We start from the raw sequence: 288358 nt of genomic DNA on the forward strand, positions 1-288358 counted from the left end.
TGGTAATAATAATGTAATGTAAACAAAAATAGAGGAAAGATTTTAAGCCCGAGTACTTAGATTCTTGCTACATATGGTCAGATAGATCAGACCTCCTAGAGTTAGTACTTACTAACTCTACGAGGTCTGATCTATGTGTCTACTTAGACTTCTTGTACTTTTGCTGTAACATGATACCTATTTAGACTGTACCTATTATGTACAGTAAAAAGTACACACGATGAGAACAAATTCCAAGTCTTAGCTTCACATTAAAAAGGAAGAGGCAAATCGTTGCGTGTCAGTAAATGATGTACTTATTGCCAACGTAAGGATGCAACCACTTACGTCACCTGGACGTTTGGTTACGGAACGGAAAATTTTGAAATAAGTTGTGCAAATTTTGACGCGCCCAAAAATCGATAACAAGATTGAAGATTGACTAGCCTACTTGACTCGGTTGTATATATTTAGGTAGTTAAATGTATTTAAAAGAACAAAAAAGGGCCCATAAACACAATTGAACTGCTTTTAGCGTAGATCGAATAGTTCCATAACAGATAAAACTAGATACAAATCTGAGCGACAATAGAAGGCCTTGGCGCAACAATGAAAATCAAAAATCAACAAACGACTTCCGTGGCATTTCGAACAACATTAGTGAAACATCCGTGGAAACATATACTGCCATTTAAAACGCAGCAAACCCATAATTGCCTCAATTTGAAACTTGTCAAAATCGCATTAGTTCACCTTACGTTGAAATAATGGCGCGGCTGAAGGCGATTGGATGGGGGATTATTAAAAACGCATTAACGTTGGCCACACCTAGCCTTATAAATAACCCTGTCGTGTTGAAACAGAAAAAAGTAATTTTGAGATTTGTGGTGGGAGGGGCCAATCACCCGTGACTGACACGGAAGGAACCCGGCCACGGGGCTCTATCACGCGAATCATTATTTTGTCGTTAGGGAAATGTATTATAATGTCGGTATCTCGGCTCGCGATCAGCGTGTGGAAAAAGACTTATCTAGATTAAACGTAATGCGGGCTAGGACTTGGACTTTGTTTTGACTTGAAATTTAGGTACAGAAATATTTATTACAATGCCAGTTCGATGTAAATGCTAAGAGTCAAGTGTTATATAAACGACACAAATAACAAAACCATTTCTAACCCTTATTTTATTGCAACAAGGATTAGGTACTATGGTCAGATCGAGGATTGTATCAGGAAATACTTAAAAACAAAAACATTGTATCACGTCTTCAAGGAAAACGTTTGGTTAAACAACAAACCGAGTTACATTATGATCACTTTGTCACTAATAGACATAATACTCTGCACTATTTTCTTATTTTAGAAAGGATAGACGAATTATAGTCACAAAGTAGACTCTCGCGTCGAATGGTGGTCTCCATGACAGTTCCTTCTAGTCTCTTTTGGATGAGCATACTTTAATAAATTGGTAATTGAAGAATATATAGGTATTTACTGTATTTTTATTACATAAATGTCTATAAACATTATACGTGACAGCTACTGTAAAAATGAACTGTCATAGGGACCATCATTCGACGTGAGAGGTATAGGTCCACAATATCCGAAAGAAAGGTCAATGAAAATTCTCAAATACAATCATTATGCTTTATTAATTTCATGTATTTATATATTTATGACAATATCGTCTCACCTAACCTTATTAAGTTACTAATTATAGTTATATTTCATAAATTTTGAATCAATAGGACATAAACTGGTAGGTAAATAATATCGTTTTAACCAGGGATTTTCTCTAAGTGAAGATTAAATTTCCAAAAATTTAAGGACAGTTCTGAGTACACCTAACATCAAAACTTAATAGTAAATTTTCTCATAAACCTAATTTTACATCAAATAAATGTAATGTTCCAAGACAAATTCGAAATTGAGACCTCTATCTGGCAAGGGGTTTCTGTTCTCGTTTTAGGATTGCACATTCGATTTCTTACAGATGTAGATTTTGTAAATTATCATCAAAACATACATTCTAGCTTCAATTGTTCCGGACAAAACAACGCTTACTACTACAAACAACTGTACAACACAAACACGAGATTATTTCTTGAGCAAACGTAGAAATTATACAACAAAAATTCACCCTTAGCCAGACAGTTCTAAGACTAACTTTACCCGATTCGAGAGAAGATAGAAGTCAACGAAAGATAACTAAATTAAGTGAATCAATAAATAAATATCGGATATATCGACAATATACAATTATTACAATTTACATTTACTTAACGAACACAGCACAAAATTAAAATATGTATAAATGAAACCGGCTCACTGGGTTCTTAGTAAAAACGTTCACTAGTTACAACCTACGTGAAAAATTAATGTACAAATAGTTTACATTATTACGAAACACGTATAACCAGAATCCTGACAACAGCTCACCCCTCCTATATCACTCTCCTTTTAAAATATTCGTAAAACTATCGTTACGAGTAAATATATTCAATGTTCGATATTTTTCTTTACGTATATCGGTTTCTTAAAGCAATGATTTTATAAAAATACCTTTTACTAGAGTGAGGTGTTCTCAACGCTTGTATATGGGTCGCTCGCTACTCCTAGTCGCTACAGGGTCTACGGACGTGACACCCACCAGTTTATTCTCTAACTTTGGTATACTGTGTACATGTACGACAATCCGTACCAACCCATAAGATTCAAAATAAGAAATATTTCTCTGTACCTACGAGATTGAAGGTAACTTTTGTTTCATTAATAATAAATTATTAAGTAGCGATTTGCACCTGATGTTTTCTACAATGAAATGTCTTTTAGAATTATTCTCCATCGAATGGCACAACATTCATTTCGTCCGAGTAATAGATTTTTATCAAAGGATATTGAGAATCTCGATAAGAATTTTCTAAATCATTAACGTCATTCTCGTAACATTTTACATTAATTATAATATTTCCTATTACGTTTATTATCAGTTAATTACGTATATGGTGTTATCGAAAATCGTATACATTGCACGTGTAACTGGCCTTTCCAAACTACAAAGAATGTATAAAAGAAAGTAAACCGAACTGAGATTCACAAAACCAGCGCTCGGTCCTGATTGCTAACAAAATGAACTAGTCGTTGTGTCTCAAAATTAATCTCAATAAAATTATTCACACTAAAACAATTGTACAATATTTAAACCCTAAAAAATATTACGTACGTATTTACATAATAGCAATTCGACAGCAATTAGAAATAAACGTCAAATATATTAAATAATAACAATATCGTTACTAATTGCCTTCTTATCAATGGTTAATTATAAGAGGTCCTTATGGTTTTGTGATTCAATATCATGCGAAAACTTTGAGAATTTAGATTGTTTGCAAATTGCTTGATGTCAGAAATAAATAAAGACCTTCTCTACTTAGTCGTGAAGGTACGAAGCAATCTATAAGAAATTCTGACAGATTTGCTATTCGGAAACTTATATTAAGAATGTCGCAGTTAGAATAATAAATAACGAAGACTATCAAGCACTTTGCAAATAATAGTTCAATAAATAGCCAATCTGTGAATGAGAAGATAATACCAAAATGATAATTATCCATGTAAAATAATCACATAATATCGATGCAGTTTACTAATCATATACACTGCTTTTTTGGTAAGTATTGGTATTGAGATTGTTCTATAAATAAATTTATACTTAACAACTGCAAAAATCTCTTCATCACACTATCATTACTCTTTATGCGATGTCACTAAGTTACATGCTAGTTATAATGTAATATTATCATGAAAAGTCCAACATACAATTTATACAAATTAAACTGTTCTAGTAACAGCGGCCGTTGGATCGATTGTTTCAGATTCATCACTCGTTGATGCAAACTCAAGATTCGACGTTACAACTAAATGGACACCGAAAACCAACTGTTCAATGGCCTTAGTGGAATCTGAAACAGAGATCTGCGCGATGGCCGCACCCGGGGCGAGCCTACTGCGGCGAGGTGGGCGGACTCATGTTGTCCGGCTCGTCTCCGGAGCCGGGCTCGCCTTTGGTCTTGTTCTCCTTCTTCCACTTCATTCGCCGGTTCTGGAACCAGATCTTGATCTGGCGCTCCGTGAGGCAGAGCGCGTGCGCGATCTCGATCCGTCTCCTCCGCGTCAGGTACCGGTTGAAGTGGAACTCCTTCTCCAGCTCTAGCGTCTGATACCGCGTGTACGTTTGCCGTCCCCGCTTCCTTTCTGAAATCAGATAACGTAGCATGTTAATACAAAATAAAATTTACATTCAAATCGAAAACAGTTGGTTTCATTTATAAAATTCGCGCGGCAGCCCTGGGAGCGCCAGACGTTAAAAACTGCATAGGCATTTCTGATAAATGGTGGTTATTTGTAAAAGGCGAACACTCCCGGCGGAGTTAATTGAAAATTGTTTTGAGCTTATCAATTTGTTAATTGTTTTTGCTTGTCGAATATTTCTCTTCGCTGTCGAGAACTAGTTTAAAGGTATCTACATTGGTAATCGGGTTTTGACATTGACTGCACAAAATCTTATACAATTAGGTCGTACAGCAGGTCCAATTAGTAGAGCTGAATCAAAAAACGGTATTTCGCAATCATTGCAAGGATACATTCATGTTCATTAGTATTCCTTGCGATTAGTCTTTGCCTATGTCGATTAGGCTAGTGGTTAACATTGAATACCATATCGGTTGGTATAGTGCGTATTAAAAAAGCGTCACAAAATCAGTTCCTGCGTGTTTGTGGAGCCGCGGCGATCCGCTACCGGAGCCAATTAAAATAATTTAAGACGCCGCGGGCCTTTTTTCGTTTTGTAATCATTACTCTTCGAGGAAGATGCAAAGCCTATTATACACGGTTTAGATTCTCTGGACTGTAATTTGTATCAAAAGAACAGCAGCCAGATTTATGTGATGAATGAGACAATATTCACACAAATGAATCATTCTTAATAGCAAGGACTTTCGATTTAACAGGTCAAATCCTTTAGATTGAGTCATAGAGACATCATTCTTAATTCATGGCCTTAGCATAACAATTGCACTAAATTTCTGAGACAATACTTATTTATAACACTGTTTATTATAGAAAACAAGAGCAACAAATTAGAGCAAAAACCTGAGAAAACATTCCTTCAACTTGGTATTAGCTATAATTAGCTATATCTATCGTTGTTAGTAGGGGAAAAAATCAAAATATGTCTTAGTTACACTTACCTCATAAGATGAATAGGTAAATTAGGTAGGTAAATAATTAGAATCTAAAATTATACAAGTAAGGTGAATTGGTGTAACTTCGAAAGCGGTAATTTTGAAAATGGCAAATATCTAGTTAATATAGGTAAGTACTTTTTACTGTACAACTTATTATTGTAGAATAAGTAGCAAGGGTAAATAAGATGCCTTGGCAAGCGTTGTAATAACGTAAGTGTTGCTAAAGCATTAAACAGTGCTTCTGGCTTTAGAAATTATATAATAATATTTCCCATTTCAAACTTGGTATTTAAAAGCATTAACATACCAAAACTTTTACCAAATTCTTAGCCCAATTTTAGCATTTAACATGAAGCATAAATCTTCAGGCTATTAAAACTCGGATAGTGGTGAGGTGAAGTTTGAAACTCGGGCGCAAAACGAAAGTTAACTGTTTGTGCCACGGTTTCACATCACGCGAAACTCGATGTACACACCGACACGCAAAACTTCGTGGAATTAGACACGGATTTTACTGACAGCCCTTCTAAGAAAATGAACAGTCAGATATATGTCAGTAATAATACTAATATTAAAACAGTACCGTGTGTTCTAAGACACAAAAGCGGGTTCAGAACATCTAGTCCAGATGTTGACAGTAAAAGTAAATAAAAAGTAAAAAACCGTGATGAGATGATAAACGTATCGTTTTGTAAATGTTAAGACTTGCAGTGACAAATGTGGCCGCATATATCAATATAAGTAAGGGCAGATTGTGACCTTTCTCTCGAATCGCATTAGTCTTGATTTGGAATCGAAGTGGTTTGAGGCGATAGCTTTTTTGCATGCTTTGCTTTCATAAATAAGGGCTAATTTAGACAGCGCGCGAACTCGCATGAGATTTTAGTTACAATGCGGACTGTGGGTTACGTCTAGTTCAACCCACCGATCAAAACCCGCAATGTAATGAACTAATGAAACTCGCATGCGAGTTCTCGCATAGTCTAAATTAGCCCTAATAAGAATATCTCGAAGAGTGACTAACTAATTTGAAGGACTTCTAAAACAGATAAGAGGCCTATCACATTTAAAGGTGAATTGTACCCAAACCTTCACATTTCAGTTTTCTATGTTTTTTTAATCCGTCAATTCCGTCAGCATGGCAATGACTTCTTTTTGGCTTCATTTGTAAGTACGTAGGTACTTACATATTTTGCAGGATACCCTAGCGATGACAACTAAGCTTTGAAAGAGTTTGACCATCAATTACTTTCTTGGAGCTAACGTACCTACAAATATCTTTCGATATTTACAAGTTCTGTTACTATTTAGTGATTAATTCCAATAACTTGGTCGGAAGTCAGATGACAGGTAGAATTACAACGTCTCGCAAAATTTTGGAAATCGGTTGCCAAAAAGCAGATCCCAACTTCCCATAAAACGCTAATATGAGGAGGGAACACGCTTAGGCATTATATAGTTAACATAATATCATCTATACTATACTAATATCAATAATGTGGAAGTAACTCTGTCTGTCTGTCCAGGTCCTGGCCCGGGGAAGGACATACTACAGTTTTATCAATCATCATCATCATCATTCCACGCGGACAAAATAAAGGGTAGAAGCTAGTTTAATCACATCTTCCTGTATATTAACCTTTTGGCTTGCTCATTCTTACATATTATTAAGTAAATTTAACCAAAAAAGACCCGTTTCCCGAGTCTACGGATCGGGCGGCTGCAGCGGGTTCAAAATTATCGGCCACTTGTTGCCGCCAAATTGATAAGTCTTCGCTCCCGTGCGTTCCAGGATGCAGCCCATTGTAGTTTTTAGGCTTTTAATGTTGTTTTAAAGGTTTGTAACTATATATTTGTACTGTCGCCATCAGATACATCGGAGCGGAAAGGTATTAACAAATATCTGAACAAAGTCTCATTATCAAGACGTTAAATAGCATTAAGCTTAGAATAAATTTAAAAGTGGAAAAATTACTGTCTTGGGTGAGACTTGAACTCACGGCCTCTGGATCGATACTTTCCCTTTTTTCGACTTTTAAATGTATTCTAAGCTTAATAGCATCGATCGCAGACGTTTCTGCTTGTTACAAATTAAAAATAGTTAAATTGCATGTTCAGATATTTTTCAGCATCTTGGCAGCTCCGATATATCTGATGGCCTCTCTATCTACTTAGGGTAAAAGTTTTCTTGAAACTTTTCTCTCGAAGACTCGAGAGCAATGAAAAGGGATCACTTCAATCCGTCACTTATTTTATCAAGGGAAATTACAAATACATCGACATCGTCATCGCCGCCGCAGTAAAGTCGCAAAGGTAACGCAGTTGCAGGTGACATCCGAATGTCACCTTAAGGGTAACATTCCATTTCTGACCGCAGCTGCGCTACTAGCACTGAACGCGTCGCTGTTACTGTCAATTTCCATAGTAAAATGAACAGTAGTGCAGCTGCGGTTGGAAATGGACTGTCACCTTAATACAGTACAACGTTAAAGAACAGGCGTCAAGTCCCCATCACGCAACATCAGAGCGGGTTGGGCACACTGCATACATGTTTTTATGTATAAACATTACCGAAACCACCAAGTAATGCGCTCACGGCTCCCAGCGGCTTTATTATACGCGACTACGGGTAGCTGTGGATGCATAAAACATGATCCGCGTCAGATTTAAACCGTATGTAATAAGAACATTAAGGGCGAGGGCACATTGGAGCGCAGTGTTGGTTCATATTTTCTATGGATGTTTGAAATTAGAGGAACAGGTGCCGTAGCCAAAATTACAATCGTTTATCGACGAACAACAATTGAAAATTAAAAAAATTACGGTATGACAGATGGTACGTAAAGTCACGTGAAAAAGATCATACATTATTTTAAGTTTCGATTGACATTTTCTATCAAAGATCGCCATCTTGATTAGACCCTCAGTAATTTAATCTTTATCTATAAAAGTCATTGAATAATCTAATAATAATAATCAAATATAGGTTAAGGTTATTTAGGCGAGGAAGTATCATCTCACATATACATCTCACATGAAGTTTTTTAAACGAAAATTCTACAAACTTCAGTATCAATGCATAAAACTAGATACCTAACTAACTTATTTTACAAGCTCCCCTAAGAAGAAGGGTACGTAATACATATAATCCCATATTTTTTTTATTCTAATCAAAACACATTTTTCATTAATATAATATATCACATAGTATGCACCTTATATCCATTATATATTTTAATCAAAATCTCTTACACCATTATTTAATTAAGCATCCAAACGGGCGTTTTTATGAACGCGCCTTTACTCGCGCGGTTGAACCGTTCGATGCCGGCCTTTGAGACACTACGCCCTCTTAGTACGAAATAGGAACAAATTATACAGTGTAAGTAATTTTCGACTTTTTAGTAACGTAATTAGTTTCAATTTGAATTAAAACTTTCTCGGATATAAATCATTTCAGTTATGAAGATTCTCAGCAACGTATTAATATCAAACACAGCTGTACTCTGTATTTATAAGGAAGTATTGCGATTCGCATCATGAAATCGTTTTGTTATTTCAGACTAGTCTGAGATTAGATTATTAATGTGAAATGTCTTTCAACTGATACATACGTGTACCATTCATACTATTTCATACAGATTACGTGGAAAATATTAAATTGCCTGAATTGAATTAGGTATTTCATACGAAATTGACATTTTAAGTATATTTCTGAGTATATCGTCTAAGTATACTGTATACAATCGTGAGTCAAATCCGCGTCTCACCCAAAACTAGTTGCGATTTCGTGGTTGTCCCATGTGTGTTGTTCAGTATGACCTCTACATTTTCACCCCTTAGAGTTTGGTCAGTGATAACAAAAGCATACTGTATACAATCGTGAGTCAAATCCGCGTCTCACCCTAACGTGTGCAGAGCAATCCCAGCTTGAGCAGTAAACTTATAGGGATGAGTTTACTGCTCAAGCTGCGATTGATTGCCATGCAGGGGCATGTTTCAGGGCACATCTTCATCAAACAAGCGTTCGAACAGCGTCTCAGCCGCCCGTCTGCACCGCAATCGCAGCTTTACCAACGGGCGCAGCGCTGCATGTGTCGGGCCCCATAAATCATCCGACAGCAGGGGACCGGGGGACCAGGGGGGAAATCGGGAGCCTTTCACGACACGGACCGTGGACGTTCGAGAACTTTCCTGCCCAAGGAAACAATGCGCGAAGTTTTTTGGGCCCGTAGTTGAAATCGTGGAAAGCGATAGAAATTATGGGGACTTATTTATGGATGTTTCGCTGTTCACAACAAAGTTGAGCTTAAAGATGAACAAATTTTCAATGAAATATCTAAAGTATTGTTTTAGATTCGAATAATTTCTCATGTGAGAAAATTTAATTAGGTAAAACTATCTAATAACATCCAATGTTCCACATTTACAAGGTCTTGAACGATGCCGTTAGACGATGCCCTACGATGGCAGATATGAGCTAAAGCTTTTAACATTTTACAAATAAGAAAATGATAGTATTTTATTAGGTGGGTACCTATAATGTCCATGTAAACCTGTTACATCATTAAGCAAACATACGTTAAAGCGGCTTTACTTTTTCCATTGACATAAGCCTCATGGGAAACTCGGCAACAATCAACAAATCCATACCTCTCGGTACAGAATATTGGACTAATGTTCCCAGGCACCAGAGGTCGAGTACATTTATCTGGATAGACGCGCAGAAATATTGAGCGGTGGGTGCTACTATCTGGGACCGCATTTGTACTGATTACGGCGTGCATTCAGCCAGGGGTCGAAAAGGGCTTGATAAGAAGCGGCTATCCGTCAGGCGGTGACAGATTAAATCATTGAATGAATCGCTATTTAGCGTATAAAAGGTATTGAGTATGATCTGAAGTTCTATAGGGTTCTACCCTGGCGACCTACTTTGGTTGCGTTTCTATTTCTTATCACAGTAAATAAAACATTTGTCATTTCAAACATTGCACAGTGACAGATCTTAAAATGACACAATATTATGTACTTACCTACAATCCATAGATAGATAATCTAGTTTTAATTAAACTTCGTATTGGCAATTAATTTAATGTAAATGCCGTCATGTTTGTTGCGTGACCTTACCATTGTTTTAGCTATTTTGAATTTATGAATTCATAACCGCAAAACATATTCAACCGCAAATTCCGCCGAGCAAAAAGATCGCGTAGCGAGCGAGCCTAAATACCAAATTCATCAAGGGATGACAAGTGAAAAGAGCTTTTAATTTAATTCGTTGCAGCGCCCGAGGAACACGAAAAAAATACTGCGACAGCTTGAAGCGATATCGACAATCAATAATTCATGTCGTACAATTTCATACATATCAACGCAAGGGTATCATCACATCGTGAACCACAGCCTCAGCGAAATAACCACCTTAACCTCTAGAGCGGTAAATCGAACTTCGTTTGAGTGAGGTCGCGAGGTATTATATTTTGCCATTCTGTGGCCACTCAGTGTATTGCAACATCGTACATGATATCAAACGGGTATTCAGATTAATGCAATTTCTCTTAAACGCTTGCACGTCATAAATAAAATTGCTGGTTTCCGACGTTGTTCGCCGAAGGTCCGTGTGAGGTTAATACGTTTAATTGATAATGCATTATTATCTGGGAAAATTTGACTTTCTCTTAGCTTCAACGCCCGGATGCCGATAATATCATAAATATACATTTATGCCGTGAGCATTGGTCTGCAACTCATCTAGGAGATGGACACTCCAAAATCAAACCCGGAACTGGTAACTCCGTTAGGCGCGAGTAGGATGCTTTCCGAAAAGCGGCAGTTGCCTGCACCCAACCTGGTGGTCTCGCATGTACTGGCATGCCATTCCTGCGGACCAAGCTGGGGAGGTCGAGAGGATGGTCCTGGGCAACCCTGTATCATCAAATAGCGTCCCGGGCGATGCAGCATCACAGACGCTGTATAAATCATCTGTCAAGATATTAAAGGTCCGATGATGACATTTATGAAGTTTGTAAACATTTGTTCAAAACAATTTTTTTGTATTATTTTAATTTAATTTACTATAATATATTCAGGTATTCTGAGTAGCATAGTCGGTTAGGTGCTAACGTTAAGTTATGACGTGGTCGTCATATACCATTATAATAAATAACACTTAATTACAGTGCGAGAATATTTAAACAATTCTAAAGTTCCATGTTGTCGAATTGGACTTGGATCGTAAAAATAATAACTAATTAAGCGATCTGTTAATATACTCGTAGTACTCGTAACTTCAGAGTAAATCATGCAAGGGACCATATCATTAAGTTAAATACATGAAGATGTCTTATATTTTGATATTCTCGTTATAATCGAGAGTTATTTATTCGAAGGATCCCTAAAATACAAGCTCGATACAGCCTGATTGCTTTACTTTTTAAGGTCGTAGCAATTTAGTCCCGTCGTTGGACCAGAGCGATTTAATTTATCCTTTTCAGTGAGAACTGAAATGTTGTATGATTGTAAATAATGTCCTGCAACTATCAAAATAAAGTAATAAATTAATGGCCGTACCATTCGACTTCAAAACAATAGGGAGTATTACTGCAATGTTTTGCCGCGAGAGTGCAGCACTAATAGTGACTTAAGTCTTCTCCGAGACCACGGGGACAACGCCGACCTCGAAACGTCGGAGGTAAATCTTAAAACTTAGATACGCGATTAAGTCCCGTTGTACAATTTAATAGTGACTTAAGTATACAATAGAGTAACTTATACATACTGTACCTTAAACTGTTTTTTGACACGTTTTCACAGAACATCAAAAATATGACATTGATACATTAAGGCGGTTTTACCAATGGCCTACCGGGAAACGCGAAAACGAAACTCAGGTATCTGCCTGTTTATCGCTCGATATATATATCGATAACAAAATTTCGACTCTCTCGTTTGCCGTAGACCCTTACATTGTGAATTATTTTGGGAGTGGCGCCCCCTACGCAGACTTTCGCGTAATATTCCCTACTGGTTTAAGCAAGCAGCAATACGAGCCAAAATACATAAGCTGGTAGCCCTACGAAAACAATTTGTGAGCGCCGTGATAACATCTACGCCCAAAAACGATGGATGACAAAACACGCAACACTAAAATTATAATTACGCTTACATGAGTAATGAAGAAAAACAAAACACGACTACATACAATATTTGGGCGAGTGAACTTTGTTGGTATAGAAACAAAGTAGAATTTGGAGTAGCACGGGCGCGGGAAACTGTCGCATTAACAACATGTTACTTGATAGACCGGCTGATAGCTTGAATTACTTGTGTATATAGAAAAATGCCATTTGTATGGACACTTTATTTTGTAATTCATTAAACCTATACTTTACCTTCTATGTATGATTGTGAAGTTACATTGGGTAGGTAAGCTAAAATAAAGTTGCGTTTTTTTAACGGCTTGCTTTCTAAAAGATATATTTATTTATTACTTAGGTACCTACTATCTACCTATATATGACTTGCATTCAAATTCTAGATTCGCTACTTTAAATTTACTTTAATTAAGAGATGGTCTAGTTAGACCAGTTACTAAAAATATTATTTTTTGTTCAAAATACAAAGAAATAAGTTAATCGTTCTTACAGCGCAGTAGGTGGGATTAATTTATTTGGTCGGAAATGAAAAAAATGCAAATATGGCCGCCACTGCGACGTTAGTGGGCCGGCCTCTGATTCTATCCACTGTTACGTCTAATGACTTTAAAATATCCATTTGGTATATATGAACGTATAATTATGAAAGGTTTTCATAATATAGTAGAGATATTTACGTAGAGGTAAATATGTAGATACAACTGGATAAGTTAATCCACATAGTATTATTCAGAAATATATTTTGAATCATTAGCATTTAGGTAATATTTTTCCATTTCCCCTTTCATATTCTACCGCTCTGGTGAAAAATAATTTATATGATGTCACACAACACAAAGACATCATTCTCCGCTGTCGGCACTGATTCGCGGCGCGTTACGAAATGGAATGTTATTCAGCTTAAATTCCGTCGGTATACGCCAAAAATTACGCGGTCCCGGTCGGGGATTGAACCAAATTCCACCCGCAAAAAAGGTGTCAAATGAAATATTCAAATATATTTTAATATAATTCATGCGGCGGGCGTTTCATTTCTCCCTCGTAATGGAATGCTAAATTTTCGGGCTAACAAAAAATATATATTAATGCGCGTACCTAATAGCTTATACAAACTCGTTTGTTGGGCATTGTCGGTAACAATGGGTGCCATAACTCGACGTCGGCGGCACGGCCGGTGACGTCTTTGTTAGGCCGAGCTTTGTGTGGGGCTCCGCCCGCGCTGTCGGCGCCTCCGCTAAACAACGATCACAACAGGCCCTGCTGCGGGAGCTGCGCGAATTGTTCAATTCACACTATCATAGAGCGGGTTAGAACCAGGTGGATAACTGGCCGTATGCAACCCGCCATAAAGTCAGCTCTTTTTTTATGAAGAGTTACCGCGTTGCGTTTCTCGGGTCACCAATTGAAAGGTACTTACACGATAACATCGCAACATTAGAATGATCCAATTGCGATAATAACCAAGGCGCCTAATTTTCAAATTCCCATTACCTAAATGAAATCCATAATTCATAAGGCATCAACTAATCAACGAAAAAAACTAAAACCGAATCATCCAGGCTCTTACAAAAATGAACCTCCCCGCGCGGAGGTGGGCGGCTAGCCGCCTAATTACCAGTTTTGTTCGACCATTACTATAATTTGCACGAAAAGCACGAATGAATATTTTATTTGAGAAGGCGATGGAAAGTGAGTAATTGCGTCGGATCACGAAGTGAAAAGTTATGAAAGGTGCCGGCGAGAGCGATTTTTCAACGCCAGCCATGAAAGTGAAAATCTTAATGAAAAAGGAAATATTCAATCAAAAATACTGGAGACGTATCCATACAGGCGTCTTCGGTTCCTTCTTCATTAAAATGCTATGAATAAATACATTGATTTTTCAAGATATAGTCAACTGGCCTTTTAGTGGAAGTTAATTACCTATAAGTTCCGGGCTTTAAGATAGAAGCTTTCTTTCGTTTCGTGTATACTCTTTTTGGACAATGACATACTTAACCAAATTGACTATTGGACAGATACAGGGGTAGCCAGAGTAAGCAGACCCTCTTATTTGCCTTATACAGCTGATAAACTAAGACAGAATATCTTTCACATCGCTGAAACCATCTCTTATTAAAACTAGATAGATAGCGGTAAGATAAATAAGCTAGAGAGGTGCCTAAAAATTCATCTCGGCGTAATGCTCAGCTCAGAGCGCATTAGGGCTCCAAGATGAGCCTCGCCGCGGGACAGCGAGCCCCAGGGGGCTCCCCTGCCCCAAACGGGGGGCGGTCTCCGCTCCAGAGAATATTTGACACGGGTCTGGCAGATAGACAGGCCGGTCATGTGTGATACCGAGCAGGAAACGGGGGAGGGAGGCCTTTTTTCCGCTCCTCTATCGACGCGCCTATACTTATAAGTATAAAGATACATTTATGATTTATGTGCCACTGTCTCACAGCACATGTGCACGCATCGGATGCGTCGCTTTTTGTAACCCGCCTAATGATACGAACCGGCTTGATATCACATTAATGAGTTTCATGTGATAATAGATTCCAATTTTAATATCTATTACTCTAATTTGCTTCTTATTTCACCGTAAATTGTAAAGTAGAAAGGTAGAAACGCTCGCGTGCATCAGACAGCGAATCGGCCATTATCTATTTCAATTTGAAATGGTAAGAGTTTGAAAATGGAATTTTAATACCACATAATAAGTTCGGCTTCGGCGGCTTAGTGGCGGTCAAACTTTGATTGGCGTCCTATCCCGGGCTTTAATTAATGTCCGCCAAGACCTCACCTCGGGCCAGACAGGGACAAGCGAGACGAAAAGGGACGACTACTTTTCGTTGATCTATAACAGGAACAAAAGAGCTTTCAGAACAACAATCAATCACTTAAACTTTGAACTTTATTTATTAAGTATCATGGTTGAAATTGGAAGTCGCATGTTAATCGACTAACTCCTTATTCGTTCTGAAGATACGAAATGTTGCCAGTTAATCAGGTTGAAGTTTACAAGTAACGCAAGCGGGGGAACTTTAGAGGTCCAAAGTCAAGGAGCAACTTGCGAGGGAAAAGTTAGTTGGGAAATGAAGGATTTAAGCCAGTGGAAATGAAATGTGACACGTCTAGATCTAGAGCATACTAAAGGCGACTAAGTTCACGACAGTCTCTTGCAAGACGAGCATATAGATATATTATATGAAGACTTTACATCTACTTAAAATAATAGGGTATGATAGGGTAGATGCTACTCTGAAAGTCCTATTTTAGCACTTTTGCAAAATTGGATTTGTCTGTATGGCACCACACATTTATGAGGTACAATATACCTACCTACCTAGAAAAATTGCATAACGTAGATGTAAATTAACTATAGAATACACATTGCTACGATAAGATATTACCACTAAAATGTCCATCTTCATTTAACTGGCAACTCCAATCACAACACACTCAAAACTACTGTCTCGTCAATGTGTGAGTAACATCTCGTATGATGAGCACACTTGTGTGAGTCGACATGTATTAATGGGGTTGGTAGATACGGACGTGGGTGTGCGTAGATAATTATAAGATCGTAATGGTTTTTTAATAAGCTCCCAATTTTTTTTACCCTACTAGTTTGTACACTTGGCATGTAATCTAGTTTTTTGTCTCTACATAAGAATATCATATTTTTTACTGAAAATTGAGACCAGTAATGTGGTTTAAATTGCATGTTTTTAAATTACATGGGGTTGCAAAAAGGGCTAATAATACGGATATTTACATGATATTCACTTATCGCTGGATAATAAACAGCAGAGCTCTAACTTACTTTAGCGCCACCTATGTGGGAGAGGCGGAACTTTAAAGTTAGTATAAAGTTACTGTACGCCACACCGCGTACCTCATGAGCAGTGAGCCGAAAAATTTAGTTAACCCTTTAAAACCTTGACATTCCTTTCAAGTCATTCGATTTCGAACCGTAATTCTTATTGCTGAGATGCGTTTTTGTTTTAAGTATAAGGCAAGTGGCAAGTTGCCGCTATGGAGGGTTAAATAAGTTTTAAATGCCTTTAAATTAATAAAGTTCGATATTTTGGCAGAATTCACTTATATAATCTATATAACTACTTCACTATTCACTTATCTAATCTAATCTATATAAGCTTATACCTACGGAGAGCCTATCTATACCGAGCTATATAAACAAGGGACACTTAATTCGTTTTTAACCTACTTATTGATATTTTTACTAACATGAAACAGGCATGAAACTAGCTAGAGGTAGGTATTTACATTTTAAAGCCAGTCCCGACGAACCTAATCCAAACAAAACACCTAGTATCTAAATTCTAACCGTCCCTCGCACGATCGTTCGAAATTTCCCTTCCCGCGTTGCCGTAAAAATATCAAAGGACAAAAATGCCATCCGTCAAAGTCACGCGTACTACCTAAACCGGAAACTCAGTACCGCACAGAATTAGAAATATATTTTTATACTTCAGTCCCCTCCAAAAAAAGTTTATGCAAATAATAGCACATGTAAATACAGGGGGAAATAGGGATATCGCTTTCTTGGTCTAAATAAATAAACATTTGGGGTTTCTTTTCTTAGGGTAGCTTTCGTAAGAGAGCGACGAATTAGTGCATAATCTAGGATGACGTCGTTTTTTGCGGATCATAAACTTAATTGCGCAAAAGAAATATGCATTTTAATAGGGAGTGAAATAGATAATTGTTTTTTAATGAAAACTTTAGACTTCTTTGTTGATTTCCCGTGATAAATCCCTGGAGCGAAATTAAAGCGATCTGTCATTAAGGATCAATGGTCAATCTTATAGTTAATTAATACTAAAAGCATGGCCTTTTTTCGGTCACTGTCCAAGTCAAAGTCAGTTCTGTTCAAACTATTTTAGAAGCCACTTTATATTTGATTTTTACATATGATTATTGATTACAACAAATGAGTTAAGCAGGTATATATGTATGAATTATTAATATGAATTCGTGTTTTAATAAAGTTAGTCGTTATTTATTAGAGTCGAAAGAGCACAGCCATTCATTCACGACAGTCTATATCCGGGAAAATCGAGAAAAATCGTGCCAAACCAATCTAGAATTCTTACTTCAGGAAAAATCAGTTAGGGAAGAATGGCACGACGACATTGATGCGAGGCACAAAGGGCGTCGGGACCAATCTATCGGAGCATTTATCGAAATTGTTCCATAATCGATCAGGGCCATATTAACAGCTTGCCGAGGACCGGACATTTTCGTTTTGGATAAACCAGAATACACGAGGTCTCCGATTGTCTACACTTTTGTTCTGATCTCGAGTTACATTACGCTGGTCCTGGCCTTAGAATTCTGATCGCCCCCACTTTCGTAAGTTATGTTAATACACGAGCAGAGTTTTTATTTCCATAAGTACATATGAGGGTATTCGCTGATTATCAAGTCATGTTTCTTCTTATGTTAAGGTCAAATTTATATTGGTTAGTCTCAGCAAAGGTTGGAGAAGGTATGGAAATATAGGACCAGATGATAACAATACTGTATTCGCGGTGGCTAGTGAACATTTTCGTTGGAAAATTAGTCGGATAGGCGAGTCAAGACATTTGGGAATTAGGCAGTCCTATAACAGGGAAGTACAGACATATCATAGGAACTAAATGATGAAGTGAATTGTTTTTACGGCTGCGCTTCGTTTGCCAAGATCAAAATGGTATTGGTGAATCAAACTCCATAATTAGTTCTAAAGGGCATTATAAATTGAAATTTATTGATTATGCTAGTATATGGATGCTAACCCCACAGTGTTGCTAAGTAACATTTCTTACGTGATCTAAGTTTGGTTTGCTAAGTTTCTGACTAAAGCTAAGTTTTTCATGTCATACTCGTACTATGATCTCATTTTATCTTTTAAAACCTATACGCCTATAGCATTGTTAAATTGCGGTCCAAGGGTTTATGACATGACAAAAAGCTCCGGAAAATCGTATTAGAAACAATCCAACCGCCATAATAAATACGGCTATACATACGCCCTCTATTCAGCCTCTTTCAACGCAAACGGGGGAAATCAGGAGCAGGCACCAAAACAAATTCTCGTATTCAATCATCGGTTGTTCACAAAGGCTTGGAGGCTGATAACTGTACAATGAAATGTAACAAGTCGTCTATTCCCCATTGTGTGACGCGACCTAAGGGGGGGTGCGGGTGGGGGGCCCATTATATTACCATTTCCACCTCGATTCGCGGGACTTATCGCGGCCTACCTCGGACTAGGTGAGTCTATCTTTCTGTACCGTTGGGCAGGGTATACGTCATTGGTTTGTTAAGAAAGGTGAAATGAAATATTATCATTGGAGTAAGTATCTTTATAAGTTTAATTGGATAATTAGCCTAGTTATTTTATACTAGCTTCTGCCCGCGACTTCGTCTGCGTAAATGATGATGATGATTGATAAAAACTAGCTTAAGTATGTCCTTCTCCTAGTATTTAACTATCTCCATACAAAATTTAATCCATATCGGCGCTGCAGCGGTGTTCAAATAAAGCATTTAAGTACGTAATCACATGCACTCTATAACTCGATCAAAGGTTCTCTTCCTCCTCGCGTTGTCCCGGCATTTTGGCCACGGCTCATGGGAGCCCGGGGTCCGCTTGGCAACTAATCCCAGGAATTGGCGTAGGCACTAGTTTTTACGAAAGCGACTGCCATCTGACCTTCCAACCCAGAGGGTAAACTAGGCCTTATTGGGATTAGTCCGGTTTCCTCACGATGTTTTCCTTCACCGAAAAGCGACTGGTAAATATCAAATGATATTTCGTCCATAAGTTCCGAAAAACTCATTGGTACGAGCCAGGGTTTGAATCCGCGACCTCTGGATTGCAAGTCGCACGCTCTTACCGCTAGGCCACCAGCGCTCCCTCAAAGGTTATAGTCGATCAAAGGTTATAAAAGTTATAAATTTTCTCGATTCTACGATAGACAATATACTTTTATAATAATGATGTAAAATGCATCCAAGAATCGTATAACATGCCTAAAACATGGAATCTCATTATTAATGGCCATAGGATACACCACGGGAATGATAAATTACTCATCCGCTTCAGCCGAGACAGCGAATCTATTTTTAAGAGCATTGCCATTGGCCGGGTTTTTAAAGATGGCAACCGATTTTGGAAGATAAATGGGCGAATGGTTTCAAGTAGATAACATGGGCTAACGAGAGATGGTAAGTGCAAGTGCTACTGGTTTCTAAGACTTTTAAGTGGATCCCATATTTCTTGCGTTAACTATCTGGTTATTTGCTGGTGAGGAGATGCTTCAGTTTATTGATTTGGATAACTATAGTTTTGCATCAGGTAAATTAATTTAAATATATTTTCATTTACTTCTGTTTTAAGGTAATTAATTCGGTATTTGTGCTCTTAATTAAACTACTTGTACGTACTTTTAAGACCACTCATATCAATGAAACAGATTATAAAGAATGCTATCCGAAGTTAAAAATAAAAAGTATAAATCAAGAGTCTATGAAATGCTTAGTAAATTTTCAGAAGTATTAATATAAGGTAAGCTTATTGACTTGAATAAGAATACTCAGGAATAATATATAGGTATTGACCGTAGGTAATATTCTCCGTCAGTTTCTACGAATTATCTTTTAAGAAATGATAGACACCCTTTGGTTTGCCATTCTTATGACAGCTCGATATTACGAGTGCAAAATCTATTAATGAAATATAATTCTAAATATGTATTACAAAACGAATAGCCTGAATAGAATATACCTGTAGGTAGCTATACAGGGTGGAAAGATAAGTCGGGCCCTGGAGGGAAACTACCTTAAATCCTTAAGCTGGCTCATTTTACTTAAAGGAGACATTCCTTTATTTTTAAAAAGAAACAAAACTGCATTCAAAGATTTTCTAAAACTCGCTTGCCTCGCCCGGGACTCGAACCGACTAAAAATTCCAAAAAATAAAAACTCGCAATTTTATTCTACCAATAGTCGATACAGTGATGATATTTCTCCAAGAAACATTAGGTCTTAAACTCGTCTGTCGTACAAAATATCCATAAAATCTAATATTTAGTACTCAAGATTTTTTTAGACTTGCCAAATTGAAGAAAAAAAGAAAAATACTTTGAATGCAGTTTTGTTTCTTTTTTAAAATAAAGGAATGTCTCCTTTAAGTAAAATGAGCCAGCTTAAGGATTTAAGGTAGTTTCCCTCCAGGGCCCGACTTATCTTTCCACCCTGTATGTCACTCGCGTCCATCAATCCGTTTGGACTGCAGGACATGTCAAAAAGTATCGGTACTTACATATAAACTATATACTAAGTACATACACTATTACAACCTCTTAATAGTGTCGGAACGTTTGCAACTAAGTAGTTACAAATGAACGTCTTCCAAGGACCAGATGCTGGGAGCTATTCTCGTAGCCATGCATCAAGCTCACACAATCATAATCTATCACTGCCTCGTCATTAGAAACGAACTTTCAATTTAATTTTAATATTAATTAAAACACTGGCTCGGCGTAGTGTGAAGAAAACATCGTCAGATATATCGGAGCGGCCGAGGTGCTCAAAAATGTGTGATCGTGCACTTTAATGTGTAGATAATAAATTAATAAAGCATTTGTTTAGAAATCTGTGAAAAAAATTGGTCCCTCTGACAAATGAAGTCTCAATACAATTTATCGCGCAAAATTGTAGGTCCTGAGAGTTTTTCAAACAGCTTGGATATGGTGACATGTTAATCTGTCACCATATGCAAGCTGTTTGAAAAATATTATAATTTAAGGTTAAACAAACTTACCTGAAGTGAAGTTTGACCATAATTATACGAGACGTTACATCCGAAAAGATTTATTGTCACTCTGTAGTTCACTCTCAATGTATCAGGCATTGCACATTAGTTTAAAGCTAGAAAATAGAATAAAAAGTACTAAAATGACTACCTTCCCCCACTCCTGCCCCACCGTCACCCGGTTCTTGCGCCCGAGTTCGTGTCATTGTTTTAGAGATACCTAAGTGCTATTTTGCGACAGTTTTGGGTAACATTTTTTAAGACTTGGAGAAAAAAATTCAGGGCAGGGCGGGTGATAAATCTTTTCGGATGTAACGTCTCGTATAATTATGGTCAAACTTCACTTCAGGTAAGTTTGTTTAACCTTAAATTATACTACGACGTTACATCCTCAAGATTTATTGTCACTCTGTAGATGTTTAGCGCTGAGCAAAAATTGGCACTTAGAGGAAAGCAGTAAGACCGAATAAAATAAATGGATATGTGTAATCAAATTTGTATTTTCGAATTTGGCATTAATACTTTAAATAACACACAATGCTTATAGTAGGAAATTAATACTAGGTAATCTACTATAGGTAGTATTCAAATGTTATTTTAATCATGGTCCCTATTACATACGGCCTCTGCAAAAATGTTGGTCTCTTCTTCAATTACCGGCCTATTATAAAACTTTGCGAATACCAGAGAATTCTTTGACCAGCCAGCTGATTTTTTGATAAGGTCTACAGATACCCCTTTTCGACTAGCTGCTGAGGTAGAAGCATGGCGACAGCTGTAGGCCGAAAAAACTGAAGTATCTATTCCGCTTGCTGCTAATACTGACTTTATCCAACGGCTAATGGTCGAAGGGCTCGCGTTGTGGACTGGACTTTTTGTTGTTAGAATCAACTTGTCTGTTTTCGCTAAATGTCTAAATTGAGTGGTCTTTTCCATATATGCAATTAGGCATTTAGCGGGACATATCTCGACTTTATGAGGAAAAAATGGAATAATTAACCTGGGCATAGATCTACCCGGAGCTGAAGTTTTAATAAGATCACTAATTACAATTTCAATATTCTTTTCATTTACCTTGATATTGGATAAGCTAATAAGGGCTAGCGTCTGCATACGTTGTCCTGTCGACAACGCAAGAAGAGCTACCAACTTTTTTGTAATTTTATCTATAGGCAGGTCTTCATTAGGATGCCAATTACTAACTTGGTCTAAAACTACATTAGGGTCCCAGGTTGACTGGTATTTTGGTAACGCAGGTTTTGTTTTAAACACACCTTTTAGGAACCTAGCGACCCTTTCATCTTCACTGAACTTTTTGCCCAATATCAAGGAAAGTGCAGAACGAAGCGTATTTAAAGTGGAGTAACTTGCCCCGGCGTTATATTCAGCCGTAAAAAACGCTAAAATATCAGGAATATTGGTGGAGTAGATATTTGTGTTATTTTTTGAACAAAACATCCACCACTTTTTGTACCCACAATTATACTGATTTAAAGAGTTTTTTGATAAAGATGATATTAAAATATCAATTGTGTCTAGATTTAGATTTTGTCTTCTAAATGCTTCCCGGATAATAGTGATGCCACCAGGGAAAGGCGACTCCAGAGAGGATGTCTCTTCCTGAAAGGAGAAAGAAGCAACTCAGGCTCGGGACTGAAATATATCGGTTTATGTTTGGAGAGCTTCATGAAGATTGGGTACCAGGGTTGACTGGGCCAGTCAGGAACAACCATTACACCTGTAGCTTTTTCATTTATGATTTTCCTCAGACTTTTGAGAATAAGTGAGAAAGGCGGAAAAGCATAAAAGAAAAAGTTAGCCCAGTTTTGCGTAAATGCGTCAATATCAAATGCCTCAGGGTCGCGTTTCCACGAAATATACTTGAGGCATTTATTATTTAATCTGGAAGCAAACAGGTCAATTTCAGGAAATCCAAAGCAACGAGTAATTTTTTGAAATGCTACTAGAGATAAGCTCCATTCCGTATCGATATTGCGATGACGAGATTCTTCGTCTGCCTCAACGTTGTCTTTGGATTTAATGTATGACGCATATATGTATAACTGGCGTGACTCGCACCACTGCCATATCTTACGTGTGATATTATTTAGGTGAATATACTGTACTCCGCCAAATTTGTTTATGTATGATATGGCAGTGGTATTGTCAATGCGTAGTAATATTTCTACGTTGTTAAGATCCCGAGCAAAGCATTTTAAACCATTAAAAGCTGCAAGTAGCTCGAGAAAATTTATGTGTCTTTTGACCTCCTGTGGGCTCCAAAAACCTCCGGTTCTTTCACCGTTACAATATGCTCCCCAGCCTGTCAAGGATGCGTCTGAAAAAATTTCTAAAATAAATTTACCGTCTCGGATTTGGTTATATGAAGTTAAAATTTTATTTTTCCACCATGTAAAGTCCGGATTAAGGTGAGCACCGATACTAATAAGGCTATCATAGTTGTCTCCCGATTTTTGTAAGGAAAGAAATTTGTCACGCTCTAAGGGTTTGGTGTAAACCCATCCGTAAGCAATCGCTGGACAGGCTGAGCATAATTGACCCAAAAGCTTGGCGAAATCACGTATAGTGATTGAATTTTTATTGTGAGTATTGTAAGGGTAAAAACACCAGAGCACCATTTTAAACAATATTTATTAGGGAATCACAATAATAATCAGAGTTTTGGACTTAGGTAATACGCGACGCTGTTCACGCGCAAAAACCGATCTCTAGATGACAGCCGTCATAATGCTGCTCAATTCCCGATTCTCGTAGTGATGTCAAGACCGCTGTTTGACGATGCCGCCTTTTAGCTCGGCCATCGCCTGACCCGACCAGCGCCCCGCAGGTCACTGTCATCAGTGCAGCCACTGAAGTCTGCCACAGCCAACGCAGTCGCAGCAAGCTGGGTCTTCACCAGGTGGATGTAGCCTCCACCAGTTCAATATTCTGCGAATTGAACAAGCACCTTTTACGCTCAGCCGATATACAAGCCTTGGTCCTTTTGAATAATTCGACTCGAGTTCCGTTGAAACGGTCTATTTCGTTATTGTCAACATACACCAAGATATTTAGTTCTATTTCAGTCGAATTGGAGTAAGGGCTTAAGCCGACTGAACCAAATGTAAGAAAGCATGACCAGGCTAGGTACCAAATAATCCATGGTATGAGAGGTGTTAGGATATGCAAGTCTGCTCAGCACTTGCTTGAAATACACAAAAGGCTTAATTCACGTGTATATGACACCAAGAGGATATAAATACCAATTAATTAATTATGCAAAATAATAAAATATTGCGATGAGCGTGACATCTAGCGGCAGGTAGATAAACCACCCCCTTTTTTGTAACACCATCTAACATAAATTATTTTCTTGTGAATAACGTCATATAACTTTGAAGGATTTATTAGATTTTGATAAATTTCTAGCATGTATACCCATGCAGCTAACCCAAACCTTCCATTGAGCGGTGCGTTCATACTGACCGCTTAACGTAACAATGACTATTTGTGTCGTTTTAAAAGCAAAGACTTGGAACAAACTCACAATTGGCTTCTCCGTTGTAGGATGTAAGACTCCCTCGCATGCACGCACAAAAATGCGTACAACTCGTGAGAGGCTAACATGGGACACGTCTCATGCATGTGCGGAGCTGCCTAGGCTAGGACACCACTGCCCTTGTAGGCGCAACGACCGTAGAAGTCGGCCCTTCACGATAAGGTTGTCACGGAGCCCGGTGCACGCACTCGCTCCAACTGGGTATTTTGAACAGGCACTCCCTCCAACTCTACTGGATCCGGTACTTCGCCAGCGATCCCTAGAAGGTATAAGTGCAAGCAACCCTTTCAAGGTAACCTTGAGATCATCAGTCTTAAGGTCATTAAAATATCCTTTTGTAAACAAGGTCTCAAGCCAACCTCTCAAGGTCAACAACAAATAGGATATAGATAAAACATTTATCGGTAGTAGAAATAATGTTCCTCTTAAGGATAATATCATATCACATGCAATGGTCCGCCTCTTAAAGCCTGCACTGCAGATACCAGCAACAAACTAGACTGTTAAAGATAGTCTTGTATCACATGCAATGGTCCGCCTCTTAAGGCCTGCACTGCAGATATACCAGTAACAAAATTAGCCTATTAAGGATAAAATAAGCTCACATGCAACGGTCCGCCTTTTAAGGCCTGCATTGCAGCAAATACCAGTAACAACCATCCTCTTAAGGATAGTCTTATATCACATGCAATGGTCCACCTCTTAAGGCCTACACTGCAAATACCAGTAACAACCATCCTCTTAAGGAAAGTCTTATATCACATGCTATGGTCCGCCTCTTAAGGCCTACACTGCAAACACCAGTAACAACCATCCTCTTAAAGATAGTCTTATGTGACATGCAATGGTCCGCCTCTTAAAGCCGACACTGCAAATACCAGTAAACAACCATCCTCTTAGGGATATTCTTATATCACATGCAATGGTCCGCCTCTTAAAGCCTACACTGCAAATACCAGTAAACAACCATCCTCTTAAGGATAGTTTTATATCACATGCAATGGTCCGCCTCTTAAAGCCTACACTGCAAATACCAGTAAACAACCATCCTCTTAAGGATAGTCTTATATCACATGCAATGGTCCGCTTCTTAAAGCCTACACTGCAAATACCAGTAAACAACCATCCTCTTAAGGATAGTTTTATATCACATGCAATGGTCCGCCTCTTAAAGCCTACACTGCAAATACCAGTAACAACCATCCTCTTAAGGAAAGTCTTATATTACATGCAATGGTCCGCCTCTTAAGGCCTACACTGCAAATACCAGTAACAACCATCCTCTTAAGGATGTCTTATATCACATGCAATGGTCCGCCTCTTAAGGCCTACACCGCAAATACCAGTAACATCCATCCTATTAAGGATGTCTTATATCACAGGCAATGGTCCGCCTCTTAAGGCCTACACCGCAAATACCAGTAACAACCATCCTCTTAAGGATGTCTTATATCACATGCAATGGTCCGCCTCTTAAGGCCTACACTGCAAATACCAGTAACAACCATCCCCTGAAGGATAGTCTTATATCACATGCAATGGTCCACCTCTTAAGGCCTACACTGCAAATATCAGCAACAACCACCCTCTCAAGGACAGTGACAAGCAACAGGCCGCTCCTTAAAGCCTCTGTTGCGATTACCGGCGCCAGGAAGTAGCCTATTAAGGATAGTATCCCTTGCCAAGACTAAAGTAACAGCCCTTCTTAAAGAGCACATAATAATTAAAGCTCTATAGCAGACATTGAAGAGAGTAAGTAATATAAATAAAATAATCACTCAGTTCTCAATCCGAGTGTCTAATAAAATTAATCAAGCACAATGTGTTTATTTTAGTCGGCACACCCGTTAACAAAACACATAAGTATGACAACAGTAACCCAGTTCTAAATCTGGGATAAAACAAAATCACAACTCGATTCCAAACTCGAGAGTAAGTAATATAAATAAAATAATCACTCAGTTCTCAATCCGAGTGTCTAATAAAATTAATCAAGCACAATGTGTTTATTTTAGTCGCCAAACCTGTTAACAAAACACATAAGTATGACAACAGTACCCCAGTTCTAAATCTGGGATAAAACAAAATCACAACTCGATTCCAAACTCGAGAGTAAGTAATATAAATAAAATAATCACTCAGTTCTCAATCCGAGTGTCTAATAAAATTAATCAAGCACAATGTGTTTATTTTAGTCGGCAAACCTGTTAACAAAACACATAAGTATGACAACAGTAACCCAGTTCTAAATCTGGGATAAAACAAAATCACAACTCGATTCCAAACTCGAGAGTAAGTAATATAAATAAAATAATCACTCAGTTCTCAATCCGAGTGTCTCATAAAATTATATCTCAGTTCCTAATCTGAGAATATACTCGTAGTCAGTTCTTAATCTGAAAACGGTACCTGAAATAACAGCATTTGCCCTTAATATGGGAAATATAAAATAATAAGCAGTTGCTACTATGCAACCAATTGTAAATGATCATGTGCAACTTGGCTTGCCTCTTCCGTGCCCCTAAATAAAGGCAACACTCTTACTATACCAACATTGAACTACAGTAGAGCCTGAACAGAAGTTCATGTAATCGAGGTTCCTCTCTTACCCAGGTTCGCCTTATCGAGGTTTCACAAATTGTATTTTTCAACCATCATGAAGTGTATATTGATAATGATCAATCAGTCAAATCTTGGCACATATGCTTAAACCATAAAGCTTCCAATCCCAAGACACACATGGTTGATTTTCTCCAGCTGTACATGTGCATTTTATGTGTAGGTAACTCAACACATAATTATCCAGGTTAACTTATACCTGCACAAAACTAAATAATTTGTTAAATGCCATGCAAGCACACATTGTAAGGTAAATGAGTTCATAACAAAATAAACCACAATTTATGCATTTTGCAAAACAATGAAATTACATACTTAGTGAACCCACAAAATTTGTGAAACATATTATTATTTTTAACTTCTGATTTATGAAACCCAGAAGCAATGAAAGTGTACTGTTTTTTAATGTAAACAGTACCATAACACACTACAAGTTCCGACGAAAACCGTCAATAACTTCAAACAGTAGCTCATGACATGATATTCTTCGGTCAATGTTCATTAGCAGTGAATGGGTTAAAATAGTTATTTGGAAAGCTTTAACCAAGCTATTTACCTTCGTTTAATATTCACCCATAAAACACTTATCGGACTGGAACGTTTAGAGTCCAGTCGCACTTGTATGTAAAAGACATGTATCATGTAGACCGTCAATATCCATATTGACTCCTGAAAGTATTTACCTCGCTTACCATTAGCAACAACCTGCTTTACCAGTGTCATACTCAGCTCAGTAAATATCTTGTTCAATATGTCCATCTCTTTGACAAGATTTTAACCTTGGAAATTCATCAAACTTCATCAGTAATAAAGTTTTGTTATAATGAAATGCATCTGAAACATACTGTTAGAACACAAATGATTATCATTGTCAATAACTCAAACACTTGACAATGTCATGCCAATAAAACTTTCATTAGTTTGGTAAGTCTGTTTAAATATATGTCTTTGGTTCATTTTATAATATGACATTTTGTGAAAAATATTTGCAATGCAAACTTTAACCAACATCCCAATGAACAAAACAACAACCACAATATACTATAAGCTGTATGCAATTAATTTGTATAAACATTCATAAGATTTTTCATACATAGAACCAATCAATAATATGTACAGACAGAAATTTTCTCAACATCTCAAATGATTTACTGCCTTGTTTATCAGTATGTCTGCAGCTTAATGTTAATTGCAAAGATGCAGGAGGTTATATGTGAAATGAACTGTCTTTTAAAATATTCAGTCCGAGGAGGCTCCGGAAACATGGAGTGACTACATTTGTCACAGACACTACTAACCAGCTTGAAATACATGTCACCTTTCGCTTATTCACAAAGCGCATTTTACTAACCACACACAGTCAATGTAACACATACTGACCGTTAGTATACATGTACAACATGAACAAACATTTTATTTCTAAATAAATACCTCATTTTCCATGACATCGGAGATTAGCCACTTATCAACATATTTTCTCCATATATGAATTATGAGCACTAGGACATAATATACCTGGCATCCATAACCAATTAACTATGAAATACCTTAACCCATGTCCATTCGGGTTCATTATAGAGGCCTGACCCGATAGCCACTCTAGTGTCTTCAACGACGGTATGGTCGTTCAATTCAAGAAGCATTGCTGTCAAATTTCTGGAAATTACACATACCAAAAACATACCAACAAAGCATTATTTCAGTTGCAATAAGCATGTGTAATATCACACACACACACACACATTTGAAACAACAAGTAATTTCTCCTTATTATTGTTGTAACCAATATTCCAGTGTTTTTGAAAACTTGTAATCTATTTTAATTTGACTGAAAGGATAAAGTATTAAATAGCACTCATTGTTAATCATGAAAGCATAATACCACCATACATATAACATCAATCAAGGCTAAATTTACATTACCAAACTTGTTTTATAATATGCTTTTTACTTGAATGTAAATTTCACCACAACACAAACTTTAGAAAATGTTCATATCATTTTGTTAATATGTCATGTAGACATACTTAATCACATTATGTTATGTATCTGAAAGCACATGGATTACAAAAATAACACAACATATAAGTGAGGCAGTGAATATTTACCACTATGGCCCCGGAGCATTGTTATGTGTTGGATCAACACAGACTTCTTACCTGAGTTAACTTTTACCTGAGTTACTCTGTAATCCCAAGAATTTATTTCATTCATACCAATATCAAAATTCAATTGTACCTAATGGTATCTGTCAGCTTATGTCTTGTGATCTTCTGCTGTGAATATTGTAATACATACATGCCAGCAGCTTTATTACACAGTCAATATGTATTATTTTTGACAGTCATGATCACGGAGGTACATAAACTGAAATAGGTATCTGAAATCAAACACAAAACAAACAAAACACACGGCATAGGCTCGATACGCCAACAGCCAATAGCCGGCACAGGTTAGTTTTTTAGGTTATTCTTGTAGGTATGATTTTGACACCAATCTTGGACTTTGTATATTTAAGTCCCTAACTGATGAGTGGTGTTGGTGCATTTACTCATTACAATCAGATTAACGATCAGAACAATGAAACAAGGAAGGACTACGCGCGGTAAATTTCGTAATGTCAATTTCGACAAATTATATCGTAGTAGGCGGGAATCCACTATCGCACTTCTGAAGCTGTAAGGGTAAAAACACCAGAGCACCATTTTAAACAATATTTATTAGGGAATCACAATAATAATCAGAGTTTTGGACTTAGGTAATACGCGACGCTGTTCACGCGCAAAAACCGATCTCTAGATGACAGCCGTCATAATGCTGCTCAATTCCCGATTCTCGTAGTGATGTCAAGACCGCTGTTTGACGATGCCGCCTTTTAGTATATTTGAGGCACTCTAAAATTTTTTGTCGTTTCTTATTTGGTAAGCCTAGACGCATATTAACAGAGTCCAACTCAAAACCGAGGTAAGTCTGAACTTGACTAGGTATTAATTTACTCTTAGTGTGGTTTATTACGAAACCTAGATTTTTTAATTTATTAACGGTTTCCGTAGCGCAAGTAAGACATTCATTATAAGTACCACCTAAGCACATTATATCATCTAGGTAAATAGCTAGTATGTAGCCTTTGCTTCTTAGAACCGCCATCACCGGTTTAAGTAATTTGGTAAATATATATGGCGCCAAAGAAAGGCCGAAAGGCAAGCACTGAAATTCAAAGGTATTCCCCTGAAATTTGAACCTCAGAAACTTTTTGCTCTTATTATTAACCGGGATCAAAAAATATGCGTCTTTTAGGTCTATGGTGGACATAAAACAGTTTTTTGTCATAAGCTTTGTAACCGTTCGCACATCTTCCATTTTAAAATGTTGATGTGCAATGTGTTTATTGAGGTTTTTAAGATTAAGTATGAAACGATTAGACCCATCTGGTTTAGGAGTAAGAAAGATACTAGATAAAAACTGTCCAGGCATATCTTCACACTCTATCAACGCGCCTAAGTCCTTTAATTTTTTAATCTCACTATTTATTTGCTCAATTTCTAGAAAACTAAAATTGTTATTTTCTGGAAACACATTTTGCATGACTGGACTATTAAAAGGTATGACTAGTCCTTTCACATAGCTTAAGACTACCTGATCGTCGGTAATATTACACCATTCTTTGTAGAAATATTTTAATCTACCCGCATGGGGTACATTTACCTCAGTTAGACTTTTGGGGTCTTGTTGGGCGGCTTGCGCGTCGATTGGGCTTGACGATCGGGAACTGGCGGACGGTACCGGTATTGCTGGTTGGGGTAGCGCGGTCTCGGCCCACCCTGTCTCGGTGTTCGTTGAAGATGATGATATTGGTAGTATGTTCGGGGTGGGCCCCTCCAGTTTCCCTGATTGGGATATTTCCTAGACGTAGATGCGACAGCGTTGACATCTTTACGCTTCACTTGCAGCCCTGATGTTTCCGCTGTTTTTGTGGCTTTTATTTTTTCCCCTAGGTTTTCGCCAAACAGGTAGGTATCCCTTTTTACGTCCGATATTATGTTGACAAACTTTTTGTCAAGAGTTGTGGTTATGAGTTTTCTTCTCCTAGTGGTCTGATCGTGATGAAGGTCTAGGAAAATCTGGCTAGCTTCAGAAAGTTTCTTTAGTATTTCGACTTTATCTAAGTTTTCTTTGATTACCGCTGAAGCTAGATTTGTGAGCTCAGAAATGCCTAGGCCCAGTTGGTTTTGCTCTTTTTCTAATAATTTGTCACGGTATCTGACTGATTCGTTAAGCACCGATATAATCTCAGGATTTAAAATAGGGGCTTTAGCCAAACGAAAGTTATCTGGTATCAGGTGCTTTTCAGGCAGTTTATGCTTTACATCTTTCTCTAGGCCATCAACGAGTACCCGGCCCCAACGTTTAGAGATCTCATCAGGTATTTTTGGCCCATATATTTCCTCTTTTCCCTTCGGATCTCCGAGGGCCTCTAATATATCGGGCGGCAACGTTGGTGATGTATCAGTCTTATTGCTGATGTCCGGATCAGCTGATACCGGTTCGTTGACGTTACTGGGTGCGTCAGAATTAAGAGCTGGGCCCGCTATCGGTGCCGGTTGCATGACTACCGATTTGGGCGTTGTATCGGGAATTGAGTGTTCCGAATCAGACCACGGTATTAGGGGCACTTCGTCTTCACTCCCTGGATTGTGAGGGTAATCGTACGATTCAGGATAGTACCGATCATAATCATTGTATTCTGTAAAAACGATAAAAAAAACATATTTTAAGTCTCTGAACATAGGCTCGCTATGCCGCTGGACTAGTGTTTTAAGGTCACTGGGTATAGGCTCGCTATATCGCTGGACTGAAGGTTTTGAGTCACTGGGCATAGGCACGCTATGACGCGGGACTGTTAGTTGGCATACCTAGACTTATAATCGCTCGAGTAACGTTTTAATACTTTCAACAAGTTTATGTTATAGCATTAACCTATTTATTATCTAACACCCATATTATTCGACGAAAATCTATTGTTTACAAAACGATTACTAAGTAAGATGTTAATTTTAATAAAGTAAACAACTAACGTTGACCATCCGGTAACAGTACAAAGGTCATAAAAAAGAATCTTTGTTTATGTAGGTTCGTTCGAGTTTGAATCGAAGCATAACATTTTTTCTCCAATCTAGGGAGGGTAGATTTTATTTATCACGCATTCCACTCTCATAGTTAATAATTATTTAACTATAGTTTCAATTAATTAGGTAGTTAATACTGTTTTATTTAAACAAAGAAAGACACTTACCTTCATCTGTTGCCGAATCTGATGATGAATGACGGTTGAGTCGATCTTCTAACCGCCTAATCTTTTCTTTTAAATGTCGATTTTTATCCTTACGTTTACGCTTTCCCATTATCTCTGATTTGTGCGATACGAAAAGGAATACGATTTTACGGATTTACTAAGTTACCTACGTAATACGATGTTGCAATGCCCGCACAAAGAAAGAGAATGACACGAACTCGGGCGCAAGAACCGGGTGACGGTGGGGCAGGAGTGGGGGAAGGTAGTCATTTTAGTACTTTTTATTCTATTTTCTAGCTTTAAACTAATGTGCAATGCCTGATACATTGAGAGTGAACTACAGAGTGACAATAAATCTTGAGGATGTAACGTCGTAGTATAATAAATACTTATTACGTACTTACGTATTACAGAATTTCATTTACATTCATCGCTTTTGATAATGTTATTATAATATACACAGAACATTACCGCATATCTTAATATGCTATATATGTAGATATATTTGGAAGATATCGACCGATAGATTAACTATACAGGGTAGATATGTATTCAGTGACACGGGTCCAGACAGAACTTCGTAGTTGGCGTAGATTGCGTAGAAGTAGGGGTAGCAACAGTGTCAAACTATAATTAAATTTATGCGTCAACATTAATTACATATCTTAGATATAATTAGCTCTTGGGCGTACTATAGATATGATATCTATAGTACGCCCAAGAGCTAATTGTCATTTGAAATTAATCATCTACCGTGTTCAAAACATTGAAACAATGTAGCACAGTCGCCAGGTGACGGATGATTCAAATAAGATTTTTAAGACATTATTATAGCTAAATAGCACTGTACACTTACAATTTTTCCAAAATTCACAAAAGTTATCATTATATTATTTAAGAATTATTTCACTCAGAAAACTTTACAAGTAAATCGAAATGAAATAAGTAGAAACATAAACACTTAGCATTGCAAAATAGTTCCTGGCACTTCGAAATACCGCGGCGCAACTACGCTCCAAAATTCGCAACTCCAAACTCCAGCGCAATTTGAATGACCTCGCCAATTACAATAGAATCCCTAAATCAGGCGAGCCACCATAAATCAGTTCTCAGACAAATTCAAAAACAGTGGGAGACGGCGTAGCTCGGCTCATTGTTCCCGATCGGTGGCTAAACAGAAGGTGAGCCATTGTACTCCAGAGTTGTAAATTTCATGAAAAGTGAAATTCCTTTTGAATACCACTTCGACCCATAAAACATAATCCCGGAACCGTGGCATTGTTTCTGGCACTTATTGTTTCACATCAATGCGAAGGCGAAATTTGTCTCCCGACTTGCGAAACGTTTTTGCTGACGCTACATTGTGCAAACTTGCAGAAACTAATTGTATTAAACGCCACCGGAATCCGCTTTTACTTTTAAACTTTTTGCAGCCACCTGCAGCTGCAGTTCTGACAATGTGATAAGTATCTAATTTTATTAGTTCCGCAGCTCTGAATCATAATTACGAAATCCTATCGGTTATCTGTCGTTTGTGCCGCAGTTACGAAATGTTAACGGAAAACGATGCAGTAATTTTCGAAATTACACCTTTGCTCTCTACAATCTGACAGCCAGATTATAGGCAGGTATCTTTTGCTACAACTGTTTAGTAAGGTTAAGGTGTGCTACGAGCGGCGTAGCAATTCGTAGTTACTAGTTATACGCATGTAATACCTATCAAATATTATCTTGGAATACCAACTTACAGGCCAATTCTAGTTTTCGTTATGTTTCCAATATGATACTGATCTGTCAGTGACTTCGTTAAACAAATACGTCACTTTTGACAGTGACAAATCAGTATCATAGGTATTTATCAGTATCAGGTTGGAATTTGGAAACAGATCTAATAACTAAAACTAGAATTGGCCTGTTACACCTACCAAACCACTCATTTATAGAGATTAACATCTTGCTTAATGGTATAAAAAATTGGTGGTGAACTTACCAAATTGACTTCTCATCCAGGGGTAGAGTGGACTAGGCAGCGATGCGTTGGTGTTAGGCGGGGGCTGCTGGGGGGGAGGCTGCTGCGCATGCATCGGCTGCTGGTGCATGGGCGGCATCTGCGTCTGGTGCTGCATGTCGTCCACGGGGTACATGAGGTGCTGCTGGTGCGGTACTCCGTGCTGCACCATGTGCTGCTGTGAGTGCATGTGGTGGGGCATCTGCTGCGCCTGCTCGAGTGGCGGGCTGCCCGGTACGCCCGCGGGTACGGCCGCTGCCGCTTGCAGCTTGCAGGACGTGTACGCCGGCGTCGCTTGGTGACCGTTAGGACCGTACCCGTCCTTAGGACCCATATGGCCCATCTGGGACGGACTGTCCGGCCGGTAGCCGTTCTGCTCCATTTGCGGGTAGTAGCCCAACCGATCGTAAGGTGGAAATCTAGGGTAGGGCATACCCGGCGCCGGTTGGGCCGGGTAGTGGTGTTGCGCTGGCCGGAGCTGCTGGTCGCAGCCGTCCATCTCGTGCCCCTGCTGCGGCACCGCGCCGTAGTGTGCGTGCGCCTGCTGGTGCTCATGACCACCGTTCCGCATGTCCGGCATGTATGCGTTGGAGAAGTATGCCATGTTATCGCAGCTGTTGGCGCTCATCGCGGGCCCGCAGCCCGCGCGGCTCACGTCCGTATCTTCCGTTGCAGATTTCGGCCTCCCGGGCCGACACTATCACCGTTCGATCACCACAAAAACACTTCGGATTCCATTCACTACACGGGCACGATCGATCTCACTTGCGGCTCACGCGGCGGACGGTGTCTCCTCATCGGATCCTCGGCGAATCTGGAAAGGAAAGGTTAACGCACTTAGTCGATCTATTATTAAAGTATTTTTCCAATGGTCAGGTATCGAGAGGCGAATTCTCGATCGATTGTTTGCTTTGGCGAGCTCGCGGCTAGATGTGCCAGAGTCAACACTGCGCCGCCTGACGGCAGACACAGACTGACACGTGTCCTAAAGCTGGGACACACACGAAGACATAAAACCTCATATGTTCCGAGTAAAACGCCTATTAGCGACAACCTGTCTGATACGGGCCCCCGTTTACCGCAGATAACTAAGCGGCACATTCTTAGAAACGCGAGTCAAGTTTGAAGTCCGTCTTTGTCTGACTGACGGAACACCGTCTCCGAAAATGAGACAGGGATATGACATAGTGTCACGTCGCGTACATGTGGCTGACCCGCCGTCATAGCCTCGACATTTCCCAGCAGTTGATGGAGCATGAGTGACAGCCGCGTTTGGCCCGACGACATAACTTTACCCGGACGTTAATTTCTGTAGCGAGGCTAGAGTCGCCATTACCTCGGCGTTATCGTGGGATCTGGTCCAACAGGTTTTTAAGTACAAAATTTATTGTGTACGTGGTTTATGTGACAGCTACCAGAATTTACCAAGTAGCTAGTACAAAAAGTATAAACATGCAAATGTACCGCCAGTTTACTTTACGCAGAAATACAGTGTTATGTTTGAAGCGATGTCATTTACTGAGGGAGTTTTGGGACAATACGGCAAAGTCACATCAAAGTGTTTTGGACATGGATTGTTAAATTTATGTCAAAAGTAAAAAATCCGTACAACACATTGCTGGAGTGGTGCCGCCCCTTGGGCCGGCGTAAGTTATTTAAAACCCAAAGTTCAAGCTTCATTAGCGCCCGTTAATGATGGCGGAGACTCTGAGACAATGTTCCTACAGAAAACATGCTACTGTTTATTTCATAATAGTGACATGGAAAAATCAAACGAAATGTTTGTTTAACATTATTTATCCCTACACATTAAACTTGAAATCGTACAAGACGTTGGCAAGCATTTCCAGGTTTGCGTAGGTACACAGATTGATTGCTGTTTTTCAAACACTTTGATGTAGCCACCTACAGAAACGTTGATGATGAATTTAACATAACAATGATTAAAACCATGGGTACTGCCTAAAAGTCTACAGATTTATTCATAAGCCACAACTCCCCAGCTACCAACCAAAACCATGGCTAGATATTTCGTAAATTTGCATGTTGAGGGATGAACAATTTAAATTTACGATTTTACCACCCTCCACGCGGGACAACCCTCACGATTTTTTTAATTTTCAATTTCCATTTGCATTCCACCAAGTAGATTGGACACACCAATCTGCGAATACCTACTGCGTAGGTACAGACGAGCGGCTGATTTATGGTTTTTTGTTTATTTGAAATGCCTCGTTGTCTTTTTAATTTGTATTGGAACAGTGCAAGAAAAGCATATTGGCGTAATTACATCGTGTAAAGTTGCAAAAACAATAGAAAAACGCTCACACTAAATGGATATTTGCGCGAAGTGAAAATAATTATAAACACGAGATACGCTCATATTTCAATTCATAAACTTTTTAGTTCAGTGTCTATTCGCATCATGAATAAATTTAATTTTTAGATTAGTTAATATAATTCTGATGTTCGTAATCGGGGTTGACTCATGTTTAGTGTTCGTTACATACATACACAAAAACCCGTTAGGGGTCTACTCGTAAGCACTTAAATTTGAGCCTGGCCGTTAAATATTTCGAAGCACAATCTCGGTTACAGTTTTTAATCTTTAGAACACGGACTAATGTTCTAGTCTGCAATTATTACGAGGCCGATAACATCTCGTGGCGGTTCAAGGAACATGTCTTTAGTGGCGCGAGCGCACGTGAATTAACAGTCTCACGTGATTTTGATAATTTGATAACGGACGACCGCATTTGATTTATTAGGTCTCGGTTCTCGGACACTTGTTCTCATGATCTTTGAGGGCCAACTGTTACGGTTTCTACTAGAGATCTAATTATCTTTTTCAGAAATAACTGTGCATGCCTGTCTTACACAGAACTGTCATGTCAACTAGATTATGGAGCGATGAAATACGACGTCAAATAAAAAGTGTCAATGAGAAATAAATTGAAGCGTTTTATGTATCTGCTGAACGAAATGTTTACATATTTTTTACGTGACACTAAACCCAAATTTATGCGCTCGATTTCATTTTCATATACAAAATCTATTTTATCATCAGCTTCATTGAGGAATCGGAGCGTTAGTGTATCATTTGAAATAGTCAGAGAGACGTAAAAATTGTTAAAATATTCGATAACTCGTCGTACATCGTGTTTAGAGTCGGGCCGATAAATCAACTAAAATAAGGCCGTGTAATAGACTCGCGGCCAAATTAAAAAGAATATTAATATGATTTTGCGTAAGTCGGGCCGGGGCTGTTAATCACGGGATGATCAAAGGGGGTATTTCGGGAAATTCCCAGCGCCTGTATTTATCATTTCCACTATTTGTCAATTAAAGAGCTATTGTGGGAGCACAAAGTGGTTCTGATTTATTTGTGTATCGGTTCTGGAACGAGTGGCCGGTGTAAAGAGCACGGAAACTCTTCCTTTTATTTACGATTAGAAAAGTTTAGGAAGACTGTTAAATTATTTATTATTGCGTATTTTATATTTATTCGATTTTGCTGCTGATTTCATGACCTAAATTTAATTTTGATTTTTCTACTAAATATTTTGAACTAGTCTTTTGATTACAGAGATACCTTTCAATGACATGAATGTTCGGACTAAGTACTATCACATTTACATAAGTAAGTACCATTTTTTATACCATAGCTCAGCGGTTCTCAATCTTTTTTTTTGACGAAACCCTTTTGGAAAGCGAAATACTTGATGGAACCCTACAATAAAACAATAGTTTTTAGAAGTGTATTTTTTTATTAATAAGCATAATAATTATGCTTATTTTATTATTCTAAATTATTCTAAATTCTTGCGGAACCCTAGGGTTCCGCGGAACACACTTTGAGAATGGCTGCCATAGCTAGTTTACTCAAGTACTCACGCAATCAAAGACGAGACACCAAGTTAGCGATATACAACAATCTTAATAGAAAAAATTTAACTTCGGTATGTATATTTTAAAAATAGGTACAAGGTATACAACATACTTAAAGGTACATTACAAGTTAGTAAAAAGACATCTGTGTCCGCGGCTCCAGCCCTCAAAGGGCAGTAGTGTGGGAACATCCATTACGCCACGCACTCGTATTAATCTCCTTTCGTCTCTTCTGATCTCCTCCGATTATCTCTCGACTCAGTTTCGACTAATTTATTAATTATACTGTCCTGAGGTTTTATTTGAAAGTTTCTAATTTTAACACGATGTTAATAGATGTCTGAAATACACGTGTGCGATGAGACTGCTGAATATTTTACTCTAAAGTTGTAATATTACATTTATTTTATTTATAGACTATTATTCTAAGGAAACTGCTAATTTTAAGCACTTACATGGATTTTGAAGTGAACAGGTACTTTAATTCAAAACAATTATGCATTGACTGTTTGCAGTGTCGAAAACTACCGAAAGTGTCTGTTCATCACGTTTCCTTGTATGCAGCGATGGGTCATGTAAACTAAAATTAAAATTGCATACATTATGTGTGGTCACGCATCGTTCTGTTGTTTTCATAGATTTTCACTGAATCTCTAGCGATTTAATGTAACAGCGATTATTTATTTGAAAAACGAAAGCGCAGTAACATGACAATGCTATAAAACATAATGTGAAACCATAAGGTATTTATAGTCTATGTACAGTAGTTAATGTCCTGTCTTGAATTAATTTAATAGTTGCATTAGTCCCTTTTACAGTGGGGCACAAAAGAAGAAACCAAGGAAATCTTGCGAAAAGGTAAGGAATAAAAATCAAAGCTGAAGATCTTAGCTGAAGAAGTAATCAGGACAATGAGTGGGTACTTAACAATCGGAACAAATAGGTACACCTGGAAATGTTGTGTATACCATGACTGCTCAACGAAATAGATAAGTAGGTACTTAATTCGCAAGAAGAATAGGTTCCTTTGGTAAGTTATTTACAATTAACACGTCTAATAACTTGTGAAGTATTTACAACAGTGTACTAAGCCTTTATATCTCTTCAAAAACACGCATCCACTCAATCCTCGCCTCATGAAAAATTATGAACCTCAAAATTACTGAACTTGCCTGATTAAATTTAGAAGTTGGGCGGGTAATTACAGTAACACGGCATTTCACTCAGCGGACCCCGGCGGGGTCGTTGCCGAGTTTTTGATGACGAAAAAACTGTCACCGCCCGAAGTGTTAATTCCGCTGTAATGTTTTTATTTTTAGGCATGTGGGCTGAAAATATGATTTATGTTTTGAAATTACTTGCAGTAATTTTTGACATGTGAGCATTTTATTCGGAATAATTTATGGTAATTTTACAAAATTAAATTCATTTTACATAATATATAAAAGGCAAGTCCGATAATTGTCACAAGAACGATACCCTCTTAAGTAGAGGATTCAGTTTAATTTGACAGATTTCTTGTTACCTTAAGAGTCGTTTGAAATACGAGTACGTCGCTCTGTAGGAATAAGATCGCTTGCTTCTACTTTAATCGTTATTTGATTGAGGTGTGCATTAAATCTACCTTATAGGTATATTAATATGGTTACAGACCACATACTCGAAACAATCATTGGGTGTATTCATCCGGATACTACACGTGGATGCAAATATCCTAAACGCAGCAGGAATCTGTTAATCAAAGCGCGGGATCAATTAAGGGCAGCAATCAAAATGGCGGGCATTCCCGGCCTGCCATCAAAGGCGCGTCAGACACAGGTAATAGCCGATATCTTGCACATAATGGATTTTGTGAACATGAGTCGTTTATAGATTGGAGTACATACGTAGGTACACAGGTAGATGAAAAATGAACACGCCTAACCTAATGGAATAGCTTACATATACACATGTATTTATGGATAAATTTGTTAAGTTAGTTTTTCTTAACGTTGCCGAAGATTTGGTAAACTTCATTCATAGAAAAATTAGGCTACATAATTAATAAATCTAAAGGCAATAAGTACCTATGTGAAATCTAACTAAGACTGAAATGCTATCATCAATATAAATTTCCGAGTAAGTTTTACATACAAGATATGATAACTTTATGGTTCTGTCATCATTTTTTTCTTTTAATTGCTCTGCCATATTTTTTTCTTTTGTTATTGAACGTGACACGTAATGTGGTGCTTCTGGGGTAACTTCGAAAGCTGGTTAATTTAGAAAATGACAAATATCTACTAAACTATAAGCAATTTCTACTGTAGCAACAGTAGGCAAGATTCCTTATGGTAAGCGTTGCAGTCGCGTAAGTGTTGTTGAAGTAGGAAGTGCTTGCTGGAAGTGTTATAGTAGAAGTGGTTTTATAGATATTTGCCATTTTCAAAATTATCCCGCTTTCGAAGTTATCCCAATGCGCCTGTGTTGTAGTCAATAAGTATTGACAAGTGAATCATTAGTGCAAAAAAAACACCAATGTAAACACCCATTGATCTAGCTCGACTGTAGTACATATCTCTAATAGGATAAGTACCGTCTACGTGTTAATCGCGCAATTACGAAGCTCTGTATCAGTTGACCACACTAATTGCATTACAACTAGATAAGGCATAATGACTGCACGTTAGCTTGACAGGTGTTAATTTAATCGCGGCCTGGATTAGCAGTGTTTCAATGAAGTGATAGTAATTCTTGAATGGATTGCTTGAATGGAGGTGACTTTTTCTACGTTTTGTCACAGAATATAGGTTACGCTAATCACTAAAGTCTGTCGAAAATGGGAAATATGTAGTCGTTTTTAGTACCTGAGTATTGGTTTCGTCCATCCTTGGTAAAGCAACTCAAATTAGGTATTTATAATGAATAAACATTTTAATAATTAGGTATCCTGGGCTATAGCCGCGAAAATCGAAGTTCGCAAATTGCGGGCATTTTTATCTGTCACTCTACTTATGCCTTCATTGGAGTAAAAGAGAAAGACCCCGCAATTTACGAAATTCGGTTTTCGCAGTAGCCCCTCTGCATAGCTAAGAAGTAAATAACATCCACATTAAATTCTTTACTCAGAAAATAATCTACGTACCTACCTAGTTTGGTTATGCCATCAAAAGCAAATATATATATATCGGTTATTTTCTAGACTAGAGCACCCATACAAGTACGCATCATGCTAGGCTCCTTTTCATTTCAAACCTGGTGGTTCTCCTCAATTGGCGACATGGCTAGCTTCTCCTAAGCAGGCCTCTCCTACAAATTTGCATGGTAGTTTATCCGCCAGGCCGGCGCCCGAATCATATTCGTTTAATTAACATTGCTATCATACCAGCTAATTGTTATATCGTGCGGAGCTGATTTATGGCCCTACGGACGCCGACACCTTTGTAATTGCAGCATTCTAACATCGCTTGCATACGTTCGAACAATAGGATGCGCGGACAGTATCGGGGATATCCTCGCATAGCACCAATATGTGACACACAAATTACAACCCTGTCACTTGGTGTTAGAGATTATATTTAAAGCTGATGATGAAACGTCATACGAGGCTTTGAAAGTTAGCGTAGGTACACATATTGCTTGGATAGTTTCTACGTTTATTTGACAAGCTAAGTTATTGCATTAAACTAATAAAAATATATGAAATATTTAATAACCAACTAATAATCACGAATTTACATAATTACAGTTTCTCAATACATTTTGATTATAGCGCCATCTGTTATAAAAAGACTTAACTTTTGAGAGGCTCCATCTGTGGTATTTAATCAGAACTCTGTCGATATGCAGGTTGCGTCGCTTAGTTAACTATGCCGCCGTTGTGTAGGGTCTCGGAGTGAGCTTAAAAGCTCGTTGGTTAAGTTTGAGCCGCGTCACAGATAAGATAATACTTGAACTGGAGTTTTTTTTAATTGAAATAATATTTTCGTGGTTAATATTTTTATGTGATAGTACTATGATAAGTTTTGTTTAATAAATCAGTAGGATTAAATGCGACTGTATAATTCAGTAACGATTCGGCCTTGTTAGAAAATAAATACAAAATGTAAAATTAAGTACTTGCGGAACTTGCTGCTTGTTGTGCATAGGCACAAAAGGATTAATTTAGACATTTATATTTAGGCAACGGATATGATTTAAACAAATACTCCAACCCTTTAAGGAAAAGGTGAAAGTTGAAACAGGAAGGCAGAGCATCTAAAAGTCGATTAAAATTCCGATCGTGGGCTGCTCCCGCTCCATTGAATAATTCGGAACGCTTTCTGAATGGCTATGCCGGCACAACCCTACGCACGTTTGCTTTCTCTTGGGTAACTATTTACACTGTTAGGAGTTTTGTTTTTATTTGTATTTATTGTATATGTTTTATAGAAATAAATATATTTAATTTGAGTTTGTAAATACCTAGACCTAAAGCGCTTTGAATTTATTGATATTTCAGTCACTATTAAGGTGAGACATAAATAACGACACAATTCATTTATCTAGTATCCTAAATCATTTAAAAAGTCATTCTCACACACCTGTTTCATTTGTTTTAAAGGGTCGCTTTAATATTAATCTTTTTTTGATTATTCAAAATGTTTAGATAACGGTCAATAAAATAAAAAAAGTTTGCTAAAATGAACTTTTTTTGAAGTCGGTTAAACATAAACTTAGAACAAATTTAAAAAGTGGACAAATTACTGCCTTGGGTGAGACTTGAACTCACCAAGACAGTAATTTTATCCAGAGGCCGTGAGTTCAAGTCTCACCCAAGACAGTAATTTTTCCACTTTAAAATTTATTCTAAGTTTAATACCATCGATCGCAGATGTTTCTGCTTGCTAAAATAAAAAAAAAAACGGTTAAACATAATTACTAATTGGAGAATTTTAACAATATGTAAGCTACAGCAAGTACCTAAAATGGTTTAAAATATTTCAATTTAAAACTCGAATCGATGTTTTTCGTATAGAACTTCCTTATGTAGGTAGCCAACGTGATAAGTCGTGTAAAAACGAAATTTAATCACAGAATTACTTAATTTAATTAAGATTTTTTGAGCACAGTGACAATAGTTAGTCACTTTCAATTTAAAAATAAACTTATTTTTACACGGTGCCTATTTATTTCGTGATAAAGAGCCGTAATTGCGAAAATGTGATAAAGCGAATAGAAATCAAGTGAACATCATACTTTTTTATATACATAAACATTTTTTATTGCTCCTTATTCTACAGGCAAGCGTAACGTAAGTAACCAAAAATCTCTTGCACATCATCTAAAATGAAAAGTCCTTACACCATTCCAATTGTCAAAAGCTCAATAAGTTCTTAGTTCAGTGAAAGCGTGGCGACCGAACGATGATGAACGGTTTTCATCGTTCACTTCCGGCGCCAGACCGGAAGTCCACAGATACCGCCCGCTTGCCCAGCGCGTAAATTAACTCACTCACGGACAGCTTCCGGTGAGGTTTGATAGCGTTTCTATATTTTTAAAATGGATTTTGGGGAAGAAATTTCGGTTGAATGCTCTATTTGCTAATAATTTAGGTCACATATCATATCGCAACTTTTTTTCTGTTACCTACTCATTGCAAAATTAATCGAATTTTGTTGTAAGTAATACCTATACTATTCATAGATCGAAATACATATAACATATTTGTTTAAATTAGGCCAACGGTTCCTGGGCGCATCAACTTTTAGACAGACACTATAATATAATCTGTCCACGACATTTAAACTTCAATCGCTTAGGTATACTTATGGACTCATAGATAATAATATGTTAATTTCATGTTACTTAATACGTTAAAACAATAAGCGATTTGTTCTCTGTTTCGTGGTAACCCTAAAAAGATTTTTGGTAACGCCAGAGACATGAAAGTGTAGGTTTTCGCCTCCTAACCTGTATTACCCCCCAAATTATTCTGTGGGGGTAAACACAGTTTTCCAAATAAATTACGTGGGTATCCATATTACAAAGATTGGGAACCACTGACATAGACAATATTTATGTATACCTACTTATGTTAATAAAGCCAAAAAACTATAAGTAATCCCATTTTCTTGACGATACCTTTAACGGAGAACGTGAGCACTTGGGCAGCAAATCACAAATAGGACGGCAGAAAACATGTTTCAGGTATTCTGGTATTAACAGCCATAAATCTTATTATGAAATCGCCCTTAAGGTCACACAGCTAAATAGCTGCGCGGCCCTTCACGCACTATTAATTTAGACACTGTCACAAACTGAGAAGGGTTAAGCCTCGCGATTATGGAATTTAAATTTTCGCGGAAACACACGGTTTTGTCAATAACTTGATTAGAATTTAACGTGATTGCATATTATTATTATAAATGGATTTTGAATTACTGAAGGGTAGTTATTTTTGGGACTATTTCGGTATAATGGGAATAAGTAGGTATGCATTATTGGCACAATTAAAATGGAGATATAAAAAGTAACCAGTTTGAAATCTTCAACGAGTGTATAAATACGTTACAACTACAAATAATGTTTAAACATATTATAATTCTATTTGAAATTACTAATTTTCATATAAGTAAATAAATTCATTCAAACAGCGATCCGAATCATCAATAAAAAAAAAAATATTGCTAGGTTACCTTCTAACTGCTAAACATTGAGAAAAATAGGTACCTATTCAGAATAATTAAATAGGCTGTCCAGCCCAGACAACACTTCATTACTTTCGGCCAATAAATCACCTTTTATCAAAAGTATAGGTTAAAAAATATATCGTAATAAAAGTCAACAAGCTTTTTTTAAATAGAAATGAAAAAAACTTCAATGGAAATACAACACCATATGTATTTTGATACCAGCACCATCTCTGACGTGCTTGACGAACTAAATGAAAAGTAGTTTACGAAACTTTTAAAACTCGCGCGCCACTGACCTCTGTCGGTGAGTAGTTAAACTAAGTAGCTTTCTAAATGACTCACGCGCTGCTACTTTATACTAGATGGCATTAATAAGTCAAACACGTTTTCAAGAAAACAGCAATTTAAAGATATTCTATAAAAAAAAATCAAGAAAGGTAATAAACAAATATTTATATTTAAACACTTCTCATGCATTATTTTCACGCTGATTTGTCTTATGTAATTCTGTTCTTATAAGAATTTGCGTACTAATTAAAATAAACTAATTCAATGAAATTCGTCTCTATCCAATGAGAATATTTGTTTTTCATTGTCTTGCAACACCTGTGATCATCGTGACCTTCCATTATTGTTAATTTCGTTCATTTGTTTAAATATTTCAACACGTAAATTAATAATTTGTATTAAGAAAATACTGAATTCGTTTAGCTTCAAAATATTACATGCCCAATGTTTTCGAGATAATTATTCTAATTGGAAAAAATATTTTTGTACTTTTAGACTAGAAGTCCTGCTACCTTGTTGGAATATTTCTTCTTAGTGGAATGTATAAGAAGTCAATAAATTGCCTACTCCTATTTTGTATTGAAACAGAATAGTTAGATATATTATGTATAAAAAAAACAATATATTACTACTTACAGATTGTACCTAGTTAAAAAAACTAATTGTAGTTACAAAATATCGTCTTACATGGATTTTAATTCTAAACACATTTTAATTAATTCAACGATGAAACGTGACTCATAGCCAATAATCCATTCGCCCCAAAATTTAAATTTGGAATTCCGTCGATCGATCCACAAAGGACTGGCCGATAGGGATGGGATGTTCGTCTGTCGAGATTTTTTGTGCGATTTTTTCGACGTTATTATTATGAGAAAAAATGCGGAGTCAGTAGAGCGGAACGTGGGGTGGGGGCATGACGAGGGTTCCCCGTTTGATTGAAGCGGGAGGTGGGCGGGGCGGTGACGTCACGGTCTCATAATAGGCCGTGCAATGGCCGCCGTATATCAGCTAGCTTGCACTTGAACTATATCTGTTGAGACAATTGACGGGTGATAGTGGCGCTGATTTGAGATAAAGTCATGATTGATATTAAAAATGCGAACTGTTTTTGTAAATGAGTACCTATTAGTAATATAAAAAATTGGTAAGTAATATATTCAGTTTCTACCGCTGTCTAAGTGTACAATATCAAGTTGCTGTTGTTTATTATGTATTATAATATTATTTTTTATAACAGAACTTAAGCGTTATTTATCCTAGAAAAAATATTTAAATTAGGTGTAAGTAGGTAATTTTGAAAAAAAAAACCTACGTCAAAATGTAAGTTTACGGAAGTAAAAAAGTCTAGGAATATGACTTACTTACTGTATTTTAATACCATTTTGGAGTTGTTTACATATTTGGTAAAGGCGTCTTGACGTGATGCAACACACCGCGCTGATCAAGATCAGACAATCAGACTTGACACAACTCCACAATGTTCCAATCCAAGCTAACATAAAATAAATTATTCATAACTCTTGAAATGCGACCAATAATATGAAAAACAGCGTTATAGCGCTAAAAAGCGTTAGCAAGCGTGCCGATGGGCGGAGCGTGCGTTGCGTGCCACGGCGCACTTAGCGCGGGAACACCTAGCAGAATGGCACATCACATCACTAGCTACGCCTCTTGCTTGCCTGCCAGCATTTAAATATTTTTTCTTAATTCCATGTTTGAATTCAAAAAGTAATTGCTGACAATAAGCAGCCGGTACTACTACTGTGTGGATAGAAACGTTACCAACGACTTAGTTCTCAAAGTAACTTTGAAAACAACCAAGAAATTGTTAGGTATTTCTCTTGTCATTTAAATAGGATTTTTAGTAGAGTATTCTCTTAAAAATAAAATCTGTAAATAGCTGATAAATCAGCTAACTTACTTATATTTCCACTTTCACCTTTTAACCGCCGTAGACTGATATATAAGACATACAAAATCGGGCTCATTTCGCCGCTGTCTGATAAATAAGACAGAACTTCGTGTAACTTCGTACCCCCCGGCGACACGAGCAGGCTCGATGACGTATTCTATGGCGGTTAAAAGGTTAAATGCTTTTACTTGAATTCTTAACCATAATATGTACCTACCTACTACAAAAGTTCAAAACTTGAAAAAGACAAACTCAAAAGCAGCCAGTCTATTGCCTGACATTTCAATATGAGTTCTTCCTTAAATGTCAATAGCAACTGTAAACTAATAAGGATAATTGTTTAAGTAGTAATAAAGCATAAAAACTTATTACGAATATGCTTAATCAAGAACAGTGCAGTACAACAGCGAATCAACAAAACAAACAATCTATGACCACGATTAACGTATTGTTTGGACAGTTGTTGTTCGCGCAAGAGACGTGCTATATCAATAGTATACATACATACCTTGAAATTAATACAATGATTATCTATTAGGTAATGAGAAAACTAGTTAAAGGTTTGTTTGACGGCAGTGGCCTACGACATTTACCTTCGAGATAAAATTAAGGACAGAAGCAATAACAGGTGGGTTTTTCAATAGTTCATAGCTTTTGCAATGATCTAAGACGCTTTGAGTTAAAAATAAATTCGATTAGCATAATAAATGTAAAAAAATCACGAATTTCCATAACCAGTAAATGGCAATTGCACAAATGAAAGCATTTGGGAAGATTATAATGCGTTTTTTTTAAGTAAGCTATCAAAAAAGAAGTTAGCATTAGGTGCGACCATGTCGTTTAAGCACTGGTACGATGGTAAATGTCTTAGTTGACCTAAGTATTAAGTAATTCAGAACTAATGAAGGCTAAACTTTAGCACCTCCCCAAAGAGATCATTAATTTAAATGATTTATGCAGTAAATGTGACTCAAAAAATAAACTGCCAAGAAGGTCAAAAGGATTATAAAAATATATGACACAGATAAAGGTGGTGACATTTAACGTAGCGATGCAGCGACATTATCGTGACCTTGTTTATTCCACCCTAGTACATTATTCATACTGCCGATCTACTCTGAAAATCGGGGTTCATTACAAAATCTAGAATAAGATAAAATACATTTTAGCAGCGGGTAAAAGCGATACGCGGGTTCTTATTCATCATTTGGAAAGTGACCTACCCTTACTCGTAGGTGAAATTATGATAGAGAACTAAGTACCTGTAGAAGATCCTGGCCCAAGGCTATTTTGTTCTGATTATAAGCAGGTATAATGTACAGGTATAATATGCAGGTATACTATTATAGTAGATTTCGTTCGCGCTTAGCATGTTACTTATCAAGCGAACTATTTTATTTATTAAGAGTTATTATGTTCGTAACTATTTTAGTGACTCGGTGCTAAAAAATTTAAAGCTAACATTTCCTGTAGGTATTTTAGAAGAGAAAGTCATGATTGAAGTTAGAAAAGCTGTAGCATACGATTGGAGTTCTGTATGTATCACTTGTTTACACGTCACAAAAGCCAACGCAAGTAAATTTTAGAAGAATAATACATTTGACTATAATAGGAAAAGTGCAAACAAGCTTTTCTTAGTCGCAAAGATATAAGCGCCCGCGCCATACAGTTTTCGTTACATTTTCACGTCAAAAATAAAAAGGGAATTTGCTACATTGGAAGTTCTTTTAAAAAACCCGACCGTTTTCCTCGAACAGCCAATTTGATATGGATCCCAATTTTTATTAGGATATAAATCATGCTCACATCACTGGCCGGTACAAATCGGCCGCAATCAGCTGCGATCAATAAAAAATAAAACATTAAGTACAACATGAGACGCCGCGGGCGACTTCTACAATAGGTTTAGGCTAGATAATATGTAATTGGTTTGGGAATATTACCAATATATCAGTTTTAATCTTAGCTAGCAATTGGTCAATAATGTACCTACCAGATAAATAACGATGAAAATATTATACTGACGTTTTGAGGCACAATTTGCTACATTATTAGTTTTAACTTAATAATTCTAATTGCACTTATTGGTACTTAGGTAACGACTTATTAATAATCTGCTTCTTTGCACGAGAACTACATTGATCTAAAACACGGGATATTATTTTTAACAATATTTAAGGTAAGTAATTTATCAATTGGTTAGGTTAAGGTATAACGAGTGCTTTGCCATCGCTAAAAGTACTCATAGCACGTGTTTATGAAAAAGCATTAATAGTCTGAGCAATAAAATGCTTATTAAATGTTAAGTGGCAGCCCTACAATAAACCGCAACAAAAAAAGCCCTTATCTCACAATCGATTGATTGGTTAACAAAACCCGATCGCCTCTAGGGTCATCACATCCTAATTCCGAGCGCCCGCGCATGATAAATATTCAAGCCGCCCGATAATTTCGCAAATTCTCAACAACCTATAATACACATTAATAACATAAAGTTCGCATGTCAAACCGCCAATTCGCATGTGATTATCTTTATTTTGCACTAATTTATCAATGTAGCGATTACTTTTGTTTAATAGGTACCTACTTACTTACTTTTTTTAGCTTTTATTACGGTTAGTCCTCGTCAGTGTTGGCCGAAACGTTAATGCAATTGAAAATTATTGACCATTATAAATTGAACTATGAAGTGTAACCGTCCGTTACGGTTTACGGTTCAATTTGTACTGGTTAATGGGCAATTGCAATTAACGTTCGGCCAACACTGGTCCTCGTGCCTATGTTGTTGATGCTTATAGGCCGTCCATATTTGTTGGTGCAGATTTTAACCACGTGAGCAGTTAAGACAAAGTAGGCAAAACTAACACATGAATATTGACCTACAAAATATTTTTTCTTTTTTTTATTGTTTCGTATTGGTAACCATTAGTCGTTTATGTTTACATTTTGTCGTTTTGTTAAAACATTTGACTAACAAATCTGAACATTTCGCTTAATTTAATGTCGATCATTATTATCTTTCGGCCACCCACAAGAGGTCGAAGGTGGTCTGATTCTATTATGAGCTTGAAAGCATACTCGAGTTGTGTATTTTTAACACAACCAACATATAATGTAGATACTTTTAGGGTTCCGTACCTCAAAAGGAAAAAACGGAACCCTAATAGGATCACTCGTGTGTCTGTCCGTCCGTCTGTCACAGCCTATTTTCTCCGAAACTACTAAACCAATTAAGTTGAAATTTGGCACACATATGTAAGTTTGTGACCCAAAGAGGGACGTATAACGTAAATAAATGAATTTTAAATATGGAGGCCATTCTCGGGGGTAAATGAGAAAATTAAAAAATTAAGTTTTTCAAACATATCGTGTTACATATCAAATGAAAGAGCTCATTGTAAAAATCTCAAACATATCTTTTCATAATTTTAGGATGAATAGTTTAGCAGTTATTCAAGAAAATGACCATTCCCCCCCCCCCTTATCTCCGAAACTACTGGGTCTAAAATTTTGAAAAAAATACACAAAATAGTTCTTTACCTATAGATGACAGGAAAACCTATTAGAAATGTGCAGTCAAGCGTGAGTCGGACTTAATGTACGGAACCCTTGGAACGCGAGTCCGACTCGCACTTGGCCGGTTTTTTTTTATATATACTCATGGACAAATGTAGAGGAACGCAAAAAAAGGTTTAATAATTGGATTACAGCACCTCTAGTAATTTCAGAATTAGTAATTAACCTTTTTTTTTCGTGCCTCTTAATTTGACCATGAATGTACAGACAGCTATATGTTTTGTAATAGGTATTAAATTTGAATAAAACGTTCTAGTTTTAAACAGGGGTATCAATCGGTGGAACGAAATCAAGCAATAACGGATAGTGGCATCAAAAATCAGTTGTTATTCTATTATTCACATACTTCAGCCTCCAGAGGGACATATTTTTACTTTTGACATATAACATGACTGGAAAGTTAATTAAAATATTTAATGAGATACCAGTTTAGTCAGTGGGAGCAGACAAGAACAAATGATATTAAATTAAAGTTGCCGAGGTGGGCGTCTACGGTGACGTTAGAGCGTTGAGAGGTTATGACAATACTCGTGACGAATTGGATGGTGTTTTATAAGCAATTTACTTGATTATGGGAAACAGAAAAGAATTAATTAGTTGAAAGGTGTAGTCATAAACTAAATGCAGTACTCGTAAAGCTTTTTGTTAACTATTCATGTTAACTAGTCGAGAAATAAACAATCAATTGAAAATAACGAGTTAGTAACTTATAGTACGTGTAATGTGTCTACGAGACATCGGAAGTTTTTGTACAAAATGCATAAATGTATAATGATTTTGGTTTTTCTAAACAATTTATTTATCGTTATCGATTAAAATAGGGAGTCTAGCCATGACAATCCTACATCGATAAACGCCAAATGAAAAAAAAAACAATGGGTTGCATTCCGGGAGTGCCGGCAGAAGTGAAAACTCAATGACATTGTAACAGTTTTTCGATCAGGTCACGTGTCCGTCTTACGGCCACGTGATCTGTCGCGAGTTTAACATTTTTTCCCCACCTCAAAAAGTGCACAGCGCCGCTAAAGAAGTTTTCACTTCAAAAATGAATTGGGATGACAGATGCTACGAAAAGTCACGAGACCTATTTAATTTTCGATCAACGATTGTCATCTTTGCTAGGCCCCCAGATGTCATATTCACATATCAAAATAATCGACCTGAACCGATTTCGACAACACCTAGTTGAGCTGGATTGAGCTGCATAACCCTAAAATCCTGTCCACGGATCGTCATTTCTACAGCAGGAAAGTACGGGAAGGAAAAAACATAGTAATTTCAATCGGGACGAGGGTTTCAAGATCTCATCCACATGGAATCCAGTCATTAGTAAATGTAAGCGTAAACGAATATCGACAGTCGATAAATCGAATATCGTTAGTGTTGTGTGTCGACAGAGTGACATCCCTAGTGCGCAAAACGTTCAAGCGGATAAACAAGACCAAGTGCGGGTAGTTCGAAAAACTCGCGCGGTTAGACGATGCTGATGTCAACTTAAGCCAGTCTTCTCCGAGACCACGGGGACAACGCCGTCCTCGAAACGTCGGAGGTAAATCTTAAAACTTAGATACGCGATTAAGTCCCGTTGTATAATTTAATAACACCTAGTTGTTGACAAACTACCTATTTGATAGCAAGAAGCTTGTATAATTAACAACGTTACTAAAAGATACATTTGTAAATTCAACGACTGGCCGTAAACAATTATTTTTATCTAAGCAGCTTTCATCGATCTATCGCGTGGCTGAGATCGCCAACAAACCGCTCGCTTTATTACCATACTTAAAGGGCAGACCGTTCCAAATTTGAATAAAAGAAAGAAAAACGCCGGCCGAACGCAACTCCTAGAAAGTCGTGCACTCGGTCACGGAGTATTATCACATCACCGAATATCTCCGCTGCGCATTAAACTCTTGTACATTCGCTTTAAAAACAGTTCATCAGATGGTCAGCACTAGATAGCGGTGAAAGGGACCGTTATAATAATAGCCACTATCTTTATCTCGTTCTAAAAATTTCATGACCATGTATTTGGATCAATTTATGGAGCTAGTTTTGACAGCTTTATTTTTTTTTCATGCGCGTTAGCTGATTGCTGCCAGTGTTGCGTAAAACCTTTTTGGCTGTTTATGTTATTTAGATTTTAATTATGAATTTCGATAGCGAGCTTTAATTTATTTATTACGTAGGTTGCAATGAATGCGAGAATATGAGATAACATCTGTGGAAAATATTGATGTAATTAAATGAGTGCAATTACTTTGACGCATAGTTTATTATTAATAGTGAAACTGTCATATAAGTGATACATTGCTGATTTCTCGTATCTGTTTCAGAGCGTTATCTCAAGAAAAAATAAATAAGAATAAAAAAGCGGCCAAGTGCGAGTCGGACTCGCCCGTGAAGGGTTCCGTATTTATGCGATTTATGACGTATTAAAAAAAAACTACTTACTAGATCTCGTTCAAACCAATTTTCGGTGGAAGTTTACATGGTAATGTACATCATATATATTTTTTTAGTTTTATCATTCTCTTATTTTAGAAGTTACAGGGGGGGGGGACACACATTTTACCACTTTGGAAGTGTCTCTCGCGCAAAATATTCAGTTTAGAAAAAAATGATATTAGAAACCTCAATATCATTTTTGAAGACCTGTCCATAGATACCCCACACGTAGGGGTTTGATGAAAAAAAAATTTTTGAGTTTCAGTTCGAAGTATGGGGAACCCCAAAAATTTATTGTTTTTTTTCTATTTTTGTGTGAAAATCTTAATGCGGTTCACAGAATACATCTACTTACCAAGTTTCAACAGTATAGTTCTTATAGTTTCGGAGAAAAGTGGCTGTGACAAACGGACGGACAGACAGACGGACAGACGGACAGACGGACAGACAGACAGACATGACGAATCTATAAGGGTTCCGTTTTTTGCCATTTGGCTACGGAACCCTAAAAAGGGTGACTAATTAAGGAATGTCTTGATGGTTTTTTTAAAAACCGTAACTAACTAGTTTTAATGAACCTTTTTGATGTAACGAAATAATAACTCAATAATAAAAACAACTCAAGCGGTCACATACACACAATAACATACCGAAACATGAGGAAAACACGATTCCCAAGATAAAATTAGGCAGCAACAACGACTACAATCTACATTACTGCGGGGAATCCGACCGAGTGACATAAGCAGTTATCTTATACCTTTAAACGAGCAATTCTTGTTTATTTATTTATTAATTTATTTATATGTATATTTATTTATAAGTATATATATTTCGGGGATCTCGGAAACGGCTCTAACGATTTCGATGAAATTTGCTACATGGTGGTTTTTGGGGGCGATAAATCGATCTAGCTTGGTCTTATCTCTGGGAAAACGCGCATTTTTGAGTTTTTATACGTTTTCCGAACAAAGCTCGGTCTTCCAGATATTATGTTATAATTTTGTTCCACGCTAAAACTGTCTTCAACTGTTTTTATTACCTAGTCTACCAGTGCAATATAAAAATCTTCCTCATAGTCTATGAATAATTAATACTTTTAACACAAAAACAAAGCTAATTCGAGAATAAAACCGGTTAATTTCAAACGTGGAATCTTATCTCCAGAAGTGTTTCTACAACTGGCATTTTTTGTGCTTCAATTACCTACAGTTTTTTTTTCATTCGGCAGCAATTTATAATTTGCTTCCAAATTGGCACAATTAAAGTATGTTAATTATACATTCTTGTTTAATTGATTAATTTAGCCATATCGTAGCTATCTCGAGATTTATTTACTTCAATTAATATTTATTGTTGGGTTAAATTTATATGTTTTTTCTGATATAATTTATTTATTTATTAAAAATAAATTTAATTACATATAACATCAGATTTTTTTTACATAAAAAAATCTGATGTAATAATTAAATTAATTTTAAATATTATATTTTTTTGAAACAGATTCTTGTATGAGAAAAATTGTATTAGGTATATAAAAGAAATTGTCTGGTCTTCAACAGAAGGACATGATGTCACGATCCTCAGTATTGAGGGACCGACTGAAGATGATAAAAGAAATTGCAATTTTAAAATTGTAATGAATAATTAGTAATATTAGGTAGTACAACTTCTTTGTACAGTCAGCAGCAGAAGTTGCTAAGAGGGCGAGGTGTTCAAAATGATCTTGACGCGACTTTATTGTTGAGAGAATAAGAGCGTGTCAAGGTAATTTTGAACACATCGGCCGCTTGTGAGCAAATGAAGTAGGATTACTCATAAACATGACTAAACCAGTTTTTATGTGTATGTAAATGTACAGGCACGGTGAATAATACTGGGAACTTTTCTAGTTGAAGTTATGAGTGGAGTAGGTATAAATATGTCGACCTCCTGCGGGGTATGAAGCTCACAATAAAACGATAAACTAATGAGCCTCTTATTCGTTATACATTGTGGGGCATAGAAATTAACAGAATTGTTTTTTTTATAATTTTGTTGGTAATTTAATTTTAACTTGGAAATAAACCAAGTAATATTTAGATGGGTACTAGGTACAGTGAGCATCCAAAGTAGTGTAGGTATCTGACAAAGCGTCAAAGTTATCTGCTTAGATAGGTAGGTACTAATACTAAGTATAGTTAGCATCAAAAGTAGTGTATCTGACAAAGCGTCAAAGTTATCTACCATTATCATAGCTTAACAAAAAGAGACATTGTCTCCTCTACGTTTACCTATAGAACAAATAGAAACGTAGAGGAGACAATGTCTCTTTTTGTTAAGCTATGATAATGGCAGATAACTTTGACGCTGTGTCAGATACACTACTTTTGATGCTATAATTATTATACGGTTTCAGATACTTTGCTGCACTAACTACATGTTCTACACAATGGTTGACAGATAGAGATTGCCTTAATGCCTAAATTAAGTCCATCATTTGTACAAATTTATATCGTGCAATAAACTTGGAAAGGTATTCGAGGGTAGCAGATACTTTTCGTGCGTTGTTTCATACATTACTTTTAATTGACTTATTAAATGTTGTATCTGATGAGCTATAGTTTAAAAACTATTCATACTCGTATCATGATTATGAACCAGTCAAGCTTAAATAAAATAAAAATATATAATCTATAAGTATATACATTTTTATTTTTCATTCATTTCGCGTACCTATATATATGTATTAAACTTTCGCACCTACTTGCACAAAGCACTACCAATTATTTTTCGATTTGCGTTAAGTACTTATCGCACAATCGCTCGCATTAGATACAGCCGTGTCTAATCGCAACAAAATGGTATCTAACGACTTAGACAAAAAATGGGCAAAGGCGGTCTCTTTCTCTAGGGCGGACCCTCGAATCAACAACTTAATCCATCTCCTCTTTCGTCGGCAACCATTTTGATTAATGACCAAGTACCTGCTTAAGGTCCGATATACAAAAATATATGCTGATTCGTGTTAAATGTCTCTATTTATCTCTTTGACGTGTGCACCTTAGTTTTTATATTTCGACAGACACAGCTGTTTTGTTTCATTTGCATTTTTATATTTCCGTTTGGATATATTTCATTTCGGTCCACTTTTTTTACTGTCGACGCGTTTGACAGATAAATAGATGCGTTATTAAGAAAAAATGTGGGAAGGTTTCGAACTTGTGCGAATTAATGTAGAGCAGATAAACTCTATAAGTTTTTCGGAAGAGACACTAGGATTTCAATCTCGTTAAAAAACACTTTTGGCCAATAAGTACCTACGAAGTATTAATTTCTCTGGTTATATTCTGATAACTTTGTTAAAGTTGGCTAATACATGACGGCCAGAGGCTATATACCGCGAAAAACGAAATTCGCAAATTTCGGAGATATTTCTCTTTTACTCCAATGAAGGCGTAATTAGAGTGACAGAAAAATGCCCGCAATTTGCGGACTTCGATTTGCGGACTTCGATTTTCGCGGTTATAGCCCTGCTCTACCTTAAAGCTCTACTTAAATAAAGATATACCTACCTACATTTAATTTTATCTCATTCATGAATTAAATATACAGTAATCTTAGTAAATTTACATTTTATTATTAGTGTTAATAAAGTAGAAAAAGCCATCACATAAACAACGTACCTACCTACTTTATAATTCAGTAAACACTCACCAATTCGCGTAATATCCAACTGGATTCCGAATTATAAAACCAATACACATTTCCAAAGTAAATAACGAATCACTATTAATCTTGTCACTCATCCACTAAATAGGCACAGTTTGCTCCGAAAATATCCAATATCAACTACACATCGTTAACTTTTATATATAGATAAATGCTTTAAAAGTTTAAATATATCACCTCTTTTTTGACATAATTGATTTAGTTTATTGTCTTCCGGTATCTCATTAGAGAGTATAGTTTTTATGTTTTTCAGTGTTCGCATAAATTATTCTTTCTAGTTGGAAAAGGAAAATGGGTGATATTTCAATCATACCGCCTAGCAAACTAATCTGCAGCGCATAACATCCAATTGGCAACATAATAGACAACTTTTTTTAGATGAACTGATCTCCCACATGTCACACAACAGTCGGTAAACACGAAATCCGAGCTAATCAAAAACAAAGTTTGCGCGCGAAAATACCGTCAAAACAAAACACTGCAAATTCGCGGGGAGTACCGACTTTGTCGCCGTCAATTATTTCACGAAAATTACGGCCGATGTATAATGAACGTCTGAACCCGCATTGAGCTAGCTGTCAAATCTACGGGCCGTCATAGTCCGCTGCCATGAGTGGGCTCGCACACATGCTCACGTGCACGTGTAGCCATGGACACCAACACACTGACATTCTCCAGCGGACCGCGAACGTACGCACACATCCACCGTCATGAATCATACACGGCTCACATCTGTGTAGGGGCGGGTGGGAGTGCGAACATGCAGCGTGCTTTTAACGCGGCCAGACGAAATGATGCCTAACTGCAAAAGGAAGCGTAGTGTGTATCGGTTTTACAAAATGGCTGGTTATACGCGACTACACGCGCCTATGTGGCCGATCACATGAGAGATTAGCCGAATGCGTGTGAATGCAATGTAAGCTACGGATGGGCGGGAAACGCTACGGAGATCCGTCGTTTCTGCGATGCAAATCGGACGAATGATTTCTTATTCAACATTTCATTTGTGAACATTGTAATTAGATTGATATCATAATTAAGATATAAATATCCCTCCTTTCCAACGATTCATTGCGTACTTACAACTTTACGATTCGACTCTACGACTACAACTCTTTTAATTAAAGTTATATGTAAGAAAAAAATTGTCGATAGTTAAAATTGTCACGAGAAGGTACTGTATGATTGATAATAACAGTAAGCAATATTTTAAATAATTGTGATAATTTTTTTTAGCATATTTAATATGCTTCATATATTTACCACTATCCATCAGCATGGAAACAAAAAAGACTCACAAAACTTCCCTTTGATTTTCAGCTGTCGCTTACTTACACACACTGTTGCAGTGCTTATTCGAACTTCGAACCGACTCGGGACGTGGGGGCCGCGCGAAATTGAAGTACGACTTTATGTTAATCGCGATTGAACCGTTAATCGCGTGGCGAGCACGTGACAAAACAAACGATCACCTCACACACACACGAACGATTCGCAATTTGAATTTGGAATTCCATTTCCGCGGATTCCGCGCTTCGCTCTGCGACGTGCGGTATTCTTACCTGAAACAAATGACAACGTCGTTAGTAATCAATAAACTGCTATCGATACTTAACTTACATTTATTTTTAACGAGCATAACCATAAGAAGAAACTGTTTAATATTTTTTTCTTGAATCGGAATAGATATGACAGTACAATGCCATTCGTTATGCACTATCTTGAGTCCAGGAAAAATGTTTTCAAAAAGTCATTGCCTTTATATCATTAACCCGTAGTATCAGCTTAGCTCATGTGGCGATATCAGGGTCAAGAGTCCAGCTGATAAGTGGGTCAGTGCAATAGAATGAGGAATCTTTTTATATTGCCAAGTTCACTTCATCCGCTGGCATTGGGCTTGCTTATCTTTCAATGTTAGTAGGTCCGCATATGTACGCAAAATCTACTTTACTTGTTTAATATCGTATCTATTAAGTAGGTAATATCATTAAAGACTTAGCTTTATTCCAAACAAGTCATTGTTTCCTACATCCACAAGAAATAAATTAGGCAAATCAATTATTATTTATTACTCGCAATAGCCTATTTATCCAGCGACAAAGGTATTAATTACTTTGAACCCAAATATGCACTTTTAATGCAGTGATTAATTGCATAGAGATAGCAAAAGTAATAAATTGTTGAAAAAATATAAACAGCCATAGTGCGTTATCAGAGAAAACACATTAATTAAAATGATAAAATTGCGAAGAATTTTGTAAACACGGGGTGACGGAATCAATAAAAATTTATTATATGTCTTTATCGTCGTAGACTCATGTTCAAATTATTGGAAAATAAACGGGTACTAATAAACAATTACGTACAACGTTTAATGAGGAGGCTATTTTTATCGAACGTTACGCACATCTGTCTAGAACAAGCGGGTCTTCAACGAAATCAACGGAGCTCATCAGCTTTCAGTACTCCACTATTGTCACACAAATAAAGCTCTCAAATCACTTGACGTCCTTAATGAAGACGTTACCAATTTTCAACAGCAGGATGATGTATCTACCGTGAAATTTTAGAAAATACGAGCCGACTCCAAAACGCCCTCGGAGAGTTATTACATTAATATATTTACCAACACGTCCTATTATTACGTTTTCATGTACTGGTTCGCGCATAAATTAAAAAGTTGTCAGTTTTTCTTTTGTCCCAACCCTTATTTGGTATTCATATTTGATATTTTGATATCACAAAGGACCGACGCGCTTTGAAATGAAAACACAAAACGTCCGTAACTTACACAAGGAAAACCTGTTTCGCCACCAAAGTGGGAATGGTAAAGATACAAATTGTAAAAGAGGCAATCGCACATATTATGATGTGTTCTTATCGGTGGATAACCATTTGTATTATTGTGAACTGTATTATCGAAGAAATAAGAGTTTTATTCAATTGTGACCCGAGGCACCGCTTCAATTATGGTCATATTGAATGAAATATGAGTTAAGTGAGGGACATCAAAGGGCAAAGCGGGGTTGTTTGTGAAATGTGAACTTTGAAATATGTACTGCAACACAGCACCCTTTTTAATTTGTACCCAACTATGAACCGTGGCGAATAGGGTCTCGAAAATATGCCCGGTTTTTTATCGATCGATAGAAATTCGCTCTTTCGCCCGTCTAACTATGTATAATTTGTGACTATTTCGGTCGAAATTTTCGTGTTTCTTATTGCTTCCGCAACGAATTTCGTGCGACCCACAAGTCAATGATTGAAGCTATCGGGCATTCGCCGGCAGCGGCCGACTCCAATTTAGTTTTTCGGATTAGATATGGCTAACATAATAACATAATTGCTCTAATAACAGGCCGCGGCGGGCGCGCCGTGCCTTACAATTCACTTTCCAAATTGGTTTATTTTTTTACCTCTTATCTGTCTAAAACTATTATGATTTATTATCAAATTTTCGTGCAGGCAAATTACGGCCCCACTTTTCGTGAATGCGTCCACAGACAGTTCTCTCTTTCTGACACGATTTGTTTTCGTAGGTTAGATAAAGACGAGACTAAGTCATTGTATTTGGCTGAAAGCCGCGAGGCTTTACATGGCTTAGGCTTGTGAATGATTTATATCGCTTTTTATAATTAACTCGTAATAATTAGTTGGATTAACATGTAACAAGGACGTGGCCATCCTATTTCTCAAAGTCACGGAACTTATTATGAACCTCCATTTTTAATTAAAGAAGCCGACGAAAACGGAAGCTTTTGAAAAAAAATACAGCAAAAAATGTGTATCTTGATTAGATGAGGTTACATTCGACATCTTGGTTTGAATGCGGAAAGAAATCACATTAAAAGGTCATCGGATAAGTACCACACCAGGCACCTTAAAACAAAAAAATAAGCTTATTTTGGAACGTAAATAGTTTCAAAAATATCGTTCAAATTCTGGATAAAACTTCAAAGTTTATCAAAGTACATTTGTATTTGTAATTGTGAATGTAGAAACTGAAATAGCGCAACCGACAAATGTTCATGACAAGCGGCTGCATTAAACATGAACTGCCACCGAAGCATTACCATAAGTACAAAAACTCACTTTCTGTACCGACTCCAAGGGAAACGCGTCTTAACCGACGCAACACCTAGTGTGCACGAAGCCTAACTGAAGCTATGAGAAAAAAAAAGTGGAATCTAAATTGCCTAATTTGCCAAAAAGGTTTTATGTATAATACGTAATGTAAAAAATTCTTTGCGGCAAATTGTAGTGTCACTTTATTGAATGACTATAAAATGAATGATGTAAACTTAAAACGTTGTAAGTTTTAGTTTTATCAATGACTTTAAAGCGTTTATACCTAATATAAAAATTATTATCATTAAATTCAAGTTTGACCGCGTGGGAATATAACGGAATATGCTTCGAAAATGCTGGCATTAAAAGTCAGCGTGGATTCTCACGAAAATTCTTTTTCGAGCAGCAGAATATTTTAGAAGGAATTCTCTTTTCAAATAATTTACCATAATAGAAAACCAAAACGTTTGCGGCAATGATAATCTTGTGAATTTGATCAAATATGCTATTTTGATAAATGAAATGATATGATATGTATTAGGTACTTTCATATGTATCAATACAAATACAACAGATGACCAAACCTTATGTTCATATTCACAGAGTAAAGTCTGAGGTAAAAAATGAATTTAGGAAGAATATAAAGTTATTTTCAACAATACAACTGAATCAGTTGACAACGGTCGTGTGCCTATCTACGTTTAACATTCACATATACATAATGTAACATTCACTCTCAGATATCGCGAGTGGTGAAGCGGAAGAGACCTCCGACAAAGGACTGCGACAATGAGCGCCCCAGGGTTGCCAAACGCAAATATTTGCATTTTTCATACCGTGAATAGGCCTCATAACTCATAAAACTTTTTAATTATGCGCGGTTTTTAGGGCTTAGAGAAAAAAGCTCATTAGATTTTTTAATTTAATTCTTTATACAAAAAGAGTAGAATATGTTTTTTGAATTGCTAATGTTGGTTTTTCTGACTGTTTAGGGGCGTTTTACTAGTAAATAATCAACAGTCACAATGACAAAAATGATTTAACAAAGACAACCCTTTATTATAAATTTAAATTATGACGCTGACACTGAAGGTATTCTCCACAAGCCTCTCTACCCGCTCATGGAACCATCAGGTAAAGGCTAGAACTTACAGGTCACGTAGCGTAGCTTTAAACAGGCTTTTAAACGAAACACTACTCATAGGTCCAATTCTCGGCAAACTTAAGCGCGATTGCTTAGCAAAATCCCTGGAGGAAATAAATAAATCATGGCGGCAGGCAACCCTGCGTCGGACGCAGGCCCGGACACGTTTCAGTTCATGAGTTATAGCGCCAGCCGATGTGACTTTTCAATTTGAAATCATCAACCTGGAATTAATTTCATTTTTGAACCCCATTATTTCTGCTATCTACTCGCTGATCGCAATATGCGAGATCCACATTATTGCCGTGCCGACAAAAATATTTTGCGGTGCCATTCGGTTATTGGTAATTTAATTCTGTTTCGGGGCTTTAATTTATCTGAATTTTCAGCGCCCGGCTGATATTGTATGCTGATAGAAATGGACGGTTAAGTTATTCAATTCTACAATTAATATCGCCTAATGCGCCAAAAACACATTTTTCAATTACATCCTATCATGTGTTATAATATAAAAGATATGTAGCACAATAATTCATATAATTATTTTCGTCGATTACACCTAACCGCCATTGGGAACTAAAGTAAGTTACCTACTCGTATAAACATGTGTAACCAATATGATTTTAATTTAAAAAGAATATCCCCCTAACACGCTGATGGGAACGCTACTAAAATTCATCTATCAACCAATGTAAAAAATACGTCTTCCGCGCCCGTGTAACATACGTCTGTAACGCACAAATCTGTCAGTTGAACCCACCGTTAGCTCGTGTTCCGGAATACTGCGTAGGACAATCTATTCATAAACGTTTCACGAAAATCGGCCAGAATTAGACACAAAAATTCCATACAAAACACCAACCACCTAAACTTTTGTTGCTATTATCTATAGCGTCTATTCTTCGGCCGTTGACCCGAAATTCCTCTAAAATGTATCGATCTCTAATTTTAAAATTGTCACAGAGAAAATGCTAGAGAAAATTTGCGATGCTAGCGAAAACTAATCTTGTTTTTAATTTCACGTCGCAAATAGCCGACAGTGACTCACCGAAACGGCCAATCGGAAAGGATATAAAATAAATGAGAACCTATATCAGATCGGATCGCACCGAAACATTCTAAGAAAGCGCGCCCAAATCCCTAAAGAGGAACCTTATAACAAAGCTAATATTAGACAATCATTTCCTGTCAAAAGGGAGGCGGCCCCGGGGTCGGGAGGGGGTCGGATGGAAATACCTCCTCGTCTCTCCAGATTTCGCAGTCGCCGTGTACGGGTGTGAATCTGAATTTTTATTTTTTGCTGTCAGTGTGATGAATGGATTTTTAATATCCTCCTGCAGCTGTCTGGCTTCGAAGGTCTCGTGATGAAAAATGCTCTTCTAAATACGTTAAAACTTTTTATCGCGATATGAATTTTTGTAATAGCCTTTTATCAGAGTTTAGCTGAATCGAACAGTGGATGTGACAGCCCTGGTATTTAAAAAACCCACTTTTTTTTGTTGTAAACAAGGAAAATTCAATGTCGCCGTCATGTCCACGCACGAGGTATAGTTAGACAGGCAACAAGACATCAGCATCCAGAGACGTCTCAATACGCGTACGGTGGGCAAAAAACGCGCCGCTCTCACGGCACGACTCTATTACGGGTCCAACGCGAATAAATAAAACATGACGGCCCTTCCCTTACACATACTGAACGATATATTTAGCATCCTCATATCTCATGAGATTATCTATTTAGAAAACACGACCTTACAGCGTTTATGTAAAGTTCAAACTTCAAGAAGGTGTTAAGGTGTGATAAGAGCGTGTGAAAAGCGTATTCTTGGATACGATATGGACTGCCGTAGTACATGTGTTGATGTTAACAGATCTTGATTCGGATCAGATTTGAAACGCTTTCTCCTGCTGAGTTTAAGAAATATGGGTTTGCATGAATATAAATCAATATTTTTATCAAGTAAAACTTTTCTAAGACTTTCTACGTAGGTAAGAAAGAAATGCTTATTTAAATTAAATTTAGCAAATAAAGGCGTTTTGTCGTATTGATTGATACACTCAATGTTTTAAAAATTATTTTTAGCAAATTTCAAATGATATCTGCAGATAATCTTCAAGTCATTTGAAAAGTTACCACTATTTTTCAGGCTTCAATAAGCCTGAAAAATAGTGGTAACTTTTCAAGAATTGCCGTAAAAAGGTGTGACTGTGCGAAGAAGTTGACCAATGTCAACTTCTTCGCACAGTCACACCTTTTTACGGCAATTCTCGAGAATGTGGAGCGTTCTGTATAAAGAGCACTTCGTATAAATATGTAACAGCCAATCAGCTTTCAGAATGTTAACTTCGATCGTGATTCAAGAAATAACACGACGGCAGAGACTGAAAAGTAAGAGAAGAAACACGGGTTCAGCGACGCGAAACAAAATAAAGTAAAAAATAATTTTGATTAGGGTCCTTGCACAAGTTGTGTATGTGTACAAGCTTTGATAAGATTTATGGCATACATGCTACGACCCATGATTTTGGCTGCATGAAGCAGATGCAAGGTAAAAAGTCTTTTAAGACTATGAGTTAATCCAAATTATATGTCCACATTATATGGTTGTCGATTAAAGTCGAAATCCATTTTTATTATCATGAAAACGTTAAATTTTTCAGTACAGTACAATCAGCTGCAGAGAGTGGTCCCCCCTGCAAACAAAATTGTATGCAGTTATCTCTGCAGCTGACTGCACCTAGCACCTACTACGTACGTTCATGAACAATTTCTCATATTCTTAATATTGGACGTAACATTTTCATAGTTTCAAATTGATGATGGTCATGTTGAAAATCTTCTAAACAATTCTTAGCTATAAGGTAGGTAGATGTTATTTAAGTAATTTATTGTTTTTAGGACAATAAACATTTTTCTGTACATAACTGCCCTTTAAGATATACATATTTAGGAAGATTCGATAAAGATAATGTCAGTTTTAGCAAACGAACATTTGACTAACCTAATATACTGTTAGTCATAAAAATGTTTTCATGCACAAGACAAAACATTTAACACAGTCACACACGGCGTGTGGCGAGCACATAGATCAACTAATGGCGACTGCGCCGATGACAATAAAAAGATGCGCGCGCACCGCCGCTACATTAGCGAGCTCGCCATACTTGGCACCACTAGCTCCTCCCGTTGGCAACAGAGTGCTAGTGACGGTACGTTCGTTATCGATATCATTTGGATATTCAGTACTACGTACTATATTTCAAACTAGTCAGTCTGGACTTTTCAAGAAACTACAAGTGGTCTGGACTTTATTATTAAAGCATTCGGCATGTTCAATAGGTTCAATTCGTCAAAAAATTGGACGCTCCAGTCAGAAGTATCTATATTACTGTGATTTTAGTTCAGAGTATAATTATGTATGCATTGGTAACGGAATTTAAATTTTCCAACATCTCTCTCAATGCTAGTCAAATGCGGAAAGGCTTTCACCAAGGTGGCGACTTAGGACCAATATTGTTCGGCACCTGGAGTCCGCAAAAGAGTAAACTGAAAGTTACTACCTATTGGCTACAAATTAATTCAATGGCGGTACGACTTAACACATCTTTATGAACTTACTGGGAGCTTCATGCAATAGGGTCTGCATTCCAAACAAATAGATGAGGTAAAGTGGGTAAAATGTAGGTATAATTTAATGTTTATAGTACATAATGTTAAATCTGCACACGTATACTACTAGTATAATAGTCATATTTCTACTCATGTAGTTAAACAAAGTGCCTAGCATGTGTATAGATGTAGTAAAAAGTATTTAAGTCAAATTTACTTCTATGCACCAGTTTCCCGTCGTAACTTTTTGAGCCATACTTGAGTTTTATCTTACACTCAGTTAGCCCCTCCCGTTGGCAAGCTAGCCGAAGCTAGTGATGGACGACAAACTTTATCGATACTAATTTGTTGCACGCAACACGAGCGTTGGTGATTTGTTTATATTGAAACGCGTACGTCTTGATTATAATAATAACGTCTCATAAGCGAAGCCATCGATCAATAGAGTTGGGAGTTGCAATTGTCCAGCGTGCTAAAACTGTTTGTATGTTTAATTTATTAGGAAGCTTTCATACGTGGACAATACAGAATATATATGAAAAATGAAAATTATAAAAAAAACTAAGAATTAAAATATTAATTAACCCGAAAATATTAAAATAACGAAACGATCAACAAAAGCTCATTCATCGATACGTACCAACTCTCGCGCCTACGCAATTTTACAAGTCTCATTTGTTTTTTCTTTTCGAAATTCGGCAAGAAGAGTGATGGTATCAGCGGTTGGGAATTTGTACCACGATACCAGAGGTGTCATTCCAATTGGCTACTAAACAAGCAAGTCGAAATATCAGGCAAACTATTATACATTAGCTCTCTGATAACGCATATTTGTTATGAGTCCCAAGGTCATGTTTTGTTGGTTTTTTTCAAGATTTCAATGAGTCTACGCTAGCAACTAGTGGGAATTCGGTCCAATGCGATCCCAGCAATGATCCCTGGCAAGCCGTCAGCGCAACTGTTCCGCGCTCTCACCCCACTTGGCACTCAATAACTTTCGCTTCACGCGACTGCCACTATAATTTGTTACTCCTATGTCTATTAAATAGATTCCTGGGCTTTTTAAACGTGTTGTTATTATGCGAACGTTCCGCAGACAGGGGAAGAGAAGAAAAGGTCTGAAGTAATAAGATACTAAAAAAAAGCCTGACTTCGGAAGTCCCACAGCGATTTTCCATTTCAAACCAAGGTAATAAGCAATAATAAAACAAACAATGTTTATTGAGTTAACGGCAAAAGGCTGAAAAATACGATATATCTATGATATACTTCCAGGCCAATGATTGCGACATTAGCTTACGAAACGAGGTTTGATGTCTGTTGCTCTAGTTCTTAGATTTCATATGTTGCTTTACATCAGGATGTGATATCACTAAACAGCTCTTATTTAGGAAATATGTAATTAAGAACTCATAATTATGAGAATGTACTTCAGTACACTATACACACAAAATGTTTATAGTGTTATCGAAGTTGTAGGCTTAGATTTACTACATAACTGATGTAACGTTATGAAAAGCGGAACTAAAGAAAAATCCGGATGATCCTAACTTAGGAGAACAATTTCGAACGAAAAGGAACGAAGTTGCTAAACTCATACAGGACACAAAAGATTCATATTACTACAAAGAATTTGAGAAATGCAACAAAAAGCCAAAGAAAATGTGGGATCTAGTGAACACCTTAACTAATAATAAAATCAAACAATGTAGCGCACCTTCAAAATTAATAGTTGACTCCAATGAAATTAGTAAACCATACGACATCTGTCAAACATTCAATACTTACTTTTCAACAATAGGGTCACGTTTAGCTGGAGATATACCTACAGAACATCATGATAACTTTATATACGCTTTGCCACAGAATAATATTCTTAATTCTAAAATGACTGACTTTGAACCGTGCTCTGAAGAAGAAATTCTAAATACTATAATTAATAAACTTGACTCTAACACTAGTAGCGGACTAGACGGAATAAATACGAAAGTTATTAAATGTTTGAAAGTCTTAATAGTCAACAAACTAACGTACTGTTTTAATAACCTTTTACGAATTGGTGTGTTCCCTGATACATTAAAAATAGCGAAAGTCACTCCTATATACAAGTCAGGATCGAAAACTGACCCTGGCAACTACAGGCCTATTTCTGTGCTGCCGGTGTTGTCTAAAATCCTCGAAAAAATATTGTACACACGATTAAAAAAATATTTTGACTCCATCGATTTTCTCTTTAAAGGCCAATACGGATTTAGACCCCAAAGTAACACACTTACAGCAACTGTCGATCTCATTACCAAAATAAAACATAACATAGACCATAAAAATATAGTTCTTGGCATTTTTATAGATCTCCAAAAAGCTTTTGACACAGTTAGTCACAGCTTACTCCTTAAAAAATTAGAAGTCATTGGCATAACCGGGACAGCTCTACGAATGTTTGAATCCTATCTCACAAACAGGTTACAAGTAGTTAAAATAGAAGGCTCTAATTCTAATTACACTAGTGACCCACTTCCCGTAATATGTGGCATTCCGCAGGGCTCGATTTTGGGTCCCCTGCTATTTTTAGCTTATATTAACAATGTGGATGAACTGGATCTAAATGGCCACATCACTCTTTACGCCGATGACACCTGTCTATTCTACTTTGGTTCATCTATACATGATATCATTGCTAGAGCTCAACATGATCTAGATATCCTTTACGAATGGTTGCAATGTAATTTGTTGACTATTAATGTTTCCAAAACTTGCTACGTAATATTTAAAGCCAAAAACAAACCCATTCCTACACATGCGCCTCTTACAATAAATGACATCCCCTTAAAACAAAAATCTCATGAAAAATATCTCGGCCTTTACATGGATACACACCTAACCTGGAACTTTCATATAGATCAAATAAAAAAGAAACTGGTAACCCTGCGAGGTTCTCTTCATAACACTATTAAGTATATACCTAAAAACCAAAAATTTACTATTTACAATGCTCTTGTAAAACCACACCTGCTATACCTTATTGAAATTAGCTGAACTACATATTTTACAGAATAAAATAATTAAAATGCTGTTTAATTATCACTACCTAACACCTACAAAAAGAATTTTCGCTGAAACAAATGTAATGAGTATTAAACAACTATATATATACAACAGTTGCATTTTTATACGTAAAACTTTAAATAAAAAAATACACACGAACTTGTCGTTTAAAAATAGAAAAAATGTTCCGAACCCCTGCACTCGACATATCCGCCGCGCTAGTTTTCTTATCTTACCGAAGATTCGTACTAACTACGGCAAATCAATGATTACTTTTGAGGGTGCGCGCATGTACAACAACCTACCCTCACATATTAAACATCTCGAAGCGTTTAACTCGTTTAAAAAGGAACTTGCTAAACATGTCATTGCAGACAAACCGATAATATAAAACGAGTTGAACGTGTAGTTAACTGTGTTATTCAGTTAAACCTAATAAATATGTACGTACCTACTTTAATTTTGTTATGCTGCGACGACGAAAAAATAGATGTAAATATGTATTTTAAATATGTTCTCATGTCAGTGATGTATTGTCTTTATGAGAATAAATGTCTTTTAACCTAAACCTAAAGTATTTAATGAAAACTTAAGAGATTGATAATGTAAAATATGCTAAAAAGTAGGTCAAAAATTCGAATTACTAACAAATTTTTCAATTAAAAGTCTTACAAGAGTTAATAGATGTTGGTCAGGATAGTGTTACAATGTAGGTAGGTAATATTAGATTTATAAATTTTAAATACAGGAAAATTACGAAGACTAGACTCTTAACAGACAGCCAAAGTCGATAGAACAAAGAGTAAGACAAAAACTAGTAAATGTTATGACAGCGCCACGCGTACAATGTAGCTGGGGACGAATATTTATTTATTTATAACATCGAGAGGCAGTAAATTAGCGTTGAATTTACGGCGCGGCGCAGGAGTGATCGCGAGTTATTTTCAGCGCAGGCGCATGATTTAAACAGTTCCCGGTGGCCCGTTAGATCGAAACTGGGGATTGTGAACATTGTGTGTTTGATAGCCAATTATAATGTCATTTGATATTTAGTGCTTTTTGAGCGGTCCTTGTGGTTCGCAAATCATTTCTATCAAGTGGTGTTAAATATGATAGACCTTAACACTTAAAAAACAGTATCACCTTTTTATGGTTTAGTCTCCAGGTCGAGACACGTTGAAAAAAAAATCACTCCATCCAGTTAACTTTGTACATCGTGATAAATGATTCTGTACTTATGTTTATTACAAAATATGGGGGTTTGTATGGTAGATAGATACTCCAAAAGATATCCTACAGCTTCAATCTGTTGAACATGAGTAGGTAGAGCAAATTAGATTTTACGGTCTTTCATTTTACACAAGACCCATATCTCCTCCATTAAAGGGCAGGTGAAGTGCGAGCTTTAAGCTCCAGCATATCTTGGTGCAAGCAAACGGTACCTAGCCTAGAACAAACACATGTTAGCATGTACCATTGTCTCCCGACCTGTCATGTGAACATGACGCAACAATGGCACGAATAGTGGTCGGTACGCAGCATACGTGACCCTAATCCTTCTGATCCCGTCTGGGATATTTCTGGGCACCATTGGACAATTTAATTAATAGTGTTTTGTGTTTTTTTAGAAAGCTGACAAGTGTAGCAGAGGATGTAGGTGTCCAGAAAATAAAATCGACTTTATAAATTAAATGATTTGTTGATAGTTATATTGCAATTTATTTGTCAAAAGATAATTTTAAAAAAGCTCCACGTACTGTACTTAAAAAGCATACTATGTCCTTTTTTAACATAGGTAGTTTCAATGTAAAGTTTCTTTATTTTAACCACATTTTTTCTAGGCTGAACCACGCTGTTTTCAAGCATATTTATTCAAGCAAATTTGCATCAAAACGACCATTACTGAACATTCTACAAGAATTAATGTCACACCGCTTAATTAGACAAGACAACTACAATCGTAGTTTTGCTCAACGAACATCAAATTAAAAACTAGCATTCAACATTGTACATTTTAAAGTGTAAAAACTTCATACAATGGAAAGTAAAATTTTACTGCCGCTTCGCTAATGAAGTAATGACGAATGGTTGTAAAAATTCAGCAAATTGGTGCTTTAGCGAGTAAATGAATACGAACGGAGTTACCGAACGTGATAAACGGACTGTGATGATGTTTGTATTGTAGATTAGTGTCACGGTAGTGGACGGTTGACTTTATATTTTATGGTTCACCTGCCTTTGATGTACTAGTTTCATAGTATATTCCCTTCAATGCCTTCGCAATAATTTGCCTACTCGTAGATGTAATCTAATGCCTGTATGGGGTCGTTAGTAATCATTTTAATGGCATTATCAACTATGTTAAGCACATGTTTATATTTGTAATGACAAGGCGAGTCATGTTTATTAGTAATTTTACCATAAAATAGTGTATTTACTTACACTGTATTTCATTCCTACTACTCCTATCGCATTTCTGCATTTCTTTTTGTAGTGTTGTTTATAAGTTTGCATTGTATGAACCAGCTATTTCATAATGAGGTGCATAAAGCTCATTTGTTTTAATTGCTTCATCAATGGTTTATTTTAGTAATTTTATCTGAAATAATATCTTGGTAATCTTGGTATAGAAAATTATTACATATTTACGGCATTTGCTACGCGAATGACCTCTTCCGGGGTATAAGAAAAAGACTCCTTGACAAGAATTGGCATCGCCATTCAGCGTCGGAACGTACCCATTGGGCACCCTTCCACAGGGGCCAGAATTGGGTGACAACGACAACATAGGTGGGAATTAGTTTAATGTTAATAGTTTTAATTTATTTCGATTTACAGATCGGGTTAAAATCCTGGCTCGTAGCGGTAAGTTTTTTTTAAACAAATTACCCAGCACTGGAAAATCTTCACGCAGGAAGACGTGTTGAAAATGTAAACAAAAGAACATTAGTAGAACATTCTAGAGGCGAGGCCGGCGACACCGGCGCACGTTCCGAGCGCATAAATAAGAGACGTCGCTTGTTTCGCCAATAAAATTGATTCCTTCGCATATCAGCGACCTGCGAGTTTAATGTTTCGATGCTAGGATTTCACATTGTGGAGATATTATTGTTTATTTATTATGTATGTATTATAAACCTGATTAGACCAGAGGGAAGAATTATGAGACTAGACTACAACTTTAACAGCCTTCCTCTTTCTTTTAATGTTCTTTATATAATAAAAAGGATATACGAGTAGATAGATTATGTTTATAAATAGAAGGTAACTTATTTTTCATTTCTAAGTATATTGACTGAATTGAAAAAAAAAAGATATTATTAACAGTATGGTAACTTTTACTCTTTATCGCATATTGATATCCAGTGTAATAGATAATAAAATAGTTTAAAAAGAAATAAATCTTATAACTAGCACCGTAAACATTTCAACGAAACAAGCCATAATTCATCGATGCCTCATAGAACTACATTTAATACAAGACAATAGTAAAAAGCGTGTTTTAGAACTGAATTTCGCGCTTCATACATAATAAATCATTATATTGACAGGGACTATTCATTGATCCCTAGTTATCGGAAACACATAACGCGTGCCAAACAGCGTTGATCAATGAAAAATCGGATCGTGACAGTATCTCCCTTATACCATAATGATATATCGTGTCCAGACCCATTATGCCCACATTTATTATTAGATAGCACAAGAATTGACAAGAATATCATTTAATAGAATATCAATTCAGTATTCATCAAATCAGAATTGCATGTATAAAATGTGGTTATCGGTTTTACGGTTTTTAAGTTACAGTGCATTTTGATTGAACATAAAAAGTGACATTATCGCTGGTACGCATAAATTACCGCCGTTGACAGAATAAGCTTGCCATTTAAAAATGTTTTCGACCTCTGTATGGATCATACAAGGTACATTGAGGGCAATGAAATGTTGATGTTAATCCTATTATTATTTGTAAAATACTATATCTCACATTTACTTATATTTAGAAATCATACAATACTTTCGGCCAATATTATTACTTATAATCTCCTTTTCATTTTATTTTTCTTTTCTGAAATTTTCTCTTATTATAACGTCAGGCGTGGTGAATCTAGTGTTCATTATTAGATTGACAAAAATGTGGCATGTTATTCATGATTTAAAAAAATTAACCAATTGTGACCCAGATACTTAAATATGTATACTCGCTAGTTTTAATAAAGTTTTAAATACTAATTTGTATGGAAAAGTCTGTCTCAAACATACGCTGACAACGGATTTACCCAATGAACTTTAAATAGGTTACTACCATGTTAAAGACTATTGCATTTATCTCCAGCCAACCACATCAAGCGTAACCTCGTAAATACATGGAGATTATTTATTATGGTGGGGAAAACTAACCAAAGTCGCTAGTCGGAACAGCGGGACACAAAACAAAGCACGAAAAAGCGTAGGTGGCACTTTACTGTTAATACAGCCTTTCCTTTGTAAAATAATAAGCTTCTGACTGGATGAAATTGTTTTATGATTTTTTTTACAAGCCTGATTAGGATTAAGAATTAAAAGTTTTTAAACTCAGTTGTGAAGATCGTCATAAGCGCTGGTGGCCTAGCGGTAAGAGCATACGACTTGCAATCCGGAGGGCGCGGGTTCGAACCCCGGCTCGTACCAATGAGTTTTTCGGAACTTATGTACGAAATATCATTTGATATTTACCAGCCGCTTTTCGGTGAAGGAAAACATCGTGAGAAAACCGAAACCGGACTAATCCCAATACGGGCCTAGTTTACCCTCTGGGTTGGAAGGTCAGATGGCAGTCGTTTTCGTAAAAACTAGTGCCCACGCCAATTACTGGGATTAGTTGCCAAGCGGACTCCAGGCTCCCATGAGCCGTGGCAAAATACCGGGACAACGCGAGGAAGATGTCTGTGCGTGAAGATCGTCATACCTAGAACTCTCGTATTTGTATACGTATACTTCGCTCAGACACAGTCAGAAAGGAAGAGCTCCGCTCCTTCTGCTCTACCGTAATAAGAGTATGTGTACAAACACCAGAGTTTGAAGCGACGAAAGAGCTTACAAATGAAATGTCTACCCTGACAGACGATTTTCTCCACATTGGCATTTATGTTACCTAGAGCATGAAAGTTTTCTGCGTGCATATTAGTTATGTTTACAATGTGTACGAATAAAAATGCTGAACAGGATGAAAACCGTTAGATGAGGGAAGCATATGAGCTGTCCCTGTGGAGATCTTTGCGGAGGACATGGAGACAGAATTTCCTTTCTTAATACTTTTGTAGGCTCTGGTATGCTTCATACAATATTTACTCACTTTTAGATACGCACCTAACGTATATAATCTGTCATTGTCAACGTCTTATCTATCACTATGATCAAATTAATATTTAATCTCTCACAGCTTCAAGCGTTTGTGTAAGAGAGAAAGAGGCGTATCAAGAAAAGAGATACAACTGTCGCTTCTAACCTCTGGGGACCTGGAGGAATATTCTAATCCCTTACAGAGTTATGTGTGAGCGAGTCGAGTGTATACATTTATTCTCTGATTATGCTTTGTTGTAAGGGATCCCAAGGATCAAAGTAATTGGACCACCTGAGCTATTGACTGGTCAAGGAATGGGAATAAGGTCTGGCTTAGGCATTATACGTACTTTAAATATTAATGCCGGTTAATGTTAATCTAGGGGAATCGTGACGCAATTTGAATGAGCCTGGCCTGTGTTAAAATTGTTTCAGATCAGAAATCAGCAAGTTCTAGCGGTGCCCGCGGCTAATTCTTATTCGCAAACTGTTTTATTTATTTTGTAAGCGACTTATCTTAGGTGCTGTGTTTGGAATTTTCTGCGGAGGTAAACGTTTCCCTTTTGTTTATTTTATTGAAAACGACGCTTAGATATTGACCGATAAAACGTTTTCCTATTTGGAGAAAATAGCAGAAACAATTGAAAACCTTTGTTCGTAAAAGGATTTGTGAAAGTACGGTTTATTTCATTATTACAATCGGAAGCGGAGTTAACCCTGCCAACACGCCGGTGGATCCAAATGGCACAGTCATAACGTTAAAGTTTCTTGCAGCCCATATGCGACCGTTTCGTTCCTTTATTTTGGCCTCCATTTTCCATTTTCGCTAAAGCGAAAGCGACTTTTCACGGCGACTTTTTTTCTCTGAAAGCTGCGAGTTGCGGTAAAACAATAAAAAAAAAAGAATGAAGAGAAATGGAAACAAAAATTTTCGCTTTGTGATAAATCATAAAACGCTCGGACTGGTACAAAGTTTGCAAGTAGGTATCAATGTAAGCATTGTCTACACAAAAATAGCGAGTAAAAATTGCGCCAGTTATTGTTTCCCTAAGCAAAGAAGTTTATTTAAGTGTAGGGATGAAAAATACGGAAAGCTGCGGGAAAAAGAGGCCTGCGAAACTGGAACTATGGCGTAATATAAGTAAACGGGAGAGCTTAACGCATCGCTCGACACAAATCCCAAGCGGAAAGATTCCATTAAGAAAATCAAAAAAGGTCTGCCCGGTTCACGGCCCGCGACTATTTTCATTTAGCAAAAACAACCCATAAATTGTCATCTTAACGAGATTTCTGTTTTTGCAGCATTAGCACCCTCGAGTGTTTGGCGACTAACAGTTCTGTGACGTCCTTGTCTCCAGACTTATTGCGTCAGCACATTTATGGAAATAAATGGCGAAAGACACGAGGGAAATATGTTGCTTGCGAAATCAATCATCAGATAAATGTTTTGTTACTGGTTCTAGGAAAATGCTGGATTTATTTTCATATCTGTTCTAAATCTCTTGAGTAGAATGCGTGTGGTTTGGCACGCAGCGCGCAGGGCGCATGCGTGTCCGGCCATCACACTGCGCGCGAGTGCGTTCAGCCGCTTGTTATTTATTGCCTCATCAACGAATTATGTAGCTTTGTTTATAGCACCTACCATTCGTGGGCGAACTCTGTAAAAAGCTTATGAATATGTTATAACTATAACCAGCTGACTATCGTATTCATTTAAACTCGTAGTAAAAAGTTCAATAAAATGACAAGTATTTTTATGGCTTCATGCTTCAAGTTCGAAAGCGGGTGTAAATTAGATCATAATATACAACTGCTAACGGACTATTGAGAACAATCGGCAAGTGGAATAAGCTCGGGAATCATAATTAAACAGCCGTTCTAAGGGCCCGTCACGTGATAGCGTTGCCCAAATTATCCGAGCGTCGTGTCATCTTGTCCCAATCCAATATGGCGCCATAAATCCTCGGAAGGAGAAAAGGGGGCGGCGGAGGGGGCACGTCACTCAAACTTTCTCTGTACTCCGTCTTGCGCTCTCGGTCTTAAGGGTGGGTACGGACAGCAACTAACTAGGCATTCATTTTCCATTCCGTGCGGTGTTTTGAGGGTTCGTCGCCATGCGTGCACCGAGAGATGTTATTATTGTTAACGTTTTTCGAGGGACCAATGAGCGTGAAATTAAAAATTATCGTGGAACTCATTTTGGTAATCGCGTTGTGTAACGGCCATATACAGTGAAACCTGGTTAATTGACACCTGGATAAATGCAAAACCTAAATAATTCCAACCAAAGGTCCGGTCCCGGTCCCTTGAGACCAAAAGCCCTCTATAATTGAAATTTTGGAACCTCTTGTAATTGCAATTTAGATTTAATTGGTTTTCGGAATTTTGCCTCTGTTGCATTGACCACATTGCGACTAAGACCTCTATAATTGTCACTGTGCTAAAAAAATCCGTTATTTTAGCCCTTCTCATTACCTCTATTATTGAAACAAGTCTTAGTTATTACCTCTGTAATTGAAATAATGTAGACTTGTAGAGAGCAGAAACAATATTTTAATAGCAATGATAATCTTATTTTAAATCTTCATCCGGAATCTAATTTATTTATCTATCACAGAGTGTATAGTAGGTGGAGGTGAAATAGTTTTGATTAAATCCAAAACCTAGTATGCTTTTTACATTCCAATTAAACTTTCTTCTACAATTCAAGGGATTTTTTTTCAACCCAAATGACTATAAGAAATAAAGTAGTGATTAATGTAGTGTAAAAGTGTAAGTTACATAATATATAGACCAGAAACCCAGAATGTAAGCTTGTAAATCTTCTTTCAATTATTATTTTCACCTCTATAAAAGCAATTTGTCAGAACGCAACCACTATTAATGAGAACCTCTATAATTGACACAACGATTTTGTGAACCTCGTTAATTGGCACGACCTGCTTAATTGAAAAACCTGGTTAATTGACAAAAAATTGCCGGTCCCTTGAGATTGCAATTATCCAGGTTTCACTGTATAGATACTATCTATCTATACAGTGAAACCTGGATAATACATACATTTACCTGGATACAGTCTGCATCAGTTATTTTTGAATTAATATATGTAAAATAAATATAAATTATAGATGTAGGTATGTATATTTGTAACCACTAAAATAAAATAAAAATATATTAAAAACCCTGACCTACATGTTTTGTTCGTTTATTTGGTGAATCTGGTATAAATTTAAATTACTTGACAGTTGTATAAAAATTAGTTTAGCTTGAATGTAGGTATTAAAGAAATACCTTTACTTTCTCAATAGAATTATTATTGACGGGTTATAACATCAACTATTACACATTTACAAAAATACACATACATAAAGCATTCCAAGGCTTTTCCGTACAAACACATTTTATTTCGTGCAAGCACGTTTTTTAGTGTGTATTTATTTTTAATTGATTTAAGGCGATGAATATTTTTCTAAGGACTCTTTTGATTCTTTGTAACATAAAAAGGAACTCCTCTCCTGCAAATCATTAGGAGTTCGTGTTTGTATATGACAACGATAGACCAATTCATGGAATGCTCCATAATACTTTTGCTAACCTTACGTGTTCGGAGGAGGAATGCCCAGATAGAGTTCGGCCGTGGGATGAGTAATCTCTTTTTGTTTTTCTAAGAGCGTTGGACCGGCTGATCATCGGCGGCTTTCCACACAACCTTTTAAACACGATATATAAACAGCGTGAGGTGAGTATTTTGCGCAAGGTATGATTTGTTTAGGTGTTAGTAATATTTTCGAATTACAAAAGTGGTTTTAAATGTTAACAATACTTTACCAAGAACTCACATCTGTCGGTAGGTACGTGGGAAGGTAGGCACTTTATTAGGTGTTTCGTTTTAAATAATATAATCATATCATAGATAAATGTGTGCAAATACAAGAGCAATTTCACCAAATGGGATAGATACCTTTTTGTTACATGACGACATGATTTACAATGTACCTAATTGATCCAAAAATGTTAAAGAATTGTACATTTTTGCAAATTTAAAGCTTTTTAACTATCATTAAACAGGTTAACATATATCCTCGACAAAATTGCAAGTTAATTTCACAAACGGGTCTACCGTGATATAATTTCATTGTTTTTACCTTAAATAAGTTAGTAAGTTTTATATTTTTTTAAGGAAGGTAAAGGTGAAGTTAAATATGTGTACAAAACGCCAGAGTTTAAAGTAGGTACCTATTACAAAATTGTAAAGTTATTAAAAAGTTCGTGTACAAAATTCAAGCAAACAAGACGCAACAAAGACAAAAACAAAACTACGAAACCACAACTGAGTGTAATGAGTAATGGCACCTTAACCGCAAAGTAAAGTGGATAACTAGTGTAATAGTGTTCTATTAACTGTTTAATGGTATCCCTAAGTACCAGTTTGAGTGAGGACTATTTTACCTTTGTACTTATATGGACACTATGGCTATCTATCACGCCAGACTACTTATTGGTATCCGTATAGTATTTTAATAAATGTAAGAACATCAGTGCAGAAATGCTAATAATAACAGCATCGCAGTAATTGGTACATACTGATTTAAGTCCGAGTATTTTAAAAATACCCATTTATTTTAAATAGTCTTACGCTATGTTTTTTTGGTTCGTAATTTAACTCGAAAAATACCACAAATAAATTAAAGTACTTACCACAATTAAAGTAAATATATAAGACAAGTGGTAAGTGTGGTGTAGGTGTTTAATTTAATTCTATTTGCATTGTTTCGATTTGTTATGTACTAATTTTATTTTATATTGATGTTCGGTTCTAATTCTTCTAGACAGATCCCTGCTCCTAATATTAAAACTGCAATATGTCAATATATATCTGACGTTCTATATCAAAAGGTACCACTTCGCTTACCATAAAGACGGAATTTGCTTGTATCTTTATACGAATAACCTGTCAGAGCATCCTTATGGCAAACGACAATGTGTAACCTTTTGATTGAGAACATCACCTATCTTAAATATATTATGATGTAATAATAAACACATAATAAATTATCATAACTCAGTGGACAAACAAAATGACAATAGAACGTAAAAATAAATAATCAACTAGGTAGTTCTAAGGCCAACTGTACAATAAAGCTAACAAATTCAATTTCACTCCCATTACATCCAGAGACCATCCAGGTCTAATTGTTGCCCACATGCTCTATAATCCCATTAGGGCCCCTCGCGTGCTCACGCTCCATGTAGAGACACTTAGGTATTGGTTTTCAATAAAGTGGCCGTCCATCACATAGTCTTAGCGCTCCGGGGGGCGACTGTATTAGAAAACCTTCGTCAGACATGTCTATCTACTTGGATTACACCTACGAAGTACCTGAGAACTGAGTTGATTAATTAACTTTTAAGGTATTGAAGTTAAAAAAAAAACTAGATTGAATTTATTTTCTATGTTGGCAAGTTTCACATTTTAATGGAGCATTCGAACGAAAATTCGAGAAAAAAACAGTTTGTGCCTAAATCATTAAATTCATTAATGAAATCAAATTGTGAAACAGCACTTCGGTTCTTTTAATAGGTACGGAACCGGGAAAGCGATAATATGAGAAATAATATGTCAATATTTGCCATTTCCTTGTAATATGCGAAATAATATGCGCTCTGCGAAATAATAATATTTATTTTCATGGACATGAAGAAAGAGCCAAGTTACAAAAGTACGTTCCCGAAGGACAAATAAACTAAACTCGCAAGTAACATGCAAACATACGCTTGATTATTTAAACGCTTATCAATTTAAAAATCTCAACATCGCTCTAACTTAATTTGTCCATGTATTTCAAAAGAAAGAAAGCAAAGATCCCACAGATATGAGCCCTTGAAGATAACATTTCGCAGGCAGGTGGTCCTACGCGTCCAAATTATGGTCCTTCCGGTCACCCGCGGCACAGAATAAATAATAGTACTAAGTACAGAAGACTCACTCTCTAACAAAACGCTTCTGTTACGATCAGCACAGATGCTTGATGGCTTTCCCCAAAATTGGGGCCGAACGGATGTACATTTAGCTACCTGTAGCAAAGCGACGAAATCGCGGAGTGAGACACGTCTGCCCGCGGTCTAAACTTTAACTTATGTAAGTATATGACAAGATTTTATGTGTGCATTGTACAGTCGCCATCAGATATATCTGAGCGGCCGAGGTGCTAATAATATCTGAACAAGCATAATAACTATACACTCAATTGTACCTATTAATCGAAAAATTATGATTCTGAGCGATATTAGAATCCATGACTTTTCATTCGATCGATTAGGCACCTAAATTCGAACAAGAACGGGTGTGCAAATGCCTGAATTTCAGTTTCTACCTTTAAATTTGGCTACAGGAAATATACCTAGTACCGTAAAATGGGGTGAGTAGGGTCAAAACTGAAATTCAAACCTCGATAACATTTTATTTTTACATATGAAAACTGAATGGTGCATATAATAAGTGTTCCGGACGTTTGTATCCCAACAAAAACATAAATGTGAAATGAGAGCCAAGTTCAATATTAAGAATATATGTGTCGTTGTTGACTCGCCGACAAAAGAATTGAGATTTGAGAGGATTTGTCTTGGCTAGTTTTTACGTATAGGCATATAGGTAATAAATATAAATCTATGTTACTTTTTCAAAAATTTGGTTTGTTTTTAAAAACTAGCCAAGACAAATCCTTTATAATTTCAGGATTTTCTACACAGCACAGAACTTGGCACCCATATAGATCTCAATTCTTTTGTCGGCGAGTCAACAACGACACATATATTCTTAATATTGAACTTGGCTCTCATTTCACATTTATGTTTTTGTTGGGATATCATTACTTTTTGTACAAAAATTACTATAGTACCTATTCATCATGAAAGCAGTTTGCCTAAGCTGAAAAGAAGACCCCTCGCTAACGCGCGGTTAATTGTCAAAAAGTTTCAGTTTTCGGATTTTTTCTTTTGTATACGCCTAATAGTCTACCTTCATGCCAAATATCAAGTTTGTAAGTGATCTAAAAGTGGGTTAGGTTTTTGGTCTATAAATATTATTTTTTTTTTTCATCGAAATATCAATAATTTCCAGTTTTCAGATTTTTCCCTCTATATGCACCTAATAGTCTACCTTGATGCCAAATATCAAGTTTCTAAGTCATCTAGAAGTGGGTTAAGTTTTTGGTCTATAAGTATTAATTATTTTTTTCCATCGAAATATCAATAATTTCCAGTTTTCAGATTTTTCCCTCTATATGCACCTAATAGTCTACCTTGATGCCAAATATCAAGTTTCTAAGTCATCTAGAAGTGGGTTACGTTTTTGGTCTATTAGAACCTATTAATATTTTTTTTTTCATCAAAGTATCAATAATTTCCAGTTTTCAGATTTTTCCTCTATATGCACCTAATAGTCTACCTTCATGCCAAATATCAAGTTTCTAAGTCATCTAGAAGTGGGTTAGGTTTTTGGTCTATAAGTATTAATTTTTTTTCCATCGAAATATCAATAATTTCCAGTTTTCAGATTTTTCCCTCTATATGGACCTAATAGTCTACCTTGATGCCAAATATCAAGTTTCTAAGTCATCTAGAAGTGGGTTAGGTTTTTGGTCTATAAGTATTAATTATTTTTTTTCCATCAAAATATCAATAATTTCCAGTTTTCAGATTTTTCCCTCTATATACACCTAATAGTCTACCTTGATGCCAAATTTCAAGTTTCTAGGTCATCTGGAAGTGGGTTAGGTTTTTGATCTATATGTCAGTCAGTCACAAAAATGCCGGTTTTTAAACGTTAATTTATCAATAACTATTTGAGCTATGTTTATGAAATTTTGTATTTTGTTCAAGCTAAGGGACTTGAATACATGTGCCAAATTTCATGTGTGTAGGTCAAGTAGGTTTCAAGTTGTGAAGGGGTCAAAAGTAGCTTGAAATGGTTCGTGTTTAATATTACACACGGTTGCTGCGTCGCCAGTTCCTTTTTCTTTGAACTTGGCTGGACACGCTACCGCGTGTCTAGATTTTAGTTTTTATTTTATTTTGGGTAGTTCCATTTCATAACTTTGACGATAAAGAGGAAAATCCACCTCACCCCGTAGTGCCTCGTATTTGGGGTGAGAGGGGTTTTCATACAAAGGTGACTTTGGAAGATTGTTGGATCGATTTTTTTTATTATGCGTATTACTATAGCTCCATTTTAAACTGGAATACATTATTTTTGTAGCAGTAGCCTTAAAATCCCTTCTCACCCCCCTCTCAAACCTTCTCTCCCCATTCATAACCCACCTCTCCCCGCGAAACCTACTCACCCCGTTTTACGGTACTTAAGTACATAATAAACTTAATAAAAACATTGGCCAATTGGGGAATTCAACCAAGTATCATGATTACGTGGTCGGTTAAAACGTGTTTGACATTCTCTACATTTATGATAACAATCTTTATTACAGCTGACAGGCATTCAAGATAAAATAATCCATTTTAAGCTTTAGATCTGATTGCGTTTTAAAAGAATTCTGGTAAAAGTGCGTTATTGAGGACAAGACACGTACATTAATAGTAAATATTAAGCATTAAAGGAGTAAATCAAATTATATTATTATATAAAAAAACAAAAACAAAACTTTGCTAATTTATTCATGCTTCACATGTGGTCACTTTATGCAGGTTTAATAGGTAGGGTTAATAGATAACAGCTTTAGTAGCTGATTTTTTATCAATTTGTAGATATAGGTACCTAACCTACCTAATAAGTCTAATAACAAAAATATTTTTTTTAAGATACTCGTATGTTACTTTCGTTATACGAGTAAAGGCAATCAAATCTGTAATTTAAATATTTGCTTGATATTTTGCGCATACTTCATTGTTAATTGTATATGCCAGTTTATTGATTTTTTAAATTAAAATGACAAAAAAAATTCATTTTGTTATTCAAGACGAGCATTCTGTTGTCTATATATGTAATTAAAATTCAAATGCCTTATATCCACACCTGGTTAATTTTATATATACCCGTTAATTGATAATTTCTAAAAAAAAAAAATTAATAGATAGTCAATCACCCTCCCATTATGTCACGAATGATAGTTGTATGTAATATAATTATATTAAATGTAATGTTTATATAATTATATAAACTTAATATCCATTTTCTTGTTTCATTAATTATATGCCAGTGAATTGTTATTTTTTACAATATCAAATTAAAAACTAGCTACGCAATTACCCACTCATTATGTTATTCATGACGAGCATTCTATTGTCTATGTTATAAAAAAAAACGCAACGAATATAGAATAATATAGATGCGTGAAACAAAAGCCTCGTCCAAAATTACCAAATCATCTTTACTTCGTGTTGTTGAAAATTATACTGTTTGCGGTCGTGTTAGGGGCGAAGATACACGTAAATACTTAGTAAATTTACCAATTTGCTTTTTATCTTTATGTTACGGGATTGTAGACCATCATTCGATGTAATAGGGATTAAAGTGGACGTAAAATTGTGCGTTCACGCAGCCCGCTGAGTTTAGAGTAACGGTAAGGGGATCATGTGGTCCAACGTTTTCGAGCTTTGGTTTTGGCCAAGAATTAATTATGCAAACAAAACCCGGCTGTATTGTTTCTTTTGCCGAAATTTTCGGGACTGTTTGGACGTTTTGCGTAATTTTTTTCGAAAATAGAATCGTCATTGTTTTGAAACGTTTTGTCTCTGCGATGTGCGCTCATAATTGGGAGCCTTTTGAGTAACGGTTTGGGTCGTTGTTTATTTTTCTCTTTTATAAGTTTAAGTTATAATTCTGCGAGAAGGCATATTCACGAAATTGTTTAAATTACATTTTAAAATTAAATGAATTTGTAATGGATAATTTATAAAAAAATAATTAACAAAATATATCTATATTGATACCTAATTATTAAACCTATACTCATACATTAAGAACATGAAAAATGCGACCTTGTAGAGGAAAACATCCGAACATATGAAATCATTTTTGCGCAATCCAAAACGGAGAATCCTTCGCTTTCGCTCGCTCAGTGAAACGTACGACACAATTTAAACTAAACTATCAACAACAAACGGGCTACCAAAAATACTCGTAAATGTTATTTATGGCATCCAAAATTGAGTAAAGTCGTGCCAAGGCCAATTTCAATTGAGTCATCAACGCTTATTACCGTTTCACCCATGTCATCTGACCATATCACCCCACTATTGTTTCCAGTTTTAATATATTAGGCCCTAAAAATATTATTCGTTCGACACCAGCATAGAAACGTCACTCAGCGGGAACTTTATGGCCTCATTTGACCAATTTGATGGCACTTCCTTGAACCATGACCAACCATTTAACCTTGACCTTCGTGAAATCGAAGTAATTGCCCATCCCGACTATTGTTTGGAAGATGGGAATATCGTGAGAGCTCTTCGTAAATTGGTAACATTTTAACTATTTAGATTTTTTCGTTTCGTTCGAATTTTAAATAGCGTAAACGACGGTCGTTAAGTTTACGACTATTGTGACGAGTTGTGTGCATTCTAATTGATATAAAAAAAAATAACAATAAACCAGGTTTAAACTTTTAACATAGTGATAAAGAAAGTTACATACTGTATATTCAATCTAATTACGTACGGGGAAAGTGTCGCCGAAATAGAGCCGAAAGTGAACTAAGAAATAAGAGATGGCGTGGCGGCGTTATAGAAAAAAACCTAATATCTCAAATGTCAAAATGTGACATTGAGTGATTTGTGGCTAAGCTCCGCCTGTCCTGTGTTTCAAACATCACCGCGCGCCAGACAGCTGAGCCGAAAGCCCCGAGGACGGTGCCGATCTAACACTACTTATCCTCTTCTCACTTACCTATAAGCCTATCTCCATCTCGTTGGCTAAGACTGTTCTATACGTATTATGGCGTTACCTGAGAGCTTTTGTGTAAAAGTTCAACGCTTTTTCGTGCAGTTGTTTAAAAAGATTTCGTGCATTGCACAAGGGATTTCGCACTGTTGTATTATTATAGAGCTTCTTTAATTTCCGCCCGCCAACGGTGAGTTGAGCAGAAATATTTTTATGTAGTTACAATTTTACGTTAATGCAGTTTTGCATGTACCTACTAATTTGACATTTCATGTTTTCTCTCATAATATCTTTAATTTATGTATTTTAATGTCTACATGTACTCATATAACATGTATTACCGACTTTCTTTTTATTATGCTTAGATACTTACAAGCACTGCAACTTTCTAACTTTCAATTTGTATAAGTCCTAGTTTTTTTTTATTTATATCACCAACGTACCTGAAACCAAATAACATAAGATGATTAAAATATATTAAAAAATGATTTTAGTAGAGTAAAATTTGTGGTCTTGTAAAACTTTATTGTTATACTTAATTATACACATTCGTACTTAGTTGTACATATTCGTATTTAGTCCTAGATAACTGTGTATTAGTTCTCCCTCGCTAAATAAACGAACACGGAGACGCCATAGATAAAAGAAAAAATCATCACCTTCGTTTCAGAGTATTAATTAAATATAAATAGGAAGTATTAGTGGACCTATGGTTACTCGAGAAGGGTGGGAATGCCCTTATCTAGGACTAAATACTTCGTAAATTCGTTTAATCATATTATTATAATATAAATCTAATACCACATAAAAAAACTTGACCAGGCAGCAGGTAAATGTCTTACAAAAACTAGGTACCTATATATTTTAATTAATTTTTACTTTGCTATCAATTTCTTTATTCTACTCTAATTATTGCATGATCCATAACAATCTGACTGATGCTTAACGTAACTTTATTACTTTATTTTATTTAACTTAACTATAATCTATCTATCTATCTATTCCCTTCCCTTTATTCTGAGTTAGAGTATGTCTCTTAACTCAGTGTGCCGCTTGGCAAAGGCCTCCTCTAGCTCTTTCCACTGGGGTCTGTCGTGGGCCACTCTTGTCCAGTTCGGGCCCGCTGTGAGTTTGAATTCATCTTTCAATCTTGTTCGTGTAACCTCTTGGATACCAATCCGTTAAAATTTTGTTCCATTTCTCCTGCCTGTCTCTCAACATGTGGCCAGTCCATCTCCACTAACTACTCGTATACCTAATAGGATAGGTTTATTCGTAAGCCAACGAAATTATTTGTTTAAATCGCATGCTATTTTTTACTGTTTCTTTCGAACCACAATCATTATTTGATAGTAACGAAGCCTTATAACGATGCCTCCGGGATCGCGGACATTTTAGTTCGCCATTTTACTTTTTTTCGGCGAACTTCGTACTGGCCTGTGCGAGGCGAAACGGAATAGTTTAAATTGGTTTTGTTTCTAATTTCTGAATGCTTTCCTTACTTTAGGTCTATTCGTTTCGTGTTACAAATCGTATATGCCTACAACTTTGATTTAGTATGTTTGAATGCATATTTTCTTTAGTAGTTTGTAAGGCCAATGTTCATTTAGTTGTAGATTTTACTTCCCACTAATTTAAGAAAAAATCAGTTCATTTTCGCCACTCAGTGAAAGAAATCGGAAGATGTTAATAATAATAATATTTGAGTTATCCGAAGTCCAGTCCAGTTAAGTTTATACCACCTATTAAAAATGTTTAAAAATTAAATTCACTTTTGCTTTTGCAATATTTATTCATAATTTATTTCTAAATATGCAAGTTTACAGTTCTAGACCAAAGCACTTGCATACCATAATATGTATCTACTATCCTAAATTAAGTTTAGGTAAGTGGTTATACTTTGTAGCTTTTTTCAATGTGACTAAACCCAGTAGTAGCCCACCGCACCCTAATGCGATGTTATCAGAGGGTCGTCGGCGCTCTTTACCACTTAAAGCGACGCTATTTATATCTTCGGACGGATTGGTCGGAGCGGAGCATCTGTCACGTTGCATGCTCTTTATTCAAACTCTGACTAATGAGGGATCTCTTGAATATGGTTAAAATTAGGTTGCCTTTCGCAACTGTGATGCACATATATATCGATAGGACTGACTGTGGAGCAACGGCTTCGGATAAATGTTTTTTTTTTATCTTTTTGAATATTTTTTGTCAAAAAACGTTATATTAACTGTAAAGGATCTTACTTTGCAATGAATATTTGAAATTTAACAATTCGTAATAAGTTATTATTAGCTTTATCTATAGGTACATGGGTTAAAACTTAAAACAATAACCAAGTTGGTCCCAAGAGAAAGTCGATATCAAAGTAGACAACGACGACGGTTAGGGGGGTAAAATTAAATATATCGAATAAAAAAAAACTATAATAATAATTGTACATTACTTGCATATCCACAGATACCTACCTAATAGTGATAAATACAAGACTAACCAACATACAATAATTATTTTTGTTATATACCTACTTATATGTATAAGTTATATACGAATGTGTTTTTAATACAACATATACACCCAACTAAGTATCTAACGCTATATAAATAGGTCAATTGGTGGCACTGCTTTACTGTGAGAACTCGCTACGATCATAGAAGGGTATTCATCGGGACCAGATGTGACGTAATGGCCGCGATATCTTATCTTCCGCTACTGGGTCACTGGCCTAAATGGAACATTGTTTCTATTGATTTTTATATAACATTTTTTGGCATCAATTAATATTTAGCATCATAAATAATTTCTCCTTTCCTATATATTAAGAGAGGCTATCATTAATTTTATGCTCCTTAGATTTTTTTTTTCTAAATGATAAAAAAATAGGTATTTTTTATCGAATTTTAAGCGTTGTGAGACATACTAACATTGAATAATATTACGGTTTAGAGTCACTTGTTTTAAGTCACTCGCGCGACATCGCCATCACCATCTCCGAAACATGTCGCGCGAGTGACTTAAAACAAGTGAGTCTAAACCGTAAAATAATTCAAGGTATTTTTCAATTATTTGGAAGATGTTGCTAAAAACAATGTTTAATTTCCTAATTTAAATGAAGATAAATAAAGAAAATAAAGGTTTATTCCGTAGCCTGTAATACTGATTGTGTAAACTTAATATTCGGTATCGGCATCTAAAAGACAGTACCCATTCCTATCATTCAAGCTGCGTGACTAATGTAATGGATGAGCCGAAAGTACAGTGATGAAACTGATGAAGCCGAAGCCTTCGGTCGTCGTGGGTGGCTGTACTTAATTGGATAATGAAGTGATTTTTCTAATTAAAGAAAATTGATTTGATGAATTTTATGACATGTGAGATTTCAGGCGGCGTCTATATTGGCTTGACCCTTATCTTAGCAAGGCAACTTTGAAAAATAATAACGAAATTAAATAAAACAGAATGGGCCAAAGAGTCAATTTTGCTTTTGTAAGTATACTCTTAATTATTGCCTATTTTATTGTTAACTTAATACTATGCCATTCAACGGAAAATAAATTCTAAACAAGTTCTAGCTACGTAGGTGTACATATCTTTTAAGGCGTTTCGACCGACATGTGCACCATGCACCTTTAAAATTGCTCCTAAATTCTGACATGAGCTAAGAAAACAAATGGAAGAGCCGACTTTATCAGGTTATCAGCATGTGGCATCGGCAGTACGTGCGGCGCGGAATGTGCGGACGTTCCCAGCGATTTGCGATTTCGTGTCAATTAACTTGCGATAGGAAATTAGTAACGTGCACCTTTATTTATTAGCAATTAGACGAGTTATTCCTGACATCTAAATCATATTATATATTAATAGTAGGCGAAAAAACTTTAAGACCGACACTTTTCACATCTCTGACGTAAGTCAAAAATATTTGTGACCAAGAAATCACGTTTACAATTTAATATTTGTCTAAATTTTAGGTCAGTCAGATAGAAACTCGCCTATTTATTATATTATATTAAAATAATATTCATTTAGAAGCGAAATTTTTGATGTCGTGGACAAATTAGTTTTGATATAAAAGTTAATTCGCCAAATTAAGCCGAAATATTTCACTTGACGCAAAGTTTAGCTGAGCAGAGTTTTAAGTCACCAAAAACATTTTATGGCATCACTATTGAACGGGTCAAATCTTCATTGACCAAACGTATTAAACGGAGACACTTTTAGTGTATTTCATTGTATTGTTTTCTGTAATGAGGTGTGCAATAAAGAGTATTTGTATTGTATTGTGTATTCTAATTTTAGCAAGCCTGTATTTTCCTAGGCACCTCTAAAGCAAATTCCAACTTAGCAAGCCATGTATTTCTACGTACGATGCAGTAGGTAAATAGGCGTCTCGTTTCCCGCCCTCGCTTCCGTGCCCGTCACTCGATGCCAGCACGAAATAACTAGCTACAGTATTACGTATTAAAAATGGCCGTATAATTTTCCTTTGAAGGATTATGCGGATTAAGTTATTCCAGTGCTTTGAATTCTTGAAAGGGAAATGTATGAATGTATTTCCGTAAGGGTAGAATTTTACATGATAGTTACATGATGGTATACCATGGTAAGTACTTGTAAGGTGTAAGAGAAACATAGTGTAATATGTAGAAAAAGTATGGGGATTCCCTACAAGTGTTTTTCTTACCCCCACTGCAGTCCGCCGGACCATATCGGCCTGTGAGTTGTTCGGAGCTGTCACCTTTTGCGTTTAATTGACAGGCCGATATCGTCCGGCGCTCCGGCGGACTGATCATCAGTAAGCCCCTTTACGAACATTATAGGTACTATACAGGGTGACATTTGAGTCGTGATCAGTAATATGTTTTTCTAACTCCATAAACAACGAGCAATTTAATGCCCCTACTCTTACTAAAATCAGACAAGATTTTTTTTATTTTTTGTTTATTTTTTGTCATTTATTTTACTTTTATAAGTGGATTTAGGATATTACAACGGCTTATTAAGATATTTAAATTAGTAAATTGAATCGCCTCTTTGAATCGGAACTGTCATTGACATCAATTTTGTCATTTGTCCCAGTTAGAAATAAAATTTACTTAATTTTTCATTTGAAATATTTTACAAAGCTGTTTAAATACCACATTGCCACTTGTAAAAGTAACATAAATGACAAAAAAATAAAAAAAATCTTGTCTGATTTTAGTAAGAGTAGGGGCATTAAATTGCTCGTTGTTTATGGAGTTAGAAAAACATATTACTGATCACGACTCAAATGTCACCCCGTATACGTTTATGTAACTCATGTAAGTAAGTGATTTAAAAGTTCCAGGCAAGAAATCGGCAATAAAATAAAATTACAGGTACCTACTATACTGGTCCAACCATATTGGTTTTTGTTTTTTTGCAGGAAAACATAATTTAATGCAATATTACGTGTTTTGTATATATTTCTAAAGCGATTCCATTACTAATGACTCATTAGGCATTTATTAACGGACGCACTGACATCGATCGCTTTTAGCGATAAGCCGGCCACTTCCTACCTATTTATATTTGTCCCCGGTATGGTCACAATTATTCTGCGGCAACAGGTGAACCTGGTATTAGATTGTGTACTTTTAATTAAAATATTGATTAGAAGATATTTGTTATAACTATGTGGGTACTAGTTTTTATTCGCAAAGCATTTAAACTAATTATAACAATAATGCCAAACAACCCCCAGCGGCAAAACCAAGTAACTAACTCTTAATAGCGAATTCCCCGCACAGTTCGATCGGTCTTATTTCGTAGGCATTAAATCCACTAATACATTTTCCCAGTGTCGACAACGGCAAAAATCAGGGCCAGCCGCGCCCTGCATAACAAGCAGCCTCGAAATGGTTCTTTACTTACTTATACAGCTTTGCACAGTTTCTTGGATTGCGGGGAGCGATTTCTGAAATCGGTGCTTTTCGGGAAATGTATGTGAAAGTATAACGCGTGTGTAGTGAGAGGGTTGGATTGTTTTTGAAAGGGTTAAAAAGTGCTTGGAAGTGAAACTGGCCAAGTTTGGTACTTGACGGGTTGGGTTGGCTGACAATCGCTCGCGAATGTACTTTGAAGATATTGGCAAAACGTTTGTGGTCAAAAAAGTGATTGTACTTATAAAGCTGGTAAGAAATGCCTATAATATAAGCAAATGTAGGCGAGTTGTATAATGTTGTAAAGTGCCATATAGGTTCAAGTTGAATAAAATTAATATCTACATATTTACACAGGTCACAGTTTTACAAGACATCATAAAATATACAGCAATAAAATTAGTAATTCGTGAAGTTTTATGTTAAAGTTAAAATTATACAAGTTTCATTAAATTTACAGCGACTATAAATGAATAAGCTAGCTAAGGCTCGTGTTATAAAATGTCTTAATATAAGTATTGATATATGATCACTAGTTTTTATAATCAATAAGAAAAATAAAAATACATAATAGGTAACTATTTTTTCTCACAACTCATATTTTTTCGCGATTATTAATACGTACAGCGAAAAGTTTGGTTGTTTTATGCATTCCGTTTTATAACTAGGTATGTCTAAAATTTGCTTTACTCTACTAAAAATAAGCATAGCAAATAAAGTGGTTACTTGTCTATTTAAGTCATTCTAAGTGGTTAAATTATATTTAAAGTCTTGCATAGTTATCTCGGCACAAGCATTCCACCGTCAGTCACGCGAGCGTCCTACTCGTCTACATACCTACTTCATTGCTTCATTATGAGACAATCTTGTCTACAGTGATAAAAGTTTACTTGGCGCTCACATTTAATAGTATGTACCACTACATACCTAGTTGCTACATAGATGTTCGGAAACTTGAGATTTAGAGAAAAGTCTAGAATCTTTAGATTAAAATCTCATACTTTATCCCACCAAAAACATTTTCATGTAAAATGTTGCCAAGACGAAATCATAAGGCTCGCACTGACAAAAAGTTATCAGATCTCTTGTAGAGCCAAGCTTCTAACTCTACAGGCCCTACCTTCACAGACCACCTTACCAACCTTAGTCCAAATATGTGGCTTGACCGTTTTGTCACATGGGCGTTAGGTGAAAAATGTATTCACTAACTATTCATTATTTTTTATTATAAAATAGTTCTTGTAATAATGAAACGGCCAAGCCACATATTTTGACTAAGGTGTAGAGTCTGTGAAGGTAGGGCCTGTAGAGTTAGAAGCTTGGCTCTACAAGAGATCTGATAACTTTTTGTCAGTGCGAGCCTTATGGTTTCGTCTTGGCAACATTTTACATGAAAATGTTTTTGGTGGGATTTCACATCTTTTTGTAAGTTGCTTATGACAATCTTCTGATTTAAAGGGTTGCGGGTGATTTACTATTAAAAATCCTGAAATACGTACCTGCATATTTTATATACAATCTGCTTTTTACTGATTCCCCATACAAACTTCAACCCCCTTTTTCCCCTAACGCCTTTTTCCACCCCTTTTCACCCTTACGGGGTGATTTTGGGGTTGAAACTATTTTATATCCTTCTCCATAACAATAACTATCTACATACCAAATTTCAACTAAATCGGTTCCGCGGTTATTGATTTCCCATACAAATTTCCACCCCCCTTTTCACCCCCTTAGGGGCTAATAATTTAAAGACTTGTGGACTAATACTATCTCACATACCAAATTTCAGCTTCCTAGGACTTCAGGAAGTACCCTAGAGGTTTTGATGATCAACAGTGAGTGAGTGAGTGAGTCAGTGACGAAATCGGGGTTTTTTAGACATTAATAAAATCTTAAGTATAAGAGCTATGCAATTGAAAATTTTTATGCTTAATAAGTCCACTATTGACATCATATCCCGAGAGTTTTGTTTATATGGTATAATCCAAACCCAAGTTAAGAGGGTTCAAAATAACGACGAAGCGCTTCGAGAAAAGGTAGGTAGTGCCCTTGCACTTCGCTTTGCTCATCTTGGCGGGGGCACTACCGTGCCCCCAGATACCTTTATCTTTGATTTGCATACAAGAACTATTTTTTGTCATACATAGGTATCATTTCAATTTCACGTACCTAAATACCTGTACCTAAATAGGAATAAAAGTTGGATTAAGGTTATACCTATAAGGACATACCTATGCATAAAACATTTAAATATTGCCTTTTATTATCAAATCAGTAAATGTGTATCAGTAAACGTAGGAACTTATGTTTAGAAATATTATGAATAATATAATAAAAAAAATATTGATTTAAATACTTAATGTTTTCAAATTTGCTAAAACACAATTATTTGCCATTCCTACACATCCGTTCATATTCCTACCAACGTCAAAAATGTTACTTACGACCCTTACGTCTTTATTCGCCAAATTTTCCATAAAAAACATAAAAATCGTATATCCTAACAAGGTTGCATGTAAAAGTTCATAGCTCAGCGCAGGGAATCCCTCGGCAGCCCAGAAGGCCTACCGCGAACCACGTTCGACGTGTTGCCTCTCTGTCGCACTTGTAAATTCGTACGTAAGTGTGACAGGGAGGCATCACGTCGAACGTGGTTCGCGGTAGGCCCTCAGGCCATTAAATCCCGCTTTACGACGCACTTACGGCGGCAGCGCCGTTTACACAGTCGTAACTGACCTTAATTGGCATATTGAGATTATAACAGTGTAATCACTTGTTTTACGGCCCTTTTAAAGATCACAGACGGTTAGAGCAATTGATTTTCGTTTTGCACTTTCTAACGCTTTATCGCAACATTTACAAGTACCTAATTTCGAAAGGGGCATTTCAGAAAAGTATTGGATACGTTTTTAAATATAAAAGATAGATAGATACAGCTAAGGAGCCTATATTTGCAATGTTAAAGTTTGATACGAGTAACTTAACTTTAAATTCAATAGTGAATAATACAGATTTCTGCAGCTACTTTAGCCTCCATACGTGTCCCGTCCCAGACTAATCAAACCTTGTGGAATGCCCCGAAAGCTCATATCACTCAAAATACTGTTTAAAAACACTTTTTATGTGCAGATAACCATTTTTGTAAACTTTTTGAAACAGCTGATGTATTTAGGTAGCTGCAATAATAAAATAAAAATGTAAATAAAATTGCCAGCGTTCAAATTGCACCCTACCTTTACGTTAGCAAGGAGTGCTTATTAAATAGGACTTGGCCTGTAATTTCCAAGATGGCCAACGCTCGACAAGATGCTTTCGTGCCTCATTATTAACACTTTTGACGCCAAACAGCTTGTCGTAAACTATTAACACGATCAAGATCGTGTGACACACGAACGACTGATCCATTCGAGCTGATTATTATTATTCCGATTAACTAGCTGATTAGTATCAAATATGATAATATAAATTTTGTAGTTGTAGAAATTTAATGCTTCTGTAGATTTAAAAGTACCCACACAAATATAAAATGCGAACCGGTTTAGATTAGGTTTATATATTGACCAAATTTTAATTTAAAAAAAGCTCAACCTAAAATATTTTCTAGATTTCAAAAACAAAACATGGTTGGCCCGTTACAAATCACCGAACGACAGCAACTAATTCGCAAATCCTCAAAACACGCATCAGCCCAAAAACAACGCAACTGTAAATCCAAAACAATATTTCAATTGCAGTCCACTATTTCCATATTTGTGAACGCTTGTGCAATATCACTTTCATGTTTTTCGGCTGGCGGGCGTAAATTCGGAACGCCTGATTCTGGCGTAGACCAGTATTTTAATTACTCGTTTCAAGAATGATTTATGTCATGCCCAGGCACAAATAGCACTAGCTGCCGTTGCGGTTAAGTTTTTTTACTCGTTTTAAGTGTGAATATGTTATGTTTTTTGGTAAGTAGGTACGTTGGAATGAACAGTTAAAAATGTATTGGTTTTTATTGTTTTTTAATTATTAAATTATTCTTTAAGTAAATCATCTTTCTCCTTCATTTTGAGAACAAAATTTCTTGTCTACTTACTTTGAAATATTTTTCATTTAAATTATATATTGTATGACAGTCGACAAAAAATCATTAAATAAAAAGAGGTTCAACGTATAAAAGCGAATCATATAAAAAACCTCAAACATTCCAATTAAATAAACATCTTCCACTACTAAACCACAACATCTTTCACCAGCGAGCCGATATAAAAGGTGTCTTTATAAATAGCTGCATACAAGCTATAAAAGTTTCGAAAGTGTATCAAAATTGTTAAGACATTTATGAGGCTTAGACACGATCGAACAGGAAATCTGACATATAAAAGCAGGGCATGGCTGTGAACAAACGTATGTAGATGTATGACATGTGGCCGCACCAGTGTGACGGGGTAGGTAGGTGGTAGTAGGTTGGATTCATTTCATTAGGGCCCTAACGGTATGGTGGATTGTATTGATCGATTACGCTAGTTAATTACGCATACCTGTCTTATAAATATCAATCATCTTATATTTGTATGTTGAGACTGTTTTCTTTTATTAAGTTATCGTTATTATGTTGTGACGGATACCTATTTAAGATAATAAATAAGATATATATAATAAAATAACAAATAATGGTTTACTGTAAAAGACTTTGTTTTGAACGTTCTTACGTTTACTGTTTCCTTAAAGCCGGCTACACATTACCGATTGCCGTTCTGATGCGTCACTCACGACACAACACAACACAACACAACACGATACACAAAATATGAATCTGGCTTTACTAATTAAAACCCATTTCGAAATTATAGTTCTGCAACAACATAATGCAACGGCTATATTGCAATTTAAAATTAGTTATACATTCTCCTATTCCGTTACATACAATACCAACCTAACTATATGGAATTAGAGCAACTCAAAATTCCAAGAAGCGAAATGCTTTTAAAAGTATTTCATATCTCAGTAGATTTCTCTTTTGGGTAGAAAAAAAAACTGAATAAGACTCGCTTTCTACGGCCACCCCGGCACCGGTTAGAAAAAAACAATTTGCGTTTGGAGCATTCACGAAATATCGTGAACAAAAAGATGTTGCGCAAGACCATTCACTGGCATTGTGGCTGTTACCGTTTTGGGATCGCAACATGCAGTACCGTTACACCATAAAAAGACGTGAGTTGACCAAATTTCTTTGTCTAGCGACAAAGGTTCGATATGATTTAGGGTTTCTTAAAAATGTAGTGTTAAAAAGTTGTAAATTGATTTACAATGTCCTTTTCAGTTGTTATGAACAATTAGCCTGGAGCAGGAAAAAATGGAATACATTTTGTTTGAATAAAAATCCTTTGAAAGTTAACCACAGATGTAAAACAATAACCAATTAGTATTAGTAGTTTATTGTTAATTTTGTGTTGCTTACGTTAAAGCAAGCTTTATTTTATCGTCTCTTATAACATTATAACTGTGGGCGATCAATTTAACAAGGCTGAAAGCCTAATTGCTTTGAAATAGAAGAGTTACGAGCGTTATCTAAAACTGTTTCGTGTCAAAAGTCATTGTTTATTTTGTAGACGAGATAAGGCTGTATTATTTTCTATTTTTTCTGTGGGTCTAGAGCAATTCCCATGGACTTTGAATGCCGCTAATGAAACATTAAGCTGCAAATTAGGTAATGTGTATGTGAGAATTCAAATTTGTATGCATTTTCTTAGTTCGAAACCATGCCGCGTTGTCGCCGTTTTATAGTGTAGTTTTTATATTTATAGTCGTTCGGTAAGAAAACATTGCTTCCGCCTGTCATGGAAAACTCGTAAAATTTTAGTTAACTTGTTATGTTAATCTTGTGGGAGTTGGGAATTTAATTTGGAACTTTGTGTATAGTGCTCCCATTGCAGATTCCAAAATTAGAGCGGGGATTAATCAAAGTTTCGACGCTGCACCGAGCAACAGCGCTGTCGCTGTTAAGTTTCATTATTGAGTCGAAACAATTGCGTTCGATTCGATAGGCATTCGTTCGTTCTATATTTAAATCGTTAGGCGCGGGATAAACAATTTGAGAATTGCGCGGGGCGAGGTGTTGTCGCGCCGCTCCGCGTGATTTAGCGACGCCGGCGGATTTAAATCATAGTTGTCTTGTCTTCGGGAACCGGAATACGTTTGCTGCACTCACTGCTGGCTGATATGAGGGAATCACTGAGAAACTTGATATTTATGATTTGTTACGCTTTGCTTTGATGCGAGCGAATTGGCGTGAATAATGTGCTTATGTTGCTATTACTCACTTTTGTATAAAGGTTCCATAATATATAGGCAACGCCGATCCTGTAGGTACATATTTTTCTTTAATAATGTAAAAAATATATAAATCGCGCAAAATATTTCACATTTCTCAAATTTTTATGTACACTTTTAAAATATGTTTACTTACCTCAAATATGCCTCAGCAGTTTGCGTTATGAACAGTAATCGATCTCGATTAAGCGACTTAAACTACAATCACATTGAATTCATACAAAACTGACCCTGTATTAATTCGTATTCTAAAATCTCTACCGTGCTGCTAATTTATTATGTTACATTATTTTGTACTTTATAATAAAAATACTAATTTAATTACAAGACTTTTGTACTACGAAAATAATAGACACGAAATAAAAAAACACTGTGAAAACACTTGTCTATATAGTGGTCCAGGTAGGAGAACGATTTGTCGAATTTATTCAGTTTTGTGGGTCGCCGTAGAAGGCTACAGTAGTAGTAGTCGCGTAGTCGCGCGTGCGTTTGTCGCGGGCGGGCGGAGAGTCGCGCGTGGTGTCATGGCGCGGTCGCGACTGGGCGGGCGGCGCGTCGGCCGCCGGGCGCGCACTGCCGCGGCCTGGCCGCCCCCGCCCCGCCCGCCCAGCGCGAATGATTAAAAATTCTTCGGGAAACTTTGTTGGGATAGTAGCCTTAACGGTTTCCTTGAGTCTGGGCCCGATTCGGATTTTGTAATAGACATCTAATAGATATCTTTTAGACATCGCCAAGATACGATAACGATATGTTTAAGATCTAACCTGTCAAATTTGACATTTCCGCGATTCTGGAGATACTCTTGAACGATTTCCACAAGATATTACTTAGAGATCGAATTCACATCTAATAGATATCTAACACGATCTATCGTAAAAGTGACATTGGTTGCCCGAATTGCGCTGCAAAAGAGAACTAGTTGAAATCTAAACTATAACGTATCTAGAATGGATCTAGTACGTGTCGTCTCTTGTGAATATTTTGAAGTTCGAATACGGCAGTCTGTCTTTGTAGGTAGGTATTGGATATTGAATAAGTGTTAAATAAGTATTCGAATATCTTTGCGCATGTTCAAGAAAGTAGGTACCTATTTAAGTACTTGTTATTTCTAGATACAATACATAAGCAAGTAAACAGTTCTAAATAAGATAGTGCTGTCTTCCATCCTATTAAAATATTTTATGACTAGTGTGGTGTGGATAAAATACAATGATTTATCACTTTGAAAATTTTGATCGACTGTATTTATGGTAGGGTACCTACATAATTTTTATCGTTTTAAGCACATATACCTACACAATTAGTACATGAATGGTACAATCTTAGAAGTGTCTAATGCACATTTGGTATGAGATTACATGTGATTGAAGAAATAAATCGTAACCTAGTTCTGATTCGTTCTGGGAACCGACAGGGAATCGTACACTAATGGCGTCCATCAACGTTATGTTGTAATAGGACATATTCCCAGAAAACGTAACATAACATCATGCTTAACAAACATATTGATTTGCGTGGAAATTATAAAAGTGATGACATACACGCATTATATGTTTGAGCAAGGTAAACAGAGTTCACTTGGGAAGGTAGTATTTCCTTGTATTTTTTAGGGTTCCGTATCAAAAAGGAAAAAAAGAACTCTTACGAGTATGGTGCGACTCTGTCCGTCCGTTTGTCTGTCACATCGCTAATAAATATCTCTAGAACTACTTACGCTAGCGATTTGAAATTTGGAATAGTTATGAAAAAACTTACCCATGTCTCATATGCATTGAAAGTGTTATTTTTTGATTATTGGAAGATGGTCATAAATACGTAGATATTTAGGAGGCAATCATTAAAAGTGTATTTAGAGAATATTGGGCAGATAAACTAGGTTAGGCCAAGTTCGTGCTAAAAATGATAACATTTTTCAAGCCTACCCACATTCCTAAAACAACTTAATTATTCACCACTTTTTTTATCTAGACTGCTAAGTTCATTAGCATTTAGTAAGCCGTTTATAAAGCCAACGAAATCACGATAAGCGCCGCTGAAAGGTGACCGATTGCGGCAACTTTTGTTAGCTACAGAAGCTACCGAAACTAAAAACTACTAAAGGTTGGGAATGCGTGGCGCCCGATTGCCCCCACGACTTAAGTGCTGGTCGGATTATAAATGACTGCTATGTGTAGTCAGGCAGGACCATTTGACTAACAACAATATTACTTAATTATAAGTTTTACATTTCTAAACTCTTCTCACTGCACCCACCACATGTCATTTTTTTGTTTGACTTTTACGATGTCACCCATTTAAATAACTGCATAAAATATAACATTTGAGACTATTTAACAGCATTTCTGTAGGTGTTAGGTACTTATACTTAACCGAGTTTTCGCAGGTAAAGTTACGATTTCTCAAGTTTGAATACGCTCCTACACTGGCCAGATCCTAAATTTACTTTTTCATGTGACTCAAAGTAACCATATTCTATTTACAACATTCCCATACAACTAAAAATGTTACTATACGACGTATGACCTTACACATTTTCAAGTCCGCACTACACATACGCCCTGGCCCTACACAAAGGACCCCTCTATATCTGCGTCCGCGTCCGAAGCGCCATAAGGGCCACCGGAGCCCTAACACACACCGCCCTTCCGCCACTAGCGCTCCCCCCGCTACCGTGACGACCCACAAATATAATTTGGCAAACTTTCCCCCCGCTGCCTACTCATCGGCGATGCAGGGCATTAATATGCGTTAAAAGTTTGCATGTTCGGAGATCTTGCTGGGGGATGCCGCCGATGCCGAAATACTTCGACGAATATCTATCTAAAAGTATTGATATTGAGGACTTAATAAATAATTTGATTAACACCTTAAATAAACAATAGATACGTACTATTACGCATTTTATGAATATTTTTTCTAAACTTAGATTTATTTCAGAAAATTTAAATATTATCCGGCAAATAAATGAATCAATTTAATTTTTAATTTTTAATTTGACCTACCTACTTGTGTTCACGAAGTTAGTCTCTAAAATTTAGTTCATTTACAACTAAGCTACACTAAATTCCATACAGCATACAAAATGCAGCAAACAAATGAACGCATACATAAACCCACACATCCACAAAATAACGTACACGAACAAAATATGATAGTCATAGAGCGAACACTGCACAAACGTCACCGGACGCTGTTCGCTGTTCGCAAAATCGCGACACACTTTTTAATTTATTTCGTCCACAAAAAGCTATTTTGCTTTATTTTCATTTCAACGGAGACTTGCGCTGTAGCGGGATCTCTATTTTTATTTATTCCGTGCTACGGTTTTTTCTTTTTTTCAATTTTGCTCGATCGACACGGGACGGGGCGGAACGTCGGATCTCATTTTAAATTGAATTCGTCTTTGCATTTTTCTTTGTTTCTAATTGGTGTTATTTGCATGTTCCTATTGTTCCGGTTTGATTGGAGTCCGTTACGCTAAGAAAAATACGACTATAAATAAAGAACGAAGTAATCGATACAGTTGCGTGATATCAGAGACTTAAGGTAGCTCGAAGGCTCTTTGCAAATTAGTTTCTTTCTTTCAATTGTAATAAGAGTTTTTTTCTACTTCCGAGTCGTGATGCAATAAAGCGCTACCCTAATCGCCTTTTAGGATTATAATTGTGTATTAATACTAGAATATAGGTACTGTTTTTAATATGTAATTATAAAAAAAAATATTTGTATACCTATTTCTCGGTCATCTCTAGGTAAACAAATTGAAAATAAGTTTTTCAATTGACATTATATTTGAATCAAGCCATAAATGAAAAAGAGACATGGCATCTATTTCTATGTCTAACTGTCGCTCGATCGACATTCCATTTAAAATTGACACAATCGAATACATTGTACGAGTAGCGTTGTCAGGGCGAATCAAAAGGGCGATACACACGGCCGTGTGAGACAGAGTGGGGATGGATTCAATTTGACTGCCCCTTTATATGTATTAATGCTTAAGGGTGCTTGAACAAGAAATGGATTGTCGGGTCGGCGGAAAGTTTGTTGTAAATGTTTTATAAGGCTTGCCTAATCAGAATGGGTTAATTTTAAAACAAGTACCTAATTAATTTGTGCATTAGTTAAGAATAAATATCATCTTTGTGTCGTTTTATGTAGTTTCGTCATCCTAATTTTTATTTTAACTAAACCTACTTTAATTTTGTATTTAGCAGTACGGTTTGCTACCGAAATCGCAAGAATAGAGCGTTATCCCATCTTAAAGGCCGACAACGCACTTGCAACCCCTCTCGTGTTGTATATTATGATATAGGAGGCTCATTTGCCTCGTATACCTATCATAAAAAAAACCATACCTAACTAAGTCATATATTTTCGAAAAAGCGAGCGAAGCGAAGCGAAGTTCTTACCTTCAACTTTGAACACGCGGCTGGCTAGCGGCACGTCCCGGCATTTCGATGTTTTTAAGCTGAACTGTCTGTAGTTTGATACACAATAACTTGTTCTAAGTAAATTTGTTCTAATTTAAATGAAATTGGGTGAACGTGTAGTCGAGGGCATTATATTTTAGTCATTAAATTATGAGCAGGCTCGATCAAGGGGTTATTGAGCTAAAAGAGCTTAGAAGGCCAAAAAGCTGTTTTGGGAGGTGTCTTGCTATTCTGGTCATTTTATTTGCAAGAAAGTATGGTCGAGTTTGGTATCAAATGAAAGTGCTCGGCTTACACTTTTATAATATCGTTTTTAAATTTACCATTTTGCAATGATTAGCAAGATAAAAATAAAATAAAATAAACATAATATAGGCATTTGACATTTGACAGGAAATATTTCGGCTTACCACAGATACAGTATCAGTTAAGGGCTCCACAGACCTTGCAATAAATCGTACGCGGTTTTCGATCCTTTGACGACTGCATTTAATTGATATTTTTAGCGAACCGCGATTTCTTAGTTCGGGGCGAACTATTAGTTACAAAATACAATTCCACTATTACCTCCCACATTTCGAACTAAACCTCAATCGACTCGCCACAATATTCGACGCACCGCAACAGTCATTGATAGCGACTGTAGCGATAGCTCGCTAATGAATATGTATGAAGGCAGGTGCGCCAACATGATTAACTGGGTGCCGCGCTCGATTTTCGTTCGATAGTTTTATCGATTGGATTTTATCGAGCGCTTTGATAATACGCTTTTATTTTCTTTTTGCAATAGTGTTGTGTTAACACGTAATTTTTTTTATCTACGTTAAAAGTATAAAAGAAAATTAAATTAATGCAAGCAGTGTTATCAAACATGTATTTTATAATTAAAAATGGGAGTTATAAAGTAGGTATAGCATGCTCATATTTATTTACAAATATGATATTTGACACGTGAAATAGGCATTTATTAGAACTAAAATGAGCAAGAGCGAGGTTTAAAAAAATTGCATAATTATTAATCCTGATTACAACGATTAGCGTTTATCTAATGATCGTTTTGAACTTAGTAACGTAAACAATAGCTTGATAGCGTAGCAATTATCAGTCAATTTGTTTATCATGCGTAAGAGGCCGACTAATGCCTGCCATTAAGGAACGACCGCAGGCCTCGTTTACTTGCTAACTCAAGTCGCTACTGCATTTTATTTAATTACTTTATCTTATCTTATCTTTGAGCAATGATTTGATTGGGCTTGCAATGTTCGCTGGTTTAGATTTGATTAAATTACACCTAAATCCATGCAGACAACTACCTACATAATAGGAAGGTATGTATACCTACCTAATAAATACTGGGTTTTTCAGGCCTTATTTTCATGTTAAAATGAAAATATTTGAAATGGCTGATTATGATTAGGTGATAGGTACACATATCGATCTAGTAATAACATATAAATACCAACATAATCCAACAAATGATATTTTTGTACGTATACATATTCAAATATCATATACCATCATGTTCGTTTCCGTAGGTGTATCTGTCAATGTGTGGCAACCGATCAACCGGAGTTGATATTTTTTATCCATTGCCTTCTGACGTCACAATCACACAGGCTAAACTCACCGCTCCAAACGCCCTCCCCGCCAGTCGCGGCTCAAAAACTGTTACACATTTAATTATATTGCATGTGGTCTGATTAATTAATATGTATCAGAAGCTTAATGGTTACTAATTAGATCAATCTGCTTGTTCAATTTACTTTGAGATAGCGAAAGACTGATTGTTCGAGTGAAGACACGTGATTATATTGGGTTTACTTTGAAAATTTATGACTCGTTTAATTTATAACCGGTGTAATCTTGACTTGATGTCTACAATTATGTTTTTATTGTGATTTTGACCGTTAAATTATGCTGTATACATTCATCATCTCAGCTTATGAATAAATTTGGTACTGCCACTGAGTTTCACTTAATTTTAAAAATAATGGCTACGGAACAAACTAGAAAAAAATACTTTACTTACAGGTCGTAAATTAAAACAAGTTTTAGTGTTTCTGCTAGAAATAAACACTATTGAAATAAATAATAATCATAATAAGATCATTAAAAGAAACAGAATTCCTTATTGACACCTGTGTCTAACATGCTTAAAAAATATATACTATGTAACACAGATAAAATCGCCAGCAATAAAATCTTAAGGCTGGTTTTAGTGTCACGCGGACCGTCCGTGCGGATCGCTCCGCACCGTCAAATTGTATGAGAAAGCTGTCCACGGACGGTCGTCCGCAGCGCAGCGCAGCTTTACTCTAAAACGCTCCCTGAACTTAATACATATTGGTCCGGTGCGGAGTGATCCACACGGACGGTCCGCGTGGCACTAAGTCCCGCTAGACGTCCATGAAATACAGCGTCATAAAACCCAGCGTGCACCGTGCGAAATCATCAATGGGACAGCTCATTAGATATGTAAACAGCTCGGATACATTTAAATCGATAGATAACAAATAATCTGGGGGCACGGCAGTGCCCCCGCCAAGTCGAGCGCGAAGCAAACACTGCCGTACCATGCTTTACTGGAACCATTTCGCCGCATTTTCAGGCCCCTATTTGAGAACCTCTGGATAAGACCAGAACGCAGAAATTTTCGTCATCCAGTAAGCTATAATCACATACTTAAAATCCAAAATTTCAAGTCTGTATGTCATTTATTTCCGAAGTTAAGCGAAAGCAAAGTTTCGCATTTATGACACTCATTCATTCACTCATGATCAGTTAGGGTTTAATGGCCACATAAAGGGTAAACCTAAAAATATTGCAATATCAGTCACGTTTTAAAGATCTAAGTACTGCATAAGTAAGTTTGTAATCCCATATAAATATATGATATTACAAAGTTACTGTTGCAGTTCCTACAAATAGTAGGTAAAGTAAAGGTACACTACGATGTACGATGTGAGTATAAATGAAGGTATGTTTAGTTATGATATGTGTATACATAGTATGGGTATGAGTACCCGAAAAGAAGGACTGCCTACAAAAAGAGATGAGATCCCATCAAAAACATTACCTACTTGTAAAAAGGTGCAAGTCTCGCAACGCTTTTACTACAAAAAAGTTTTGAGATGTAATGTGAAACCAAGTCGGTTATTTTAATCAGTGCCAGGGGGTGTTAAAACCGTATCAATAAGATATCTTTAATTTGTAATACATATAATGACTTGGCAATCGCACATAATGCTTTACTTGTACCGTACTCGTAAATATGTGTAATGCTGAAACTGCAATTAGCGCTAGCGTTATGTTCAATTAGAATTATTTTTAATAGGTGACGATGATCCTTTTGTCATTGCATAATACGCAACGCTGCATAGCCGTGCGATGGCCAAGTCATTATACGTATTACAAATTAAAGATATCTTATTGATACGGTTTTAACACCCCCTGGCACTGATTAAAATAACCGACTTGGTTTCACATTACAACTCAAAACTTTTTTGTAGTAAAAGCGTTGCGAGACTTGCACCTTTTTACATGTAATGTTTTTGATGGGATTCAATATACCAGTTTAGAAACGGGCTCGTTCTCACGCAACGACGTATTAACAAAATGCCAGATTATTAGCAGAATTTAATAGATATCCGATTAAAGTATAACTTTACAGAGATTTTTTTTCACACGTTCCATATTTTAGCTGCTACGAGTAAGAGTGTTTTACTGCCGCTATCGGATATTTCCTAGGTAACCCTTGTTACATCATCATCTTGTTACATCTTACAACAGAGCGGCCTGGCGGCCATGATGCTCAATAATATCGGAACTCTAAATAAAGGCGTGTGATATTTGCGCGCCACACAGCCAGCCGCTCCAAGAAAAGTATGTAATGTTTTAAATGTAAATAAATTACCTACATTTATACTAACAGTTCTTACCTATTTTTTCTTACCTAAAACAAAACAAATCGTTACAAAATTTAATTATTATACCAGTTTAGGAACGCGCGTTCTCACGGCACGTGTAACCAAACTGCAACCAAATGTCCTAGAGATCCAATTGAATATCATAAAAGAGTATAATAACCGGTTAATTGAGAAACGGCGTCGGACAAAATTGTCTAGATTAATATAGACTGTCTAGATTATTCATTAGGCAGTAATAGAGCAGCTAGAATTGAATATTAACGTCGAAATTTAATAAAATGAGGCGTAAATTGATCGGTTCATTTAGGTCAATTCACTCAAAGAGTATATCATAAATACCTATTATTGATGCTCCCTTCGCTAACAAGCATTCTAATGAAACTTATCTAACTAATGTTTCCGCATTTTATTTAAATTCGTAAAACACCGTTCGTATTTCCAAGTGACATTTGGTTGCTTATTTCTGATTTTTCGACCAGGAATGCTCAAATAGACTGAGATTTACGTTCAGCCGAGTGCTATTTCCGTCGACGGTTCCTAAGATTTATACGAATTTGAAACAAGCCAGGACAAGTCGAAGGGAAATTTTAATTGAATTATTAACTCATTTCGAGATGAGTAAGTCAGTTTTGGAGTCGAGGCGTGGATTACGATTAAATCTCGAAAAGTGATAGCTTCGGTGTTGCCAATTTCGAGATTTCAGTTTTTCCTTAAAGTTAGCGCTTTATCAATCATTGTTTTGGACGTAGGTATGTGTATGATTTGTATGTGTATAGATGAAAAATATTAGGTACATAGACATGAGAATTAAAAAAAAATCGCAACGTCAATATAATCTAACCAAATCTGTATATCCTCATAAATATATTCCTTTTAGTAATAAAAAGTAGTGCCCGCCTACATACCTGCAGGCCAATTTAGCTCTCAACAAACATTAAGTTCAACTTGTGTTTCCATTTAAAAACCATTCTATCTAATCTGCGTTTACTTTTACCATAAGCAAGTAATATAAAGGCTATCTACCTATTACTCCGCTATCTTGAAAGAACGGAACAAAGTCCAGGTTCTACATAAGATACTGCGTTTTGTTTTCAGTGAGTTCTTTACCTACTAAGTTAAAGAAGCACTCGAGAATTGTCGAAACCCCGAACCACAGACTACAGACACCGCATTATGAAGCGTTTACAAAGAGGCAACCACACATAGGTGCAATTTTACTTGTAAAATACTACGATTAGAGCAGCATAACCGAGTTGTATTGGTTATGTAGCATAATTTCTAAAATCAAATTTCCTAAGTACGGATTTCCTCAAGACAGAACATCGAAAATCAAAATGTCTAATGTACGAAATTCCTAAAAATGCATGTCCTAATACACTTTTAATCGAACGATCTCATTTTCGAAAATCAAAATTCCTTTGTACAAGATGCCTAATGACAATATTTCGAAAGTCAATATGTCTAGTGCTCAAAATAGCTACGTTCAAAAAGCCTAATGACAGTACTTTGAAACTCATATTTCCGAGAACATTTCCTTCTTACCCTGAGTCAACGGAGCCCCGCTACGCGGGGCTCCTTTTTCTGAGCGTTTTGCCCTTCGGGCATCTGAAGCTACCTAACGAACCTAACCTACCTATTGATTTACAGCCTTATTCGAACTTTAAGATACGTTAAATATTACATATAGAAACGATATGGACCGGATATGTCAGTGTCAAACAATTGTCTATAGTGACGTTTCTTCAAACAAAAACATTACTTTTGTCACTTGTTTGACACTGACATATCCCATCCATATAAGTGTCAAAAGTGACGTTTTTGTTTGAAGAAACGTCACTTTTGACATTTCATGAACGACCAAAAGTCGTGATATTAAATAAAATTATCAGATGGCCTACCGCGAACCACGTTCGACGTGTTGCCTCCCTGTCAAACTTACGTACGAATTCACAAGTGCGACAGAGAGGCAACACGTCGAACGTGGTTCGCGGTAGGCCCTCAGTTTCGTACGGTAGACTTTTTAACCTTGGTCAGCTAAACGTAGGAGTAGGACACATGTCGTTAGAAATTTCGCAATTTATACATTTTAAACTTAGATTAACTGGACGTAGGAAAAAAGGTCGTTAGTATTTTCATGCACTAGCAGTATTGTACTTTAGACATTTAAAAAATAGGTTGACTAAACATAGGACATGCATTTTTAGGAATTTCGTACATTAGACATTCTGATTTTCGATGTTGTGTCTTGAGGAATTTCGTACTTAGGAAATTTGATTTTAGAATTTATGCTACATAACCGTTGTATTCTACACCATTTTATACCGTAACAGGCCTGTTAAACCCTTAAACCTTAAGTTTTGTACATACATATTTTTAATTTAATTGAGTACTGGGGCGCGTTTCTCAAAAGCTTGTAGGTAACTTGTTACACAAGCGGATGTCACTTTTTGACAGCTTTTGTTAGAAAGGGACTTCCGCTTGTATTACAAGTTACAAGCTTTTGAGAAACGGGCCCCTGCTGGTCGTGACTGTGGGCGCAACTGAAAAAGCAGTCGCGCTCGTATACTAAATTTGTACGGGAACGCTTATGTGTGATGGATGAATGATGACCTCAATTGTCTTATGTGCTCCTGCTCCATCTAGTAGTTGAGGTGGTCTGTGCTCCGAGCATAGCAGACGTAGCTGACGTGGGTTCTTTCTTCTTTTTGGCACACCGAGCGAAAACTAACTGGGAAAAGGAATCCTGTTCACTTTTACTTTGTTCTCGAGTGGGATAATTATTAGGTACGTGCAGTTTACTGCTACCATTGAGGTAGATTAATACATAAAGACAGCTAAAATTACCATCTCACGTTATTATAATGTAATATAGTATTATAATAATAGTCGTCATTCATGCGTAATAAATAATTCTTTCAAATGATTTGTTTTTTATCGCAAGTTTTAATTACCTATTGATATTATTGTTCTTGCAAGCGTTTTAAAAAATATACACATGCATTTAACATAAATTTATAATATTAATAACAGTGGGAACATAAATTCCCATCAAGCGTTGACATTAGGTTTTTTACACTGGCAAAATATACTACAAATATATTCATGTTTTTAATAAACATTCGCATCATCCATTTCCATTAGAATATTAGGCAAAAAAATCGTGACAGAATTAGGGGAGCCGTTTAAAATAATATAAATTTAGATGTGGTGTATAAAGCTTTCAGCGCGCCCCGCCGAATCCGACTCAAGTTGTGTAAATCACAAAAAGAAGGAAATAAGGTGCGGGGCACACCGCACGTGGATTGAACGTTCCTTGGAATATAACAAGGTAAGAAAATATTTTAGTTATAAAAGTTACGTTCCTTTAATTTAATTGTAAAATGGGTATTGGATTCGGTAGGTACCTACATCTCCGGACAGGTATAAAGTATTAATCTATGTGTTAAATATTTTTCTGAATATGTTTCATGATTAGAGAAAATACATATACATATATATAATAAGTAGAATATGTATGTATGTTTATATCTTAATATTACTACAGTAACTAGGTAGTCGTACAAATTTAACAGGACAACAATCCCAATTTTGCACACTGTAACAAAAGTTCACAAAAAATTGTGTAATAAAGTCATATAGGAAATATTTATTTATTTATTATTCATCGTATACTTGCGTGTCTTAAAAAGGGCAGAATTCAAGTGAAGAACATACTCGTATTAGTCAAAATAAATGATCTACAAGTATACCTACACTAACAACAAAACAATGTAAAATTGCTGCATAAAATTAAGCATGAGAAATCCATTGTTGCATTTAATATAATCAGCATATTAGGACAGATTGTCAAGTGAAATTCCATAACCGTTTCACTATCGTCCACAAAGTTGGGGCAATGTTATAAATAAAAGATCGAATGTGGAGTCGGTGCGGTGTATGAATTGCAAATACCTGTCGGTGCAAAGTTGGGCGTATAAGTTAAAACTAAGTAGGTTTGGTGACACGCTCTCTTAGGCTTTCGGGGTTCTTCTTCGGAAGTTTGGTGAATATTTTTTTATCCACAGGTATTTGCAAAATGAATTCATCATAGGTACCTATCTACCGAGTAGAATAACTTATACCTACATATTTGCTATATCGTATATAGGTATACCTAATAATTAGGTATACGATTATAAGGTATACCTAATTATTAGGTATACCTATACGGTACTACTATTATAGTACCGTATCTAATGATCATTCCTTCTACTTGTAAAAAGTGAGCGGTATTGGAACTTTTTGAGTCATAAATGTCTCAGTATTTAGGCATATAAAAATATACGCATACAATATATACGTATATTTTATACGTATACCTACATTATAATCTGGTAGCTATTATTATACCTACTCATATAATAATATATTCGCCATTATGACATAGGTGCCTAATTACACGCATTTTGGGTAACAGGGCGTATTACATTTGCTTTGTAAGTACAGGCATATATTCTCTGGTTCCATACTTTTTAATTCCTAGGCAACAGCAACTTAAAATTAGACATTACATCAAATAAAAAATTACCAACCTTCCATATTCTTAGAAACAAAATTATCTGAGATAAAAAGGCTTGTTACACCATTTTTTCGTATCCTATTTTAGAGAATAGGTAGTGTTTCTAAAACTCAGATGGTTATCGCTCGACGTAAAACAATTAAAATGGTAATTAAAATAAGTAGGAAACGAACCCGAAACAGGCAGTAAACGTGCGCGTGAGCAAGCCGCAAGGATCGTAAAATGCTTTATGCGGACACAGGTTAAGGTGCAGCACAGAGGTAAGTGTCCCCATTTTTATTGCACTTTCAAACTCTTCGATAGAGTCCGTCTACACTAACATTGTACCGGCTTGAACGTCATCTTTTCATAGAGATTTGATATGATGATGATGTCAATGCCACATTTTGTCATTACAAATGCTGTGTAGAGTTCGCTTGGACCACCTCTATTAGCTTAGCCCGTTATTAGGGTTCCGTAGCCAAATGGCAAAAAACGGAACCCTTATAGATTCGTCATGTCTGTCTGTCTGTCCGTCTGTCCGTCTGTCCGTCTGTCCGTCTGTCCGTCTGTCTGTCCGTCCGTATGTCACAGCCACTTTTCTCCGAAACTATAAGAACTATACTGTTGAAACTTGGTAAGTAGATGTATTCTATGAACCGCATTAAGATTTTCACACAAAAATAGAAAAAAAACAATAAATTTTTGGGGTTCCCCATACTTCGAACTGAAACTCAAAAATTTTTTTTTCATCAAACCCATACGTGTGGGGTATCTATGGATAGGTCTTCAAAAATGATATTGAGGTTTCTAATATCATTTTTTTTTAAACTGAATAGTTTGCGCGAGAGACACTTCCAAAGTGGTAAAATGTGTGTCCCCCCCCCTGTAACTTCTAAAATAAGAGAATGATAAAACTAAAAAAAATATATGATGTACATTACCATGTAAACTTCCACCGAAAATTGGTTTGAACGAGATCTAGTAAGTAGTTTTTTTTAATACGTCATAAATCGCCTAAATACGGAACCCTTCATGGGCGAGTCCGACTCGCACTTGGCCGCTTTTTATTATATTGCAGGCGTAGGCGCCATGAGTAGAGGCCCAGTAAATGTATTTATTATTTATCATATGGCATACGAGTATATTTACATGTCACTGCATTATACAGTTCTTAAAATAATCCACGGCTTTCCCAGTCAAACCGCCCAGAGGGTTTAAGATGGTCGCGCTTTTATCTATTGTCACAATGGTCTTACAGGTCGGCGGTATCCATGGGCGACGGTAATTACATACCATCAGGCGATTCGTCTGCTCGTTTACCTCCTATTCCTATATCATCAAAAAATAGATACCTAATGTTAGCCTCTGTTTCATCTCTAACCTACGCCATTACCGAAAGCAAGCTATAAAGTTGTATGAAGTTGTATAATATGAATTGTATTAGCCCGACTACACACTCGTACTAATATACAACCTGAGAATCGAAACTACGACGTAATTCGGCTTTCCTTTAACTGCTTTCACTACGCGTTATTTATGATAACTTCCGTATTATAAAACATATAAATCAGATTTGGGCACTCTCATTAGTTTAGAAACGAGAATTATTAATTTAGTAAGATTATAATTCAGATTTACAGGGACTATTAAACACGCACCTGTTAAAAATGTATCGCAAACATCGATCGAGCACCCTCTTATACACTTAATACTTATATGTCTCTCGCTATGTTAACTTTGTACTGCAAAGAGTTTTACTACTTCATACTAATACACATAACTACTTACCACCCATCATTTTAAGTGTTACAAGATTATCAAAACAATTTGATAACATGAAAATCTTAGAATTTGGAAATGTTTTTATTTGAGTAGGTTAACCAATATTCAACGAATACGGACCTACGAAGACCGTTAAGATGAATTCAAATGTCGTAAATATATCTAGAACTCTTTACAAATAAACCAAAACATAACAAAACTTCCTACGAGTTTAAGGTGCGCTAAAAATCCAGACGATTTAAAAACATTTGCTAAAAGCTTCACAACTCTGAAAAAAACTGGGAAAAAGAGGAAAGAAGAGGCAATAGACTTTAGGGAAACTATTCACAATACAGACCGACCAGTACCGAGTAATTGTCTCTTTAAAACCAGTATAACTTTGAACTTTAATTACGCTCCTTGTTCTATGATGTAAGTATGCTGGTTCTCTCGATTCAAAAGCTAGTGTACGCTTAGAAGGCGCTCGGAATAACAGCGTAGGTTCTCAGAGACTGAAGTTAAATATCCATTTAAATCTTCGACGCTGCGTGGCCCCTCGGGAGGCCAGCGGTGCAGCGGCGTAAAGCGCTTCGCTGGAGATGGGGTATATTGGATTATGTTCTACTTGTTCTAGTAGAGTCTTGAGCAATTAAGAGGAACGTCGTATAGCTGCTGAATTTGTTCTTGAACGTGAACGTGCATTGATCTTTGGCAGACATAGTTTTAATGAGTTACGGGCATGCGAATAGTAAAATGGTCAAAATGAAGTAAAAGTGGTGTATAGGAGCCGCATTACTCATAAAGCCATAAATTGAACCTCCTACCTATAGACTGACCAAAATGTATGGTCTATGCACCAAACTCATTTTTATCAAACGTTACAACCTCCTTTAATCTCATAATGAAAGCGCATCAAGTTGCAGTACGCTTTAGCAGTCAGTTTTGCGCTTTTGTAGTTGCAATGACATCATAACCACTCGGGACGACGGGCTTTGACGTGTCTAGATTTCTTGCAGGCGTCAGTTAATATCAAAGCATCCTGACTTAGGAAATTAGACCTTAGTATTTCATAATTTTTCTCTTTTCTTCTTACGTCGACACTTATTAGCATGCATCAGAGTGCGAACTCTATTCATGATTTAAAATTCGCGCTCTTATCCACAATTTTACCTAAAGTTCGCGCTCCTGACCGGTAACGTAACAATACCTCATAAAGAAAGCGCATCCAGCGACAGTACCCACCTAACACTCGGGCCGACGACGGCACTAAATCAATACAAGTCACCCCCCTCCCGCCCCACCCTCGAGCTGAGCTCCTACTTCTGTTCGGCTTTGTGGACGTGTAGCACGCGCGTGACGTCTTGGGATTTGCCCAATTGACAGCTCGATATGCGATTTTTTTTGTAATGGCGGTTGCAACTATTGTCTTTTTTTTAGAATGGGTTAAAGTTTCAGTCGAAATTGCTTTCCAAAATTACTATTGGATAAGCGATGACCGTCATTTTAACATTTGTGTTGTTAGAAGGAGATAAAAAATTGCAAAGTTTTACGATTAGCGATACATTTTCAGACCATGGCTATCATGGTCGCATTTTTATCACTTGTGTCACTTTCGCACTTACATACTTGTTAGAACGTGACAGGCATGGTGACAAATGATAAAGAGTCGGCCATCTTAGAGCTTCAGGTTGCATTAGTTACATAAGAAGGAAGAAAATGTTGACACAGGGACGTGCATTTTTTTGGTTAAATGGCTCTTGAAACAAACAGCTAGTAGGTATGTATTTTAATACTTATGTACTTGATTGGTTTTAAGATACCTCTTCTAGTAACAGCTATACTCGCCTTTTTTATAAGGATTCGTATACATAACAGTTTTTTTAAACATGATATAACCAATATATCAGATTACTCTATAATTAACGCAAACATTAAGTCAAAACAAGGATTAAACGTTAATTATATCAATTTTGTATTTACCTGCGTAGCCCTACTACACAATCAAAATCGTTTTTCTATTTCTATTTCCGGAAAGGACTAAGTCTACTCGGTCGGCGTATAATTATCCGTAATGTTTCTACTAAGCGACTGTATAAGTAAATCAAACATGCGCCGCTATTGTTCGATTCGTGTAAGATTGATAAAGTTATTCGCGAGTGTGAAGGAGACAGATATCCATTCATCGCTTTCTATTCATAAATGTTTGTCAACTGATACCGTGTATATGTAAAAATATCAGAATAAACATAGGAAACCCTTAACATTAGGGACAAAATGTAGTTGAGTGGTAATATAATGTTCCTTCATGTTAGGAAACGTTTAGACAGCGTTTTTCAGTAAAATTGAAAAACAAATAGTTGTTTTGTTTTTGAAGTTTTAAATGTACTGTATTAACCTCGCCTGGAGGCCATCAAAAAGTTTTTGCGCGCTTTTACAGTTTGAAAACGATTTTCGTTCTATTAACATAACGTTTTAACCCTCTCGGGTTGTCTCGTTTTGAAACATAGCCCGTTTACAGCCCTGAAGGATTTTGGGGTAAGTAGAGGTAGAGTTATAAGCTTTCTTACTTTTTTCGACTTCTTAAAGTTGTTTTATAGGTACAACTAAATCACGATAATATATAGCTTGAGACTTCTAAATGCGTGTTTCTAAAGACTTTTTTAATGTATTTATACCTATTTTCAGTGAAGCTGTGCGATGAAGTATTTTAAAGGGTTACCTGAAATGAGAAAAACGTAGGTTAGTACATGTATAAATAAATACAATAACTAAAAGCAAAAATGTTTATGTACTAACAATATAAAAATCTTTAGTTAATCATAAATACTCTATGTACCTATGTGATATGTAATGCTCATTGATATACTTATTGATCGTTATCAAAATTATCATCAACCATTTAAAACAAATGGCACAATTTAAAATCGCCCTATTACGGCCTAAAAGCCTAGAACCCAGTTTTAAAAAGTTTAATGGGAACGCACCCTCCTAGCAATAATAAAATAAGCGTAGGACAAATATAATAAATCAAATGGTTACTTACACGAAGGCATATTTTATGTGTTTGGTGCTACCCATTTACGACTTTATAGGGATTGTATTACGGTTGGTATTCGTAAAAATGGACAACGATGAGATATTGGGTTGAGAAAGTAACGAAATTTTATCTAGACGCAAGGGCGACTTCCATCGATATTTGAATTTAATTTAGCTGATTGGCGTCCTTAAACAAATTTAAAGTAATAAGTCAGTAAGTGAAACCTACATAATAAAACAGAAATTTACTAGTCTAGGCATTATACGACTATACGTAACTAACGCCACTGACCATTACGATATAGTATGTCCAGCCATTAATTGTTTTCACCTATTTCTCGCCTTTTTAGTGTCATTTCCATGTTCGCGATTTACAATTTCAACACTTATATCAGTTCAAGCTAACTCTGTAACGATGTTGGCAATCGACAGAATTTGAAATTCCTATAAAAGTACGATGTGTACAGTGACACTACATAGTGACACTACCATACTTTGTCGCTGCAAAGCCGGTGCAAGACGGACTCTACTCTCACGATTGTTGTAAAGTAAGTACTTTGTACTAGAATGTAAAAAGCTCCATGATTAATTAGTCACTCATATTTTCACCTCACCTTCACCAATTGACGTTTTCCGCCTCCATGATGAAATATGAATCGATGAATTATAAAAGAAAAAGAAATGCAACACTGAACTAAGTTGCGCTTATACATTGTACATATCCACTATCGATTTATTGTAGTTTTTGTATCGATAAAATGCTAAAATTATAAATTCTCTATAACTACATGTTTTTAATATGATGTATTGATCGACTTATTTAAAAACGATGGATACAGTGGTCGGCAATTTTGTTTGACGTTGAAGGATTGTTTTAATAAAATGTCGGGGTAAAACGGCTAAGATGAAACATTTTACATTGATGTCATCAATTGTACATTGAAATTACACCAAAAGTATACCTACCTAATAAAGGGGTTAATAAACTTTTTGTCACGTACTGGCATGATGGTTACGTTCTCCTGAGTAATTCACTAAACCGTGGTGATTCAGGATTTAAATTAACCGATCATACATTTTTGTAGTAATTAAACCCTTTCCGTAATCGGTCATCTACCAAACGTTTTAGTAAAACGTAGCAGCACAACAGTTTTACTAACAAATTGCTACTATTTTCCTTTGGCAACTAAAAATGTTTTAACACTTTTACCAATCCAAGTACGGAGTAAGTCAACCGGGATAAAATCGTCTTGAGGTAAATGCGTCTTTTAAAGATTTCTTCTAACCGGAACATGTTAGAACTATTGCAACCCTCTCTGTTCGAACTTTGTCCACTGAACTGTTAATGCATACGGATATAATAGTTACAATATGTTGCGTTTCGAAGATATCTCCAAAAGACGCATTTACCACAAGTGACCCATTTACCCCGGTTGACCTTACGAAAAAGTCTCAAAAACGGTAAACCATAACTTTTAGACGCCGGTTACTGAACTAATGACTCTGTTATTTAAATATCGCGTCTCAACCCAGTAGTTGTGTATGTAAATATTGACATGTTACAATGTTAATTTGACTAACTACGCCACCATTAATAATACACAAGCGTATATTAACTTTTTTATATTTTTACGCTCACTGCCAACGGCTATTTTATCATTCATTTTTAAAACATACCCTGTCCTAGTTACACTATTAACTGTACTAAACTTTTACGGCAAAATATATGACGGCATAATGTTTACTGTTAAAATATGTTTTACTTGCCTATTACTACTTAAATAAGTTAACACACACATTGCATATGATTCGATTCGATATTAATAATTATGGATCTCTACAGAGATGATTATAATATAAAACACTTTTTCACATTTTATCCACTTCATTTCATTTTGTTTAGGATCCTTTAGGAAACTCCTTTTTAATAAATTAGACATAGACATTACTGATTATTTTACAAATCTACGAAATAGAATTAGCATTGTCAAAGGTTTATACTTCTTGTACTCTTGTACAGTCATCATCAGATATACTGAAGCAGCCAATATGTCGAGCGTAATTTATTTGATTTTTAATTGATTGCTGAAACTAAAAGCAATCGCTGCTTTGTCGATGAAATTATCCATTTTGTCTGTTATTCGAGTTTTTACTCTAGCTAGTAGACGGAATAGTCCCTATGACGGAATTAGCCACATTGACCTTAGTTATTCTTAGGAAATTAAATAGATTTAAGTTTTCTATGAAACAATTGAACTGATTCAACGTTAGAGGGCGGTGTGGCCGGTCGGGGGGCGATCGTGTTTCGCGTGTTCACCATCCCGGATTATCGCCGCCTTAACTCACGGTCTAAATGCTGGGCCGGGGGCATAGTGGGGCAAATTATAGGTTCAGATATGTTAAAATTAGTTTGGGACTAGAGGAATTTGTGACGGAAATGACATTAAAAAAGGACGTAAATTATACAATATTATTACGTTTTAATGTCATAATTAAATATGTAGCGAGTCAAACTGTCGCGTCTTTTATATTCCTACGGCAAGATTGACTAAAAATATAAAAAAAACATTAGTTTTTTTTATTAGACCCTATTTATGGTCATCCCAATTCCTCCTTCAAAATCTGCCTTGACGCTGTGTGCTCTAATTTAGGTAGAGGAATCCATTTGGACTATTTAGTATTTAGTCAGCTCCGGCAAATACACATATGACATTCTATCGTCGACATAAAATATGACATTTGTTTTATACCTATTGAGTTCCTGTTTGCTACATGAGAGGAAATCGTGATTATCCGTGTTGTTTGCCTCATTTATTTCCACTAGGTTCGATGTTACTAAAGTATGCGATAAAAATATTCGTATGTATTTAAAACAGCGTTCTCCTCGTGTGCCGCCAGCCCAACGCAGCCGCGATGATATAATCAGATTCCGTCCACGATACTCGTACACTTATATCTATATAGCTGGCTAACAAGCACTTTTTAGCCTCCCCGCCTTAGATAGGCCACGTCGTGACTGCGCCACGCTAGCACTGCTTATAATTACTGGGGCTACATGATTTTAGTTTCATCTGATGTATGATAAATTGTTTATTTTTCAGTACAATGTTGAGTAGAGAGATCTGTAGGTACCTAATAAATATATTGTTATTACATGAGATATAGAATTGGTTGCGTGGTCTCTTCTCACCTTTGGTTAAACTTCAGCGTTTTTCTTAACATTAGTACCTACATATGTGGTCTATGGATTAATGTTTTGTGTCTTCACATAATTACGACGCTTGGCCCGCCTGTGATTTTTACGATGCCTATAGCACATAAGTAACACACAGTAATTATACAAGTACAGTCAGCAGCAGAAGTTGCTAAGCCGGCGAGGTGCAAAAAATTCCTTGACACGCTCTTATTATTTTAACAATAAAGTCGCGTTAAGATCATTTTGAACACCTCGCCCGCTTAGCAACTATTGCTGCTAACTGTACCACACCAACTTTTTGTTTTTATATTTAACTACTTATAGTATTAACTTAAACTTATTAACTATCTTCTCATTAAACAAACATTGTAATCCAATACACATCCAAAATTCAAACGCCACGTCCTCGTGACGGGTAGGTGCGGCATGGGACCGAGAGGGTGACACGCTGTTATTATTAGTTTTTTGTTCCCGCTCTCCCCACTACTCGCTGGCCGCCATTTTGGCGTTAGAAACTGTTTTTGTGCGGTTTTTTGTCGAGAGATGAGTTTTTGTGGCGATTGGCGGGATTTAATTTAAGTTTGACTTTGGAACGTTGCGTGGTAAGTGTTGTAATAACAATACCCAACTGTCCAGTGTCCACTAAGTAATTAAATAATAAATAGAATTATATTGACTAACTCATGTATTAGATTTTGTGTTATCGCGCTGACTAAAATCAATAACGATAAGGTATGGCCATATACGCCGCAGACCGGTAGACTACGTCGGAAATAGATGCCTCAATCTCACTGTCCAAGGCCCTAGTCGCCCTAGATCACGAGGCCGCGGTAGGCCTAAGAAGCGCTGGCTGGACGTCGTGACAGCGGACATGGGAGAGAACAATCTCACACTTGAGGATGCCGAAGACCGGGCAAAGTGGAGAAGACTGAGCAGGAAAGCGGACCCTGGCGCTAGGCCGGGAAAACGCTAGGTTGAAGAAGAAGAAGAAATGGCATACCTACCGACGTTATTGGCTATTGGTAACAAACAGGGAAAGTTTTATTTTCAGATTTTTGGTTTTTATAAGTACAGCCCTCCTCCGAATAGCGCTATATATCTCAAAAATAATATAAGTAAAAGTTAGCAATTAATTTTCTTTTGAGATAGCGCTATTCGCCATAGCAGGGCAGAACCGAAGTCAAAGATAATTATGTTTACATTTTTCGCCTTATTACAAAGGAGAGTAAGGTACAAAAGTGTAAACATGTCTTTGACTTCGATTGTACCTATTAAATTATATATATGTACCTAACTATGTCATTTGGTTAGCAGTAAATTCTTTCATAAATTTGAGTCACCTCGATAATAACACATGTATGGTTCGGCATTTGATGACTTGAAAAGAAATTGAAAATGAAATTACAAATTACATCAAAATAAAGTATAAACGGCGCAGCTATTGCAGGAAAAAAAATAGTTTCCAAGGTCAATTCACAAATATAGACCTTATTTTTTCCTAGAAGCTTTCGCAAACTGCCTTAATAACGAACCACATAAACATAATATTTCTTCCTTTAAACTGTATAGTAGGTATGTACTTACACTGTCACTTACCTATAACATTTGTTGCAATCCAGTGCACTACATTTTAAAACTTAACAACCCTTTTTTCACTCGTTAATAGATATCACATTAAAACGCTCAAAGCCCTGAACCCATTCAAAAGTCGCATAACCGTAATCACAACCCATCCATCGACTTTTATGTCGATTTCATTCGAATATCGTAAACCAGTTAAGCTATATCGTAAAGCGAACCCGCTAACGACTCGTGTACCCACTGAATTTTAATAAAGCATTTATCATTTTATTTCAATGAATCCACCGATTCCGCGCACCTTTACCGAGCGGCCGAAAAAATTGTACTAAAATCTATGACGATCGCATCGGCAGTACATTGAAAATGACATTGTTTTTAAACAATAGTTAAGTAAAAACAGCGACAATTTCATACAAAAGTTCGCTTTACGCATGGACCTTGAAATGTTTTGTTTATAAACAAAAGTGTTATGCAAGAGGGTAACAGCCAGGTTTATGGCTCTTTTACGAGATAAAGCGTTTGTTTTGGGTCGTAAATAAGGCAACAGGTATGCCAACGGGACTGGAATTCCACCAGTATAAGCAGGAACTCCGATCCCAAACACTTTTTATACAATAATGAGTTTTAGTCTTATATGGTTTAGCTTTGGCAATGGGAATAATAAGGACCCAATATCGCAGGCGCTTTCACTTTCGCGTATTATCTTTGTGCATTGATCTTTTACAATGCAATGTTGTTTAAAACAGGCTACTGGAATCGGGCGACGAACTTCGAGATAGCAACGAAAATGGAAACAAAAACGCATCGCAACCGACGCGCGAATTACTTTTATTTATATTTTAAACGACGAGAAAGATTTTAGTATGGTGCATTTGGATATTTTGGATAACTTCGAAAGCGGGATAATTTTGAAAATGGCACTGTATATAAATATTATAAAACAAAATATTAAAAAACTACATATGTAGGTATTTGGAACTTGTTTCGGTTGCGTGATTCTGAGCTTCCGTTAATTTGAAGTCGAAATCTTTCGTAACAATGTTGACAAGTAAATAATAAAGACTATTAACCTCTGCAAGATTCTGCCAACACGCGTCTCACGGTACAGTATCCATACATTTTGTTAAGTGCTTTACCTTCAACTTTACAGTTTACGCGCTAATAGTGAGCTATCTGAGAGAATTAAGTTAAAAAGGTTGTATTTTTGTGTAAGTATATACAAATCGCACAATATTTGTATTTTAACCGATTTGTTTAATTGATGTTCTTATTGTCTTTATGTAGGTATCCATTTGTTAAACGGTTAGAATATTATTTGACATAAAATGTCTAAAGTCTAAATATAGCTTATATTTACTAGCAGGGGGACACTCTAACAGCCTATATTTTAGTTTACACACAAAGTATGCATCACGGGTCACCTCAATTTCGCCGTCGACAGCAGCGTGTTGATAGGTAAAAAAAGGGCGACTACCAGTAGATATGGTAAACACCAATCTTTACTAATTAGCTGTCTTTGGTAACAACAACGCAGTAAATAACCGCTCCCGGCGACCCACCTACAAACTAGTAATTGAAGAGGTCGTATTATGAATAATATTTGGGCGTCGTCACGAGGGGCTCGAATCGATACGTAATTATAGAGTGAAAACGTACTAACCCTCATAAATATTATATCCAGGGCGCGCCCGTGGCGGCAATGACATAGATCGTATGTAGGTACTTGACGACTAGGACTATTTTTTAGGCAATTATGAATGATTTACTTAGCCGAATTGGTAAAACACAAAATAGAGTATTTCGAAGAATACAAATACATATGTACATACAAACATACATATATTCCATGGACTTTAGGTCTAGGACTATATTTTAAAGCCCAGATAACCAGTTGTAAGCTAACCGGCTAAATATAATAAAGAGTGAAAACGTAGTAACCCTCATAAAATAAATATTAATAATATATCCAGAGGGCGAGGCCGGAGTGACCGACGCACCAGCGACATACATCATATGTAATTCGAGTCTAGAACTGTGACTTCGATTTAGATTTGGATAAAAATAGATTTTATCCAAATCTAACGAAAAAAAAATCTACAACAAAATAAAATCGGCTCATCTATTGTATTTTAACAATTCGTTTGTAATTTATAATTGAAGCTATGACATGCAATAGGTGTAACAGTTAATAACGTTTGTTATAGATAATGGCCACTGTCTTGTTAATATTATTAACCTATTAGAAACACATATTCCTGATATACTGCCATTAAATTACATAATTAGTTAACGTAATTAAACAAATTATTTGATCATCAAAACATTAACTCATGCACCATGCAGGCCATGCAGCCCATTAAGTGACAACTCAAAAATAAAAATAAACCTAAGGATTCATGTACCAACTAATTGTTAAATTGAATTTCTTTATAATTGTAACATATTAATTTTAATGAAGATTTGCTAAATACTTGGGGCCCGTTTCTCAAAAGCTTTTATTACTTGTAATACAAGTGGAAGTCCCTTTATAACAAAAGCTGTCAAACAGTGACATCTGCTTGTATTACAAGTTATAATTGTTATAAGCTTTTGAGAAACGGGCCCTGCCTTGGTCCCTGAACCAATCCAATCAACCAATGAAAACCAACCAACCAATGTAAAACCTTTTCACATTTGCTAGGTACGTCATTGACATTACATTAATCAATAAGTTTTTTGTCAATAAAATATTTTTTGATACGAGCTTTTATCGCTGACTGTAATATTATTTCAACAGGCAACTAATAGTAAGTACTTATCTACTAAGACTATTCTAACAAACTCAAACACAATTAAATTGCGTTGTTTTATCACAGAGTTCCTATGGTCACCTCCTGTCTTCATCATCAGATCAGCTCGATGGTATCACAATATTTCATTGTAATCCAATTTACATATGTAAGCAAATTTTCAATTTTATCGGAATACGGGAAATAGGTCTAATTTAACTTGCAAGATTTGATTACAGACAGACAACGGGGCATGTGAAAGTAAATAAAAGCTTGTAAACTAAAAGCTTGTAAAAAAGAAAAATAGGTATTATAACACTTACTGTGAAAACGTTCTATGGTGGCCCAGTTTGTTAGAATTTACAAGGTCGCATGTGTGTACGTAATTAAATGTTCACATTAAACCGGAGAGCAGACAAGCGACATCTATGGACGTAAAAATCGTCCGTGAAATCGATTAGAATCGAATTCAATTAGAGAGTTCGTTAGAGATTTTTTACATATTTAACGTATATTTTAATCGGCTGTGATTGTTCCTTTTTAGGGTTCCGTAGCCAAATGGCAAAAAACGGAACCCTTATAGATTCGTCATGTCTGTCTGTCTGTCCGTCCGTATGTCACATCCACTTTTCTCCGAAACTATAAGAACTATACTGTTGAAACTTGGTAAGTAGATGTATTCTGTGAACCGCATTAAGATTTTCACACAAAAATAGAAAAAAAAAACAATAAATTTTTGGGGTTCCCCATACTTCGAACTGAAACTCAAAATTTTTTTTTTCATCAAACCCATACGTGTGGGGTATCTATGGATAGGTCTTCAAAAATGATATTGAGGTTTCTAATATCATTTTTTTCTAAACTGAATAGTTTGCGCGAGAGACACTTCCAAAGTGGTAAAATGTGTGTCCCCCCCCCCCCCCTGTAACTTCTAAAATAAGAGAATGATAAAACTAAAAAAAATATATGATGTAAATTACCATGTAAACTTCCACCGAAAATTGGTTTGAACGAGATCTAGTAAGTAGTTTTTTTTTATACGTCATAAATCGCCTAAATACGGAACCCTTCATGGGCGAGTCCGACTCGCACTTGGCCGCTTTTTTGGCGATTAGTTCCGATGAGAGGAAGTGGATACACTGGTGAATAAACGTTTGTTGCTTGTCGGATCGAGGTCTGGATCATGCATAATACCTATTTTATAAGCACACTAGCGACCCGCCCCAGCTTCGCATGGGTTAACAAATTATGTATACATAAACCTTCCTCTTGAATCACTCTATCTATTAAAATAAACCGCATCAAAATCCGTTGCGTAGTTTTAAAGATCTACTTAAGCATAAATACAGACAGACAGCGGGAAGTGACTTTGTTTTTATACTATGTAGTGATACGCCTAACTTATACCTAAAACTGGTACTTACTTACATGTATTATGGTGTTATAGTAGGTTGCCGTATATAGGTTATCTATATCAAGTCAAGTGTTAAATTACATCTAAATGAAATGTAGATATCTAATTGAAAGTTAAAACAAAAAACAATTTGTCAACTGATCAAACATACGACGAAACTTATAAAAAGTTGTCTTAAGCCGCAAATGGTGAGTAAAAAAGTCAAGTCATTATTCTATTTGTAAGTGTAATAAGTATGGTGTAAGCTGCCCGCATTGCGGAGGGGTCAATCGTTTATTAAGGAATCAGACAAAAACAAAGGATGCAGTACTTAGTCTATAGGGGCCTTTTAACCATGCGTCTGCCAAGAACCTAATTCTTACTGACAACTGGAATTCAGAGAAAAGGAAATTTGTCATTTAAATGAATAATTTTTGTGGATTGAATCCCTTTCCCTAAATTACGTCCAAATTGTAGGTATAGTACGTAGCATAGCATGCTACGTAGATTACAATATTTAATATGTGTTGTTCGATATATCATCACTAAACATCATCAGCGAAATGTTAAAGTTGATTTACACGACTTCATTTCATGAGTTTTCCTACATGAAGTTGAATAGATCAGAGTTTACAATTTAGATTATAGGGTGTTATACGTAATATGTCTTGGGTATTTATTGATTCTTCGGTATTATTAGGTCCACTGATATTACCGTAGGTAATAAAGTTATCCATAATAACCGGTCATCATGGGTCAAGACCCTAGACATCCGAAGGATTAAGCATCTGCTCAAGAAATCCAAAGTCGCATCTGTTCTCGCGTCTAGCGTCTCCTTCACCAATACATGCCCGCGCGCAAGCCAACGCATCAAGCAGATGTTCAGCCTTTCACAAAAACAACAATCCATATTGAACCTTGTCACAAAAACAATACAGATAAAATTACATTGGTGAGTGGTGAGCGATGGTTAACTTTTTTAACCGAGACTTGGATTATGTTGTTCGAATTTTAAATTTGGCGGCGTTTTAGGGCCTGTGGTAGATCATAGATAGCGCTAAACGGGTCATTACGACCCTTCCGACCCACAGGTATATTGCAGTAATGTGATGCATTTGTCAAAATAAGCGGCAGCGTTTTTTAAATGTTTTTGGCGCTATTTTATTAGATGTCATTAGTCATTCGAACTCCTTGAATTAAGTTAAAGATCCGTGCGCTGCCCTTAATTTCATAAAAAAATTAGTAAATTTACGAAAATGCGCGGCTTTTTTCCAAAATAATGAGATCAGATTTTAGTTTAATCTGATGCCGTATTAATTTAAAAAAAGGGGAAATTACTAAATAATGTTGAGTAAAACTTTAGTCTACTCAAGTCTAGTGAGGTAACTGGACATTTCAAGAAACTCTCCCTTCGTTCATACGAAATTACAATACAACGATTTAAGAAATAGAGTGGGAAACCCCCAAAGGCCTCCTACTAAGCTGCTTTCCCATAAATTGAACATCGACCACTTATACGCAGAAAAACAAAAAGTTTCACAAACACTACATGCAAAATTAAACTCTCACAAGTCAATTATAAGATTGGTTTTCGTTTGGAGGTTTTCGGGGAAGAGTAATGTTTTACTCCACTTATTTTGATACAAGGGGAAATGAATAAATATACCGTGATATGTATATGTACAACTCAATCATTGTAAGCTTTTTAAACCTTTTGTAACTACGTAGCATCTGGGTTCTTTCAAACTCTTGTTTTTATTTTGAATAAGTGGGTACGCATTACATGGATGAGACAACAACTGTGAAACAAGACTATTGTAAAACATATTTATTAAGGAAACTGGGTCTTTTACTAGTTCCTAATTAACACACAAATCAAAACCCCAGGTTGAAAATTCCTATTGTAAATACATGTGAACCTACTTACGTTGATATTGTAGCTCATAATGTCAGGTAGTATTACATTATGTATTATATTATGTTAGTAAATACTCTAAATACTAACATTTTTGCTATGCAATATAGGTACCTACTTAAGAGTTATAAGAATAAATTTCTAAAAATTACTTTCGTTACTTCAATCAACAATTTTACCATCATTCCTGCAAACGGCACTTACATTTTACCATTCTAAACAACTCTGTTCGCTTGCACTCAGTTCCACTACCCCTAACCTCTGCACCTATTGTGTACTTAGACAATAGTTCACATTTGAATCAATCGGCCTCCCTGTTGTGCCTGCAGAAGACTTATTTCTTTGACCCTCAAATTTGGTAGGTAATTTAACTTTTCCCCTCCGAATAGCATTTCATTTACCTCTTCAACCGATACGCAGTGTGGGACGAACTAATCTGGCATAAGGAATGGAGTGGAGAAGACGTTAAATGAACTAACGAATACATTCGTTAAATATTCGTGTCTAATGATGAAGATAACAATTATTTTGTAACCAATATACCTATTTTTATTATTGATGAACTCGTTTATTCAATTTACTATAAGCTTACAGCAAACTCGTAATGAAATAAGATCATAATAAATTAAGTTAGTAAAAAATGCTTTCGTTCCATTTCCGTTTTTGAGCGTTTTGAAAAGGCGGTAATTTTTTCATGATACGGTTGGTTTTTTATAATAATTATAAAAAAGCAACCAATAATTATTATCGACACATTAAAGACCGCACGTATGGTGCTGCAAAAACTGCTCGAACCGACTGTGCAGTGCACGGTGTTGAACTCCAAGGACGCTAGAATCATTCGTTGAGGTACATCACGTCTTTCCATTTTTGTTATAATATGGCGCATTATTTGAAAAGAAAAAGATGGTTTCCAGTCAAAAGAAGATCGTGTTCATATTTAACTAATACGAATTTTAATTGCATATTTTATGCTTGTATTGATTAATTGACGATTGACAGTGTTATTTACCTTTAAATTACCCAAATCTATTCGCATCTGTCGTAGCAGTCGCATACTTAGCTAATATACTAAACAGACTGATTTTACATCATTTTCACTTTCTTTTCATGGTGACACTTGCCAACTATGTCGCTTGAGAAGTTATTGCAGATTTAACTCGGATTGGCTCGGAACAAGCCAAATTTTTATTTTATTTTATTAAAACACAGACTCCACGGTGTCCCTTGTGCCGATAATTCCCTCCATTGATTCGTAACGCCTCCCGCGCCACGCTACAATGCTCGCGAGTGAGCCCGACATTCGCCATTGTGTCTATGCCCCGCTTTCCGCCATGTTATTTATGTCATAGAGCATAGAGCGTGTTGAAAAGCTTGTGTAGCTCAGGAAATTAGACGGTCTTACGGCTTACATGAGTTGTGGCTACCGAGTTGAGGGCTCACTTTATAGATCACAACAATTTTAGGTTTAGGTTATGGATTCAAGAATACAAATTACTTTCTTAGCCATGAAAAATTGACTAAAGAATATTTCCCCGTAAATCGATTCAACCATTATCCATTTTATCACAAAATGAGACAAATTATCAAGGCAAGCAAGATGACTAAAAATCAATTAGGTTTAGTAAGCTGCTCTTACTGTTAAATACATAAAATATTACAAGTCACAGTATACCTTAACTAATAATCTCATATTTAGAAACAAAAATAGTTTTTTCCTATATTTTTTTTGCTTATCCTTTAAAGTTAGTAATACGTTGTAAGTAGGTAAAGGAAACAAGCTGATTACATGTTGATTAGGTGCCTACTAGAAAATACTGACAGAATCAACCGCAAGGGCTTGTCATTTTTAGGGTTCCGTACCCAAAGGGTAAAAACGGGACCCTATTACTAAGACTCCGCTGTCCGTGTCCGTGTCCGTGTCCGTGTCCGTGTCCGTGTCCGTCCGTCCGTCCGTCCGTCTGTCACTAGGCTGTATCTCACGAACCGTGATAGCTAGACAGTTGAAATTTTCACAGATGATGTATTTCTGTTGCCGCATAACAACAAATACTAAAAACAGAATAAAATAAAGATTTAAGTGGGGCTCCCATACAACAAACGTGATTTTTGACCGAAGTTAAGCAACGTCGGGCGGGGTCAGTACTTGGATGGGTGACCGTTTTTTGCTTGTTTTGCTCTATTTTTTGTTGATGGTGCGGAACCCTCCGTGCGCGAGTCCGACTCGCACTTGGCCGGTTTTTTTTATTCTTGCGAAGTAAATTTTGGCGAAATGTTTATATTGCATAGAAACAAGGCATATCAGCCACGTTTGCATTTTTGTCTATTATGTGTACTGAAGACATAAAGCATAGTCATGAATAGAAATGAAGTCAACCGCTGAAGGGGCAATACACGTTAGTTCGAGTATGGGCCTAATTCGGATTTTGAAATAGACATCTATAAGATATCTTTTAGACATCACCAAGATACGATAACGATATTTTTAGGATCGAACCTGTCAAATTTGACATTTCCGCTATTCTGGAGATACTCTTGAACGATTTCCACAAGATATGACTTAGAGATCCAATTCACATCAAATAGATATCTAACGTAAAAGTGACATTGGTTGCCCGAATTGAGCTGCAAAAGAGAACTAGTTGAAATCTAAACTATAACGTATTTAGAATGGATCTAGTACGTGTCGTCTCTTGTGAATATCTTGAAGTTCGAATACGGCAGTATGTGGCCATCGAGGATAAACAATTATTTCCTCGCAGTGCAGGGGGCAGCGCGTGGCTGCGACGCGGGGGCTCCGCTCCGGGCCCCATGTTTGTGAGAACGGAACGGGAAATTCAGAATTATATTAGATTCATGGGAAATTTGGAAAATGTTAGCGTTAAGTTGTTAAATTAACATATCGTCTGGTGTAGGTAATATAAATTAATGTAACCGCCAGTTGACGGTTTTTCAGGAATTCAGGAGAGGCCAAAAACTATTTCAGTAAACAGAAAAGGTGTAATAGGATAATTCTCAAAAATACGTCTGCGGACTAATTGGCACAACCTATACAAAATGTATGTAAAGAGTCGTGGAAACTTTGTGCCTTGAAACCCCCGCAGCGCTCAAGATTTTAATTTAGTTAACTTTTGCTAGCTTGTGTATGAATATTAGCATTAAGGGTTAAACAATAACAACTTGGCCCCTTGTTAAATAAATAAATATAAATTACCTACTTGTAACCGATTCCGACTGCACGACTGCAAAATGCACTATGCATTTTAAATGCTTAAGAATTTGTTTTTCCGGGTCTGGATTGATGCATTGCATTTTATAACGCATTTGTATGATGAGCGGCAATAAACATAATGTAAAATAGTTATAATTAACTAAACATTATTGCAATAGTACACGTTTGTAAACAAAGACCATTAAGACCTATTTATTTTTTTATATCTGGATCGATGCATTGCATTTTATAAGGCATTTGTATGTTGAGTGGCAATATACTTAATGTAAAATAACTACATTATTGTAAATTTGCACGCTTATGAACAAATACAGTTGTAATTGTAATTTGAGATAAAGATTTCCATATAAGTATGTGATGTAATAATTTAACACAAGGAATTATAATTATTAGGTAATATACACACCTATTTATATTTATAGGTCTTGATTGCATTTTATAACTCTTGGGCAAAAAAAAAATTCCTACGCATTATTATAACTTTGCACGCTTATAAACAGAAACAGTTAGTACAATGATTTATGTGTTGTTTAATGATTTTAACACAGGCAATTGCAATTATTAGGTACTTACGTACTTTTTTAACAATTTTATTATACCTAATGTCCTATTGTTATTTTTCTCATAATTTTATACCTATTAATTTTATATATTCTTACATTTGACATATGTTGTAACAAAAAAATTAAAAAATTACTTTTTCTTCACTCGAAATTTTCAGCATCACCCTTCTCTACGCAAGGCCGCGAGCACCGCTGCGCCACCGCTGCCGAATCTGATCACTGACCCATGAACGAACAGAAAGGAAATTTTCTCCTACCAAAGAAAACACAGCCTTATAAATAACTCTATCGACCCTACTCCTACATCACCCTATGACAAAAGAGTTATCGGTGCGTTGAAAACAAAATGCCAAAGTGATTTATATGAAACGCCGCATTAGCTGCGTATTGTGGCAAATATACTTTTTGGCAACCTGTATGTGTGTTATTTGTTTTTCTGTGTCGCCACTAATTCATAGCTCTTAGTCAGGTGGCCACTGAAAACCAGCGGCACGGATTACCAAGGCAATATGCTATTCTATTTTAGCGTCCAATTTTTTATATGTTTGTATATTTTATTACTTTTGTACTATGCGGTGGAGTAAAATAAAGACATATATTTTCCTCTTCTTTCTATGTTAATGAGGTGTTGAAAGCAGTAGGATGTAAAAATGTGTAAAGGTTTCGATTTTCTTTAGGGTCAAAAGTTAATGCGACGCTGACGGTTTGTTAATAAGAGGTTATATATACTTCCATATTTTTAAATCGTTTCTCATTAAAACCGAAAGAGGCATTAGGTAGGTAAGTACTTATGTCTTAGTTTTTATTAGGGTACAATTATTTTATTGATGGCAGCTAGGTAATTGCGAAACAGACTATAATATCTGCATTATTTCGTATACAAGCATAGGCATAAAGCAACAACAAGACGACTGCACACTGGTACATAAATCCACACGACGAAACTGAAGATTAGGAGCGAGCAAGTGAAGCCAAAACTCGATATTGGGTGAATAATCGTCGCCACTACCGGCGCGGCGGCCGGCCGGATGCGGCAGATTTATACCCGGGTACCTACCCGGTACGGACGTAGCCGGGTGTACCGGCCTGTGACGGTATGTAGTGGGTACGTGCTCAGTTGTAGCGGAGGTGTGCGCAGTGTCATCTTAGGTGTTGACAAATAGGTTTTTGTGACGATAATAATTAAATTAAAAAGCACAGGTAAAGCTGATACGCGATATTGGGTAAATATGCGTCGTCATTACTTACTGGAGTGCTGGCCGGCCGAATGCGGCAGATTTATATCCGGGTACCTACCGGATATGAACGTAGCCAGGTGTATCGGTCTCTGACAGTATGTATGTAATAGGAACGTGCTCAGTTGTAGCGGAGATGTAAACAGGCGTGTAGCGCGTAGTTAAGGATACGCTGCGGACATAGCTTTGAAATTCCCGTAGAGGCCTTAGTGTAGAGGTACAATGAAACAGAAGTTATTGACACATCATTTGGAATCTTGCCCATAATCTTTGAACAGTTTGAACAACGATAAATCGAGGAACATTTGAAAACCGCTCGAACAAGCAACCCTCCGTATCAATTTAGTCCGTCAGTCCCTCGCATCCCTATGGACGAGTACCTACAGGTTTCATTGCGGCCCTTACGTCCTCGCGTGCTCGCCTTGGGCGAAGTATCTTACAACCTTGTTTAAACATCTTAAAACCGCTCGAACAAGCAACCCACCCTTCCAATTCATAACGACAGTGCCTCGCATCCCTGTCGACGAGTACAGGCTTCATTGCGGCCCGATATGTCCACTCGCCTTGGGCAGATATTTATGGCCTGGAAACGTCACGGGCTCTGTTATAGAATAAATCATCCACGTTTGTGATGTCTTCATTTGGGATCCGGATTAGTGGCTTAGGGGCAAATGATTGGACTAAGTTCTATATGTACATGTATTATATAGAATCAACCATTATTTTAAATCATTATTTCGTTGCAAGGAGTTGAAATGACGGTAAACAATAAAAATATTTGACGAGGTTTCGTTTTATATCGTCGTTCGTAAGTATATCAATATATAAATTAGTATTGAATTAATACCCGTGATATTGCTTTTTGATCATCTATTACCAAAAATGCTTAAAAAAAGTAGTAGGTACATAACACAAAAGCAGGCCACAAATATAATAGTTTTGTTGGCCTAAAGAAATCATTCTGCGTTTGCAAAAAAAACATCAGTACCTATACATATAGTACATACGTTAACAGAGTAGACTGATGAATACACCGAAAGATAAAGCATAGTTATAGCAGGAAGGTTTTAATTTAACATGCATAAATAATTAAACACCTCATAAAATGTATTGGACCATAAGACCATAACAGTAATGGAACTGTAAGTTACAATAATTATATCACATAACAATTGTAAAAAACTACTTAAATATTTTATAGGTAAGTTCTTCTAGTGTATGATATTGTGCAAGTATTTTTAACATATATGTAACTAGCATGTAAGTAATCTTATGCAAGAACGACCACTTCTATATAAAAACGTAGTCCCCATTTCCCCATTTCTTTCAGTACCTTTATTTAAATTTTGGAAAATATTTTTTGATAATTTTATGAATACTGACCATAGATATGCCCTTAATTTGAGTTTTTTCAGTGATATTGGAACATCAGAATTTTTTGTCGAAAATTTGATAAGTATAGCTGGTCAACCAAATCTTGTCAGGAAAAAAAGGCGCGAAATTAAAATTTTGTATGGGACGATATCCCTTCGCGCCTACATTTTTCAAATTTGCCGCCTTTTTCTACTGTCAAGATCTGGTCGACCAAGTATAAGTACTAAAGTTAAAAATATCCGCATTTCAAACCAACTTCATTGCAGTTTATCAACTTTTATCCTGCATGCAAATTGTACGTAGGTATTTATCACATTTGCACCATAAAAATTTACAAAGAGAATTTCAACCAATAAATGTCTTTAAGCTACCGTTCCATTCAATAGCAGGTAAGTCAAAAACTACACAAGAGACAGGTAAGTTGACAAAATTTACGACTTTTATTGTTACCATTGTTATTATAACTGACTACAATACGGAAGGACTTAAATGTTTATGCGATTTTAAATTTGCATGAACTTAGCTTTCACTTTTCTTTTGAGGATTAGAATGGTATGTTGCGTAAACTACTTTTTGCATTTTAAGATGACTATTGTCGATGCATTTTAAAACTAGCTTAATGTTATTAAAAGATAAGAGTGGTTTTATAACCAGTTTTTGGTCAATTTCTAATGCAATTACTTTTTAAGATTATCTGAATTATTATATCCGGATTAAGTTGTCAAGACAGTTAAAGGTTTGATAAGGTAATTAAAACGACAACTGTTAGCTATAAATGAAAAATAATTTATTACTATTAAATACTAAACTGGATTTTTACTCGTATCATATGTTTAAAGACCATTAAAATATTTAATTAAAAATGCATGTATTATTTCAACTTCAAACCAAAGTTGACAAAAAGCTTTATAAGCCAAACTTTTAAGCACCGCTGACTAGCGCCATCTACAGATTCACCCTTACATCACTTTGTCGCATCTAACACAACCCTCACTTGCGTCGACTCGAATCATTTACAACCCCCGAGCTACCCCAAAATGCGAAAGCTTTCACCCTCTACGCAGCGCCATCTCTGGGATGGAGCACGAACTTCCAAAAAAGCTCGCAGTTTCGAAAAAGTTCCGCACTCTGCCGCTGCGGCAGCACCATCTGAAAGCTTGAATGAAATATTTGGCGCCTTGGAGAATAAATCTTATATGTCAAGGATAGAGTTGTTTTTGGGTTGTAAGTTTTTATCGGTGGGCAGAGTATGCAGATTAACTGGCTATTACATGGTAATTTATTTGAAACGAATGACCACTTTGCGGTGTAGTGCATCGCTGAACGTTTATACGGACCCTGACCTTATGTCGTCAATTTATGGCGAGCCGTTAAACTCTTTTATGTAACAGCTGGCGTCTTAGCACACTAACCCCGTTTATTAGGACTTTCACCTTTTGATTACCAAAAATTATGTACTTTTGCTTGTTTTTTGTTGAAGAGATGTAGCTATTGAGAGTTGTGTACGAGTATAATACAGCTATACACCTTTTTTAGGGTTCCGTATCCAAAGGGTAAAAAACCGGCCAAGTGCGAGTCGGACTCGCGCACGGAGGGTTCCGCACCATCAACAAAAAATAGAGCAAAACAAGCCAAAAAACGGTCACCCATCCAACTACTGACCCCGCCCGACGTTGCTTAACTTCGGTCAAAAATCACGTTTGTTGTATGGGAGCCCCACTTAAATCTTTATTTTATTCTGTTTTTAGTATTTGTTGTTATAGCGACAACAGAAACACATCATCTGTGAAAATTTCAACTGTCTAGCTATCACGGTTCGTGAGATACAGCCTGGTGACAGACGGACGGACGGACAGCGGAGTCTTAGTAATAGGGTCCCGTTTTTACCCTTTGGGTACGGAACCCTAAAAACGGGACCCTATTACTAAGACTTCGCTGTCTGTCCATCCGTCCGTCTGTCACCAGGCTGTATCTCATGAACCGCGATAGCTAGACAGTTGAAATTTTCACAAATGATGTATCTCTGTTGCCGCTATTACAAAAAACACAAAAAATAAAATAAAATAAATATTTCAGGGGGGGCTCCCATACAACAAACACGATTTTTTTGCTCTATTTTTTATTGATGGTGCGGATCCCTCCGTGCGCGAGTCCGACTCGCACTTGGCCGGTTTTTTCTTTTCACGTCTACGTTTTCAGGTTTAAGTAATTTTAAAAGTATTTAACAGTATTTAAGGTGTAACGATATTTTTTACCGTTTTTCTCTTGCTCAATATTGTAATAATTTGTATGATAGGTATAGATACCTATAACATGCATTTAAGTAAGTAACTATGTAGGTATATCACCGCCCAGTACCTACTCATAGTACAAGCGTTGCTAAATCTGGAGCAAGATTGGGCTTTGTAAGATTGCCACCAAATATTTATTTATTTTTCTTTAACCACATTTTTACCAGCTATCTTGTATATATAAAAGCCATGTCCAATAAATTCATTAATAAAACAAAATACCGATTCTTAATTTAATCGTAGATCTAGACGATATGCCGTGGGCATAACTCTCGCAAATTAAGACATAAACACATCGAGAAACAATGTTTTATTTATAGGTCTACGGTTTAACTGAGGCGATTGGGAAGAAGTCATAATGATCAGTTACTGAGGTACGGTTGCAGTATACTATAGGTACTCGATGAATACTTACCTAAATACCTAGTAAAGGGTAATTTAAGTATCGTAACAGCATAAATTTTATAGTTCATAAGATTTTCTTAAAAAACAATCATATATTTTATGCAAGTCGTAGTTAATTAAATGCCGCTTGATAATTCTTTGTTTAATTACCTATAATATATCTTCATCATTTAGTGTGGATCATTAATTGCACACTTTATTTCTAATGTAGTCATACTTTCCCTAACTGGTCTGAAAAACTACTTAAAGCAATATATTCACTTTCAACGTTCATCATTTCATTTCATTTCATCATTTCATCAACATTTTCATCATGCGATGCATTGACAAGAATTATTCACTGAAATTGTATTAACAACATTAAAAACTGGATTTTTTATCGTAAGTAATCCTTAATCCAACGCCCATTAATGTCACTAGTTATGACATATTGACAACATTAAAAAAGTCTGTCACAACTCATTACCAAAGAATAATCAATATAATCATCAAGCGTTCAATTTAAGTGCAGTAACGAGATGTTATCATATTTTTCGCAAGGTTAACCGAAATACCTCCGCCCCTATACGGTTACAACCTTATTGCATAACACTTAAGTCGTAATTCCAACAACACAACTGAACATGATACAATTTGTCGAAAGTAACGTCAAAATGTACGGTGCTGGTCGATTGGCGTGCCAAAAACGGCCGAATACCAAATCGGCGTGCTGTACTTTGAAAATCGAATCATAAGTCTCATCGCGCTCTCTCTCATTGTAAAATAACTACGAGTGAAAGAGGCAGTGAGATATGACGTTTCAGGTTGGATGTTGTAAGTATGTATACAGCTTTTTGTCGGCAATGTCACCTGCGATGTCTCGTTGTCGGCCTTACTAATGATCGTGCCATCAATTAAGTATTAACTTAATCGCTTCCATTGATGGATTACGTGGAACAAGGAATGGGACAGCTCGACGGATTATTTTCAGATATGGAAGAGGTGAAACCATGAGCACTTGTTATCAATGAATTTCACTGGTTTTTGCAGGCTTCCTTAGAGCATATATTATATCCGATTATATAGCAATTATCGGTAACTACTAGGTATTTAATAAGTAGTTATATTCCAATTACAAGAGATACAGTCATAAATAATTATCAAAATATTCAGAATATACAGGCTGGGTACCTAGCTAGGTGCAAACATTTAAGGGAGTGATAGCTGAAGTAATTTTGAACATTTTTAGCTAAATATATATTTTAGACGAAGCTTTTATTAGGTACCTTATTTAAAAAGAACTTTAATTACTGACCGGGATTCGACCGGCTTATTTTAAAATACTTGCGTAAGAATAAGTATTTAATATTTATGCCCATGGAAATCACAAAACACAGCACTGAATAAATGATTTTTCGAGACGATCCTTAAATAAAAATCCATGGCAACTCTTTGAATAACATCAAGAAACTAATCAAAATACTCCTTAAAAAACAACTCATAATAGGTACTTCTTTACAAAATATTAAAGTTATTAATTTATTTTATTAAGCTGGTTGTCGAGGATCCTCAAAACGGACCGATTAGTAACCATTTAAATTCATTTTAATATACTTAAAACACGCCTAAAAATGCTTCAAAACTTCTCAATAAACCCAGTTTAATTAACCAATCCTAAAAATAGAGCGTTAATCCTAGGTGCGTACGCGCAGCCCCAATCGTAATGGCAGCGCGATGGCAGCGCCGGATAGCATTGTGCGCGCGCGGCGATCGCGACGCCGATTGCGCGCGCCTGTCGCGTCTGTCGCCTCCGCTGCTATCGCCTTCATCGCACGCAAATTATAATCGATACCATTATTGTAATATCGTAGCTATTGTTCGTCGTTGTTAACGCTTTGTTTTGGTGTAAGTTTTTAATTGTGACGCTTACGCTCGTGCGGCGAGGATTTTAGCGCGCAGCGCAGGAATGATTTTTTTTTCCAGGTTTTGTGTTACATTATGTATTTTAAGAGCAAATTGGTTATTTAGATACTTTACTTCTTTTTATAGAGTTTACGTATGAATGGTAATAGAAACGACTAAGTTTTTTTTCTCGTGAAAAATGAAAATGAGGGTAGTTTACGTCGATCGCGCGCGCCTATCGCGTCTGTCGCCTCCGCTGCTATCGCCTTCATCGCACGCAAATTATAATCGATACCATTATTGTAATATCGTAGCTATTGTCCGTCGTTGTTAACGCTTTGTTTTGGTGTAAGTTTTTAATTGTGACGCTTACGCTCGTGCGGCGAGGATTTTAGCGCGCAGCGCAGGAATGATTTTTTTTTCAGGTTTTATGTTACAATATTAACAGATATTTGATATTTTAAGAGCAAATTGGTTATTTCGATATTTTACTTCTTTTTATAGAGTCTACGTATGAATGGTATTTAGTTTAGAAACGACTCATTTTCTCGTGAAAAATTATTGATAATTTACAGTAACATTAATGAAAATGTGGGTAGTTTACGTCTATTATGCGCGCCTGTCACGTGTGTTGCCTCCGCTGCTATCTCCTTCATCGCACGCAAATTATAATCGATACAATTATTGTAATATCGTAACCATTGTCTGTCGTTGTTAACGCTTTGGCAAGTTTTGGCAAGTTTTTAATTTGGCGACGATGGTTTTATAGAATACTTAGTATTTAGACGGAAAAATCTATTCATTCCAAATCTCAGAACAGTAACTCTCTACGAAAGAAAATGATAAACTGCATAATTTTTATTTTTATATTTTTATAAATTCAATACCTATGACCTTTTTGCCCGGCGTCTAAGGAGTGGTGGGGATTTATCCGCGCCTGACAAGATAGTTTTTTTACATTTATTTTACATTTAAAAATCTGAGCCTATAAGTACTCCCACATTAAAAATATAAAATGGGGAATAAGAAGATACCTATAAAAATATTAAATGTTAAGTTAAAATATAATGGTTTACGTTGTTAGGCAAAATAGGCCATCAGTGCTGACTTTTAAAATATTTTTTTATTTATCAAGGCAAATTCCTTAAATCGTGTATAAAATTGTAGAATATATCTTGAAATAACATAAAAAGAACAAATAAAATTGATTATTTGTAATTTTCTCGTAATTAAGTTAATATTTATTTCCAACCCCTATTTTACTTACTCTGAACTTCATCTCAAGGCGGTATTCATTCCCACAGTTTCGTACCCAGGCAGTATTCCCATGGCTCATTTTCCACTTAACATAATTCAAAAGCCATATACCGGATTCACCGTTTAGTGGCGGTAGTTTTATTATGGAAACGTGTGGTCCAAGGAAAAGAGACCAAGAGGTTGCCTTCTCTTATTATAAAACGTCAGTACGGGTCATGTCAGCGGCAAATTTTAAATATGTAACTGTTTATTGGAATTCTACGCAATCCTTCGTCCTTTTTTTTATGTCAATGTTTTTTTTTGTAGTCAATACGAAATGCCAAAAAATTGCCATAGCTGCCAACATTTTTTGGCATTCGTCTGGTAAAATTGTTTTTCTACTCCCGTACTTTTATTTGTCATTTAAAAGGTCGTGCACACACCTTTAAAACCCTACCTTATAGTTGTCAAGACAAGTCTAAAGTCTATTCCCCAAAAAAGAATTTGTGCATACACGCAGTATCTTTTTGGCGATTTTACGATACTTCATGTAATGACCACTTAAAAAATATTGAAATACAGTGTTGCCAACCTTATTTTAAATGTCATCTCTGACAAATAAGTGAACCATAGATGTGTTTTTTTTTTAATTTCATTCATTCATTCATTCTTTTCCCGCCCGTACCCTCCATTTTTGCTACTTCTTGAATTAAAAATATTTGTTAAATTTACAATTTTATTTCAAAGTAAGTGCTTGGTCGTAGAAAAAGTATTGTATGCAACGTTGTTTAACTGAGTCAAAAACTACTCGTGGCGTCTTTATTAACAATTTTCGGCTTCGCCTCAAATTGTTACTCACGCCACTCGCCTTTTTTGACCTCTCTTAAACAACGGTTGCATAAAATACTATTATTATTGCGAAATTTTTCTTCTTGCGTACTGTTGTCAAAAAGCCTCCTTGCCTACTTAATACATTAGTACCCACCACTGAAAATCTGCAACATTGGCGAAGACTAAATAGGGTATAAGAATTGTTTATTGACAGGATGAATTAACCATCACTACATAGTACAAAACAAAGTCGCTTCCCTGTCTGTCTGTATGTATGCTTAGATCTTTAAAACTACGCAACGGATTTTGATGCGGTTTTTTTAATAAATAGAGTGATTCAAGAGGAAGGTTTATGTACATTTTACGCCTAATAATACCAGGATTTTATTTGTAAATTAACCAAACCGGGTATTTTAGTTGTCCTTTAGCCGCATTTTTTTTATTGACAACCAAATAAGTAATTGAATCCATATAAAAACCGTGAAAGTTTAAATCAGTATCAAAAAGTCATCAAATTACCTCAAGTATCATTTACTTTAGCGTGCTACATGCAATAGGCATCAGTTTTGTTTAGGTAATTAATAATCAATGTCGCAACTAACGAACTACTTGCGATACCGATGTAGAAATTAATTACACATCATATACGAACCAATAAGTTGGTAAATTGGCATTTGTATAATCAATAAGTTAAGAAGTCATTTCAATATTATTGGGCCAAATGTTTATTTTACTGACGATTTTTTTGTGACACTATGATAAAGTTTGGTGGATAGATGTTCTATTGACAAGGTGCGAAGTCGGTGGAGGGGGAAGTGGCACTGATCGTCACAAACACAGGTAATCTTATGGAATGTCCGACATTAGCACTAGCGGCAGCCGCTTGAACTATAATTTTACTCCATAAGATTTAACGTAGAAAGTCCGACAAAATGAGGGCAGCACCAGTCGTGCACATAGCGAATAAATAATAAGCGCAATTTCACCGTATGTCCTAAAAATCACCCACTATTTAACACACAAAACTAAAAAAAAACATCATAATAACACATACTAAACCTAGGTACACTGTAAAAAAATTGTCCTAAATCGCCGTCAACGGGCAGGGTGCCCAAAAGGCTGGCCGCGTTTCCTCGCTGTATAGCGATACTAATTCGCTTCCACTTAGTTACGGAAACTTATTTTATTTTCGTAACTCAACGGAAAAATACATAGACTTTTTTAGGATTTCATATTTCTTCCACTCAGAATGAGAAGCTCTCCAAATCAGCCAAATTTTATCCAAATGTAACGAAAAAAACCGGCAACAAAATAAAATCGGGCCGAACCTCGTAGCTGTTGTAAAAGATAGTCAGATGGCTAAGCGACTCAGTGTCAATAAAGACAGTAACAACAAAACTTGTCTTACTCGTATGTAGTCGCATCTAAGATATTATCATTGTCGCTTTATCGCGACGCCCTGCCGAGTTTGTCACTTTGGCCAGGAGGATCTGCCCCGTCCCGTTTTCCTCTTATCGCTTAAGGCCCGCGGTACACCAAGCTGTCGCCGGCCGGGCCCGAAGAAGGCGAGCGTTCCTAATAAACACGAGCGTCAATAAAAGTCACCGCCCCACTATACATATGTCCCTTTTCGCCAGCAGGTGGACGGGCCCTTAGGGCTGCTAGATATTATACTTAAATTGATGGTAAGATTTTAAAAATAATATGGTTCATAGATGGGGTGGCGATTATGGCAGAAAGGAGATGGGAAGTTTAGTATGCAATAAACTGGGACGAGTGGGGGGAAAGAGAGCTTACTCTCTTAATAAAAAAACTCATGATTAGTCAATGTAGAAAGTTCAAATTGGTTGCACAAGTTGAAAACTGTTCACTGCCCTAAAGTTAGTCCTCAAACATTTCAAATAACCATCAGGACTATGCTGCCGTCATGTAAATGTTTCAGACTTTCAGTTCTGCGATGTTGACCGAATCGAAGGTAGATTCGGTCTCTCTGAGTGCAATATAAATTATACGGACCTAAAAAAGAAATGGAATAATCTAATCTTCAAATCTCAACACAAATTTTGAACATTAAAATCGAGTACTTATGTTTTTGTAAACAAGTCAATTTTATCAAATCAAAGCTGAAATTAAGTGATGACCCTGCGTGTGCTGTACTTACACGTATTAATGTATGTAAATCCAACTTTCCGTAGACGGATGCCGTCATTTCATACATTCTAACCCAGGCCACGTGTGTACCAGGCTTAATAGATATTCTTTAAAATATACCACACGTGCGCCTGCTCGAATAACATCCTTTGAAATACGCGTGTCTAAGTGTCAGGTGTTTAGAAAATAAAAAGTATCCCATATCAGGTATTGATGATATAAAATATATGCTTTATTAGTTACCATTAGATACTATATGTTGACCATATCTCTCTGGTGGACTAGCAAAGTTACAATCGTGTATAGAAACTTAAATAATATGTTGATATGATGACCTGACTTTTCGTCACATCTGTCATCTACTACATTTGGCGATAAAAGATTGCCATCTTGGTTACAACCCTTGATGGGAAAAAACGACACGGCCAGTGCAGCGGCATAACTCATTAGTTCAGCATACGAGTATTTTACTCTTGCCTTGGAGAAAGCTAGATCGGAGGGAATAGGTAACTACAGATGACGGGACAGGAGGGGCCTCGTACCTACTTAAGAACTTGCAGTAATTTCGAATTTTCAATTAAATGTTTTTTATAACAATGAATCGATACGGAAACTGATGGACAAAGGTAAATTTAAATGCTAGTCAATGATAATGGACGCCCGGCTCTGAACTGCCCTTCATTGTCAACTAAACTCTTGTTTATAAACAGGCTTTTCTTACAATAATTGAACAAACTAACGCCAATCAAATGCATCCGGCCATACAAATCGCGCTGCGCTTCAGTCAGGGCACAACGCAACGAGGTGTTTAATGATGCAATAATTTGCATAGAAGCCCGTTGGAGACCTATTCTCACATCAACTGTCTCTGTAAACCAGCATCAGCTGTCCCGTGTAAAGTTGCCTTTTAGAGCGCGAGCTCTTGTTACGGCGACGCTGTCACTAAAATATCGCGCCGATGTGACGAACGCGTTGTTTTTTCATGCCAACTCATTATAGCAAGGAATTCTCTTTAGCGTGGAAGTATGCTAGCCTTAAGGCAGCGTTCGTGTAGACATGTTTTATTTACTCTATAATTTGCCGTCTAAGTTACGCAAACTTAGCAACGTGCGATATTTTAGTGGTAAAAAAACCGTACTAAATACGTTACAAAAAAGTAAAAGCTTACCATAAAAGAGACTCGCCAATTGATTTACAGCAATATGTTTACCTGAAAAAAAAAACATTGTTTATGTAAATAACGGTCATAAACGCAGGTGTGAAAAAAATCATTAAAGGAGCATTGAAAAATGGGCCCAAATCAATTAAGGCGCCGCGAGTGGAGAATAAATCGGGCCTTTCCGCCGATCCGGCCCGCCGCTAAGCCCGGCGCGCAATCTGACATTTATGAGTCCCATAAAAACGCTCAAGTAGTGACTTTTACTACTTGTTTAGTGAACATAAATGTCTTTGCCTTGCCCGAGCTCCACGTCGGCCGTATTTAAAAGCGCACAGTTCGTGCAATGCTTTGCTCCTTTTACCACTTTTTATTTACTGTAACTGTACTGTTATGCAACTGTATAATGCTTTGGTTACTTTTCAGCGGGAATTTACGAGTGTCGTCTTTTGTCTTTATTTTAGCTGCGAAAACATGTTTGTTTTTAGTTTCGGTAAGTTGGTTTGAATTATGCATTTGTCTTGACAAATTGCTATGTGGAAATCAGTGAACAATTCTTATTTTCTTGGGTCAAGTTTTACGTCTCCTTTTGAAATATTGGTTCTCGTAGCCTTCCGGAACATTGGGTTATAAATTTAATGGCATACGTGACAGGTTTTTTAAGGAACAACTGGTCGCTAAGTATGCGGTGACTCAATAAATCAACGTAGAGTGATAGGACCGCCATAACGACGTTATCTGATATTGTTTACATCGATGGTACTCGTAAAATCAATTAGACACTTACCTTTATTAATTATTCATTTATTTGGAGACTATCCTTAACTACAAAGTATTAAGTTTCGACTCTAAACTATGCCAAGTCATGTATCGACCTTTAGATCAATAATTGTTGTATCAACGTATCAACTTAAATTGTTGGTTCCATAACATCGATAAGTACCTATTTGAACAACAATAAAAAGGGTGCATATTAATTACCTACACTACTTTAATTACATATTTCCAGTCATAGTTTATATCGCCTCTTGGTTACCTATACTTTATAGCAGGTTTAAAAAAAGAAAATTGCAATTAAGTTCTAAAAACAAATAAATATATTACCTACTAGGTAGTAACAAAATACTAGATAGACCTTGCGATGAATTTAAAACTTTGCCACCTAGTAGAACTAATACGGTTCACCGACCTGATGGTAAATTCTGAATCTAAATATTATTGACTTTGATATTAGACTTGAATTGGAATAAGCGCACCTGCTTCCGCTAACGTGATACCATATATGAGCATGTATATACGAGCGTAACAGACTGAAAATCAGATTCAACTGGAACCTATCGTATTAGATTAAAACAAAGAGAATGAAGCCCTATCCAAACTGAGCTATATAGATACATGTTCGATAGCTAAGTAAGCCTCAGTCACTCAGTATTCGGCATCCGATTTAGGTACATGTTAGTTCTCAAACTTTCGCGTTGGCCACCCATAGCGATCATACGTACATGGCCAGGTGCGCCGAGGAATAGCAATCCGTCTATGTACTCCAAGGTCGGATGACAATAGATACACTTGATTGCTTTTTGCCCTTAGCTGTTAGGTTTTGAAATTGTTTGCCTACGCTCATATTAAACAAGGTATCTGCATAGTTGAGTAGATATGTAGTTTCAGCTGAAGTTCCCTACGACAACGCTTTGCATAGGTACAGTCAGCTGCAGAGAAAAGGTACCACCCCTGCATAGAAGTTTGTATGCAGGGGTGGTACCTTTTCTCTGCAGCTGACTGTACATTATTTTAAGTCACCAATAAAAATGGGTAATTCGTTTAGAATATGTGCAAGAAAATAGGTACCATTATGGGTTTGCACATGCAGTAAAAAACATACCGTTGCCATAGTTTCAGTGTCATGGTTGCAAATCTAACCAAGAACAGTTACCTAGTTGCTGATGGCGTACCCTTCAATTGTTTTTGCTGGAAGACTAGCGACCAAGACCAACATGTTACGTTCAAACCATGGCTGGAGATGGAGGCTTAGCTAAAATAACAATCGTACATCGACAAACGCCGATCGAAAAGAAAAAATGTATCGGAATGACAGATGACACGAAAAGTCACATGACTATTTCCATACATTATTCAAATTAAAAAAAATCGATTTTAGTATGGCTAGGGCTAGGTCCTACGGACAATGGATGACTATGCAATTTAGACCATCTTCGTCAAAATAACGTTTTTAATCACCTATTGTTTTAAAACTGACGATTGCTCAAAAGTGTGCTACAAAACTGACTTAAAGCTGATAATGATTTTTTTTAATGTCACTTTAAATACTCCGTAATTTTTGCGTGGACTCCCATAGCCACAACATGGCTTGTGTTTCTGGGGGATCAGGATCTTGAAAGAAAATAGGTAACGATTACAATAAGCTGTTTTGTTTTGTACCTGCAGGTATGTCTTAGTTTCGACCAAGCTCTTTGCTATTCGCCACGAGCCCTTGATATATCCACGCTAAAAGAAAGTCCTCCGTCTAAATCAGACATTCGGCCGTCAAACACGCTGGTTTCGCCTCAAATTAGCCAATTAGAAGTCCCGATGGGACACAACACCTATTAAATTAAAGCGGAGTACGCACCGGTCACCTCCCGCGTCGATTTTTAATCGTATGTATGCAACGTGCGAATCGCGACGGCATTTCGCATATCAATGCGAACGGCTAAATTGAACAAAAAAAAAACAGTTTCGTTTTGTTGGATATTTAAATTATTATTCGTGATTAATTTTATATAAATAATTAAAAAGGAACTATTCAGCACTTATTGTATATGTACTTACCTATAAGGTTACACGGTAAACCAAATAGACCATGTATCATATTTACCTATACTTGAAACTTATTTCCTTTATTTATCGGGTCGTAAATACACCACATGTATTTTGTTATTGTTGTAAATATACACACACATTAAACCCTAAAGTAACTAATCAAAATCAATCAACCTACCAACTGCCAGCATAACTTCCTAATACTGTATCTAAATTCATCTTTCAAAACCAAACAAAAAACGAATCACAAAGTAAGATTCTATGATTATAGACTTAATTAAATGTTCATTAAAACTGATTTTAGATAGATTTTAAATAAGACTTAAAGTCTTTCAATTCTTAAGTTAAAGTGCCATTTGTTCGTTACTATTGCAGTCAAGTCGATATCAAATGCACTGTGTAATTTATGAATGCGTTTAGTTTACGATGCGTTAACTCTTCTGATGTATACACATTTACATTAAAATTTAACAAGTAAGATTAGTTTCAATTCCAATTTAAACATTAAAGGCGTATTACTAAAGTTGAATTGGGAATAAATGCGTTTTTCAGTTGGGACGCTTTGGTTTTAAAAGCGGGATTTGCGTAGACGCGCGACGATGCGTGAAGTCTAGGTGTGCAGTTGATGCTAAAATAGATTAGATACGTACTTATCTGAAGAAAAAACTATTTAATTACTTTTTTTGTGTAAAATGAAGGTTCAGTAAAATTTTAGTAAGAAGTTTATTTTAGTATTGTTTTTACCTTATTTTGCAATATACCAAAATAGAATAGAAAATGAACACAATTATCGCTACATAGCGGTCTCATCCCAACAACCTATATCGCCATAAATACTTGATAGAATAGGTTTCTTGACAGTTTAACGACAAGTTTAATTACAAAATTACACCAGGTATCTAAAGTATTAGTTACTAGGTCTATACTTTTTACACTCGTACAAAGATAAAACTAATATCAAACATGTTGTCTGATGTCCATCGTATTTGCATCCGTCGTCTATAGGAAAGTCAGTAGGTATTTAATGTATCTATTATGTCTAAAAATTCTAACCCTAATGCATAGATCGAAATAATAAGGTCGCGAAAATTAGTTACCTTGTGTCGAAACTAAACACACACTATCCCAATTCGACCAAAGACGTATAAGTAGGTACTATATTACATTATTCTATAAGTACATTGTGTTATCTAAATGAATACACGCGATTAGTTTATAGATAAGTAATTTTAAATTAAAACTTTAATCTGACTGTGCATGACCATCATGTACCTACAGGTTATATTTTATAATGGTATTCGAGGATAAAAGGAAATCACTAAATCTAGACCTAAAACATCAGCTCTCCATATCATCTCCCGTAAATAACGAAGCCTTTAGGTACATTCATCAAACGGCATCGTCACTTGACACTATACGCTCGATCGCCCACGGCGACCAATACGAACACCTCTAAATGTTAATCACCAAGTGTCGAAATTATTAATGACGATCGCGCATCGGTGCGGGACGTTACGCATGCAGATTGGTATGCTAACGAATGATTAACTATGTATGCGTAGGCACAGGTACAGATTTAGATCTGTGCTGCGTTTAGAGGGAGCGCCGGTCATTGTCTAGTTGTTAGGGTAAGTATGGTCAATCTACTCAATCTAGTGAAACATTCTAAATCCAATTGTTATGGCTCCTCTACACGATGGGCCAACGCCGGCCACTCCAAGGGACGCATTTATGCGTTAGAGGGAGCAAGTGATATTGCTATCTCATTCTACCGCATGGCTGCGTCCCTTGGAGTGGCCGGCGTTGGCACATCGATTTGTTTTTTGTTGGCCAAAGATCCAATAGTTTTTATAGTTACCAAGGAATTCTTATAGTTTATCCATTTCCATCCGTCTGTCTGCCCAAGTCGTAGTAGAGCTTATAGTACCTTTAGTACCAGAAACTTGAGTCGGCATCACGCTGGCATAATTTTAGCTTTAAAACGTCTTATTAACCTCTTATTAAATGCATTTTCAAGATGTTATGGTTCTGGACCGCGCTAATTACTTATCATCCAAAATGTTACAACCTACATATTAGAAATGTAAACATCTGTATTTGTTTTTACGTGGGATAGTATAGTTAATCAATGGATTTTGATTTAATAATCCCTTTAATTCAGCTACGCTGACATAAAGTTAGAACCAGGTTGCCAATCATTATACTTCACAAAACTTTTTTTTTTTTCATAATAAACTGATCGGCGATTGGCTCTAGTCACACCTGATGGAAAGTGAAGACAGAGCCTAAGATGGAGCTCACCGGTTCAGTAATAGCCTATTCACTCTTGCTTTAAAGAGACCGAGGTCATATTTTTCAGGGAATACAGAATATACAGATGACGGGAGCGCATTCCATTCTCTTGCCGTCCCTACCAAAAAAGAATGATGAAACACTAGAAGCTTACTTGACTGAGTGAGTCAAGTTGACTCACTCACAAACCAAACGCAGCATCAAAGCAAAGCTGTGCGAATGCTAACTCTATAGGTTTAATCTAATGCAGACTAGATTTAAATTGGAATTTAGCTGGTGAAATAATTGAAATCACACTTAGGATAATATTCGCAGTTTGAATGTCTTAATACTCGTAACAGAGTAAATGATGAATTACGAACGCGAAATCGTAAAGTCCAATCAATCTTAATTAATATGTCGATAACCATAAAATTTCGTCGTATCACCCCACCAACAATCGGGAGTAGGAACCGATGCTTACAACGCAGAGATCGGCGGGGGTGAGCTATTTACCTTATAATTTGACATGTCTCACGTCATATTATAAGGAAAATAGCTCACCCCCGCCGATCACTAAAGTCTATATAAGAGTATAAGTCTTATAAGGGAATCTATAAGATGTGATTCAAGAAATTGAGATATTGATAGAGTCATGTGTGATTGGTACAAAACAATAAAACGGCAACAATGTAAGAAGTGCCACGTGCTTGTATTATGGAGTTCAATCACGGACTTATTTTATTGGTTTGTAAAGAAAGGAATGTGATGTCATGATGTGCGATCAGCTTAGATGTACGCAAGATTATGTAACGCTTCCTTAAACGTTCTGTGAATAAATGGTAAATTTTGCAAAATAACAGGATCATTTTCAATATTTTTTTATATCTTCACCCAAGGAATAAAAGACTTTCAATATTGAATTTTGAGAATTGAACATTCTTGTATCGTTAGATAAATTACCTTAGTTCAAGTTGGATCAAGATATATCAGTTGAGATATATCTGGTTCTGATTTCAAAGACAGTTTTTTTTCTGTGCCAAACACCCTGAACCAAGATCCACTGCGACGTCCCGGAAGACTATCGATGTCACAGTATTAACATTCACCGGACTGGCCACTCCGCACGTACCCGAATAGAATAGAGTCATAATATTTTATGATCCCTTGTACTCCTTACTTGTGGTGGCGGTGTTCGAATTATAAATAATTAATTCTAGCGGTCGTCGAAAGGCGTTAGGAATCGAAACAAATCATTAGCTATAAGCGAGGATGACAAAATGCTAGTTTCCTGTCTGCAGTTCTAATTCTAGTGGATTTTTGACTTACAGACAGAAACCACAATGAAAAAGACATATTTTTTGCTTTTAGTTATGTTACTTTATAAAAAAGTAGCTGGTGGTGTCACTTTATTCATAGATAACTTATTATCGAACGAGCGAGCGAAGCGAAGCGAAGTTCTTACATTCGACTTGGGACACGCGGCTGGCTAGCGGCACGTCCCGGCATTTCGATGTTTTTAAGCTGAACTATCAGAGGATAGTTTGATACACAATAACTTAAGTAAATTTGTTCTAATTTAAATGAAATTGGGTAAACGTGTAGTTGAGGGCATTATATTTTAGTCATTAAATTATGAGCAGGCTCGATCAAGGGGTTATTGAGCTAGAAGAGCTTAGAAGGCTAAAAAGCAATTTGAGAGGGGTCTTGCTATTCTGGTTTTCTTTTTTGCAAGAAAGAATGGTCGAGTTTGGTATCAAATGAAAGTGCTCGGCTTACACATTCACATGCATCCACAGTCCCATGCGAAACTCGAGTTCAAGGTTCGGGGCGAACTACTAGTTTATCATTTATGGAAATAGGTGTCTTTCTTGAAGACTTCTCAGTTTTACAAACATGCCCTAAGAAGGGTAGTTCGAAAAACTCGCGCGGTTAGAAGATGCTGATGTCAACTTAAGCCAGTCTTCTCCGAGACCACGGGGACAACGCCGTCCTCGAAACGTCGGAGGTAAATCTTAAAAACTTAGATACGCGATTAAGTCCCGTTGTACAATTTAATAATGCGTAAAAATCGTGAAAGTTTAAATCAGTGTTATGCCCGAAGACTTTTTGAGACTTACGACTACTATTTTAATGACAACTTAGCATCGACCGAAAATCAGAAACTTACTTCTTAAAAACCTATGAATGAAATGAGTCCAAAACCGATTTCCAGTTAAAATAGTCGAAGGTATATAGGCCCGTTTATGCATAGCTTACAGATAGCTGCATAATGCTTGCGTGTCATACAAAATGCTTATTTGCAGTATTGTTAAATTGTACAGTGCACAGAATCGTCTTTAAAAGGATAGGAACAGACTAGCACGCGATCTCTTTGTGGCTTAGTTTAGACCGCCTTGAATCTCAACCTTTAAAGAAGGTTACCGTAAAATGGGGTGAGTAGGGTTCGCGGGGAGAGTTGGGTTATGAATGGGGAGAGAAGGGATGAAAGGGGGGTGAGATGGAATTTTAAGGCTACTGCTACAAAAATAATGTATTCCAATTTAAAATGGAACTATAGTAATACTCATAATAAAAAATTAAAAAACCGGCCAAGTGCGAGTCGGACTCGCGCATGGAGGGTTCCGCACCATCAACAAAAAATAGAGCAAAACAAGCAAAAAAACGGTCACCCATCCAAGTACTGACCCCGCCCGACGTTGCTTAACTTCGGTCAAAAATCACGTTTGTTGTATGGGAGCCTCACTTAAATCTTTATTTTATTCTGTTTTTAGTATTTGTTGCAGGCGCGGCCCGCCGTAAGGAGCGCTTGTGCGGTGCACTCCCATATATAATCAAAATGAAATTATGGTACCTATTTAATATATTACTACTTAAGATCGATCGTAAAAAACTCAATACCAATTAAATAATAACCTTTATTCATTATAAGTTTATAGACAGCTCACCAAGTCACCACTACCTAGTCTACCTACACGGCGTACTCCTATAATTTCATAGAAATCAAAGGTAACGCGCGAAGCGGAGCGCTTTGGATTGCGCTCCTATGGAAAAAGATTTAGTACATTCGATCAATAGGAAATTCAATAAGAGCGAAAGAGAAGTCTCACCAGAGCTCCGCGCGTGAAACAAAATATTTTCTATGAGGGAAGAGGCAAAATCGGTGCGGCGCTCCGAGTCGGTTGATCTGCGCGCGCATCCCGCGCGCGGCGCGCGCCATGTTGATATTGTTGTCACTTGTTTCTAAACAGACCTTAGTCAATTTTAAAGTATGTGCGGGAATGCAATTTTGGCTTTTTTTTTCATTCTAAATAATGAAACAAGAGTTTAAACAGTTAAAGCACATAATTTGTTTGTTGTGAGGTGTTTAAAAATGAATGAATTTAACGTGAGAATGTGAAAAAGTTTACAAAATCGACTCGAGTTAAATTATGGACGACCTTGAACTTTCGTAGCAATGTTACTCAAAAACAAAAACATATATTTTTTAAATCAGATCCATAACCAAAAACACCGTGGTTGTGTTGTGTGAATGTGATAAAAGTAACTAGCTTATTTTGTTTTTCGTGTTACCTAGGTATATTATGTTTTGTGTTTGGCGCGGGCGCGGGCGACGGCTGTGCGGTGAGTTTGTTTGGACCGAAACAGGTGTGTTAACAATTTAGCACATCTTTCCATATAATTTAATTAAAAACATTATATCCATTTGTAAAATGAACTGCAGTTGGCGTCTATCGGTCGTCAAGATATTCGTAATACCGAAAATCTATGAGAGAGTTCAATGACCGGGTGGACGGAAACCGACATCTAGGTACTTTGCGACGGTTAATTGAATGTGTAGGTTTAGTTTTTGTTTTTTATTGTGAGTGAACACCCATAATACATAGCTACCAGCCGCCTCTGATTTGTTGTTATAGCGGCAACAGAAATACATCATCTGTGAAAATTTCAACTGTAGCTATCACGGTTCGTGAGATACAGCCTGGTGACAGACGGACGGACGGACGGACGGACGGACGGACAGCGGAGTCTTAGTAATAGGGTCCCGTTTTTACCCTTTGGGTACGGAACCCTAAAAACGATCCAACAATCTTCCAAAATCACCTTTGTATGAAATTCCATCTCACCCCAATTACGAGGGACTACGGGGAAAGGTGGGATTTCCTGTTTATCGTCAAAGTTATGAAATGGAACTACCCAAAATAAAATAAAAATTAAAATACAAACACTTATTATATACACCATTCAGTTTGCATATGTAAAAATAAAATGTTATCGAGGTTTGAATGTCAGTTTTGACACTACTCACTCCATTTTACGGTATAGAATTATTATGATCATTGATCAAACAATTGAAATAAAAAACAATACTTTGTAACCTTTAGTAGCAATTTAGATCAATCTTGTTTTATCTGAATTTTACGCAACTATCCATACAAATTACCTGAGTCCATCTTGAATCCATTCAAATTAATAGAGTACATAAGTATTAAAAATAAACATACAGAGAGACTAAATTCATCTAACAAAAATATCGTTGAAATCTATAATTTATCTAGACCTTTATAATCAGACGTAACCTCTAGCCTAATAATATATATGTGCGGAAAGAGACGAGTCATAATATAATAATGCATTGATTCCCTTTAATATATTCCACGACTCTTGTCTTTCCGCGCACTCTATTATAAATTTCTTATTGTTGTCAATCCACTACATTTATGATTTATGCCAAACTGTTTGTGTGATGAAGATTTACTAGTTTCATGCAAACTAGACTAATTTATAGAGTACCTAGCCAGAACCACCTGGTAAATTTAAGATTAAGATTGTCTTTGGATTGCCGTATTTCGGGAAATCATATTACCGTAAAACGGGATGAGTAGGTTTCGCGGGGAGAGGTGGGTTATGAATGGAGAGAGAAGGTTTGAGAGGGGGGTGAGAAGGGATTTTAAGGCTACTGCTACAAAAATAATGTATTCCAATTTAAAATGGAGCTATAGTAATACGCATAATAACAAAAACGATCCAACAATCTTCCAAAATCACCTTTGTATGAAAACCCCTCTCACCCCAAATACGAGGCACTACGGGGTGAGGTGGTTCAGGCGGAGTATGTCACTTTCTTAGGACGTCACATTCTGAGTTCGTCACTTTCTGACTTTGTCACTTTCTGAGATCGTCACATTCTGAGTTCGTCACTTTCTGACTTTGTCACTTTCTGAGATCGTCACATTCTGAGTACGACACTTTCTGAGGACGTCACTTTCTGAGTACGTCACATTCTGAGAACGCCACTTTCTGAGGACGTCACTTTCTGAGTTCGTCACTTTCTGAGTTCGACACTTTTTTAGCATAGGTACGATTTAACAGTATAATATACCTGCACGAAAGATGTATACTGCCAGCAACCAGATTAATAGCTGTTTGACATACGGTCGCTTTTATATCCTACATACCAATACCAATCTCTGTTTGCCTTACGCCTGACTCGTAGAGAATTCCATTTGGCAAAACGTCCTATGTGTCGTGCAATAAAGTGAAAATAGAGAAATAAATAATAATAAAAAACAATCTAATTATGTTTCAATCAGAGTATTTAATTCAGAATAAGTACTTAGAAACTACAAGCACCAAAACATTTAGCTACAAATTGGAGTTAGGCCGGCAACAGCTTCAATTCAATACACATAAATGTATCGCACAGTAGGAAAGGAACCATGATTTTATCATTCTCCGCTGTGATTAGCTCGTGAAGGTATCACGGCAAGCTCGCTGACACCAGTAGAAGGTCATAATTCCAACATATTTACATTTAAACGGACTGCCGCTCCTTTCGTGACAACATATTCTTCAGCATACCGCGTCTTCTGTCATGTCTCCATAAACTCAAACGTCTTTTTTTTTCTGATGATAGTGTAAATTTTGGATACCTATCTGCGTATAAAAATGAACGAAAGTGACGAACTCAGAAAGTGACGTCCTCAGAAAGTGGCGTTCTCAGAATGTGACGTACTCAGAAAGTGACGTCCTCAGAAAGTGTCGTACTCAGAATGTGACGATCTCAGAAAGTGACAAAGTCAGAAAGTGACGAACTCAGAATGTGACGATCTCAGAAAGTGACAAAGTCAGAAAGTGACGAACTCAGAATGTGACGTCCTAAGAAAGTGACATACTCCGCCTGAACCGGTGAGGTGGGTTTTCCTCTTTATCGTCAAAGTTATGAAATGGAACTACCCAAAATAAAATAAAAACTAAAATACAAACGTCCGGAACATTTATTATTTACACCATTCAGTTTTCATATGTAAAAATAAAATGTTATCGAGGTTTGAATTTCAGTTTTGACCCTACTCACCAGTCACCCCATTTTACGGTACTGATATTAAGATATCAAGCACTCTAGATACTGGCTGTTTAACCAGAGAATAATGTTGTGCTGACGCCGACATGGAAACGAGGGCAAAACATTCATACAATTAGGTTAAAAACGCCACCGAACTAAGTATCGTGACCCGCACAGCACCATATATCTTCCTTTTTTGCTATCTCTCCTTGGATTAGACCGTCGCGGCTGGCAGGCTTGCATATGTTCCAGCGATTTTTCACGGCTACGGAACCCGTGTTCAAAGGGCACGCAGCCCGGTGTCGCAATCACGATCCCCGATCACGACTAGTCCTCTACTATTTATTCTTACAACTTCTCATCCCGGCCACTGAAAAACCACCCTTAACTTTAAGTAGCTTAAGTCCAGACTGAACGCAGAAATATCTTAGTTTGCAGACAAATTTGAGACTGCGAATAAACAGGGAGATATAGACTTTAAACAATGGAAATAAAGCTTATGGTAGATCAAAAATGGGGAAGGGGGAAGGCAAAATGTCTCTAAACCGTGTCGCTACTAGCCTTAAAAGCATTAAGTTTATTTTAGAGATAATAATCATTGCGAATGCGAATGCTTTATTGTCAAGATAGAGTTGTCTTTTGATTCTTTTTGGTTCGCTTTGGTTTTAATTATGAATTGGTTAGCTTCACGCATGCAATATTCACATCTTAAGTAAAAAAAGTTTAATAATCTTTATATAATTATCATCTAGTTCCAATTTTATATTAGCTGATAAGTGATAACATTAGCTTAACCGTGATTGTGGTTGGTAAGTGCCTGCTCAATGGAAAACTGTTCTGGGTACTACGATGGTCGTTAGCGTAGACGACCCTTGTAGTTCTCGGTAGCTCAGTTGGTAGAGCGGCGGACTGGTATCCCAGAGTCGCGGGTTCTAGTCTCGCCAGACAGTGAGTTTTTCCGCTTTCCTTTATTTCCAAGCATTATAGTATATTTTGATTGCCTTGAGTGATGATGTTTCAAATCGACTTTCTATAAATACATTTTTATTTGTTTGTACTGGATCGCAGTCAAGAATTCTTTTACCTTCCTCCTGAAGCATGGCCATAAATCTGGTGTGACAAAGTGGATAAGTCAAACGCATGACTGGGTCCCTCTTGGGTAGGAAAATTTAAGATATATGCGCGTCCTTCCGTATTAAAATCTTTAGGTGAAAATGTTACTACATTTTGCAAAAGGATTTCTTTATGATATTTAAAATTTACAGTAAGTATATGTTTTGTGCGTTTTGGTAAGATGAACTCAAGTAACCCAAAAAATACTTACTGTTCTAACGTTTAAGTTTTATGGTTCCGTTCACGGCTTTTAATTAGAATAGTTTTTACGAGACCATACCTAATTACATTTAGTTAGGCATAATGTGAGCCTAATAAACATGGAAGATGTCTTAAACGAAACTTTATTAAAGTTGACGTTCTATGAAAATTAATAAACCAAATACTTACACATTCAACAATAAATGAGCCGTAATGATCTGATGAGTTCTAAAGATAGTTAAAATTCGTAACTTAATATAGATAAATAAAGTAAAAGAAATATGTAAAGGTTATTATTTATTAATCTCTTAAGGATGAATTTGTACGCATTTTACATATTTACCTACCTAGGAATGAAAAAAGGAAATCAAAGCAAAGCTGGCTTATTAAAATAATTTCGGAGAAGTGCGTGCGGTGCGTTCCGAAACTACCTCTTCTCACGCAAACACTGACAAACGAACTTAAAAAGTAGCACAAAATTAAATAGAATAATAAAAACTGGACCTAGTGCCTCACGTAATATGGTAGCTTTTAGTTTTAAATAAATAACGGGTGTTTTGGAAACGTAATCAGTAGCTAGCTAAACCTGTCCTGCTGACTTATTGTACGTGAGTATCATAAACACAGATTTGGAAAAGTATGTAGGCGAGTAGAAAACTAATTAACTACGTTAAAATACGAAAATATTTTAAAATTCTTGCCTGCGTAGGCTGCGTAATATTACTTATTATAGGTTAACAATGTTTTTCCAATCTATGTCATCTGCATAATTTAAATTATACAATATTAGGTACTTACTTACCTATGTTTCAATAATTAGTAAATATTTTACTCACATTGGTATTATTATTTTAGGGCCACCCCACATCTGGCGTCTTTCGGGCGTCGGCGTCGGTCAGCGCTAGGAAAAAGATGTCGCTGCGCAGTTACGTCGACGTTGCGTCGACGTTGCGTCGAGCAGGGCCATAGAGTTGTAGACGCCGACGAGACGCCGACGCTCGAAAGACGCTAGATGTGGGGTGGCCCTTAAGTAGCTACGATTTTTATTTATCTGTTAATTTTCGCAGTTTAATTTCAGAGCTTATAGCCTATCTTTGAATTTGAAAGCTCAATAAAGAAATACCTAATCAGCAAACTATAATGATGCACCGCCATGCTTATTCTTTCCACTCTTATCTCTCCGCACAGAAAGTTAATAATACCAAGGGTAGGCACCCCTAAAATTAAAATGGCCGCTGCACGATCGGCAGCCATTAGTCATCCCGCCATGCGCGCTGTCATTTGTCTAGGGGTGGGGAGCATTCTCACTTATTCGAGTGTGAAACGAATAAAGTACCTAACTGATGAAACATACTTGTGATAGTAAGAGTAATTGCTTTTTCCTATTAGGCCATTAGGGGTTCGATTAAGGTCACCTTAATAACTGAGTACTTTTATGGTGTACCACAGAATAAATAATATGGTAGGTAATATGTACTATGGTTCATGCTTTGGGTAGCGTTTAATGTTTAATACAACATAAGAACATTCTCTTCTTTAACCTTTCATAATATGTGTGTGGTGGCCATAAATCGTGGGTTCAAACCAGGGATGTTGCGAACATCCGCATCCGCATCCGCAACCGCGGAACTTCCGCATTATTTTCAACATCCGCATCTGCATCCGCATCCGCATAAAATCGATGCGGAGCTCATGCGGATGCGGATGTCGAACAAGTCGGTACAGGAACGTCTTAGCGGCGGCGTAGTGCTAGGTAATTTCGTCATTACCTATAACGAAATCGTCTAGATCCAGAAAAGTCGGCCAAGTTACTGTTTATTTAATATAACGCACCTATATTCTTGCTCAAATAATAAACGTTTCGTTTTTTTAAATAAAAAAATACTAAATATGTAATATTTGACGTTTTCTAAGTACCGCGGATGTGAGCCTTTAAATATCCGCATCCGCATCCGCATCCGCGGATGTCAAAAAATCTGCATCCGCAACATCCCTGGTTGTTTGAACCAGTTCTACTGTGTAACGCAGAAACAATCATTCAGTTACAAATTCAGTCAGGAGCCTTATCAAGTTATCATACACAGACAAGAGGTTAAAATGTGTTTAAATAAATATGTAACTAAAAAAAATAAGTTTAACAATTTGTTCAAAATACATATTAAAGTAAAATTACGTCTCTAAAATAAGTAGCCTAATAAATTTACTGACTTAAAATTAAAATACACTCAACACCGAACATAAAAGTAATTTTATTTGTTTTAAATAACTTATTACTGTACCGTTTAACCAATAAACACGTGTTAGTAAGTAAATATTTGAAGTGCGACCATTAAAATCAAGTTTAATGCCTCGTAAAAATTAATGCCCTCATAATCGTTCATCCAACGCCATTGTTGACATAAAACAGCGCCCTCTATTGCCGTACCATGGAACCGCTTCTCCGCTACGTCACAATCTCGCCCGGATGACAAACGACTTTTATGGCAGTTTTATGACTGTTACATGCTTGTTTATTTACTGTTTTGTAATAGAATGTCAATAAACAATGTTGATAACAATAAAACGAGAGATATTGCGCTCGATAGCCGCCGGTTTTGGGTAGCAAGTAATTTGTTAACAGAGACATCTAACGGTGGGTAGATGAACTTTATGCTAGTGGTTTTTTGAGGAGCGTTGAACGCATCCGTCTTTATAGACGCCCGGAAGTGCGGAAGGCCAAGATTTAAAAATATGATTTATTTACCATGTGAATTCAGTTTATTTATCCTTAGATTCCCATAAAATAGAACCAACAAAATGATAAATACGAGAAATTTGTATTTGAATTGATAATTACATTTATGACTAAGTAGATTTTTAAAACAAACTTTACCTGGAGCTTTTTACATCCGTACCTAGTTAACGAGCGAATCATCATTTATCACGTTACTGTACATCAATAATTCATTGCTAATAACATAGTGGTATTGACGTAATTAGTGCAATTACGCGCCCACCCAGCACACGCGCAGAACGCTACCGTGCTACACAAATGCCCCAAGTGTGTTTTTCAATCTAGTACACTTGCGTCGTTTTATTATACAGCGATAAAACGGTACTAATCCACGGTGCTGTATAAAAGGTGCCAGTGAGGTTAAGACGTGAGCGTTTATAAGACGTTTTGCGATCTAGTAGTATGTAGTAATTGAATTTATCTTCATCTAAGTGAGGTAAGGTAAGATAATTGCGTTCTTCACCTTTGTGGAGGCGCTGTAAGGTTAAGCCTCACTGTATTAAAGGTGCGTGAACGGTTGACAATAGGTGCGTGGTCAGATCATTGCTGAGATAACCCTTTGTGTAGTTTAAGTTACGTACGTTGTGTAAAACTCTATCAGTTGATCCCTTTTAATTTATTCTTGTCACAATCTAAATACATACATAGTTTAATTTATATGTACTTAGTTTATTACGCATTTTTTGAAATCTAACCCCGTTTATTATATTACAATTATATTAACATGATATTTTTTTTATTTACATAATTTATTTAATACAAAAATATGTAGTAATTCTATTTGGTTTAAGTAATTAAAAATAAAATAAAAATGTACATAAGAAAAGTACGCATGTCTAGAGAGGATAGTAAAAAGTACTAATACATTAATTTTTAACTCAGTATTTTTTATAAAGTATATTTCCATTCCAAAAGCATTCACTTATATAAAAAAAACCGGCCAAGTGCGAGTCGCACTCGCGCATGTAGTGTTCCGCACCATCAACAAAAAATAGAGCAAAAAGATCGTGTTTGTTGTATGGGAGCCCCCCTTAAATATTTAATTTATTTTATTTGTAGTATTTGTTGTTATAGCGGCAACAGAGATACATCATTTGTGAAAATTTCAACTGTCTAGCTATCGCGGTTCATGAGATACAGCCTGGTGACAGACGGACGGACAGCGAAGTCTTAGAATAATAGGGTCTCGTTTTTTACCCTTTGAGTACGGAACCCTAAAAATGATCGCCGAAGGCGAAAAAGCTAGTAGGTATAAAAACTGTTTAAGTGTCTTGACATGGTTGTTAATAATGCCTTATATGTACATATTAAGTTTTAAATAAGTAAACAATTAAGTGTTTTTACTAACAGGCACATTTTTAATATGTCTACGGAATCTTATTAGAAATATTAACTTATAATCTGTGTACTTATAGTATAACAGGCAACCAACAAAAAATCTACTGTAATTAATTTTATTGTTTTTTCAATGTAGTCTAATCAAATAAGTACTTACTTAAATATATGTATTATAATCTTTCTAAAATGTACGAATCTTTTTATGTCGGAAAAACTTTTTAGTACCTCTGCTGTAGAGACACCCTGACAAATTAAAAAAAAAACATGGAAACGCATACCTATGCCATTTTTTTTTCAAGTTTAATTTAAAAAGTTTATTAAAACCAAATCCTCAAATTCTCGCACATACATCATCGACAGCTGAGCGTTTATCTATGCGCTATTGTACATTATAGGGGAACAATTACACAACCATTAATCAGAACAGTGGATATTGCCCCGGGCAACCCTTTGTTACACCCTCCCGCCTAAAGACCCGCACTTGATTAGGCGCGGTAACTTACTTTTTACCCTTTTGTGTTGTGTTTTGGAAGTTGGAACGGGATTTTAGATTCCAGGGCGAAAATATGTCGTATTCTTAGTAGCTGTTTTATTTTTCTGTTATCTACATATCTTTAGGTTTTTATAAGACGTCAATTTAATGAACATGAACATAGATTTAATAGGTAACTAAGAACTAGGGAATATTAGGAACTTATTATAGTTGTCCCTATGCTTAATCAAAGCTCTTTTTCAAGCTTATTTTATTCATTTAATTAGAATATTTAATAAAACTTAACAACACCAACAACATTATTCATAACAAATACATACAAACATAATTTATAAATAAGTATAATAAAGTAACTGAACAAGGCTAATTTGTATGTACATTTGTATTTTTTATGAATAATCTAATAAAATATATAGCCTGGCAACTGCTTATTAGACGGCATCTTATATGATTTCTAAAAATATTATATTCATACAAAAATAATAGAAACTCTTCATTTTCATAATACTCGTAAAATTGTCAAAATACGACCCGATTTGCGGTATCAAGAATAATACCTAACGATGTTTATGTTTCCTAAAATCTTACTCAAGATAAAAACAAAAGTGACTTCTGAATAATGGCATTGTTATTTGTTTTGTGCATAATCACATAATTCTTGGCAGATTTCATAGTTTTGTAACGGCTTGTAGAGGATTAATGAAAAATAAAATTATTTTAACAACCGTTGAAACCGTGAAATTGTATTCCACCGGGCAGTATTTTTAATTAGGAGATTTTTTTGGCCCCTATCCAAGACAAAGAGGAATTGGTATAGTTATCACAGAAATAATATTTTTTCTATAGTTCGGTGCAATAAAAATGTTTAAAGTAGGTAAGGTATATTTAGCAGTAAAATGAAGGACTAAATAAGTACCACAAACTCCAGTAGGTTAGGTACCTAATTGGCGATGATCTACATATAAGAGCCTTTTTACATAACTTTGCTTGGTTTGTGGTACAAATGTGGTGTGTATAATCTAGATAGTGTTGAGTCGCTCACTCGTGAGGCACCTCATTTGTACCACTCATTTTGTTAATTTGTCGCAGTACTTCGTACCATAAAAATGTCTTACTTCACTCCTCTATTCATTTTACTCATTTACTCGCGCGCATCACAAACACCTCTTGCCACACAAATCATTCACACACTTCAAAAAAAAACTCTTATCCGTTCAAATTCACTCGCGAGTCTCGCGACCCTCAAAACTCATACACTCCTCACAACTCGCAACAGAGTCCCTGGATCGCGCGAGGCGCTAGGTGCTCGCCTGCTCGCCGACACTCAAAACTCAAATGTCTCAAATGAAGAAACGAGTAATGATCCACACTGTCAACTGCCGAACTACAAACCTTATTGCAACGACAAAAGGTCCACCGAGAAATGCGTTGAGTTTGTACCACTCACCGCCTCTCTGTGACATGAACCCCTCAAAAATCCTTTCAAAATGAAACAATGAATTAGAAATACCCAAAGAGGGAGTGAGACCGACACGCGACGTACTTCAATATCGCTTCGCGTCACCACCGAAAATACGTTAACAATTAAACACGAAAGACAACAAGCGTAAGCGCTGCAAGCTTTCATACATCTTAAAATAATTGTCGCTGTTGGAATTAATGGAATAGTTGACGCTGAAAATATGCTAGTACCTCACCTCATTTGAAGTAAGACATTGTAACACCTCATTTTAGAAAATGAGGTACTCATACAAACTCATTTTAAATTGATGTCCTACCCATCACTAAATCTAGAGGTGACATTAAGAATGTACGTAATTGAATGAAAGTATAAGTTAATAAAATCTATAAACATTATACCAATAAAGAAAACTCTAAGCGGATATAAAGGTGTACGAGTAGTTGCTTGCACATTTAAAACAAAACACGTTGTTCTTCCAAGGCTGGCGTTAACGCAATAAAGGCTGTTATTTTATTATTTCCTTGGTTAATTTTGTAGGAAAAACTGGGCGTACCAAACAGATTATTATATTTGTAATGCTTCCTCCACGTGTGTTAAGAAGAACGTGCTTAGTAATAGTGTAGTAATAACGCTTTAAGTACAATTCTAAAATATTTTTAAAATATAAAATGAAGATTGAATCAATAACAGCAACGAAATAAAGGCTTTTTTTAGAATTAAATCGGGGATCTTCATAAATCATTCTTTGTGTAAGTATTCTCATTAATACACCTTACTATCCAAACAAAGCACAACCCCTAATCACTACACCGTGTGAGCAGAAGGCAGTAACTGCGTTTTAAAGAGGCGACGCTAGCGCCACGCCACCCATTAATTATTTCGGGCGAACAAATGACGCACCTGATTAATGATTTACGTACACAATTCCACGTCCACACCAACCTATGTATCTACAAGCAGAGGTATACACATTGTGCAGGCGTGTGTTATATATATGAATGTATATCATTTATTATGTTCGATAGTTACATGTGGATTTCGGGTAATATTTTCATCATGTCATCATTTGCAGCTATTTTTATAGATTACTAAGCGTTCTTTTCATCTATGAGGTATGGATAAAATAGAAAATTAAAATACAATATTAAAAAAGCGGCCAAGTGCGAGTCGGACTCGCCCATGAAGGGTTCCGTATTTAGGCGATTTATGACGTATTAAAAAAAACTACTTACTAGATCTCGTTCAAACCAATTTTCGGTGGAAGTTTACATGGTAATGTACATCATATATTTTTTTTAGTTTTATCATTCTCTTATTTTAGAAGTTACAGGGGGGGGGACACACACATTTTACCACTTTGGAAGTGTCTCTCGCGCAAACTATTCAGTTTAGAAAAAAATGATATTAGAAACCTCAATATCATTTTTGAAGACCTATCCATAGATACCCCACACGTATGGGTTTGATGAAAAAAAAAATTTTGAGTTTCAGTTCGAAGTATGGGGAACCCCAAAAATTTATTGTTTTTTTTCTATTTTTGTGTGAAAATCTTAATGCGGTTCACAGAATACATCTACTTACCAAGTTTCAACAGTATAGTTCGTATAGTTTCGGAGAAAAGTGGCTGTGACATACGGACGGACAGACAGACGGACAGACAGACAGACAGACATGACGAATCTATAAGGGTTCCGTTTTTTGCCATTTGGCTACGGAACCCTAAAAAGGAAAATAGTGACGTTTAAAGAAACTAAATGATATGCTAAAATTTATCAATAATAAAATTAATAAACAATACTTAAAAATGCGACAGGAGTTACAAATACTTTGTTTTTGTAGCAAGTCTTTTATTTAATAATTCTAACTCCTGTTGCCTGGACTATCGGATGCCAATTGAACGATATCTTTGATCGTGTGTGGCAGACATCGCTATTGTTAGTACAATAAGTAAACGGGATAGCTGCCAGACCGCTGGATTAGTAGCACTATTTCTCTTACTATGTTATCATTATTTCATGTTTATACTTATTCATTTATTTATTTTCACATTATATAAACACTTTTTTTTTCGAAATTCTAAGCGACTATTTTAATAAGTATTCACTGTATAAAAAAACTTTTTTGTAAGCCTTAACTTTATTCTTGAAGAGCTATCAAACGATGTGTCAGGAATTGATAGCTATACTTTCGGCTTTTTCGTCGAACTTGGCCAGGCATACTGCACAGTAGGTATTTAAATTTTCTTGTATTCGTTATAAAATAAAGTGACTTTTATGACGTAAGTACCTCTAAAATATCGTATCTGTTACAAGTAGTGATACAAACAAAATAAGTAATACATACATTTAATACCGCCTATGTTTTCCGTATAGGTATTAGGGTTTAGGGTGACCATAATGAAATTGATTTCCCGGGTAATAAAATGCATCCTTGATAATCCGCCATTTTTATTAGAGCCCCCACATTGGCAGGTCAGGTGGCTCTCCAAAGGGTCGCGGGTTCGAACCGACTCGACACTTTCCTGTGATTTATCTGGCCACCCGTTTTAATTTTGTTCTGATATATAAACGTGTGTTGTGCGAATATTGTAACTTAAAACCTAGAGTAGGGGCAATATACCTACTATAGAGGAATTTTGTTTCGTGTGTTTTTGGATAATATTGTACATACATTAAGTATGCATATATGTCACCGTGAAACCCGTTTTTAGTGAAAACGCGTTTTCTCTTATTAATATTAGTTTCCCGAAACGCCTTGAAATACTAGTTTGCACTGGGATTTTCATTTACAACTAGTTTTCGCAAAGTGTATTTGGTCAAAACTAGTTGAGACTAATTTTGCAAGTACATACCTTGTTTATAACTAGGGAAAACGCTTTTTTGACCAAGGTAAGATGTTTCAGAAAACTAGTTATAAGTAAAGAAAACGCGTTTTCTTTTGAAACGGGTTTTTACGGTAACATTTTATAAGTTCAATGAAATAACCTTTTGTGTGTAAAAAGTTTAACTAGAAGTACCTAATGAGAACAATTTAATAACTGTTCCAAGTGCTTATTAAATATAAAAGAAACTTATACATATTTTATAAGTTCATCAATATAATATGTAGGTAAATGATGTGTTATTAATTTTAATGGTCTCTTAGCTTTTTCTCATTAGCTATAGAATATCCGTTACGTAGTAATAATAATATAACGGTGCATGTATTTGCAAACATCGTATTTACACCTATAAGTTTTTAATTTGGTTAATAAATAGCCACCTTCAAAATTATAATGTTAACTGTATGGATTCGACAGCAACACCCACTATTAAATAACATTTTGTATTCAAAACTACCTATTATTAGACAGCGATGGCTTCGGGCTTTGAAAAATTGTAAGTAGGTATCTTATGAGATTTTTTTGCGAAAACTTTTTATGGGATATGTTCAAACTAAACAATAAAGAATAAAATTAAAAAGGTCTTACCTCTATATCTGATTGAGAGTGTATACGAATTTGAACCGTTTCACAAATAATATATTTTTCGAACGATTTATTATTGTTTTTAGTAGTTTGATAATATTAGGCTATATATAGGTATTTGTAAGCCACCTAAATCCTGAACGTTTTGCTGTTTTCTCTCAGTCTTTACCAAATTGCCTATCTGCACGGTCTGATAAGTCAATCAAAGCCAAAAAAATATTTCAAGCAGTGTTCCAAGTCCGAACTTAGCAAGATTTAGATGAGGGATAAAATCGGCTCCCATTTAGCATCGGCGCCGGTATCACAATAGGTACTGAACGCCAGCCGATTTAAATTTATTTCGGACGTCGGTTACTTCCAATTTAAACCTCTTAATCCGCTATGATATATGTCGGTATTCAGCAGGATTAAAAGTTCTACGGAAAATAACCGGGAAAACCTTTTCCGGGGTCGGATTGACCCGGACAACGGGATTAGGTGACCGGGATTGAATATACATAAATCTAGGAAGCTTTAGGGGCGCAATTAAGGCTGATAAGTCATCCCGCGATGATGCGGGCTAATCACGGATCCGCGTAAACATAATTCCGATATTAAAATTCTGCCCGTGCAATGGTCAGCCGGGTGTGGGGTCATAAATTATTCAATTTCATAGTAATAAAATACGCGTGACTGGAGCCGCGGCGTGAAAAGTTTTCAGCAATTACGGGTCGAATATAACAAAAAGCGTGATTCCACCGCGCGGGCTGGGTTCTCATTGGCTGCGTAAGCGCGGGCGATTCGAGTTCTTTTTTCAAACAGCATAGCTTGACCTCGACATCCGTAACGACTACGTGTAGTCGTAGAGCGTTTTTCCACTGGTATTTATGAACCATTGAGTCGGTAGCCCTCGGAAAGTCGCTGGAACACCCATGACCCGCGCACGTTATTCATGCATCAGCTTGTGGGGAAGGGTAGTGCAGTGACTTATAGTTTGTATTAATACGTCTCGTACATAGGAATCCGATCGGGATCTAAGTTAATTGAATTAATTATTCGCTGGACGATTTATTAGCTCAGTTTGGTAATGATGAAATGTTACTGAAGGGTCAGTATTGCCACTATTGTGCCAATGTAAGTTTCGTTGCTCCCGAGTAAAAAACAACATATTCCCGCAAAGTGAGGTAAATACTAACTGTAAAACATTACAAATCAAATTTAAATAAACTTTTAATAAAATATGTAAGTACTTATTAACAATCAAATTCATCACTTCAAAGTAAATTCTACTCCAGCCAACATGAGGAAACAACTCAAAATTTGCATCAGATTACTATGTCACTTTTATAGATAAAATGCAACTTTCTCATCAGTTGTTGAAGTACATACCTACATATAAAGAGAGACTTTTCGAGCTGGTGGTGTGAAAAAAACATTATTGGTATAGATATTACCTATTCCACATCACTTTATACACCGACTTTGAAGTACTCCCTATCGCACAATCCCATTATATTTCATAAATTTTCTGTAATTCACAATTTTATAAGCATGGAAGTGTCCCAGCCAAGTTGGGTAAACCTACACACCAGCACATAGGCGGCTGTCAAAAGTAATTTCCCCTTTTTCCCACTAAGCGCGTCAATAATAACGAATTAACGAGTATAGACATAATAACGGTAATTGCGATTTCACGATTGTCGCAATCGTTCCCAGCGAATTAATCGCAAAAACCCTGCTATGCAGAGGATACACGAGTGATATGCGGCTGATTTATAGCGGTTTAATTAAAACAATTAGTCACGCTGTACGTAAGCAAATAATCTTAGCATTATCAGTGATACCTAAACAACTAGACTGATCAACGTGGAGGAAAAAAGGAAATTAAAGGATAAATAATGAGAATTTCTTTAGTAGATATTTGCTTAAAAATCGCCTTCAGTACCTACTTTATTACAAACTTGTAATAAAATGTTAAAATATGTATTATTCGAACGCTAAAAATACGTTTCTGCCTAATTGAAACCAAAAAATAAGATATTTATTACATGCAGATGAGTTTACGTAAAGAGCAATTAGGTACCATTTAACAAAATACTTAACATTTAATAAAATAGTCCACTATGAGTTTTCGCACTTTTTGCCCATAAAAAATTGGATGGGGTAATTTGGTTTGGAGGTTAAGTGCCTCATTGACTGGAGTATCTTGGAATCTAGTCGCGTGCGCGAGAGCATTACAGACGTGTTGAGCTAACGCGTTATTGTATTTTAATGGCATGTTTAGTTTTATGATAGATTCACTTGTTTAAAGTATAATATTATTCCGATCATAATTTATGCCATCTAAATATGTTCGACGATCAAAGAACTTAAATAGGTATCTGTATCTGCAGTCTACCTGTACCTATACCTAAGCCTAGAAGTATGGAAACAACGTTGTTTTATTAAATATCTCATCTTGTTATAATTAGTAAGGTGTATTTATGTTGGTAACCGAATCCTTACTTTAAGCAAACCCCAAAATATTAATAACACACCCTAAGTAGGTTTTAAACATTTCGTTTTTGAATTTTTAATGTAAGTAGTACAAAAATCACAGTTTTTCTATTATCATATATTAGGTAAGCTCGTTTCCATATATACTTTTGACCTGAAGTATACCAATATAATAAAGAAGTCCACTCCACACTTAGTTAGCACGGACGTGAGCGGTCTAAGCAGCCATTAAAATTAGGGTTGGGCCTCAAAACTGGCGGCTAGGGCAGGGCCGGGCGCGCCTCGGGCCGGCAAAAAAACGAACCAAAACACACATCGAACATACGGCGCAACCGAGCAACGATGAGATGAAATATTTCTCAATGTCCGTTGTTCTTGTTACTTGTAACTCAATATTGAACTTGGCCAATGCTTAATTATAAAGTTTTATTTTAGAACGCTCGGCTTCAAATAACTTTATCCGCGAAGCTTTTAATTAATAAAAATCACGGTTAAATAAAAAAGTATCGAAAACATCTACTTAATAGCTGGCTTGAAATTAAAAAGCAATTTGGTAACCGTTACTAATTTAGAACGGCGTCGGAGCTCTCAATTTGGGAGGGGCGCCGAGGGGCTGCGGCCCTAATCTAAAAGCTGTCAGTTAACAGGCCAGACAGCTGCTCGCTGGCCTTCTATGTATACCCGCCCTTATATCCGATAAGATATCCTATCCTATATAGATAAACAATTGAATTTCCTTGCAAAGAAAATATTTTCAATTAATATCATGACATCTAGGTTCATAAACTTCTTAAGGGGACGGTATATGACGTTTTCGATTTAGACCTCACTTTGTGCAATCAATTTGTTCAATGAATGATTAATAACTGCATTAAATTATACGCAAATCTGTTCACGAAGAAGCCGTGTACCGGCTCTTCACGCCATATTTTTTTTTATTTCCTGTAATTCTCTACAAATCGACACTAAAAGTGTCCAAAAATCAAAATATGGAGTTCCGTTTGAGCAAGACGCATTACAGTTTTGTCTTTGACAGTAATTGAGTTGTTGTGGGATTTTGAAGGCTAGATAACTAAACTACCAGATTATTATCTACTTATATTTTTACTCACAAATACAACACAGAAATTCAATCCCAAATGTAAACTTTCGTATAATTTCCATACATTGACGACATCACTCAAAACTCTTCTTCGAGTCAGATGGCCGTTGGCCTTGCATCGAAGCAGACGTGTACATCGTCATAGCTCGTTTTTGACATTAATAAAGACATTTCATCATATACGCATACGAAAATGTATACCAGTAGATAAATTGTATTTCATAAAATAGGGTAAATAAATATAATCACGTCGAGCTCCAGTCAAATTTTAAATGTGAGTTGTTGTTATTTACGGGTCGTAACGGTCGAAAACAGCAGTAAATTATCCTAAAACAATACGATTACAATCGAATTTAAGTAACTTGTTCCTTCAAAACCCGCTTAAAATGAAAAAAGTTTAAAGACTCGTTTTACTGATTGGGATTGATTTTCATTATGCTGGTATCAATTTTGCGTCATTATAAAAATGTATATGACTTCTGTACGTCAATGACTTTTGATGTCAATTAATTGTAATCTTGTATTTATGTTAGAGAATATTATATGTTCATTTAAATATTACTCATCTATTAATACGAAGCGTAATTCGTTTAATACCTAAAGACTTGCAGTGTCTACACCTACTTTGTTGACGTTCGTTCCGTCTATGTATGCGATTACGTAACGTGCTGTTCTGATAATCTTCAAGAATCAAGATAATTAATAACGGCAAGACCAGCATTTAGTACCAGCGAGTTTTGCGGATTTGGAGACCGAGATGAAGCTTACAGGCCAATATCGCTGCGGCCTGGCCTGTTTATTGTTATGTGTATAAATCGAATGTTATATTAATTTACTATAAAAAACAATGTTTTATTTCAATGACATTCTGTGCGTAGAGGTATGTATGTTTCGGTGATTATAAGAATTATGTCCACACAATAATCGTGCAAAGCAGAGACTGCATTATTTCTTTACGGTATAAGCGGTAAGGAAAAACTCATTGGTATCCTGGCTCGTACCAATGAGTTTTTCGGAACTTATGTACGAAATATCATTTGATATTTACCACTAGCTTTTCGGTGAAGGAGGAAACATCGTGAGGAAACCTGCATACTCGTAGTGCATACATTTGCGAAGAAATTCAAAGCTGTGTGTGAAGTCCCCAATCCGCATTGGGCTAGCGTTGAGATTATTGTCTATACAGGGTGGTCCAAACCGTGACGTCCAAAAATCGTGGGCTATCATAATGTACCCCATATGTATGTTAGCCGATTTTTCGTAGTTTTCAAGTTATGATTTTTTAAGCTTTTAACTTTTCCTATGTAGGTAATATTCTCCGACCGTCCTTAGTCTGGGACCGGTCTGAAAACCAGCGCCGGGCACCTAGGCCCGGCACACGCTGAGACTGGAACCCTGTGCCTAATACAAAGATCTTCTCACTTTTGTTTTGTATATGATAACAACTGTTTTATTTTATTATGTAAGTAATTCTAACTCTATTTTATGTTCATGTATGTGGCAATAAACAATTCTTATTCTATTCTTATTCTTATTCCTATGAAATTCCGGGGTTCCCATACAGAGTGGCTGAAAAATAACTGCATTCCGTTGCCAGGGAGGTGTTGGGATTATACTGAGCAACTTTTATTATGGGACCAACCCCGAAATCGCGAAAAAAAAATTGGCTTTTTATACATTTTGGCTAGTCCATTTTCTATGGAAGGGTAATTTTTTTTCGCGGTTTCGGGGTTGGCCCCATTGTAAAAGTTGCTCAGTATAATCCCAAAACCTCCCTGGCAACGGAAATGCAGTTATTTTTTAGCCACTCTGTATGGGAACCCCGGAATTTCATATGAAAAGTTAAAAGTAAAAAAAAAACATAACTCGATAACTACGAAAAATCGGCTAACATACATGGGGGTATATTCTGATAGCCCACGACGTGAGGAATCTAAAAAAAAATTTTTGGACGTCAAGGTTTGGACCACCCTGTATATAGGCTGAATTATTATTATTATTTATAGGCGGTACGGTACCGTTATTATTTATCAATACCGCTTCGTTTTGAAGGTACTATACCTGTTGAAATATAAAGTACGGTACCGGTATAAAATTGCAGCAGGTACAACAATTTTTTATAGGTGTACAGTCAGCTGCAGAGAAAAGGTACCACCCCTGCATACAATCTTCTATGCAGGGGTGACCTGCAGCTGACTGTACCTAAACCATCACTGACCGAGCGTAGGCGAAGGTCTCCGTTTCAGCTTGGGCAAAAATACTTTCGTTTGTTCGAATGTTCTCCTTTGCATATCACATTTCTCAAATATCTCGAGAAAATTTGTAAGCAGGTTCGGTAGTTGGATATAATTACTCGGTTTCTTTTTTTTTTATAAGTTCTAATAGGCAGAGATTGGCATAAAGGACTTAAGCGACAGTAGGGTCTGTGGTACTTAAGACCATTGTGATTATTCGTAGTGTCCGACCGAAGATTCGGTTTCGGTTTCGGTTTCGGCCATAAAATCATGTTTCGGCCGTAGTTTCGGTTTCGGCCAAAAAACGGCCGAATCTTTCGGCCTGGCCGAAACATACGAAATAGTACTTCGTATTATGAAACTAAACTATGTGACAAAGACCAAAAGTTGGCGAGCAAGTAGGACAACCATATTTATATATACAGAAATTTGTGTTTCGGTCGGACACTAATTATTAGGTACTTACTGATTACGCTGCGCCGCGTGGAACGTGAGGTGCGTTGGGGTAAGTACATACAAATCATTCAAGAAAAAAATCCCTTTTAAGATCACTCGTGTGTCTGCCCCTAATAGACTAATTCAATTGAAATTTGGTACACATTTTTCACATATGACAAAGAGTCGGTGATCCAAAGATGGACTAGTAACGTAAATAAATAAACTTTTAACTTTGCGGCCATTTTTTTGTATCGTGTGATATATCAGATATTAAATTGTAAGATATTTACTAATAATAAGCATTGGTCACGTAAATTATTTTTAGTCTTTTTTTGCAAGTATGAATGATATAGAACATTATTTCAATTATTTTTAAAATTAAGCCTATCCAAAGGCGACTTGGAAGATGTGTCATGGGGATCTATATTCGTTGGGTGAAAAACAAGTTTTTTTGTCTAATTATCGTTTAAAACACAATCGATCGGCAATAACGCGGGCACATAAAACAAAAAACTTCTTTTTTCACTCATAAAACTCCTTAAACCTAATAAGAGCTAAACAAAAACAAGTGCGAGTCGGACTCGCATTCTAAGGGTTCCGTATATTAAGTCCGTCTCACGCTTGACTGCACATTTCTTATAGATTTTCCTGACATATATAGGTAAAGAACTACTTTGTGTATTTTTTTCAAAATTTTAGATCCAGTTGTTTCGGAGAAAGTGGGCGGAGAATGATCATTTTTTGCCTATTTTCATGAATAACTGCTGAACTATTAATCCTAAAATTATAAAAAAAGTTATGTTTGAGATTCTTACAATGAGCTCTTTTATTTGATATGTAACACTATATAGTTTAAAAAACATATTTTTTAATTTTTTCATTTACCCCCCCCCCCAAAAATGGCTACCGTATTTCAAATTCTCTAAAATACATTTTATTTACGTTACACGTCCATCTTTGGGTCACAAATTTACATTTGTGTGCCAAATTTACATATGTGTGCCAAATTTCAACTGAATTGGTCCAGTAGTTTCGGAGAAAATAGACTGTGACAGACGGACGGACAGACAGACAGACGCACGAAGAATTATATGTATATGCACTTATCCCAACGCACCTCTCGTTCTACGCTGCGCGGGGTTCATTGCCGCTCCTACCGCCGTAAGTGTAAGTACAACTACATCATCAAGGCTACGATCGAAGATAATCAGTTCAGCACTGAAATAATAGCGGTGGAATGCCAGTATAATATTTAATTATTTATTTTAATTTTATAAATTTAATAGCAAAATAAATAGCGAATATAGGATACTCGTACAAGTAAATCTGTAAAGATCTTAGGGGTACATCAGCCGACATATATTATTAAATTTTATTTTGTCGGCCTTAATTAAATTTCCACCCTGCCGAAACTTTATTTATTTAAATTTTTAATTGAATTGATTTTTCGCCTTATGAATAACCGTATAGAGTAGTAAATAACATTTTACATCTGACTTAATGACATCTGGGTTTATTCGGTTTAACTTTACAAAACGCGTATCTCGACAAAGCCATAATATGCAGAAAATAGTTAACAATCAAATGAATTAAATTAGAATTTAAATACGTCACGTGTGACATGAACAGACAAGGAGAGCAAGATTTAATGTATTGTTTCTCTTTCTTCTTTCAATGGAACGTTTTTACAGTTTCTGTTCCTCAAAAGAGGTCAGTGGTTAACACTAAACTCAAAACGCAATCTTAAAAAAACTTGATGGGTCAATGACCTGTCCCAGTAAAGTGAGGTAGTGTGCGTGAAGTGCGCTTGTGTGTGAAATGGGGTAAATTGACAGAATCTGAAAATTTACCCACCTCTACCGTCACCTTAAAGTTCCCCGCTAAGGTTAGCTTATATTAAAAAAAATAAACTCTAAAATTTCTTTTTAAACACTTCTTCATTTTTGTGAGGAAGATCAATCTTCCACTGCTAATGAAGCTGATAAATTAAGCATAGAAACTATAATTTATTTATATAAAAAAAAGAACTATAATTCACTTCCCACATTTAGGACAGCTTAAAATCTCTAAGCAATCTAATACGTGCGCCTACGCGTCTTTAGATTTAAAATTCGAACGTCGAAAATCTAACACTGGCCAGTTGTATTAAAAACCACTTCGTATCGACGAAAAATTTGCATTTAAAAATCGAATATCCATTTTCGGCGACGCTAATTCCGCTTCTACTTTACGACAGAGTAACTATTTTCGTAATACATTCTTCTATCGATGGGTTATTTGATAGATTTTATTATATTATAAACACATAAATTTGTCTAACGCAACCCGATGGTGTTTTCGATCAGATATCAAAATAAAGTCTTAAGAGCGAGAATTAAATGAAATTATCTGCTTTGACGACATTAACGACACATTCATTCATTTAGATACCTAGCTAATTGAAAATGTATAAAAATGTAAATTTTACGGCTCTTATCTTAACTCATAGGTACTTATGCTTTGATTCTTCTTCTTCCTCGCGTTGTCCCGGCATTTTTGCCACGGCTCATGGGAGCCTGGGGTCCGCTTGGCAACTAATCCCAGTAATTGGCGTGGGCACTAGTTTTTACGAAAGCGACTGCCATCTGACCTTCCAACCCAGAGGGTAAACTAGGCCCGTATTGGGATTAGTCCGATTTCCTCACGATGTTTTCCTTCGCCGAAAAGCGACTGGTAAATATCAAATGATATATCATACATAAGTTCCGAAAAACTCATTAGTACGAGCCGGGGTTCGAACCCGCGACCTCCGGATTGCAAGTCGCACGCTCTTACCGCTAGGCCACCAGCGCTTAGGTACTTATGCTTTGATTGTGAAGTAAAAATCGGTTTTTCCGTTCTATTCTAGGTAGTAGGTACCTACTATTTATGTGTTTATGCTTAATTTATCTAAAAAATATAGTAGCTCAAATATTAATAATCTTAACATTCGAAGCCATTCGAAATTTCAAGTTGTCAATAAATTAATACACTCATATCATAATAATTTTTAACGATCTTGACCTTCTAGATATTATTTATTGAGAGCTAAAAATCGAAACGAGATAATCTTGGTTGTTTGCATTAGTTAGCCGAACGCACGGGAGAGGTCCAGGGACGTCAAGGGAACCTAATTCTGGAACCGGTTCTGCCCGCCACGGCAAATGGCCAGGGACACTTTATAAATTTAAAATAAACCGATTATGCTAAACGAGTGTGCATGTCGATAGATATACGAAATAAATCTTCCATCGCAATCTTTGTGTAAGAATTTCCGATCGGGGTTGTCGCGATTTGTAAATAAACTAGTTAGATAAGGCAAACTGGATTCAAGACCTTGACAAAAAAGGAAATGGTAAACACGAATTGTGCAACCTTAATCAGTCTTAAAGTCGCCTATTTAGTTTTATGTTCTTTTTGTGCATCAAAACAATACTATTCTCGAATGATGTACCGAGAATAATTAAAGACGGTAACAAAAGGCGGCTGAATAAAGAAATTTCATTATCTCACGGAGTGTCCACTTTTTACGTCGTTGCTCAAAATTTTTTCTTCTGGCGACATTTCAATAGAGACTTAAAACAAACAAGAAAAAAGCTCGCAAGGCTGCAGTGAAAGGCAGGACGCCGTTAAATGAAAGAACTTTGTAAAAAGTTTGACACATTTTTAGAAACATCAGGCACGCAATGTTTGCTCGCGCGGACCGATCGTAAATTTTAGTGTAGCGTCAGGATGAAAAAGGGGACATCATTGTTAAAAAGTTTTAAAACGCGTCCTGTGATTCCGATAGCGTCATAAATTTTAACGCTAATAATACGCAATATTTGTTGGTTGTCATCGCCGGCATGAACAAGATCGAGAAAAGTTTTAATATGGACTAGAGCATCCTTAAAATCGTTTTCAATCAGAGCAATACACTCCGTTTTATCCACCCCAAATATTTACTGTGCGATGTATTTTTAGGTTGAGCTAGAGATTTTCCCTTGATTCCGTTTGGCAATCAGATGTTGGATATTGCAGGCGCGCTGGGTGTTCCCCCCGATACATTTCCTCCGCGGATAACAGAAAGAAGTGGGCTTCTTTCAACCGAGGCACGATAAGAATTTCATTTCCTCGCCGCTGAGAAAGAATTCGCTATCTGAGGAAGTGATAAAAGCACTGGATTCAGTTCAGGTGCTGCTAATATTGTGCTCGCGGCTTTTTGAATTCCGAAACGGCTAGGGGATGTGCTTGATATTGCAGGTATGTTTTAGAGTAATTTTTTATGCATCTATCTAATAGAAACGTATTAAATAATACCTACCTAAGTAGTAATAAAAAGGATATAGAAATCAATCAATGGCATAATTTTTGTAGAGATGAGGGACGATTGAATCTTATGGTGTCACCCTATTTCACAGACAGAAATTTCATAGAATATCGTTTCTCAGAAATTATTTCATATATTATTTGGTTCATATACTTTCAGTTTCAATATTATTGTTTCATAGACTATTTACTTGGTTGAAACATATTTCACAGAAATTCAGTTGAATGAATATTACTATCAAACTTTTTACATTTAGAAACTTATCAAACAGTAGAATTATGTTTCGTGTATTTTTGTTTCATAGACACAGATTTCATAGATTGTTATTTCATAGGAACTGTTTAATATAACATTTAGATCGAGTATTTTCTTTTCAAATATTATTATTTCAGAACTTATTCACTTTATTTAAATTTATTGAAAAGAAACTCAATGCAAAGAATTGTAATATTAGAACTGCGACCCCCGCAGAAACAAATTGTTGCTAGAAAAGTAGGTTAGGTTAGAACTGCGACCCCTGCGGAAACAAACTGTTGCCAGAAAAGTAGGTTAGGTTAGGTTAGAACTGCGACCCCCGCAAAAACAAACTGTTGCTAGAAAAGTAGGTTAGGTTAGAACTGCGACCCCTGCGGAAACAAATTGCTGCCAGAAAAGTAGGTTAGGTTAGGTTAGAACTGCGACCCCTGCGGAAACAAACTGTTGCCAGAAAAGTAGGTCAGGTTAGGTTAGAACTGCGACCCCCACAGAAACAAACTGTTGCTAGAAAAGTAGGTTAGGTTAGGTTAGAACTGCGATCCCTGCGGAAACAAACTGTTGCCAGAAAAGTAGGTAAGGTTAGGTTAGAACTGCGACCCCCGCAGAAACAAACTGTTGCTAGAAAAGTAGGTTAAGTTAGGTTAGAATTGCGACCCCTGCGGAAACAAACTGTTGCCAGAAAAGTAGGTTAGGTTAGGTTAGAACTGCGACCCCCGCGGAAACAAACTGTTGCCAGAAAAGTAGGTTAGGTTAGGTTAGAACTGCGACCCCCGCAGAAACAAACTGTTGCTAGAAAAGTAGGTTAGGTTAGGTTAGAACTGCGACCCCTGCGGAAACAAACTGTTGCCAGAAAAGTAGGTTAGGTTAGGTTAGAACTGCGAGCCCCGCAGAAAAAAACTTGCTAGAAAAGTAGACTAGGTTAAGTTAGAACTGTGACCACCGCAGAAACAAACTGTTGCCAGAAAAGTAGGTTAGGTTAGGTTAGAAAATTAAAATATTAAGTTTAATAAAATGAGAAACACAATTCTATGAATATGCAGGCTTGGAAACAAGTTTTATATAAACTTAATATTATAAGGAATAATAATATATGACCTGAAATTTCATAAAATGAATTTCGAAACATTAATTTTCTGAACTATAAAAAATATACAAATAGATCTTCTACAATGTATGTGCACTGGAAGTTGATCATTCTATGAAATGATAATATGAGAAACATTTTCTATGAAGCGCAATTCTACGAAAATGTAGTATATGAAACAACGTACGATTACGTACGAGGGACGATTGAATCTTATACATAAGTAGATTAAAGAATATTTTATTTGAATAGCTAAACAGTTTCATCCTGAAACCTGGTCAATGTATTTGCAAATCCAATGCCGTGTCTTTATATTAAACAAGGATATCAAAATAAAAGGAACAAACTCCGAAGAACGAAACGAATCGGTCGCAGCTTTGATTTTATGAATTCCCAAAGCTAGGTCAGAACCTTTGCCTTCGTCTCCGGTAGAAAAAATAAAATCTGCGTCCACGCGAATTTAAACCTTGTATTTATTGCATAAGAATGGTTGTTGTTTTGGACAATGATTCACATAATATGGTTCGATTTTGCTTTTAGGTCTGAGAATCCGGATGACATCTTTTATCGCGATGCATTCCTCTCGCTCTTTAGAGGATCATCGAGCCGCGCCGCTGAGCTCTATTTATTTATTGCGTTTCGATATTACTAAATAATATTCATTTTGGTAAAAGTTTTGTTAGACTTTATGTACTAAATTAGTAATTATTTAATTCATACCAACGAATATGTGGATGTATAGGTATTGCTTAATTACACATATATAGATATACACAGTAGGTACCTATGATACATATAAAATTATTTTGAAGTAGTTTGAAATCTTACTATAGATTTAGTATTAAGTTTTTATTATTATTTATACATCAGTTTGGCTAGTTAGCCAGTAACAGTTGTTTCCGACAGTAAAAAAGGCGGCAAATTTTATGTACTTATGTAAAATCTGTAGTAAAGAATGAACACACATAAGGTTTTTCTAACTTCGCGCCTTATTATTATTTGGTACAATATACTATCTAAGGGTTTTCCAAACTATTGTATTATTATATGTATAATATGTAGTTAAATTATTTTATTAATTAATACTCACGATTAATTAAATCCTCTTAAATATCTTCATCCACTCACTAATTGATTTATGTTGACACTGTTTCACCAATAAACAATCTCCAATACCACTTAAACACTTGTTAATTAGTCGTAAAATCTTTTTGGTTTCTAGTTGGAACACTATAAATTATAAAACAATTGATAAAGGATTATCATCCTATTGTCCTCTTATTAAATTCTAATTAAGTAATAGGAGCAATAAATCTCGTGCCGCGAAAACTTGTCCGATACGTATGGCCTATACAAATCCTTGTTTACAACTGACACTGTTGTCCATATACAAGAATCGTGTTCCGAACTCACCTAGCGCGGAGACGGCATCTGCCCGCCATCGCACAAAAACCTACACCACAATGGACCCCATACCAAAAGCGGCCCAATTTTTTAACTAACACAACCTTACAACCCTAGCACACTAGCTCGACTGTACAAAAAAAGTCACGAGGTAGGGGAAAAATTTCGTAAGCCATTACTCGGCTCTATACAAAAGTTTTGACACGATCACTTTGCGCTTGGGCACACAGTCTATTTTAGTGGGGTACGAGACGGCGATAGGCGGGCAGTGACTAATGACCGCGCGCGCGAGAGAGACGGCTGGATGAATGTGTGTCGCATTTGAATAAAGTTTAGGGGGACCAAAGATCGTGAGCCACGGGACGCCGAGTAGGTGGTGATAAAGCATTCGTAGCGCGCTCGCTCCCAAATCGAATACGATGAGTAATAATATTTAAAAAGCAAGATTTGTTACCTGTCGAGCGCCCCGAGATAATGCCCTACGTTTTTTGAGAGAAAAATACAATTAACTAGCCCCGAGTTATAAATCATCTTGTTGTACGCACCGGCTCAGGTTGTACAATTATATTTCTTTCATAAAAAAAGGTGACGGTAATAGAAAATTGTAGCGGTTTAGAAGTGGTCTGGCTGAAAAGAACAGATAATTACCGGCAAGAATGTGAACCGCAGGCGCACCACTGTTGTTAGATTAAGCTTTTTTTTTAAGTTATTAGGTCCCTTTGTATATTTAATTGCTAAATGAGACACATCCGCTGTTTCTGTATTATTTTTGCAGTAATTTCAACAACTTCTCCTTAGATATCAATAACAGTATGTTATTGATATCTAAGGAGGGTAGGTAAATATTATTGCAAATGATAGGGCACAAAAATGTAAGGCTAATAAATAGAGTAAGAAATTAATATAATACCTACACTACTTCTCTATAGATTATTTAAACGTCATTGTACCTAGTAATAAAATGGCATAATTGAAAATAAATAAAGGCAATAGCGTGGAAATAATAAAGCACTGCACTAACTCATCATTTTAAACAACAATTTAATGAATCTCCCACGAAAATTACTGGAATCAGTCGTAAATTTAAAAGCTCTTAGTGTTTCGTTGCAAGTATGCAATAAGAGGTGAGCACTCAATCGCGGTAATTTTAAAATTGCGACCTGCCCCACAGCCTCAATTACAATGGCCGGCGAGTGCGCCAATCGCCCGTTCGGAAATTGCCGTACAAGAAATTGTCGGGCGCTTTTCAGAATTGCGGCCCCGACAAATCGGGACCCGAACAACGCAAATTGCGGGCACAGCCGAGGGCCGAGTCGAAATTGCACCGAGACCTGCGCAGGAGGTCGTGCTGCGCCTAATGAAGACGTTAAGCTAAATCGTGGCGCTTTTTATAGATTGTTACGGTGTTTATATTGATTTTTATGGGAATATAATTTTATTACCGCACCGTGGGCGTCGGACTACGCTTTGTACGCGTAACTCATGATTTACGCTGACCGAATTTTTGTAAATCGCACCGTTTAAAACCGAAAACAGAGTACATACAAATGATGTTAACGCTGTAATAAATTTGAGCACACACAAAAAGCGTTGTCACAATAATCAACACAGGCAATTTAATTTAAGCGACATAAACACGGGGCTATCTTGCGCTGCATCGATATTGTCGTTTGATGATAAAAAAGCTTAACCGACTTAAAACTTCTTATAAAAACACAATATACCGAAAGGCTTTCATTAAAAATGTTATTCCCAATTATGTAATAAAAGTGGCATGAGACGATTCCTCTTTTAGAACTTTTTGAAGTTAATAAGAGTGTGTTAAATAACCAAGTGCAAATGCAAGTTCATTTACAGAGTATTTTTTACGGAATATCTCAGGATCTAAAGATTGCACATTATAAATTCCGACGATGACTGTTTCACATACAGAGCAAGCCAATGTAATCCATAAGAATATCAAATTAAGTTCGAATATCAATGAAAGGGGTAGAGTTAAACGCGCCGCGTGGAATAAATCTAAAAGCAAAGCATCAGTTACTCAACGAAACGAAAGGAGTATATTGGCGACAGTGCATTAAGAAATGTCTACATCGTTTCAAAATTTTATCGAGCAAAAACTGATGCAAAATTACCAATCTTAGGTCAGGGCCACCAGGGGGGGAAGCCAAGATAGCAACCGTTGATAGAGAACGCTAGTCGAAACTTAAATAATGTACCTATGGAAATAGTCACGTGACTTTTCCTAGCAACTGTCATCCTGCCCCCGTACCATGGGTCACTGACAGTGTCAAAACTGACATACAGTGTGTGGCCTATAACGCGGGCGAAAAATTAAAACGTAGATTCTACTCCTCAAACAATAAAACTTTTGTTCAACAACTTTTTGGAATTATGTAGTCTTAAAATGGTCCCTTTTTCAAACAAACTAAATAATATTTTCAATGTATTTTAAATTCCGTCTAATTAACATTGCCCGTCAATCTTGTCACCGTACAGGCATAATCAATTTCGTAATAAATTGCGTGTTCGATTAAATTTTAAAGTGTTTTAAAATACAAACCACAAGTTATTTATAAAAGTCGCTGAACAAACATTGTCTAGTTTGAGGAGTAGAATCTACGTTTTCATTTTACGCCCGCGTTATAGGCCACACACTGTATACGCTAACGTCTACGTAATTTACAATGAATAGGTAAGTATAAAATTTCATTCACATTCTCATTCAAGAGTACCTACCTACTTTATAATGTAAAGATAATTACTGTAATTTAAGGATAACTTTCTCCTAATTGTAATAGGTAGTAGGTACCTACCTACTTACTTGAAAAGCCTACACCCTACTTTATATGTAATTATTCATTACAGCATAGAAAATTATACAGCTGTCAAATAAATAGAAAACAGACACCTATTACATATGGTAATGAATTTATTAAACGGGAAAATAATTAACTTATCAGCTATTTTATCTATTATTTCACGATTACCCTTTTAGGGTTCCGTAGCCAAAATGAGATACTGTAACTGTAAGTTTTTTTTTTTTTTAACTGAAAACTTCTTTAGCGGCGCTGTGCACTTTTTGTGATGGGGAAAAAATGTTAAACTCGTAACAGGTGTCACGTGACCGTAAGGCGTAAGGCGTAAGACGTAACCCCCTCTCTTTCTACCGCGCGGCGAAAATGTATGCCTGAGCCTGCTGTTTCGTTTTTATTCACCAAAGAACCAGGTCTGGTTGTATCAGGTCAATTATTTAAAACTGGACTTTTATATTAAGCAATAAAGTTCAATGTTCTAATCTTGTACGGGCTGAAATACGAGGATCTCACAGTTACATTCTAACTTCATTTCACTCAAATATAATTCAATAAAGCTACATCTTGATGAAATCGCTAATAAAAGTGAACTCTAGTACCTACTGGTGAATAAAACTTAAAATATCATGACCAAATAGATGCGAGGTCTGCAAGGTAACTTTACAATTTCTATTAAAATTGTAAACAATTAACGCTACAAATTTAAGCTCACTGACGAGCAATTTCGGAACTAAAGTTTTTCAATAGAAAGGAGGATGGGTGAATTATACATAGTGCTGCAGACATTTTGGACTAGTCATTGAGTTTTCACTTCTGTCGGCACTCCCGGAGTGCAACCCGTTGGTTTTTTTATAAATACCTATGAATATGTAGTACATCATTCAATAGGTCTTTAAAAATAACTTTACGGTTTCATAGAATATGTTTGATTAAGTAAATGGATATTTATGAAATAATCACATGAATTTTAGGTAATTCGAATTAGGAGCTGTAGAACAGTAGCTGTTATATTTTGTGTGAAGAGTATCATTTTCTACGATTTTTTTTGCAATTTTCGACCTTGATTCGCGACTCATAAAAATCATAAATACAGCAAAATAATTCTTCTTTAGCTCAAAATTTGCATATCCTATGACTGGCTTTAAGTGCTTTAACTCAATGCCACATCAGTTGAAGCGAGTGGGCAGCTTTTAGAACAAACCGCAAAACGTGTTTCGTTCACACACGTAATCAACGTAGGTACGAGGTTCGAATCCAACGGGCCCTTTAAGAGGACACTGCGCCAACTGCGCGGCCATTTCTCTGCACCGCAATTTTATAAAATTATATTATTATTGGGATTTTGTGTGTTTTTAAATGGATTATGAATAATACTGTATAATGCACTGCGAAAATTTCCCATAGTTATTTTGACACTCTCAGATCATCGATTTCACGAATATTTTCAGATATCAAATAATACAAAAAAGGCAAACTCATTTTAAACTATTTTTCTCTTAGGTATTTAAAATTACTATGAACAATTTTTATGTGGGTAAAATCATCTGTTTTACAAACAAGAGTAATGAATGAGATAGAACAATTTTATTCAAATACCAATTTTTATACAGGTAGTTCAAACTGTTCAAAGATCCAGTCTCCTCTTAAACAGTCGGCGCTTGCGTCACTGAGCGCAGAGTCCCTATCGAGCCACGGGAATTATTCTCTAAACGCCATGGCATTAAGAGTGATATTCTTTTGACCTCAACATGCAACGTTACATTGTATATGCACCGGGTTATGAATATTGCAGCATAACCGATTGAACACACCTCTTGATGAAGATATTATAAAGCCGGTTTGTCGTATTTGTGGATCGGGACTCGATATAGATACATCTGTAGGTACTCGTATTGTTATATTTAGAATCAGGGTTTCATAAGCGCTATAGGAGCTGTAGCGACCAGACTATTTCGAAATGGTGGAAACAGTATAGTATGTAATACTAAAAACTACCTAACAGATAAAACAATTAGGATACAAAATGTGTTTATATTTGTTTTCACTTTTAAGTCAATTTAAGACAGATTTAGCATGAAAAAAGAAAAGTTTACGGAATTGTATCTATTAATTAGTCTAAATATGACGTACAAAACATGTAAGTATATATGCAATCAAAAATGTTTAAGTGTATTTTTTTGGAACAGTATTTAACTATTTATGCTAAAACTCATAATTCATTTTATTTCAACACGTTTAAAAATTTAGTTTTAAAACTCGTACATAGTATCCTGTAAGTAAATGCACAAATCTGTCAACCCGAAATTATTTTCAGTACCAATATTTCCCGCACCAATCCTACCAATATTTCAACCGTAGCCCTCGGACTAATCTAAACGGCCTCTTTTAAAACTAATAAAAGAGCTCGTTAAAAATAGCCCCCGAAAATCTCGAGTACCCGGTTTTATCTTCGGTAAACAGCCATGCCGGCTAATGACAGACATCCATCAAGTTCTACAGAGTAAATACAGGGCCAAGTTCGGTGAATGAAAACAGTGCCTTAATGGTTTGTGAGGCATGGCGCGAGCGTGAGCGGCAACAAGAGACTAGCGACGACATGATTTGAGTTATATTGACATTATGGAATTGAGTGTTAGTTTGGTGTCATATTTTAACTTTTATTTTTTTATATAAATATATACAAAGATGATTTGAGCACGATACGTCTGTTATAAAATAATGCATGAGTTCACTATTTCTTTAATTTAAAATTTAAAACCTTCTCGTAAAATAGGTACTTATTGTGGCAAAAAGCCGGGATAGTGGTAGGAAGGTGATGATTCGAACATACCTACATCTGTAGGTTCTGTCTGATTGACTGTACATTTTTCATATTTAAGTAACATATATATCTCTTCATGCATCTTCTTTAACAAATTCAGTATGTTTTTATACCACACGCATGTGATCTGAAAATGTACTTACCACACACAGTACATAGTATTGAGACAGTTATATTCCGATCGATCCCCAACCCTGCGGTGCTGGCTTTATAATTCTCCAGTAATTACAAAGGAGGGCCGGCGGCCGCAATTTCGTCTTGTAGCGATCGTGCTGTACATAAATTATCAGATATTGATGAAGACATCGGGCTTACGGACCGAACAACAATTAAATATCGCTTTTTTGGACGCAGGGCTGGCGAGCGATACGATTTTAATGTTCTGAGATTTAATACAGGTCTTTATGAGTGTACGGAAATTAAATTAAGTCTGGGTTTTAACCCGTTTTTGTTTTGTTTTATTGTTTTAGCGAGATTAAATTATTTTATTCGAATGAATGGCACAGAAAATTAAAAAGAAGTAAAACACGCGGCCTGGATGCAGATTGGACAAAGGGAAAGTTTAATAAAATATTTTGAGTTATCTAATTTCACCTGATTTCGACTACCGACAGTGAAGTTTAAATAATAAAACTGATGTCACTATGGTTCTATGCCTAACTTTGAATGCTAGAACGATTGATCAAGTCAGAAAAATTGACATTGCATTTAAGTCATCGTATTTTTCAGTAAAACCCGTTTTTACTGAAAACGCGTTTTCCCTAGTTGAACACTAGTTTTTTTAAGCGTTAAAAGAGTTTATTCAAACAGAAATTAAATAACAAAATAAATAATTATTACTAATAATTTAATAATTTTTGACTAGGGAAAACGTGTTTTCACTATAAACGTTTTTACGGTAATATACTCGTATAACCATCGTAGGAATTTTATTTTTTTATTTTTTCACATTTCAGTTAAAATCGTCAACCCTACGCGTACCGCTGACTTCAGACTCCTGATGAGGCGCATAAGTACGTGCCACCAATGCACTATGAGGACAATTATCGACATTTTCGACCGAACGAATGTTTTGCCGGCACTTTATTAATAATCGATTGTTTTCGCGTCAGCTTTTGCACTTCGCTGAATCTGTAATGGACGCATAAAAGTGTCTTATCCGGTTTTAATGTGTCAATCAGATAACTGGCTTCACCTAATTTCGATGATAATGGCGGTGTGGAACAAACGAGATTAATTAAGCTTAAATGTAGCGTTTTCGTGGGGTCATAATTAGCGAAATTCCGGTTGAGATTTTCTCACATAAGTCTTAACCGGTATGAGTAATATTTGGGGCCATTCTGATTTTTTACTTCTGGTAATCTGACGCATTTTAACCTGAATATTTTTGATACCTAGGTATATTATTTACCGTCACTTGTTTACACATAGGTATAGGTACATATTGATATTTTTGTAGTTATAACAATATGTATAATAATATTACGTATACGTACGTACGTACGTACGTACGTTACGTATTATATTATGTATGTATAATATTTTACACATTTGGCAATCGAAATGACAATCAATCTTAGCATGTAAATAATGATTGTCGATTATATAGATAAAACAAAGAAAAATACAGCAGTAAGATGATTTCAACGTGATCGTTCCACATCCCAAGCCCTATTTCTCACACGAAATTAAGAAAAAAACGCACCTCCAGTAGTCAGAGCGGCGCAATTAGGTTTATATTATTTGCGTTTTATTATTGAAGTATAATCGAACAATCGTAGTGAGAGACAGTCCATGATTTACGCTCGCGCCTCGCCCTGGCAACACGTTCCCATTCTCTGCGCGAACGCCGGCCTGATGAGTTCACGGATAACCAGTATAAAGTGACCTCTAGGTTCTTACAAACAATGCGTGACGATAGAGTGATATTAAACTGGTTTTCAGGTATAACTAGCTCGCCCGCGAGAACTAGAATTTGGAACGATGCCCCTCTACATTGCCTTAAGCCGCGGCCTACGAATAAAAGTCACGATTGTAATTTTAAATGTCGATACGGTTTGATGATTTTATTATTCGCTCATGTTATTTATATGCTTTACCGTCTTCATGTTAAATGAACGTAATTGTTTGTTTGTTGTAGAAGATGGGCCGGTTTATAAAACGTAAGTACCTAAAGAAAACATAATTATTATTGTGGTTAAGGTTTAAAAAAAATATTATGGTGGTAATCGAGACACTTAACGCATGGAAATCGTAGTCTTTATACAGGAATTTCTATGAACTGTCATAATTATATATATAAACGATATTATTAACAGTCATGTGAAATATTCTAGCAGTATTATATGTTTTGTGCCGTTACGGTACAAGACAAATACAATAGTTCTTATTATTGCTATAACTCTGAAAGTTATTTATGCTGCTAGCTCAACATAAACCTTCGGTTCAAAAATAGAAAACTTTCAAACATATTATTAATTAACGTGTTAACATGTTATGTACATTAACATGTTAAACAAGCATCAAGACATGAAACTTCAAGGTATCGCTTGTGATACACTTACATGGGCAGTAACGAATACATCTGTCAGTCTGTCTGGTCTCAATACTGCATTCATACGTTGGACTAGAGACAGGGGACAACTTGGGTGCACCTGAATTGGACGTTAGACTGGGACAGCGGAGGACTTAAATAGGGGATTACATTAATGCTGTACATTTTTCTATAATGACAATGCAAATTAATGGTTAAATCATTATAATATTATACAGACGATAGTGGACGACTGATTTGCTAAAAGTGTAAAACGCTACCAAATATCCTCTTATACCGAAATGCCCATCCACTGTAAGTATTTATAATGTAAGCAGATCATTTTTTTCATATATCTTGGTTGCTAGAAACTTCAAAATTAATAAATTTTACAGAGTTAAAATTAGAGATGCCCCGAATAGTGGTTTTGGCCGAATACCGAATATTCGGCCACTCTCTCGGCCGAATACCGAATATTCGGCGACCGAATATTCGACATGAGATGCGAACATTGTGAGTCACAATTATGTATTATGAAAATTGTTCGCCAACAAAGCACAACGTTTGCTAAGATGTTTTTTTTTGTAAAACCGAACTAATGAATGTAGTTAGAGTAATTCAAATCGGCCCATGATAAAAATAAAATATTTCATAATCAACAAATGCTTAAAAAAGGGTCTTCCTATTTAACTACTTTCCAATAATACATTTTAAATATTAAATTATACCAAATTTTTGGTATTCTTTTATTTAATTTTACTTTTTAGCTAGGGACAACTTCAGATATTCGGTATTCGGCCGAATAGTAGGCAACATTCGGCCAAATACCGAATATTCGACAAAGTGGCCGAATAGGCCGAATACCGAATAGTTGCCGAATATTCGTGGCATCTCTAGTTAAAATACTTTTACTAATTGATGAGGCATCAATACAAACATTTTGGCTACCTATTAAATAAATGAAATTGCAATATTCAATGTCCAGTTATTGGTAATTTACCTTACTAAAGCACTGGGTGTTTTAATTCACTTGTTATTTCCAAGCCAGTTATTAGGATTTAAAGCTAAATAACTAGGTTTAAAGTTAAATAGTTTTTATACAGAAAAAACACACAGATTTTAGCGTTCACTCACGCGCTATTTAGCACAAATGCGTGGAGATAATTTAATGCAATTAAAAATAACAAGATCATCTGCGAAACTAATTTGCAGTTTCATATTTCATTTTGAAACAAATTAAAACATTATAAGTAAATATAAAGGCACCAATTATGAAACATTTAAAGTAAGTAAAGTGGAGTAAGTTTTTTGATATTTCACTGATACTTGTAAAATTTCAACCGCTTTGCGCGGTAAAAGTTGACTGTCCAATTCGTCTTTTATGTTTTCGACGTGCTCAATGAATAATACTGCAATTGATTTCGACATAGGTACTTAAATAACTAAAAACTATTCCCCTGCGGCATGGTGCCGTAGATGCTGGTAGCATTTCCTCGCTGTATCGCAATACTTATTCTTTGTGCGAGGAAGCTGCCAGCTCTACAATCACCAGGCGTCTGCTATTCTTTTAGTCTTGATTTAGATTCCATTTAGAAGAGACCGAACTCAATGAAACATCTAACTTAAGCGGCTCTGTGATTCTTGATTGCGGTAAAATTTTGCCAATGTTTAAAATTGTTTACGTTTCATTATTAGTGCCACTTTAATTATAGAATTTACCTTAAGGCATTGATGAATGAGAATAAAAAGCATTTGATGGATAACCTATAAAAGTAGCGAATGATCTAATTAATAGCCAAAATCAACATATAAATGGTAACGTCATGTCCGATATTGTGGTTGGTATGCACATTGTTTTCCAATGAGGCATGCATAGTGCTATATAGTTTTGTAACACGATATAAATACATCTAATTAAGAGATATTAACAATAATGAAATTCCATTAATTATAATGGAATTGGCAAAAAAATATCATGAAGGGATAGAAATCGTTTAGCGGCATCAACGTACGAGTATGTACTTATAGAAATACTTTTCTATGAAACATAATTACTTATGTTAAAGGATAGACACACACATTAATGTCGAGGCGGGGATGAAGGCCTTTGCTGACTTGAGTATTAATTTTAAATGGAAGACTTTGGGAGTACGTTTAATTTAATAGAAAATCAGAGAATATCATTCCAGCCGCGTCCAAAGTGATGCTTTTCTAAAAAAAATTAAAAGTATCATTATGGACCCAAACAATTTATAGGTTTCTTATAATCGGATGTAGGTAAACATAATCATTCAATGCTAGAGTAAGCTCTTTGTCGGATATTTATTAGAAAAATACCTTTCCCGCTAGCTCAGTGTTGTCTCTTGTTAGATAACAAAAATAGCCAGTCTTGAATGCATTGTTTTTTCCTATGTATTCGCAGAAGTCGTTTATAGTTCATCGACATCGGAAGACATTTCTTCTGTAATAGGTATGGAATTTCGGCGTTCGTAGCCTGAAACTGGTTTCTTGATGCGGTTTCGTAGATCTCTGGCTTCTTATGTTCTAAAGCTATACTCGTATTCTTAAGTCGATTTTTCGATTGATGAACATTTGATAATTAATAGATTTTTCTATAATTCATATTCATGACTCACGTTTACGAACCATAATTATGCATTTAAATAATATCAACTTATGTTACTTAAATACATGGGTTTGGGTTACACTTACATCGCCTTGTTGTGTTAACTTGTATCCCATGTAGGTACATATAAATTATTAAACTTTCAGCTCTTAAATACATCGAAATTAAATTAAAAACAGCCATTAGTGATTATCAATAATATAACAACACAAAATACTCGAATACGTCACAAATATAACATGGATGCATTCGATAAAGTCCACAGCCGTCATTGGCCATGCGAATGCGAAATGCGGGCATGCGAAAATGCCCGCATCGGGTATTCCGCGCGCCCGGCCGATGCGCGAATGTGAATAACAATCGATGGTAGTTGACAGGCACATTTACCCTTACCACGATTGCTAGTGAGGAGCTTGGAAACTTAACATTCGCTCAGTTGAGAGGTAGGTCTAACGAGAAATTGTATTTGAGCTTGTTAAAACAAAAATGTTACCAGTTTCATACAATGGACAAAATTATGTCTAGCGGTTTCGTGGCTGACACACAGACAAAACATCCTCTGGATGCCATTTATGGTTTTGATTTTTAAGGAGGATCTAGTTAAATATCGATTCCGAAATATAGTGTTCCTATTGAACAATTACTGCTTTGTAATCCCACACAATTTCATGTAAATTTTCATACAAGGTGACCCGTCTCTATTCATAGCATTTGAGTGACTACCCTAGTACGCTTCAGATTGTAGGTACGTAGAGGTAATTTAGTTACCCAATAGGTTCTAGATCCTATTTGGCTGACTATATAATATATCCAAACACCTTTTCCCAGATTTTGTCTCCTGTGCCGGGCTAGCATCACATGATTGGCGCGACAGTATCTGGCAACGAGATAGACTACCCGTCCCTTTTATTAACATAGTTAGAAAAAGACGGGTAGTCTATCTTACCGCGAGATACTGTCGCGCCAATCATGTGCTAGGGGTGCTGCCAGTAAGATTTAACTTCCCTCGAGTACCACAAGTAATCGCATAAGAAACGTCGTAACCGTGGAAACGGGAGCAGGAGACAGTGACAGCGGTGACGGACGGAGATCCGTGTCCGGTCCGGGGAGACACGGGAAATTATATTCAATTATTTATTGGTAGTCGGTACAGAGTCTGCAGTAGGTACTGATATAGATGTTTTTGAGGTGAAGATGTAGTTAATTTATAGGGCAAGAAGATAAATACAAGCGAGCCAAAGCCCGCGGTTATATATAAGACGCCAGAAAAAATCGCATGAAAAGCTCTTTTGCGTCAAGCTGTATAACATAATATTTTATCGAAGATATGTTTTTTGACTGTATAGCTACCTATTTCTACAGGGTGAAACAACGCGCCAAAAGTATCTGCCACCGTAAAATATTTTCCAAATAGAGATAACTCTACAGTTCGCGATCAAACGTATCTCATACAGTTTAACAATGATAGACACTTTGACGCGTAGTCTGATTTGTTACTATTGACGCTGATTGTACTATAGTGTCTGTCAGTAGCTTAAGCACGATTTCTGAACCTATCAATACCTAAATGCCTTGTCTGTAGGTACTGTATTGAATGTTAATAAAAAAAAATCAAAATTTCTAAGAAAGTATACAAAGCAATTGTTATAATTTCATCATTTATGGTCCGATTAAGTCATGTGGAATTCCGTTCCAGCAAATGAACGAGTTTCGCCCCGAGATCGCGAAAACTTTAATCTCGTTTTGGATCGGCGTTTAATTTAATTATTGCTTCGGAATAAGCGAAACGATTTGAACCGCAATTCAAGAATACTGTTCCAATAATTATAGCCAATCTTAAACCGCTACTGCGAAATAGCGGCTAAAAAGTCAAACACGGCACGTACACAATAATTACTTAATTCAGAAACCACAATTCGAACATAATAAGCTTTGGAAGTACACAAATCCGCTTATTTTTCATACAAGACAGGTAATTTTAATGCATATTTAATGGGCAATTCTTGGCTTCAAATTCGCTAAGATAAGGTACGGGCATAATGCATGCAGTTGCGCGGGTATTATTTATTGTGTGATTTTTGGCAACAGTACGTTAGGCTTACTTGGCTTGGCTAGATGTGCAATCTTCATAATGCATGCACTTTTGCGGACGTTTGCGGCTTTTTTGGACGTTGTGACGTAAGAGTTTTTAGTTTGCCACAGTTACCCTGGACGCGTTTATATAAACAGAGGTAAGCTAAGAGCTTTATCGTGGGTTTAAACATAGCTTAGGTAGACAAGCAAGTGTCTCAAAATGAATTATGAAATGTGATTTGAAACCATCAGCTTTTGGTGCAAATCGGTACTGACAAATTTTAAAACTGTATGTAAAGTCTTCTTTTTGCATTGAGATTGACTGTGCCAGGTAGTAGGATACATACTAAGTAATAGGGTAAATATAAGAAGGAAAAATACTTGGTCTAGCACCAATACATGGTGCATTGGTGCATCATTTGCTAGACTTAAAAAACCGGCCAAGTGCGAGTCGGACTCGCGCACGGAGGGTTCCGCACCATCAACAAAAAATAGAGCAAAACAAGCAAAAAACGGTCACCCATCCAAGTACTGACCCCGCCCGACGTTGCTTAACTTCGGTCAAAAATCACGTTTGTTGTATGGGAGCCCCACTTAAATCTTTATTTTATACTGTTTTTAGTATTTGTTGTTATAGCGGCAACAGAAATACATCATCTGTGAAAATTTCAACTGTCTAGCTATCACGGTTCGTGAGATACAGCCTGGTGACAGACGGACGGACGGACGGACGGACGGATAGCGGAGTCTTAGTAATAGGGTCCCGTTTTTACCCTTTGGGTACGGAACCCTAAAAACGAAGGTAGGTAAAGTTTTCACGCTTGAACATGCCGTCAATTACAACATTGTTACTAAGTACGAGTAATAGCACCCTATTTAACTTAGTTAACTCACGATACAGATACATAGATGACAAACATGAACTTTTATGAACTTAAAATAAACTTACCTACATTTGAGATACCACTTTACACGCCATGCAACTAGATTTGATTCGTACCTGTGAACAAGAAAACAATATTTACTTATTAATCTTATTATACGTACTCAAGTAGCTCCTTAGAAGGAACAAATCTTTTTAATTTGGTATTTCGTGTGTTAAGATTGTATAAATCATTTCGGTCGAATGATATGTTGCTTGGTCACGTCATGAATAATTCCGTCCCGCTCATGTCGGGCCACTCGCTTAATTGAGAGAACAAGACGTGTTTGTCGATGTCGAATCTTAATACACCCGGTTTTTCACAATGCGACACATACTGACCGTATTACAGTTTACTACGAAATATATAAGTAAGTTGATAAATGATATAAGAACCGTATGTAGCTGCAATAAGAGCTATATTTTAATAAGCATTCGTTTTAATGTGCAAAATACACAAACGGCAGCACAGAAATGAAAAATCAACATTAAAATTAAAAACATGCATTTATTAATCTGCCTGAGAAACCACATTCGAATAGGTACAATCGGAAATATTTCGCGTAACTTCATAAATCAATAACATTAAAAAGGAGACACTTAATTCAAGATTTATAAATATTGTATGATTTATTCGTATAAGTCCGAAATACCGATCGGACTAAGCACCGCCTACATGCTGGGTCACTGATAAATCATATTGCGACATCTCAAAAACGCTTACCTCAAAAACATGTTTGCCCGGCCAGTACAGCACGCACGAAAAGACACGGAAAACAAACCAAAAAAATAAATTACTTTTGTCTACCTCATTTCTTTCCCGTTGTTGGACGTCGAACAAGACATAAATCACCGAAAGATAAGCTTAAAAAGATTGTATGAGGTGGGTACACGGTAGAACTAAACTTTTCGTATTTTGTTATCTTGTGTCAAGCGGGGCCTTAAAAAATCCCGCCTACGCGATTCTACGAAGCTAAAGATAGAGTCCAGTTCCTACTATCTACTGGCAGAGAGAAGACTAATTAGCTTATTAATAATTTAATTTACATTCGAAAGATATGTCGATATATAGTTTAAAGTAGTTAAAACCATCGCCTGCAATTTGTGCGTTTGGGGAAGGGGAAGGATTTATGTCGAAACCCATCAAGAATTGTAATATACATGACACATATTTTTAAGCTTAGTCAGATGATTCTTTCAGATTGTAAAAGTCCTCATCCTCAATTGGTTTAGAAAATTAATCTGAAAATAAGTGTCCCACAAATTGCAGCTCTCAGATTGCAACTGAGCACTGACTGGCACGAAACAAAACTGAACGAAGCCCGAAAAAGTGTCAAAATTCCCGGTCATCGCTCAAAAAACTACGGTCACCTGCGCCCGGACAAATTGCCGCGCGTTACCACACGGCTCATTTATCACCTCTACATGGCGCCTACGCCTACTGAGCAATTAGATTTGTTAGCTTGTACCCGAAGAGTTTCATCACGCCCCCGCTCAACAACAGATGCTTGGACTAATAACCTCTCGAAGTTTCCCCTCGGCCCCTCTCTCCCCGAATCCACCCCAGCCTCCCCAAGCAACCCAACTAAGATAGATTGCGCCACCATTCTTGCAATTTTCCTGTCGTATCTTGCCTCGTAAATTCCTGGTGATATATTGGTTCGGATCTCTCGCGATGCGCCCAGGAGCATACTCGAAATATGATAAGAGTTATTTATTATTGTTCTTATTGATTTTTTTCGGGGGTGCTGTTTGCTTCCTTGTATATAGGGTGGAAAATATAAACACGTACCTATTTACTTAGGGCGATTTCGTATAAATTTTATCAAACATCTCTTTACATGTTATATTTTGTATTAATAGTTAGGTAGTCTTTTTGTAGATTTTCTAACAGTAATTTACCTACCTACAAAGCCGAAAAGTTGCCCTAAAAACGAGTGCAAAAATATTTAATACATTATGTACAAAAAAAAATGTTACTCATCCCGCCATTTAAAAACCCAGCAAACAACTGCGAGGGTGTAATTAATAAAATAAGTAATTAATCTACAGAGCGAATGCGGAAAGAGCGAAACCAAATTACTTGGAAAACGCGCTGATGAAAAAGCCAAATTAAAAACACCCGAGTCCCTTCTTCGGCAGCTTGCGCAGCTATTTACATACTATAATGACAATAAATCGTTAACGCATTATGGTGGGAACATCATTAATAAACCTTAATTAATACTAAAAGATTAATTTTAGTTAATACTAAAAGATACGAAAAATTTCACGTGTCTATGCTATTTTGAAATGAGAACTTCTTTAGCGGCGCTGTGCTCTTTTTGTGATGGGGAAAAAATGTTAAACTCGCGACAGGTCACGTGTCCGTAAGATTCGTAAGACGTAAGACGGACACGTGACCTGATCGAAAAAATGTTACAATGTGAGTTTTCACTTCTGCCGGCACTCCTGGAGTGCAACCCGTTGTGTTTTTTTTCTAAAAGGTGCTATCATAGACACAATCACCATCACGATAAAAAAAATGAGCAGCACACTGTTTTAGTTTCTTTATTTCAAGGTGCGAGCACAATTAGTAAAGAGATAAATAAAACAGAAGAGTATAATAAGTTAGACCGACTTTATCAAATGAGTGATGTACAAAAAAAATCAGTACCGTAAAATGGGGTGAGTAGGGTCAAAACTGAAATTCAAACCTGGATAACAGTTTATTTTTACATAATATGAAAACTGAATGGTGTATATAATAAGTGTTCCGGACGTTTGCATTTTAGTTTTTATTTTATTTTGGGTAGTTCCATTTCATAACTTTGACAATAAAGAGGAAAACCTCACCCCGTAGTGCATCGTATTTGGGATGAGAGGGGTTTTCATACAAAGGTGATTTTGGAAGATTGTTGGGTCGATTTTTTTTATTATGCGTATTACTATAACTCCATTTTAAATTGGAATACATTATTTTTGTAGCAGTAGCCTTAAAATCCCTTCTCACCCCCCTCTCAAACCTTCTCTCCCCATTTATAACCCACCTCTCCCCGCGAAACCTACTCACCCCGTTTTACGGTACATCCACTTTTTAGGGTTCTGTACCAAAAAGGTAAAAATTACTATTGTTGTTGACTTTGCTTCTATATACCTAACACAAATATAGATAGTCAGTATATTGCTAGGTAGTCAGTATACTTATTGTTTACTGAACCAACTATATACCACTAAAAAGATGTAAACACAACTGCAGGGTTAGAATTTCTTGTTTACTTACTTACATGATAACCTAAACACAATCAGATATCCGCAAAAACTGAAGAGCCACTCAGCGTATTTGTCAAACCATAAACAATCCAGAGGAAGCCGTTCGCTCTAGACGCCGGAAGCGAGCCGAGTGTCGCTACCGGAACTGTTATTGCCGGAACGACTACTACTTCCGGTGTAGACTTCTAGTCTAGCGGGTGTCTTTGTCGATGGAGGCATCAAAAGGTATCGCAGCCGTGCTCCAAATATGACAACATTCTAATCAAAAACAACGAATATTGTTTTTTGAAAGGCGAATAAGGGTTATTATTTAAATTACTTTGTGAAGCTACTTTTACACCTTTATCGTTTAGATATTACCATAAATCTCGTATCCTTAGTTTTACTCTGACACAGATATATGACAATAAAAGGTTTGGTTGTGTAGGAACATGTGTCTTTGTCGAGATGGACTGGCTAAATCAAAGACATCATGGGCCACTGCTTATAAATGTTATCATAAAAAGACACCTCTATTACGTTAAACCAGTCGATTCAATCATTAAGCGTCCAATAGTTTACATATAAAGTTATTAGAATTTAAAGTGTTAGTAACCTAGCCAAATTGACAGCACCAAAAGATCCCGATACAAATTATTTGCCAGTAACAAAGCTAGCATGAACAATCAAATTATCTTCAAAGCTACAACCAACATCCATTCAAATTGTTAAAAGCCAAACCAAGTGAAACCTAGCCAAAATGACATCACCAAAAGATCCGGCAACAGATTCCTTCCCATCAACACAGCACGCCGAATTATTTCCAAGCAGTTTCCAAGCTATAACAAGTACCTACAGGCCGCTTAGCCAACATGCCAATCGCTTACGCTCCGTAGCGATCGAAACGCAACTGTCACTATCGCACTATTGGAAGAGTGATAGAGAGACACAAAGCGTTTCGTTGTCGTAGCGATAGCGATTGTCACCTTGGCTAGACCGGCAGTACACCTAACGAAGCCAACACCGAATTGCATGTTAAAATTATCTAAAGTTGTTAGACTTTACCGGCTAAGAGAAACCTTGCGGCGCTGACGTCGCAGAGATCCCGCCACAGATTGGGATTCCCTTTCTATTGAGGAGCTAACGCGCCACGCAAGCCTTGAAATACGCCGCATTCTTGTGAATAATGCCGCCAGACTTAGGTCACAAGTGTTCTATGAAAAGCATTATTTAAGTATAATAAATAAAATACCGAATTGCCCAGCTTTCCAGCTCTTGTGAACAACCGATCATCACTTATTTCCTCGTTTAGTTAAATTAGGGACGATATGATCTTACTAATCTTTAAAATATAGTTTTTTTTTAGTGAGTACATGCATTGATTTTACACAGCAGTTTGGAGTACGAATATTTATACTTACTCTTTACTGTTACTTTCTCTATACATGTATATATAACACAGTCATAAGTATGGTATGTACTGATTGTAAATTGGACCCAGATTTATTTACTATTACTTTAAATATCGTTAATTTTATACAATCACATAACACATAACGCAGGCTGTGCCCAGTTAATTTTAATTAAGCGCTTCCACTACAAAAAGCCACAAATCAAAAGAATAAATTAAACATCCAGCCCCGCGTTAATTAATTCTGATAGACAAATTTACTATTATTTATTATCTGCCACGGGGGCGAAGCCTGAAACTACAATAGATACAATTTGGTATCAAAAAGTCCGCGAATTTTCTTAACCCTCAACCCTTTCTGTTCGCCTCATAAAGTTCACAAAACGTACAAAAATACGAACATAATGCCATTTGCATAATATTTCGAGCTTTGTTTTTTCATAGAGCGGTGGGTTTCAAATGTCACCACAGACGGGGGTGCGAAAACAGCCATTATGGGGCGCTGAGTGTATTAAAAATCGTTTCGCGTCCTTTAGATTCTTAAGGTTATGGAGCGTTAGTGCGTTCAACCCTAATATGCGAAGTCGGGCAGTCAGAAATAAAAGATATAGATCACTTCAACTGTTTTTCTGAGGGTGTCTCAGAGGTTTTAAGTAGGTACCTATAAGAGTGAAATAAAATACATGGTTTTCAAACTTATACCGTTTACGTTTCAGTTCCATTCTTTATGCTCCATAAAGTAAATATAAAAAAATAAAAAAGTGGTTTTAAATAAAAAAAAAATTACGACAACACGAATTTTCACGGGTGATATGATAAGTAGGTATAAGTAGGCATACCTACGATAATATGAGTGCCAGCTGTCTTTTCATTAAGCCACACTTGTGATCGGATTGGCCAACCGCTTTGCATTAGTTAAGGTGCATGTACACCGCTGTTGTTGAGGACAAATGTAGAGCAACACAGTGCAACATTTAGTAACTAGGGAAGTGACCTAATGTTACCGTGCTGTTACACAAAAGTTAACCGCGGTGTGGATGCACTTTTACAGAATAGGACAATGCCAAGCGAACTATATGCTCCCAATCTAACCATTTGAAAACCGTATCACATTATGCCATTAACAATCCTAGTAATGCGGCCATCAATCATGCTATTTCAGCGCGTTGTGTAACTTTTGATGATTTATCACGAGATCAGAACCGTCAACGAGCTTGATACGTGGGTTCCTCAATTTGCTTCGACACGAGATGACGGCATAGGGCCGCTCTATTTACCCAGATGCGGGTCGTCAGCCTGGCGATTGATATCTTAATCTACTTAAGGAGATCTCTGCGAAAGTGTAAATTTAATAGACTGGATCTGTGATGAACACAGACTACCACGACTAGGTACTAGACTTGAGCACATAAGATATTCGAGGACATAGAAACTAAGACTAAGGACTAAACTATAGAAGAGTGACCGCTTTTTTCGTAGTAGCTTCGTTTCGAGGCAGTAATCAAATCGTCACGTCAAATTAAAAAGTAAAAGTACCTAGGTTGTTATAATAAAATGGTGCAGAATACAGATCTAGGTGCGAAGCCATCGGGCAATTAGCGAACGAAACGCAACTGTCAATCTGTATTAGTATCAGCTTTTGCGAGATTTCCAGATAATAAAAGTAAAGGGAAAGCAGATTGTTAAAAATAAAGTTGCAAAATAATAGGTGTAAATAAAGTTGTATAAAAAATGTTAATTCAGCACCTCGAACTCAATCATAATTAACGTGACATATTCTATCCCAAGCATCCAATACAATCCGTACCAGAATAGGCCATCTATCTATTGAATTACATAAACGTCAGTTAATCTGCCTTCAATCCCAGACAATCCTTGCAGATAAATTAGTCTAGTTGTCTGTCAACCTTTGTACCAAGCCAGTAGACCTTTTCACAATAATAACTTATGTACTATTGTAAAATGTAGGTATGCATCTCATGTCACGGCCGTTCTAAACCTGGCCAGTTTAAGTGGCTCTGTGTTCGAAACGGTTACCTGTTCGTAAAATGTAGACCATTGCAGCATTGACAAGTAGCCAGTTACAGTGTTTGTTAAAAAAGTAGGATTTTCATTTTAGAAAACGACTGCAGCGCTATGGAAATGGATAGTTTATGTGCACCATTATAATTTGATCTGTTTTCGCGGTGCATTCCGATGATAAATCCTACTGCAGCGCACGGACTGCAATATTTTTGCATCTGTCAACGCGGTTGGGGTGGATTCTAAAATCAAAATTATCATGCAATTTTAGTTAAACCAAAACGCATTTAGTTGACAGAATGAGTTATTTGTTCTGCACAAACACGTTTAGCGTGTTTTGCTAAATGACAAATGTGTGATGCTGAGTAATGCAGGAATTTGATCGCTGGCTTGTTACATTTAATTCACCAGACATTTTAATACACACTTTATTTTACTTAAGTACATTTTCTCTTAAGAGTTCGAAATAATGCTTCAATGTCATCTTGCCATCTCCCTAATACTTTATCTACATGATTCAGTTTTATGAAATCCACAATGTTCTATTCAATAAAAACCCGACGACTTTTTTCATCGCAATCTACTGAAATATAAATTACTGTATTATTAACAAGCAAGAATGCCTGCTTCCTGTTTTGTCTAGACTACAATTACCTACTACAAATTATAGACATAATGATAACTCATGAACCGGGGACAAAAAAAGAGTATTTTAAGATGTGTTTGTTTCTACAACAACCAAATTATATTGTCATATAGCTGTGGAATGTTAAGTGGACGATCATGCCTTGGATTTATTTATTACTATAAACATTTGAAATGCGATCTATTTTGCCACATTCAGTAGGAGGTAATTCATTGGAACCTTTTTCAGCAAAAACTTTCAAAATAAACACTTGGTATATTTTGTAAACATTATTTAACACCAACTAACCACATTAGCAAGTTGTTTTTAATATTGTCATATTCTCTAATACCGCATAAAGTACAAAAATGTATACAAAAAACTTGAAGTAAAAACAGAAACGAATTAAAACACGAGTACAAAACATCAATGAACTGGACTTGTAACAAAGCAAAGAAATTTGAGACCACACATAAGCACATATTAAATACATAGACCAAACCTAATCATATATGTATTGTATCCCCGATACATCATTTGCATATCCCAGCCACATGTGGTCATAGGCTGGGGGTCATATGGACCCCGTATTTAATTTTCATAAAACGATTCGCCTTAATCCGTCTGAACACCTAACCCTTTATTTCGGAATTGGTGCCGGGTGTGTGAGAATTTAATAATTTATTATTTGGGACGATTTATGGCTTTTGTCTGCGTAAAGTAAATGAATTTCAATGCGGACTGTTGGGAGTAATGTAAGTTTTCATACTAGCTTCATTTAAAATTTTAGGTCGGATGTAATATACTATTGGTCTGCTTTTGCTACATACCTATTCCTATGCTAATATTTTAAATGCGTTAGTAATTCTGTCTGTCTGTCTGTTTTATTATTATTACCCTAGTACATAATATTATAAATGTACTAGTAGGTCTGTCTGTCGGTTTGAGAATATTTAATGTCAATATTTTATCACGAATTAAAAGCAAAGGCATTGTGCATGGTCTCGCAAAAGAGGATATTGAAAACCATGCAAAATGAAGGAGAAAATATTAGAACGCGTACCATGGGTTCTACAGCAGCAATAGCTAAGAATGCAACATGGATAAAAAATAAGACTAGAAAGAGAGAGACAAACCTTGACCCTATAAAAGAAAAGAAGATCAAGTTCATCAAAACTTCGCTCTCGGTCGATTGATTGCCAACTATTTAACTATCATTTGGCAGCTTTTGGAGCTAGCAGCGATTTTGAAGCGCTACGAGCACCAATTAGATGTTATAAAATACTTTTAAATTTCACATTTATTGAGCATTTCAATTTTAATATTTATATTTGGGATGTTACATTTATTTTTAAAGATGTTGTAAATATCGTTCAAAGTAGGCTGGTTATGTTGTTCAAAAGAGATTTTTATGCGTGTCTGATAAAATCCTTATAATTATCCGGGTAGATTAGGGTAGGTTATATATTCCTAACAAAACCGCATCCAAATTTTGTACATAGAGCCTGTGCCGAAAGAGAAGACTCTTCCCTTTCCGCACAAACTCTATTCAATAATTTATTCTCAACTTTTATTGATTATCTAATAGTTTCGAATTCAAAAACTAAACCACTGATTCTGGGTATATTTTAAATAGTTTCTCGTTTCTCATTTTCATTTTACATCATACCTTTACGGATGAAATCGTCTGTTGATAGGTATGTTCATAAAAGTAAAAGAGTTTTGTCGTTCGGTTCGTACATTCAAACATACATTACAATTATCACCAAGGAATTAACAACGAACAGAAACCAAGCCCGCGGCGTTATTATAAATGCAACCCTACAATGATAGCTGCATTAGCATTTGTTCACAATGCCTGCCATGCCGCAACAATACAATGAACTATGCAGAATAGCTGCCTAATACATTATTATGTGCTATATGCACCCAAATATATTTGTCTCCTGAAATAGGAACAGTGTTCTAAAATCTAAAGGATGGCATAATTATACATACCTACTTCATTTGATAAATAGAGACTGAAAATTTTGTAGGTAAATAGGTACACGAATACCTAGGTATGTTTTATGTCATTATTTATGATAAATGTTGAGAGTTAATTACATAGTAGAGACTTACGCCTTTCGCTCTGCATTTCGCTCGTACTTGCCCGTACATGTATTGGCGCGAGCAAGACACACGGGCCAGCGATAACAAAATCACATATAATTTTGATGTCAAATTGTAAATTTGAACCCAATTCAAGGAGTAGCCTCCCTGTGTCCTGTGTAAGTGATATTTATTCCTCCGTCCCCACATTCGGCGCACCGCGCATGCGGTTATCAAGCCCTGCGTCCGCGCAGGATTTATTAACCGCGATACGCGCTTTGGACATCTCAGACTCTAATTAATATTAATTATAATCGCGCCTTCAATTCGTGTAATTCGCGAGATAACTTTGGACGTGTCACGTGTGGTTACACGTCGATTTTGTTTAGCGATAAATCGTTTGCGAGTAAGCGATGATAAAAATAAAGGTTACATTACATTTTCATGCTTATCGCGTTTTTGGATGTCAAGGGCTGGTTACAATGAAACAAAAAAAACGACATATTTAACGTTAAATATGGTGTTCTCATTAACCATGCCAATATAGGCATAGAGCAGAGTAACGAAATTGAAACAAATCATAACAATGAAAGTACAATTTTTTAAATAATATTACCAAAGAAATGCATACTCGTACTCCCAGCATAACGATACAGTCCTTTTATTTGTAGAATTGTTTGCTAAGATTATAAATTAAACATAAGTAGCTCTAATTAATCTAGCACCACACGAAACAAAGCTTGTGAATACTATGAGTACTAGACGATGATGTATAAACTTATACCTATATAAATAAAAAAACATACTTAGACAGGTAGGTACATATCTTTATAACACCAATAAATCAGTAACAAATACACTGTCGTCCCAGATGCCTTAAAAATCAACTATTTATTTATTCAAACCCGCTGAACTAATCAAGAGAACAGCGCGGGATTAATCAAAGTTAGAAACAAGCCCGTGTAGCGGCGGCGCGTACACGTACAGTCAGTCGTACACGTACTCGGTGCTCGCGCTGATCAACTAGGACTGGAGTGCGGAATATGTACCTAATAGTATTTTCATGTAGATACTCGTATAGAGCAGATACGCAGCCATATTCGAACTTTAAGATACGTCAACTATAAGATACTGAAACGATATGGATCGGATATGTCAGTGTTAAACAAGTGTCAAAAGTGAAGCATTTGTTTGAAGAAACGTCACTTTGGACACTTGTTTGACACTGACATATCCAATCCATATCGTTTCAATATCTTATACGTATTTGACGTATCTTAAAGTTCTAATATGGCTGACGGTCTAACCCGGTTTCGGGGAGATGGGCCTCGTTAGCATTGTGCTGCAACCCGTCTAGGAGAAGGAAAACTCCAACATATAACCCGGGGAGATGGGTCTCGTTAGCATCGTGCTGCAACCCGTCTAGGAGAAGGAAAACTCCAATATAAAACCCCCAAATCCAAGGTGTTAGCCGACCCGTGCCGAGGGATGCATAGCCAGAGGGTAGTACTGGCGATGAACGGAGGGTGTCTGTGTTGGCGGTCACAGGACACAGTGGTGAACCGCCTTGCTTCAGTACAGGGCTCTGCTGTTGTGGACATTTAAATCCCTATTACTCGTGGGAACGCAATGGAGATTCAAAATAATAATAATCATCCGAATGGCGGCGACGTGGTACGCCACCCGTCACGTCTCGTTTCTCGCGGGGGCGACAAGCGGCTCACGGAGAGCCGCTTTGCTACGTTGAATGTTGGAGGAGGAATGGAAGATAAATTAAATGAGGTTTTGCAGATGATGGATGAGAGAAAAATTGATATTTTGTGTGTAAATGAGACGAAACGGAAAGGATGCGATACCACCTTGCATGGAACCTACACGGCGTATTGGTCTGGGGTGCCTAGTTCGGATCGCGCCTGTCAGGGAGTTGGTGTTGTACTTTCCGCAAGAATGGCTGAGTGTGTGAGAGAATTTGAATGTGTGAATTCCAGACTGATGTGGATTAGACTGAAAGTGGGACTGATGCGCATATTTTTGGTAGGTGTTTACGCTCCAGTAGACCGGGGTGCTAGCAACTCACAGCGCGTTCGGGATGACAGGCAGATATTTTGGGATGAACTAAGAGAGGTTTTGAAAGTATGTAAGGGTAATGAAAGATTAATTTTGTTAGGTGACTTCAATGGCTGGGTAGGAGTAAAAAGGGACGGATTTGAAAATGTTCTTGGAATGTACGGTGACGAAAGAATAAATGAGAATGGGAGAAGCTTGTTAGAAATTTGCCAAGAGTGGAACCTTTGTGTAACAAACACGATGTTTGACCACAAATGGATACATTTATACACTCGAGAGGCGGAGAATGTAAGGAAAAGTATGATTGACTTTGTGATAGTGGATGAAAGAATTAGGAAGAATGTTATCGACTCCAGGGTGTATCGAGGGTCGGGTATCCATACTGACCACTTTCTGGTAATGTGCCGATTAAGGGGCTTGTTTAAAGGCTGGCGACAACGACCCCATATAATTACTACCGATTTAAAAAGAATAAAAGTGGAGAATTTGCAAGAAGAAGGAGTAAATGATGAGTATAAGAGTAGATTAAAAACCGAATTCGAAGGTATGGATGAGTTTAGTGAGACTGAACCATTGTGGAATAGTTTTAAAAATAAAGTAGTAAGTGTGGCAAGTGAAGTATGTGGAGTAAGTAAGAGGCACAAAGGAAAAAAGGAGAAGAATGTGTGGTGGGATAAAGAAGTGCAAGAAGCAGTGTGTGAGAAGAAAAAGTTGTATTTGGATTGGTTAGCCACAAGAGCTAACCAAAGAAATCACTTAGCTTCATTTGACGAAGTCAGTGAAGCGAAAAGGGATTATAGAAGAATGAAAGTGTTTGTAAAGAAAATAGTAGACAGAAAGAAAAACGAACAGAAAGATAAAATGGAAGAAAGGCTCTCTCAAGATTTCCAGGCAAATATAAAGTTTTTCTGGAAGTCCGTTCGTTTGGCCAGGGGTAACACCCAGAATTCTGAGCTAAAGTCAATAAAAGACAAGAATGGAAGATTAGTGAATGAGGAAGAATGCATCTTAAAAAGATGGAAAGAGTATTTTGAAAGTTTGTTTGACAGAGAGGAGGCAAACACGCCAAGTTTGGAGTTGGATGAAAGTATTGAAAACGTGTCGGAGAATGAAGATAGTATTAGCATGGATGAAATTATGAAAGCGTTGAAAGGAATGAAATCAGGAAAGGCTGCAGGATATGATAAGGTTTCTGTCGAGATGCTGAAAGCTGGACAAGGCATTGTAGCAAGTCAGTTGTATCGCCTTTTCAATTTGTGCTTTAGAACCGGTCAAGTGCCCAGGGACTGGTGCAAGGCTGTCATTGTACCTCTTTACAAAGGAAAGGGATCACAACTGGATTGCAAAAACTACAGAGGCATTAGCTTACTCAGCGTCGTCGGCAAATTGTATGCAAAGATATTGATTGAAAGAGTAGTGAAAGAAACCGATGAGCAAGTATGGGATGCACAAGCGGGATTCCGAAAGGGTATGGGATGTACGGATCAAGTCTTTTCCTTGCGATGCATAGCCGAGAAGTATTTGGCCAAAGGTCAAAAGGTCTATTGCGCTTTCGTGGATTTGGAAAAGGCTTATGACAGAGTGGTGAGGAATGAACTTTGGTCGGTACTGTCTGTGTATGGATTGGGCGGCCGTCTCATTCAGGCACTGAAATCGCTCTATGAGGATTCCAGTGCTTGTGTGAGAGTAAACGGATCGTATACTGAATGGTTTAGCATCGAAAAGGGTGTTAGGCAGGGATGTGTAGCGTCACCGTGGCTGTTTAATCTGTTCATGGACAGTAGTTTGCAGGATTTGAGAAATGATGAATGTGGGCTGAAAATGAGTGGGTTACCCGTCAAATGTCTTCTTTACGCTGATGACCTGGTACTACTAGCGTCATCGGGCGAGGAGTTGCAGGAGATGGTAACTAGAATGCATGGGTCTTTTGAAAGGAAAGGAATGAAAATTAATGTAAGCAAGACGAAAGTAATGGTATTTGAAAAGGAAGAAAATATGACTAACTGTGAGATTTTGATTGGTCAAGAAAGAGTGCAACAAGTGAAAGAGTTTGTGTATCTGGGAACCTTGTTCACTAGGGACGGTAAGCATGATAAGGACATTGAAAGGAGAGTGAATGCTGGAAATCGCGTGAATGGGGCACTTAACGCTTTTATGAGCAGCCAAAAGGTGTCGCAAAAAGCACGGTTGGCTGTGCATAGAGGGGTGTTGGTGCCTACACTCATGTATGGTAGCGAAAGTTGGGTATGGCAGAAGAGGCATCAGAGCCAAGTGAATGCAGTGGAAATGAGAGCGTTGAGAAGTGTGTGTGGTGTGAGATTACAAGATAGAATTAGGAACAGTGTGATAAGGGAAAAGTGTGGACTGAACGAAGATGTAGTGACAAAAATTGAGAAAGGTATGTTGAGATGGTTTGGACACATGGAAAGAATGAGTGAAAGAAGGCTGACAAAGAGAGTGTATAAGGGAGAAGTAGAAGAGGGAGTTGGAAGGGGCAGACCTCGGCGGACTTTCTTCGATCAGATCGGGGAAATCCTGAAGAAAGGCCAGGTCAAGAGCACCCTAAACCGGCGAGCGTGTATGAGGAATATTATGAAAGTAACGGAAGCGAAAGAGGTGTGTCAGGATCGTAGAAAGTGGAAATCCGTGGTCTCTGCCTACCCCTCCGGGAAATAGGCGTGATTATATGTATGTATGTATGTATGTATGTATATTTGTCTCCTGAAATAGGAACAGTGTTCTAAAATCTAAAGGATGGCATAATTATACATACCTACTTCATTTGATAAATAGAGACTGAAAATTTTGTAGGTAAATAGGTACACGAATACCTAGGTATGTTTTATGTCATTATTTATGATAAATGTTGAGAGTTAATTACATAGTAGAGACTTACGCCTTTCGCTCTGCATTTCGCTCGTACTTGCCCGTACATGTATTGGCGCGAGCAAGACACACGGGCCAGCGATAACAAAATCACATATAATTTTGATGTCAAATTGTAAATTTGAACCCAATTCAAGGAGTAGCCTCCCTGTGTCCTGTGTAAGTGATATTTATTCCTCCGTCCCCACATTCGGCGCACCGCGCATGCGGTTATCAAGCCCTGCGTCCGCGCAGGATTTATTAACCGCGATACGCGCTTTGGACATCTCAGACTCTAATTAATATTAATTATAATCGCGCCTTCAATTCGTGTAATTCGCGAGATAACTTTGGACGTGTCACGTGTGGTTACACGTCGATTTTGTTTAGCGATAAATCGTTTGCGAGTAAGCGATGATAAAAATAAAGGTTACATTACATTTTCATGCTTATCGCGTTTTTGGATGTCAAGGGCTGGTTACAATGAAACAAAAAAAACGACATATTTAACGTTAAATATGGTGTTCTCATTAACCATGCCAATATAGGCATAGAGCAGAGTAACGAAATTGAAACAAATCATAACAATGAAAGTACAATTTTTTAAATAATATTACCAAAGAAATGCATACTCGTACTCCCAGCATAACGATACAGTCCTTTTATTTGTAGAATTGTTTGCTAAGATTATAAATTAAACATAAGTAGCTCTAATTAATCTAGCACCACACGAAACAAAGCTTGTGAATACTATGAGTACTAGACGATGATGTATAAACTTATACCTATATAAATAAAAAAACATACTTAGACAGGTAGGTACATATCTTTATAACACCAATAAATCAGTAACAAATACACTGTCGTCCCAGATGCCTTAAAAATCAACTATTTATTTATTCAAACCCGCTGAACTAATCAAGAGAACAGCGCGGGATTAATCAAAGTTAGAAACAAGCCCGTGTAGCGGCGGCGCGTACACGTACAGTCAGTCGTACACGTACTCGGTGCTCGCGCTGATCAACTAGGACTGGAGTGCGGAATATGTACCTAATAGTATTTTCATGTAGATACTCGTATAGAGCAGATACGCAGCCATATTCGAACTTTAAGATACGTCAACTATAAGATACTGAAACGATATGGATCGGATATGTCAGTGTTAAACAAGTGTCAAAAGTGAAGCATTTGTTTGAAGAAACGTCACTTTGGACACTTGTTTGACACTGACATATCCAATCCATATCGTTTCAATATCTTATACGTATTTGACGTATCTTAAAGTTCTAATATGGCTGACGGTCTAACCCGTCTTGGATACAATTACTTCTCCTGGAGGCTACAGATTGACAGAATCTCAGTTCGACTTGCAATATTATGACGGAACCGATTTTTTATCGAAGCAAATACGTCTGCAAGCGATATTAAATAGGTATTATTATATTTAAGGAAAAATTAAAAAAATCTCCGCTTCGGGTAAGAACTTTCAACCTTTTGGGACACCTGTCCAATCGCTCTTATAAACAACTGAGCTACCGACGCTTACCAAAAAATTCGCACGCTTGTGGTGGTTAACTGTTGAACAACTTACCCTATTATTCGGTAGCTAACTGAAGTGTTTTTCACGCTTGCTAAGAGTGATTTTTTTTATTGAAAAGAAAGGCATTACGACTTCAGTTGGCAGTATCGCAGTGCCGGCTACAGTAGAACGGAAATTATTTTTTATACAAATAAAAATCACTACCCCTCTGTTACAATATTTTACAGCCGTATCCGTAACTTGCCACTTTTTCCACCATGTCCGATCCTCGTCACCCGTGTCAATGACTCATTAGGGAACGCAGTGCATTAAAACTTTCTCAAGTGCGGAGCCGCGAGGCCTTACACGAACACGGTATTCGCATTAAACAGAAAAATTTAAATATACACCTTAATTGGAACAAATGACCCTAATTAAGGGCTCATTCTTAGAAAACGCATAGTACCGTTGCCTTAATAGAATAGTCTGAAATGTTTAAACTTTAATCTTTTTAATAATCTCATTTTTCATATCAACACCTTACCTAATTGGTCTAATGTTTACCGCTTTTGTTTTAGAAATCGTAACCAATATACATACAGTTATCATATTTGAATATGATAATATATAAAATTATAAAATCTCGCGTAAGATGTTAATTATTTAAATTTTATGCAGTGTATACTTTCTTCTTAACCTTTAATATTTATATATGATCAACTTATGACATTACTTACCTACTTACATAATGTAATTTTTGATTTATTCACAATTGCTTGACGAAACATTTATCTATTGATTACAAAATGATCATAATGACAAATAAATACAAAAAATATTAGTACTATATTGTTTATAAAAATATTTATTTAAAGGTTAATTAAAATAACTGTAAGTTGCTTGTCGTACCAAACAATTAGTTGCAAACTACATATAAGTCTCAACACCTCATACACACATTGTTATGTGTAATCATAAATAACGCCGTAATTCCCGCAGTAAGTTAAAACAGTGCCATAACACATGGTGCAGACACATAGTTGTAGAAAGCAATAAGTTATCCCTTCATCCCAACTATTCCCTTGACTCGAACCTCGCGCCATGTATCTACGAGTAACACTTGCGCTTAGTACATACGTGTAATGGAAGTGGCAAGTGATGTGTCAATTAAGTAAGGACGAAAAGGTTTCTCATATTTAAAATATTTATAAAAAAAGATCTGGACTCATTCTGTGACATGCACAAAGCCGTGACAAGTGACGAGAGACAGCGGAGGCCTCTGCCTAGCAATGGGACACAATATAGGGTATTAAAAAGAAAAAAAAATCTACTTCTCATGGTGCCATGTCCTATCGGATGTCGGCCATCATCATGGGAAAGTTTTTTGTCCACTTTTCGCCGTTTGAGAGAGTGGCAGCTCCTTTAGTTCTGTTCAATCCCTAATATTTCTATCCCATGTTGTTCTAGGTCTTCCTCTACCTCATATACCTTCTATATTCTCAATATTTTTATTTATAATATTGTATTTATTATTTCTCTTAATATGGCCAAATAAGCTGTTCTTTTTCTTTTTATTGTTAGTACCTATATGTACCTACCTATAGATATAGTTCACATGTCACTAATTGCAAAAATCTGTTACATTGACCTAACAAAAAGAAATTATACAATATCACTAACGCGTGGGACACAGCGATTTTATTAATTTGCAAAATATTGCACTTTGGTGGGCGGAATGTTCACATAGCCGATTCAGGCTTAAAAATTTGTTAAGGTTTTGATCTTGTTATCATACAACTTTGATGTTCGCTCACACTATTTGATGCATGTAAAATGCAATGACAATCGTCATTACGCATCTTGCTCACACTTATTGGTGCTTCAAACTGTTGCATTAGAATCGATCTCATGTAGTAGGCAGAGGTACCTACAGCCTACCAACTATACAAAATTATTTGAATTGTATGTGAAAGACCAACAAAAAACCTAAAATAAAAGCCACATCTAGCATCAATAGTTCTATAACCCTTCCGAATACGAAAGTTGCGCGCTAGCACCGCGCACAACACAATATATCACGTTTTGATTCAGCCGTGCCATAAACAATACAATATATCAATATAAGGCAGACGGTGGCGAAATTTGAGCGTAGCCAGTGCGTAATATTTATGTGCCGTGTGTTGTGGGCTTTATAAACTTGTTCCATTTTTGATTTTGTTGTGTTTACTAAATGGAGCAATAACTTATTGTAATGTAGTTGGTATCATTAGTGGATTTGGATTATTATTTAAATGAGTGGGTCAAACAATTCCAGGAAAACGGACGTATTTTCCGTAGACAATAATGAGTTGACGATTCGGGTACGGTACATTTTACTAAAGCTTTCTCAAGACAGAAGGCCTGAATGTACTTGTTAGGGTACAGCCAGAAAATTAGGCTTTAATAAAGTCCATTTATTTGAAAATATCCACAGGAAAGACACATAAGTTTAACTCGTACAAAAAAAAATCTTAAAAGTTGATTACAACCTTAATTTATAGGATTTTTATGGACAATAGAAGTATTACATATACATAGTTAGTATATAGTTACTTTCATTAAATATTAAAGTGTAATTTATTTCATGGTTTATGAAAGGTAGTGAAATATTGACACGAAGCTTCAACTGTTTGACAAATGTTCGGCATGAAGTGCAGTAAGCTAATTTAATGAGAATAAAGCTAGCCTTAGCCAGGTCTCGCTGCGCCGAACATACTCAAGCTACGAGTAGCTCAAACCGTGTATTCCCATTGTGGCGCGGTTGCGGGCGGGCCATGTTCTAGCCTCCTAAGGCTCAGCCATACAAACGAAACATCCATATTGCCACTGAAATTTGGACCTAAACTGTAGGAAATAGAGTTGATTTTGCTTTGTTTGAAAGCTGAACGAAACAAAGCAAAAGCGACTCTGAGGGCCTACCGCGAACCACGTCCGAAGTGTTGCCTCTCTATCGCACTTGTAAATTCGTACGTAAGTGTGACAGGGAGGCAACACGTCCAACGTGGTTCGCGGTAGGCCCTCTGTTCTAATTGAACATGGTTTAAATTACATCGAACTAAATAGGTACTATAGGTTGGACATTGGGCCTTAGGAAGCTAGTAAAGATTGAAAACTGATCTCATTTTAACATTAGTCACTGTATGTCACAGTACAGTGTGTAGCTCACAGTTACATTTTCGCATTATACATAAAATAATTATAAATAAATAAGTATTTGGGGACGATCTTACACAGATCAACCTAGGTTCAAACTAAGGAAAGCTGTCTATCGGTACTAGGCGACGATATACATTGTACCTACTTAAATAGATACATAAAAAAATACCTACATAGAAAGTAGGCAGGTTCTCTACCGGCTAGGCTAGTTCTGTTATGCTGAGCTTTCGTCTCTAGGTCGGTAAGCGATGGTTATCACCCTGTAAGTACCGGTGGTTAATGAAGTTGTTGCTGGTTCACGCACACTTGCTTTATTGTTCGCTCCGTACATTCACGGGTACATTGATAAACTTTGTAGCCCTTCGAGCAAGTTTCTATCGTTGTTGTTATATTTAATTTCAAGTGGTTTGGTTGTATGTGCATGTGAGAAGTTATCTAGATTTCTAGTAGACAATAACTAGTAATAAATTCGCTTTTACTGCCTAGTATAAAAACTTAAATATTAAAAAATATTTTGTAATTGTATGAGGTCAATAGCTATTCATAGCTGGTTTTGATTATCAATGTTTAAATTTCAAAAACAATTGGTTTCTGATTTTCGTAAGGTTTACGGTCCTCTCGTACCTATAGTATTTAGTACGTTTAATTAAATTTTAATTCGTTTCTATCTTTTGTTTTGTCTCGTTCAGTAATCAAACAAGGCAAAATTAACTCTATTTCTTATTACGTGGGTGCAAATTTAACTGGCAATGTTTATATTTTTTTCTTGTATGAGGGCTGGGCTGGGCCAAAATTTATATACATAAATGCAGTATCACTATAAGAGCTCTTTTTAACCTAATATCCTGTCCACGTGTTCATCTAACCTACCTACAAATGTTCCGTGAATGAAAAACATGGTAGGCATTATGTAAAGTAGATATACATATATCCCAGTCGAACAAATACCATTTAAACCAGCCTGTTTAAAATCTAACTTGTATAATTGATCTGTCAAAGGAAACTGGTATGCCGCGGTACAGTGAAAGGTTTATCAGGTTGAACATGACTACAATCGGCTTAGCCATATCACCTGAGAATAATTATAATATCACTACAATCATTTTATATTTAAATAGGTATTATTAGTCTATGAACTTCTCGTCTGTATATGATAAGGATCATGACCGAATTTTTTTGCATTTCTTTCGAAAACGATTTTGACCACCACACACTGAAAGATTAATGATTTACTACATCGCTGTTCCAGAAAATTCAAATAAATCTCGTATAAAATATGATATATTTTTGTAGGTTTTCACACTAATAAACGCAGACATTACCCTTATTACACGCTACAAGGAAAAATGTTTAATATAATAGAGTGTCGCAAAAAATCAACATTTTTCCATGTTTATGAGAGTAAGGGTCAAAAGTGTTATATATTTGCCTAAAAAAGTGTCATAGAAAGCTGACAACGCGACCATATATCAAAAGGGAGTTGGTTCACTTGCGCATAACGCGCGAAAAAAATATTTCCATATACAAAATTTTCCAATTCAATTATTTCATACATACAATTTTCCGTTACATTTGACGGATGAGCGAGCGTCAATTGATGATAGATCGATGTATAAACATGAAGGGCTGATGAATTATTGAAGGGTGCTAATGATGAAAAATTCAATTGTGTGTGTGGTCGCGGTGGAGCAAAAATTACAGGCTAGGTATGTTAGAATTAATAAATAATACTTAAATGAATCGATATGTATCGGAAATAAAATTCGATGAATATGTACCTACATACAGATTACAGCACATTACATTTAGGTATAAGACGCTTAAACTATATACCTAGGCAAACATGCGGAGAAATTTGGGGCAATTTATCATTGACTATAATTTCAATGCTCAACATTAACATAGGACTTACTAAATAGACGCTTAATAGCATTACACCTATCATTGAAAAATAACGCACAAATCAATACCATTTTACATGTATTTCACTAAACCCTGTTTTTAAATCTATCACTAAATATCCAATTTAGGTAATCATTTTACATAACCGATTAGTCGAACACGCATTTAAGGCGGCCACAGACGCACTCGAGCCCCTATGTCGCCCCCATATTTCTTAAGGGGTCAGAGGGGCCCAAAACCTAAATTTCCCCCGATACGCCCCTGTCGCGCGCAGCCGGGGAGGGGCCGATAGTGTCAAAAAAAGATAAAAATAATATAAATTGCGCATTTTACAGATTCTTGTTTTCTTTTTCTTTTTTCTTGTTTGATGTTGTTGACAATCCAAAAAACTTTTAGTGGAGTATTTTGTGTTTTTAATTTTTATTTGCTGATTGTAACCAACATGGCACTGATCGTGATACAAAAACTCAATATAATAAAATAAACTAGTAAATAAATAAATAAAACAAGCTAGAATACTAAAATTTACATTACCACAACGTGTTTTTGGGCTTAGAAAAAATACACTTTTCTGTAGACGAAAATTTAAAGGGAAGCATCATTTAGTAAGTACCCACATTAAATTCACATTAGTAGGAGATCCGCGAGGGGCCGAGTTATCTCGACACTGGAAAAAATAAATTAATATAAATACATTCAACATTTACAAAATCTAATTTAGGAGGTGGCCAAGAAAAAATATTAAGTAAATTGTATGGAAATGATAACGAGCGTTTTCTGCGTTTGAATTAGAAAAGTAATCTATTATATTTTGCTTTACAAAACGATTACTATGTAGTCTATGTATTTAAGAAAATACGTTTATAAAAAAAAACAACGAAACGAATTGGGACCAATAGTGGTTGAGAATGCGATTTGTGTTATCTTTTCGATATGTAAATAGATAGATTTTAAAAATATTATTTTTTACTTCTGGTTAGTATTAGCCTGTTTTTTGGTACCTATCCAATATACATAAAAGTCAGTTAACAGCTTGTTTGGATTTATTTCACCGTAGACCATAGGCACTCACATATGTAAGACAAGTAAGACAACTCATTCACTAAATATCTGCTACGATCTTCATTATAACTATTTTCCCAGTTTTCATCCCAACATCAGCCTTTCATCACCGCTAGGGCGACCAAACCGCACGGTCGCAGACAGCCATTCCACCAAGGCACGTTTAATATTAGAAGTCCTGATTTATGTCCTGCCCCCGTAATTAAGTGTCTGTACACTACAAACGTGTGTGCGCCGCACTAATTCACTACCGCGATTAATAGGAGGATGCTCGATCACTGGCCGAAAACCGAAAACACAATTATGCAACGGTTTCAAAAAGTTTGGGAACATTGACCCAAACTAAATTATTCGAAGATGGATCTTGAGGGAAATTGTTTATTTGATTTTATAAAATTAAAAATACCAGAGGTCTTTATTTAATGTGGCCTGAATATCTAAAATCATAACTAACCCCTGCCTGTTGTAACTACCTGTGAGTTCCTGTAATTGGCTTCCTGTTTTAATCTTGTTGTCTATTGTAAGTTTTAAAGCTGTTGGTTCTCCTAACATAAATAAATAAATAAATAAATAAATAATTGATCTACAAGAAAAGAAAGGTTAGATTGACACGGATAAATATTTATATCCGCGGGAAAAAAATATTCTAGCGTTTATAAAAACAAAATCTCAAACACTATATGTTTTTAACAATATTTAGTAATAATTTCGTTTTTAAAACACCATTAATTTGGGCCTTAACAAAACTCGATTAAATAATTTGTAGAAAACGCCTATTAATACGTCTGCAGAAATAAGAAATGTAATACTAAATTTTAACTAACGGTCGAGGCGGTCGAAATTTTTGGCAGGCCTCCCATTCTAACAAGCTGGTCGAGATATATACTGATTGTTCTTAGTAATATAGCCGGGCTATCTGTAGGATGAATAGAAATCTTATTACCAGCCGCTGCTTGCTGCTGAAATATTGAGTAGCCGATTTTTAAAACAGAAATATTGGAGTGTATTCTGCGCATGAAGTTTATTATTTGCATTAGCGTCTTTATTTTTACGTTAAGATATGAAATGGTGACAAAAAATAAGAAATACATTGTGTGGAATTTGTAACGTCTGGACAATACTCAGTGTTTTCCTATTTTAAGAGTCACTATAACAGTTATTTACGATTATTTATGAAAATGAATCTATAACTAGTAAATATATACTCCACGCAGGCAAAAGGTATATAGAAAGACAGAAGCGAAGTCGCTGCCAAAATGCGTATAATACTCAGGTAGCATACGTGTAATCAATCATATTTCTAGCCTTTGATACCTAATGTTGGCAGTAAATCAAGATTTAAACCCAGTTATATTTACTAAACTAGAATAAACATTAAAAGCAACAGCAGTTTAAGATCGAAAAAAATCACAAAGCTTAATATTTAGAGACTAAATAAAACGCATGCAAGACCATTTCCTTCGCGAAAGTCGCCGCATAGAGACGTAAATATAAAGTAAGGCCATTTAAATACCGGAGCGTTTAAAAGGCTAGTGTTTATCTTCAAAGCTGACACTAAAACAATGTCGTATATAATTCCTAATTTATGCACCGACAGCGTGTCTTTACAGTGCAAGTCGGGTATAACTTAGCCGCGCAGAAGGTGCGTTAATCTCGACGAATACAGCCAAGCGTAAATCCAATTAGTACAAGAACTCATTAAATCAATTCGTTTAGAGGACAGTAATGTATCGCGCACATCTCTTTGTCTCCGATGGCTACAATCCAAACTGATTCTGCTATTTGTTGAGTAAAAAGGGTTGTTGACAAAAAGATTAATGTTTAGGGGCTGATTTAAGGTGCGTCGATTTTTAAAATGCACTTAGCGGGCTTTAAATTGTGGAAGGCCGCTAGGGATGCTACGTGCTTTTAAATCCATCCCCATTAGGTGTTAGCTACTATGGTGTTATATTCACTTATGTATGTGTTTAATAATGATAACGTATAGGTATTTCAACGCTTCTATAGAAAACGAAGTGACGGACGCCTCGGCCTGCGGGCCCGGACCGTTCGAGCGCGAGTCATCCTTAACAGTTCAAATTAAGGGTGAACAGGCACCTTCTGGGCAGGCTCGCTCCATCGTAGGCCACGTCTTCGCCTCGGCTAGTCTGTGGCCATGAGTAAGCCCATTTATAATATTAAAAAAAAACAGCACATTCAACAAAAAACAGCGTGACTCTGTAAGGCCTGTTAGAGGTAGATAATCATCATATCTTGTCATCTTCTTAGTTCAATATAAACAATTCAACATATTCACTTTAATATTGGGTGGTTACTCATAACCATTTAGTTCTAAACGCTTTTTAGTGAGAAACATCTGCAATGTAGTAATTGACGCCCGCATAAAACAACAGTAGGGTGCAGAGTTAGTAGACAGAGAAAAAAGCGCGGTTTATTTGCCTTTTCATTTCGCTGTGGCGATTTAAATCGTATAAACAAACTGTTTTATATGCAGCGTTTTAACGGGAGTTTCGGGTTATATTTTACACGTGAAAATAAATGTATGGATTCGGGTTGCAATCCACGTAACAAAAAACAAGAAAAACTCAAAATAGGTTTACAGATGTACCTGCCTCGAAGACATGTTACTCTCGAAATATGTCTTTATGTAATACAATATTATAAATAGATTGTATATACCTACCTCAAATGAATACTGGTATTAGCAACATTTTTCATGTCACGGCTTTTTACAAATTTAATTTTAAAATGATTGGGTTTACAATAGACAGTCAAAAGCTTAGACAGCATCGCCTGATGTTACTGATTTAATAATAGCTGAGCTGTTATCATGGTTCTATGACTAAACGTTTACTTTCATGAGTTTTATGTTCATGACCGTAGCATTGTCGTGACATTTTCGCTCAAAACATGACGAAAATATCCTAATTACTTGTGGCGAGTGCTAATCCATCCTCATATCTCATCCAGCGCATCCGATACAAAGGCCAGCGTTGGAGAAGTAATAAATCACCAGGAAAGCTGCGCTCCAGGATTTCCCCTGGGCTTATTCTCACTCAAGAGCCCGCCTAATCCAGGGCCTTATTATACTACCCCTTAATACCAATTCAAGACTACTTGAAAATTTTCTCGGGAAGTAAACGCTTTAGTTTTGTTTCTTTTCAACCGTCTCCCGGATTTTTCTCTTTATGCACCGTTGGAATAAATTTCGACTTGTTTTTAACGCGTGTTTTCATTTGCTTTATTTGAGTGTTTTGCCTATTTGCCGATTTATCATGGCTCTATCGTTACATTATTTTGTCTACGTATCATCTAATGATTGCCTTTAAAGTTAGCACTTGAGTCAATATAATATATTTCAGAAAAAGGTCACTTCTGTGGACTATATAATAATGTAAGTTAAAGCACCGAAAAATAGTCTCCCACGGGTGTACCGTAAAAAAATATTCTGATTCTCTTAACATTGCGAGGTTTACAGGAAAGACGCGAACGAGTTAAGCATATTAATATATTGAGCCACTGGGATATTACAAAATTGTAAGTATAAAGGTACTATAATTAACTCTTAATTTATCTTGCTCAGATGTATCAATACGGATCAGAAAGAATTGTCGAATACTACACTTAATACAAAACTTAATAACTAAATTGAACTAAAAAAACTAAAATTAAAGTTTACCTCTTATCAAACTGTAAGAAGCGCATTCTGCAATAAGTCTACTATTTGAATCCTTCATACTAGGTATTTATAGCACCTATCAATACCGATACTCGCTGTACGATAATAATCAATACATGCAATCAGTTATTACATCTATAGAATAAATACCAGGCATCCCCGTCCACATGTCATGCTTTTATCTTGCCATCGACATTAGACCGTTAAATTATAGGGTTACCAGACACTAATTTCTTAACTCCTGACTGAATCCTTGTGGTCCTATTTTTTTTTTTGAGAAGAATGATAAACGTCTTGACTATACTTACCTTACATTTTTTAGTAAGAAGATGAGGATTATTTTACTAAATTCATACAGATAATATAAAACAAAATTTACTTTTAGCACACCAAGATCAAGATCGTTTAGCGCTGAGAGTACATAAAGCATAATTTGTATGTCTATGAAATTGCAGAGAAAAATATTAAGCCCATAATTTTGACAGCTGACAGATCATATTATTATCTTAGTTATAAATTAATAACAAGAAATGACTATGCTTCTAGCCGCCCAGACAACAAAACTTGCCAAATACAATTTTGATTTGTTATAATTCAAATTCAAATTAGAATTTAATAGGAGACCTTTTTAGCAAGAGGGTGGCAAGAGTAATAGACCTCCTGATCGTTCATTTTAACTGGAAAAAAAACTGCTATTTCAATTTTCGTAGAACTCTGAAAAATGTCAGTAAACTCCTGTTGTCTGGTAACCCTAAACCGTTATGACCAGTTCCATGAAGTACTTCGCTACCAATTTCTCCAATTTAAATTGTCTATGAGCGCCGACTGAAGTCAGCCGGCACATTCTTCGGTTATCGGCGACGCGGGCGCACCGAGCGACAGAGATAGCGCGTGCCGACAAAAATCACGCGCGACAAGGACGCAGCGCGCACGCAACGGCAGTTCGTTTTTAGGGTTCCGTACCCAAAGGGTAAAAACGGGACCCTATTACTAAGACTCCGCTGTCCGTCCGTCCGTCCGTCCGTCCGTCTGTCACCAGGCTGTATCTCACGAACCGTGATAGCTAGACAGTTTAAATTTTCACAGATGATGTATTTCTGTTGCCGCTATAACAACAAATACTAACTAAAAACAGAATAAAATAAAGATTTAAGTGGGGCTCCCATACAACAAACGTGATTTTTGACCGAAGTTAAGCAACGTCGGGCGGGGTCAGTACTTGGATGGGTGACCGTTTTTAGGGTTCCGTACCCAAAGGGTAAAAACGGGACCCTATTACTAAGACTCCGCTGTCCGTCCGTCCGTCCGTCTGTCACCAGGCTGTATCTCACGAACCGTGATAGCTAGACAGTTGAAATTTTCACAGATGATGTATTTCTGTTGCCGCTATAACAACAAATACTAAAAACAGAATAAAATAAAGATTTAAGTGGGGCTCCCATACAACAAACGTGATTTTTGAGCGAAGTTAAGCAACGTCGGGCGGGGTCAGTACTTGGATGGGTGACCGTTTTTTTGCTTGTTTTGGTCTATTTTTTGTTGATGGTGCGGAACCCTCCGTGCGCGAGTCTGACTCGCACTTGGCCGGTTTTTTTGCTTGTTTTGCTCTATTTTTTGTTGATGGTGCGGAACCCTCCGTGCGCGAGTCCGACTCGCACTTGGCCGGTTTTTTAAATTATTGAGTCAGGATTGTCAGGAATGACGATAGGCACCCGGCAATGCAAGGTATTGTTGAGCTGGTAACCCTAATACGGATCGGCTTTCATTTGTATCCGTGATCACGTGTGAATTAATGTATTTCTTAATTTAAGGTGCACATGGTACTAATACTAATTAATGGGGTTTATTTGATTATTGGAAGCTTTGTTGCAGTACAAATTTTGGCTAAGTATTGTCTAAGGTTGATTGAATACGCGCATGTGCGAGTACCTACAAATAATATTAAAAATGATTAAACAGGTAGCACCTTAAACTTAATTAAGTAAACAGTAGACGAGAATGACAATTAAGTACCCATCAACTGAACGCTTAATAAACAAACTGCAATAACTAACCGCAGAACAACTAAATGACAGTCGAGATAATTATTCCCAAGTATATAAATCAGCAAATTCTATTTTCAAATTATCGTGCGCGTGCGACGTTCCTAATTTGAACAAACCTATAATTAAGGCGAGTCTTGTGATTGGTCGAGACCCGAGCCGTTACTGAGACAGGTTCCTTTATTTGCCAAAAGTAGCCGTCTATTTATTACTGGTCTAAGATAGGATTAGAAATGCTAGGTGTTTATTTACTATGTAGGTACGAGTAGGTATAGTGACGGTTTAGTAATCAGATTGAGATTTATAATATGATTTAGGATCCTTGAACAATTTAAAATTGTAGTCAACAATTAAGCTTTTCAATAACAGGTGCCTAGTTTATTTGCCACTGGACTCTTAATTATCAGACATTTCAATAAAATATTTAAGTAGGTAGGTAGGTTTCTTTTGTAAAAGTCATCAAAATTTGTTTACATTTTTTATATAGGTAACATTTCAAAATTTTCAAATGTATATTCAGTTGTGATTAGATTTGTAAATATACTGATGAGTAGATAACCTAACCACGGAACCAGTTTTTGTCAAAATTGTCATAAATTCATTGAAATATGTAAAAAAAAATATGATTGGTCTATGTTACCTACTCTAACTAAAGTCGGCATCTTATAACACCGCTTCAGTTCCGCTTCGTTTGACCCAGTGAGTTACGGGCGGTAGATTTGTTTCCATCGCCTGCGATGCGATGCATCAACACGCTCGCTTCGCTCGCTTCACGTGGGCGATGAACCTAAAGCGCGGCGATGTGAAAGGCCTATCTTTCGAAATACATAACGGTTTAAGACCTTTCAAAAAGACAAAAGAATTTGTATAAAAAATCATAAATCTATGTGACTACGTCCCACGATTGCTGATGCCACATTTCGATTGTATAATAGGTAGGTACACGGTACATCACTCGTTTATATATTGGGCATAATTTCATTATATTATACTTATGCAATTAATGCCACAATAAATATATGTACTAAATAAATCGTTTAACTATAATTTAAATAGCTAATCCATAAACTAACTCACCTTTAAAAAGAGCCATAAATATCACGGAAACCTTTCTAAACATAAAACGAAGCGAAATCTGCGCAAAATATCTCTCGCACAAACTAAATTATTCCAATAAAACTGGAAACTATTGATAAGTATTTTATCCCCCAGAGATCACAGCATCTTTTACTGTTTGGCAGATTGCTCTAGATGATCCTAAAATGTTCGCTGGATCTCCATAGAGCTGATAAAACGAAAAAGACTACAGTTATATCGAGAATCCTTATTTATTACACACTTTGTTGTCCACTGTGTCGCTTCCTGTTCGCTAATTAATTTATCGTGGCAGCTTATAAATTTATAGGCGCACAACTAGACTCTTGTTAAATTTATGATTTAAAGATATAAGTGCTCACATTAATCATATAAAATCGCCGAATTTAATCCTATTCAAATGTTACAACACATGGAGGACGCATGCTGGTAATGTAATAAAATACCTAATTATGTACATACCTATTAATTCACATAAATGTAGTTTAATCCGTCCGTTTGTGAAATACAGTAGACTTTGTATAGTACCTACTAAAATAACACTGAGTTTGAGTGTTCAGAAAACGATAAAATATACGTTTAGTAGTGGTTTCGACAGCTCCTGTAATATACTCGTCGGGTCGAGTCCTGTGTAATGTTTTACGGTATGGGGCGAGACAATAATGGCTTGCTCATAACATTACTCGTCCTCCTCCCTACCACGAAACCACTGTCACGGGCTAAATTTGGGAGAATACGTTGCAGCTTATGCGATATCTACCCATTTTGCAATCCCGTAGTACAGGCCCTTGTACCAAGAGACTTCGGTCTTGTATAATTTTTGCAGTACCATTGAAAATGAAGCCGGTTTGTTGAAACGTGTTCGAGTAAAAATTTTGTGGTACGAGGGATTTTTTGCAGTATTCGGTGTTTATTTCGAGCTGGTCTGATGCTCCGCAGAATTCATTTAGACGTGTAAATTTCATTACAAGGTCCATCGCGAAGGTGCTTCAAAAATTAACAATATATTTTTTTTTAATGCAGGAATTGGGAGGAAATGTTTAAATGATGAGTGCTGGTTGGTGTTATTTTTAAGGACGTTAGTCGACCATGTTATGCACGACATCTAAATCTATATATATAAATGCAAGTGTCCTGACTGACTGACTGACTGACTGACTGACTGACTGACTGATTCATCAACGCAGAGCCGAAACTACAAAAGCTAGAAAGTTGAAATTTGCACACTAGGTTGAATTTATAAAGTGTACAAGAGATAAGAAGCGATTTTGAAAAATTCAACCCCTAAGGGGGTTGAAAAGGGGATGAAAGGTTGTATGGGGTGCAAGTTTTATTTTAAGCTAGGAATTTGAAACTTTGTAAAAATGTACTATATTAAAAAACAAGAAAACTAATTTCTGCGTTTTCGAAAATTCATCCCCCAGGGTGGTGAAAAAGGGGTTGAAAGTTTGTATGGAGATTAAATATTTTTGTGAGTGTTGGACTTGAAACTTTGTATATGGGGATATTATTATAAGACAGGAAAAGTAATTTCAGCGTTTTTCAAAATTCATCCCCTAACAGGGTTAAAAAGGGGTTGAAAGTTTGAATCCATTACAAATGCTTTGAAACTTCTTAGAAAGACATAATAGCCGATGACAAAAAAAAGGAATTGCGACATTTTAGGTAATTCAACCCCTAAGGGGGTAAAAAAGGGGATGAAACTTTGTCCTGGGGTGCAAATTTTATTTTAAGCTAGGACCTTGAAACTTCGTAAAAAGGTATTAAATTAAAAAACAAGAAAACTAATTTCAGCGTTTTTAAAACTTCATCCCCCGAGGTGGTAAAAAAGGGGTTGAAAGTTTGTACGGCGATCAAATATTTTTGAGAGTGCGGGACTTGAATCTTTGTATTTGGGGATATTATTAGAAGACAGAAAAAGTTATTTCAGCGTTTTGTAAAATTCATCCCCTAACAGGGTTAAAAAGGGGTTGAAAGTTTGTATGGAGTTCAAATTTTATTTTAAGTTAGGAACTTGAAACTTCGTAAAAATATATGTTATTAAAATACAAGAAAACTAATTTCAGCGTTTTTGAATTATCATCCCCTAAGGTGGTGAAAAAGGGGTTGAAAGTTTGTATGGATATCAAACATTTTTTCGAACGCGGGACTTGAATCTTTGTATTTCGGGATATTATTAAAATACAGGAAAAATAATTACAGCGTTTTGTAAAATTCATCCCTCAACAGGTTTAAAAAGGGGTTATAAGTTTTAATCCATTACAAATGCTTTGAAACTTCTTAGAAAGGCATAATAGCCGATTACAAAAAAAGTAATTGCTACGTTTTTGGAAATTCAACCCCTAAGGGGGATAAAAAGAGGATGAAAGTTCGTCTTAGGGTGCAAATTTATTTTAAGCTAGGAACTTGAAACTTTGCAAAAAGGTATTAAATTAAGATACAAGAAAACTAATTTCAGCGTTTTTGATAATTCATCCCCTAAGGTGGTGAAAAAGGGGTTGGAAGTTTGTATGGATATCAAACATTTTTTCGAACGCGCGACTTGAATCTTTCTATTTGGGGATATTATTAGAAGACAGGAAAAGTTATTTTAGCGTTTTGTTAAATTCATCCCCTAACAGGGTTTGTATAGGGTTCAAATTTTATTTAAAGCTACAAACTTGATACTTCGTAAAAATGTATTTTATCAAAAGAGAAGAAAACTAATGTCAGAGATTTTGATAATTCGTCCCACGAGGTGGTGAAAAAGGGGTTGAAAATTTGTATGGAGGCCAAACATTTTTTTGAGTGCGGGACTTGAATCGTTGTATAAAGGCATATTATTAGAATACAAGAAAAATAATTTCAGCTTTTAAAAAAATCATCCCCTAAAATGGTTAAAAAGGGGTTGAAAGTTTGTATAGGGTTCAAATTTTATTTAAAGCTAGGAACTTGAAACTTCGTAAATAGGTAGTTAGGTAGTAGGTTTTATTAAATAGAGGACATGAAAATCTTCTAAGGGGGTTTAGAGGGATTATATCGAGGACAATTTTATTCAGTTAGGGGCTTGAAACTTCGTAGGTTGTGAAAGACAAAGTCTCATGCGTTGTATAATATTAGTAATTATCAAATGATTAACCGTCCTACCGCAATCTCTTGCTGCATAATGTTCTAAGCTAATGTAGAATATACAACCACCAATATACAAATCCACGCGTACGAAGTCGCGGGCATCAGCTAGTCATACATAAATCAATTAACTTCTTTCCGGAATAAATAAAAAAAAACTGTTTCTTCATGAGCGCGCTAAAAGACTCTCAGATCTATGCCGCTATCATTCATCAGTCAACCACCGTTTGCTAACATTACATCAACCCACACACAATACTCATAATACTCGGGTACATAATTAATTATCAATTCCAATCACGACTCGCTTAGTAATTCATGTTTGTTTAACCTACCTACACGATGTTAGACATAAAAATAACATAGGCAATAACTATCACAACCTCCTAAAATACGCTTCGGCGCGGTTCAAAAATATACTCTAACTCCTGTTGTTAAAGTTCTATTTTTATGTAACAATAAACCCAGACAGGTGGTTACGAAAGCAATTACGAATCAAATACGACGCCTTCGTAATCTCGTTCTATGCGCTTATCGGACGTTCAAAACCGAAGCGTATTGACTTTGTTTCAAGGTTGTTTTTGTAAGAACGGAAGTGGTTCAGATATGAGGTTTGGATAGTAAATATTTCAGTTTAAATTTACATAGAATGCGCGTACGGCCTAATTAGGCGGGCTTTGCGCAGTATAAATCATCTCTGAAGACGTCCGTCAGCGGCCGTCGTCCGTCATTCTTCTTATTGCTTGAGACGGTGATGTGAAAGTGAGACGTCTCTGCTAGTTTTGCCATGGTTAGCTCGATAGAGATAGAGAGATATGTGAGACATTATGATATAGAAGTTTATACAGGGTGTTTCCTGTAACAGGAGCAATAAATTAAACTGTAGGCTGTACTCCTCAAACTGACCAACATGTGTTCAGCAACTTTTTAAAAATAACTCGTGTTTAGATTTGTATTACACTAAACTTTAAAGTTTATTCTAAGACGCAATGTATTGCAAATTTTGTTATGTTTAAAGCGTGACAAGCAACGTCAAACACACTGATGTCAGCGTACATTGAAGGCAATATTTATTTTGTATGAAAAAGAGGAAGTCTAAAGGATTCATAATTTTTAAAAGTTGCTGAACAAATGTTGGTCAGTTTAAGGAATACAGCCTACAGTTTAATTTATTGCTCCTGTTACAGGAAGCACCCTGTAGAAGGCGAAACTTATTTACTGGCGTTATTCATAAATGACTGCTAACTTAATCAGTTGATGATCATCGTTTGTCCCTATCTGTCGATATGCCAATAGAGAGGGACAAACGACGATCATCAGCTGATTAACTTAGCAGACGTTTATGAATAAGGAGGAGTTAGTTAAGCTTGTTTATTTAATTTTTTATTTAGTATCCAGTCGTCTTGCTGTTGTAACAACTTTGTACTAAAATGACAAATCGGTCTCTTAAATTAGGGCAATTGAACTGTCCTTGATGTAGTATCTGGGATGAGTATAAAACAAATTTTGAGTCAGGATTCATCGAGATTTTTTAGGCTCTATTATGTATGTATGTATGTATGTATGTCACTTTATTGCACATAAACAGGTTATTATGCTATACATACAATTGACATTCAATTTAGAGCCTAAAAATCAAGCAAAGCCCAGTATGAAATGCATTTATAATAAAAAAAAAAACAATATTTATAGTGAATGAAGGCCCTCTTAATTTAAGAACGATGCCCTTCATTCGTTCGATATATAATTTGTCAAAGGACTGTCTCATTTCAAACATAGACAGAGAGAATCATACTAGCTCTCAAAAGAAAAGGATGAGTATAGTTTTTTTTGTTCTTATTTACTGCCAATTTAGTTTGAAACTATAGCTTACTTTTTTGGTAGTGTCATAAGAAAGCTAATAATAAGTGTCTAAATGAATAAAAGCTTCATGTTAGTTTATTATCCTCTAAATACCCTTTCTAAGATAATCTTGAGTTTATACAATGCAAGCATTTAATTCGAAGCGGCGCAGATTGAGCCGATTGACGAGTGAGAGGTAACATGCGCAGTCTGGCCTTGAGATCTTTAACTATTATATTATAAAACATTGGCAAGTTATAACTAGAGACTCTTTTATGCGTAGGCATGTCTGTGTTTGCCTCTTTTTGGTATCAGGGGCCATAGCCAAGGTGACAATCGTTTGACGAAAAATGTCAATCGAAAAGTAAAAACGGTCTAGTGCTCAATTGATTTTTCTACAAACGATTGTCACTTGTCTAGTCCCCCAGTTCAGAAATAATTCAGTTCCTTGCAAAACTTTTTGGCCGCACTAGTTTTTTGAAGTGTCAGTCCTACCATCTACAGTAAGTATCTACTGAAACAACTTGATAAAAAGAAAAAAAGTCTTCACTAGGAATTTTATCTTTGTTTTATGCCACCCAACATAAACAATGATGCTGATAAAATTAAAATCGTAAAAACTTGACGTAATGTTCTATTCAATGAAAATTAGTTAATTTTGTACTTCAATCACTGTCGATCTAAAATGAGTATGCGTTTAATTGAAGATTTTGCCCGTGCCTTGGTCTGGTTGTTTTTTTTTTTTTTAATTTCTACGGCAGCCTTTGGCCCATCAATCAAGTGTGTAAGCTGGGTACTGATGCACTCATTCGCTGGCTAGTAAGTTTCTAAAATGCTACTAGTTTGTTAAGGGTAATACTGTTTCTTATTTTATATTACTCCTTCTTCAACTCAGACTGGGAGCGTTAGGACTTCTTTAGGCACCTTTAGATTATTTTTGGTCACACATAGCCTCAGCACAGCAACAGAATGATGTTCATAACTTAAACTTATTACATACTCGTATCTTAAAAAGTACATATAATATAATCGATATTTTTTAAGTCTCTCTTCTTTCTTTTCATGTAAATATTCGTAAATTCGCATAAAATAGGAAAATTCGAACTAGAAAAGAGTAGAAAAGAATGACTACAAAATTTGTTTAGACCGTAGTTTGTGTTATTTTATCTTAGTTTCACCCCAAAGAGCGATTTTAGTACATCGATCACATTCTCTCCAGTGAATACCTACCAAAAAAGCAGTTTTTATTTATTTTCACCTCTGACCAACCGCTGACACCTATACTGACAAATGGTATATTTAATGTATTCTAATTTAAATACATATTAAGTTAGAAGGTGTGTTTTAATCACACCTGCATTTCTTTCGCGTCTATCGACGACTATTGTGTATTAATCTTTCGCTATCTAGCTTAGTTAGCATTTATCACATGGGTGGGCTCGATTTAGCATAGCAAATGCACGTTTTTATCGCCTTTTATAGACTCCATATAAAAACCGCTACAATGTTCTGTGAGTCTAAAAAAGGCAACAGGATTACATGGGAGTAAATCGACAATAACAAGGTAAATTCGCACTCTTTAGTATTACGTTTAATGTTATTTATAATAGTTATAGTTTGGCAAGAGTCTTTTGTCACTGAAGCATAGGCAGAGATAATCATACTGTCTTTTTATCACTACTCATAACGGAATGAAAAAGGTTTTTTTTATTCTACGTTACTGGAAAAAATGTTTGCTAGTATTCTTACCGTACCCCGCTCATCATTTCAATGTTCATCTATACGAGTATCTACAGCTATTTCTGCTGCCTGATCAAAAGGCCCACTGCTGAGTAAAGTCCCTTCTCAAAAGTGGGCACTGTCGATTGCATACCACAAAATGAATTATTATTCATAATACACTTCACTTCTTCTTAAATCCACCTGCAAGCGCCAACTTAACCGCTCACCTAATCAATTGAAGCAGGCAGTCAATTCACTGCATTGTACTCCAAAGGCATACAGTAATTGTTAGCTCCGATACCCACATAGATAACCGCTAGTTTTCAACTGGCGACCAATTGTAATTTAACGATTTGTTACATTTTTGATCTTGTTATGATACGACCTAGACACGGCTCGCAGTGCATCTCAAGCGCATCAATAAAGTCCGTTTACACGTTGATTAAATCAGTAGTAACAAATTTGCATTTAGAAGCATTGTATGAACTTGGACTTAACACTAATCAATGTGTAAACAGGCTCTAAGTGTGAGCGAAAATGTCTAATGGCAGTAATGGCACGACTCTATGATGCGCGCGCGGGGACCAATCAGCGTAAGCGATTGTCAGCATCGTGTCAAAACCTTAACAATTTTTTATGAGAATCGGTCTCCTAGTTGGATTTAATTTGTGCCCTTGTGAGATTAGGGGCAGAGATGTGTATTTGAATACGTTTGACATCATACGTCGTGAGTTAACTGTTGAGTAGTTGACGGGATTTTACATAAGACACATTTATAAAGGATTTATACTTCATGCGCTTTAGATGTATGGTTATCAAATTCAATCCCTAGGGGAGATTAAATTGGGTTGATTTTTTTTAACGATATTTACGCGGGCGAGGTCGCGAGCTGAGGCTAGTTATCTATGTATATGCCCAAGTAGAAATGATTGATTAACGCCAATCAGTCGGTCTTTCACAATTCGCATATTCCTGTATTACGATACAATGTTTCCTTCAAATTAAATGTGAACGATTTGTTTTGTTTATGGACAATGGAAGCCAACGGTTGTGCTCGCTATGTGCCGTATAGGCAGGCGGTATTACCGATACGTTTAGCAAGAGCGCATTTCGTATCTGCACCTTGCTTTCAAATAAAAACTCGAAACAAATACATTGACGGTCAGAAACGTCGGAAGTGCCGACTGGTCTTTAACCAAATTTTGACGTTACGTCATTAGGCACAGGGGTTAATTTAGATCGCGATGTGGAAGGTTCTATTGATAACGGTTTAGAGACGACATGTGGCATTCCGCCGCTCGCGGCTGGTTTCTTTGCTCGCATGCATTTTCATGGAATTGTCGACGTTTTTCCGGCACCTTACAATTGCATGGCTCGAATTCTAGAAAGCCATACTGGATGTTTTATGACTGACATCACTGCCATGACTCGGCGTTGGGTGAGTAAATTAACGATTTTGTAATTAAAAGGTGCATGGCTCATTAAACGTATCAATTTCCGCGTAGGTATATCGTAAAGCTGATGGATTAGGTCGCTTTGTTAGAACTAGGTGTTGTGATTTTCTCTGTTGAGGCACACGTATTTTGTTAACTTTCATAATCCTTAATACCGTAATAATCTCCCAAATCACTCGTGCTGAGTAGCACTTTTCACTCTTCACTAAAGCCGCTAAGACTGCTGCGAGAATTCTTCGCGCCTTGCAAAGATGTTTCGCCATAAATGTACATGGTTAAAAACTGAAGAGATGCTCCTGGATAATGTGTTCTATACATGGGTAAGGTAAGTTGACGTTCCATTTTCGGCGTATTTTGGTACATCGAGAGAACAGACATTTTGGTTTAGTTGGCATCACAACGAGTAGGTGATTGGTGCTTACCTGTCTACGTAAAAATGTCAAAGGTACCAAATGACTCATGGTATGACAGTATCAACCTGAATAATTCCGCACATAAATTATATATGAGGTAATACGAATGGAATAAAGTAAAGGCATAAATAAAAAGAGGTTTTGCGGCTAAAGCTAAAGCTTTGGCGAAGTTCCTAGACTCGGAGTTGAGGATTCTTCAAGCAGCTGCGGGAAACATTGGAGTTTTGGACTCTTTGGAGCTTACAATCTAATTATTGGATCAGCTTGAGGCTAGATTTAGAAATATAGAAAAAAGCAAGTTGGTTTTCTAAGCAAGCTATGGGCTATTAACGGTCGAAAGCCCTTTGTGTGAAATGCTAGTCATGCAAAAGACAGTTTCCTCCAAAATATTTCAATATAAGTATATTATCTTTATATATACATTACAAAATAAATTGTGATAAAATTTCGCTATTAGGCATTCTTAAAATTAAAACAAGAATAATGCAAGTGACTACAACATGGCCTTATCGTTGCGTCCTTATAACTATTTTATAATGCTGACTATTGTTTATTTTCGCTGAAAAAACACTTTTTCTTTACACTTTTAATATTAAATTCAGTTTATCACTTACATAATACGAATACGAAACCGCATCGCAATAAAAAAATATTCACACGCATTAATCCAAGTTTTCCCACACTACGCAACTACCTAACTAAAACAAGAGTGAATCGGTAATCCTTAAACAGCATACTTTTCAAACTTAAAAAAGTGCAAAATTTATTTACATTCTAGAACAGTTACGACGCTTTAAAACACAGTTGATTTAAATAATCAACTGAAAAAAGATGTAAGTGATTTAAGAATTCGCGAGACTTACGCCCTTTCAGACTTTTGGGCATGGATATGTTAATCAAAAACAGCGTAAAGTTTATTAACTTTCAAAGAAGTTGTGACGTTATGGTACTGGTGTTGGTATGAAGTCGTTTGGAGGTTACTAGGCTTGCCCAAGACCGGTTTGTCACATGGTCCTAACCACGTGCGGCCTCCGGAATAAACTTCTGATGCCATAATATATCTACGTATAATGCGTTATACATATGTATGAGATATACATACTCTATTCTCTAGATTTCTGTTGCTATGCGGAGTTGAAATTTTAAAGAATATTTTGGCTCTAACTTATCTTTTATACCGATTTTCCTAAAACAGTCGTTAGAAACGACATTTTAATCGTTAGAAATAACATTAATTAAACGATGACGGCTTTAAATTGAGTCAATAGCGAGTAGGTAGGTATATTGTGACCCGCCTTGTTACGATCCTAGAGATTATGGGTTCAGTTAGGTACTGTATGTGCAAATATTAAGACAAGATAAGAAAAAAATATTTCATTGAATAATATCCAACAATTACAAACAATCATTACATAACACGCTTAAATAGTTATTATAAGATATGTTATTATACTTATATTAACATACGTATATACTTATTATACTTTATACTCGTACGTATTGTTATCGTTTAGAACCCGTACCTAAAAATTTTACTACGTTAAGAGTAGATGGGTAATATTTATTAATTACCTAACTGAATTTAGAACGGTATCGAAATCGAGCAAGTTCAAAACCCGATCAGTTGCCCTGGACTACCCTAGAGCCAACTTACTAGATGACACCTGGCACTGCTTAGAGCAAACTTTACCACAGTGCCCAACTTTGGTAGTGAGCGGCCAACAGATTGTTAAAATTTCATCTTTCTGCCTTCTTGTAAGTTCTGTAGTATACCTACTCTTACAACGAAAGCTCTGAACATTTGCACAATGGAACCTCTACCTCTATCAAAAGTTAATCCTATAAATCAATAACAATAAGAAAATATATTTTAAGTTTGTCAATTTTTTTCTCAGCACTGAAAAAACACAACATACCTATGTGCCATTTACCATGTAGGTACAGACCTACACATTTTTTCGTTCCTTTAAATTTACTTGAGCCCGTTTAAGCTAATAACTCTGCACTAAATTTGCGTTACAAAGTGTGGAGTGTGTAGCCACAATTAACATATGTCTGACATTATTTAATAGAAATTAGGTAGAGCGTTTATTGTAATTTTTAGCTTGGTATAATTATACGCAATTTAAAAGGCCAGTTGACCCACCTATTTTTATTCAAATATTAATATTGTAAACCTACAAAATGGGAATTGGTTCTAAAAGAGTTGTCTTTGAAACATCTGCTTCATAACGAACCTTTACTTGCCGCTCGAGTGAAAGCAACGACATTATCGAACGCAATCAACTGGTTATCTAGTAGTCAGGCTCGCCCTACAGGTAGATACTTTAATTAGACATCCATGTGCTTTCTCAAATACTTGACGCTAACGCTAACATTGTTACCGCCATAATCACGAGGAAAAAGTGAGTAAGTATGCGTTCTACACATTCTTGTTGCATTATTGGAAAATTTGTATTTTCCATAACTGAGCAAAAGATATGCTACTAAGTAAGTATGTAGGTGTTTTTAGAAGTAGGTATGTTGGCAAGCTAGGTAAGTTAGAAGGTCATACAACTCATACATGCAACAAATCTACGCCACAGTCCTCAGAGAGAGCCTAAAAGCCGCAAGCAGAGTATTCCCTGGTCAAATAAACTTGAATGCGTCTTAGTTAAATGAAGCCCGGGTATATTTTGATCAAACCAAGGCAGAAGTTCAAAAACAAGACCCTGGGTAAGTCGGCACGCACGGAGGGAGGAGGGGCGGGAGGGAAACCACCCCAACTCAAAACTTATCGCATTATTCAAGCGAACGCGACTCTTGAGTAATTTTGAAATATTACAATTTTCGAGCCGCACCATCGCCCGCGTGCTGAGCGACTACATTGTAAGTTTTTCAAAGAAATTGGGATGTTTGACTTGCAAAATTGTGAAAAATAGACTTAATATCGTAGAGCGTTAACTTCGGCGCGTGAAAAACTGGCCAATATCCATAGGTACCGGTGTAAACTTTTAATAAGTTGGTACAATTTGGCATTTTTTTATACTATGAGAATATGACATTAGGTGAATCGCTAAAATCAAAAAGAAAAGATGAAACAAGAAGAAAGAGATGTCATTTTTATATTACATCTTTTAGGTTTGCCTATTGTTCCTTCCCTACATCTAATTTGCTTGTGAAATATGATAGCAGTCCGGTAATGACTTTGAAACGTAATATTAGCTATTCATTGACGATCAGCTTCAATGGCCGCGATAATTAACTATTAGCCAAGAGTTATTATCTGCACGGCTTAATAACACCTTAGATACAGTTAATGTGTTGCCAATGAAAGTAAGCGCTAAAACAACGATATATCAAGATACATTGCTCAACCGATTTATCATAAAAATGACAAGACCTTTCAGAAAACAATTGAATGACATTTAAAATAGAAACAGTAGGTAGCAAAACAAAAGACGATTTTTATTGCCCAAAAACGGCACTTAGGAAAAACTGTAACAAATTCATATTGTTTAAAAATCAACAGTAGTCAAAATAAGAACATGTGCTAGAACTCAAAATTACGGGATTCTCGAAATCAATGCAACTTTAAAGTCGAGAGTTCGCACAAAACACTCCGCATTCATCTATTGTGATGCTAAAGAGAGAAAAGATGCAAATAAGAAGTATACCCGTTATGTTTACGATATTCTTTTAAGGCCCGTTAACTTATAAAAAATGGTAAAGAAAGATCTAAAATATGCAACGCGGGAAACAATGTAACGGAACAACGAGCGTTGCACAAATTGACAAAGGAGGCTTAGACAAAAGCTCACTCGGGGCTATTCACCTGCTAAGTAAGCAGGTACCCAATTATCATGCTAATGCTTTGACAACGAATTAATACGGACCTATAATGTTTGGAGAATTGTGGCCAAAGGCTGAGCGAACCACACCTTGCGGTAATTTATTGTTCTATTTGTCAGGTTCACAGAAAACCTCGTTTCCGTGTTTTTTATCGGCATTTGCTTATCGTTCTACGACATTATATGTAATACTGCATTCAGGTCGACGCTGGGCACAGATATTATTAATGGGCGACATTTTTTCAGTGATACAAGATATCATCAATATTTTTAATTACTATATCAGTAACTCTCGAAAACACCCTGGTCTCCATACAATGGTTGAACTGTACAGTCACCTGCAATGATATGCAGGTGATTAGTTGATTACACAATGAAGGACGCAAAAATATCTGACACGATCTCATTTGTAGTCCCATAAAAGCGTGGTGGTCACATATTTTTGCGGCCTTCGAAGAATAATATATTATTGCAGGTGACTGTACACTGAACTTTAGTATAAAACACCAGATTTTTGTTCACCTCACAGTAATTAGAACTTACAGTCGCATTTGTATCTTGTATTCATAATTGTATATGTTGTATCACCTGAAAATGACATCCGGAATAATACACTTACACAGCCACGAAAAACGTTGTCGCCCTACCTAACACTGTATCAATAGTCTGTAATAGACTTTAAGGCCAATGATGATGATGATAATACATAAATGTGATAAAAAGTAGTGATGTTCAATTTAAATTAGAAACAAAATGATAATACTCAGTTTTAGGGTTCCGTACCCAAAGGGTAAAAAACGGGACCCTATTACTAAGACTTCGCTGTCCGTCCGTCCGTCCGTCTGTCACCAGGCTGTATCTCATGAACCGCAATAGCTAGACAGTTGAAATTTTCACAAATGATGTATCTCTGTTGCCGCTATAACAACAAATACTAAAAATAAAATAAAATAAATATTTAAAGGGGGCTCCCATACAACAAACACGATTTTTTTGCTCTATTTTTTGTTGATGCTGCGGAACCCTCCGTGCGCGAGTCCGACTCGCACTTGGCCGGTTTTTATTGCTCTTATTTGAAGTTGGCGACGTTTTATTAGCCAACAACACTTCGTTGATCGATCTCAATCTGATTACAGTTTATTAACCTGTCTCATAATTGAATAATTAATATTATTTGTTCGCGACGCTGTTCATCGGCCAGATGCGTGTGGTTTATGACGCCTAATAGAGTTTATGGCTTTTTTATTGACAATAATGTTCTCTTGATTCCGACGTTTATGAGCGGCTCATTCATTATCGAACCGCGGAGGTCATAACATTTGTAAATCATGGAGTATGATAAATGTTTAAGTAAATGTTACCGTCTGCTCATTCGTACCGTTAATACTACCTTATTACCACGATTCTAATGACGACATTTATTTTATCTATGCAAATAAAGTAGAACTCTTTTTGTAGCTAATTTATTCGGTCTTCGAAGTACAATTAATTAACAACGAAATTTTATCTAGTTTTGCTGACTATAAGGAAAGTAATCGATAAGAAATTCAAGCTGCAACGCAAGGTGTGGTAATCCACGGACATGTATATACATACGAGGGGCACTGGTTATACTAAACGGTGCTAGTTTTCAAGTTTAGGATTTTTTTATTACGGATATGATGCATTAACAGCAAGTAGGTAAGGAGGCGAAGGGAATACAAACGACACTCGCCCGCACGCCGTACAATTTATTGCCTATACAATAATTATGCGGATTTAAGCTGAAGCGCGGTGCTTTACGGGCGGTTCTACGGTTCTTTACGGTTTCTAACGATATGCGATTTTGCGTTTTGTTGCTAAAACGGTAGAATCGATTCCGCACGATCCGGGTCCGCGGAGCGAAACAATCGGCTGCTTGCTTATTCCGTAGCGGCGTCGGGACACTCGCTCGCCACGTTTGAAGTGACTGCAATTTGTCTCCAGCGACGTATTTCAAGTAGATATGATCGTGTGTACGACCGATGCTTGCATAAATTTCTCACTAACAGATGTAGGTTTTTTGCGTGGTCCGCGCGGGAGGTAGACGTTCACCTGTTACTCCGTAATGTTTGACGCTTCGTATCGATTTTTTGCTGAAATTAAAAGTTCGATAGCGCCCGATCGGCCGTACGTGAGCCGAATCGAAGAAGACAAAAATTGAATAACGCGAAACGTTTCCACATAATACTACGTAAAGGTAAAGTGAATTTATAAATGTAATTCACTTGGCCGCTAATTTATGACCATGTGTTTACATTTTAATTTACTTGTGCATTCTCAGAAACGCGTTGCGAAGAGAGCTACTGCATGAAAGTCTTTACAAGAGCGACCGCCTACTACACTTTTTTTGGGGTACACTTAGATCGGCATGCGTGACTAAAAGAGTCTAGACCACTTATTAGAAAAAATGATGTATGAATTCTAGACTGTCTCTATAACCGAATAAGGTATTATTGTCAAAAAACCGTTGACGCAACCGCCTGGTTTACTCAAAAGCTAAGATTACTGACTCTAAATGGCATTGGAATACGGACTCCTTGTTTAAATAAATACACGATAAATAAACATGAACTTTAATCAAATTCGATAAAGGCAGATGCGCGCGCGCGACTTTTATGGGAATAACGACTCGGACCGGTAGCGGGCGCGGGCGCGCTGACACTTGTCCCAGGCGCGCACAAAAAACGCAACTATCGCAGGAATTACTCATTAACTTATTAAGATGATAATTTATGACCCTAAGGGAGGTAATTTCATGCACTCTATTGAAGACCTAAGCGAATTTACTGCGCTTTTTACGCGTCTAGTTGACGCAAGAACAATAAAAAGGGCAATAATAAAATTAGTATAGTTATTGATTGTGTGTTTTGTGTGAATTCTTATTACTTATATGGAGTTGTATTTATAAAATACAAGAGGAGAAGGAACCCTTTGGTACAGATGTATACAGTTGTAGATCTAAAGGACATATGATGAAAATGTTATATTATCATACATAATGTCAACCTTAACTTATTAATTAGAAATGGAACAAGTAAAAAAGTGATAAAAACTATACAAGCGTGAGACTTGTGTAGTCACATTTTCTTAGGCGGTTGCGTTGCCATTTTTTTCAAAGATAAGTACATAACTTAGCATCAAGCCATCACGAAAAGTCAGTCAATCTAATCAATAAGCGTTTTTAATTGCATGATTAATAGATGTCGGAATGTATTAGTGCTTGTTTGAAAGATGAATGAAAATGTTCACAATAGGTACCTTTTTAAGCAACAGTGCTTTAATAAATAGATATCACAAACATAAATTACAGTAGGTAGGTAAGTTATTGAAAGGGACAAAAGTTATTATTTATCACAAATCGTTGGAAATTCTAATATAAAGTATACCTACTAATGTTGAACAAGCTACCATTATGAGGCAAACATTAGAAAAATAAAGGATACGTGAGGAAAATAATTGTATCCTTTAAGACATTTTTAATGAATGGTGAACAAGCGATTTCCATTTGTTACAATTAAAATTTTAAATTTCAAAGTATTATAAAGATAAGATATTTTAAACTGTGTGTGGTCACTGCATGTTAACACAAAATATAACAAGTTAAATTCTGCATTAACACCAAATTGTAAATAATTACTACAATTATAAGTTAAGCGCAGCAATTACAAATTACAAACATGGAGTAAAAAATTGAGCAAGGTGCGGCATTTAACCTGAACAAAACAGATTCGCTTAAAATAATGTTGTAAAAATGATCTTTATATTGTAGGTAATAAGTATGTGACTCGTTTGAAAAATTCAGAAGCGTCAGTGAATAATAAACAGAGATTGAGATCTAACAAACAAGCTGATGAAATGAGACAAATATGGCGGAGTCATGAGCGGAATGACAAGCAGTCGGTCTCCACTGCTTTTTCTAAACTCGAGGAAGTGGCTGGATTTAAAGTCGGAAAGTGGCTGGATTTAAAGTCTGAAAGTGGCTGGATTTAAGGTCGGGAAGTTGCACTGCTTAACATTACAAGTTTTGTGGCGATATTGGAGAAAAAATATTGGTAAGCCGTTCTATTTAAGGCCATATTATGGGATAATAAGTAATAATTATAATTTATTTTGCTCGGGGCGAGAGAAGCAGTATGAGGATTCCCTAAAGTCTATTTTTTTATTCGGTAGACTAAAATGACATTTCATAGTATGAAATGACACATGATTTTCATACTATGAAATGTCATTTTAGTCTACGGAATAAAAAAAATAGACTTTATAGGTAAGTGTTTCTTATCCCACCTATTTAACCTTATAAAATTAAGGTTGTTTGCCAAATTTATTACAAGTAAACTAACAAATAAAAATAATGAGTAATATCGCTATTAGAGTATTAATTTGGCACCTATATTTTGTGTATGCAATACCCTTATCATTAACTGCCTGAAATAAAAGCTTTTTATTTATTTATTTTATGTATTTACAGAAGAAATTGATTTACATACCTACACTATGCAAGTGGATTCATAATTAGGTACTCATTGGAAATGTCAAGAGAAATGCAGTGCTTTTAATAGGAAGGTTCACTTGCACTGTTTAAAATTTGGTAGTGTATAGGGAAGCAGTAAATTCAAAAGGAAATCTAGGTAAGTCTCTACATAAATTATCAATAATACAAAATGTTACATACATTTTATGACAGTTTAATCTAAAGATGTACAGGTATAATAATTAATCGTTATGTGCATTTTACCTACCCAGGACAGAAATGCATATTACCTTATGTAGGTATCCTAACTAAAAATGATACAATTTTCTAATGTGTATTAGTATTTATTACTTTTTCTGAATACCTATTAAGAAGTGTCTGGTAAGACTTTTATTAAAATCAATACCTAATACCTAATTATTTTAACTTAGGTATCAGTGATAAGGGGAGGCCCAAGACCGCACAAAATGGAAAAATCTTGAAGAGGCCTATACCTCCAAAGAGGGTTCTGGTGAAATTTAGATTTAAGCATAGGTTAAGTTACTAATACTTTAAAATCCATGTTATGAAAACCAGAAATAAAAGGCTTTTTTATTTTTATTATTTATTTATCAGTGACAATAATTATTATTTTATGAAAACTATGATTATTTGTTTCAATTTCATAATATTGAATTACAAAATAAATTATTTTTTCTACTCCCGTATTTTTATTTGTCATTTAAAGGGTCGTGCACACACCTTTAAACCCCTATCTTATAGTTATCAAGGCAAGTCTTTAGTCTATTCCCCAAAAAAGTATTTGTGCATACACGCAGTATCTTTTTGGCACTTTTACGATACTTCGTGTAATCACCACTTAAAAATATTGTATGAAATACATTGTTGCCAACCTAATTTTAATTGTCATCTCTGACAGATGAGTGAACCATAGACATGTTATTTATTTTTATTTCATTCATCTTTTCCCGCCCGTACCGGATTCTGCTACTTTTTGAATGAAAAATAGGTATTTGTTAAATTTACAATTTTATTTCAAAGTGCTTGGTCGTAGATAAAGTATTGTATGCAACGTTGTTTAACTGAGTCAAAAATTACTCGTGGCGTCTTTTTTAACAATTTTCGGCTTCGCCTCAACCGAAAATTGTTACTCACGCCACCACTCGCCTTTTTTGACCTCTCTTAAACAACGGTTGCATAAAATACTATTAAAGTAGGTAATCTATTAGTAGGTACTTATACCTAGTCTATGATTTTTTTTTTTTCATTTTGTAATCAATTTTAACCACGAAAATTTTAGCTTCATGACTTGATAACAGGCTGAACAGGCACAACTACGGACAATTAAATTTAAAGAATTAGTAATGCCGATGTAATGACATATGAATTAAGTAATCAAATTAACAGTCAATAAATGTCAAAGAGAGCAATTTGTAAATTATTTGATGGCATTCAAATCGTTAGTCACCCTTAGTGAAGAATCTTCAACACCTCGTGGTAACTTAACGGCCCGGCACAGTAAAATTTTACGACGGTCCAGAGGGCCTACCGCGAACCACGTTTGACGTGTTGCCTCCCTGTCACACTTACGTACGAATTCACAAGTGCGACAGAGAGGCAACACGTCGAACGTGGTTCGCGGTAGGCCCTCTGATTCCGCTGTGCGAATCCGTGTTTTATCACAAGGGATTAGAGTCCAAATTTAAACAGCAATTGCAAATTTTTACTGGTAGCAACTTTAACACTTTAATTTTTTTTTGCTAATTGTTAGTTCTTAATGCTCACTTATATGCATTTTTTTCTGTGACACTGATTTTGGGTTTGATTGGAGTTTTTTTGTTGCTACATTTAGAAGATTTTCTGTATGAAATTTGTTTAATTTTGCAAATGTGATGTGGACTTATGAGTTGAGTAGCTATGTTCGATGTCAAATTTATTCGCAAGCAATAACTTAGATTAGAGTAGGTACATAAGTTCAGTGAGAGTTTTTATTTTATAACTTTAGTTGAGTATTTTACCTGTTGTGTAAAATTATGTTAGTTAATTTAGACGTTATGATGAACATTTTTATGATGTCCAATTTTATGGTAAATTACTAAACTCTTCATCTACCTACCTTGTACTAATAATTTACTAAAATGAATCTTATCATAAATAAGTCCTACTAAAGCCTGATAACCTGCACTTGATATTTTACAATTTCGTTACTATTTTTGAATATTTATTTACAAAATTTCGTTCAAAATCACGTTAAAGCAATTCACCGAAAGTTTACAATCCCTAAAACGTTTGTATCACGTTTGTAAGCGTTTGTCCCAAACCCGGCCCGATAGGACCGCGCTCGCAACATTGTTTTGGATCATAACTCGCGGACCCTCGCGCGGATAAAGCAATAAACTCACCTCAGGCCCGCGCCGACGGCATACTCTTCACAAAGCACTCCACTATGTCACGTGTGTTAAGGCATGAGCGTAATACGTAATATCGCACGTGGTAAGTGTTTATGGTGTTACGCAACGCGTTTGTTCGGAGCGACGCGTCAGTGGCGTGTGCCGATGCTTTACGACTACGACGCGACGCCCCCCGCACGACGCCGCGGCGCACTAAATCTGCGACTGACGACGCCACCCCTAAGCCACGGTAACATTGACGGAGAGACAATAATCGCAGCGATTAATTGGGTCCAGTCGCAGCGCGATGGTGTAGCTGCCGGTAGCACGGGTCCCGGCAAGTGCGGCCTCGTAAAGTTTCTTCGTGTATCGTTCGATGCACCAGACGTTGATACGCCGATCGGCGGGGATGTTACTCTACTTCGATTCGCAACGGCACTATATACTTCCAATCTACACCAACGTTTAAAATTTATGAAGCGTCAAAAATTAAAAACTCACCATATCTATCGGATTTGCTAATTGTATTTTATATCCATTTTTTTCAGTCATAAAAAAGTTCATCTATCATCACTATGTAACTGGAATTATCATACCACATTTGCATTTTAAAGTATCAGCATCTTTTCATATTAAGGTTCAATGACCTTTACTACTAGCATTCAGCTATTAGGCGCGCGCTGAGTTACCTACGCGTCCCCGATGCTCTCGGTTCTCGCGCGGCGACACTGAGTTCACAGCAACCGTTTTATAAACTCGGCTTTTTCGATGGCAAGGACAAGCGGGATAATGTTAAATTTAAGTTGTCATTGGTGTGGTTTGTAATATCAATAACGGTTAGGTAGGTATTATTAGTAGATAGGTACCAACACCAACCTAATTATGTACCTAAGTATTATGTCGTAGTTATATGGTTGTGAGTTGCGACCGATATATTGTAGGTAAAAGAGGGTAAAAAAGAGGGATGTAACCTACCTGTAGCACAAATAGCACAACGTTACGTAGGTACGCACTATGTACTTACTATAATAATAAAAAAATACATTCATTTAGGTATATCAGAAAACAGGTTCTATATTAAAGTTAGTAGCACTTAAAATATGGACTATGTTACCTGGACCAGGCTGGACTATTTTAAGGGAAAACAAAGGAAGCACATACAATTAAATAAATTAGAAATAAAAGAGATTTGACTACCCACCTTCCTAACCGCTTCATGGATCCCTTGAACCTATTCTCATAATTGCGGCGCAAAAGGCATGTTTACGTTTTTCGATCAGCGCGGGCGAGTACTAGAATGCGAGCGTTTGCTCATAACCGGCGGCGACACGTACCCTGCTCGCATCGCCATTCTACTTGTTCTGTGGGTACTTACGAGGGGAGGCTTTGTCAAATGGTATCGTGTAAAATAAGTGCAAGATACCATCTAACAGGTACCTGTGAAATGGTCTCTTATTAGAGCCTACTGCCAAAGTTTGTACACAAGTGGTCCATGGATTAGTTTTACACAGCGAGCTTACAGTGAACAAAGAGTGCTATATAATAACGCAATGAGAGTCCTGTCGCCGCTCCCTGGGCTGCAGTGCATCGGGCATGTTCGTGGACGCGGCCGTCGGGGATTTTTATGTAATATTTCACATAAAAAGTCGACGGTATCGTCGACAAGCTGGGCTCAGCTGTCCTCGGCCGTTTCATGGATCTGCATGTTATGAGAATAGGTTCAAGGGATCCATGAAGCGGTTAGGAAGGTGGGTAGTCAAATCTCTTTTATTTCTAATTTATTTAATTGTATGTATGTATGTACCGAAAAACGTAAACATGCCTTTTGCGCCGCAATAACGTTCAGATTAAGAAGCCAGACATCAAATCTGTCTAAAGGTGTGCCTGGTGAATGGATACGCCTCAAGTTTTTACTACCGTTGTGCGAGAAATGTGGAAAATGGAAATGTGGAAAGGAACGAGCGGCGACACCAGTTCCGATACTAACTGCGCGCGATAGCCGTTCTAATTCTAACCTCTTTAATATGTTCTGTGTAAGTACCTATCCCTAGTTAGATAGTTATTACTAGTATCCATATGTATGTACCCCTTTAAAGTGTCATTCAATAGAACTTGCTAACTATGTAAACAAACCGCCATACTAAAATTGACACTGAATGTCAAATTACTAGTAACTTTTGTTTACATAGTTCGCAAGTTCTATTGAATGACACTTTACTTTCCACCACTTCTTTTAAACGTCACATGCCTTTAAAGCGAGTGTCTGTATTGAAATATCTGGATTTACTCGTTGTACTTATATCCTAATTCTTTTTAAGGATTAGGTTTTTTTTACATGTATTTAGATATTTCGAGCGACTAACAACTAGCACATGACCCAGATATTTCAATACAGGCACTTGCTTTAAAGGCATGTGACGTTTAAGAGAAGTGGTGGAACATAAAGGGGTACCTACATATATGGATACTAGTAAATATATAACTATCTAACTAAGGATAGGCACTTACATATATTTTACGTCACCCTAGGCCAGGAAGTGAGATTTTCTTCTCGCGTAGCGTAGCAAGAAGTAAAACTTTAGACAAACCACGGGTGGTAGGTAATTCGCAAAGCCCCAGATCGCATATTTATGGCCCTTACCTTCGGTTCGGGCCACAAACACCTGCGGTCTGGAGCATTTACGAATTCACCTCCTTAGGTATGTAATGTACTATATTATGACACGATAAGCTAATCTAGTAGGTAAGTACGTAACATAACTAAAATGATATTGATACGTATACTATATCTATTAGTAAAGCGTTTGCACCTAAACTGTAAACGTTCAGGGGCAAAATAATACCTACCTAGAATGTGAAGAAGTTGATGACAATCAAAAACATTTTACGTGACTAATTCTTTAAAACAGTTATAACTAATACAGTCATATAATATTATACAAAAAACATAAGACACTTAAATTCCGAATTTGATATTGGTTATTAACTTTAGCTTGAGAACAATAGTCATAAAAGCAAATGGAGAACATTAAGGTCAAACCATACAATAGGTAAATAAGTAAGATATAGAATATAAATACCTAATTACAAAAAAAAAACAAGTAATATAGGGACAAGTAAAGAATTATTATTTACCTACACAGATTTCTAATGCTTACTAAAATGTAGATAATTAAAAATAATGGCAATAAATATCACAAGAAGACAGACAAATTGTAAAGATCAGAAGACACGGGTTTCAAAAGCAACCATTCAGCTCCAAACACCCTAACCGTCTGACAGATTACAAAGCGGCCAAATTGTTCACCAATGAGAACGCGCTATTCGGGCGCCATCTTGTTTCCCCTCCCGCGGCGAGCGCAGATGAGCGCAGACGACAGGGAGATGGATCACGGGCATCACGGATTTACGGCTAGTATGTGGTACCAAATGAAAACTGGTATTATTAGGTAAGACTATAATATTATGTTTGTTTGTAACTTATTAAAAAGTGAATATATATTAAAGTTTTGTTCAGCTTAGTTTTGAATTTCGTTGTAAATATAAAAAAGGTAAGTTTAGAAATTTCATCATTTAATGGAACTGTTTAGGTATGTTTAGTGTATTTAGTTGCAATTTGCACCTTTACTTGTCTAAATCATGTTTTTATTTATTGTTTAACCTACCGTTTGCCGTATCTATAAGTATAATTAAGTATATTAGGTATACGTGCTCATTTGTGTAGGTATTTAGCTGCAATTTGCACGTTTATTTGTCTAAATCATGTTTTTATTTATTGTTGTTGCCTACCGTTTGATATATCTATATGTATAATTAATTAAGTATACCTATACGTGCTCATGAGTGGGGTTCGGGATTCAATTCGATCGTAAATTGTAAAATTGTGAATCTATATTCATGGTAGTGCCAAAATTTAACTTAGGTACTTATTCATGATGTTTCTGACAGTACCATAGGCCAATGTACAAAAATATACCTAGATACCTAATTAAAACAATCGATAGAATGTTTTTTAAGTAAAACCGCCCATAGTCATCTACTACACCTACCTAAACATAATCTTTAGAAATAATGTTAATAATAAGTAGGTAGGTAATAACCTAAGTGAACTTAGATGTCTACCTTTATTTACAGTACCTACTTAATTACTTTTATGTATGTAGGCATGACGAATACGAACAACAAAAGAGTAAAATAATATACCTAGAATAAATGATAGGTATTTCACCAAAAGCTACAAAAAGAAATAAATACTTAAGAAGTAAGGAAAAATAAATTAAGTAATGAAGAAAAATATTTACGCAGATCCTCATTTCTAGTGCCAAGATCAACATTTTTTATTGATGTAAGTCCTAGTACAATATTTCACCGCCAAATTGCCATAATTAGCCCTTAAGTCTTATTTAACCTGTAGATACTATAAGTACAAACGAGCAGAATTTATTCACAAAACTGATTTTAAAAAACCTAGTAATACTTAATTTATATTTATTCAAAGGATAGTCTTAGATTTATTTTATCAATTTGTAGCAAATCTAAAGGTATTTCAAAGGAAATTCACAATACCGACTCAATCAAGACTGTAGATCCGTTTTTTCTTGTTAATACATTGTTACCTATTATTTAAAAAATCATGTAACGTACGTTACCTATAGGCGAGTAGAGTCTGTGCGGAAAGAGAAGAGTCGTAGAATGTATTGGGTCCATTACATTCCACGACTCTTTTCTTTCCTTGTAAATATATTATACTCGTTAACATATGACATAACTAGTACCATTAGGTAATCGCACTTTACGTGCATGTTTTAATTTTTAGTTTAGAATTAAGCAAGTCGAAATGGCAATGTATTTTTATTGTGTAACTTTCTTGACATTTCCTTATATTTTATTGATTTCTTATTGTAATTGTGCATGTTTAAGATAAAATGTAGATATTGACGATGCAAAAGTGATCTAACAGAACCTACTTGAATAAATTGATTTTTATCTTTATTTTTATCCGAACAGACTCTACCTTCATAAAAACAGAATTTATTAAAAAATCGATTACTTTAATTAATTTTAAAAAGCTAGAAGCTAGGTATGTACATATAGAATAGAATAGAATAGAATATAATTTATTCGTAAGCACAGACAATACATAATATGAAAGAAAACACAAAATAAGATTAAAGTGCCACGAAATGGCCTCATCTCAGCATGTTGCTGGTGGCTTCCAGCGCTGGTCTTCCGATGAGACCATCAAGTGAGATGAATCACGGAGGGTAACAGACAAGAAGAAAAAGACATCAAATAACGTACAGTGAACAAATAGTAAAATAAAAGTTACACAGAAGGAAGATAAAACATAACGACTATATTAAATTAAATTAAGACTATTTTATACATATAAAACAAGCATCGTGCTCGCAACACTGTATTGATCCGGTCCAACCATACCTTGGCTGTACATTACAGATGCATAGGTATGCAGCTAGCGCCAACGGTGGCTACACTAACTAAATAATTTTTAAGAAAAAAAAACCGACTTCTATGCGGCCCGGTGAAAGATTATTGTAGATGGTGCGCTATGTAGAAAAGGAAGCATTTCGTTTCTGTAAGGCTCGCAGTTCTAACCTAACCTAACCCACTTTTGTTCGGTTCTGTGAGGATAGCAGTTCAAACCTAACCTAACCCACTTAACGGCGCATGCGGTGCGGTGTACGGGGGTTTGAGCGGGAGGGGTTTGGCCTCATCATACTTTATACCTACATTTTATGGTAGGTAATCATAGTGGTTTATTTAGTTTAGGTATCATGGTGGTTTTCCAGGTCAAGGTCCGGGTCTGTGTCCGAGTCCGGGTCCGAGTCTGGGTCTAGTCCAGGTCCGAGTCCGAATCCGAGTCCAGGTCCGGGTCCGGGTCCGAACCGGATCCGGGTACGAGTCCGGATCTGGATCCGAGACCGGGTCCCAGTCCAAGTCAAAGTCGAAATTTGAAATCACCAAACATGTACTATGCGTCGTTGAAGAGTTCTGTTCTGATCATCATCAGCAGTTCCAGTTCATCAAATGCGACAGTTTTTATTAATGCTTTATTTTATGATGAAAATACAGAAAATTCTATACGTGTGCCTTTAAGATTTGAGGAGTTCCCTCGATTTCTCATGGATCCCATGTTCAGAACTTGAGCTTGACATAAATATGGCTTAAAAACCTAACTTGCTTAACAAACATAACGAAAAGAAAAAATCGCCAAACGCGAGCTATGCGTCGTTAAAGAGTTTCGTTCTGGTCATCATCAGCAGTTACACTTCCTCAAATGTTACTTTTTAAATGTATATGCTTGATTTGTTGATTAAAACACAACAATCACCATATGTATGCCTTTAAGATTTGAGGAGTTCCCTCGATTCCTTATGGATCTCATCATCAGAACTCGAGCTTGACAGAAATGTGGCATAAAAACTAAACTTGCTTAACAAACATAACGAAGAGGACAAATCGCCAAACGTGAACTATGGGTCGTTGAAGAGTTCTGTTCTGATCATCATCAGCAGTTCCACTTCATCAAATGCGAAAGTTTTTAATAAAAATGCTTGATTTTCTGATGAAAATACAAAAATCTCTATACGCACACCTTTAAGATTTGAGGAGTTCCCTCGATTCCTCATGGATCCCATCATCAGAACTCGAGCTTGACAAAAATGTGGCTTAAAAACTTAACTTGCTTAACAAACATAACGAAGAGGACAAATCGCCAAACGTGAACTATGCGTCGTTGAAGAGTTCTGTTCTGATCATCATCAGCAGTTCCACTTCATCAAATGTCACGTTTCTGAATGTATATGCTTGATTTGTTGATAAAAACACAAAAATCACTATATGTATGCCTTTAAGATTTGAGGAGTTCCCTCGATTCCTCATGGACCTCATCATCAGAACTGGGTTTTGACAAAAACGGGACCAATCTGTATGAATATACATACAATCAAAAAAAGAATTTTCAAAATCGGTCCAGTAATGACGGAGATATGGAGTAACAAACATAAAAAAAAAAAAAAAAAACATACAACCGAATTGATAACCTCCTTCTTTGAGATTTGGAAGTCGGTTAAAAAAGGCAATGACAGACCAGACCAATATCGAGCGTTCATGAAATCAATTTTATAAGATTAGTTTAACAAGACAGCATCGTAGGATTTGTAGGTAAACGAATACTAACATATTAATATGTTTCTCTAGCTACCTATTCAAATTATGTGAAGTTGCGCAGGCGATGACGGACTGACAATTATACAGTAGGTACTTATGGCTAAGGTCATTAGAGTACTACATGCGAGTACCCTTAATTGATTGAAATTATATCGCACATAAATACTTACCTAATACTAACAAAAACATCAATAGCAGTAATTTATTTATTGATTTATGACTGACCATAAAGTTAATTACATACCTACTACATAATATGTACATACATACATTATAAGTATTATAACCTTCATGAACTTATTATCTAGACTAGATAACTTACTGCCATTTATGTTACCTTTAAACTACGACCTTCTTGTAACATAAATTTACTTATCAAAAACAAATTTTAAAAATGGAAGTAGAGCAACTTTCCTGTCGACAGCACTACACAATTCGTTCGCCACATTCCTCAGCACGTTTCAAGCATGCCGTAAACAGCTGATTTCCCCGATATACTCTCATCTCCTTTATCGCGTAGTAAAACACGTAATAAAACAGAGAAAACTATACTTTACGAGCTCCCGCTGGAGTTGCGCGGACGGCGTGCGTAACCTACAAGCGGCCATTTCGAGATTTACGATCTGGGAATTGTGTGTTAGAGGGAGATAAGAATATTAAACTCTCCACCGACGCCGAACTTGAGCGTAGCGGCTCCGTTCATACTCGGAGGACAAGGCTGGCGCAGTACACGGCAAAAATGGCGATAAAATGTAATGTCTGAAAGTCATAAAATTAATGCAGCCTTAAATTATTAATTACAGTGCATTTTGGACGTCACGTTTATAAAAGAACGAGTGAAGAGTGAATAAACATTTTTATTTGTAGGTAAACTTAATTCACAATTTGCCTTGACTTAATTATTAAATTATTATTACCTAAGTATAAAATTGAATTTAAACTGTCGTGAGTCATAACAGCGCGTAGTACCTACATATGATTTTGATGTATGACCTAGATACATTCGAATATTACTTCAATGCGCACTTGGTGTAAAATAAGGACATTTTAAATAAAAAAAATTTTCTAAATTGGATTATACCTAAATCCTATAATTATTGATATTATCGAGTTACCTATTCAATGTAAATGTACAAAGACCATATATTTTAAATCAGATATCAAAAGTAGGCTAAAGTCATATCCATATCAGATTGACCAACATTTTTAATAATTCATAATTATTTACAATCTCACAACTCTACATATACTGTAACCGCGAGCATACCAACTCATTTCTCTCTGTGTGCGTAATTTAAACTATCCGCATGGGACCGATGAGCGTTATAGCTTTCCCTTTTGTTTGGTAAAGTTATGGCTACGTTAGAGTGAGAGGTCGTAACTCGCGGCGTGCGTCCAGAAGTGACATGTTTATGGGCGGGCGCGTGGCGAGCGGGGGGAGTTAGTCTTGAATATGGCGCCGGCAAGGAAGGACGGGCATGATTTTTGGGTAAAAAAGATTTTAGATTTTATTAATATTAAAAATATATAATTTTATTATACCTTTCATGGTCATTGTAATGAAATCTAATTTTAATAATAAGAAAAAAAATTACCTACATATTTTTATGTATTTATTTTAATGTATACATTATTTAGCTAAATATTATCATATATACTTAAATGAAAATAATAATCAACTCAGTAAAAAAAAATACCTTATAAATTATAATCAATATTTTAAGCCAGGAAATGCCAAACAAAATCCGACCTTATTTCCACCGTTTTAAAGTCCCATTCACCTCAGCATTCACAGATTCACACCAATCGCACAAAGCTCATAAAGCTCGTTACGCGCGGACGCTACAGGTGTCACGGTGTGACCCGGCCCTAACAACTGGCCGTAAATTATGATGGTCCATACTAGCTTGGCTGCTCATTACGATAATTAGGGGTTTATTAATTGTAAAGGGTTAGGTAAATGAAGAAAGTGGTCAAAGTTGAAATATAAAAAATGTAGATAAACTGCTTACCTAATACAATATAGTTGAAACTACCAATTATAATAAATAAAGAATTAAATTTAATTAATCATTAGAAAATGACATGTGCACATACCTTACTTAATTATGAAAACCTGATATATATATTGGAATCTTATTATATAGACTATAAGGTTGATTTTCGAATCAATTGAATCGTAAAGATCACATTCGGATGGCGACTGCAACAGCATTACTAGTGCAATGTTACTGCTTGCTTGCTTAGCATTAGAAAATTCAAAAGATTGGTAACGCTTTATTTAACATGCGTGCATATCGTACCTACTAGGTAATTCTTGCTACTGGCCTAAGAGGCCATGCCGACATGATGAGTTGTCAACAGTGAGAAATTGTCTTCATGCAGACCTTGGCTGAGGTCTTGGATGCCCCTGATTCTGGCCATGCCCCTGACACCAAATAAATCCAAGGATATTCGTCCAAAACATGCCGCTATTCATTGTCAATATTAGTTGCTCTGTTTCCAATCTTTCTTCCTTTCTCTCCTTCTGTATAAGTAGTAATTATAGGTACCTTGGTTGTTACTATTTCAGGACTCAGGTTCATACCATCAAGATCCTGATGATAAGCAACGCCTGGCGTGGATACCTATGTACCCAGGTACCTTATGTGTCACACTTTCCTCCCACCTAATCATTACCCAACGATGACTTAGGTACTTGATGAAGTCTTGTCTTCTCGGTTTTCGTTCAATACACCCCGTCAGAAAATTAAGGAAAAAATCAACACTTGTTTGCAATAAAATTGCATAATTATAAGTTAAGGTGTTATCAAGATTTATATGACGAAATGCAACAAGCATGAAACAGCCGCTTACCTTAATTGGTATTATCTTAGACATCTCACGAGCCGACTGCAAGTGCAGTTTACAAATATGCCTGTCTGCCCATAAAATATCAGATCTTACATCTGAATAGGTAAAAAAATCCATGTTTGCTTCTTTGGGTCAAGTGTTTTCAGGCTACTTATATTGCGTCTACATTAAATTTTTCACCATCAGGCTTTTGTATAAGCTTGTTCATTTTATACTTGATTAAAAAAGCATACGAGTATTGAACAAAGAAGTAAGTCGGTATCTTTTACAAGCAACGCCTAAGGACAGCTTCAGTTACGAAACTTTCATAATAGGTTCGCGGGTCTGGGATGGTCGCGTCTATTTGTTTACCAGCCGAACATTCCGCCAAGCGCTGGCGTCGGTAAGACTCCGGCGCCCCGTGACTTGCAGTTGAATCACCCATTACCTCCCAGGGTCACTTATAGAGCTCCTCTATGTACAACCAGCAGCAGAAGTTGCTAAGCGGGTGAGGTGTTCAAAATTACCTTGACGCGCTCTTATTCTCTTAACAATAAAGTCGCGTCAAGATCATTTAGAACACCTGGACCGCTAAGCAAATTTTGCTGCCGACTGTACTTACCCTGTACACAGTGTCTGTTTGATTTGTAAGATCGCCTGTGCATGCATCGGCTCAATTTGGAATTCTCTTCCGGCGTTTCTAGGTATTGCTGGAGACCTGAGATATGTACCTATAACCTTGATAGCTCAGTATTAATACCAGTTTACGTATCTGCCAGTGTACCCAGATCATTAAATATCTTCCGGGTGTAGTTATGTGCTTAAAGCTTGAACTTTCCATCGAGGCGTCATCGATAACCCTATATAAATCGTGAACCTATCACTCATAGCAAAAAAATACAATAAGTCTGCAGGCCTGCAATGGACTGTTTACGAAACAGGCATGGTTTCACTTCGGCGTCGCCAGTGGACTCAAGCACACCGTGACTTGCAGCGGAATCGCCCATTACCTCAGGGTCGCATGCAGAGCGCCTCTGTGTACTAATATACTTATTAACTCCATCCGTCCGCGCGGCCTCTTATGGTGTACCGTTTTTGTTGGCCTATGAATATGTTTAGCTAGTCTGGGTCTGGCGCTGGAATGTTGTTGTTGGTGAGGCCACTGATCTTTATTACATATTGGTGGACAGTGGTCAATAAATATGACATGTAGGATTTAGCAAGAACCATATATGTCACCTAAAGTTACTATTCCCTCAGGAACATAAGTAGGAATGTGGTAAGTAGAGTAGGTATGTGCGGAAAGAGAAGAGTAAGTGGTGGAATGTATGCTGCCCAATACATTCCACGACTCTTCTCTTTCCGAACAGAATCTACCTGATGTTATGTGGTATCAGACAAGACAAACCAATTTGAGGTTGCAAAAACCTATCCCTGAAAAGAGTGCAGAGGAAGTAAAAATTGTGGTTAGTAAGAAAAAGGTATGAAAACTTTAGAAGTGATCGTTTTACTGATGCACACCACTGTTAAGAATGCAAAGACAATTTGAATACTAAGTCAATATGAACACATTTGCTTCAAAATAATAGTGATTTATATCTGCGACCGGTCCTTCTCGGTATATTTTTGTATACTTTTAAAACCATTCATAGCTTAATTTAAAAACAGATCCGGGCTTAATATCTACGGGAACAAAAAAAAAAACAACCGTATCTAATATTTTCGATAAGCCGTTCATTAGAACCGATTTATTCACATCGGATATCCGTCAACGAAGTTTTGCATGTCGAAATACTCGTAGGTAGCCGGACGCCATTCGTTACATATATATTTGGAGATTTAAAAGTATTCGCATTAGGAAACCATAAATTGAATTAGGTATGCAATGGAGTTATTTCTGTTTGAGGTGCGCGTTTAATAGTGTGTAAACACGGGGCAACGCAGTCACGGATTCGATTCGCTTTGGTGAAAAAATAAGTGAATTGATTTTTATTTTTTTGCTACAAGAATATTATACTTTTTTATGGGTATTTCTGTGCGCATTCTAGTTTTCAGTAGGCAAAGATTTGCTTGAGACAAAACTCGATAAAAATATATTTTGTAGCTAAAAAAAATATTGATGTTATTTTGGTGAGGTCTCAGTTCCACAACTTTCAGGCTTCAACGAAATTGAATACACATATAATTTTATTTTTGAAAAATACTTAGGTACCTACCACCATCCCTTGAAATATACTTAGGTACCTACGCAAACTAAACTTATCATTTCCCAAACTGCAATGCAAAAATGGATGCATAATTATTCAATAAAATAAACATTCTCTTTTCAACGGCCATTAAATAAACACGATGTTATCGCTAAGTGTTTTAGATAAATTGCGCTTATGCTTCCGAAAAACGGCCCCATGAAATCTCTGATCGTCCACAATAGGCAGATCGCTACATAAATATTATTAATAACGGCCACAGCGGCTGAAGTTTCATTCGTTCATAAAAGAAAAACTCTGCATGCACTGCCATCTATCTTTTTCCACAAAAGCCGGACATTATTGTTCGGTCCAAACACTCCTAAATCTTCGGGGGAGTAATATATTTTCGTTTTGCCCAGTGCGGTACATAGACAGTCAGTTCGCTACTTCTATTCACTAATGTTTTATACATAGTGTGCGTCAAGTCTGCTGGCTTTGAGAATTTTCCTTGGTACGGGCGGATTTATTCGTTATGCATTTTCTTGGCCATTTTATTCTTCAAAGCATATGAAAGACACGGATTTGTGGTTTGTGGTATGAAGATTAGCCACAGTTGTGCTACTTAATTGAAATACATACATATATTCTTACATATCCACATACATACCTCCTTTTACTTTGTCGTAGTCGGGTGCAGAAAAAAACATAATGGTTAGAGTCTCTGCAAAAAGAGAAGAGTCGTGGAATGTAAGGGGCCCAATACATTCCACGACTCTTCTCTTTCCGAAAAGACTCTAGAGTCGTAGAATGAATTGGGCCCATACATTCCACGACTCTTCTCTTTCTCCACAGACTCTAATAAGTATATTAGGGTCATGGAACTTAGTTAAAAAATTAAAAGTGATGAGCAGCCATCCCTATAAAGTAGCTATAATTCAACACTCTATTTAGAGAGTGTCCCTTGCAAAAAACTATTATTTATTAATTCAGACTTATAAATTGACTTTATAAAATAAATGATTATGACAATACATCGACTTACAGTTTTTCAATTTATTCAGGATTCGTGTATGTTGTATTAAACTACAAATTTACGTTCGTACCGTAAAACGGGGTGAGTAGGTTTTGCGGGGAGAGGTGGGTTATGAATGGGGAGAGAAGGTTTGAGAGGGGGGTGAGAAGGGATTTTAAGGCTACTGCTACAAAAATAATGTATTCCAATTTAAAATGGAGCTATAGTAATACGCATAATAAAAAAAAATCGATCCAACAATCTTCCAAAATCAACTTTGTATGAAAACCCCTCTCACCCCAAATACGAGGCACTACGGGGCGAGGTGGGTTTTCCTCTTTATCGTCAAAGTTATGAAATGGAACTACCCAAAATAAAATAAAAACTAAAATACAAACGTCCGGAACACTTATTATATACATTATACACCATTCAGTTTTCATATGTAAAAATAAAATATTATCGAGGTTTGAATTTCAGTTTTGACCCTACTCACCCCATTTTACGGTACGTTCTTAAATATTTGTCGGAACCTTTACACTCCAATTACAAATTACCTATAATAACTTAGGAAACCATTGCAGACCTACGCTTTACTTCACCGACATTTTATCTTGAAGCAGATTAATGTTTACTATTCAAATGACAAATTAACACGGATTATCTCCATAAAAATAATTTTCAAGCGCTAAAACTTGGAGGTCTGTTTCGTCCCTTATCTAACACTGATTTGTCATCATATTTCTTCCCCGACATTTATTTATTAACTCCTACACTTCTTAAAATTAGAATATTCTCCGTATTACAACGGGTAATTTGAGAATAAGCCCTAAAACACAATAATATATCGTGTAAAGATTTTTATCTTTTCCGTAAAACGGCTTGGGAAAAAACATAAAGAAGGAGGTGTCACCTGATCCTGACGGCTGAGATTTAGTGCGCTCGGTGTGGCCGCGGCCTAAGGTCGCCCGAGTTATGACGCTTCCATATAATTTACCTACCTATGTAGCAAGAACAAATAGAATACAAGCTTGGACTATACTGCCGTTATGATAGTATCTAAGGATAAAAGTTTTGGATGCTTTTTTTTTCTTGGGATTTTTCTCAAAAATACTACCTAATTTTAATGTATGATTTTGAAGAAGAAAATAGTGTACAAAATTTCCCTTATTACCTACATTCCAATGGAAAACATTTTCTCCCCTTTGCGACTTCTAGTGCCTTAACTTAGGTTAGGTCTCTATTGATCCTGATAGAAATGGAAACGATTGTCATCATGCAAAAATTGTTATCAATGTTTTCGATTTTGTCGCTGACTACAAATTTTTCCCTAATCTATAAATAACAATAATACTAAAATCACTCATAAGTATCTATATTTTACGGTTATGATTAATACGAACTTTTCCTCGCGAAAATACCATTCATGGCCACAAAGAGTAACTTTACTAACACCAATCTACAACATGACACGAATCAAATTAAATAAAGGACTAGCACTAATATCATCTCATTACAACCGAAAGACATTAGTGGAGGACGGAAAAGAAATGCGTGAGCCTACCAAATGTACCCGAAATACCCGCTACTAGAAAACTCTTTCAACCGCCTAAGACCCTTCGAAAAACCAACGGAAAATGGACGCTAAATCAAACGTAATAGGGTTCGTATCGATTTGAATGTGTTGTGTAATTACGTCGTTAAGTTTTGGAATAGTGGAAGCTCAAGTAAAGTGGAGGAGTCCCCGAGAAAATTGGCACAAGTGGTTTTAGCCGGCGGGCGGCGCGGGGATCGGTGGGGCGGGGGGCGGCAAAGAATAAGCGGGAGAGACTGGTACCGGTTTGTAGATACGTTGAAGTAGCTATATGAGGCAGATTTTTAAAAGTACAGGGGGATTGGTAGGCTAAATGCTTGCGAGACTTTATCATATTTTGGATTAACTGAAGCTCAAGTTCAAAATTACAAGGTGCTTATTTGTCTTGGAACGGGCCGACACGGAATCTTAATATCATTACTTTTTGGCAATGTTTTAATAATAGTATTGTTCTTAGTTTGTGGGCCTTGGCAACTCTTTTAAAATCAACCCTTTTCACAAATTACAACACATTACTCATTTGCGTGACATTTTTGGATAAGAATAATGGCTGTCAAAAGGTGATTGCGTAGATTTTAATAACATTTATAGAGTCTGTGCGGAAAGAGAAAAGTTCTCTTTCCGCACAGACTCTATTAAAAGCTAAATTTGCAGTGCCACCTACAACTTGCCAGTAGGTAACATGTATTGAGCTCTTACGTTTCTATCCAAGCTAACATCATTAACAGCTTTAATTATACTGTGTAATTGTAATTACTTACAGAATATACTATACCTAATATGTAAGGTGTATTCGGGTATTTCCGAATGAACGATATTAGTGGCGGATAATTCCGAAAGCTGACTCTTACTATACAACGGAATATGAGTGATTTTACAATGATTTTCGGGATTACCCGATTTCCGGAATTAATTACCCGAATAAACCTTACCTACTTACCTATATCACAACTTGTTTGGCTACATGACAAGACGAACTTACTTATCTACGTGCTTATTCTTTGGCGCTCGGCGGGGTGACCGTCGAATGTTCGCTCAGAGATAGGACTCAACAAGATGTATTGCTGCTTACGAAAAATTTTCAACAGACTCTTCTATCCGATTGGCCCGAACGGAAAATAAGAGGGGACAGCGACAAATAAATGAGCGCTGTAAATATTCCAATGACAATAATACAGCTCAGCAATAGATTCCTTTCAGGAGATAGTAGCCCGTTATTAATGTTGAAAACAGGGAAGGAGTAGATTGATGGCCTAATGAGAAAGAACAGGAGTGATTGATTGGCCTACTAGCCAATAGGATAAAAGCTTTCTTTTATTCCCATACAAATAATATCCTTTCCTTTCATACCTACTTTTAGCGAAACGGCGGTAACTTTTTCCTATTTCTTCTGAACATTCGAACTAAGCCGACTTCCTTTCGAAGTTTGAGTCAGGTGCGTAAATAAATGTCACGAAAAGTTTTTTACTCAGCTTCTTATTCTCACTTGAATAACAACTTACTTACATAGTTTTTACCTACACGTTTTCAATTGTTCTTAAGAATAAAAGGTACTAAGAAAAAATAAAAATGATAAACTAAGATTGTTTGATAAACGGCGGTTCCGTTACTTCAATAAAGCTCCTTTTTAAATTCCTAAGCAGCCTCTATGAAAAATAACCTTCGTAACCGCAATTCAAATTAAAACCCAAATCACACATTCCGAGCGTAACCGTCGTCGATTTTTCTTTCAAAATTTATGTCCGTGGGTCGCCTCCAGAGGGCGCTTGTGCTGGGGCCGGGGGGGTGAGGCAGCAGCCTCCGCGGGGGGAGGGCGCGAGTTCATTTCGCCCGCGTCGTTTATCTTGAGGCACATAATTCTCGGGACGAAGACTATGTCAACTTATTATTCGTATTCTTTCGCCTTTACGTGAAATGGGTGTGTTTTATACAAAATGTATGTTTGTTTGTAAACACGCTGAACGGGATAGGATTAGCGGTTTGAGGTTGCTTAACACTTGACAGTTTATGTATACTGCGGTTTATAGTGAGTTATTAATGTGCACTATGCTCCTATGCCAAGTAAATCATTGTGGTTGTGATTACTACATAAAAGGGCTATGAGTAAAATAGGCAATTGCATATTTTAATCATAGTTATGTTCAAATAAATTTGAATTGAGAGGTTAGTGGCAAATTGCATCACATATATCCTACTTAGGCATGCCTTAGGAGTTACGTGTAGGTAAATAAGTATAAATATAGTTACTTATTCTGAAAATAGACTTTTTATTATTTCATTATCACTTGACAACCTAAAATCTATAAGGCAAAAAAGGGGCATAGGTACCATTTTTAAAATGAAATGTGTTCTATTGATTGTGTCGATTAGAGGCGGGCCTTCGTTTTAATAATCGAATGTCTAATCGAATCGACTTCGAGCATCCCCAGAACAGCAAACGTATATATCCTTCAGAGACAGTATTTTTAGAAGCCACTTACAAAACATTTCACTGCCTGCACCTCCCTAAGATGAATCAGTAAATATTTCTGTCAGTAACCACGTAATGGTATTATGATATTGGGAGGGCCGCTATCGGTCGTCGGTCTGTGCTGTAAGTAGATCGTAAATAACACGCATTCATTAGAATCCCCCAATGTTGGAGAAAAATGTTTAATAACGGTAGCGGTTGCGATAAGTTTCGTTGTTGATAAGTCGATCCATTAACGAACAATTGTATTTTGTTGGGTTTGCTGCTACTGTATGTATACCTAAGGCAATGTAGTAAAGAAAATAAGATAAATAGCTTGGCAACTTACCTATACGTTTGCGCGTTTACTATTTTAGTAGGTACTACCACAGAATAAATAATAGTACTAAGTACAGAAGACTCACTCTCTAACAAAACGCGTCTGTTACGATTAGCACAGATATGGCCGCTAGGTGGCGACAGCGCCACGCACGGCTTATGGCTTTCCCCAAAATTGGGGCGGAAAGGATGTACTTTTAGCTACCTGTAGTAAAGCGACGAAATCGCGGAGTGAGCCACGCCTGTTATTACTTGTACAGTACCTAATCATAATATTTCATGTTTAAACGAAACCACAGATTTTACCAGCTAATCCAACACTTGCAAGTGTTTATTCTTATTAAAAAATCATGTATCTTTTAAATTTAAATCAATCAAGATATTAAAAAATACATGATTACACAAATATGTATAAGATCTAAATGTAATAGGATAACTAGACGCCAGCATTTAGTGATAATGTAAGTAAGTGTTAAAATTATAGATGTCACCCGAAATTATCGTCTCACGTCTACGTGCCACGCCGCCCACAGTACGTCACGCGTGCACCATCCTTAACCTCCGATAATACGTCTAACCGATACGTCATTTGACGCAATAACGGTCAAACAATAAATATCGCTTTGGGCAGACAACACGCGCAATGTAATATATGAAGTTAAGAATAAATAGGCAATTTAGTGCGGGCCGCACGTCTCTCCGAATATTGCCGCCGTATTTCCATATCGTATCGCGATTCGTGGGCCTCCTTTATGGGGTAAAAATTAAGTCGCCGAAGTGCGGGTGTTGATTTTCAATTGGTTTGATTGCGAATTTTAAACGATTTTACACTGGGCTCTATTTACGGGGGCCGTATTCTTGTAGGGGAGTAATTTAAGTGTCGTGTTTGACGATTAAATTATTTTAGATTTTAGATTTTTTTTAATGAGTATACTTAATTAGTAGGTAAATATTTTACTGTTATTATTATCTGTATTTATAATAAGGAATTAATTACCTAGTGGGTAAATAATTTACTGTTATTTTTTGTATTCATAATAAGGAGCAACATTTTTTTGTGTTTTTTTCACACATCACATTCTGACAAACTGTAGGTAAATAGTAGAAAGGTGTTGGTCAAACTACAGTTTAAATATTTAAGTGCAATTTTCATCTACAAAAACAGTTCTAAAGTGAACAATCTAATGTATCAAGCTATAACAGCAGGATTACGTTAAAAAAACCTCACATTATTCTTAAATTTCGAACGGTAACTCAGCTCGGTCGTATAAATCCGAGGAAGCACAGTCGTATGGAAAAAAGATCCACGGAGCCGGTATAAATTCAGCGGTAAGACCCGATAGAAATGAGAGAATTCCCCATTAAATCTGTCTAATGCGGAGGGGCGAGTCAAGAGCGGCAGCGGGTGCGAAAAATTTGCCTTTCACACTGGATTACGAATAAGTACCTACTCGTATCACACACAGACTACACACAGACAGGACACGGGACCAGGTGGATTCGGTATACTAAGATTTGTATATGAATTACATAATATATTATACATTACAATTAAATATAAATTTATTTAAAGTCACAGAAAGCGTACAACACAGTATAAAAAAGACACTAGGACGTCAAACAGGATCCCCACTTAGCATGATACCACAAGGCAGCAAGTCAGCGCTAATGGTGGTCAGTGGGGAGAGGACCTTACAAACCCAACTTATCTAAGGATTGAAACTATTGGCCGGTGCACTGCCATTCCCCCAGATTCCCGTTTTAATTAGATGCAATTTTTTAAACAGATATATTGTTATACCTCTTCGTTGTAAGTCATTTTATTACATGTAGGTACCACCATGATAACATCTAAGAAATTTTAATCAGTCGTGCAATCAATTAATGAATCTAGCACCAAATGTCTTTTATCCTCGACAAAGAAGTGCAAATCACAACTTATCAATTATATTGAACTACAGCTAAAATATTACATCGAGATCAGTTTGTATATTTTGTATAGTAGCCGAGAATACCTACGCCAAAATTATGTAAACACAATTATACAGTATACAAAATGGTCACTTACCTACGTTTTTTTCCATCATCAAGATAAATACCAACATACAAAATTATGTTGTAACATACTCCTCTGCCATTCTCACCGCTTCCGCTCACTCTTTGGGCCATCCGCGAGCCGCTAAATCTGTCCAAGTGGCAGATAGGTGGCGCTCGCCTAAGTGGGACCGGGAAAACACATTTTAATAAGGGTAGTGAAACAACCATCAACGGCTAACTGGAAAATGTTTACGGGAGCGATGGATCAGATTTTAGATTAAGTTTTTATAGCGCTTTTAATAGGAAGGGGAAGTTTGGCTTAGTTTCTGCGATTGTTGAAAACCATGGCTTAACCATGGTGTATTTTGGGCTTTGCAAAAATATGCTTTTTTACTTTTTAGTTTTTATATAGGTAGTAGTTCTAAAGTATGACCTTATTTATTATTTTTATCATATTACATATTTAATTAATTAGCATTTCTCTCTTTTCATTAAAATGTTTGTGAATTGGTTGAGGTGCAAAACATTTTTGAATATATTTTATTTTACTAGGAGTAGGCATGAATGTTTGACTTTTGCTCCTAAGTCAGGATATATAATATAATGCTTAAAAGTTGCGATAAAACTACATAATATATTCAAGCTTATTTTTTAACTTCAGAATGCAAAAAATATTTTGACAATATTTATAAACTGAATTTAAATAACGCAACTAGGTACCTAGTACCTCCTGAACTACAGATTACAGATAAGTATAAAATATAAGAATCAAACTTGTAGGTAGATATTTACTCCAAGGGTGCGGGCGCGCGAAACGAAATGTGGCTTTAAAAATTTGGAACACAATCCAGCTATTTGTCTTACCAACGTCTCGTATAAATCAAGGAATAAAGCAGCCAACAATGCTTTATGGCGGAAAAAAGGAACCTACATAAGACGGGGAAATAGCATATAGAACGCCTATCTACATACGCATGTTGCACGTATGTGTTTCCGTTACGAAACGAACCTAGAGAACACGGGATGATTTATCATTTGAATCCGAAATGATATGAGTGAATAATGTATCAAATAAAATACTCATGTACTCGTATATGCTCATGACCTACGCTCAGTTAAATAAAGAGCACGTCATATTTCGCGGCCATTTTAATATCGAGCGATGCAAATAAAACTCGTCATTATTTAGTGTGTGTCCGAGCCGTCCGCACTACGCGCGGCGTTCGCAGAGTTATTACCGTGTAACGTACTATATCACGGAAAATTTACGACAACCTGAATATGATGGATTTTCAATCCGGCCCCAGAATTATATACGACGAAAATCGTTCCGCTGTCAAAATAGAGAAATAAATAAACTCTTGACAACCAATTAATAACTCGTAAAGTGTCAGTGTTGAGGACAATAAAAAACTTTAGCCGGGACAAAGGGGCAGAAAAAGGCGATAACAATGGCGGAATGAGGAGAAAAACGCCTGTAAAAAAGCTCCGATATCGCCCATAAATTTGGATGGATTCAAAACAAATCGCCCTTATTCATTACACGTATGACTTATTGGCCGGAGAAGACAAAATTTATAATGCACTTATATAGAGGATACAAAGGAGTGGAATCGACTCATTCAGGCAAAGTTTTCGATTTACAAAAACAAGCTGCGTCGAACAAAACGCATTGCGCATCGTTAGTCACGTTTCGGGTTCGAAAATGAATGAGCCGATTAACCTTAGCAAAAAACTAAACGCGGCGTTAATAGATGTATGGAATCCATTATCAATGCTTAATAGAACGTGCATAATATTCTAAATGAAAAATGTTGTGACAAATCTAATGAACTGTAGAAAATATCTTTGAAATAACCTCTGTTTTGAATAAATAATATAATAAATAACTCTTTAGCAGGAGAGATATTGTTAAAAAAGAGAAGTCAATGTAAATCCGAAGGTGACCTTTAACATTAGACAATAATAAAATGCAGCTTAAGAAAATATCATAAGTCTCTATTCATAATTGTAGAAGACGTTTAAAAAATCTTAAATTAAATTGTTCAAATAAAAATAACATGCAAATCGATGGGGAGCAAGTGAAGCGTTTTATTATCAGGTATCACATAACGATACCTTCATCAAGCCTCGTAAAGCGCGGAACGTCGAACCGAGAAATAAATGGCGTTCAAAAGTGTGATCCAAGATGTACAAAAAGGGGAAGAAAAAAGAAAAAATGTCGAATGAAATGATAAATTCCCTACTCGATGTGAAAAAGTGGGTTTATTTATGACACGGCAGTGTATTGTGGCTTCAGAAGTTTATCAGATGTTGGGCTTGCATTTATATTGTGTGTTTTGCTCTTTGACATCGGTGCATTGGACCATCCGGCCTTCGGTGCCATATCCGTAATACCTACGTAATTTATTCATCTTGTATTTTTAAATGAATATCATATATCGCAGTGCCTTTCCATAGCAATTTCCGTATTTAAAAAAACATTCTTCATGAAATTTGTGCCACTCTATCTAATCAACAACACTTGAAAAACTGTTACAAATGTAACACCGCGAATACTCTGTGGGTAACCCATTAATAAATACTTACATTATTTTTACCGCATAATATACGAGTAAAAAGTGTCAAAAGCGTTTCGTGACATCACAAAATATTTTACTTTAATATCACAAATTCCACCCTGCAAGATTCAAAAATTCTGACGCCAAAGTTTTTCCGAAGTCCATCTTTGACTTATCGAGATGGGAGGAGCGATCGGTTTATTTATCTGTTTTCTCACATTGTACAAGTTAACCGTAATGGCGTACAACTTCTACGCTTGCCGTGACATGCCTGAAAGTTTTGTACTGCAACAAAACTTGTTTGAATTTATCTTGGGTAGATGGGTACCCAAATATAAAGATCTGACTGAGAAAATATACATTTAAAGTATTTAAAAAAGTGAGTGTTCTATCTGATGAAATGTAACGGAAAATTCCCACGGACGCAAATCAGAAAGGCATTGAGCGCCTCCCCTTATCCGCCCTCGATTTTAAATTAGGTTAAAGAATTGTTCTTCAATCTCCTTAAGCGGTGACCACAAATCACAGAGCTCCTTTAGACGTAATTGAAAATACATTACAAAACCAAATTAAAGTGGGAAAGTGGTACAAGTTAGGAGGGGGCAGGTGGGCTCGTGACAACCCCCTACCCGCGGAATGTTTTGGCATAAAATATCGTTTCAATTATTTACGTGAAAGATTTATGGCACTTAGAAAGTGCGCCGAGAAAAAACGGAGCGACGTGTGCACAGAAAGTGTTTTTCTTGGAAAACTTATAATGGGTATGAGTGTAGGAAAAGTTTTTGAATCTCTTTTCTATGGTAATTTGTTTTGGGTTTCGCTCGCTTATAAAGATATTAGTGTTTGTATTAAGTTGGGTATATGTTGTTTCAGTCCAGAGATAAAATATGATCTCCGGTGCTGTAGTAAGAGAATCGACGTTATTATACAAAGACGATAAACTTAAATGGACGTTTGAAGCATGAAGTAGTTTAGGACTCGTATCTGGGGTAGAAACAATTAACATTAGCAAAAATTTCCTGATTGAATCTTTTTATAATATTTATTTATTTATTTTATTTTATTTTAATTAATATTTCGCAAAACAATGCCTGAATAATAAAATAGTTTTACGAAAACCAATGCATTTTAAGACCTTTCGAAAAATACCCCATACCAAATTGCTGGACTGGGTTGATGTGAACAAAAATGTTCATTCCCAGAACAAGAAAATCTTTTTTTTTTACGTCTTCGTCACAATTAACTAAATAAAAACCTATAACAGCTATCCAATAGTATAGGTTACATACTGATAAAAGCTGCGGACTGAGAGATAGGCGGACAAGACAAAATAACACGGGTAAAAGATCGTCCTACATCGAAATATTTCCTAGTAGCACTTAAATATAACGGCAAGGCACTAACTACAAGAGGCCGATCCCATTTTTAACAAGTGATAATTATGGTTTTCATATTTTGATACGACCTTGACCCTGAGCACTAAATAATTAGCTTTATTGCTGACGAAATGCAATCAGGAGTACTAGTATGTGTGTCTAAAATCTAAATGACACGAAAACCACATCAAATTGTAAATTAAAACAGACCCTTTAATTATAAGTTTTTTGTAATGTATTGTAATGTTTACCGATATTGGCTGTTGTATTTATATGATTTAATTTTTGAAGTGAAAACTTCTTTAGCGGCGCTGTGTACTTTTTGTGATGGGGAAAAAATGTTAAACTCGCGAGAGCGTAAGACGTAACCCTCTCTATCTACCGCGCGGCGAAAATGTATGCCTGAGCCTGCTTTTTCGTTTTTATTCACCAAATAACTTTAGTCATAACGTATCATAATCAGGTCAATTATTTAAAACTGGACTTTTATATTAAGCAATAAAGCTCAATGTTCTAATCTTGTACGGGCTGAAATACGAGGATCTCACAGTTACATTCTAACTTCATATCACTCAAATATAATTCAATAACTACATCTTGATGAAATCGCTAATAAAAGTGAACTCTAGTACTGGTGAATAAAACTCAAAATATCATGACCTGAGACTCAAAATATATTTAGATGCGAGGTCTGCAAGGTAACTTTACAATTTCTATTCGAATTTCAAACAATTAACGCTACAAATTTAAGCTCACTGACGATCAATTTCGGAACTAAAGTTTTTCAATAGAAAATAGAAAGGAGGATGGGTGAATTATACATAGTGCTGCAGACATTTTGGACTAGTCATTGAGTTTTCACTTCTGTCGGCACTCCCAGAGTGCAACCCGTTGTTTTTTTTCATGCTTCTATGTGATGTTACTGCATATGTTGCATTGACTTGTGAAGAAGCTTGAGGCCTACCTATTTTTGAAATTTGATTTAAGAATCGGCCTCGCACTCTAGACGACACAAACAGTTTTAATACGTGCGCGAAGATTTGTTAACGGCGCATGTTTATTTTTCATTTACAGGCCTCCTCGTAAACAGCTCCTGCTTTATTACGTGTGCATAGCGTACGAGTATGGCGATGGAGTTTATTGCGAGAAGTCTATGATAGCTTTTACAGAAAATACAGAAATACAGACTTTATTGGTAAATATAAACATAGTTACAATTACATTTTACACGTCATAAACTTAAAACTATTGAGTACAAACAAAAGCTTTTAACAAAGGAAATGTTCAACTTTTGGTATTGAATGTCGTAAAATAAATGCCAAGTTTGCAAGCAGTCAAACGTCAATGTTTTGTGCGGATTTAATGATTTCAGCTATCGGCGTTTATAAATAATGTTCCAAGTCCACTAACAGACAACGCGACTAATACTACTAAGTACTACGGATTTGCCTGACGGATATTGGGACCATTTTATTAACGTACACACTTTATTTAGATGTGGGATTTTTTTTTATTTCTACTCAGAATAATGAGCTCTTTCGAGCCTAATAAATAGGAAAAGAGTTTGTAACTTTAAATAAAATGGCCGTTTGGCAAGCCATCAATTAATACGACGACTTATAGACAAGTGAAAATTGCATCCCATTAAAAAGTCCGGCAACGCACTTGCCGGCAGCGTTTCCCTCCTATGCCTAACAAAATATGTATCGATTTTGTTATCTAGTGTCTTCCTTCTGTAGCATCACTAGCGGCGATTCTATCACGTACACAACACGTAATACGGCTCAGGCAAGCTTTACGTCCGCGTGATAATCTCCAGTAAAAAATTAATTGAATCTCGCAAGCAGATGGGGCATTGTTGCCCTTAACGGGGCTTCTTTGTATCGTGAACATTCGCCCTCGAGAGGGCTTCGCGTTCGTTGGAGGAAAACGGTTGGGCAATCTTGTTCGGGAAAAAATGTTGGGCGGCCTCCGTAATTGAAAAACATTAGCTACTCTACTAATATTATAAACGTGAAAGGAGGATGAATCTATAGGGTCTACCTTACAATTTTAAATTACTTAGTAGCACATTATCAGTGTGCTATGTAATGAAACAAGTATCTAAATAGGTTTAACAACTACAGTTTATCTAGAAAATCATATTTTATGACAGAGAAATAGGGCCAGGCATTTGTGTATTTAGAAGTGCGCCTAACAAGTTCTGCAAAGAACAGCCTAAGAAAAAAATGTATAAATATTTTTGGCCAATTTTCCTTGAGAGTGATACCAGGAGCAAAGGGTGATACTTGTACTAGTGGACCTACTCGTACCTATAACCTAAACATATTATACCATAAACAATATACCTTTACAAAAGACTAGTCATCATCAATCTAATAAGCTCTTTGTAGTTTGTTGCAAAAGTTTTCTAGTGTTCCAAATAAGAAAATTCGAAGGGACCAAATCAACATAAATGTTGCTCTTTTAATTTCGAAAATCTCATAACTATCACCAATTCAGAACTCGGCTTCTAAAAAATTTGCCGATCCCTATACTATATATTGCTAAATCATAAAACATTTATTTTAAATCTCTTGCTACATTATTTGTTGATTAGCATTGCAATTTTCGCAAGGTAAACCAGTTAACAAAGCGATATTAAAAACACCAAAAAAGTCATTATAAAAATGTACCCAAAACTTAACTACTTGCAAACAATTAAGCTTGATAACAATCGAAAAACGGAACCTAAAGCGGTACCAGGGAATCTCGACAAAAACTCCCCGTACGCTTTCATAATTCGTTTAATGATAAATAAACTCATAAATAAGTGAGGCGAGCGCGAGAATTTGTTTACAGCTGATGTACATAAAGATACGGGAGCTGCTTTGTCGCTAATCTGCTAACAAGTTTCAAGCGAAAATTTTTAATCCAACACGAGCGTTGTAATGAAGAAAAACATGGCGTTTTTTGCTCTTTACGTGAGCTCGGTTAAGTTATGCAAGTTTTTGCATCCCTAACTATAAAATGTATCTTTTGTTGCACTTTTAACGTATTTTCGAGGCAACACTCAAATTAAATTACTTTTAAACAATCAAAATTGTTAATTGAAAAAAAAAACCCTAATGATTTTTTTTGACTGCCCATAAATTATGTCTTAGGTAATTAAAATATTCCTTAAAACAAATTAAAAACAGCAAGACTCTTTGAATCCATAGAAAAACAAATTTTGTAAAATATTTTATTACCTTTTTTGGCTTTGATTCCTTAATTTTTTTCAGTGACTTATTCTATGTTTCTAATACAAGAGAGCGGGCTGTGTGTAGGAACGGTAGGGTCAAAGATGAATGCTACAAATCTTTTGTGACAGTTTAAATTAAAATTTCAAAATCTGGCCCGATCCAGCGAGGGTGCTGGCTGACTAACCCAAATATAGAAGATGGCGTAGGGTTCATACAATTTAACTTCCGGCATATTTGGAAACTCATCCACATTTCAAATTAGGGATTCCTGCAAGACGAATTACGGAAGCTTAGCTCCTCAGCGCCCTAAGGAAGGCATTATGCGAGGGCACGTAGCCGAATGTTTTCACGTATAGCCCCTCATCTCGGGACCAACCCCAAATAATATATCTGGCAAACTTTACATATATTTGTACCGTAAATCCTCGTAATATATCGCTCTATTTTTGTTGGTTGACTCTAAATTTAAGGCGAGGACGAGGTATTTAATGAATGTTAATGTTAACTTGCATTCGCGGTTCGCAATTGGTGTAATGTCGCTTGGAATTTTATCGTTTGTTTTGTTCTCTAAAGTAATGTAAGCATGGGAAAGCGTTTGCGGCGGCAAAGGTCAATACATTCAGTTCACTATACTGGACGATTCCATTTTGTAATTCCACAATTAAGTAAGCGTGGAACAAAGAAAAATACAATTCTGATGTTGACTTTTCCAGCGAAAAATGGTCGTGCCTCGCCAACCATTTTTCATTAACGTCACTTCTGAAGATGAACGGAGCGGTCTGTTTTACATAAAAATTAAGAAAAAATTGAGATAAAATGCCCGGCGAAGACGGATCGCGGGCGATACGTAACGTGAAAATGGCCAGGCTTTGCTCGTATTTGACACCGCGGATAAATTGATATTTATAAGTGGAAGGGACAAGGCTAGCACGTCTGAAGGGATTCCCTTTATTGCCGGCCGCGGCCCGCCTGGTTCCTGTCTCGCCTCAGGTTATTATGATATATACCAGCTCTGTTTAACTTGAAAACGTCGAAAGTATATTTATTGAGCGTCGAGGCGAGGAATTATCGGCGCCCGGATGCAGGGGCCGCCATTATTATCCTTTTTATTGGTATAATATTTAATTTTGAGCCTTTAGCTAGTCCGCACTAGGATGGACGACATATAAATCGAGGAATTATTTAGCGGTACAACATAAAAACAGGTGACCTTTCGAAAAAAGTAGCGAGAGACGTGCAGTGGATTGTTATCGGGCCGTAAGTTGGTTAATGGGTATAATGCGTCGTTAATAGGTACGTTAATGATGAACCCATAACATAAGTCAACGCTTTTTGCACTTATGTGCCCTAGTATTTATTACGTGTTCAGTTGGAATTAAAAACTTCCTCATAACGAAGCCATTACGGTATATGTGTCTGAAACGAATGCTATTTTCTCAAAGCGCCGTTTAATTTCGCAAAAAAATACTATATATAAATGTAGGTGAAGCAATCATTGCACATTAGTTTTAGCTTCCTGCCTTTTTTAATGATTCGACGGTTCGACCACCAGAAAATAATGTGATACCGTACAGGACAAACACGAATTCGTACTCCGCCGCCTCAGTAAGTCATCGCCATCTATCGGCGGGCGTCGATAACTTTCATACGCCGGCACGCCTCACCCTTGGGCCTTTGCCAACGGCGGAGGGTAGTAATCAATTCCAGTGTGTGATTAAAATTTGGCGGTGCCATCAGATATGGAGATTTTTAAGTATAATGATGCTTTGCTCTGTCTTTATAAAATTATAAGATTTTGACTAACTAATACATAATCATCGCTCCGTATTAGTTTTAATTTTTTAAACTTTTAATATGCTTACGAGCTGTAACGTGGCGCCTAACTTAGTTTAGCAGGTGTTCGGAGACAAAATAGAAAATAAGAAAGTACTTTTGAGTTCTTAATTTGCTCTCATTAGATACTTAATCTCTACAAAATTAGAATTATTCATTATTTACGTAAACTATTCCTTTAACTAGTTACAAAATTCCGCATAAAAGTATAATCAGGCTTAAAATAAAACCACCCCGTTCTACCATAATAAGCATCATAACTAACATGCCTTAAGATTAAGATAATATTTAGTATAAACAAGTAACGGAAGAAAACTAATGATATATAAGATGATATTTAAGTTAAATAAGAAAGTTGATTAAATCGCGATCGGCTGTAAGTTTCAGGACGGGTCAGAGGTGTTCAGTGGAGGGGCGGCCAGCAATTATATAACACGGATGTATCGACAATGGATGTCCCACTCATAGATCTAGAATGACCCTTACTCTAGTTGCTCTTAAAGATAATTGAAGTAGGTATGAAAAAGGAAAAACCACGTTTGGGATCATTTCATGCGAAAGAGGCAAAGTAGGTAGGTACAAATGAAAAGATAAATTTTTGCTTTTCGATTGGCGTTTGTCACGATTATCTTGACTACGGCCCTTGATCCAACTCATGAATTAAAAAAAGCTTGTCAGATTAAATAAGAAATTACAAATAACAGAAGCCACCGGTTGAGTTTGGATTTGATCCAGTGTCTTCAACGCCATATCCAAGTTAAGGCCTTGTTACACTTACATAATTTAGTTGTCCAAACTATCATCCTAATAAAATAGGTCCGAAGTATATATCCGCTGGATTACAACCATTACTATTAGTTGTTCCCGCACGTCTCCTATCATCTCCGCCTCAGTAGAAAGGCAGCCTTACCTGCTCGTTAACAACGATTAAACGTGATAACTTGCTGAATTAAGTAAGGTGTTTTAGGTATTTTACCTCTTCCAGTGTCATCTGTAGGTCCAATCTGTGTCACAGTAGATAAAGGCCGCGGGGCTGCGTCACCCTGATTTATGTACCCGCCCTTATCCAAGATTACGATGACCGCGCCACTCGCTTAGTTTAATAGTTAGCTCTAAGCTATTTTGGTTTTGCGTCACGTATATATTTATATGTATTGGACTGTACTGATATCTCGCAAATCTTAGTTTGATTAGAAGGAAGCCGATGAAACACAATAATGATCATTTACAGTACATATGGGGCATACTTTTCCGCACTAGTGCGTAAAATAGCACTTTTCGTGCGTATGTCGAAACTTTAAAGTGCCATATGTACTGTAAAACGTTGTTCGATACACGTGCGAATAGGTAATTCGCAACTCGTGTCGATTTAAAACACTCCCTTCGGTCGTGTTTTAATTTATCGCCACTCGTTTCGAATTTCCTCTTTTTCGCACTTGTATCGAAAATAACTATTTTATTTAGATAATGTGCCGTCCTTTTCAGAGGTCCAAAAAGACATTTTCAGTCTTTTTATACCTTACATTAATAGTGATTTTCAGTCTGTTTCAGGACGCCTCTTTTTAAGTAATAAATAATCGCGACCAGCTACTGCTGCTACGGCTACTGATTTTTTCTTTCTTACGGAGACTGCGTGATATTGCGACCCCCTGAGTTGATAACCGCTGGCTTACATTTCATGAGCGCCAATGCCGGCCAATGCAGGTAAAGTGTCATTGTATGGAACTTGCAAACGTAAACAAAAGTCACTAGTAAATTCAAATTTTTTGACAATTTCATTATGGCGGTTTGTTTACATAGTTAGCAGGTTCCATAGAATGACACTTTACGGACAAGAATTAACGAGCAAAATACATGAGCGACAAAATAACATCATTTAGATGTCAGAACGTAAGTTTGAATTGGCCGTAAAAGAGTAAGATTTAATAAAATATTAGAAAAAAGTTATTTCTAATCAAACCTATGCGCAGTATACATTCGTAAATTCGTAAAAACGTTTCCGAAAACCTAACCAACTTACATAGGCATTCAGAATAAAAGTTATGTGTTTGAATTTGATTATAAAGATCCCGTTGGATTTATGTGGGGTACCCGCGTTTCAAAGGGTGTGTATTTATTAAAATGCAAATTTTCGTACTCTCCTCCGGCTTTAGATACCGCTATCGGGGCGCCGCACGCTTTGTGTACAGCCTGTAGATTTATACCGTATGCCGGCGATTTACCCGGGGTACTCGTTGTGGACTCGATTTACCCGGGGTATCTACTCGTCCTGAGTGCCTACCGCGAACCACGTTCGACGTGTTGCCTCTATGTCGCACTTGTAAATTCGTACGTAAGTGTGACAGGGAGGTAACACGTCGAACGTGGTTCGCGGTAGGCCCTCTGACTCGGACGTAAGCCTTATGAGGAACAACGCTGTTCGGCGCTCAAACCGAAGTCAAATAGGGCCGGTAGTGCGTTATAGATGGGCGTTTTCTAAAATAAATATCGAAAACCTGATTCTTTCAAATCTGGACGTTTTTGGACTCATTCTACCCAGAATCGACAGCATTCTCCATTCCGCCATTAAAAAAAGATGTCCCAATATGTCCATTCCATTACGTCACGTTTTATTATGAGAAAAATTTTCACTTGTATGGACGTGACGTAGTGGAATGTACAATTTTCATACAAATTTTTGGGACAAGTTTTTTTATCATCAGGATTGAATATGCTAGTGATTCTGAGTTGAAAGAACCCAAAAACACCAGGATCTGTGAGAATCGGGTTTTCAATATTCATTTTAGAAAACGCCCAGATACATCTTATGGGCCTTGGGGCTTAGGGCTTGATTTTGAATTGCGTTTGAGATTATTATGGGAAGGAACTTAACCTCTTGTCTATCTTGTTGAATTTTTAGTCATCAAATGCATTTGTTTCGAGAGCCATTTTTTCTGCTCTAATATCAGCTTTCTGCCTCAACCGAGGTTTGAACCCACGATTTTTGACCACCACACGTATGATAGGTTAATGATACTATATTAACCTCATTTTAATCATTGTTAAGTAATGTATTGTATGTGGAACCAGTGTTATATTTTTTGCGTTCGTAAAATGTGCTGAATAAAACAACTATGACAAAAGTACTCTACAGTATGCCGAAGAGAAAAATTGCTATCTTGCGTCTGTTACTTTGACGTATGTTTCAAATTTAATAGATTGATTTAACCAATTATTCAATTCGAGATTGACTAATTTAAAAGCACTGGTCAAATCCAATTCGAAAAATCATGGTACAGCCCAAAAAAAGCATAACTTATAGGGTTATATAAGCACGTGGGGCAGGAAACGCAAATTCAATCACGGTAGATTAGCGGCCCCTTAATATTTTAATGCTTGACCGTAGGCCCCAAACAATGCGTATATTTTATAACTACGTATATCTCGAGTCTAATTGGGGTCGCTTAATATGGCTTACCGACGTAAGTAGGTAATTTATTTCCCTTCGCTGGAGAGTTATGGCCGAGGTACATGGTTTCTTGGTGGCTGAAACAGCGTTAAGTAAAGGCAAGTAAAAATCAAGCCGCTGAAATGTTTCTAATACGTGCTTTGGATATATCCGGGTTATATTGTGAGGTCTCGGTTTAGATTTGTTATATACGGTTATTTATAGGCAAGGAGGCGTATTCTGATCGTAATAATAGGTTATGAATTTGGTCTGGATGTGCTACGAATATGATCTGTGAGTGTCAAAAGTGAACTTTCTGGTTAAAAAAAAACACTTTTGACACTGACAGATCATATCCATTACAAATCGAGATCTAATTCATAACCGGTTACTACAATCATAATAGGTACGCCTACAAGTTTAATGATGTGACAGTTGACGAGATTTAAAAAAAATCAAACGAGAATGCCATTTAGATAAATTGGGTACTTATTCGACCGTTTAATTTTTTCCTTAGTGATGTACTGTTTAGAGTTGTTTAACTCAGGACTTAATTTCACGTACCTTTATTGGTAGGTACTTCTCGAGATAACGGAGATTCTTAAATGTAGGTATAGACAATAATAATGTGGAATAGGTACTAGCCTTACTTACATAATAACGAATGTACATTGCTTATTCGACATCAGTTATTCCATATAGGAATGCATTAACATATGATTTAACATATAAATGTGCTTGTAAACATAGAAATAGTGCGCAAATAGCACTAAAGAGCTAGTCTTCAAACAGCTATCGAATTCAAATAATCGACACGCCTCGAATCGGGGCAAGCGATCTCTACGCCTTAACACTGACATTAACAACACAATTAAAAAGTCGATTACTCTGCCAATTGCCTAGTACACTCGCCAATTTCAATTCTGAGCTTTATAACTACGGTTCAACTTAGGTATTGGATGTCCTAATAAGGTTGTTGGTTTGGTCCCAACTGTCATTTTGCAAAGAGACCTATACTAGCCAAATGCCGAATTCTAAGCTTTGTCACAATGTTTTAAAGGTTATATTGTTGGCAAGATTAAGATTGCCGAATTGGTTTCAAGTGTCCCCGGGCTACGCACGCGAGCGCGTCTCAATAAGGGGTCAAAAATAAACCAAAAGTGAACTTCGTTTAACATGCAAATTTGAGAGCGTACAGAATGAGCGGCGATACTTAATTACTTGTTTAATCGTTCAATCTTTGTGAATTAAAGTGGGTGGATGCGGGACCGTAGTTTTAATATTGAAGCAGATTCTGGTCAACAATTTTGAGGCAAAGGATCTGTCCTTTAATCTATTTATACGAGTAGACATGTGATATAATATCAAAATAATATTTTTTTGACTTTCGAGATTCCTATTTCTAACTACCTAGTACCTACCTAGGTATGTACCTAATTCCAAACGACCAGTTTATCGGTAGTTTTACTGTAAAACATTTAATAACATGCTCTTAATAAAAAGTTGTTGGTTAAATCAGGAATAAAAATATCTGTTAAGACAATAATCGGTGGGCCAAAATGGTTACCGAGTGGGACCCACGGAACACCATCGATGGTGCGGGCCGGGGTTCAGGCAGACCAAAGAGGAGATGGCGGGACGACTTGGACGCATTTTATTCGGATTGGCGGGAAAATGCAAACGACAGGGTTGAGTGGAGGAAGGGAGGGGAGGCCTTTGCCCAGCAGTGGGACACTAAACCAGGCTAACAAAAAAAAAGACAATAATTGTCTAAACATTTCATAAAATTACGATTTGTTGACTCACAAACAGACAAACAGACATTTACTTCGCATTGACTTAACGGCTAACCTAGCCAGTTCCCATCGCGCGAATCGCGTGAGCGAGCTCAAATGTTTATCAGATTTGTTCGAACACTTAACACGACTACCGGCGAGCAAATAAACAGGCAAACAGACGAATCCCGGAACGAGAACGCGATGTTTAGCGTGCGTGGGCGCTGACGTGGGCTTGACGGCCTGTTGTTCCTGGCGGTCGATCAGGCGATGTAGCTAATGCTGGCGCCCCTACGATTATTGGCATGTTCAACAATACATTAGCCAAAAACCTAGTATTTATGGGTGCCAATTAATGTACAATGTAATTTTTATAGACTACAAATATATATGAATATGCTGAATTGCTGAGCTGAAACAAAATTAAATACTGCAACACATTTTTTTTTATCTTGATCAGTAAGTACCCTGCCATCGTTAATATTATTTCGTAAACTGAATATAGGATAACCTCGTCTTTCACCGACAAATTACTTTGGAAAGCTACATATCAAGTTGAGTTTATTCTGAGAATTCGTCACCGGACCGGTACCAAACCGAGAACCACATACTCGTAACTGACAGCGAAGATTGACACAAGTTCGTTTCATCTTGTTACTTTTATAATGTCTCTTCTTCCCTTATGAGATCCAACCAACACTGAGTTAGACAATTAATAATTTCCGTCAACAACTACGGATGCTATTTCTAAACAAGCTGTAAATAACGAAACGTTAACCAAACCAGATAATTTCAACTCCTCCGCCTCACTGTGCGTATTCCGCAGCGCAAATGAATTTATGGCAATATAGGAAAATTATTCCAACCCAAAGAAACCATAATTTACCTAATTAGAAACTTACGTCAATATATCAAGCACAAATTACTTTCTCCTCGGGAAATTACGTAGCATCCATACCTTTTCTACGCAGAATTCTGGCAATTATTCGCCGGTATCGAAGAGTCTCGCGCTCCCCAGCGATATATCCCTACCTATTCCGTACCGAACTGAAAATAATCATAACTTTGCTCATAAAAATCCAAAACAATAATGCATTATTCATACTCGCCACTCGACGTATCACCATGCCAAGATAAGTTGAACTATCAACCCTCCCTTTTAGCGTTGAATTGAGAGTCTGGACGGGTTAGAACGAAGCTTCATCCAGGGTCCAGCTTTAGTGGTCGGATAGTGGAACTCTGAGCGGACATCGCGAGCAAAGTATGAAACTGTCTGAAAATACATAAATATTGTATTTAGGGGACGCGTATTAGATTCGAGCCATGGCTTTGATTAATAGCTTACAGCAGGTCACATAAAATTGTATTTATTTGTTGTTAATGTTTGTTTTTCTTGTTTCTTTCTTCTAACAAATCTAAAGCCTTTTGTAAAATATCGCCTGAAGTATAACCATGTTGTTAAATTTCTTCTCTCACATGACTAATAGATGAATATCATTTTAATAGGTACCTAAATAGAAATGAGACACCAAAAAAAATAAGACTATCTTACAAGTCAAGAACCAAGGTGGTCTTAGAACCATCCGACCATCTTACATCAGTATGCTGGCTATATAAAAAGTAAAATAAATAAATTTTAAGGGACATCTTACACAGATCAACCTAGCCCCAAACTAAGCAAAGCTTGTACTGTGGGTGCTAGGCCACGATATATAGGTATACTTATATATATAAATACATACTTATATACATAGAAAACACCCATGACTCAGGAACAGTTAGTATAGTTATAGATGGACATAGGACATCTTTGCCTTATGACCAATAACTGCAACATTGAAAAAATTTACGATCACATTTTTAACCGAAATTTTAATACTTAATGGAACTCAACTATCAAGTGCAGTTAAATCCGCATGCCAACTGTTTAGTTTCCCTGTCAACGGCAAAGTGCCATTTCTCGGTTTAACTACCTCGACTGTCATTTTTATCGCACTATAGTTATTCAGTGAATACACCTTAACAATGCGAAAGAAATGTGGCTCATACAATGTGGGCAGATCAGCGAATGAACTAGGAGCGAATAAATTTAAAGTGTTCAGAACCATCTAAACCTCTTATAATAATTTCACTTATTAACGGGTAACAAAGTCAGTTAAATAATTAAAAGTAATGGTCAATATCAGTGTCAAGTCAGACGATAAAAACTGACAGATTAGACGTATTTAAATAACTTAGTAGAGTCGAACTAAGCTAACTCTGCACGCATTTTGCAATGAAAAACTGCATGTGGACATAGGTAAACCTCATCATCATAAACGTTTTTCTACAAAAATACGACGTTTTTAAACACATATTATATACATTTGATTTAATATTATTATGGAACAATAACATCAATATATTGCTCTGATAATTACCTTAAGATAATATACACATTATGTAATAACTAGTCACGATTCATAAGTGCTTGTTGCTAGGCCTATATGAATAAAGCATAACCGAAGCATAACAGAAGCTAAACCGTAGTATTAAAACATGATTACAACAATATTGCATTTAAACGTTCATTTAATCTGTCAAAAATAATATATTCATTTATATATGATCAGTAGATTACATTAATTCTCAGTAATAGGAATAATTTAGCATAGGTATAACATTCCTCTAAAATCACTACACTTTATTAAAAATTAAAACCTTGTTTCTAAATTTGTGTACACACGTAAAGTGACTTCAGGAGCGATAGGAAAAATAAAAAGGTCATAATGTAAAGCCGATTAATGGAACGAGCGAAAAAGGTTTTCAATTTTAAAAAGTAATCATCATTGTTTATATTGATAAGCATTACCTACTTATGCTTTTTTAATAAATGTTGTAATAGAAATTTAATTTTCAGGTATCTGGGGATTTTCATTAGAAGTCCTACATAACTTAAGGCAATTTTGAAAGACTGAGTGTCAAATTCTTGACGTTTATTGACCACCTAATTTTTAATAACCAATTTTAAACAAAAACTGGTATGCATACTTTACTTTTATTCGAAAAACTGTCAACTCCTGTGTTGGATTCCAGGGGTATTTCGATTCAGAATCAAGAGGATTTTCGATTAAAATACGTGTCCCCAATTTTTTTATACAAATTTTTGGTGTCAGTTTTCCAAACGATCCAAACAAAATGTATGTTAAATTGCGACACAAAATTGGAGTTTTTTTCTGACACTTTTTAATTTTTTAATTGATAGCCTTCGCAATTCTGAGTAGAATTAACCCAAAATATGATGGTTTTACCCAAAAAAAAAACATGGCACCATTTTTTCTAAAAATGCTCACTTATGTGTTGTAAAATTATATGAATAGACTTGTAAGACATTTTTGTCAGTCACTGAATAGATAATTGTTTACGAGTCTGCTTTAATAGCGGGAACGGTAAACATGTTTACGCTGGTTGACTGCAGCGTTATTTTGCCGATTTTCGCGTATTTTCAGAAACACGGAAATGAATTGCAGTTTTTCATGTGTGTGTGGTGGTCAACATTTGTACTGTCCAGAACAGAAAAAAATCATTCTCGAAAAAAATGCAAACAGATGATTAATAATTCGTTCACAATCAAAATCACGACCGACAAGAGGTTAAAGTAGGATGCTCTAAAACGTTATTTTTCACTGAAAGTAGTTTGCTCCAGAATGGGCTTAAGATGGCCGCAGTGACCAGACGTCGCTTAGCTAAGCATACAAAGCAATTAAAGTGTCGTAAAGGCACAGTTAAATGTCCGCCCAGTACTGCGGTCTATTAACTTCGCTGTAAGAAGGTGTACAACGTACTTACATGTAGACTCCGTCTAAGCTAACTGTGTAACTACTGACGTGAACAGAACAATGAAGTGTCAATGAAGTGTGGTGTGTGTGTGTGAAGTGTGTGTGATGTGAGGGCGTGTCATTATAAACGTCACATTTGGCACAGAGACACATTTGCTATTGAGTTCCGGGAAAGGACATAGGATACTTTTTATCCCAGAACTCACCCCTCAAGAAATTTGGCATTAGTGATGACATTACCATACTTTGTTAAGACAATGTCACCATGCAGAGTTAGCTTGGTCCAGCTCTAGTAGTAGATCCATGATACAAATATATATTTTTTATTTACATTTAACACTTAAAAATAAAATAATCAATACAATATCAAATAATTCTGCAATGCAGCTTATTAGATATCACTTTCAAAACGGATTATGTTAGGAACAAAATATATGGATTTTTTATCTAAAAAAAAAGTAGTAAACTAAAACTTTATTTTTAGTATAAAACTTTATTTTTAGGAGGATTTTCATACTGTTAAGCGCGTTCCAAAATGATGGTACGATACTTACTAAAAACAACAGGCCAAGAGCACCAAGTAGCAAACACAAAAAGTCTTGAACCAGTTCTAAGATAAACGTACTAGTGCTTGACATGCTAATGCCCAATAGATGACACCGTGCTGTCACCTCTATTGACAATGACTTAAGTTTCAAGGTGACATGTACTGGGACCGCGTCGAGCACTAGTACGTTTTCCTTAAATAGTAATGTCATTTCTAGTATCATTACTTTGACATAACTCAAATACTGAAGCAAGATATTTAAATAACTTCATTTCTATCCGTCATTCCTTCATCACTAAAAATGACATTTCTTCAAAGTAATGTCATTATTCATGATAGTGTCGGGGCCGTATTACTTCAATTCTACTTCTATTCATAACATATAACTATCTCTAAGTCTTTCCCCGTGCAAGCCCAACTCCCAAGCAAACGTAACCTCTTTAAGCGCATTAAGTATTCCGCACTTATTTCTGTTTCGTCATTTATTATAAATAGCCAGTGCTCGCTTTATTAAGATTCTTCGCACATAATAATTTATGGTGCACAGCAGCTAAACCGACTCAGATTAAATTGTGAGAGATAATTTGTCCTGGTTACTTACAGCCGGTTTGTAATCTTAAGTGAGTTTTGAAGGTTCCGCTTTTATAGAATGTTTGATGTTACTTGACTGTTGTCCAAAATAAACAGTTAAAATATATCGCTTTGTGATATGGCCCACATGATTTTTATGTAAATAAACCTATTCTTAATTTGCTAAATAGGTCGATAAATTAATTTCACCCACTGTCGTTGCGAATTCCAGTACCGCTTCGCCACCCCATAGATTAAATCATAATTTAATAATAGGTATGTATTGAAAGCCAAGTCCACACGCCATCATTGTGGAAAAGTCGGTTTGGACTGCATCATCATCATAAGGTTAGGTTTTCTCATCATATCAAATCATAACGATGATTAATTCAATTCAATACTTTATTTCTAAGAATATGGTACATACAATGTTGGTTAGTAAAAGGTGTTTGGTCAGCATATTTTGTCGGCATGCATCGGCGTAGAAATATTTACATAACTATGTACATGAGGAGGAGGAGGAGGATAAGGGCTACGAAGTTATTTCCTTGTAACCGACTAATCGTATCTACCAAAAAAAACGGTACCACCACGTTCTTTCTAATACGTACCTCCATACCTACTCGACAGTTCTCTTTTGTCACATTGCCAGTTTCAACAACACTCGCCATGTCACGTCTTTACATTAAAACCAGTCGAATATACTCAAGGTGAGTGGTGAGGTTATACTGAGAGGTAATAAATTTGAAATTTGGAACGCGGTATTCGTTTGTTTGCTCATTCGTATGCGCTTTACAGTCAGTTTTCTTAATGGTACATGTCGCGGAGAGTTTTGGATGTGTTGCGTGCTGTATGTTGATAAGTTACATTTGAATATCCAAATATAGCGATAGCTAAGAGTTTATTTTATTGAAATGTTGTGTGTGTTCCTTCAACAAACAATGAAGCGCCGTATTGTAAGACAAGGAATATGTTAGTAAGTATTTAAAACTCAAAGTCAAACCTGTACCTGTAACCTAACCTACCGGTACCTAATTCAGGTGTTCTTGTACTACATATTAGGTACTTACAATACAATACAATACTCTTTATTGCACACCTCACATACTTTCATTTATTTTCGTTTCAAATTACTGTTGTATTGATATTGTTAACAGGTTTATTGTGACAGTAACACAACTGGCAATGTTCCAAAAGCTAAACTAACTTATGTCACAAAACTGACAAGGGTGGTTACACATAACTTGCGTTAACCTTGAAAGAAATGAGAATGCTCTTTTAGATATCACATCGTTACGAAAATAAATAATACAGAATAACAGTTAATCAGTAATGTCACGAAAGTAATCACCGAAATAGGCCACCGGTGATTCACTAAAAACAAACTGAACATTTTACTTGCGAATAAATTTAAAATTACGTTCTCAGATTTATGGTCCCAACCTTAAAAGAGATGAACACAAGGGTAGATGCGGTATAGAAAATATTAATCGATTCTAAAAATAAATATATCAGGTGTTGCTGTGGTCAAGCCGGCCGGGTTGAGGAAATGCAACTAAGTGAATATTTTTAACCCTTGCCCAGCCTAAATTGATAAGGTAACCTACACATATTCTAACATACTATTTCTTTGTAATGAACGGCATGATGAAATGTATGTACTTACTCGTAATTATATTATTTTTTTCGAAGTCATTCATCTTTTGAATAGCTTAAAATAACTATATTAATAGTGGAGTATAACTAAACTTTTATTTAACAAACCATTGTTTAACAAACCACCCAGCACATTGTTGAACGATGCCCGAAAAGATGTTTCCAAGGCGACCCGGAGGACCTCTACACCAATCTGACACCTGACGCGATCAATTATTATTTATTAATTACTACGGCCGAGGGTTATTAATTACTACGGCGATAGATGTCTTCATAAACGCCTTCCCTACATACTCAACAGCCTGCCCTCTGACATCAGACAGGAAGTCAATAAAGTAAAATTTGGTAAAAAGCTGCGTAGTTACCTCGTAAATCGCGTATAGTAATTGTTGAGCATTATTAGTAACGATAGATGTAAACTATTTTGTAATATAAGAGAGTAGAGACTGCACGATCCCACAGTCAAACCGTGTAAACTGTTTTGTGGGACACTGTACTTGTACAAGCTGTATATTTTTATGTTAATAAATAAATAAATAAATAAAATAATTGGCTGCGTAGCCTGGATGTCGACTTATAATAGTTATTCTAGTTATGATTGCCTACAATATATTATATATTACGCCATACGCTTAAATAAACTAAACTTTATATTAAACTTTACATCTCGTTGCCCTATTGTGCACATTGCACGTTTTTTTAGTAGCCGTATCATTATAATGAATATAACATGCACCATGATATCCGTTACGTATTTTTTGGTGCTTATTTTTTTACTACCTGTTTTTGCTTCGTTAATATCACAAGGGAAGAAAGGGACAAAGAACGGATGTGCTGCGCTCTATTATTGGTTGAACTACCAATGTTCAGAGAAGTGGGGTGACACATCTAACAAATAATATTATTAATGAATCGTCGAGTTTGGTGCGGTGTTTGTCCCTGCGTGTAATTCTATATTTATTTTTGTGACAAATGGCACAATACGCAATTACACAAAGATAGAAGCTTAGCGTTTTACAGGGACTTCAATAAGTGAAAATCAAAAGGTATTTTGTAAATCGGTGAATATATGTAATATAAGGTACCTACATATTACATTACTAGTTCTGTGGTACCTATATACCTATTAATAAAAACCTTTCAAATACGGGTTATAATATAAAGTGAGGAAGGTCCGCTTGGGTCTGATAAGCTATTATTATATTTTTTATTTAGGGATCATCAGATACTACGTCTAAAATAGGTACAGTTCTGCATGGTTCTAGAATCGACTGGTAGACGATCCCTTCTACCGTCAAGTCGATGTCTAATTATTAAAGATTTGACGACTAAATGGAATTCGATTATAAGTATTATTACAGCAATTATGTTTTAATAGTAGTTTGTGTTACAAGGGATCAAAATGATATATTTCCGTCAACGGCGTACATTGAATTAATCCTGAGCGTAATGAGGGATTCAAGTGTTAACGCCCAAAACGAAATAATTATCATACCGTGTGACACATACTTACTGCTTTTCACGTCAACTATGAGGAAAATAAAACAATCTTAGTGTTGACACAATCTGATGCTTAAACAGATTATTTAAGCTAAAAAAATAATGTGCAAAAAAATGTAAAAATAGTGTACAGAAAAGTGTTACTTTAGGAGGCTAGGAGGGATCTAGCAGGGAGGAAAAGTGCCACTTTGATCCCTCCTAGCAGGGAAGAAAAAACTCTTTTCTGAATAGGTGTGAAAACTACTTTTGTTACCTATAAAGTTCAGTAAGACAGAAACACATGTTGGAAAACAAACTGTCTTAATTACGTTGAAATGCAATATACAAATACAGTATAATATGTACATTCGAATGTAGGTACATTAAGATATAAGGATAGTAAAACAAAAGGTTGTAAAACGCTCTCCTCTTAACGAACCGAAAGTCCCTCATGCGGAGGAGCTGAGACCATAAAATATTAATGAACCTAATTAGCTTATGGTTCATAAATAAGCGGCATAATTCCAGAGTACATCATCTCGGGAACATGCAAATTGTGTGAGAAATAAAAGATGATAACGTTTTTATAAAGTTCCGGCGAGGGGCGCCAATGTGAGCTTCAGAACGGGCCCTTTACAGTGGACGATTATTTTATTACGTCATCTGTAGGCCTAGAAAATTATTGGCGCGACAGTATCTCGCCGCGAGATAGACTACCCGTCATTTTCTAACTGTATTAATTAAAGAGGGACGGGTAGTCTATCTCGCGGCGAGATACTGTCGCGCCAATCATGTGCTAGCCCGGCTGTCTGGCTTAATAATAAACAATTGCAGTATCATCAGCGTATGACACAATATGTGTCTATGTTTAACATGCGACACGATTACATCTCCACATCAACCACAAGATCTTTCCTAGCAATGGCCTGCCCCAAGGATCTCCTCAATATGCACACGAGCACTGAGGGCCTACTGCGAAAATCTAAAATTGAATCTCTATCGTTCAAATAGGCGCAAGAGGCGGATAACTAAATTTCGATTTTCGCGGCCTACCCTCAAAATAACTCTCAACTCAATACCGTCCGCTCCGCTTTGTCGAATACTTTCCCTTGCCGCGTCTTCCGACACGATGTAACTAGTCGTGCCGTATCCGCAGAGGCTAAACGATCGCTTTGAAATTTTAAAATTACAACGAGTAGCCGGCAAAGAAGCGGCGATGAAAAGGGAAACAACGCCAGATGATGATAAATAGCGCGTTAAATATGTAGTCCGTCTGTGGGACGTGTCTCGCCTAACAAGCTTTGCTTAAAATTGTGGATTAGGTACGCATTTCATGCCGACTGTCGTGTGGAGTAAACAATGTAGGCAAGGCTTTTTGATAACGGTCTTCTTTTTAGTAGAAATATCTTAAATGAAAATCTTGTTTGGTAAATTATTAAGACGTAGAAGTATTAAGACGCTTAGCATTCAGAGAAGCATTAATAGGGTTACTTAAATTATTCTAGTGGAAGTTATGAGAACATATCTCGACAGATTAAAGAACTCAATTCCCACCAGCATGCCGATTTAAGTTTAGCTATTCATTTGTATGCATAGGTGATCGAATATTACCAAATATTACAATTATTCATAGAAAAAAAAAATGTTCAATTATCAACCTACATACCTATATCAAATAACTTAGGTAGTTTTATGTTAATCACGAAATTTACTTCAAGATACTTTTACTTAGGCACACACTTTTATAAGCAAGATTATTTCACCATCCTTACGTATCTTAAACAGGCAAAATTATACCGCGCCGCATTTTCCTTACGGCATTGCCAATAAATTTCCTAAGTACGCCATGATTAGAAAAATAGCGGAACAATTTGGCTAGCACTGAAAAAAATGAGAACGCCCGTAAGCCTGCAAGACGCATGGCTCGGGACGTGTCTAGGGCGGTAATTAGTCGAGATACTAATTTACATTTGTATTCAAAATTCGAGCGCTCGCCATTCTCGGGTCGTCTGTTTATTTTCATCTCGTTTTTTTAGCGGAGCGTACCGCATTGCTGTGTTTTTCGCGTAAAAATTTACGTGGCGTCCCCCTAACAAATGTCCCGGCGCTGTCACCTAACGAACGGGCTGAACAACTCCTAATATAATAAAGTCGATTATTTGGGAAAGCGTTTTCAGCATAGTCTAAAAAAAATATAACTACCTAACTACCTTTATTATTGTTTTGAAGTAAGATATTTACTTGTTTACATGACAAGCTTGTTTTATTATCTCCTTAGCAAATTTTCTCCGTGAACCAGTATAGAACCATGTCAACCATGTTGACAAATAGTCTATCAGGCAGACACACGTGAACGTACGGTCGGTGCCCCAACTTAATTACGCACGTCGCCATACTAATTGTATAGGAAAGTGGATACTTATGTTAGGGTACCGACTGTACCTAAGTAATTACGTATTAAAAGTTTTTTATCCATCATATTATTCAGAAAACAGCCGTTATTTCTGCTATCATAACATGTTACTAAGTAAGAAAAAAACTACCTATAACTTATTTCAATGACCATCAGGTTATAGTTTTTCTCCTACTATAATTAAGTCAAACAAACCAATATTAGTATGTTGGCAGAGTAATGAAAACATGTTGTTTTTAAAGCAGCGTATTAAACATCGCATGAATAACGATCACACGCATTACACACAACACAATAATAAATGTTCAGAAATAATACGGAGCCACCCATTAACGAAAGCACGTAAAATCCATTTGGCATTTTCATTTCAATTTTATTTAATTAAGGCTTTTGCGGGTAGGCTTCGTACGGCACGGTATTGACTAGTGGTTTTCAAATTTTAATTAAAGGACACTAACTAATTATGATGCTCTGAAATGTATGATTTCGTATAATAGTTTATACCTCATTCTTATAAGTTTATGGACTTCAAACATACATTTAAAAAAGTTAGGGCTGCCGAAGCGGCTGAAAGCAAAAAAAATACAAAATATCGAGGTCTCGGCCCCCAATAGGTAACACCACTTTGTGGCATTTGGTGTCGAAACACTGGGGCCGTGGTGTCCAAGCACTCATGTTCTTTTCAAAGAACTATGTAAAAAGCTCGTCGATACAACTGGTGACCAGAGAGCTGGCCGCTTTCTCTCGCAGCGCATAAGCATTGCCATTGCGGCATTGTGTCAAAGATGCTGCCAGCATCTTTGACACAATGCCGCGGGGGCCTTTTTTAGATGTTTTTTTATTTAGATTAGTTTAGTTATTAATTTTATTATAAGTTAGGTACTTAGTTTATTTTTAACTTTAGTTTTTATTTTTAGATTTTAATTTTATCTGTTGTTACATGAATAAATTAAAAAGTTGGTAAATCGCTGCCAATAGACGGCGATTTGGGGCCAATTTTCTACCTATAGTTTATTTCTATGCTTAATAGTTTTTAATTTTAGTTTTAATTTTTATTTTAAGGCTTTTTATTATTTGTTACATACTACTTGTATTAATCTTTAATAAATAATCTAAGTTGGTAATTATTTATGGTAAGGGTCAAGATACCTAGTTAGTTGATCGAAAGAAGAAGAAACAGGAAATAAACGAACCTTGGACACAGAGAAATTCAATCACCAGATGCTAAAAAAAGAAAGTAGGTATGCATCATATTACAGTGTGTGTATGTATGTATAAGGTTAGATAGGGTAAGAGAAACATTGGAGCAAGAGAAACACTTGTATAGGGAATCCTCAAACCTCTTGTCCCGAGCAAAATAAATTATGTTTTTTCTTACCCACATTACCTTAAGTACCTTAGCATTTAGCATCCTGGAGTGAGTACGATCGCCAGAGCTCCTAAACATGGGCAGCATTAATATTGAGGAACCCAGCATTCTGTCGCTGTCATAGTTTCGGTCACGTACACGTGACACCTAAGGAAAGTTAAGAACCTATACGATGATCGTTCAAATGCTATTTTCCTTACATTGGTGTAATATAGCGGGCAGATAGCGGGCACAAGGAGACCAGTTGGGCGTCCAACTCTACGATTTAAGGACTCCTGTAAGCGGGACAAAACAGTTTTGGTATTCGAACCGACGATTGGGAGAAACGCGACGAGATGAGACCCGAATGGCGTCACGATATTAGAGAGACTAGACGCGGTACATCAAAACATGACGACGACTGGCTTGAGAACCTAAAGCAGAAAAGTCTTCGTCGTGCTCTACCACCTCCAGCGGACTTGCGTTTTGTGTGCGATCGATGTGGCAAGAAATGCCGAGCGGCAATAGCACTCTATAGCCATCGACGGCGAAACGGGACCCCGTAAACCCACAAGCGCCGCAACAAACATCTACAACAGATGCTGTGGCCAATGATGATGATGATGGTGTAATATTTTTGCACATGTTACCTAACATATCCGCACTCAACATGTTACCTAACAGTCATTAATCATTATTCTTCGGACAACTTAGCGACACGACAGGCTAAGGTGGTCTGCATGAAATGCCAGTCCTAATGTCTTGTCAATCACCCAACCTACCGGTGTATGTGCGACGAATACTAACTCTTTTTTTTATTGGGCTGGAACGGAGGACTGAATGCCAATAAATCGATGAGTCAGTATGGAATAGATTTCCACGGATTAAAGCATTCCGTGTCTACCGCGAAATCCCCGGCCGTTTAATTGTTCTGGGACATCCTGTCGATATTCAGTAGGTATAATACCTATATGTATGTAGTACGTATGCTTGGTCTATACGTAGTTTCTATAAACTATCTTGCACGATGAAATGATTAAAAATACACTTACCATACATACTGTGGAGCAAGATAATACTTTGCGTGTCTGGTTGTGTAAATGCAAGTCCTTTTAATAATACTTAAGCATTTAAATTTAAAATAACCTTTGTTTTGACAAACTAGGTAATGTTATGTATAATATTTCAATATCAATAGTATTTTACATTAGGAAAACGCACCGACTGTTGGGATTTGCTAAATGCGAACTAACGATACGAAGGGAGCGTTCAAGTATTACGTAACGAATTTGGGGGTAGGTCTTGTAAAACGTTACGGCGCGTTACATGGGGGGGAGGGGGGTCGAAAATGTCCAAAAATTGCGTTACGTAATACTTTAACGCTCCCAAAGATCGTAGGGAAGCATTGAATAAGAGCAGTGTCGAGTTCATTTATTAAGCGCTCGACAAATACTCGTACAATACATCAACCTTAGTATAAGTTCAAATGTTTGTAAATTAAAAACAAGCAACAGTGGATTGAAAAAAACTGTATCGATCTACAATTCGATCAATTAATATAACAATCGGCCGGAATCGATAAAAATTTAATTTAAATTGCACTCGCGCGCACCCGTCAGTGACGGCGATCTAGTCTGCGGTAGGCGAGATCCATCTCTATCGATATGGCTATCGGTCACGTATCGAGTACTCGGATCGACTCCTAATTCGACGCGCAGGCGCCGGTGATGTCACGGTATTGTTTACAAACGTACGCGCATGGGGCATGATATTTGCACACTGGTTTTACCTATTCATTTTTCTAGAACGAAGGAAGGAGTTTTTTTAGTTTGTGCGAAAGTTCGGTATACTTTTGGAATTAAAATATCAAAATATATTTAAAACTAGTAATGCAATAAAAGTTTCTAGCGAAAAGACTTTGACTAATTTAGTTTCAGAAATTTTATTTTAGTTCATGAATGAAATTATTGTTCATAAAACCCCTTTCAAAACTTGAACTTAAACAGTAGCTACGTAGGTAAATTATAAATTCAAAGATAAATGCTACATTTGGAACTAAATAACTAGGTATGTAGTAGCCAAACAATCTTAAAATATTTTAAGATTCGGGTATAAATTTGAAGAAAAAATATTGTGAATTTTGTTTGTCTCAAAATAATAAAAAAACTGCCTGTTGTATACCACAAATGCAAATATGAATAAAGATTTTTAAACCAGTTTAATATGAAGAACATAATATTTGCGTCACCTCAAGTAAGCGGGTGGTAATGCCTGATACAATATCTGTGAATAATTTGAACAGGTAAATTTACAAACCAAAAGCTATTTTGATATATGTGAAGCATCCTTAAGTTTAGTCATTACGGATCAGAATCGCACTAAATCCAATTTCGACAACAGTAAATTTATTGTTGTCATAACTACAGTGACGCGAACTATAATTTATTGTCATCTTTGCGAAGTCATTGCGTAAATCATGAATTTATGACAGCACAGACAGCATTGTCTAGCTCCGATAGTGCCTTTGTTGTCACATAAACAAGTAATTTCGCCTTTGTCGAATACTTAGCGAATTTTTGGAAATTTGAATAGCTTTTGTTTGACACCTGAGGTTTGGGTTTTATGGAGGTACGCAAATTTGTAAAAAGTGGAGCAAAGGCGGCTCTTTTTCAAATTCCGTTACCTTTTATTACGGCTATTATGAAATAAATGCAACGATGATTTCACGTGCTTAGTAAACTTACCTTGTAAATGTATTGTCACCGTAGTACCTACATGTTAGCGTCTTGTAATTTTCTTATTTCACCGACTTTAACGCACCACACATTCAGCAAATAACCTATTATTAATCCTAAAACAATAGTACAAATATTTTGATAATGCT

General features: G+C 36.3%; 2 protein-coding genes across 7 annotated transcripts; both read right to left on the reverse strand.

The window, feature by feature from the left end:
• Positions 1–1612: 1612 nt before the first annotated feature.
• Positions 1613–240217, reverse strand: LOC134662038 (homeotic protein antennapedia-like). Of its 5 annotated transcripts, none has more exons than XM_063518303.1 (4): positions 239817–240217; positions 142367–142408; positions 34650–35481; positions 1613–4233 (listed from the first exon to the last, which is right to left on the reverse strand). In XM_063518303.1, exons 3-4 carry the CDS (start codon positions 35293–35295, stop codon positions 3983–3985), a joined length of 897 nt encoding a protein of 298 aa, XP_063374373.1. In that variant the 5' UTR covers positions 35296–35481; positions 142367–142408; positions 239817–240217; the 3' UTR covers positions 1613–3982. The 5 variants fall into 5 exon arrangements, with proteins under 5 accessions (XP_063374373.1, XP_063374372.1, XP_063374374.1 ...); XM_063518302.1 differs by lacking the exon at positions 239817–240217 and adding an exon at positions 177643–178631; XM_063518304.1 differs by lacking the exon at positions 142367–142408.
• Positions 21760–33045, reverse strand: LOC134662022 (uncharacterized). 2 transcript variants are annotated; one of them, XM_063518276.1, is made up of 3 exons: positions 32660–33045; positions 31072–32110; positions 21760–22808 (listed from the first exon to the last, which is right to left on the reverse strand). In XM_063518276.1, the coding sequence occupies exons 1-2, from the start codon at positions 32766–32768 to the stop codon at positions 31077–31079; spliced, it is 1143 nt and encodes a 380-aa protein (XP_063374346.1). In that variant the 5' UTR covers positions 32769–33045; the 3' UTR covers positions 21760–22808; positions 31072–31076. The 2 variants fall into 2 exon arrangements, with proteins under 2 accessions (XP_063374346.1, XP_063374345.1); XM_063518275.1 differs by lacking the exon at positions 21760–22808 and having other exon boundaries at positions 30251–32110.
• Positions 240218–288358: the final 48141 nt, after the last annotated feature.

The sequence above is a fragment of the Cydia amplana genome, chromosome 2 (assembly GCF_948474715.1).
Source record: "Cydia amplana chromosome 2, ilCydAmpl1.1, whole genome shotgun sequence".
Lineage (NCBI taxonomy): Eukaryota > Metazoa > Arthropoda > Insecta > Lepidoptera > Tortricidae > Cydia > Cydia amplana.

Coding starts and splice junctions, on each gene's coding strand:
- LOC134662022 (XM_063518276.1), bottom strand. CDS start 32,768: ATGGGAAAGCGTAAACGTAAGGATAAAAATCGACATTTAAAAGAAAAG. Junction 32,111..32,659: donor AGATTCGGCAACAGATGAAG/GTAAGTGTCTTT, acceptor TCGTTTTTACAG/AATACAATGATTATGATCGG.
- LOC134662038 (XM_063518304.1), bottom strand. CDS start 35,295: ATGAGCGCCAACAGCTGCGATAACATGGCATACTTCTCCAACGCATAC. Junction 4,234..34,649: donor CTGGATGAGAAGTCAATTTG/GTAAGTTCACCA, acceptor ATCTGATTTCAG/AAAGGAAGCGGGGACGGCAA.